Consider the following 244601-nt stretch of genomic DNA (forward strand, 5'->3'; position numbering starts at 1 on the left):
TGCAGGTGTGGGGTCTGGGCTGGGGTTGCAGGAGAGGGTGAGGGGTGCAGAATTTACCGGGCATCTCCCAAAGCAACCTGCAGCCCCTGCTGGAGGGTCATGCTCTCTGCGCATCACGTTCGCAGACTCCACCCCGCAGCCCCATTGCCACAGTTGGCAGAGTTGGCAGTTGGGGCGGGGCAGTACAGGAGACCCCACCCTGGCAGTTGTTCTTCTCACAGTTGGCTGATGGGCAGCAGGATCTCCCCAATCTGGGGGAATTTCTGTGCCCCACTGTTAGTTCTCATCCTGTCTCCCAACTACTGCACACACCACCTCCTCCCCACTATCAGTGCTTCTAGAGAGACCCCTCCCTCCCTTTATGGGATACAGACTCTCTGTGACAGAGACTGACTCAGCCTTCTCTGCATGGCCCCAGTGGGGAAGGAAAGCAACTGGGAGGGGGAGAAGATGGGTAGAAGGAGTCTTAATGGGGCAAAGCCAGTAGAATTAGAGGAGGATTTTCTTCCTGTTAAAATGTACTGAGTCTCATCGCTGAAAAGCCACATCTTGAGTTGGTGCCTCTGAACCAGCAGCCTTCAATTACTATGGCAAAGGTGAACCACAGAGACTGATAACTGCCTGCTTCCCAAAATGTGTTTAAAAAAAAACATCTTTAGGGGTGCAAAATCTGGTTAGGTGCAGAGGGGGCCATCTGTTGGGGTTATGAGTTCAAGCTTTCTCTCAAGCCCCTTGTTTCTCTTACCTGTGTAGTTTAATTTTGCCAGTTCATATAGAAAGTGCTATAACTAGAAAAAGTGAGAGTAAGTTCTAAAATGTAGAGGTGGGTGCATACTTTGTGAAACATCCCCTTGTGTTGCCATTAGTTCCAGCAGATTGTTCACTGAAGGGCAAATTGATTTCTTTTGCTGCTGAGAAAGAGGCCAGGACAGAAGTCTGTGGGGCACCCAGATCTCTCTGCTTCTTCCAGTTCCTTCCCTGCTCCAGTCACTGCTGTAGGAGGATCCTATATGCACTGAGCCTAAACATTTTCCTGGGCCTTTCTTAGCATAGTTGGCAGCATGTCAGTCTCATACTCAGTAGGTCCTGAGCTCACACCTCAGAAAAGACAATGGTTTTCTGTCTCCCTGCTTCAGATTTTCTAAAGGAAATCAGGGACAAAAGAAGCTATAGGAGTAGTGGTTCCTAGACACTCTAACACACACAGATATTTCTAAGGCATTAACTTTTCCTTCTCTGTGGAGTTTGTATTCTCCATAGAGCAAAATAAAAACAAAAACATGCAAGTCTAAGACTAATACAGTATGAAAACTCAATACAGATAAAATCTCACCCTCAGAGATCTTCCAATAAGCTTCTTTTGGCAGACTAGGGACTTATTTCTTGTCTGGGCTCCACCTTTGCACCTGGTATAGTCCTTGTTCCAGCTCAGGTGGTAGCTAGATTTCTCATGACTGCAGCCACCTTTCTTCTGTTCCACCCCCTTAAACAGCTTTGGTACAAGGCAGGAATCTTTTTGTCTCTCTCCTGGGGAAAAGCCCCAGGTTTAAGATGGATTCCTGTACCAGGTGACATGGTCACATGCCCTGTGAGACCCCAAGCCTTCATTGTTCCTGGCCTGACTCACAGATGGTGCAGGACAGAGCCATCTCCAGTCAATTGTCCTGGTTAATGGGAGCCATCAAGAGTCCAAACCACTATTAATGGCCCACACTTTGCATCATTACAACAGACCTCAGAGTTATAGTTCATATTTCTAGCTTCAGATACAGGAAAGATCGGTTCATACAAATAGGCTGGAACACACACAGTAGATAATAAGCTTTGTAATGATACTGCACAAGAGACCTTTGCATGAAGCATGTTCCAGTTACATTATATTCACACTCATTAGCATATTTTCATAAAATCATCAACATCACAGCAGGGAAAGGGTTTTACCAAGCGCACCTGGGAGCAGTTGAGTTTCATGTTCAGGCTCTGCTATGAGTTCCTCCAGGTTTCCCTTAAGCACACAGGGCCCTTGAAGTGGGTACTCGATACAGGAATGGCCCAGATACAAATGAAGTGATGGAATTGCATTTTCCTTTAATTTTTGAATTTCCAATGACATTTCTGTTTGTGATTTTGTTTTGCTTCTCAGATAACTGTGTTTTCTCAGGACTTGATATTTACCAGGCTAACTAACAGCTAATAACGGAGACTTCAAGCAGGGGCGGTATGAGCAGAAAAGAACTGTAAGAGATGCTGGTTTTCGACCTTTGTGTTAGATAAGAATAGAATGCAGATTGTAGCAGAAATTAAGCTGAGAGAAGTAAGCTATCAGAAAGGAATATGTGTACAAACAAAATGCAGTTGTTGCTCCTTACTGTATGTCACAAAAGGTATAAATGCTTGCCTAATTGTTTATCTAACTGAGACCTACCGGAGGGGAAACTCTGCCTGTCTGTACTCTCCCGAATAACTGCAGTTGCTCTGAAATAAACAGCATAATATAATAACATTTAACATCTCTGTGGTGGGAAGAACATCTCAACAGCCCAACACTGTGGCATTTGATTTCAAAAAGGAGAACTATACAAAAATGAGGGGGTTAGTTAAACAGAATTTAAAAGGTACAGTGACTAAAGTGAAATTCCTGTAAGCTGCATGGACACTTTAACGACACCATAATAGAGGCCCAACTTAAATATATACCCCAATTTAAGAAACACAGTAAAGAACTAAAAAAGCCACCGGGCTTAACAACCATGTAAAAGAAGCAGTGAGAGACAAAAAGACTTCCTTTAAAAAGTGGAAGTCAAATCCTAGAAAGGAGCATAAACACTGCCAAATTGTAGGTGACAAATCTGAGGAACTGTCACAGACTGAAGTGTCACTAGAGGAGGTTTTGGAATTAATTGATAAACTCAACATTAACAAGTCACCAGGACCAGATGGCATTCACCCAAGAGTTCTGAAAGAACTCAAATGTGAAGTTGCGGAACTATTAACTATGGTTTGTAACCTGTCCTTTGAATCGCTTCGTACCCAATGACTGGAAGTTAGCTAATGTAATGCCAATATTTAAAAAGGGCTCTAGAGGTGATCCCGCAATCACAGACCAGTAAGTCTAACATCGGTACCGGGCAAATTAGTTGGAAACAATAGTAAAGAATAAAATTGTCAGACACATAGAAGAACATAAATTGTTGGGCAAAAGTCAACACGGCTCGTAAAGGGAAATCATGTCTTACTAATCTATTAGAGTTCTTTGAGGGGGTCAACAAACATGTGGACAAGGGGGATCCAGTGGACATAGTGTACTTAGATTTCCAGAAAGCCTTTGACAAGGTCCCTCGCCAAAGGCTCTTACATACATTAAGCTGTCATGGGATAAAAGGGAAGGTCCTTTCAAGGATTGAGAACTGGTTAAAAGACAGGGAACAAAGGGTAGGAATTAATGGTAAATTCTCAGAATGGAGAGGGGTAACTAGTGGTGTTCCCCAAGGGTCAGTCCTAGGACCAATCCTATTCACCTTATTCATAAACGATCTGGAGAAAGGGGTAAAAAGTGAGGTGGCAAAGTTTGCAGATGATACTAAACTGCTCAAGATAGTTAAGACCAAAGCAGACTGTGAAGAACTTAATAAAGATCTCACAAAATTAAGTGATTGGGCAACAAAATGGCACATGAAATTTAATGTGGATAAATGTAAAGTAATGCATATTGGAAAAATAACTCCAATTATACATAAAATATGATCGGGACTAATTTAGTTACAACAAATCAGGAAAAAGATCTTGGAGTCATCATGGATAGTTCTCTGAAGATGCCCACGCAGTGTGCAGAGGCGGTCAAAAAAGCAAACAGGGTGTTAGGAATCATTAAAAAGGGGATAGAGAATAAGACTGACTATATTATTACCCTTATATAACTCCATGGTATGCCCACATCTTGAATTCTATGTACAGATGTGGTCTCCTCATCTCAAAAAAGATATACTGGCATTAGAAAAGGTTCAGAGAAGGGCAATTAAAATGATTAGGGGTTTGGAACGGGTCCCATATGAGGAGAGATTAAAGAGGCTAGGGCTTTTCAGCTTGGAAAAGAGGAGACTAAGAGGGAATATGATAGAGGTATATAAAATCATGAGTGATGTGGAGAAAGTAGATAAGGAAAAGTTATTTACTTACTCCCATAATACAAGAACTAGGGGCCACCAAATGAAATTAATAGGCAGCTGGTTTAAAACAAATAAAAGGAAGTTCTTCTTCACACAGCGCACAGTCAACTTGTGGAACTCCTTGCCTGAAGAGGTTGTGAAGGCTAGGACTATAACAGGGTTTAAAAGAAAACTGGATAAATTCATGGAGGTTAAGTCCATTAATGGCTATTAGCCAGGATGGGTAAGGAATGGTGTCCCTAGCCTCTGTTTGTCAGAGGATGGAGATGGATGGCAGGAGAGAGATCACTTGATCACTGTCTGTTAGGTTCACTCCCTGGGCTGCTTCTGCTCTACAACTATAATTGTCTTTTTACACCAAAATCACTAACTTGAGCACCCAATTCCATGTACAGTCCTAGTGGATGTAAGGCACAGGTAACTTTTGCCTCAGGGTAGCTTGTTGGCATCAACCCTCTCTCCCCCACCTGGAGCTGATGAAATTCCTGGCTGGAGGGACACACGCGCCTACAAGTCAAAAGGAAAGGAGCTGATAGAAAAGATCACAGGACTGACCCCAAAGAAGGGTGAGCTGCAAAAGGCAGAAGCAGGCAACTCATCTGGCAGAGCTGAGAGACCACAGTGAAGATGGTGCAAAGATCACTATATTGGAATTAGCAAATTTGATTTTTTTTAAAACAAATCCTTGGGAAGCCCTAATAAAGGCATTTCTTACAGTTCTCTCCGATTTGGATTTTCTGATCTCTAATAGGGAATGACATCTGATTGAAGCTTTTCCCAAATGCAGAGCATGTGTAGGGTCTCTCTCCACTGTGGATTCTACGATGTCTGACAAAGTCTGAGTGCTCAATGAAACTTTTCCCGCACTCAGCGCATGTGTAGAGCGTCTCTCATGTGTGGATTCTCTGATGTGTGACAAGGTTTGAGCGCCGACTGAAGTATTTCCCGCACTCAGCGCACGTGTAAGGCTGCTCTCCTGTGTGGATTCTCTGATGTCTGATAAGGATTGAGAGCTGATTGAAGCTTTTCCCGCACTCAGCGCATGTGTAGGGCGTCTCTCCTGTGTGGATTCTCTGATGTGTGATAAGGTTTGAGCGCTGACTGAAGCTTTTCCCGCACTCAGCGCACGTGTAAGGCTGCTCTCCTGTGTGGATTCTCTGATGTCTGATAAGGCGTGAGCGCCGACTGAAGCTTTTCCCACACTCAGCGCACGTGTAGGGCGTCTCCCCTGTGTGGATTCTCTGATGTCTGATAAGGATTGAGAGCTGATTGAAGCTTTTCCCGCACTCAGCGCATGTGTAGGGCGTCTCTCCTGTGTGGATTCTCTGATGTGTGATAAGGTTTGAGCGCTGACTGAAGCTTTTCCCGCACTCAGCGCACGCGTAAGGCTGCTCTCCCGTGTGGATTCTCTGATGTCTGATAAGGCGTGAGCGCCGACTGAAGCTTTTCCCACACTCAGCGCACGCGTAGGGCGTCTCCCTGTGTGGATTCTCTGATGTCTGATAAGACTGAGCGCCAACTGAAGCTTTTCCCGCACTCAGCGCACGTAGGGCGTCTCCCTATGTGGATTCTCTGTTGTGTGATAAGGTTTGGGCGCCGACTGAAGCTTTTCCCGCACTCAGCGCACGTGTAGGGCGTCTCCCCTGTGTGGATTCTCTGATGTGTGATAAGGTTTGAGCGCCAAGTGAAGCTTTTCCCGCACTCAGAGCACGTGCAGGGCGTCTCCCCTGTGTGGATTCTCTGATGTGTGATAAGGTGTGAGCGCTGACTGAAGCTTTCCCCGCACTCATGGCATGTGTAGTTTGTCTCTTCCAAGTTGATTCTCTCACGTGTAATAAGGTCTGAGAGGCTACTGAAGTTCTCCTCTGGCCTCTGCTGAGTCTCTGAGGCTTTTACTGTTTCTTGGAGTGCACAACTCCTGGAAACATTCCCTTTGGGTCTTCCTGATAACGTCCCATGTGGTGCTCCTTGCTCAGCATCTTCCTGCTGGGGTTTCTGCATCTCATTCTCACGCGCCATCCTATCACCTGATGGGAGACAGAGAGAATCCAGACATAGGTCACTCCCTGTGCCTGAGAGAAAGGAAATCTCAGAGACAGGAATTTTAAAAGGGATGAACAAACCAAAATATGTGCAGGAGAGATCAAACCTATCAGGAGCTGATTTTCCCAGAGGAGAGAGGAAGGGATCAGTTTTGGTCTGCATTTCACCAGAACATGGAGGGGGGAAAGTGGGATCAGGTAGGGATCTGCTGCCAGTTGTTAGTCAGGATAGGTGGGAAGCCATGAGTGACATCTGCCTAATTATTCCACATCTGCAGGGAACAATCCTGAACTTGGAGAGCTCACAAGGTCTTTGTAGGGCATCCCGAATGTTTCCTGTATTCACGGACAGTTTTTGACTTGCTTTAACCAAGTCCTCACCTGTGCAGGCAGCTCTTGGAAGCACTTCTTTCTCAGAACCCTGAGGTCCAGGACCCACGGCTCTTCCCCTGCTCAAGCTGTGAGACCACATCAGGTTTGGAATTTAGAAACCCTATGCCAGACAAAGAAAACAAGGGAGGTCGGTGGAATTTGTGGGATACTTGTCACAAAGAATAGTCCATGGTTTTAAGCTCAGATCATTTTTAAGCAGTAACATCCCAAGACCAGCTTCCTTGGCTCCAAGTGGCAGGAGAGTTATTATTATTATTAATCATACGCATTACCTAAGTGCCTAAGGACCAACTAACAGTGTGTCTCCATTGTGCTAGGCACAGTACAAATGCAGAATAGTAGATGGCCCGTGCTCTGAAGAATTTACAGTCTAAATAGACAAGACAGACACAGCATGGGGGAAGGGGTAGAACCCTTTGTTAGAATGGCGATATTCAGGCCTGCCTGCAAAGCCTTCCCCACACACTTAGGTGTATTTTTATCAGTTAGCTAGTTACAGGAGTATGAAAACAAAGAATCAAAATCACAGTGTGCCTGTGTCTGGGCCTTCTCTCACTAGGACAGCCTGAGGCCTTGTTCTTAGGCTAAGGCCTTTGGCTACAGCAGGCAGCCATAAGCTGGGAAGCGAAGGGTCACATCCTCACATCCCAAACCAGTCACACTGAAATAAGGTGCTACTGGGCTGTTAGGAAGACAGTCCTGTCTGGATCTTAAGATGGTTAAAGAAACCTGAATTTGATAGCATTCTGTATGGCAAGAAATCACTTATCTATGGTTGTGGTTGTGAAACCCTCATTTCTGTATTGCTTTATCTTTATGGCCACCACTTTTACATTGTTAATCGGTCTGGTTCTCTAATTGTTTCTCTCTCCTGTATAATTAATGTTGCCAGGTGTAAGTTAATTAGGGTAGTGGTTTATAATTGGTTAGAGCAGGAGTAGGCAACCTATGGCGGCACACAAGCTGATTTTCAGTGGCACTTACACTGCCCAGGTCCTGGCCACCGGTCCAGAAGGCTCTGCATTTTTAATTAATTTTAAACGAAGCTTCTTAAACATTTTAAAAACCTTACTGACTTTACATACAATAGTTCAATTATGTATTATAGACTTATAGAAAGAGACTTTCTAAAAACGTTAAAATGTATTATTGGCACATGAAATCTTAAATTAGAGTGAATAAATGAAGACTCAGCACACCACTTCTGAAAGGCCGACGCCTGGGTTAGAGAATTATGTCACAATATGTTAGAATTGGTTAGTTAAATTTCAGCACAATTATTGGTTAAGGTATAGCTGAGACTATTACTCTATAAATGGGGTCAAACTGGAGGGGGGAAGGAAATTGGAATAATAGAATATCAGGGTTGAAGGGACCTCAGGAGGTATCTAGTCCCACCCCTGCTCAAAGCAGGACCAATCCCCAACTATATCATCCCAGCCAAGGCTTTGTCAAGCCTGACCTTAAAAACCTCTAAGGAAGGAGATTCCACCACCTCCGTGGGGAACTCATCCCAGGGCTTCACCACCCTCCCAGTGAAATAGTGTTTCCTAATATCCAACCTAAACCTCTCCCATTGCAACTTGAAATCATTACTCTTTATTCTGTCATCTGCTACCACTGAGAACAGTCTAGGCCTGGTCTACACTGGGTATTCGAACACGCCGAATAGCGTAGCTGAAGTCGAATACCTTAGTTCGAATTACTTACCCGCCTCACGCCGCTGATCGACGTCCGCGGCTCTTCGTCGACTCCGCCACCGCCGCGGTGGTGGAGTTCCGAGTCGACAGGAAGCGTTGCTCGAGTTCAATATATCACGCCTAGATGAGACGCGATATATCGAACTCCGAGAATCGATTGCTACCCGCCGATCCGCGGGTAGTGAAGACGCACTCTAGATCCATCCTCTTTGGAACCCCTTTCAGATAGTTGAAAGCAGCTATCAAATCCCCTCATTCTTCTCTTCTGCAGACTAAACAATCCCAGTTCCTCAGCCTCTCCTCAGAAGTCACGTGTTCCAGTCCCCTAACCATTTTTGTTGCCCTCGCTGGATGCTTTCCAATTTTTCCACATCCTTCTTATAGTGTTGGGCCCAAAACTGGACACAGTGTCTCAGATGAGGCCCCATGAATGCTGGTTAGGGGCGAACGGGAACAGGGACACAGGCCAGGCTCTGCGGCATCAGAGCTGGGAAGGGAACACTGGGGAACAGACTGTATCGGCAAGATAGAGATAAGCCCGACTGGTGTGAAGGGCTTGAATATGTAATCTTATAGGTGTAAAAATTGTACAGACTATACCAGCCTGTGACATCATCGACGGTGCCCATTTGTGCCTGGGTAGGGGCCCTGCTATAGGAGGGAGGATGCAGCAAGGACTCAGGATCGGTGGCCGGGTCGCTGTGCATAGGAGATGGGGAGGTTATGTGAGGAGGGGGTAATGAGGAGAGGGAGGTCAAGAGTTAAAATAATAATATTTGGGGAAAAAATGTATAATAAAGTGAAACTGAACAGAAATAAAACTGGAGTGGAGGCTCTAACGCAACAAGGCTTCGTAGGATTTGGGGTTAAAGGTCTGGGATCCCCACAGCTCCAAATCCCCAAACCTCTCCTCCTCCCACTGACCCACCCACCCCACTTCCTGGGTGCCCTTCCCCACACTCCTCCCCTTCTTCCCATTACTCTCAGCCAGCACCACCTCCCGCACCTTGAGAACTTCTTGTATTTTCGCCGCCTCACAGCCTCCTACCTCCCTGCTGCTTCTTAGCTCTAACCCTGCACACACCCGCCCCATGTCCTGGCATATCTACTACCCCGCCTCCGTCCCTCCCACGGCTCGCTATCCCTTCAGCCATGGGATCCTGAACGGCAACATTACACGCTCTCCTAAAAGAGCTCATCTGACTGTCACACAAGCCATGCATGAGTCACACACCTATTTACTCAATTTAGAATTCCACAGGCAGCATATTTTCCTCTTAAAATGAGGAAAAGGCATGAAAGCGACAGTGATTAATGTAGTTATGAATGTAGCCAATAAGGATACATTCAATGCAATTTTAAAATGTGTGACAGCACCAAAAAGGCACATGTCCAAAAATGGTACTAGTGGGTGGGAGATAAGGCAAAAAAAGGGGGGCAAGGAAACTTGTCAAAACTTGTATGATGAATAAAGGTATAAAGTTATTACTGCTCAGGTTCTTCAGAGACCCCACAGGTTCTAATAACCCAGGGACAGGACTCCTTACCCAGCGAGGTCACCGCCTCATAGTTCTCCTGCATGACATCCTGTAGAGGGCTCTCTGAACAGGGTCCAGCAGAGCCCATTCCTCCCTGGTGAAATATACAGCCACCTCCTCGAAGGTCACTGGCCCCTGAAAGAGCAAGAGTCCAACACTCAGTACCTGCTGCCCCACTCACAACCCCACTATTCACGGAACAGCAGCATCAGGGAAATGGAAGCTCTGAGAGGCACATGTTAACAGAGTCCCACCTCACCTAGCTTAGAGCAGCCAGGCAGCATCAGAGGGTAGAAAGAGAGAAACTTTGTGTCTCCCAGATGACAGACGAGGCAGGGTCGCCACGCTTATCACATACCTACTAGCCAGAGTTTGATATAGGAGATGGGGCTGGCTCTGGACCCTACTAATGGCTCCCTGGTAGGAAACACTCTCCAAATAAAATATAAGGAAGAAAAGGGAAGTCAGTAGTAAAGAATATTAGTTAGAACAGGGTGTGATGAGGCGGTTCTGGTGGGACCCAACTGAGAGTGCCAATTCAGGACCAATTGCTCAAATAGGGCAGTCACAGCCCAAGCCTGGGGTTTTTCCACCTCCAAGGCCTTGGCTACACATGAAAATTGCAGCGCTGGGAGTTACAGCGCTGGCCATGCACCCGTGTAGGGACAGCGCTGGTGTGTGGCCACACTTGCAGCTAACAGCGCTGCAGTGTGGCCACACTTGACAGCATTTCCAGCGCTGTATTGAGAGGTGCATTGTGGGCAGCTATCCCACAGAGCACCTCGTCCTATTTTGGCGCTTGAGTATTGTGGGAAGGGGAAGGAAGTGTGCGGGTCATTCTGCTTCCTGTTCCAACGCCCAGTGGTGCATCGCTCACATCCCAGCAGTCACAGTTATTCCGCCACGCTTGTGAGTCGCTTGCTGTGTTTTAATCACAATTTCTGTGGGAAATGGAGCCCGAGCTGCTGAGGACTGTGCTGATGAGTGTCCTTTGGCAGTTGAGCTCTTCCTTCAGCTCCAAAGTGAGGTTACGCCACCACATCGGGCGGTAGCATCGAGCTGGATCGACATATCATCGCCTCATCAGACGCCGATATCGATCCGATCCTCGAATGAGCCCTGTCGAACTCGAACTCCACCAATCAGCGAGTTTCCACGGCGGAGCCACGGACGCCGATCGCGGCATCGCGAGCGACCGTGAGGACGGGTGATAAGATACACTTAAGCCACTACCAGCTACGCGGTGAAGCCGCGCATTGAAGGCGATTTTCCCGCCAGAGTGCGAGTGGTAGACCAGCCCTGACAGTGAGGAGTCCGACGATATCGAGTAGCCTGCCGCGTGTGACACTACATTGCTTGTGGCATTCACGGAAATGCTCTGCACCGTTGAACGCCGCTTTTGGGCTCAGGAAACAAGCACTGAGTGGTGGGATCACATCGCCATGGAAGTCTGGGATGACGCAGCAGTGGCTGCAGAACTTTCGGATGAGAAAAGCCACTTTCATGGGACTGTGTGCTGAGCTCGCCCCACCCTGCGCGCAAGGACACAAGATGGAGAGCTGTCCTGACGGTGGAAAAGCGGGTGGCTATTGCAATCTGGGAAGCTGGCAACCCAGACAGCTACCGGTTGGTCGGGAACCAGTTTGGAGTGGGAAAGTCGACCGCTGGAATCGTGTTGATGCAAGTTTCCAGTGCACTTAATCGCATTCTGCTAAGAAGAACCGTGACTCTGGGGAACATGCAGGACATTGTGGATGGCTTTGCACAAATGGGTTTCTAACTGTGGAGGGGCGATAGATAGGACGCATATTCCTATTCTGCCCCCCCCCCCCCGCATCCGAGTATGTTAATCGGAAGGGGTATTTCTCTATGGTTCGCCAGGCGCTTGTGGATCACCGTGGGCGTTTCATTGACATTTACACAATGGCCTGGAAAGGTGCATGATGTACGCATCTTTCGGAACTGTGGCCTGTTCAGGAAGATGCAGGCAGGGACTTTTTTCCCAGACAGGAAGATCACAGTAGGGGACGCCGAAATGCCCATTGTGATCCTTGGAGACCCCGCTACCCGCTACTGCCTTGGCTCATGAAACCCTATACAGGGAAGCTTGACAGGAGCAAGGACCGGTTCAACTACAGGTTGAGCCGTGCCAATGACTGTGTAGTGTGCTTTTGGGCGTTTAACAGCTAGATGGAGGTCCCTGTATGGGAAGCTAGACTTGGGGGAAAGCAGCATCCCTGAGGTTATATCCGTGTGCTGTACCCTCCATAATATTTGTGAAGGGAAGGGTGAAACATTCAGTCAGGCATGGACCACCGAGGTTCAAGTCCTGGAGGCTGAATATGCACAGCCAGAGAGCAGGGCTAATAGAGAGGCCCAGCACAGGCTACAAGGATTAGGGATGCCTTGAGGGAAGAATTTGAGGCTGAAAGCCAACAGTAATGTTTGTTGCCTTGCATGGGAGTGAAGTGCAGTGGTTACAGTGGTAGGATTCTATTATTCCCTAAAATGATTTGCAGTGCCTGTTTCTTTACTGGGCTAAGGTATCTTTCCACTATCTGCAATAATAAAGACTGTTTTCAAACCAAGAATTCTTTTATTGAAAAGAAACAAACTTCCTTGACAGACAGACACACAACATTTCAGGAACATAAGAGGACAGGGTGGTGGGTTGGTGTACTGTACATTCACAAGTTTGCATATGTCCTGTCTGGAGTGCTGTGCAATGACTGCTGCACTTCAGGGTGCATATACTGCATGGTGATGGGGGTTGAGTACAGAGGGTAATGGTTGTAGTTCTCAGGGCTGGTTGGTGAACGACAGGTGTTGGAGGCAGCTGGTGGTGGTAAGAACCTGGATGCTAGGGAAGGGGGGTTTGAGCTGACATTGGGGCACAAGGGGAAAAGCTTTGGGACGGGGGGGCGGGGGAGTAGCATGGTAGTGCTCTGCTTGCATGGCTACGAGTGATTCCATAGAGTCTGCTTGGCGCGACAGGATGCTTAGCAGCTGCTCTGTGCTCTTCCTCTTGGCCACTGCGCTCTCTGGCGGATCCTGCTTTCCTCTGGCGGATCCTGCTTTCCCTGTCGCTCCAGTCCTGCAGAGTCCTACTCTCTCTAGCAGAGTGATCAATCACTGCTTTCAGCATGTCTTCTTTGGTTTTGCGCGGCTTTTTCCTTAGATTTTGCCGTCTCTGAGCAGTGCTGGAGCTAGGCAGTCCAGCAGTAAAGGTCACTTTTGGAAGGCAAAAATGGCAATAGTTAACAGGGTAGCATTGTTCATTATCTCATCCAGACAGTAATTCCCACACACTGAAGGAGTTTACAGTCTTCACTTTAGCATACTTTTCCCATAACAAATAATAGCACACAGCAGAACAGGACCCACGAAATGGTGAGTAAGGGGTACTGAGATTGCTTCAGGGCTGTGCAGGGTTTCTGCACGTTGGGGACAGCAAACAGCTGCAGGGGATCTGCACTAAACAGTCTCCCAACATTTTCCACAGCAGTTACTCCTGGAAGATGTCTCGCTGCTACGGATCACCAGGAAGCAAGGGAGTGTCTTCTACAGCAATGCGGATTCCGCCTGGCCCTACGCAGCTTGCCTGTGTGCAGCAATGGTCCCCACCCCTCATGGCAGAGTGGCGCGGACGCTGCTAGCCTGACTGGGACAAAGACCACAGTGGCTCTCCCTATAAACCTGCACAGGCACATTGCCCATGCTCTGGCTGAAACTTTTCAGGAGATTACTGCAGCCGATTACCGCGAAGTGATAGACCACATCAATGGGCTATTCCACATCTAGGCATGCCTGCATGCAGCCCAAACCCCACCTCCTCTCCAGAAACATTTCCACCCTGAAAATAAAAGCAGCTTACCGGTAACCCGCTCCTCTGATTGTCCTTCAGCAACTGCTGGCTGCTGGGATTGGCTACCTTCCTCCTGGCTTGAGAAGAGCTCCTGGCTGCATGCCTCCTGGGACTCTGGGGTGTCTTTCCCCATCCCAGTAGCTTCACTCGCTGTTTCCTCCTCCTCCTGCTGCTGCTCCTGTCCCCCACCCTGATCAGAAGTGTCCATCGTGGTCCTCGGACTGGCAGTGGGGTCACCCCCAAGTATCACATCCATCTCCCCGTAAAAACGGCAGGTCGTGGGGGCAGCGCCCGAGCGTCGGTTTACCTCGCGGGCTTTGTAATAGGCACTCCGCAGCTCCTTCACTTTAACCCTGCATTGCAGCGCATCCCGCTCATGGCGCCTACCCAGCATGGATCTTGATACCTGCCCAAAGGTATCATAATTCCTACGGCTGGAGCACAGCTGGGACTGCACAGCTTCCTGCCCCCAAACACTAATGAGGTCCAGCAACTCGCTAGTGCTCCATGCTGGGGCTCGTTTGCCACGTGGAGGCATGGTCACCTGCAAAGATTAACTGATTGCACTCCACACCTGGCTGCAGCAAACAGGAAGGGGATTTTTAAAATTCCCAGGGCACTTAAAGGGGCGGGTCACCTGAGGCCAGAGCAGTGGAGTGCAAACTGATGAGCAGAGTGGCTGAACAGGAATTCTGGGACATCTCCTTATTCCCTGGAGGCCAATTAAAGCGCTGGTGTGTGTCCACACCTGATGAGCAGCGCTGGATCACCAGCGCTGCATTCGCTACCCCCCAACCAGACCAGGTGTACAGCCAGCGCTGCAGCCAGGTGTGGAGCCAGACAAGAAGGACTTCGGTTTCACCCCACTGGCTAACCACAAGTCACACAAGCAATTTCCTTAGACATTCCAGTCTCCCAGTATCCCCACCAGTGCCACTTGTCCTGGGGATGAATGGTTATAAAAACCCAGCACCCCAGTAAAAGAAAAAGGTTCTCTCGATCCCAAAGAATCAAGCCCCAGACCCAGGTCACATCAGATCTTACTCACAAATCATGTTGTTGCCAATCCTTTAGAATCTAAAATCTAAAGGTTTATTCATAAAGGGAAAAGGTAGAGATGAGAGCTAGAATTGGTTAGATGGAATCAATTACATACAGTAATGGCAAAGTTCTTAGTTCAGGCTTGTAACAGTGATGGCATAAACTGGAGGGTCAAATCAAGTCTCTGGAGTACATCCCCAGCTGGGATGGGTCATTAGTCCTTTGTGCAGAACTTCAGCTTGTAGCAAAGTCCCACCAGAGGTAAGAAGCAGGATTGAAGACCAGATGGAGATGAGGCATCAGCCTTATACAGGCTTTTCCAGGTGTAAGAACCTCTTTGTCCTTTGTAGGAATGTTACACTTCCTAAGCGCTAAGGGGGTTGGAATGCCGCCCCCGGATTTAGAGCGGCTGAAGTGATTCCCACACCCCCACACTCCCGATCAGGAGACACATAGATAAAGCGCCGACCGGGTGCATATTTCTGGAGTACACAGGGCATAAGGCACCAATCAGGGGAGGGGGCGAAGTAGTTGGCTTATGTTAGCACATGCGCATAATAGAATGATTTATGTAACCATTATAATAAAAGACGTGGAAAACCCCCGCTTGGGGCACTCCACCGGAACAGACTGACTGACTTGGCTTCATTCATTGCTACATCTGGTGACCCCGACGTGATTCCCCTGCTCACCGGCTGAACAGCCTTCATGCATCGACCGCTAAATAGCCCCGCTTTCGTGAGTATGGGGAATTGTCAGCTCGGCAGACGGTTCATGCGAAAGAGCTGCAAGATATCATACGACAAACTGGCAGGCCAGTTTCCCTGGGTCAGTTAGAAAAGCTATTAATTGAAATCAATCGCCAATGTCCTTGGTACCCGGATCACGGGTCACTGTCAGTAGATGATTGGATAACGATAGCGACACTGCACGCCGGAGCCTAGAGCCGCGTGCAGTGGCTCCTGCTTTGGCAGCGATGCACAGAGGCTCTGGAAACAATCAGGGTTGGAGCGTCATCCAGGGCTATCCTTCTCGCCCCCGCGCCTTCGGCCCCCCCTCCTTACCCTCGGATCTTGCCCCCTAAGCCGCCTGTGGCGGTACCCGAGTGCCATGATGCATGTCAGGGTATGGATGGCTCTTCACAGCCAAATTATCAGCTGTCCCCTTTTCAGGCAATGTTACAGAGGGAGAAGGAGGAGGGAGGACAGAGCTCCGAAGAGATAAGGGAGCTATTGGCTGCGTTCCCAGCGACACATTGCCCTGGCAACGCAGAGGGGGTGGCTGAAGGGGAGATCACAGCCCTCCCCTATCCTGTTCTCCGAGAGGCGGGACGAGCAGTTACTGAGTCTGGATTGAAATCCACCTTTACCCGAGGCATATTAGAAGGGATTGCAAACGGATATAGCATGCTCCCCCAAGATTGGAAGGATCCTTGTAGGATGCTTTTAAGCCCCGCGCAGTATGTTATTTGGGATAGTGAATTTCAACAGGAAGCATTACAACAGAGGCAGGCATTGGGGGAGGCCTATACTCCCGAGCAATTGTATGGAGCAGGACAGTTCGCCGCTATTCAGAGGCAGGTAGATAATCCTGATGCCCAGAGGGAATTAATGAGGAAGCTCGCTTATCGGTATCCCCCTTGAGGGACTGGCGGATACTGGAGCTGACGTTACAGTCATCTCCGCTTGGCAGTGGCCATTCACCTGGGACAAGTTTGAAGTGCCAGCCATTTGGGGAGTGGGCGGATTGCAGGCTGTTCAACAAAGCACCCGATGGATTGCTATAACTCCGAGAGAAGGGGGAAAGGAGATTCTCCTTAAGCCCTATATCATGGATATTGCTGTATCCCTATGGGTAAGAGACTTGTTAAGCAAATTGGGATCACAAATTAACAATTATGACTGAGGCCGGGCCTGTTAGTGCCTGGCCAAGTTTTGCCGCTTTTGCTTGGGTGTAGTTAGGCCCCCCTTTTTCTTGGCTGTTTGCCAAGTTTTGGTAGCTAGTGGTGTTTTGACTGAGGCCAGCGTTTTATTTTTAGCCTTTTTTAGTTATTTCATTTTGTTCATATTGTAATGTTCATGCCTGAGTTTACTGCCCTTTCCCTTGTATGGCTAACCAGTACCCCTGTGTGGGTGGAATAGTGGCCACTGCCCCAGGAGAAGTTTTTTGTATTGTATCACTTATGTGAGGAACAATACCAGGCGGGCCATGTGGAAGAATCCACTAGCCCCTGGAATTCGCCGGTTTTTGTTATCAAGTAAAAATTTGGTAAATGGCGAATGCTCCATGATTTTAGAGCGATTAACGCCTGCATTCAATCCATGGGACCCCTGCAGTGTGGAACCCCAAATTCCAGTTTTATTCCATATGATTATTAGCTTATGATGATAGGTTTTAAAGGTTGTTTTTTTAATGATTTTTCCTTGTTTTAAAGATAGGAGCTTATTTTCCCAGGAGGTGGTGGTGGTGGTTTTTATTTAATTTTTTGGACCCCTGCCCCCGGGCACGATGGGGCTAATCCTCCCTCGTTCCCATGCCGGAAAATATGGCGTTTAGATAGTCCCCAGGGTAATAGATAGTGATTATGTGGGAAGAATTTATGTTCAGATTTGGGCTCATATGCCAAAACAGCAGCACCAAGGGGACTCATGGGCCCAGATGGTGATCCTTCCCTTCCCTTTTTGGTTGATATATTTTGCTATTGCCTGGCCGAGTCCTGCCGTTTTCATTGCAGCTTTTCTTGGCTGTTCGCCAAGTCCCCCTTCTTCTTGGCTGTTCGCCAAGTTTCAGTCCTTGTAAGTGGTGTCCTTGAAGCCAGTGTTTTTTCTCCTTTAACTTTTCAGTTAACCCATTTTGTTCCTTTTGGATTCCATTGATAGTCATGCATTTTTTTTATCAAAATGCTAAATTTTTAGTGAAGCATTTTATGACCCCCCTAATTTAAGCTCAATGTATTGTTTAAATCTGTAATCATTGTGCAAGTCTTCATTATTGCCCCGAATTGGGTGTTGACCCCCGCGGTCTTCAATTTAATCAAATTTGGCAAATGGATGTCACGCTTTATCCCCCTTTTTTTTTCCCCTGGAAATAATTACATGTTACCATTGATACCTACTTTTATTACATTTGGGCCACCCCCCAACGGGGCGAATAGACCAAACATGTAATTAATTTTGTTTTTGCTGCGGTGGCGTTATGGTCACCCGATAGATAAAAAATCGATAACGGCCCTGCCTACATTTTTCACAGATTTGCGGATTTTTGCACGCAGTGGCAAATTAACCACGTTTTTGGTATTTCGTATAATTCCACGGGTCACGCCATTGTGGAATGAACCAATCGTACACTTAAAGAGTCCCTGAAAAAGCAAAACAAAACAGTGGGGGATGATGGGCCAACCCTGGGCGCCAAGCAAAATCAATTGGCGATAGTATTGTTTACCCTAAATATTTTAAATATCTTTCAGAATTTTACAGCCACTGAATGACATTTAAGACGGAAATCCCGCTCCCATGCCCATCTGTCTAATATAGGCAGAGCCCAGACCCTAATTGGTATGGCCCCATTCCATTGAGAATCTGGCGACGGGGGCATGCCGCTGTGCTTACTCCCACAGGTTCGTTGTGGGTCCCTGCCAAGAATGTGCGACCGTGGCACGATGATGTGGCATCAAGGCCTCGAGAACCCGATACCCAACTTCAATCTGACCCTAACCGAGACCTTTCCAGAGTGCCGAGCCACAAAGACGGCACCAAAGGTTACCTGGGGGCAGGTGAAACGACTGGCGCAGCAGGCTCAGCAAACGCTGGAGAATGACAAGGCCAAGCCTACCCTCGAGAATTTTACTGCTGTTATTTTTGCTTGTTTGATTGCTAATTTTTTTACCATATTGTTGTGTTGTTTTTGTGTGTTACCGGCTAAGGCCGAACCCGAATTGCATAGCCGCATGTGTTATAATATATGGGCTCGACTTGCGATCCTTGCCAATTAATTTTTCTTTTGTTTACAGCAGGCCCCTGAGATGCATGGCCTGTTGGACACCTGCCTGGTCCCAGTATGTAAGGCGCCGGGCAGTGCTGCACATGCAACGGGGATGTTTAATTTTATAAATGCCATATTAGATAATAGAGCGGTAATTGATTACCTGCTATTGCTTAGCCATGTGGGTTGTGAGGAGGTATATGGCATATGTTGTTTTAATCTGACAGACAATTCTAAACGGATTCATGCACACAGATAACCTCCAAGAATTGGCACAATACATTTAGCAGGACAGGAACCCATCATGGTGGGATGACCTTTGGGCGTGGCTGCCATCCATGGTATGGGTCCAAACTGTTTTGCAATATGCTTTGATTGTTATCGCCTGCTTGATTGGTTTTTGTTGCTTTGCTGACTGTATTTCTAATAATATTAGGATGTGTTTTACACCCTGTCGGCGCAAACCCCTGCCTACATTCCAAGCCGTCATGTATGCCCATAGAATCATGAAACATGCGGACCAGGCACGGGTCGACAAAACAGAAAAGGAGGGGATGTAGGAATGTTACACTTCCTAAGCGCTAAGGGGGTTGGAATGCCGCCCCCGGATTTAGAGCGGCTGAAGTGATTCCCACACCCCCACACTCCCGATCAGGAGACACATAGATAAAGCGCCGACCAGGTGCATATTTCTGGAGTACACAGGGCATAAGGCACCAATCAGGGGAGGGGGCGAAGTAGTTGGCTTATGTTAGCACATGCGCATAATAGAATGATTTATGTAACCATTATAATAAAAGACGTGGAAAACCCCCGCTTGGGGCACTCCACCGGAACAGACTGACTGACTTGGCTTCATTCATTGCTACAGTCCTTACTGTGGAAAATTACAGCAAAATGGAGTCTGGAGTCACATGGACAAGTCCCTGCACTTTGCTGAGTTACAAGGCGTGTCTGCCTTCTCTCATGGGTCAATTGTGTAGCTGATGGTCCTTAATGGGCCATCAAGCAGGGTAGGCAGAGCTAACACCAACTTGTCTGGGATGTCACCCAGAAGCAGAGCACAAATACAAAATACAGACAGTATAAAGCTAATACTTATAACTTCAACTACAAAATGATACATGCACACAGACAGCATAATCATAACCAGAAACCCATAACCTGGTCTTAGACACCTTAGATGACCCCCTTTACCTAAGATTTGGTGCCACTACAGGACCTTGGTTGCAAACCATGTTCTATATGGTCCCAGTTTATATCAATAACGTCACACAGGGTAGGCAACCTATGGCACGGGTGCTGAAGGCAGCACTCAAGCTGATTTTCAGTGGCACTCACAATGCCTGGCCACCAGTCCGGGACTCTGCATTTTAATTTAATTTTAAATGAAGTTTCTTAAACATTTTAAAAGCCTTATTTACTTTACATACAACAATAGTTTAGTTATATATTATAGACAGAGAAAGATCTTCTACAAATGTTTAAATGTATTACTGGCGCACTCAAAACCTTAAATTAGAGTGAATAAATGAAGACTTCTGAAAGGTTGCTCACCCCTGAGTTAGAAGGTCAGAATTGTAGAAAATTGGTAAGGGAAATCAATGACCAATCAATGAAAATAAGAAGGAAGGTTTGAAAAGTATATTAATCCTAACAATGGTAGTGATAAATTACTAGACGGAAATGGCAGAATTATCAAAAATAATGCAGAAGAGGTAAAAGTGTTCAATAAGTGTTCTCTCCTGGATTTGGAGAAAAACAGATGCTGTACTCGTATCATAAGATGTTGACGATGACGCTCTTTCCATTCCAACAAGAACTCACAAGGACATTAAACAGCAGCTATTACAGTTAGACATGTTTAAATCAGCAGGTCCGGATAACTTGTATCCAAGAGTTTTTAAAGACCTGGTGGAGGAGCGTGGTGGACTATTAATGTTGATTGTAATTAGGACTTGGAACACTGGGGAAATTCCAGAAGACTGGAATTAAGCTAATGCTGTGCCAATACTAAAAAGTGTAAAAGAGATGACCCAGCTAATTACAAGAGTGTCAGTCTGATATCAATACTGAGCAAAATAACGGAGCTGTCGATACTGGATTTTGTTAATAAAGAATTAAAGGAAGGTAATATAATTAGTATCTATTAACAAAGGTTTAGAGAAAATAGATCCTATCAAACTAACTGGATATCCTTATTAGATGAGATCAAAAGTTTGGTTGCAGCTAATATTATTGATGTAATATGTCTAGACTTCTGTAAGGCATATGACTTGATTCAGCACAATATTTTGACAAAAAACTAGAATGATACAAAATAAACACAGCATACATTAAATAGATTAAAAACTGGGATTGTAAATGGGGAACCATGGTCGAGTGGATTTATTTCTAGCGGTTCCCACAAGGATTGCTTTTCCCCGTGTGCTATTTAACATTCTTATCAATGACCTAGAACAGAATATAAAATCATCATGGATAAAGTTTGCAGTTACCACAAAGATTGGGGGTGGGGGTAACTAATGAAGTGCCAGTAGATTCAGGCTCCAGCACTGGGAGTCTGGGAAGTTGTCCCAGCCCTGGCTGGAGGGTTATTTCCTGTTCCACAAAGAGGGGAAGTTCCATTCCCAAATCCCGTGCCTTGAAATTAGGCCTTATCTGACACTACACCTCCATATTCAGCATAGTGGTATGGTTATAATATGATTAGGACATAATTATGATGCATTTTGTGCAAGATGCGTCATGTGCTGAATATGATTATCCTATTTGTGTGCATGCATCATGTTTGTATTTGAAGTTATGGATATTGACTCTGTATCTGTATTTCAAATGTGCTTACTCTGGGTATCACCCACAATGAGCCTTTCAGGTACAACAATGAAGAAGCCAGACAGTGCTGATGGCTCATCAACAAAGACAATGGACTATGGAAGAGCTTAGCCTTCCTGTGATTGTTTCAGCCAGCCTATGAGTCATGGCTACTATGACTCAGCAGGACACGCTAGGACATGTGACTAGACCACATGACAACAAACTCCATTTTGGTACCTGTATTTTCCCACAAACTGGACTGGGAACTGAGTTTGGAACAAATGGTTCCCGCCATATGGAAAAGCTACATAAGGTGGGGTGTGACATCATCTCTTGGCCTCATTCCCCACACAAGCGAACTCCTGGAAACACCTGAGGAACAAAGACTGAACTGGGGGAACTGCTGGTCCCAGGGTAAAGGGATTTCTAGCTTGTGTATGGAAACTTGGGGGACTGCTTGTATCATCAGTCAGGGTGAGAAATTGCTAATTCAAATTCTATCCATCTAGTATGTTAGGCTTAGTTTGAGCTTTTGGTTATCTGCTAAATAATCTGCTTTGATCTGTTTGCTATCACTTAGAATTGTTGGGATACGTTAGGGTTCAGTAAAACAGCTGGGAAGCTGCTAATGTGCTGACATGCATTGGGGACAAAGGCATAAGCAGGCAGGAATTCTTTGCTGAACAAATAAGTTGCCATAATTTTCCTCTCTCTGTTGCTTGTAAGAACTGACATTGATGCAGCTGCATGAGAAATGTAGTTGCTGGAATGAATGTCCTTTGTGTGAAAGAAAGTAAAAGAAATGTTACCTCCCCCTCCCTTCCTTTCCCAGCTACATAAACAAGCCCTGGCTTATGGCCCCTTCCTCCCTCCCCGAGAACTGCTCATTGACCCTTCCTCCATACCCTGAGAACTGCTGTTTAGGGAAATCTGTGGCAACACATTATTGCAAAGAACGGTATTTTCAAGGTAAAAACACCTCTATGATACTGTGACAGTGGACAGGGGTGGGTATACTAATTGTATGAGTGTTTCTACTACTTAATAAGGGTTTTGAGGTGTTGTAACGGATGTAGGTGTTTACATACAAACTTAGATAAAAGGCGTGTGATGTAACTTATCCAGTACTTACTCGATAGTTGGGTCAAGGGGAACAAGTAGCACAATAAAGAAGCCTGTATTCATATCCGCCTCTGGATCCTTTTTTTTCTAACAATAATTACTTCAAATCTACCTTTCTGCCATTAATAAACTTGTTTTATGCTTTATCTTAATCAGTGCATTTTGAGTGAAGTGTTTGGGGAAAAGCTGAGCTTGGTTAGCACAGGCTTGTTGTGCACATCTTTCCCATATCGAGGGGAAGGGGAACTATATTCATGAGCTGACATTACAGAGATCCCTGTGCACTATAAGATGGGATAATTCTGAATTTATACTACAGCAAGTGTGCAAGGTTGGGGAGCTGGGAAACTGGCTGTTGTCTCTATCTGTCCTTGAGTGGCCCAGGTAAAGCACTCAGGTAGCTTAGTTGGGTGTATGGCGCCACCTGCTCTCGTGTTGGGTGATAACAGGGCCTGGAGAGGCTGGCTGAATCCCCAGCAAAGCAGTGCGAGAAGGGCCAGCCCAGCTTGAGGGTTAGAGGGCACAGCGGTTCCCAGAAGCCCCCCACAGTGCACCCCGGGGTGACAACCCATCACACCCTAGAGTACACAAGTCTCAGCAGGTTTGTCACATCCTGTCCCCTCCCTTTCTCCACGCAAGATATTTCCTGCCTCCCACCACCTCCAGCAGCTCCTACCCTCCTATGCACGTACTGCTCCTCTCCCTCCAAGCAGAACCCACCATCAGCTCCCTGAGAATCCCTTACCTGAGCCAGCTCCATTGCAGCCATTTCCTTCCCTTTGGGAGGATGGAATGATCTGGAGCGAAACGTGGACGTTATTCTGTAGCCTGCCAGGACGAGAAGGGCAATGTGAGAGAATGCAGAGGGGGCTTTTGTCCATTCCATATGCTGATTCCCCCCAGCATTGTTCCCTGTTAATGGACACTCTAGGTTCTGCCACACTGTGAAGCACAGAGTGACCGTATTCCAGTACAGGCCTAGCCACCTCCCACCAGGGTGTGACCCTCCGAGACAGGGTGACACCCTCCCAGCAGCAGAGTCTCTCTGTTACACTTATCAAGTTTGCAGACAATACCAAGCTGGGAGGGGTTGCAAGTGCTTTAGAGGATAGACCAGGGAGGGAGAGCTCAGTGGTTTGAGCATCGGCCTGCTAAACCCAAGGCTGTGAGTTCAATCCTTGAGGGGGCCATTTAGGGATTTGGGGAAAAAATCTGTCTGGGGATTTGTCCTGCTTTGAACAGGGGATTGGACTAGATACCTCCTATGGTCCCTTCCAACCCTGATATTCTATGATTAAAAATCAAAATGATCTGGAGAAAAGGCCTGAAGTAAATAGGATGAAATTCAATTAGGACAAATGCAAAGTGCTTCATTTAGGAAGGAACAATCAGGTGCACACGTACAAATGGGAAATTCCTGCCCAGGAAGGAGCACTGCGGAAAGGGAGCTGGGGCCAGAGTGGATCACAAGCTAAGTATAAGTCAACACTGCAAAAGGCAAACATCATTCTGGGATGTATTTGAGGAGTACTGTAAGCAAGACACAAGCAGTAATTCTTCCACTCCACTCTGTGCGGATTAGGCCACAACTGGAGTACTGTGTCCATTTGTGGGTGCCACATATGAGGAAAGATGTGGACAAATTGGAGAAAGTCCAGAGAAGAGCAACAAAAATGATTAAAGGTCTAGAAAACATGTCCTATGAGGGAAGATTGAAAAATTGGGTTTGTTTAGTCTGGAGTAGAGAGGACATGATAATAGTTTTCAAGTACATAAAAGGTTGTTACAGGGATGTGGAAGAAAAATTGTTCTTAACCTCTGAGGATAGGACAAGAAGTAATGGCCTTAAATTGCAGCAAGGGCAATTTAGGATAGAGATTAGGAAAAACTTCCTAACTGTCAGAGTGGTTAAACTCCAGAACAAATAGCATGGGGAGGTTGTGGAATCTCCATCATGGGGATTTTTAAGAGCAGGCTGGACAAACACCTCAGGGATGGTCTAGATAATACTTAGTCCTGCCTTGAGTGCAGGGGACTGGCCTAGATGACCTACCAAAGTCCCTTCCAGTTCTATGATTCTATGAAAAAAGGCCAGAGAAGAGCAGAATCAAAGGAGTCACTCTGGGATTCTCCTGTCACTGTCCCCAAGGCAGCTCTCTCAGGTTAATTAAGTTGTTTGATGCTTTAGCCTTTATACAGTCTCTCCTTCATGGGCTGGGCCTAGTTTTAGCCTTTGGGAAGCGTGACCCGGGGCTCTGAGACGGGCCTTCTTGCCTCAGCACATCTTGTTCCTTTCTGTGGCTCCCCAGTGAGTCCCAATGAGTAAATACCTCATACAGACTGTGAACATAAGAGCTGCCCACTGCATCAGAGCAATGGTCCATCTAGCTCAGTGACCAATGCCAGGTGCATCAGAGGGAAAGAACAGAACAGGGAATCATCAAGTGATCCATCCTCTGTCAACCATTCCCAGCTTCTGGCAAACAGAGGCTAGAGACACCATCCCTGCCCAGCCTGCCTGTGACGCTGGCAGATGAGGTGTTAGCTCTACACAAGCCTTTGTGTCTTAACTGAACCTGGACAAACGCACAGTGGAATCAGTCTGACTCACCTGTGTTAGTATTGAGGATTATAAGAACATTTTTAGACTTCATTAAATGCTTGTGAGTTGCTGCCTGGGTTAATATCTAAGTAGTTGCATTGTGAGCCTCTGTGGCTCTGTAAATCACCACACAGGAGGGAGACTTTACCTAGGTGAAGTGCTGATTGGCAACCGAATGCATTACACCCTGCCTGGAAGGAAAGGTCCATCCACACCAGAGAGACTATTATGGGACGTTAAAGAAGACACAAGACTGTTGTTGTGCTCTTGACTTTCCATTAGCTGAGTTTCCAGGACAGAGCACATGGCAGGAAGGGGATGAAAAACCCCACACAGAAGGAACTGATGATCTGTAGCTGCTTGGACTCTGGGGGGCAAAGTTTTTACGCATCAGCAAGAGACCCCCCAGCTGCCTAGCCGGGGTTAGTCCTAAAGAATATGCAGAGCTTGCTTATTATAGAAGCTTCTATTACCATTTGAAATTTCAGACTGTAACTCATCTGCATCTATAGGATTACCTGCTTTAACTTTGTAAACAACTCTCATTTCCTTTTAAATAAATATTAATACAGGTTATGACAGGACTGGCTACAAGTGTTGTCTTTGTTGGAAGATCTAAGAGTCATTTGACCTAAGGAAGTGACTGGTCCTTTGGGACTGGCAGTAACCTGAACATCGCTGTGATTCATAGAATCATCAAATCTCAGTGTTGGAAGGGACCTCAGGAGGTCATCTAGTCCAACCCTCTGCTCAAAGCAGGACCAATTCCCAACTAAATCATCCCAGCCAGGGCTTAGTCAAGCCTGACCTTAAAACCTCTAAGGAAGGAGATTCCACCACCTCCCTAGGGAACCCATTCCAGTTCTTCACCACCCTACTAGTGAAAAGTTTTTCCTAATGTCCAACCCAAACCTCCCCCTCTGCAACTTGAGACCACTACTCCTTGTTCTGTCATCTTCTACCACTGAGAACAGTCTAGATCCATCCCCTTTGGAACCCCCTGTCAGGTAGTTGAAAGCAGCTATCAAATCCCCCCTCATTCTTCTCTTCTGCAGGCTAAACAATCCCAGTTCCCTCAGCCTCTCCTCATAAGTCATGTGCTTCAGCCCCCTAATCATTTTTGTTGCCCTCCGCTGGACTCTCTCCAATTTATCCACATCCTTCTTGTAGTGTGGGGCCCAAAACTGGACACAGTACTCCAAATGAGGCCTCACCAGTGCTGAGTAGAGAGGAATGATCACATCCCTCGATCTGCTGGAAATGCCCCTACTTATACAACCCAAAATGCCATTAGCCTTCTTGGCAACAAGGGCACACTGTTGACTCATATTCAGCTTTTCGTCCACCGTAACCCCTAGGTCCTTTTCTGCAGAACTGCTACCCAGCCATTCGGTCCCTAGTCTGTAGCAGTGCATGAGATTCTGCCATCCTAAGTGCAGGACTCTGCACTTGTCCTTGTTGAACCTCATCATATTTCTTTTGGCCCAATCCTCTAATTTGTCTAGGTCCTCTGTATCCTATCCCTACCCTCCAGCATATCAACCACTCCTCCCAGTTTAGTGTCATCTGCAAACTTGCTAAGGGTGCAGTCCACACCATCCTCCAGATTGTTAATGAAGATATTGAATAAAACCGGCCCCAGCACCGACCCTTGGGGCACTCCACTTGATACTGGCTGCCAACTAGACATGGAACCATTGATCACTACCCGTTGAGCCCGACCATCTAGCCAGTTTTCTATCCACCTTACTGTCCATTCATCCAGCCCATACTTATTTAATTTGCTGGCAAGAATACTGTGGGAGACTGTATCAAAAGCTTTGCTAAAGTCAAGAAATAGCACATCCACTGCTTTCCCCTCATCCACAGAGCCGCTTATCTCATCATAGAAGGCAATTAGGTTAGTCAGGCATGACTTGCCCTTGGTGAATCCATGCTGACTGTTCCTGATCACTTTCCCCTCCTTTAAGTGGTTCAGAATTGATTCCTTGAGGACCTGTTCCATGATTTTTCCAGGGACTGAGGTGAGACTGACTGGCCTATAGTTCCCTGGATCTTCCTTCTTCCCTTTTTTAAAGATGGGCACTACATTAGCCTTTTTCCAGTCATCCAGGGCCTCCCCCAATCGTCATGAGTTTTCAAAGATAATGGCCAATGGCTCTGCAATCTCATCGGCCAACTCCTTTAGCACCCTCGGATGTAGCTCATCCAGCCCCATGGACTTGTGCTCGTCCAGCTTTTCTAAATAGTCCCGAACTACTTTTCTCCACAGAGAAAAAAGGCAGTCAGCTGCGAACCAGCTGAGCAGCAAATAGCAGAAGGAGTTTGCCTGGGAGCTGACTGAGCAGAGAGATACGCTAAGTGCTGCATTAGGGGGACTGCGCTGGTGAGTATCTGAGTGTCTATTGAGGGGACAGTTTGGCAGTTTGACCGTGTGCTTGCTTGATTGTTTGATTGCTTGTTTGAACAGTGTGATTTGGGAGTGCTTTGTTCCAGCTGGGCCTGACTGTTATAAAAAGGCACTCAGCTGCGAACCAGGGGGTAAGGCAGTGGGGTAAGGCAGGGTTCTCAACCAGGGGACTGGGGCCCCCTGGGGGGGCGTGAGCAGCTTTCAGGGGGCTGCCTAGCAAGGCCGGCATTAGACTCGCTGAGGCCCAGGGCAGAAAGCTGAACTCCCAGCGCATGGGACTGAAGTCAGGGCCCTGAGCCCCACCACCCAGGGCTGAAGCCAAAGCCTAAGCCAGGGGTCTCAAACTCAAACGAGCACGAGGGCCACATGAGGACTAGTGCATTGAACCGAGGGCCGCATCACTGACACCCACCTTTGCTGCCTCTGGCCCCGCCCCCACTCCACCCCGTCCCTGCCCCAATCCAACCCGCCCTCGAAGTCCCCACCCCAACGGTGCCCCGAGGGTGCAGAAATGGTGCAGGGTGCAGGGGCTCAGAGCAGGGAGTTGAGGTGTAGGTGCTTGTGGTATCTATTGCTAACTTGGCAGATGGGTATGTGAGAAGCTGAAATGTTTAGACTTCAAGGACGAGCTAATTAGGCTGTAAACTGTGTAGTGAGATGCTGGCCTTGGGCTGGTTCTCATCTGCCAAGTAGGCAGTAAATAGGATAATAAATCAGAAAGTTGTACAGGATGATAATTACCCTATGAAGTTGTAGCTGTGCCTGTGTGTATCTTATTAACCAATTAGCAATTGCTTGATTGCCTGCCATAATTGTATATAAGAGCATGCTGGAGAGAAATAAATGACTTTGCTACCAATCACATTGATTGTTGGGCTCTGTCCATGCCCGCCTGAGAGGCACTGCGACGCAACAGGTGCTGTGCAGGGTGAGGCAGGGAGTTCAGGGCAGGGCATTGGTGGGTGGGATGCAAGAGGATGAGGTGTGGCAGGGGCTCAGGAAGGGAGCTGGGGTGCAGGAGGGGTGGGATGTGTCAGGAGCTCAGGGCAGAGGGTTGGGGTGCAGAAGGGGTGTGGGATGTGGCAGGGGGCTCAGGGCAGGGAGCTGGGGTGCAGGAGGGGTGTGGGATGTGGTAGGAGCTCAGGTCAGGGGTTGGGGTGTGGGATATGGCAGGGGTTGGGGTGTGGGATGTGGCAGGGAGCTCAGGGCAGTGGGATGGGGTGCAGGAGGGGTGTGGGATGTGGCAGGGGGCTCCGGGCAGGGAGCTGGGGTGCAGGAGGGTGTGGGATGTGACAGGGGCTGAGGGAAGGGGTTGGGGTGTGGGATGCGGCAGGGGCTCAGGGCAGGAGCTGGGGTGCAGGAGGGGTGTGGGATGAGGCAGGGGCTCAGGGCAGGAGCTGGGGTGCAGGAGGGTTGTGGGATGAGGCAGGGGCTCAGGGCAGGGAGCTGGGGTGCAGGAGGGTGTGGGATGTGGTAGGGAGCTCGGGTCAGGGGTTGGGGTGTGGGATGCGGCAGGGGCTCAGGGCAGGGGTTGGGGTGCAGGAGGGGTGTGGGATGTGGCAGGGGGCTCAGGGAAGGGAGCTGGGGTGCAGGAGGGTGTGGGATGCGGCGGGGCTCAGGGCAGGAGCTGGGGTGCAGGAGGGGTGGGATGCGGCGGGGCTCAGGGCAGGAGCTGGGGTGCAGGAGGGGTGTGGATGCGGCAGGAAGCTCAGGAAGGGAGCTGGGGTGCAGGAGGGTGTGGGATGACGGGGCTGAGGGAAGGGGTTGGGGTGTGGGATGCGGCAGGAGGCTCAGGGCAGGGGGTTGGGGTGCAGGAGGGGTGTGGGATGAGGCAGGGGGCTCAGGGAAGGGAGCTGGGGTGCAGGAGGGGTGTGGGATGATGCAGGGGGCTCAGGGCAGGGAGCTGGGGTGCAGGAGGTGTGTGGATATGGCAGGGGCTCAGGGCAGGAGCTGGGGTGCAGGAGGGATGTGGGATGCGGCAGGGGCTCAGGGCAGGGAGCTGGGGTGCAGGGGGTGTGGGATGCGGCAGGGGCTCAGGGCAGGGGTTGGGATGCAGGAGGGGTGTGGGATGTGGCAGGGAGCTCAGGGCAGGGAGGTGGGGTGCCGGAGGGGAGTGGGATGCGGCAGGGGCTCAGGGCAGGGGTTGGGGTGCAGGAGGGGTGTGGGATGCGTCAGGGGCTCAGGGCAGGGGTTGGGGTGCAGGAGGGGTGTGGGATGCGTCAGGGGCTCAGGGCAGGGGTTGGGGTGCAGGAGGGGTGTGGGATGCGGCAGGGGCTCAGGACAGGGGGCTGGGGTGCAGGAGGGGTGTGGGATGCGGCAGGGGGCTCAGGGCAGGGAGCTGGGGTGCAGGAGGGTTGTGGGATGCGTCAGGGGGCTCAGGGCAGGGAGCTGGGGTGCAGGAGAGGTGTGGGATGTGGCAGGGGCTCAGGGCAGGGGTTGGGCTGCAGGATGGGTGTGGGATGTGGCAGGGAGCTCAGTGAAGGGAGCTGGGGTGCAGGAGGGGTGTGGGATGCGGCAGGGGCTCAGGCAGGGGTTGGGGTGCAGGAGGGTGTGGGATGTGGCAGGGGCTCAGGGCAGGAGCTGGGGTGCAGGAGGGGTGTGGGATGCGTCAGGGGCTCAGGGCAGGGGTTGGGGTGCAGGAGGGGTGTGGGATGCGTCAGGGGCTCAGGGCAGGGGGTTGGGGTGCAGGAGGGGTGTGGGATGCGTCAGGGGGCTCAGGGCAGGGGGTTGGGGTGCAGGAGGGGTGTGGGATGCGGCAGGGGGCTCAGGACAGGGAGCTGGGGTGCAGGAGGGGTGTGGGATGCGGCAGGGGGCTCAGGGCAGGGAGCTGGGGTGCAGGAGGGGTGTGGGATGCGTCAGGGGGCTCAGGGCAGGGAGCTGGGGTGCAGGAGAGGTGTGGGATGTGGCAGGGGGCTCAGGGCAGGGGGTTGGGGTGCAGGCTCCAGCCCGGCGCCGGTTACCTAGAGCGGCTCCGGGGTGGCAGCAGTGGGCACCGGGGCCAAGGGAGGCTCCCTGCCTGCCTGCTCTGGCCCCCGGCCCCGCGCTGCTCCATGTCCCTGCAGCCTTGGGGGCGGGGGGGTGTCAGGGCTCCGGGCGTGCGCTCTCTTGCCGCTCCTCTAGCTACCTCCCGCGATGCTCCCATTGGCCGCGGTTCCCTGTTCCCGGCCAATGGGAGCTGTGGGGGGCGGTGCCTGGAAGGAGGCAATGCAGGAGCCCTCTGCCTCTTTCCCCCTCCCCCGGCCGGGAGGGGCGAGCTGCCAGCTGCTCCAGACAGCGGCACGGGGCTCGCAGCGCCACGGGGGCCATCCCGCGGGTAGGCAGAGGGGAGCTTGGCGGCCACACCCAAGAGCCCCGCAGGCCGCATGCAGCCCGGGTTTTTGAGACCCCTGGCCTGAGCGATGGAGCTTTGTGGGGGCCCCTGTGGCATCCCCCCTAACGCCAGCTCTGGTTACTGTGGCCCACGTGGGCCGTGGAGTTTTTATAGCATGTTGGGGGGAGGGGGGACCTCAGAAAGAAAAAGGTTGAGAACGCCCAGTGCAAGGGACCATCTGTCACAAAGGTGAGCTCACCTGCGTGGTGAGATATATGGGATCACCCAAGGGGAATGTCTGTGATCCCACGCTGATGCTGTTACAGAGCCTGAAGCGTTTACACTGGATACTTGGTTGGTGAAATCTCCATACAGACCTCGCACCCAATTTGGGGTTTGTTCCCTGCTTCTCACCAGTCTGCCTGAGGCCGGTGCTCGCGCTCTCCAGTCACTGGGGACAGCGCTACAGAGACTAACGGGCACAACGCCACCAGCAGCAATTGGCAGCAATGCAGAGCAGGCTTCACAGGGACACAGTGTGGGCCAAAGGGTCTGTGGTCTCCACCAAGCCCCCGTTCTCCTCCAGGGCACGTCAGCATCCCAGCAACCTTCTAGGAGGGTCCAGGCTGCCACCCATCTCCAGCACAGCAGCGCCCGCGCCCCATCTCCCCCCTTGTCTCCTCAGACAGGTGTGAGGGACAGAGTGTGCCCAAGGTGTCATGTTCTGGGAGGGATAACAAACCACAGCCTCTGGGGTGACCCTTCATGAAGTGACTGTGACAGGCCTTGTTGTGGCAGTAAAGGGGGAGGGGAGGGCATCGGAGCAGCACCCTCAAAGGCAATGCTGGAGACCCAGTAAACTCTGAAGGGGACTGAGAGTCTCCCAGGGCCCCATATCCTGTTGGGATCTGTCCAAAGTCCCCCCCACTTCTTTTCTTTCATTCCTTTATTTACCCTTGTTTGCTGACAGTCGACTCTTGTGCTGTTTCACCTGGTGCCCCGAGAGAGGAAGAAAGGGCCCCGCGGCCTCAGGCAGGGTTGACAGCTTAGAACAGGGGTCCCCAACGTGGTGCCTGCGGATGCCACAGCGCCCACCAGGGCGTCTAAGTGCGCCCGCATACTGGCCGGTGAACAGAAATTCAGCGGCATTTTGCTGGCAACGCCTCTGGGTGTGTCCCCTGGGTCAGGAGAAGTCAGTGTCCAGCCCTGTGGGGCTGTGCTCCTGGCTCATACCTCCAGCACTCACTGCTGCCCCTCCCTTCCCAGCTGCACTGTTCAGCCAGCCCCAGGCCTCTGTGAGGTCACTGCCCCCCGCTCCCACCACCTCAAACCTTCAAACTGGGACATGGTGCACCAGTGCCAATCAGAGTGCACTAGTGTAACTTCTGTCTACACTAAGGGTTTACACTAGTGCCTAAAACACCAGGGTGGCAGAGACCTTCAGAAACAGCAGTATGTGGCACTAGAACTGGGCTCTATTTCTAGCTCGGTCACAGACAGCCTGGGTGACCTTGGACACGTCAATGTTTCTCCTCCCAACTTCAGTCTCTTTACCCAGCTGCCACTCACTGGGGTCTCTCTCTCCAGAGCTGCTCACCACTACAATCTGTGTGGGTGTCCCCAGAGCTGAGGCAGGTCAGCTCGGGAATAGTCTTACAAGGGGGCTGGGGAGTCTCTTTCCCTGGAAGTTTTTAAGAACAAGTAGGACAAAGCTCTGTCAGAGATAATCTACATATACTTGGTCCTGCCTCAGCAGAGAGAGCTGGACTTGATGACAACTTGAGGTCCTGTCCAGCACTACATGTCTAGGATGCCATTAAATATATACGTATAAAACACAACATACAGAGTAAAATCCACCACAACATGATATCAGGAAACTCAGAAAAAAGAAAAGAAAAAAGAAACAACAAAAGCAACAGCATAAGATGACAATACAGAGGAAAAGAAAACACGATGCAAACTAACACACCCTAGGACAATATTACACAATGAATAAAAAAAAAAAAAAGAGCTCATCTCAAACCAGCACAACACAGGCACCAAACATGCTGAGGCAAAACAATGCACCATAAAACTGCTACACAACATGGTGCGATCACAGTTCCAAATGGCACCATGCAAAACAGCTCAGCGTAGAACAGGACACAGCACAAAAGAGAATTATTTCATTGTAGGCCTGGAAGGGATCTTGAGACGTTGTCTCCTCAAGCCTCCTGTGCTGAGGCAGGACCAAGTATCCCTAGACATTCCCAGACTGGTGTCTCTCTAACCTGGTCTTAAAAACCTCCAATGAAGGAAATTCCACAGCCTCCCTTGGAAGCCAATGCAAGGCAAACACTGACCAAAACAACGCTGCACACACACACGCTGGGCCTGGGGTTAAGGGGAGAGGCAAGAATTCAAACAATCTGGGTTCAGTTCCCAGTTTTGCCCCAAATTCCCCATGCAAACTTGAGCAAATTACTTCAGCTCTCTGAGCTTCAGTTTCATCTGTAAAATGGAGAGTCGCCTCCCACCATTGGCCTATTTAGCCTTTGAGCTTTTTGTGGCAAGGCCTCTCTGTCCCTGTGGGCATGTCTACACTGCAGTCAGACACCGGCGGCTGGCCCGTGCCCGCTGACTTGGGCTCACACGGCTCAGGCTGTGGGGCTGTTTAATTGTGGTGTCCATGTTCCGGCTGGAGCTGTAGCCCAAGGTCTGGCACCCTCCCACCTCGCAGGGTCCTACAGCCTGGCTCCAGCCCGAGCCCAGACATCTACACTGCAATTAAACAGCCCCTTCGCCTGAGTCACCTGGCATGGGCCAGCTGGGGGGTTTTAACGGCAGGGTAGAGATACCATTGGTGTCTGTTCAGCACCTGTCACAATGGGGACCCTGATCTTGGTCAGTGTCTATGCAAAGCCCTGCAGAACAGGGGCCTGACCTCAGTCGGGACTCTGCAACTCCCAGCATTGCAGGATCCCGGATTTTGTTCGGGTTCCTGCAGCATCTGGCAAATTGTGGGGGCAGGATCTCTGTCAGGGTCTGTGCAGTGCCCAGTACAGTGGTGGGGCATGATCTGGGTCGGGGTCAGTGCAGTGCCAGACCCAACAGGGACACAGATCTCAGTCGAGGTCTCTGAAATGCCCAGCACAATGGCCACAGCAGTTTGGGTCACAGTCATGCGCTGCCTGGCACAAGGGGGGCCATGATCTCGGTCCAGGTCTCAGTTTTACCTGGCACAACAGTGGGTCTGATCTCACCTGGGGTCTCTTCAGTGGCTGGCAGAACAGGGCCCAGGTCTCAGTTGGAGTCTCTGCAGCAGCTGTCAGAACAGGAACACGCTCAGTACGATAAGAGCCCTGATCTCAGTCACACACCTGGAGAGAAAAGTGGGAAGATTTTTGAGCATTTGATATCAGTATTTCAGAACTGAGGAGAAAATGGGGCACAAACTAAATATTTGCCAATATAAGGGACAAGCATCATGTGGGAGATTTTATGTCACCATTCAACCACTCAAGAGGAAAGAGGGGAAATTTGAGGAGATTATACAGCGATAGTAAATCAACAACAGAAGGGGATGGATTCTTCTTGCCTCACATTCACATGGCCGGCAGGGATCCCTGGGTGATGTGGCTTTCACAAGGAAGAGGAGTGGGGCTGGAGTGAGGTCACTGGCTATGGGGAGGGCTGGCAGTGGGATCTGGGAATGTGACTAGTACAAGGGGTCAGCAACCTTTCAGAAGTGCTGTGCCAAGTCTTCATTTATTCACTCTAATGTAAGGTTTTGCGTGCCAGTAATACATTTTAATGTTTTTAGACTGTCTCTTTCTGTAAGTCTATAATATAGAACTAAATTACTGTTGCATGTAAAGTAAATGAGGTTTTTAAATGTTTAAGAAACTTCATTTAACATTAAATTAAAATGCAGAGCCTCCTCGGACCGGTGGCCAGGACCAGGCAGTGGTCCTGCACAGGGGCGGCTCTAGAAATCACGCTGCCCCAAGCAGCGGTGCGCTGCGCCGCCTTCCCCGGTCCTGCGGCGGGTCCCCTCTCCCGCGGCCCGGTTGAGCTCCCGCTGCGGCAGGTCGGCGGGCCCGGGCAGCGGACCTGCCGCGCGGGATGACTGTGGCGGTGCCGTGGTCCCGGCTCCGTTGACCTGCCGCAGTCATGCCTGCGGAGGTCCAGCCGAGCCGCGACAAGCGCCTCCGCAGTCATGCCTGCGGCAGGTTCACTCGTCCCGGGCTCCGGTCGACCTGCCGCAGCCATGACGGTGGCAGGTCCGCTGCCCAGCCTCCCGCCCTCCCGGCGGCAGGGGACGCCCTACATTTTGCCGCCCTAGGCACCAGCTTGTTTTGCTGGTGCCTAGAGCCGCCCTGGTCCTGCAGCATCTGGCAAATTGTGGGGGCAGGAACACGAAAATCAGCTCGTGTGCCATAGGTTGGCTACCCCTGGACTAGCAGTTGGTGAGGGGGGGCTGCTGGGTTGGGCAGGGTGGGGGAGGGGAAGTAGCTGGGAAGGGAAACCTGGGGCTGGGCCGTCTCCATGGGGACACTTGCTCCTCCTCCCCTGCCTGGCCCTTCCCAGGCCCCGTTGCCAGCAGAGAGTGGCCCCCCCAGCCCAGCCCAGAGGTGTCCCTGTCTCAGGGCCCCCCCAGCCTCTGCCCATTCACCCTCTGCCCAGCTCAGGAATCCCTCGGGGGAACCATTTCCCACCCGCACAAGGACAAATCCCTGCAGGTGGGAATGGGGGAACCCCCCAAACCTGAGACCTGAACTGGCCACTAGCGAAGGGGAGAGAATATCGGGCACACTCGGGGGACAGGGAACTTCTCAGGGGTTGGGGAGGGGGTCACCCTGGGCGCTGCTCGTGGCTCTCTAGGAGAAAGGGGGCAGGACGGGGAGGGGGGTCCCCACGGGAGGGGGCAGCGGTAAATCCGAGGGGATCTCAGCCCCCCCCGTTCTCTCCCCGCTCCTCGGGGGTCCCCTGCCCCCCCCCGCCCTGGCCGGGCTGCCCCGACCTTTCCCGCCCCGGCCCCCAGCCCGGTCTCACCCCAGCCCCACGCAGGGACCCCAGGGTTAATGAAGGGCTCTCCCGCCGCGATCTGCGCATGCCCAGAGCTCCAACGGCACCAACCCTTCTCCGGCCCGGGAGAGGCTCCAAGGGCCCCGCGCGAGCCAGGCAAAACTGCAGCGCCCAACTCTCCTTTGCAGCCCGGCTCCGGCTCCTCTGCCGACGTGACTTCCGCTTCCGGGAGAGTCCGGAACTACATCTCCCAGCCTGCCCCGGGGCCGTTTCCGCCCTCTCAGCCCAGGGACGGGAGGGTTTCAGCAGCTGTTACTGCGCAGGCTCCGGGCGAGCCCCGCTGGGGCTGGGCGACCACAGCTGCTGCTGCCGCCTCCGCGGGCGCCGGCCCCGGGCTGAGCCGCTGCTGCTCCCCGTGGGGGGGTCTGTGCGGGGGCCCGGCGGGGGGGGGCGGAGCTTTCTCCAGCTGGGCCCCGCCCCGGGCTCTGCTGAGGCTCCCGGTGACCGAGCCCGGGGTGGGGCAGGTCCCGGCTCTGCGCGGTGCCCCCATCGCTGCCCCGGGGGCCCGGAGCTGCTGCAGCGCTGAGGCCGGGAGGATCCTTCCCGCAGCGAGTCTGAGCCGCCCCGGCTCTGCTGTGCCCGGTACCGGGGGTGAAGGGTCCCCGCCTGGTGCCCCCTTCCCCGCACGGGCGGAGCGGGGCAGCCGCGGGGACCCCAGAACGGGCAGTGACCCCGGCTCCCAGCCCGGGCAGGGCGCTAGGGAAGGGGGAGGGGACGGAGAGGGGGCAGGTTCCCAGATTTCTGCCCCCGCACACTCACTGCAGCGTCCTGCCCAGGTCACGTCCCTGTGACCGAGGTGAGGAGCAGAGAGAGGAAGAACCAGCCCCGGACTCTCCCTGTTCCCCCTGCGGCAGGAGTGTGCTGCCCTGGGGGCAGGGTCAGGGGGACCCCCCCCCCACGGGGCTCCTTTGGGTCTGGTCTGGTCCAGGGTTTGGTTCACACCCTGGTGCTGGGAGGGCTTCAAAATGTCTTGGTTTGTTCCTGCTGCTGGGGGGAGCACAAGGGGGAAAGGAGGGGCCAGGGGCCAGGTCTGTGCTGCACTGTGGGGACTGAGCATGTTCCCAGCCTGGCAGAATCTACAATCTCTGTCCCCAGGGAACGGGCCTGGGGAATCGTGATGTGAAATGAACTGAAGCCTGTTCTGAAACCTCCACCACTGCCCTTCTCCCCCTGCCAGGCTGCAGAATGACGCCCACCTCTCGCTCCAGCTCGTCCCAGCCTCCCATGGGACAGGAGAAATGGCTGTAGTGGCGCCAGCTCAGGTAGGGGTTATTGGGGGGTTGCTGGTGGGTTCCTGCTGGAGGGGGAGGGGCAGGAAATACTGAAGAGGTGGCAACTTCTGGGGAGTTAGGGCTGGAGGGGGGCAGGGAATACCCTGGGTGAGGAAAGGGAGGTGGACAGTGTGTGACAAACCTGCTGGGACTTGTTAACATGGGCCTAGATCCTCAGAACAAACACTTGGGTGTTGGGGGAGAAAATTCCCTAATTTGTGAAACAGGAAACAGACAAAGCAACTCCCTGGGCGGGGCTGGGAAAACTGACCAGATTTCCAGGGCTGAACCCTCAACCTGCTAGCCAGGGGCTGGTGTGACATGGAAAGGGGGCACCCAGCAGGGAGGTGTAGGGAAGATGTCCCGGCCCCTCACATCCAGCTGCTGGCAGTGGGGAGGGTGTTGGGTTCTCTACCATGGGGCTGTGCCTGGACCCTACTGGGGGCTCCATCTCCTGTATCAGCCTCTGGCTAGTAGGTCTGTGGTGGATCTGCTGGGAGAGACAAGGGGTTCTCACTTCGTCCCCTCACCCAGATGTCTCCTGGCTGCTCTCAGCACTGTGGGGCTAGGACTCTGCTGACTCTCTCAGAGCTTCCATTTGATTGGCTCCTTTCCTCCATGAATAGTGGGGCTGTGAGTGGGGCAGCAGGTACCGAGTGTTGGGCTCTTGCTCTTTCAGGGGCCGGTGACCTTCGAGGAGGTGGCTGTGTATTTCAGCAGGGGAGAGGGGGCTCTGCTGGACCCCACTCAGAGAGCCCTCTACAGGGAGGTCATGCAGGAGAACTGTGAGAATGTGACCTCACTGGGTAAGGATTCCTGTCCCCTCGGATCTTGGAAGGGGAAATGAAGAGATAAGGTTCACGCCACTCCCCCAGTGCCACCTCTGCTCTGCCCTGTTTCAGCATCACCCCGACATGCCAGAGACACCCACACTAGCCCTCTCCCCTCCCCTGTTACAGAGCGCTCTGGGAACAGAGCAGTACAGCAGAATGTCTAACATGTTTTTCTCTTTGCTAAGATAATATTCGGGTTCAACTCCATCATAGCAAACAGAAGCTTCCTCCCCCTGGCCTGCTCTCCAGTACTGAACCTCCTGCACACAGGCCAGCTGAGACTTGCACAGTGTTACTACCCCCTTTCCCTCAACCTGAGTTTTCCTTGTGAGTCGCTGCCTTCACTTACCCCTCACTAAGCCCCACAGATCACTCGAACATACGCCACCAGGGTACTGACAACCCCCATGGCAAGAACATACCCTTGGGCACCTTTGCTGACAAAGCCTACAACACTCAGCACGGATATGAGGCAGAATTGCCCCCCAAGTTTCACATGCACCTCTCTGCATAGCACAGGCACAGCTCTGCCCAGCTGCTGCAACCCATCCCTCCATCAGCCAGTCACAGCTACAGCTGGCCCAGTGCACACAGCTGGCGGCATGCGGATAAATGCTGCGATTCCCACCTGTGAGCACAGCACAGAAAATGTCTTTGTCTTAGTCTTAGTCTTTCCTCGAGTCGATTATATGTTCATAGATTTTAAGGCCAGATGTGACTATTGGGTTGTCTACTCTGACGTCCTTTATACCACAGACCATAGAATTCATCCCGTTACTGCTACATTGAGCTGAATACCTGAGTCCCTGTGGCAGTTGGTTAACCTTTGCACGGCCCACAGAGAACCTTCTCTCTGGTTCTGGCCAGCTACAGGGTTAAGGGTTGGGGGAAAGTTTACATTAACTTTTCACTTCCTGGTCTGCAGAGGTTTAAGTTTACTCACCGTCCATATGGTGCAAGGCAGGAGACAGCACTGGGCAACTTTAACTCTGCATTAATGTAGCTTATGAGCATTTAGTTTCCTGTTTTAAAAAATGGATGCTTTTGCCGCTATAGCTGTGTCTGTAATTGAGCTTTGGCCAGCAGAGCCATGTTGGATGGTGTGTGTGTGTGCTCATGCGTGTGGGCACTTTTTCACAGCCTTAAACAATAGAGCTGGACTGGCAAAGCTTTTAAGAGCTACCTAAGAGCTACCTAACTAGTTCCTCGACAGACACCTGACACGCCACCTTTGGGTGAACTAATATGCGTGTACCTGGTCTGTGGGATCCCAGTAAAACATTAGGCACCCTGTGCCCTCTGCCAGGTGGCATCAAGAGGTCCATGAAGAGTCACATCCTTCTCCTCCTCCAGTCGCTGCATTAGAGTGTCTTTAGAATGAGCCGGCTGACCCCCGTTCCAGCCTTCTGTTTGGGTTCCACGGGGCTCTGTCCTTGGGCCTCTTCTTTTCTTCCTCTGCACCTTATTTCTGTGGAATCTCATCCGCACACACACATTCAGCTACCATCTCTGTGCGCCTAACTCCCAGTTCTGCCTCTCTGCTCCTGGCCTGTCTCCTTCTGTCGCAACTGAAATCTCAGCCCCTCTCTCTCATCTCCTCACTGATGTCCAGCCATCAGCTAAAGATCAACAGCTGAAGCAAAGCTCTTAATATTTCCCCCAAGCCCTCCCCCCACCTTCTTTCTCTACACGCAGACAGCACCATTGTGCTGCCTGTCACTCAGGCCCCTACCTGTGCAAGACCTTTGTCACGGAGCTCCCTCTGGGCCTCCTATCCAGGCTGTGCCTACACCTGGCATTTTCTTTTTGCGTAATATCCTTAACAATTGGCCTTTCCTATCCATCCGCAGCGAGAGCTCTTAGTCATCCTCTCCTGTCTCAGTTACTCCAACATCCTTTTCTGACCTCACCTTGCGCGTCTCCATTCAGAAGGAAAAAGCGCCCTCCTGGTCCTCTAACATGACTTATGAGGGAAGGTTGAAAGAACTGGGCATGTTTAGTTTTGAAAAAAGAGTGAGTGGGGAACTGAGAACAGTCTTCAAATATGTCAAGGGTTGTTATAAGGGAGCAGTGATTAATTGTTCGTCACGTCCACTGAAGGTAGGAGGAGAAGTAATTGGCTTGATCTGCTGCAAGGGAGGTTGAGGGTGGGTAATACAAAAACCTTTCCAGCGATAAGGATAGGGGAGTGCTGGAATGGATTACAAAGAGAGGTTGTGGAATTATTGTCCCAGGAGGGTTTTAAGAACAGGTCAGACAAACTTCTGGCATATTTACACCTGATCCTGCCACAGGGCGATGGGAATGGAGTAGATGACTTCTTGAGGTCCCTTCCAGCCTATATTAGAAGATTTTAGGATTCATTGCCTTAGCCCTTCGCTTTGATCACGTCTCCAGGTGGAGAATTTGGACCATTTTTGTGGATCGGCTGTGGGTACAAATTTTGTTCCTAGAGCCCTAAAAATCTGCAGATATCCATGGACCATTTTTGCGGATCGCAGATCGGATGCGGATATAAATTTTGTATCCGTGCAGGGCTCTACCTCTCTTACTTCTGTTTCTACCTACAACTTAAATCTATTTCGTACACAGTGACTACATCTGAAATAACATGAGATCACCATAACAATGATCAATGAATGATAAGATGAACTAATTGGCTCCATGAACCACGGAGACTCTTCCTTTTCCATCCCCACCTGCAAGAGCCGCCGTCTCTCTTCTCTGCATGTTCTTTGGATCTTCGAATTTGTCCCTCCTGAAGTCACATGGCCTGATTCTTATTTTTCACATTCTCCTTTGGCAGAAGAATTGGGCTGTGGCTCTTGAACTACACCATCTAATTTGCCAACTTTCTCCACACACAGTGTTTTTTATGCTCCTCCCTTTATACCTGACTCACTAGGTTCCCTAATGCTGCAGGATGTGCTTTCCTGACATCTAATGCTGCTGAGATCCTGCCTTCAGTGATATCCCTGCCCTTCCTAGTCCTTACTCCACTGAACCCCCAGCCCATGCTTCCTGTTCCCAGCTTCCCCTGGACTCTCTCTTTGGCTCTGGACCTGTCTGTCAGCAAGAAGCAGTGCCAAGGAGACTTGCCCTCTGTCTGGAGTCTTCACTTTCTGGGAAATGCAGTTCCAGTCTCTGTTTTTTAGGAGCCTCTTTGATAATGAGTGTCTGGCTGTGTGTGTTCCCAGCAAAGATGGGGATAGTTAAATCCTCCTGAGCAGAGTGTTCTGCACCTTTGAGCACCTGGGGAGCTGGCCCTGTGATTTTATTGTTTAAAATGGACTGGGGTTAAACTAATAGAATGTTTTTTATGATGATAAATGGCCTATGAATTCCCCTGATCTCCTTTGTTTTCTTTCCCTTGAGCAGGGTTTCCAGTTTCTCAACCCTCTGTGATCTTCCAGCTGGAAGGAGGGGAAGAGCCGTGGGTCCTGGATCTCCCTGTTTCAGTGGAAAGCGAGATCCTTGGAAGTCCCTGCACAGGTGAGGAAACATTAAACCAACCCAGAAACTGTAAGTGCCTGAGAGAACCCGCTGGGATTCCCACACAGACCCTGTGAGCTCAGGACAGTCCCCAGCAGATCTCACTCCTGGCTTCCTACAGATGATGATTGACACCTTGGCTGGAGCTCCTCCCTTCCTACTGAGTGTTTGGATGGGATGTGGGCAGGGCCGGCCTTGGGGAAATGGCACCCTGGGCAAACTTGTATTTTGGTGCCCTGGCTCCCATGGGCTCCCTAGGCAACCCACGTTCCCTTCCCCCCAACCTCTGCACTGTGTCCCGTTGCCCCCAATGGCTGCTCCGCCTCCGGCACCCCGAATCCCTACACCCTTCATTCCTAACCTCTGCCCCCTCGTGCACCCCAATACCTGCCCCTCCTGAGCCCCTAACCCTGCACTGTGCCCCCTTCACTCCAGCCCTTGCACTCCACTCCTGTGCCGCAATCATTAATGATCTGGAGGATGGCGTGGACTGCACTGTCAGCAAGTTTGCAGATGACACTAAACTGGGAAGAGTGGTAGATACGCTGGCGGGTAGGGATAGGGCCCAGAGTGACCTAGACCAATTAGAGGATTGGGCCAAAAGAAACCTGATGAGGTTCAACAAGGACAAGTGCAGAGTCCAGCACTTAGGACAGAAGAATGCCATTCACTGTTACAGACTAGGAAGCAGTTCTGCAGAAAAGGACCTAGGGGTTACAGTGGATGAGAAGCTGGCTGAGTCAACAGTGTGCCCTTGTTGCCAAGAAGGCTAACGGCATTTTGGCTGTAAATAGGGCATTGCCAGCAGATCGTTCCCCTCTATTCGACATTGGTGAGGCCTCATCTGGAGTACTGTATCCAGTTTTGGGCCTCACACTACAAGAAGGATGTGGAAAATTGGAAAGAGTCCAGCAGAGGGCAACAAAAATGATTAGTGGGCTGAAGCACATGACTTATGAGGAGAGGCTGAGGGAACTGGGATTGTTTAGTCTGCAGAAGAGAAGACTGAGGGGGGATTTGATCGCTGCTTTCAACTGCCTAAAGGAGGGTTCCAAAGAGGATGGATCTAGACTGTTCTCAGTGGTAGCAGATGACAGAACAAGGAGTAATGACCTCAAGTTGCCGTGGGGGAGGACTAGGTTGGATACTAGTAAAACTATTTCACTAGGAGAGTGGTGAAGCACTGGAATGGGTTCCGTAGGGAGGTGGAGTCTCCTTCCTTAGAGGTTTTTAAGGTCAGGCTTGACAAAGCCCTGGCTGGGATGATTTAGTTGGGAATTGGTCCTACTTTGAGCAGAAGGGTGGACTAGATACACCCTGAGGTCCCTTCCAACCCTGATATTTTATGGTTCTATGCACCCCTTCACTGCTACCCCCTGCACCACTCTCCTGTGCCCTCAACCCCTGCACTGTGCCCCCATTGCCTCTAACCCCGGCATCCCCCTTCTGCACCCAAGTGGGGAACCTGACCTGGATGCACAAAGCAGCTGGCATTGCTGCTCGCTCCCACTGGACTGCTGCTCCCCGCCCCACACAGCCCTGCGGGCTGGGAGAGGGGAGCAAGGAGCGATGTCAGGCTTCCTGCACCCAGGTCACCTTCCCTGCAGGCTGTGTAAGGGGAGGGCAGGAGAACAGCTGCTCCTGATGTCTCAGCACAGCCCAGGTGGGGAAGTGACCTGGATGCAGGGAGCCCTGGTGTGTGTGTGTGTGTGTGTGTGTGTGTGAAGGTAGTATGTGCCTGAGTGAGTGAGCGCGCTGTCTCTTTAAGAAAGTTCCCAGGGTCAGGAGCCTGAACTAGGCTTGTTCAGACACAAGCAGCTGCCGGCAGCTCCGGCCCCAGAGAGGCAGCAGCACACGCAGATTCCCCCTGTCCCGTCACCCCAGCTCAGTGGAAATCAGGTACCCGGGTGTGGGGGAGGGGATCACCCCGCCATCAATCAGCACCTCCCCCCTGCAGAGCAGTCAGGAGGATGCTCCCAGTCGGGGTGGACGGGCGACTCCGGGTGAACAGGGGTGGGGACAGGAACAGCAGCAGCTGCACACGTGGAACAGGGCGGAGAGGGGCCCTCTGCTCCGGAGCAGTCACCTGACTCTGACGGCTGGTCGTCCACCCCCCTGCAGCTCAGGTCTATCCCACACCCCCACGCAGCTGCTTATCTGCCTCCCTGTGCCGCTTTCATCAGCCCAGCGAGCCTCTCGGCAGCAGGTCAGGTGGGAATCCAAACCCTGCGCCCGGCACCCCCTTGGGTGGGGCACCCATACGGCCCCCCCTAAAGGCCGGTTCTGGGTGGGGAGCAGAATTGATCCCCTCCACTGTCCCCTGTGGGGGAGAGTTAGGGGGAATTCAGTCCCTGATTTTTATTTTCTGTCTCTCCAGCACTTACTTGGGTTTGTTCTCTGCCTTTCCATCCCCAATTCTGAGATTTCTCCTCTCTTCTAGCAGGTGATGGGGTGGTGAGGGAGAGCAAGGAGCAGGAAGATGCTGAGCTCGCCGAAGCGCATGGGGAATTACTGCGAAGAGCCAAAGGGAGTGTGTCCAGCCTCCATGAGCAGGGAAAAGCTGGTGAAAATTACTCCAGACCAGAGAGAGAGCAGGGAAACCACTCAGAGGAGAGAGTGGATGAACCCATTAATTGTCAGGGAACTCACAGGGACCTCAAGGAAACTACGTCCCAGGAGAAAATCCTCACGGAAAAGCGAGAGAATACATGTAGTGAGTGTGGGAAAACTTCCATTACCGCTCAGCCCTTATTCAACATGAGATAATCCACACGAAAGAGACACCTTACAAATGCTGTGAGTGTGGGAAAAGCTTCAATCGTACCTCAGCCCTTAGTAGGCATCAGCGAATACACAGAGGAGAAAGACCCTATGAATGCTGTGAGTGCGGGAAAAGCTTCACTCAGAGATATACCCTTAACTCTCATCAGAGAATCCACACAGAAGAGCGACCCTACAAATGCTGCAAGTGCGGGAAAAGCTTCACTCAGAGATCAGCCCTTATCTCTCATCAGACAACGCACACGGGAGAGAAACCCTACGAATGTTGCGAGTGTGGAAAAGCTTCTCTCAGAGCTCAAACCTTACTGTGCATCAGAGGATCCACACAGGAGAGAGACCTTATGAATGCCGTGAGTGCGGGAAAAGTTTCAGTCACTTCTCCTCCCTTATCTCTCACCAGAGAGTCCACACAGGAGAGAGACCCTATGAATGTTGCAAGTGTGGAAAAGCTTCTCTCGGAGCTCACACCTTACTGTGCATCAGAGGATCCACACAGGAGAGAGACCCTATGAATGCAGTGAGTGCAGGAAAAGTTTCACTCACCTCTTCTCTCTTATCTCTCACCAGAGAGTCCACACAGGAGAGAAACCCTATGAATGCAGTGAATGTGGGAAAAGCTTCTCTCGGAGCTCAACCCTTGTTACACATTACAGAGTCCACACTGGAGAGAGACCATATGAATGCTGCGAGTGTGGGAAAAGCTTCACTCATAGTTCAGGCCTTTCTAAACATCAGAGACTTCGTAAAGGAGATAAACTTCATAAAACCTCTCTAGAGCTGTCAGGAGATTTTTCTTTAATTCTGTTGACAGTAGTGAGTGTTAAGGCTGTTTGCATCTTTTGCACACTGTAGTTCCTCAGCTCCCCATACATGAGTTGCCCACTTTTGAAGCTCGCCTGTCTTTGGGCTGGATCCTGTGGTCCTTTGTATCAACTCCATTGTCCTGTGAGTCATTGGAGCGTGTGTCCTTTCTACCAGGAATGTCATCACCCCAGGTGGGGGAGATGGGGGGTGTCTTCAACCAGCTACGTTGAGATAAAATCTACCTGGGTCTCATCACTGTGGTTGCCATGGAGTTAGCTAGCTTGAGTTCACTTTCCTGATGTAAAAAGAGAACTATTCTTGCACTAAAGACATGGGCCATGGATAGTCGGTGGAGTTATCTTGCACATTTCCTCCTGTCTGAGCTAACCATCATCACATTTCCTTGTCTAAACAAACCTGGAGATTCACATTTATACTCCTCCTCCCAGTGCAAAGTTAGTGTTAGAGACGTCAAGTTCCTCTTTGAGGAGACATTGTCTCATTCCCAGTTGTTCTCACATTACCCTGGATTGTGCAGAACAGCAGTTATTTTGTTGACTTTTTTTCTCATTTAAAATATATTTAAATATGAAGAAGAGCTGGAGCAGTGTCAGGGAAATAAGGGTCATTTTAGGCTCTGTGACACTGGAAGGAGATGGGGCGACTCAGACATTCCATCCTTCCCCATCACCCCAGAACTGTTACCTTGTGCCTGAGCCATGCACAGTTCACCCCTTCATATTCCTTCGCTTCCCAACGTGTCTGGTGGGGTCATGTTCTTGGCTGTCCATGCTTGGGAATGGTGCTTGTACACGTCTTTGATCCTAAATCAGAATCAGTCTGGCAGGAGATGAAAGTGTCAGACTTGGAAGGGGATTTCAAATGGATCCCAAGCACCGTTCAAATCCCCTTTTCCCTCAATGGCAAAGCTGCTTCTGGGAAGGTCGGCTGTTTTTTCTCCCGTTATGAAGGTGCTAAAACTCCTGTAAATAACACTAATGAGAGAGGTATCAGAGGGGTAGCCGTGTTAGTCTGGATCTGTAAAAGCAGGAAAGAATCCTGTGACACCTTATAGACTATCAGACTTTTGGAGCATGAGCTTTCGTGGGTGAATACCCGCTTCGTCGGATGCATGAGAAAGCGCTGGGTGAAGCAGGTTTCAGTGGATCATGGGAGAATCTCTCATCCTGATTCTGAGACATCAGATGTAACCTAGTCTGGAATTTCACTTTAAATTAAATTGAAAGTGTCTTCTACCTCTGTGATATGGGTTTTCTATCTAATAACTGCGTATTAGTTTTGTTTGACAAAATGTAGCTCAGATTTTTTGGGAAATTTCAGACAAATTACCATTTTTTTTTAACTTCAGGTTTGTTTTTCCCCTTATCCCTGCATGATGACATGGAGAAAATTCAAATGAATACTCTCTCAGTCCTCAAAAGTGCCTGGCCAGGGGCAGGACATTAGCACAGCAAGGGAGGGGTGTGGCAGTGACATCACAAAGATTTTTGGCAGGACCTCAGCCTATTGGTCCAAGGTGGTGGGGAGGTGGTGACCTCACAGAGAGATGCTGACATCAGCCAGGCAGGACAGGGGCAAGGGGCCAGGGAAACCTCAGAGACCCCTGTGGCTTTGCTCCAGCAAGTCTCCTTCTCCAGGTCTCTGTTTGAGGACAGAGAGTATTCGGGTTCACAGACGTGAGCGCCAGGAGGAACCTCTTTTGAGTTTTCTCCTTCCCTCTTAGTTCTAGGCAGCAAGCCGGTGTAACAACAGAAACAGCTCCTGCTCCAGATTTGCTACTTGGGCTGCACTGAGCATGCGCACCCGAACGGAGAATGCCCAGTAATCTCTGCTGTTGCCACTGCCCTCACTTCTACTTACGATTTGCTGCCTCCTCTTCGGAGGGGGGGTTAAAACAGCAAGGGGCAAATCGCAGTGGGGCTGCCAAGGTCCAAGCGGGCAGAAATTTACTGGCCAGGCGGGATCAAGCTGCTGCAGGTAGCGGCAGGAGAGGGGCTGAAGGGGAAAAATCAGGGTGGGGTTAAGCTGGGAGGGGGGAGACGCTGCCAGACCCTGTGCGGGGACAAAACCCCTGTTTAGGGAGGGGGTAGGGGGAAATGGGCCCCTCAGGACGAGCTACCTGCTGGTCTCCCAAATCTGGGGGGGGTTGGGGTTGTGGGGCACCGGCTGTCTCAGTTCTGCAGCGCCAGCCCGGGGGTGGAGGGGCGGGTTCCCGGGCTCCAGGCACCGGCCTGTCCGAGCTCCGACCCGCAGCGCCGCCGGTCTGTGCCAGCGCTGCGGGCGGCCCCTGCCCGCCGGGAGCCCGAGTGCGGGACACACCGGCCAGACCCCCCCGCCCCCCCGGCTCTGCCTCCCGCCCTGGGACTGTGGGAAAGTGTCTGTGTCCGTGTGAAACCCCCGCAGCCCCTTCCCCTGGTGCAGCGCCGAGCTGCCAACTCCCCCCCAGCCCGCGTGTCCCCTGCACCCCCATCCCCTGCCCCAGCTCAGAGCCTGCCCCCTCACTCAACCTCCCCACAGCCTGCAACCTCCCGCCCCAACTCCCGAGCCTGCGTGTCCGCACCCCAATCCCCTGCCCCAGCTCAGAGCCTGCCCCCTCACTCAACCTCCCCATAGCCTGCAACCCTCCCGCCCCCAACTCCCCAGCCCGCGTGTCCGCATCCCCCTGCACCCCAATCCCCTGCCCCAGCTCAGAGCCTGCCCCCACTCAACCTCCCCATAGCATGCACCCTCCCACCCCAACTCCCCCAGAGCCCGCGTGTCCGCACCCCCTGCACCCCATCCCCTGCCCCAGCCCAGAGCCTGCACCCTCACTCAACCTCCCCATAGCCTGCACCCTCCCACCCCCAACTCCATCCCAGAGCCCGCGTGTCCGCATCCCCCTGCACCCCAATCCCCTGCCCCAGCTCATAGCCTGCACCCCCTCACTCAACCTCCCTATAGCCTGCAACCCTCCTGCCCCCCAACTCCCTCCCAGAGCCAGCGTGTCAGCACCCCTGCACCCCCATCCCCTGCCCCAGCTCAGAGCCTGCCCCTCACTCAACCTCCCCATAGCCTGCAACCCTCCCGCCCCAACTCCCTCCCAGAGCCCGCATGTCCACACCCCTGCACCCCGATCCCCTGCCCCAGCTCAGAGCCTGCACCCCTCACTCAACCTCCCCATAGCTTGCACCCCTCCTGCCCCCCAACTCCCTCCCCGAGCCCACGTGTCCGCACCCCCCCTGCACCCCTATCCCCTGCCCCAGCTCAGAGCCTGCCCCCTCACTCAACCTCCCCATAGCCTGCAACCCTCCCCAACTCCATCCCACAGCCTGCACCCCAAACAGGGCCGGATTAACCTTTGTGGGCCGGGTGCTAAACATATTTGTGGGCCCCATGGGGAAATGGGGGCAGAGGGCAGAGTCCTCAGAGCAAGGGGCTGGCTGGGGGCAATGGGAGATGGGTCATGGCACGGCAGGGACAGCCCCACTCCACCCAGCCCAGTACAAGGGCCCTGTTTACAAACCGGGAGCTGCCAGACCCACACTGTCCAGCCCAGCCCTGCACTGCCATCGTGCGTCTTCCCTTGGGAGCGGGCCCATGCTGCACCATGCTACCGCCTGCCCAGCACCCCTCCGACTTCCTACGCCCAGCGCCGCAGCACCCAGAGACCCCCACCCCCCCCCGGCCCGGCCCCCCGCCGGCGCCCGAGGCCCCGCGCCGGGCCCCCCAGAGGCCCCCACAAACCCCCTGCCCGGCACCTCTCCGACTCCCTACGCCCAGCGCCGTGCCACCCAGAGACCCCCACAAACCCCCTGCCCGGCGCCCCTCCGACTCCCTTCGCTCAGTGCCGTGCCACCCAGAGACCCCCACAAAGCCCCCAGTGCCCAGCACCCCCCAGACCCACTAGAGACCTACTCTCCCACACCCTAACCCCCAGCCACAGTAGCCGGCCCTGATGGGAGGTGACTGTGTCTGCCAGGCTGAGCTGGCAGCGCAGCCAAAGCTGGTCCTGGGGCAGGAGAACTCCGGCCCCTTGGGAGTGGTGGAAGCAGCCAGGCTGGAGCAGGAGCAGAGCCTACCCGGGCCAGGCTCCCTCAGGATCCAGCTGAGCCTCCCCCCTCCCCGACTGTCCCCTGTGAGTGGCTGAGACTGGCCCAGCCTCTGCACCAGTCCCAGGTGGCTCTTCCCCGGGGAGGCAGGTGGGGCCACACAGGTCCCAGGCAGTGGAGACAGCTCAGAGCTGGAGCAGTGCTGGGGAGTGGGGCAGATCCCTGAGACGTGACTCCTGAGATCCCACCCAGCCCACTCACACCCATTGGCCCCGTGGCCATCAGCCTTGCAGAGCACACACCTCTCTCTCTCCCTGCTTTCCTATCACCAGTTATGTTACTACAGGAATGAAATCGAGCCATCCCGTAAAACAGCGAGTTCCACATTGTTCTTCAAACCTCAGATCATTTAAATGCAGCTTTGCATTTGAAATACTATATGACTGTAGTACATTTTGCACTGCCTGCATCTACACTGACATCAGGAGAGGAGAAGAGGACAAGACTGTCCCTAGCATATGTGATTTTAAAGAAAGGTGAGACACACCCACCCACTATCAGTACAACAAGAAAGGAGAACAGTAGCTGGTGCCAAGAGATGAAACCCTCCTGTACCCACAACTGATGTCTGAAAAGCATCAGTCACTCTGCAGATCAAAGAAAGAAAGAGCAGCCAGTTTCAGACAGATAGGATCCTTTTGACCTATATAGGAGAAGTGCACTTCCTATAGCAGTTTCCCAACATACTTTTCTTATGGATTTATTTATAAAGCAAAAATTAAGATTAGGAGTCTGATTTAAATTATGTACATTTTCAGTGTTAGTTAAGTATGAAACTATTGCAGCTACTTTTATCTTACTCCTGCCTTCATAAAAAGCTACCGAGTTTTAACAGATAATAACAAAGACTAAAGTACATGCTTTAATATAATTAGGACCGGGCAACCCAAGAAGAAGAATACACCGTGGAAGAGTCCTACAACCAGGTATTGGAGGCCAATCCCTTTATCAATGGAATCCTCAACCAAAATATAAGGAAAACTTTTGACAATAGCTCAAGGTCAGACACCAAGAAGACCAGCACCATTCGTATTCTGGTTTTGGATAAAATACTTGATCTTGCCTACATCATAGAAACCTTCCTCTCCAAGTCTACACCCCAGAACACCCGTCAGCAATAAAGTAACCATTAAACAAGTTCTGAATCAGTCGTCTTTCTTCCCAATTTAGTTTTAACAATAAAGCTGCAACGTACGTAGCTATGGGAGAAGACAGTGCAACTACTAGGTATTGGTGGGGGAAAAGTGTGCTACTAATGTCCTGGATATACTGGCAGGGCCGGCTTTAGGCCAATTCAACCAATTCCCCTGAATCGGGCCCTGCCCCTAAGAGGGTCCCGCGCCCAAGCCCCGGTTCGGTGTATTGGCAAGAGTCGGTGCACTGTACCAGGGTGGCCCAGCTTCTCCAGGGGACAATTTAAAGGGCCTGGGGGCCCTTTAAATTGCCACCACAGCCACACCGCTGGAGCCCTGGGGTAGGGCTGTGGGGATCTGTGGGCTACTTAAAAAGTCTGTGGCTCCCGTTGCTTCTATCGCCCCAGCCCTTTAAATAGCCACTGGAGCCCCGCTGCTTCCCCAGGGCTCCAGCAGCTGTGTACATGGCCAGGGCTGTGGAAGCAGGGGAGCCCCAGGCGGCTGCTGCTACCCTGGTGGGGGAGAGAGGAGGAGAAGGGAGCACTTACCATACCGGGTGGTCTGTACCCCCTGTACCTGCACCCCCTGCCCTGTCTCCAGCCAACCACTCCCTGCCCTGTCTCCAGCCAACCCCTGCTGCACCCCCCCTGCCTGAAGCCAGCCATTCCCGCACTCCTCTGTCTTCAGCACTGCCAATCTATGCCGCACCCCCCCCATGGCCCTGCTTGAAGCCAGCCAGCCCCCCCCCCCCATCTCCAGCCATTGCTGCACCCCTTGCCCTGCCTGCAGCCAGCCCCATGTCCACTGGTGCCCTGCAATTCCCTGGGCAGTAACCCTGCATACCTGCTTCAATGATGGGAGAAGAGAGCAGCTGGTACCTACACATGTGCACACCCTGGGGTGACAAGATAGCAAGTGTGAAACATCGGGATGGGGTGGAGGTTAATAGGATCCTATATAAGAAAGAGACCCCAAAATTGGGACTGTCTCTATAAAATCGGGACATGTGGTCACCCTAGCACACTCCCAGGGAGTGGCGGGGACCCACACACATGAAGCGGAGTCATTTCTAGTTCAGGCCCATCTTTGTAAAAAAGAACTGTAGGTAGGGTTAACATACATCTGTATTTTCCCAGAGATGTCAGACTTTTTGATTCTTGAATTGCTGTCCGGGAGGAATTTTTAAATATGGACTTATGGTAACCCTATTGGTACCAAAAATACATACTCTGGCACATCCCTTACATCAGAACTTTTTATAGGGAACCGGTTGCTAAGAAAGGAAAGGCTTTTTTTTAACCTTGTTTTCCTTTTTTAAAAAGTCATCCCTGCTGGGGCCCCGCCGAAAATGTTTGAATTGGGTGGGCCCCAAACTTCCTACAGCCGGCCCTAACTAGTCTGTTCAGTGTTATAGCTTTTAATATGCTAATGCAAACACTGTAATAGAGCATTAATGTCCCAATGTACTGTACCTTGTTTTAACTTACCGTAATACTAGACGTGGTGCATGTGAACATTGCCGTAACAAGAGCAAGGCGAGCGAGGCACTTGCCTCGGGCACGGAAAGTGAGGGGCTCAGAAAGTCTCTCCTTCAGCAGCAATTCGGCAGCAAGTCCTTCCCTCTGAGAGGGACTGGGGACTCGTTGCCGAGTTGCCGCTGGTCGTCAGCAATGGAGAGGGTGGCACATATGGCTCTTTTGCAGAAATTCGTTGGTGGATCCTTCCCTCCAATAGGGAAGAGCCGGACATGCTGCCTCTGTTCCTTGCCTTGTGTGCAAAAATCCCTAGTTACGGCTCTGCATGTGAAGCTCTCTTAAAAGCTGACACTACAGTAGTGATATTCCCAAGCCAGCATGCATAGGGCTGGGAGTGGGGAATGCTAACACACTTTCATACATAGCATGAGAAAAGCACAATTTAATTCAGTGAGTTAAACACAGTGTGAAACAGCAAATGTAGTGGTATGTTTGATGTGGAGGAGTAGTCTAATAGTAATACATGTAATGAATTTGGGAAATACAGTATAATGTATATTTCATGGTTTGCTTCACTGGAAACTATAATTGAATTTCTAATTTTTTAAATAAACAGTGAATTACTTCAAAATGATATATTATTGCTTCCTTACCACACACCAGGTCATTGGGTTATTATGTAAGATGTTTTATATTGTACTATAATTTTCCTTGTTGCGGGTTTTCAGTGAGTTCAGTGCATGCAAAGGAAAGAGGAATGTGAATGTTATAAAAATTGCTACTGTCACTTTACGTTGTTCATGTATCCTGAAGAATACATTCTGTAAAGAACTGATTGATTTCACAATATGCTTATATCTTGTGTGTTACTGAGACATTACAAACGACAATATGTTAATTGCATAATGATTGTTGATAAATCAGTATAAAGTTTTGAAAAATCTCATTATCAATAAAATTTGTGAATATATTGAAACTTACAGATAGCCTTGATGATAAAAAGGAATTGTTAATAATTGACCCCTTGTGTGATGAGATCAGATATGAAAGAACATGCCTGAGGAATTGGAGGTGATTTATTAGATACTTACTTTTACATTGACATTAACTGTTCCACTGAATTTTTTTAAAGGGAATGTAACAATAGTGAGACTAATATCTTCCTGTTAGCTACAAGTAAACATTGAAACAGCATGCACTTCTACTGAATATGCTTAATAATGGACTTTGAGTGAACTTGTGTGACTTGACTCTGGGGAAAGACTTCACAGAATGTGGACACGAAACAGTAGCATGTCGCATGTTTGAGAATGTATTATCATCAACATGGGGCACAGCAAATCAGGTGATACTTTGTGTAAGTGTGAGACAATAATATGAAAACAAGTGTGTATATATGTGAGCAATAAGTCATTTCAATTACTAATTAAAAAGAGAGAGAATGGATTTTTATCTATGTCCAGAAACCAGAGGGGGGAAAAAAGGAAAGCAAAGCTCATTTATGCAATCTGCTAATGTACTATCTAAAAATTTCAAAAACTTTATCAAACGATTAACTAGTAAATCCTCATCTGATTGGAACAGTAAAATTGTTCTGCAACCCAGACAAAGTGATGGCCACAACTGCGGACCACTCATCTTAAAGTTATTGAATACTGTCGGAGAAAAACTCAGTTCTCGCTTTTTCTTTGGGTGCAGCAAAATCAAATACTTTATTATTTCTCCAGTAATTACAATAGAGGGAGAGAGTGCCCTAGGACACAGGGTCGCCCCAGTCCCGGACAGGTCTCTCAACAGGTAAACAATTACAGCAAGCATTTATACCTTTGTTACAGACAATAACAAGCAATAATACAGACAATAATGAGCAACAACTGCATTTTGTTTATACATAAGCCATCCTGCTATCTTATTTTTCTCACTTCTAGGAAACACCAGTCTACATATTTGGTTATCAGTTGCAAGGTCGTAATAACTCCTTACACTGTTCTTTCCCTCTCGCCTCACACCATCCTCGCTTCTACAAGTCTCACGTCATTAGGGTTACAGTGTGGCCTGACTCTTGCTAACTACTAGCCTGACTCTTGCTAACTGACTGACATGCATTAAAATCCCCTTCAAATCCTTGTTAATTCTTTCCCTACTTCCACAATACCAAATTGCCATTAATATTGGTTATGTATGTTTACTTATCCATGTTGAAAGTAAATGCCAGAGAGTACCCGTGGGCACTGCACCGTGTCCTTGCCAGGGTGTACGGGGTGCGCTTCTGGCCCCAAGAAGGGATGGGGTCTCCAGTGGAAGGTGCGGTGCTTGGGGACCAGATTCTACCAGCCAGCCCTTCCTGACAGCTGCTGCTGCTGCAGTGGCCAGGAGCACCAGGTGCTTGTAAATCACTGTAACCCAGAGCCCCTTTCGCTCCCCACTGTAGGCAGCCCTGCCAGGAGCATTCAACAGCATTGTCGGACCCTATGGCTGGGCCGCTGATGCGGGGAGATGGGATAAAGGGGCAGCGCCGTTAAAGCATAAAGCACTGCCACAGCGGAAGTGTCATGTCAGCCATGTGCGGAAGGAACCAGTGGACAGTTCTTACCGGTACACTGGACCGCCCACTTTCACCTCTGGTACTTATGTGTATTCTAAATATCTGTGTTGTTAGGTTGCAGAAACGTATTTGCAGCACAAAGACATCAGTGCGGTAGAAACAACACAAGAGGCTAATACTGCGTTTAGAAGACATATAGCAATTCTTCTAATGAAGGAGTCAGGTAATTACTTTCTTCCATGTCTTGTGGACTCATTGGGCACATGTGAAGATAACATGAAGAGTGGAACTTTGTCACATAGTAGACAGTTATTTTAATACCCCTAAAATGGGATATCTCATAGGTTTGGTTCTATAATGGTGACTGTGAATCAATAATATCTCTAAGTACTCAAAAATTTGAATGGGGTGAATGATTGCTATTGATCGACCAGTTGAATGAAATTTGCATTTTTAGATACAGGTGCAGTAAAGTAAAAATTTGAGAAAATATGATTCCAAAAAAAGAAAAAAAAAGTTCAAACCATTGACTGCATTAAAATATTGACAAGTAATAAATTAAGGTTTGCATTTTCAGAGTTGGTTGTATTATATTCATCATTTCATAACACTATAATTATTTTTAAGAAAGCGTGGAGGACTACTGCATATACTGCAACTTTATCAACTGTGAAAAAGAAATTGAGGATTGCACAATGGTAAGAAATGTAGGATTGAATGAAAATATATGCCATAAACTGGCTAAGGATCATAATTCCTGTAAAAATTCCACAACAGTAATCATTTTCTTCATGCTGATAGTCATATATTAGGTAACGCTCCCATGTGGAAGGAACAGCATGAGTGAATGCAAAGTATGTGTAACATTATAACTTCTGTGATTTCATTTCTTAATTGTTACTTATCAAAGGTCCAGTGTGATTCTTGCAAGAGGTGGGCACGTATACCCTGCATTACAGAAGGAACCAATCAAGAAAACCTGACAGATGAGAAGAAAGAGTACAACTGCAAGAAATGTGCATAGTTCACTTCATTACCCCGCCCAAAACAATAAAAAACCCATAGTTTAAATGCCGGTTTCAAAACATAATGCAATCCTGTGACAGAGCCAGGAACAGACCCTGTTAACTCCACAGCCCCGTCACCCGCAGCTTGGAAAGGCCCCCGAGCACACTGTATTAGGCTGCAGGAAGAGGTGTGCAGGGACTGCAGCTGAGCTGTCCTGCCAAGACAGCCTGTGCATCCCTGGACAAACCACCTCGCTAGGGGGTGTCCCCTGGGTCAGGAGAAGTCAGTGTCCAGCCCTGTGGGGCTGCGCTCCTGGCTCATACCTCCAGCACTCACTGCTGCCCCTCCCTTCCCAGCTGCACTGGTCAGCCAGCCCCAGGCCTCTGTGAGGTCACTTCCCGCCTTCACCACCTCAAACCTTCAAACTGGGACATGGTGCACCAGTACCAATCAGAGTGCACTAGTGTAACTTCTGTCTACACTAAGGGTTTGCACCAGTGCCTAAAACACCAGGGTGGCAGAGACCTTCAGTGCCAAAATAGCAGTGCGGTGGCACTAGAACCTATTTCTAGCTCGGTCACAGACAGCCTGGGTGACCTTGGCCACGTCAATGTTTCTCCTCCCAACTTTAGTCTCTTTCCCCAGCTGCCACTCACTGGGGTCTCCTCTCTCTCCAGAGCTGCTCACCACTACAGTCTGTGTGGGTGTCCCCAGAGCTAAGGCAGGTCAGCTCTGGAATAGTCTTACAAGGGAGGCTGGGGAGTCTCTTTCCTGGAAGTTTTTAAGAACAAATAGGACAAAGCTCTGTCAGAGACAATCTACAGATACTTGTCCTGCCTCGGCAGAGAGAGCTGGACTTGATGACATCTTGAGGTTCTGTCCAGCACTACATTTCTAGGATGCCATGCGATATATACGTACAAAACACAACATCCAGAGTAAAACCCACCACAACATAATGTCAGGAAACTCAGGAAAAAAAAAAGAAAAAACAAACAACAAAAGCCACAGCATAGAATGACAATACAGAGGAAAAGAAAACACGATGCAAACTATCACACCCTAGGACAATATTACACAATGAAAAAAAAAAAAGAAGAGCTCATCTCAAACCAGCACAACACAGGCACCAAACATGTTGAGGCAAAACAATTCACCGTAAAACTGCTCCACAACATGGTGCGATCACAGTTCCAAATGGCCCCATGCAAAACAGCTCAGCGTAGAACAGGACACAGCACAAAAGAGAATTATTTCAGTGTAGGCCTGGAAGGGATCTTGAGAGGGCGTCTACTCCAGCCGTCTGTGCTGAGGCAGGACCAAGTATCCCTAGACATTCCCAGACTGGTGTATCTCTAACCTGGTCTTAAAAACCTCCAATGAAGGAAATTCCACAGCCTCCCTTGGAAGCCAATGCAAGGCAAACACAGACCAAAACAACGCTGCACACACACACGCTGGGCCTGGGGTTAAGGGGAGAGGCAAGAATTCAAACAATCTGGGTTCAGTTCCCAGTTTTGCCCCAAATTCTCCATGCAAACTTGTTAGATACCGCGGCTGGCCCGTGCCCACTGACTTGGGCTCATACGGCTCAGGCTGTGGGGCAGTTTAATTGTGGTGTCCATGTTCCAGCTGGGGCTGCAGCCCAAGGTCTGGCACCCTCCCACCTCGCAGGGTTCTACAGCCTGGCCCCAGCCCGAGCCCAGACATCTACACTGCAATTAAACAGCCCCTTCGCCTGAGCCCTATGAGCCTGAGCCACCTGGCATGGGCCAGCTGGGGTTTTAATAGCAGGGTAAAGATACCCTTGGTGTCTGTTCAACACCTGTTACAATGGGGACCCTGATCTTGGTCAGTGTGCAGAGTCCTGACCAACAGGGAGCCTGAGCTCAGTTGGGGCTCTGCAACTCCCAGCATTACAGGATCCCTGATTTTGTTTAGGGCCCCTGCAGTATCTGGCAAAATGTGGGGCCAGGATCTCTGTCAGGTTCTGTGCAGTGCCCAGTACAGTGGTGGGGTGTGATCTTCATTAGGGTCTACAGCAACGCAGATCCCTTTCTTTAGTTGTGTAGCCGATATGTTCTGCTGACGCTGCCAGGTGTAATGCATGTTCAGTAGGGGTTTCTCCCCTACTAATGCTGCATTGTCCTTCTCTTCTAGGTTAGTATATTAATGATCTCATTTTGGTGTCATGTGTGTCAGTTCGTTGCCATGGCACTTGTGTGCTCAGACATCTGAGGATGCTCTGCAGAAAAGCTCCTTGAGTGGGGTGATCCCCAGGGAGTAGCTCAAACCTCCAAAGTGCCTGGCCAGGGCAGGACATTAGCCCAGCAAGGGAGGGGTGTGGCAGTGACATCACAAAGGCCTTTGGCAGGACCTCAGCCTATTGGTCCAAGGTGGTGGGGAGGTGGTGACCTCACAGAGAGATGCTGACATCAGCCAGGCAGGACAGGGGCGAGGGGCCAGGGAAACCTCAGAGACCCCTGTGGCTTTGCTCCAGCAAGTCTCCTTCTCCAGGTCTCTCTCTGAGGACTGAGGGAGTATTCGGGTTTACGGACGTGAGCGCCAGGAGGAACCTCTTTCGAGTTTTCTCCTTCCTTTCTAGGGAGCCCTGTGAGGAGCTGATTTAAGGGGGGAGGGGGAGCTGGAAGGCTCCCTGGATAAAGGAAGGGGGCAGAAGTGGGGGATGGGCAGGTGACTGGCAACTGAGGGCTGGGGGAAACTGTGTTAGTAGTTTGGGGGCAGTGGTGGGATTGGGAAATGGGGTCTGGACAGTCTCCATGGGGGACACGTGCTCTTCTCATCCCCACCTTAGCAGAGAACGGGCATCTCCTCCCACCCCCACTCCAGGGGCAGCCATGTGCTGGGGAATGACTCAGGGCAACAATTTCCCACCTAAATGGAGGACAAATCACTGCAGATAAAATGGGTGGGAAAAACTGCCCCATTGGAGAGATTTTGAATTGACACTTGAGAAATACAGAGAGACCAGGGGAAAAGCTGGAGAGACTTTGTAGGTGGGAGGACGGGGCACAAACAGGGCAGGATTCAGTGAACTCACCTCCCCCCCACACGGGAATTTCCTGGCTGCACAAACCAATTCATATTTCCCGCCCCAATGACCTTCCCCTGCGCCCCCAGCTCAACTCCAGTGCCCCTGCCTGCCCGGATCTTCCCTTTACCCCCAGCCCCGCCCCCACCTGCCTGACTCCTCATCAATTCCCTGCTCAGCCCCTGCCCCTGTTGCTCCCTTGCCCTGTCCCAGCCCTGCCGCCAGCGCCCAGCGGAACGTTCCGGCTGATTCGGGCGGGGAAGGGCAGCGGCTTCAGCAGCTGCTACTGAGCATGTGCAGTGCCCGGGAGTAGCACAGCGCTATTGAGAGCAATTTAATGCACCGCCCCGCCCGACACCCCAGACCCCCGCCGGGCCCCATCCTGCTGCGGCTCCGCTGGGGCCGAGGCGGCTCGAGGCTTCTCCCGGGTTCCCGGGGCAGAGTCACGTGCCCCCGGGGAGCAGCAGCGGCTCAGCCTGGCCCGGCTCACGCAGAGGCGGCAGCAGCAGCTTTGTTCTCCCGCCCCAGCGGCTCGCACGGAGCATGCGCAGTAACAGCTGCTGAACCCTCCCTTCCTGGGCTGCGGAGAGGGCGGACGCGATCCCGGGGCAGGCTGGGAGATGTAGTTCCTGACCGGAAGTGACGTTGATGGAGAGACCAAACCGATCTGCAAACGCGCGCGAGCCGCTGCGGCTCTGCCTGGCTCGCGCGGGGCCGTTGGAGCCTCCCGGGCCGGAGAAGGGTTGGTGCCGGTGGGGCTCTGGGCATGCGCAGATCGCGGCGGGAGAGCCCTTCATTAACCCCCCCGTGCCCGGCCTGGGCTCCGCCCGCCCCGCTGCGGAGCTGCAGCCTCCAGGTCCCGGAGCGAGCCCCGGGGGCGGGGCGGGGCGGGGCGGTGACTCTGCCCCAGTGTCCGGGGACCCGGCATCTCGCAGCGCCGGGATCTGCTCCTGGGGCAGCGCCCGCGGGGGCTCGAGCTGCTGCCCCGCAGGAGCCCAGCGCCCCGGGCCCGGCCAGGCTCTGCCCTGGGGCCCCGCGGGGTGCCGGGAGGGCCCGGCCCCACTGGGGTCCCTGCGTGGGGCTGAGGGGGAGGGCGGGCGGGAAATGTCGGTGCAGCCCAGACATGGCCGGGGGCAGGTGACCCCGAGGAGCGGGGAAAGAAAGGCGGGGCTGAGATCCCCTCGGATTTACCGCTGCCCCTCCCGTGGGGACCCCCTCCTCCCCGTACTGCCCCCTTTCTCCCTAGAGAGCCACGAGCAGCGCCCAGGGTGACCCCCTCCCCAACCCCTGAGAAGTTCCCTGTCCCCGATTGTGCCCCATTTTCTCTCCCTTCGCCAGTGGCCAGTTCAGGTCTCTGGTTTGGGGTTTCCATTTGCACCTGCAGGATTTGTCCTTGTGCGGGTGGGAAATGGTTCCCCGAGGATTCCTGAGCTGGGCAGAGGTGAATGGGCAGAGGCTGGGGGCCCTGAGACAGGGACACCTCTGGGCTGGGCTGGGGGCCACTCTCTGCTGGCAGGGGCCTGGGAAGGGCCAGGAAGGGGAGGGAGGAGCAAGTGTCCCCATGGAGATGACCCAGCCCCAGGTTTCCCAGTCCCAGCTACTCCCCAGCACCTGCTGGCCCTGTGAGTGTGAGGCAAGAAGAATCCATCTCATTCTGTTGTTGATTGAATATCCCTGTATAATCCCCTCCAATTTCCCCTCCGTTCTCTTGAACTGTTAAATGCTGATGTAAAATCTTCCAGATGTTGGTGCTTCTGTCTCACATTAGCAAATATATTGTGTGTGCCCCATTTTCTCCTCAGTTCTGAAATACTGATATCAAATTCTCAAAAATCTTCCCACTTTTCTCTCCAGGTATGTGACTGAGATCAGGACTCTTATCGTACTGAGCGTGGCCCTGTTCTGACAGCTGCTGCAGAGACCCCAGGTGAGATCAGACCCCACTGTTGTGCCAGGTAAAACTGAGGCCTAGAGCGAGATCACGGCCCCCTTTAAGCCAGGCGGTGCACGACTGTGACCTAAACTGCTGCATCCATTGTGCTGGGCACATCAGAGACCTCGACTGAGATCTGTGTCCCCGTTGAGTCTGGCATTGCACTGACCCCAACCCAGATCACACCCCACCACTGTATTGTGCACTGCACAGACCCTGACAGAGATCCTGCCCCCACATTTTACCAGTTGCTGCAGGGGCCCTAAACAAAATTAGGGATCCTGTAATGCTGGGAGTTGCAGAGTCACCGACTGAGGTCAGGCCCCTGTTATGCAGGGCTCTGCACAGACAACCGAGATCAGGGTCCCCATTGTGACTGGTGCTGCAAAGACACCAAGGGTATCTCTACCCTGCCACTAAAACCCCCAGCTGGCCCATGCCAGGTGACTCAGGCTCAGGGGGCTCAGGCGAAGGGGCTGTTTAATTGCAGTGTAGGTGTCTGGGCTCGGGCTGGGGCTAGGCTGTAGGACCCTGCGAGGTGGGAGGTTGCCAGACCTTGGGCTGCAGCCCCAGCCGGAACATGGACACCACAATTAAACAGCCCCACAGCCTGAGCCGTGTGAGCCCAAGTCAGCGGGCACGGGCCAGCCGCCGGTGTCTGACTGCAGTGTCGACATGCCCACAGGGACAGAGAGGCCTTGCCACAAAAAGCTCAAAGGCTAAATAGGCCAATGGTGGGAGGCGACTCCATTTTACAGATGGGGAAACTGAAGCTCAGAGAGCTGAAGTAATTTGCTCAAGTTTGCATGGAGAATTTGGGGCAGAACCTAGATTGTTTGAATTCTTGCCTCTCCCCTTAAACCCAAGCCCAGCGTGTGTGTGTGCAGCATTGTTTGGCCTGTGTTTGCCTTCAATTGGCTTCCATAGGAGACTGTGGAATTTCCTTCACTGGAGGTTTTTAAGACCAAGTTAGAGATACACCAGTCTGGGAATGTCTAGGGATACTTGGTCCTGCCTCAGCACAGGGGGCTGGAGTAGACGCCCTCTCAAGATCCCTTCCAGGTCTACACTGAAAGAATTCTCTTTTGTGCTGTGTCCTGTTCTACGCTGAGCTGTTTTGCCTGTTGCCTTTTGGAACTATGATGCACCATGCTGTGTTGCATAGTTTTATGATGCGTTATTTTGCCTCAGCTGGTTTGGTGTCTGTGTTATGTTGGTTTGAGTTGAGCTCTTTTGCATTGTGTACTTTTGTTCTAAGGTGTGTTAGTTTGCATTGTGTTGCTTTCTTCTCCTTAGTATTGTGTCATTTTATGCTGTGCAGTGTAGTTTTTTTTTTTGTTTTTTGAATTGCCTGACACCATGTTTTCATTTGGTTTCATCATGTTGTTTTATACGTATCTATATTGCATAACATCATAGCAATGTAGAGCTGGACAGGACCTCAAGATGTTGTCATGTCCAGCTCCTTCTGCCGAGGCAGGACAAGTGTATGTAGATTGTCTCTGACAGAGCTTTGTCCTACCTGTTCTTAAAATCTTCCAGGGACAGAGACTCCCCACCCCCCTTGTAAGACTATTCCCGAGCTGACCTGCCTTAGCTCTGGGGACACCCACACAGACTGTAGTGGTGAGCAGCTCTGGAGAGAGAGACCACTCCAGTGAGTGACAGCTGGATAAAGAGACTGAATTTGGAAGGAGAAACATTGACGTATCCAAGGTCACCCAGACTGTCCGTGATGGAGCTAGAACTAGGTCCCAGTTCTAGTGCCACCGTACTGCTGTTTTGGGCACTGAAGATCTCTGCCACCCTGGTGTTTTAGGCACTGGTGCAAACCCTTAGTACAGACAGAATTTACACTAGTGCACTCTGGCTCTGGTGCACTATGTCCCTATTTGAAGGCTTGCAGGGGATAGGGGAGGGGGGGCAGTGACCTCACAGAGGCCTGGGGCTGGCTGAACAGTGCAGCTGGTAAGGGAGGGGCAGCAGTGAGTGTTGGAGGTATGAGCCAGGAGCACGGCCCCACAGGGCTGGACACTGACTTCTCCTGACCCATGACCCACACACCCAGCTGTGTGCAGGGACCACAGCTGAGCTGCCCTGCCGAGACAGCCTGTGCATCCATGGGCAAACCACCTCTTTCTGCAGCCTAATACAATGGGGTCTGAGGACCTTCCCAAGCTGCGGGTGATGTGGCTCTGGCGTTACCGGGATTTGTTCCTGGCTCTGTCCCTGACCTGCTTGGTGACCTTGGGGAAGTCACAGCCCCTCTCTGTTTTCCTCCTCCCCATTGTTTACTTGGATTGTGATCTCTTTGGGGCAAGGACTGTCCCTCTCTGTCTGTGCCGTGCCCAGCAGAATGGGGCTGCTGATCTCAGTCAGGTTCTCTGCCATGTGCTGCACGATGGGGCCCTGATCTCCATCAGTGTCTGTGCAACACAAAGCACAGCTTATAGACTCACAGACTTTAAGGGCAGAAGGTAGAGGTGTATGTCAGATGAGGTCTCATCGGTGCCTTGTATAACAGTACTGACCCTTTCATGTATAGCTCAGTGGTTTTAGCACTGGCCTGCTAAACCCAGGGTTGTGAGTTCAATCCTTGAGGGGCCATTTAGAGATCTAGGCAAAAATCTGTCGGGATTGATCCTGCTTTGAGCAGGGGTTGGACTAGATGATCTACTGAGGTCCCTTCCAACCCTAATAATCTATGATTCTATGTGTCTGCTGGAAATCCCTCACCTGATGTATCCTAGGACTGCATTAACCCATTTCACGGCTGCATCACATTGGCAGCTCATAATTATCCTGTGATCAACCAGTCTCCTCCTCTGTCACTTCCAATTGACAAACCCCCAGCTTATTGCAAAATTTTGCACTTGGGACTAACAAGTCGAATTTGTTCACTATTGATTTTCATCCCATTTCAATTACTCCAGCTTTCAAGGACATGCAGCTTTTCTTGTATGATTTTCCTGTCCTCCTCCGTATTGGCAATCCCTCCCTGCTCTGTGTCCCACTCCCACTTCTTGTGCCAAGATCACTAATAAAAGTGTTGAGTAAGATTGGTCCCAAGACTGATCCGAGGAACTGCACTAGTAACTCCCACCAGCCTGACAACTCACCCTTCAATATGACCCCCTTGTAGACTCCCCTTTAACCAATTCTTTATTGACTTTTCGGTTCTCATATTAATCCCCATAGTCTCCAATTTAACAAATAGTTTCCCATGTGGAACTGTATCAAAAGCCTTACTGACGTCCAGATCAGGTTTCTCTGCACAATCTACCTTTTGTAACACCATGTTTTATTTATTTATAGTGCTGAAGGCTGAGAGGAAGTGTTAGCAGTAGGCTGAGAATGGCCATGTGGAGGTGGGGGAGGGGATGGCAGACAGTGGGGAGGTGGGGGGGATGCGGCATTGGAGGTGGATATGGGATTGTGTTTTGTAGAGTCCATGTCTCTGCTCCTGTGGCCGTGGCTCGTTCCGTACCAAAGCAGCACGTCAGCAGAGCAGACGCACACACCGTAGCTCTGCCTGGAACACGCAGCGTTCACTGCCAGACGGGCTGGGCGATTTTTCAGGGACCCAGCTTGATATGCCTGGCTGGGGTGGGTTCAGTTGGGCGGGGGTCTGGGCTCTGATAGTTTGCGATGTTCCTTTTTGCATAGTCAGTTCTTTCCATTTATTGTTTTACCCCCACCTATGCCCAATGTCGCTCTCTTCGTAACTTGCTTCAGTTATTTCACTTCCAGTTTTTAAATGGGATCTAAGAATTGCAAAGCTGAATGAAAGATAAACAAACAGAACCATTTGAATGTTGGCCCAGAGCTGGTAGAACGGTACCTAGTGCGGTCGGCTGTAATGACCGGGTTCCCTACAGCATTTTCTGGTGGGGCGGATAAAGCAACGTCAAAGAGCCAAATGCGCATTTGAGGGCGAAAGGGCTCGTTAGGTGTTTGCTCTCTAAGGAGCATGTCACCGGCCAGGGCCTGCAGTCTGTCAGGAGAGGTGCGCTGGGGTGTATTTAGGAATCTGAAAATAAAAGGTGAAGACGGCTGGGTCACAATATCCAATGAAATCTTGCAAACAATTATACAAATGGACCCTACTGCTGTTAAAACAACATGGTATTAATGCTGATTCAAAACTGACATTAAAATTAGGAGAGAAACGCATGAGAAATGAACTGACACCTACTTACCATTTCTTACTGCCTAAAATTTTGACACTCCCTCACAGCATCTTTTTTTCAAAGCGATGCACAGCACACAGTCAGGTTAATGAATGGAAGCACACCCATTATTGCCTGCTTTGTGCTGCATGAGCATCTGATTAAGCACCTAATTACAACTGTACCACTGTAAGTAGAAATGCATCAACCCAGCTTAGCTCCAAGGTGTTTAGATGTGAATGAAAAGTTTCTAAATTAAATACATGGCAGAATGGTTAATGGGGAAAATATACTGAAGTGCCTCTAGCCCGTCCTGTTGACTTGTTCTCCCAACTCCCCCATGAGTTCTGGCCTCTTGGTCAACTCAGCTCCCAGTCCCACATCAGCTGTGCCCTCTCCCAGCCTAACCCATTTCTACTGCAATTCTTCACCCTCCTCATACAGGCAGGGGGTTGGCGCTGCAGCCCCTAAGGTACCTGCGTTAATCACTCTCTCTCATACTGGGGCTATTTAGATTTCAGGGAACGATTCAGAATTACTGACTCTGGGAGGTGGGAGAGAGGAGAGGCTGAGAGAGCGTTTGCTCTTACTGGTAGCCTCCATGTTACCTCATCCTCCACCCTCCCCCATACGTGTCTGCTCATCTCAGTGTGTCACCTGATCATAATGCCACTGGCTTCAGCAGAACTCCCAGACAGGAGCTACATCACGAGGGGGTTACGGTACTGAGAGTAAAATACATCACAGGGAGGGTGTAATTCTCCTGAAGTGAAACATTGCAGTCTAGGAAGTGAAAGAATTCAAGTACTTCATTACTTAAAATTATGCTTGAAAGGATTGGATTTTTATGAATAAATTGCAGCAAATGTTAATTTCACTGTACTCACACACACATGAAAAATATTTATATAGGTAATATACAGAAATGCTTCTGGAGAAAGTGGAGTTTGATTTAAGGCTATTTACACTGTATATTTTGGGTATGAGATTGACAATTTCTCTTTGAACAGTTATATGATTTGGCTTTTGAAATCTCAACAGTTACTGTTATTAAATAATTGTTGTCTGACGACCCCCATAACTTCCCACAGCTCTGAACATTGAAATTGTAAACATTGAAAAAAGGGCTTAAAAATAAATATTGCTATCTATTGAAATTAAAAGAAAGAAATAGATGCAATGAATTTTGTCAAACCTACTTACCAGCAATTGCAATATGCTAGGGGATGGAAATTCACAACTAAGGCACCAACCTTAATTCTGCCCTGTAGTGACACCAGGCAATTGCCGTAGGGCTACGAATTAGGCATTTTAGTGTATAAAGTTCCAGGTTACAAATCGGTATGATCTAAAGACACATGAGATCTTTTCCTCAGGATATCACCGTCACTGGGTTGTTTCTCTTAGTGGTAATTCCCAGAAGTGAACAGATCAATAACATTTTATCAGCTATGAAGTGGCCATTTCAGATTCCTGGGGAGTGTCTGTTATTTTGCACTAGGGGCCAGGTACTTGGAGAGACGGAACCTTGGTTTCATTTTAACTTCTCCATGCTCAGCAGCTTCTGGAATTTGGTTCAAAGTATTTACATGTTTCCCTGACCTGTTCTTAAAAGTGCTGTTTTAGAAAGTGGGGAAGGGCAGGAACTGACTGCAGGATCAGTAGCCGAGTCCCTTAGATATTTATAGCTCATCGGAAGGAGCACAGGGTTTGGTGGGTGTCTGGGGATTTAATAATAAACACACAAATATCATTGTTCTTAGTGAATTTTCATCTTCTAATTCCCATAAATCACTAATTATCACTGGCTGCCCCCAGCAGTCTGGGGAGGGAGAACTAGTCAACTCCTGTGGCCAGTGTGGAACCGAAGGCACAAGGATCTTTCAGTGGCTGACTCAAAGTCACCCAGAGTGAATTTCACTTCACTGGATAAAGCCCTAGTTGCTGAGCTCTGCAGAGGGGTGGTGAGGTGAATTCCATCCCCCATTCTTGGGCATAGACCCCCCCTCCAATTCTCACCCTGATCTCAGACACTACTCCACCTTCCCCTGCAGTGATGGACCCACTTGATGCTGCCAGAGCCATCTGCCATGCGAGCTAGAGAGGACAGAGGCCCAGCTCCAGAACTGCTCCCCCTGCCCACAGCCCCCAAGCTGTGCTAGAGTTGCGCTGACTTCCCAATCTGCACATCAGTCCGGCTGTCCCCAGCCCGTGCACCCACCACACACAAACTTTGTCACAACAAACATCCCAGGATTGGGAAAGACCATCTGGGGCTGGCTGCAGTCTCCCGTTGCTGCTGTGAGGGGAATGGGGTGGTCCCTCATAGAGGATACAAACATACCCAGGGGCAGAAGGGAAATGTAGTTTCTTCCAGGGTTTGAAATGTTTGGTTTAGAGTCCTGAGCTCTGTCTTCCTGTTTGTCTCCTCCTGCCACTTTCAGATCTCTTGGACAGACAAGGTGGGGGAGGTAATTGTTTTAGAACCAATTAAATATACCTCTTTGCTATCCTGGGACCAACATGGGTACAACAACTTTCCCCTTTGTACCCCCTCCCCATCTCACCTCCCCCTCAGCTGAGACTGTCCCATGTGATAGGAAAATAAGGGTTCAGTCCTATCACTGGATTGGGTCTTGCCAGCGCTAACGGGAGTGAAAGCCTGTGTGCATTAATGACAGCAGCAGCTCTGGTACTCGACACATAGGGAGAAGAGATGGGAGTGAGCAGGTTGTGTTTGTGCCAGGTGTGAGTTACTCAGGTGGGAATTCTGCACCGCTGCGTACGCACAGAATTCACGTCCAGCGCATAATTTCTTTTTTTGGCTTGAAGAAGATACGTTCTGCCTGAGCAGTGCTACAGTTCTGCGTTTCACCCACCAGAGGCCCCTGTGGCACCAGAACAGGCAGCAGCCAGCTTGGTTCATCTTGGTGGGAATTTGTTGCCCCGAGCTATACCTCAAATGGGAGGAGAGTTAGTGGGTGCAACTGGGGAGAGTCCTGAGACACGGCTGCCGCTGGGGGTGGGGACAGGGTGGTCATTCTCGACTGGCAAGAGGGTGTGGAAAGGGCACAGGAGGAGCAAGTGTCCCTATGGCGAGTGCCCAGCCCCAGGTTATCCAGTCCCAGACCTTCTTCCCACTGTACCCCAAACCTCTTCACCCCTCCAGCCATCAGTTGCCAGGCTTCCCTCGCTGCGAGCCCTTCCTGACTGCAGAGACCCTCTGAGCCAGTCGTGTGTCAGGGCTCAACCCTCTGGCTGCGTCCTCAGGGCACTTTCTTCCTCTCTCGGGGCACTGTGCCACAGGGGCCCCACAGCTACATTGCTCAGGCTTTGGCTTCAGCCCGGGTGGTGGGGCTCAGGGCCCTGGACTTCAGCCCCATGCGCTGGGACTGGAGCTTTCTGCCCTGGGCCTCAGCGAGTCTAATGCTGCCCTTGCTTGGCCCCTGCCCTGAAACCTGCTAGAGGCCCCCAGGGGGCCCAGGACCCCTGGTTGAGAACCACTGTCTTACCCCACGAATCACAGCAATGTTCAGGTTACTGCCAGTCATAGAATCATAGAATCTCAGGGCTGGAAGGAACCTCAGGAGGTGTCTAGTCCAACTCCCTGCTCAAAGCAGGACCAATCCCCAACTAAATCATCCCAGCCAGGGCTTTGTCAAGCCTGACCTCATGCCAAAGGGCCAGTCACTTACTGAGGTCAATTGAATCTTAGATCTCGCAACAAAGACAACAGTTGTAGCCAGTCCTGTCATAACCTGTATTAAGAATTATTTAAAAGGAAAGGAGAGTTGTTTACGAAGTTAAAGCAGGTAATCCTATAGATGCAGACGAGTTACAGTCTTAAATTTCAAAAGGTAATAGAAGCTTCTATAACAAGCAAGCTCTGCATGTTCTTTAGGACCAACCCAGGCTAATCAGCTGGGGATCTCGTGCTTATGCCTAGAAACTCCCCCCGCGCCCCCCCCCCCCGAGTCCAAGCAGCATACAGATAATCAGTTCCTTCTGTATGGGGTTTTTTATCCCCTTCCTGCCATGTGCTCTGAGCTGCAAAGTCAGCTAATGGGAAGTGAAGAGCACAACAACAGTCTTGTCGTCTTTCACGTCCCATAATAGTCTATCTGGTGTTGATGAACCTTTCCTGCCAGGCAGGGTGTAATGCATTTGGTTGCCAGTCAGCACTTCACCTAGGTAAAGTCTCTCTCCTGTCTGGTGATTTACAGAGCCACAATGCAACTAGTCAGATATTAACCCAGGCAGCAACTCACAAGCATTCAATAAAGTGTAAGCGCATTCTTATAATCCTAATACCTAATACTGCTTGGGTGAGTCAGACTGATTCCAGCGATGCGTTTGTCCCTGTTCAATGAAGACATGGGGGCTTTGCAAGAGCTAACACCTCATCTGGCAGTGTCACGAGCAGGCTGGGCAGGATGGTGTCTTTAGCCTCTGTTTGCCAGAAGCTGGGAATGGGTGATGGGGTGGATCACTTGATGGTTCCCTGTTCTGTTAGTTCCCTCTGAAGCATCTGGCATTGGCCACTGAGCTAGATGGACCATTGGTCTGATGCAGTGGGCAGCTCTTATGTTCTTGTGTTCACAGTCTCTATCAGGAGTATCTACTCATTGGGACTCACTGGGGAGCCACAGAAAGGAACAAGATGTGCTGAGGCAAGAAGGCCCAGTCTCAGAGCCCCCGGGGTCACGCTTCCCAAAGGCTAAAACTAGGCCCAGCCCATGAAAGGGGCACTGCCAGAGACTGGATAAAGGCTGGAGCATCAAACAACTTAGTTAACCTGAGAGAGCTGCCTTGGGGACAGTGACAGGGAGAATCCCCAGAGTGACTCCTTTGATTCTGCTCTTCTCTGGCCTTTGGTTCTTAGAATCATAGAACTGGAAGGGACTTTGGGAGGTCATCTAGGCCAGTCCCCTGCACTCAAAGCAGGACTCAGTATTATCTAGACAATCCCTGACAGGTGTTTGTCCAGCCTGCTCTTAAATATCCCCAGTGATGGAGATTCCACAAGCTCCCTGGGCAATTTATTCCAGTGCTTAACCACCCTGACAGGGAGGTTTTTTTCCTAATCTCCATCCTAAACCGCCCTTGCTGTAATTTAAGCCCATTGCTTCTTGTCCTATCCTCAGAGGTTAAGAAGAACAATTTTCTCCCGCATCTTTGTAACAACCTTTTATGTACTTGAAAACTGTGATCGTGTCCCCTCTGAGTCTTCCCAGTTTTTCAATCTTCCTCATAGGTCATGTTTTCTAGATCTTTAGTCATTTTTGTTGCTCTTCTCTGGACTTTCTCTAATTTGTCCACATCTTTCTTGAAAAGTGGCCCCCAGAACTGGACACACTACTCCAGTTGAGACCTAATCAGTGCGGAGTAGCGCAGAAGAATTTCTTCTCGTGTCTTGCTTACAATACTGCTGCTAATACATCCCAAAATGATACTTGCTTTTTACAACACTGTTGACTCCTATTTAGCTTGTCATCCACTAGGACCCCAGATCCCTTTCCACAGCGCTCCTTCCTAGGCAGTTATTTCCCATTTTGTATGTGTGCAACTGATTGATCCTTCCTAAGCGATGTACTATGCATTTGTCCTTACTGAATTTCTTGCTATTTACTTAAGACAATTTCTCCAGATTGTCCAGATCATTTTTAATTACAGTTCTATCCACCAAAATACTTGCTACCCATCCCGCCTTGGTATCGCCGCAAACTTGATAAGTGTAGAGAGAGACTCTGCTGCTGGGAGGGTTTCACCATGTGTCAGAGTGGTCACACCCTGGTAGGAGGGCTAGGCCTGTACTGGGATCACGGTCACTCTGTGCTTCACAGTGGCAGAACCTAGAGTGTCCATTAGCAGGGAACAATGCTGGGGGAATCGACATGTGGAAAGGACAGAAACCCTGTCTGGAATTCTCTCACATTGCCCCTTCTCGCCTGGCAGGCTGCAGATTAGTCACGTTTTGCCCCAAATCATCCCATCCTCCCAGGGGGAAGGAAAGGTCTGATATGGAGCTGGCTCAGGTAAGGGATTCTCAGGGAGCTGGTGGTGGGTTCTGCTTGGAGGGAGAGAATCAGTAAATGTACAGGAGGGTGGGAGCCAGTGATGAGCTGCCAAAATATTAACAACAGGTTCCCTCCTCACCTCACGAGAGGGTCATGCCCCCCCCAGGGTCATGCCCCAGCCAACACCCCCTGCTCCGTCCCACCCCCCCCGGGACCCCTGACCCATCCCCCCCGTCCCGCTCCCCTGACTGCCCCCTGCCGCCCCAACAAACCCCCCCTCTCAGTCTTGATGCCCCCCTGGACCCTCTGCCCCATCCAACCACCCCTTCTCTCTGTCCCTGGCTGCCCCTTTCAGCACTTCATCCAACCCTGCTCCTTCCTGACTGCCCCCAGGACCCTTGCCCCCATTCAACCCCTTGTACCCAGCCCTCTGACCACCCCTATCCAGCCCCACAACCCACCGAACACCCCCTCCGTGTTCCCTACCCCCTTACCACACTGCCTGGGGCCAGGACCACAACTGGCGCCACAGGATCCGACTCTCCCGATCCGGGCTGGAGCCGCTCGGCCGGGACCGCTGCCAGCTCTGCCTGGACCGCGACTGGCACCACAGGACCCGACTCCCGTTCTGTGCTGGAGCCAGCCAGCCGGGACCGGTGCTGCAGATCCTGTGCTGGGCTGGATCGAGCCGCTGGCCGGGACCAGCCTGAGCCAGGGGTGCTGGCCAGGACCCGGCTGGGGCGCTCGGCCGGGCCAGGGGAGCCGCTCAGGTGGAGCCGGACTGGCTGCGTGCCGGTCCGCCCCTGGCCTGGCTTACCTGCCTGCTGCTTGTTTCAGGCTGCCCACAAACATTTGATTTATGGGAAGCAGGGGAGGGGAGGAGAAAGGAGGGCGGAGCGTTCAGAGGAGAGGAGGTGAGCTGGGGCCGGGGCGGGTGGACAGCTGCCGAGCCTTTGTTAAATTTAAAGCTTTTTAGAACTGCAACCAAGTTGTCCTGGAACAATCAGTTCTAAAAGGCTCTAAATTTAACAACCGGTTCCTGCGACCCGGCTGGAGCTCACCACTGGTGGCAGCTGCTAGAGGTGGTGGGAGGCAGGAAATATCTTGGGCGGAGAAAGGGAGGGGACAGGATGTGACAAATCTGCTGAGACTTGTGTACTCTAGGGTGTGATGGGTTGTCACCCCGGGGTGCAGTCTGGGGGGCTTCTGGGAACCACTGTGCCCTCTAACCCTCAAGCTGGGCTGGCCCTTCTCTCACTGCTTTGCTGGAGATTCAGCCATCCTCTCCAGGCCCTGTTATCACCCAACACGACAGCAGGTGGCGTCATGAAGCCAACTATGCTACCTGAGTGCTTTACATCAGCCACTCATGGAGTGAGAGAAGAAGACAGCAAATGTCCCATCGATAATTGTTAGCAAACAAATCAAAGCAGATTACTTAGCAAATAACCAGAAACTCAAACCAAGCCTAACATACTAGATGGATAGAATTTGAATTAGCAATTTCTCACCCTGACTGATGGTACAAGCAGTTCACTGTTTCCATACACAAGCTAGAAATCCCTTTACTCTCTGGGACCAGAACTTCCCCAGTTCAGTCTTTGTTTCTCAGGTGTTTCCAGGAGTTCTCTTGTGCGGGAATGAGGCCAAGAGATGACGTCACACCCCACCTTATGTAGCTTTTCCATATGGCAGGACCCCGCATTTTGTTCTAAAACTCAGTTCCCAGTCCAGTTTGTGGAAAGATACAGGTACCTAAAATGAAGTTCATTGTCATGTGGTCTGGTCACATGCTCCTAGCATGGCCTGCTGGCAGTCATAAAGTAACCATAACTCAGGCTGGCTGAAGCATTCACAGGAAGGCTAAGCTCTTCCTGCAGTCCATTGTCTTTGTTGCTGAGCCATGAACACTGTCTGGCTTCTTCATTGTTGTACCTGAAAGGCCTGCGTTGTGGCTGTTACCCAGAGTAAGCACATTTGAAAGACAGGTACAGAGTCAATATCCATAACTTCAGATACAAACATGATCCATGCACACACAGGTAGGATAATCATATTCAGCAAATCATAACTTTTCCAGTGACACTGCACATGACTCATCTTGTACAAAATGCCTCATGTCCTAATCATACTTATAATCCTGCCACTATGCTTTGGAATATGGGCTGTAGTGTCAGATAGGTCCTAATGTCAAGGCACAAGTGTAGGGAATGAAACTTCCCCTCTTTGTGGAACAGGAATAACCCTTTAGCCAGGGCTGGGAAAACCTCCCAGACTCCCACGTACTGAAACCTGAACCTACTGACATTTCATTAGTTACCCCGCATCCCCGATCTTTGTAAGTAACTGCAAACGTTATCGGGTGATGATTTTATATTCTCTTCCAGGTCATTGATAAGAATGTTAAATAGCACAGAGGCCAAGATCCAATCCTTGCGGGAACCCACAGAAAGAAATCCACTCAACCATGGTTCCCTATTTAAAATCCCAGTTTTTAATCTATTTAATGTATGCCGTGTGTATTTTGTACATTCTAGTCAAAATATTGTGCTGAAGCAACTCATATGCCTACGTATATTACATCAGTACTATTAGCTGCAACCAAACTTTTGATCTCATCCAATAAGGATATACAGTTAGTTTGATAGGATCTATTGTGTCTAAACCTTTTTAATGGATACTAATTATATTACCCTCCTTTCTTTATTAATGAAATCCAGTATCGGCTGCTCCATTCTCTTGCCCAGTATCGATTTCAGACTGACACACTTGTCATTAGCTGCGTCATCTCTTTTATACTTTTTAAATATTGGCACATCATTAGCTTTATTCCAGTCTTCTGGAATTTCCCAAGTGTTCCAAGTCCTAATTAAAATCAACATTAACAGTCCACCACGCTCCTCCAGCAGGTCTTTCAGAACTCTAGTTATCTGGACCCACTGATTTAAACACATCTAACTTGAATAGCGGCTGTTTAACATCCTCATGAGTTACTTTTGGAATGGAAAGACTGTCAGCGTGAACATCTTATGATATGAGTTACATCATCTGTTTTTCTCCAAATCCAGGAGAGAAATATTTATTGAACACTTTTACCTCTTCTGCATGATTGTTGATGATTCTGCCATTTCCATCTAGTAATGTACCACTACCATTGTTAGGATTAATTTTGTACTTTTAAAAACTTCCTTCTTATTTTCATTGTTTGATCATTGATTTCTGATAGCTTCCCTTGCCAACTTTCTACAATTCTGACCTTCTAACTTAGATTCTTTACTATTGACTTCCCTTTTCTTCCATATATTTTATTTGGAGAGTGTTGGGATTCCTACCAGGGAGCCATCAGCAGGGTCCAGAGACAGCCCCATCTCCTATATCAAGCCTTGGCTAGTAGGTATGTGATAAATGTGAAGACCCTGCCTCCATCTGTCAGCTGGGAGACACAGAGGTTCTCTCTTTCCGCCCTCTGATGCCTCCTGGCTGTTCTAGGCAAGGTGAGGTGGGACTCTGTTAACATGTGCCTCCCGGAGCTTCCATTTACCTGGTGCTGCTGTTCCGTGAGTAGTGGGACTGTGAGTGGGGCAGCAGATACTGAGTGTTGGACTCTTTCTCTTTCAGGGGCCGGTGACCTTCGAGGAGGTGGCTGTGTATTTCACCAGGGAAGAGTGGGCTCTGCTGGACCCCGCTCAGAGAGCCCTCTACAGGGATGTCATGCAGGAGAACTATGAGACGGTGACCTCGCTGGGTAAGGAGTCCTGTCCCCTGGGTTATTAGAAGCTGTGGGGTCTCTAAAGAACCTGAGCAGTAATACCTTTATTCATCACCCAAGTTTTGACAAGTTTCTTTGTCCCCCTTTTTTTCCTTATCTCCCATACACTAGCAGGCAGCAGGGAGGGAGGAGGTAATGAGAGACGAGGAGGGAACAGAAGAAGCTCCCAAGGTGCCGGGAGGTGGTGCTAGCTGCCAGTAATGGGAAGAAGGAGAGGGGAGTGTGGAGGGAAGGGCACCCAGGAAGTGGGCTGGGTGGGTCAGTGGGAGGGAGGAGAGGTTTGGGGATATAGAGCTGTGGGGGATCCCAGACCTTTAACCCCGAATCCCTACCCAAACCTCAGGTAAATCCCAGACTTCAGCATAACCACTCTCACAAAGCCTCAGCTTAATATAAGGCCCTGAACTGTAGCAAGCTTAGGCTACGTTTACTAAATCGTATCACTAAATCGACCACGGCTGGATTGATCTCAGAGCGTCGATCCCGGCTGTAGTGTCGACCTGCCCTTAATAACCCATTTATCTATGTTCACCTCCTTGCCCCTCCACGCATGTTCCAAGCTAATAAGCAATTCTCTGATCATGACATGTTACCTCTAGCGAGTATGAAATTGCCCACAAGACGTGAGACTGGGTCATAGATCGTAAAATCAGGTCGGGGTCAACAGGAGTGAGAGTTTGGAGAGAGTCTTGTCCCCCCTCTCCCCATCTGCAGCAGCCACAAGCTGTCTTCCCTCCAGGCTCCTTGGATCTCTGAGCCTGTCCCTCCTGAGGCTGCGTGGCCCAGTTCTTGTTTCTGACCTTCTCCTTTTCCGGAAGAATTAGAGGCTGTTGCTCCTGAATGTTAGTGTGTAGTTCCCCAGCCTTCTCCTCCCACTGGGGGAGTTTAATTCTCCCTCCCATTACACCTGAGTCACTAGATTTCCTAATTCCCCAAAATGTGCTTTTGCAGTGTCACTGTTCTGGGGTAGTGAAGCCTTTGACCTGCCTCCATGGTCTGCTCACGGAATGGCCCCTCAGGTATCAGGCCTGTAGCCAGCCCCTCTCTGTGGGCAGGGACCCACCTGCCTCTCCTTTTTGACCAGAGTGTGAGGATTGCAACTTGTCCTCCACTGTGTTTGCTGGACTAACGCCCAGTTCTTGTGCTTTGCTTTCTCTCCAGGGGCTGTGAGCAGTGTGTGTGTGTGATAGAGGTGAGACTTTTGGTGATACTTGTATGATGCCAATACACACCTCAGTTTCCTGCTGTGATTGGTATTGCTATGATTGTAAAGAGCAGGAGACGTGAGGTGTTTTCTCATGTAGCTGTCATGGGGTGATATGAATGGGTCATTAAGGACTGGCGGGGAGTAACCTACATCAATGGAATACCCGACAGAGACAAGGGAGTGATTGTCACTCAGGGCTGCCCAGAGGATTCAGGGGGCCTGGGGTCTTCAGCGGCGTGTCCCCCTTATCCGCTCTGACACCGCAGAGCATTTTCCCTGTGTCCTCCTGTCACGGAGTGTGGGGGAGTCTGGCCCTGCCCCCTCTTCCTGGGACTCACAGTGACTCTCAGCCGGCCAGTAAAATGGAAGGTTTATTGGACAACAGAAACACAGGATACAGCAGGGCTCGTGTTCAGAGCCAGGACCCCTCAATCTGGCCCTTCTGGGGGTTCAGGATGTCTGGATTCCAACATAGGATCCCCTGAAGTTCCCCCACCCAGCCACTAGCTGACTGACCCAAGCCTCTCCACTCGTCTCTCTGGCTTTGTCTCGCTTCCCGGGCAAAGGTGTTGACCTCCCTTCCCCCGTGCCTAGCTCATGTTACAGCTGCATACCTGAGTTTCACCTAAAATCCTCCCTGTAACTCTCCCCACCCCCACACAGACAGTCCCTACTGCATCACATCTCTCCTCCCTTCGAGATTGAACTGAGCAGGGTCACTCTGCCCAGTGACCCGGGGAAGTTCAGGGCCCCTCTCCGGGACAGTGCGTCTGCTATCAGGTTGGCACTTCCCTTCACATGGACCACGTCCATGTCATAGTCCTGCAGGAGCAGGCTCCACCTCAGGAGCTTGGCGTTGGCTCCTTTCATCTGCTGCAGCCAGGTCAGGGGAGAGTGGTCGGTGTACACGGTGAAGTGGCGCCCAAAGAGATAGGGCTCCAGTTTCTTAAGGGCCCACACCATGGCCAGGCATTCCTTCTCGATGGCCGCGTAGTTCTGCTCCCGGGGTAGCAACTTCCTGCTCAGGTACACGATGGGGTGTCTCCCCCTTTTCATCCTCCTGCATCAACACCGCCCCCAGTCCCGTGTCTGAGGCGTCGGTGAACACCATAAAGGGCTTGTCAAAGTCTGGGTTTGCCAGAACTGGGCCACCGAGCAGAGCCTCCTTCAGCGCCCGGAGAGCCTGCTGGCACTGCTCAGTCCAGACTACCTTGTCTGGCTTCCCCTTCTTGCACAGCTCAGTGATGGGGGCGGCTATGGTGCTAAAGTGGGGCATGAATCTTCGATAGTACCCTGCCATCCTGATAAAGGCCTGGACCTGCTTTTTGGTTTGGGGAGCCGGCCAGTCTCTGATCACCTCCACATTGGCTGGTTCCGGCTTTAGGCAGCCGCTCCCCACCCGATGGCCCAGGTAAGCTACTTCAGCCATTCCCACCTTGCACTTCTCAGCCTTTACGATTAGCCCAGCCTCCCGGAGTCGGTCCAGCACTTGTCTAACCTGGGACACGTGGTCCTCCTAGGTCTGGCTGAAGACGCAGATGTCGTCAATATACGCCACGGCAAAACTCTCCATCCCCCTCAGTAGCTGATCCACCAGGCGCTGGAAGGTGGCCAGCGCTCCCTTGAGGCCGAAGGGCAGGGTCAGAAACTCCTAGAGCCCCAGAGGGGAGATGAAGGCCGATTTCAGCCTGGCATTTGCATCCAGCGGCACTTGCCAGTAGCCCTTTGTAAGATCCATGGTGGTGAGGTACCGAGCGCCTCCTAGCTTGTCCAGAAGCTCGTCAGGCCTGGGCATGGGGTAGGCATCAGCTACGGTGATGGCATTGAGCTTTTGATAGTCCACACAGAACCGGATCGACCCGTCCTTCTTGGGGACCAGCACCACTGGGGAGGCCCAGGGGCTGGCGGATGGCTGGATCACCCCCAAGGCCAACATGTCCCTGACCTCTCTTTCTAGGTCCTGGGCAGTTTTCCCAGTGACTCGAAACGGGGAGCATCTTATAGGAGGGTGTGACCCAGTCTCCACCCGGTGGACAGTCAAATTAATGCGTCCAGGCTGGTTGGAAAACAGCTGTCGGTATAGATGCAGCACCCCTGTGATCTCAGCATGCTGATCCAGGGTCAGCTGATCAGAGAGGGGAATTGCCTCCAGGGGGGAACCAGCTTTTGTCCCTGGAAATAGATCCACTAAAGGGTCATCTCCCGGCTCCTCCCAATGTCCACACACGGCCAACACTATATTCCCCCTGTCATAATACGGCTTCATCATATTCACGTGGTACACCCGGTGGTGGTACGCCCGGCTCGACAGCTCCACCACATAGTTTACTACATTTAGTTGCTTGACAACCTTGAAGGGCCCTTCCCAGGCAGGCTGGAGTTTGTTTTTCCTCACGGGGACGAGAACCATCACTTGATCCCCGGTGGCGAAGGCGCGGGCCCGTGCCGTACGGTCATACCAGACCTTCTGCTTCCTCTGGGCTCGGGCCAGATTCTCCCTGGCCAGGCCCATGAGCTCGGCAAGTCTTTCCCGGAAGGCCAGGACATACTCCACCACCGACTCTCCATCGGGAGCGGCCTTCCCCTCCCATTCGTCTCTCATCAGGTCCAGGGGCCCCCTTACCCGCCTTCCATACAACAGTTCGAAAGGCGAGAACCCAGTTGATTCCTGGGGTACCTCCCTGTATGCAAACAGCAGGTGAGGTAAATACTTGTCCCAGTCCTGTGGGTGCTGGTGCATAAATGTTTTTAGCATCATCTTTAGCGTCCCGTTGAACCTCTCCACCAGCCCGTTGGTCTGGGGGTGATACACTGAGGCCCAGCTGGGTCGGACCCCACATTTCTCCCACAGGGACTGGAGCAGGTTCGACATGAAGTTGGAACCCTGGTCCGTTAAGACTTCCTTGGGGAACCCCACCCGGCTGAAAATGGTCTGCAGCGCATCCGCCACGGTGTCTGCTTCGGTAGAGGACAAGGCCACCGCCTCGGGGTAGCGAGTGGCGAAATCTACCACCACCAGGATGTGTTTCTTCCCTGACCGGGTCGCCTTGCTGAGAGGTCCCACCATGTCTATGGCCACCTTCTGGAAAGGTTCTTCTATGATGGGCAAAGGCCTCAGAGCTGCTTTCCTTTTGTCCCGGGCCTTCCCCACCCGCTGGCAGGGGTCACAGCATCGGCAGTACTGTCGGACATGGGTAAAGACCCCAGGCCAGTAAAAGTTCTGTAGCAGCCTCTGCCTGGTGCGCCGGATTCCCTGGTGCCCTGCGAGGGGGATGTCATGGACCAGGTACAGGAGCCTGTGGCGAAACTTCTGGGGAAGCACCAGCTGCCTCCTGATCCCCCATGACTCCACTTCCCTGGCGGGGGCCCATTCTCGGTACAGGAACCCCTCCTCCCACAGGAAACTCTCCTTGCAACCTCTCCTCATGTTCTGTACCGCATTGAGGTCAGCCCGGTCCCTGGGCTTCTGCAAAGAGGGATCTTTCTGCACCTCGGCCTGGAACTCAGCAGCTGGGACAGGGATGGGGACCTGCTCTCTCTCCGGCTGGGTCTGCGGCTGCAGCCTCTCTGAGCCGTGTCCTGGTCGTTCCTCCCCACCAGGTCAGGGTCATCCTGCGCCTCGGGCAGAGTACCTTCCCCGTTGTCAGGGCGCAGTGCCCTGCGCCGACTGACTACAGATCATGACCAGGGCACCCCGGGCGTTGCTTGGCCAGTCCTCGAGGTCCCCATTAGCACCTCTGTGGGCAAATGGAGGTGTACCCCACGTCCTTGGGGCCCTCCTTGGCCCCACTTCAGGTGTACCCTTGCCACGGGCACCTTGAATGGAGTCCCGCCACACCCTCAGGGTCAGGAAGGTGTTGGGCACCATCCGATCTGGGGCCACCACCCCGGGCTGGGCCAGTGTCACCTCTGCGCCCCTGTCCCAGTACCCAGTGACCTCCCTCCCGTCTTCTTCCAGGGAAACCAGGCACTCTGTCCGGAGGGGTAGCCCCGTGCCCACCCTGGAAACCAAAAACTCAGGGCCGGGAGCATCCAGCCCCTCGGAGGAGCCGACCTGGGGCCCCACCCTCCTTTGCAGGTGGTACGCGGCCAGCCCCCCTTTCCTGCGAACGGTGCCCCTCATCCGGCTGGGTCTCTACCAAGTTGACCCGGTGTGGGGTTGGTCTGCTCAGTTTGTCCTTGAGCCTGGGACACTGGGACCGTATGTGGCCCCTCTGGCCACAGTGATAGCAGCTTATGTCCCGTTGGTCCCCTCGAGTCGGGCGGTTGTCCTGGCGCTGGCCGTTCCCCTTGGGAGGGTTCTCCTATTCCCTTTGGGGGGTCCCAGGATGACTCTCTCTCTGCATCGCGACGGGCCTGTTCCTTTGGGGCTCCTCCCTGCCACCCCTCGACCGGCTCTTCACAAAGTCATCGGCCAGCCGCCCTGCATGTCGCGGGTTCTCTGGCTTTTGCTCCCTTAACCACAGCCTCAGGTCGGATGGGCACCACTCATACAGCTGCTCCAGCACCAGCAGTTTAATCACGTCCCCCGGCATCTGGGTCCCATCTGCCCACTTGCTGGCGTATCCCTCCATGCGGACGGCTAGTTGCAGATAGGAGACCTCAGGGGTTTTATACTGACTCCGGAACCTCTCCCGGTACATCTCAGGAGTCAGCCCAAACTCGCACAGCAGGGCCTGCTTGAATAGTTTGTAGTCCCCTTTCTCCTCCTCTCCCAGCTGGCCGTACAGTGCCACAGCCTTGGGGTCCAGTAAGGGGGTGAGAACCCGGAGCCTGTCCACAGGATCTACCTGGTGCAGCTCGCAGGCCGTCTCAAAGGCACCCAGGAAGTCATCCATGTCCTCCCCCTCCTTACGCGGGGCCAGGATGGACTTATCAAAGCTCCGCGCCATCCTGGGCCCCCCCTCACTCACCACAGCCCAGGGCCTGCTGCCCCCCAGCCTCGGCAAGGCCAGCTCATGTTGACGCTGTCGCTCGTTCTCCTTCCGGTCATGTTCCCTCTGTCTCTCCTTCTCCTTCCGGTCATGTTCTCTCTGTTCCTCACGATCCTTCAGCTCTCTCAGTTTTAGCTCCTTCTCCCATTCCAGCCGCATGCGCTCCACAGATGCGCGTCGCCGGGACGATCCCCTGCTGGGGAGTGAGCCGCGGGATGACCCCTGCTGGCCGGGGGTCACGGTACCCTCGGCAGTCGCTGGGCTCCTCCTCCCCCTCCCCCTAGGAGGGAGGGGTCTCGGGAAGCCCTCAGCAGCCGGCTGACCACTCCCAGCTGGAACAGACACTGGTGCCTGTACTGCATCTGCCAGGCTGCTTCCCGCAGAGACAGGGATCAGTTCATTCACGTGATCTCTGTCCTCCAGCTGGGCAATCAGCTGGTCCTTGGTGAGCTTCCCTCTGTGCAGCCCCCTCTCCTTGCACAGCTCCACCAGGTCGCACTTGCGCTGCTTGACATACATCTTCCTGCTGGCCGCTCGCAGGCCGGGGTGTTCGCCGCTCCCCATGGGTTCCAGGGGGACCCCTAGTGTGCCAGTCCTTGAGGTCACCACCTCTGCCAGGGTCGAGCTGCAGACTCCTCCGCCCCTGGGACTGCTTGCTGCAATCCCCTGGGGACCCTGTTACTGCAAAGTCCTTCTCTCTGGTCACACTCTCCCAGGGTTAATCACCCGGCAATCGCCTTCGTTTACTGCTCCCCAGTCACTTACTGCAGGAAGCGCCGTCCACGGGGTGCAGTATATCCCACCGCTGCCACCAGTTGTCACAGAGTGTGGGGAGTCTGGCCCTGCACCCCTCTTCCTGGGACTCACAGTGATTCTCAGCCAGACAGTAAAATGGAAGGTTTATTGGACAACAGGAACACAGGATACAGCAGGGCTCGTGTTCAGAGCCAGGACCCCTGAATCTGGCCTTCTGGGGGTTCAGGGTGTCTGGATTCCAACATAGGATCCCCTGAAGTTCCCCTACCCAGCCACTAGCTGACTGACCCAACCCTCTCCACTCGTCTCTCTGCCTTTGTCTCGCTTCCCGGGCAAAGGTGTTGACCTCCCCTCCCCCGTGCCTAGCTCATGTTACAGCTGCATACCTGAGTTTCACCTAAAATCCTCCCTGTAACTCTCCCCACCCCCACACAGACAGTCCCTACTGCATCACACCTCCTTACCAGCTCTGATGCAGAGCAATTACCCTCTGTCCCCTTTCCCTGTTCCTGTTCCTCCAGTTTGACTAAGTTTATGTAGTAATATTGTCAGCTATACCTTTGCTTAACCAATCATTGTACTGAAATTTAATTAACCAATCCTAACACATTGAAACATAATTCTCTAACCAATTCTATCCCACTACCCTCATTAACTTACACCTAGCAAAATTAATTATACAGCAGACAAAACCAGTTAGACAACCAGACTGATTAACAAGGTAAAAGTGGTGGCCATAAAGATAAAACAATACAGAAATGAGCGTTTCACAACCACAACCATTGAGAAGTGATTTCTTGCCAGACAGGCTGCTGTCAAACTAAGTTTTCATTAACCATTTTAAGATCTGTTTCTTTATCTGGTGGTGATGGGCACTATCAGGACAGGATCATCTTCCTAATAGCCCAATAGCACCTTATTTCAGTGTGACTGGTTTGGGATGTGAGGATGTGACCCTTTGCTTCCCAGCTGATGGCTGCCCCTGCTGCTTAGCCAAAGGCCTTAGCCTAAGAACAAGGCCTCAGACTGTCACAGTAAGAGAAGGCCCTTACAAATACAGACAGTGATTTTGATTGTTTGTTTTCATAGTCCTGTAACCAGCTAAGTGATAAAAATACCCCTAAGTTCTTAAAGTCTAGGCTTTACAGGCAGGCCTGAATATCTCTATTCTAACAGTGGGTTCTGTCCCTTCCCCCATTCTGTGTCTGTCTTGTGTATTTAGATTGTAAATTCTTCAGGGCATGGGCCATCTACTGTTCTCTGTTTGTACTTGACCTAGCACAATGGGGACCCACTGTTAGTTGCTCCTTAGGCACTAAGGTAATTCATATGATTTATAATCATAATAACTCTGCTGCCACTTTGAGCCAAGGAAGCTGGCCTTGGGATGTTACTGCTTAAAAATGAGCTGGGGGTTAAAACCATGGACTATTCTTTGTGCCAAGTATCCCACAAATTTCACTGACCTCCCTGGTTTTCTTTGCCTGCAGTAGGGTTTCCACTTTCCAAACCTGATGTGATCTCGCAGCTGGAACGAGGGGAAGAGCCGTGGGTCCCAGACCTCCAGGGCTCTGAGAAAGAAGTGCTTCCAAGAGCTGCCTGCACAGGTGAGGACTTGGTTAAACCAACTCAACAAGTGTGTGGGAATGCAGGAAACATTCGGGATGCCCTACAAAGACCCTGTGAGCTCTCCAGGTTCAGGATTGTCCCCTGCAGATGTGGAATCATTATGGCAGACGTCACTCATGGCTTCCCTGCTATTCTGACTGACAACTGGCAGCAGATCCCTCCCTGATCTCGCTTTCCCCTGAGTGTTCTCATGAGATGCAGACCAAAACTGATCCCTTCCTCTCTCCTCTGTGGAAGGTTTTGGGGAAAATCAGCACCTGATAGGTTTGATCTCTCCCACACATATTTTGGATTGTTCATTCCTTTTTCCATTCCTCTCTCTGAGATTTGCTTTCTTTCCGGTGCAGGTAGTGATCTATGCCTGGATTCTCTCTGTCTCCCATCAGGTGATGGGATGGTGAGTAAGAATGAGGAGGAGAAACCCCAGCAGGAAGATGCTGATCAAGGAGAACCACATGGAATTTTATCAGGAAGATCCAAAGGGAATGTTTCCGGGAGTTATGCGCTCCCAGAAAAAACAAAAGCCTGTGAGACTCAGGGGAGGCCAGAGGAAAACTTTAGTATCCTCTCAGACCTTATAACAAGCGACAGAATCAACTTGGAAGAGACACGCTACACATGCCATGAGTGTGGGAAAAGCTTCAATTGGAGCTCTGCCCTTATCAGACATCAGACAATCCACACAGGTGAGAAACCTTATGAATGCGCTGAGTGTGGGAAATGCTTCATCGATAGTTCAGCCCTCATCTCACATCAGCAAATCCATACAGGAGAAGCACCCCACAGATGCTCAGAGTGCGGGAAAATCTTTAGTCAGAGCTCTACCCTGAACACACATCGTAGAATCCACACAGGAGAAAGGCCGTACACATGCTCTGAGTGCGGGAAAAGCTTCAGTCGGCGCTCACACCTTATCACACATCGAATAATCCACACGGGAGAAAGACCCTACACATGCTCTGAGTGTGGGAAAAGCTTCAAGCACCGCTCTGCCCTTATCAAACATCGAAGAATTCACACAGGAGAAAGGCCGTACACATGCTCTGAGTGTGGGAAAAGCTTCAGTCGGCGCTCAAACCTTATCATACATCAGAGAATCCACACAGGGGAGACGCCCTACATGTGCTCTGAGTGTGGGAAAAGCTTCAATCACTGCTCTGCCCTTATCAAACATCGAAGAATCCACACAGGAGAAAGGCCGTACACATGCTCTGAGTGTGGGAAAAGCTTTAGTCAGAGCTCAAACCTTATCAAACATGAGAGAATCCACACAGGAGAGACGCCCTACACATGCTCTGAGTGCGGGAAAAGCTTCAGTCAGCGCTCAAACCTTATCATACATCAGAGAATCTACACAGGGGAGACGCCCTACATGTGCTCTGAGTGTGGGAAAAGCTTCAATCACTGCTCTGCCCTTATCAAACATCGAAGAATCCACACAGGAGAAAGGCCGTACACATGCTCTGAGTGTGGGAAAAGCTTTAGTCAGTGCTCAAACCTTATCAAACATAGGAAAATCCACATGGGTGAGAAATCTTATGGATGCTCTGAGTGTGGGAAATGTTTCTTTCATCATTCAGACCTCATCTTACATCAGAGAATCCACACAGGGGAGAAGCCCTACACATGCTCTGAGTGTGGGAAAAGCTTTAGTCAGAGCTCTGTCCTTATCAGACATTGTAGAATCCACACAGGAGAGAAGCCCTACATGTGCACTGAGTGTGGGAAAAGCTTCAATCGGCGCTCAAACCTTATCAGACATAGGAAAATCCACCTTGGAGAGAAGCCCTAGACATGCTCTGAGTGCAGGAAAAGCTTCAAAAAGCACTCAAGCCTCATTAGACATCAGAAAAGCCACATGAGAGAGAACTGTAATAAATCCCTTGACTAGGGTTGGCCAAAAAAATTTTTTTTAAAAAATCACATTTGCTCATTCCTACTTAGTTATTTTTGTACCATCTTCACCATGGTGTCTCAGCTCCACCAGATCAGTTGCCTGCTTCTGCCTTTTGCAGCTCATCCTTCTTTGGGGTCAGTCCTGTGATCTTTTCTATCAACTCCTTTCCTTTAGAGTCGTAGGAGTGTGTGTCCCTCTTGCCAGGAATGTTCATCCCTCCAGGTGGGGGGAGAGAGATTTGATCCCAACAAGCTACACTGAGGCAAAAACTACCTGTGCCTGACATCCACTAGGGCTGTACATGGCGTTGGCTGCTCAAGTTAGTGATCTTAATGTAAAAAATTGTAGTGCAGATGCAGCCCAGGTGCAGGGGTTGGCATTAGCTTTCCCCTTGACCTGACCTAAACTCCATCACTTTTCCCAGTCTAAACAAACCCTGAGCATCCCGGTTATACTGTTCCCCCATTTCACAGCAATTGTTAGTCATCAAGTTCCCCCTTGGGGAACAAATTGTTTCATTCCCAGTTGCTCTGATGTTGCTGCAGGTTGTGCTGGGGAGCAGATATTTTTATTATCAATTTCCGCACTTAAACTATATTGAACTATAACAAAGAGCAGGAACAGGGCAGGGATAGGGAAAAATGTCATTTCCCCCATTGTAACAACAGACGTAGTTAGGGTAAATCAGAGGGAGTCCCTTATTCCCCATCACCATCCTCCTTCAATCCGTGCTAGAACCTAAGAATCCTTTTCCTTTCCCCCGTTGTGGGATGGGAGACTTCCAAAAGTGCTCCCTGTGCTATAGCACATGGCTAAGCTCAGAGAATAAACCCCCAATAGCCCCTGAGCTTTGCTTTTTGAATTCTGTGTTTCCGATTACTTCAAGCCTGGACACTGTGATTATTTACCAGTTTCTTTATCACTGTTTCTACCACTGTTCTGTAACATTTTTTGTTTTTTCTGGGACAGGGTTGTTATTCCTTTGCCTAATCCCAACCTAGAAGGCCAGGGTGTCCGTTTTCTCTGGCCCCTCCCCACAGAGAAATCTGACAGGGTTGAACCTGCCAGGAGCAAACAAAAAGCCCCACTGGTCACACACACAAAGCAGATAGACACACACAGGACACAGAAGAAACTGAATTATTTGAGCTATCAACATTTCCACTTTCCCACAGCATGTTAGTTCTGAAGGTTGTTTTAATTTGTTTATTTTCTTGGAACCAGAACTGGGAAAAGAGACACTGGAGTCAGTGTGTCATAAACAGATAGTTAAGGGTTAAGGTCTCTTTTACCTGTAAAGGGTTAACAAGCTCAGTAACCTGATGAACACCTGACCAGAGGACCAATCAAGGGATAAGATAATTTCAAATCTCTGGGGAGGGAAGTCTTTGTTTGTGTTCTTTGTTGGGGTTGCCGTTCTCTTTTTGGATCTAAGAGAGGCCAGACATATCTCCAAGTTCTCCAAGTTTTCCTGAAGTATTAGAAAGGCGGTTTAGTCTTATAATTAATTTCTACATTTGCAATTGTATGTTTGCTGAAGAAATATCTTTATTTCTGTTTGCTGTTACTTTGATTATTCTGAGAAAGAAGGGGAGGGGGAAAGCCTCTCCAGGTTGATAAGCTAGACCCTGTATATTTTTCATCCTGGTGTTACAGAGATAGTGTACTTACTTTCTCTCTTTTAATAAAATCTTTTCTTTTTAGAACTTGATTGATTTTTTCCCTTGCTTGGATTTTCAGGGGAAGAGGAGGGGGGAAAAAGGTGAATCCCTCTTTCTTTGATTCAATAAGCTTGAATCAAGGTATCTCTCCCAAGGACTAGGGGAGGGGAAGGGAAGGGGGATAGGGAATCCCTCTTTGTGTTAAGATTCAAGGAGTTTGGATCTGTGTTCCCCAGGGAAAGTTTGGGGGAACAGGAAGTGTGCCAGACGCTAAAAACTTGGCTGGTGGCAGCTTTACCAGATCTAAACTAGGATTTTAGTTTAGAGGAGTCCATGCAGGTCCCCATCTTGTGGACGCTAAAGTTCAAAGTGGGGAACAAACCTATGACACAGTGGAATTAGAGCAGGGAGGGATAAGTCTCATGATTCGTCACTAACCAAAGGCTTTGTAGACAGAGCGATAATGTTACTGAATGGTCTGGCTAACCCTGCAGTTAGAAACAATCAACTCTACGGGTGGTAAATTTACAGAGGCTCTGCTGCTGATCATGAAGTAGAAGCACATTACCTTTAAACAGCTGCTATTTCAGTGCCTCTGGAAGTACAGAAAACAATGATCTGTGTTAAAGGAAAGTTGCCATTTCTCAGAGCCCCAATTTCTGTTTTGTGTGTACAGGAGGGTTTGAATGTGTAGCAGGTAGTTTGGTCAAGCTTAGCTATTTTGTGTGTGTAACAGGCTCCTGCCCACCTCCAGCAGAGGTTTCAGTCACATACGATGGCAACTTACCGAATGTCACACAAATTAGTCCATCCCTCCCCATATTCAGTCTCTGACCAGAATGTTAGAATGAGGCAGAGAAATGGGAAAGTATCGCAGTAGGAATACATTAAAAAGTGGGATTAATCAGAGCTGGGCTGCAGACAGAGCCTGTTCTACAGCTGGTGAAGTGACAGGGACACACTCCCGCTAGTGCCGGCTCTGAAATAACAGCAGAAGCAGATGGAAGAGAATGAGCTCATGGGCAGCTGCCCTGTCAGTGCATCACTCACCTGGCAGGTGTTACACAAAACACAGCATGGTCCATGGTGATTCATAACAGAGCCATTGGGGAGCAGGAGTCATCCCAATGGAAATCTCTCCACTTCTTTCTCAGTGTTACCTTCTTAGCCCTGGCTTTGGAGATGACCGTAGCCTTATCCTGTCTTGATTTTAGGTAGGATTGTGATCACCTTCTGGGGCTTGGCAACTTAGAACTTTTGAGGGCTTTTCTCTGCCTTTTTGGTCCCTGCTGCAGTCAGTACATTCTAGACATGGGCATGGTGACCTCCCTGGGGATCTTGACAGCTTTAGCCAGCTTCTTGGTGGCTATTTTCCTGCTCAGAGCCACTGTCTTCTCATGCCTTGTCCTGGGGGCCCAGCTGCTGGTTGAATGGGAAGGAGCCAAAGTGCTGGTGACTTTAGCCCGCACCAAGTTGCCTTTGCTCGTCAGACTCCTGAACCCCAACTGGATGTGGTTCTTGTTCTTCTGCACAGCACAGCCCTGGAGAGGAGGGATCTGCAAATGTACATTCCTATGATCCCTTTGTTTAATTGAGGAAAACATAAACTAGACACTTAGAGGCTAGGAACTGATTTCAGCTGATGGACAGGTTTGCTAGATTTTTATGCATTTGGACAGTGAAATGTTGAGTGTTACATTCATTTCAAGCATCCCCATATAGTGGAGCTTCTGAACATAATGGAGAATGGAAATCAAAATATTTTCCCTTTTTTCAAAAATAAAAAAAAAATAAGAGGCTTATTAGAGGGCACTTGGATTTGAAGCAGGGACCACTTGATCTGCAGTCAAACACTCTACCACTGAGCTGTACCCCCATGAGAGCAGATGCTTTCCCCATTGTAGCTGAAGCACATCAGTCATTCCAATAGCAGGGGCAGGTTCTCTCTGGGGCACAGAGATTTTTCGGGGAGTTGGTGGCTCCTTTCTTTCCTCACCCTGGAGTAAACTCAGCTTTTTATTCCATGATACATGTTTTATGGACTAACAACAGCAGCTTGAAGAAAGAGGAGAGTGAATATCTCACTCTCAGGGCTGAAGATGGCCACGTCCCCTCTCTCTGACCGTTGCCATTGCAGGAGAGAAGTTTCAATGGAATTGAATGCCCTGGCTCAGACTAGAGACACAGAAAGGTTTTGCTGTTCGTTGAACGGCAAAGGAAATTGTGTCTGTATGTGAAACTGAGGAGGGACATGAAACGCCCACAGGGTGGCGCAATGCCCTAAGCTAAGGCAGGAGGGGGAAGGAATGGGGCTGAGGAATGACTGAAGTGGACTCACCTGGGATTGAAATGACATTTGTTTGTGTCGGGCAGTGAGAAATGTGACATTAATTCAGCTGCAGGGTTGAGGCTTCTTTAGCTGCTTGTAGAACTTGAACTTGATTTCCCAGAAGGGAGAAGGGGAAAGTCTGGGGCGGCCGTTAGTCTCTGGCTGGAGCAGTGTATGAAAAAGGCTCCAGAGACGCAGCTGGCAATTACAGGCCACTGAGGCTAACGTCAGTACCAGGCACATTGGGTGGAATTGTAGAGCCCAATGATTAGAAACATCGGTGAACGGAATTTGCTGGGTGTAGCGGGTGGTTACCTGCTCCTGCCCTGCGGGGCTTGAAGCAGCCCAGGAGAGGGCTGGGGCTGGGGCAAGGAGCCTGGGCTGATTGGGGGAAGCAGGCTCAGCTGTGGCCATGCCCCAGTCAGGCCCAGCTAGCCCCTAGAAGAGGCTGTGATCCAGGAGCCCAGTCAGTCTCCCTCTGCTTGTAGTGAGAGAAGGGCCTGGCTGCAGGGACCCAAGCAAGACACCTAGAATGGGAGCAGGGCTGGGGAAGGGCCAGAGGAGCTGGGAGCTCTGGCCTGGAAAGCCCCAGTCTGCAGGCCTGACTATAGGCTGAATAGGTGCAGGGCTGCAATGGGGCAGCCCAGTGGGAAGCAGAGGCGGCAGGTCCAAACCCCTTTGCCTGTGATGAGTGGCTCATACTGCAGTCTGCCCCAGTGAATGGGGGCTGGATGGAGACTGGGCAGTAGCCAAGACTGAGGTGAAGTGGGGATATTGGGTGGGGGTTCCCCTGGGAGGGAGAGACCCAGAACTGAGGGGGTACTGCCAGGGTAAAAGGGGCACTGGGGTCCTCGGAGGGACAGGGGGCCAGCTGAGGTAAGGCAGATCACCGGCTTGCAGAGGGCACTCTGACAGCTGGAGAGCTAATTCCCAAGACAACCAGCAGGAGGCGCCGCCGGGTGAGTCTGCCCCCGCTTAGAGTGGGGAAGAATGAACATGGTTTTTGTAAAGGAAAATCATGTCTCACGAATCTACTATAATTCTTTGAGGGAGTCAACAAGCATGTGGATAAAGGTGATCCCGTGGATATAGTATACTTAGATTTTCAGAAAACCTTTGAGAATGTCTCTCCCCGAAGGCTCTGAAGCAAAATGGTATAAGATGGAAGGTCCTCTGTGGGATAGGTAACTGGTTCAAAGGCAAGAAAGGGTCTGATTTTCAGAATGGAGAGAGGTAAATAGTGGTGTCCCCCTGGGGTCTGTACTGGGACCAGCACCGTTCAACATACTCTGAAGTGATCTGGAAAAAGGGGTAAACGGTGAGGTGGCAACATTTGCAGATGATACAAACCAACTCAAGTTAGTTACGTCCAAAAGAGAGTGCAAAGTGTGACAAAGGGATCTCGCCAAACGGAGTGAGTGGGCAGTAATAAGGCAGATGAAATTCAATGTGGATAAATGCAAAGTAATGCACATGGGAAAACATGATCCCAATTCTACATTTGAACTGATGGGGTCTAAATTAGCTCTTACAACTTAAGAAAGAGATCTTGGAGTCACTGTGGATAGTTCTCGGAAAACATCTACTCAATGTGCATCGGCAGTCAAAAAAGCCAACAAAATGTTGGGAAGTCATTAGGAAAGGGATGGCTAACAAGACAGAAATATAATATTGCCTCTCTATAAATCTGTGGTATGCCCACATCTTGAATAGTGGAGCTGGCCCTCATCTCAAAAAGATATATCGGAGTTGGGAAAGGTACAGAAAAGGGCAACCAAAATGATTAGGGATCTTGAACAGCTTCCATGTGAGGTGAGATTAATAAGACTGAGGGGAGTTTTCAGCTTGAAAAAGAGATGACTAAGAACTAGGGGTCACCCGATGAAAGGAATAGACAGCAGATTTAAAACAAACCAAAGGAAGTATTTCTTCATCCAACACAGTCAACCTGGGGAAACTTTGCCAGAGGATGTTGTGAGGGCCAAGACTATAACAGGGTCCATCAAAGAACTAGGTAAGTTGATGGAGGACAGGTCCATCATTGGCTATTAGCCAGGATGGGCAGGGATACAAAACCATGCTCTTGTCCCCAGCCTCTGTTTGCCGGAAGCTGGGAATGGGCGACGGGATGGATCGCTTGATGATTCCCTGTTCTGTCTATTCCCTCGCGGGCACCTGGCATTGGCCACTGTGGGAGGACAGGATTCTGGGCTGGCTGGACCATTGATCTGATCCAATATGGCCGTTCTTATGACCAATAGAGGGCAGTCCTCACCAGCAATATTTATATTTGGTGCACTGAAAGGGCTAACTTTCCAAAGCTGACCCAAAGGTTTAGTAAAAGTGTTTTGGAGAAAAACTCTAAACAGAACAATGTGAATGAAAATTGGGAGCTATTGTTTGAGGAGCTTGTTAGATGGGCCATAAGCTACATTGCATAATTAGCTGAGCTTGCAATGGCCTTCCACTAAACTCGCTGACATTTCTCCGTCTGCAAATGTGGTACCCATTTTAAAACCTAGATCCAATCAATTACAACATGTCAGGGAAGATTCTAGGCATCAATGATCTGATCATTGGGTTGATGGTGATAAACAAGAGATTCTCATAAGGCTCCCTCCCTCCTCCCAAGAGCCACCCTCATCCTCTCTCCCCTTTCTGCTCCAGCATCCTTTGCAAACTTTCAAAGACAGATGCCTTGTGATGGCCTTCGCTCTTGGGGAAGTTGCCTAGTGGTCAGGGTTTCGGTCCTTCGGGGGAAAAGGGCGTGGCAGATGAGCCCAGGGCCCCCCATGGGCTCTGACCCAGGCCACTCTGAGGGCAACATTTCCTACCACCCCGCTATTGTCCAAAGTTTGCAGTTTGTCACAGGAAGCTCTGAACGGTGTCAGCTCACTGCTTGGCACCTCTTTGCGGCCGGGTATGGCAAGGCAGCTCTCTCCTTCTTGGGGTGGCAGCTGTGTCTGTTACACTGACAGATCCGGGTCGGTGACTTGTCGGTGGGTGGGATCAAACTGGGAACTCAGGAGCTTAGTGCGTGGGCCTCCACAGCATGAACTGAAAGCCACCTGGCTGCTGGCTAAGACTGTAGAAAAGACTCATTTTATCTCTCCCTCTAAGTGATCCCGGTGCCACTAGCTGGGACGCCCCACCACACCCTGGAGGTGTGTGGGTTACGTACTTCCCCTAGCTGAGGAAGCGCATCCTGAGCTTCGGAGAGTTTCCAGCTGTAATCCCGGACGACCCCTGTAACAGTGCGACCACTCGCAGGACACTATTGAGAGTATCAATTCAGGACAAATTGCTTCGAGCAGGGCAGTCACAGCCCAAGGCTGGGTGCCCTTTACTATTAAAGCACGTCACAGCAGCCATGCAGAGAGGACTTTAGTTTTACCCCACTGGCTAATCGGACATCATACAAGCAATTCCCTCAGCTATTCCAGTTCCCTTGTATCACCACCAGCACCGCTCCTTATGGGGATGAATGGTTATGAAATCCGATACCCCAGTAAAAGAAAAAACGTTCTCTCAAAGGACTCCAAAGGACCAAGCCCCAGATGCAGGTGAATAGATGAGTCAGATCTTACCCACAAATCACGCTCTTGCAAATCCTTTAGCATCTAAAATCTAAAGGTTTATTCATAAAACGAAAGAAATATAGATGAGTTAAAATTGTTAAACAAAATCAGTTACATCCAGTAATGTCAAAGTTCTTGGTTCAGGCTTGTAGCAGTGATGGAATAAACTGCAGGTTCAAATCAAGTCTCTGGAGTACATCCACAGCTGGGATGGGTCATTCAGTCCTTAGTACAGAGCTTCAGTTTGTAGCAAAGTCCCTCCAGAGGTATGAAGCAGGATTGAAGATAAGATGGAGATGAAACATCAGCCTTTATAGTCTCTTGCCATGTGGTCTTTGTGTTCTTTGTCCCAAGGACACTCTATCCAGTATCAGAGGGGTAGCTGTGTTAGTTTAGATCTGTGGAAGCCAGTAAATAATTAACAAGGTTTTGAAGAGATCTTAATGAATGTTAGTTAGCATGAGTTAGGTTAACTGTGACCCTGGTGACGTGAGGAAGCAAGATAATGTAAGACAGAGTGAATTGTGTGAAAGTTATTACGACCTTGCAATATGCAGTCTTGCAGTCTTGTTTTTCTAGTGAGATAGCAGAAAAGCTTATGTATAAACAAAATGTATTTGTTGCTTTTTACTGTCTGTATTATTGCTAGAAATTGTCTGAAACAACGGTATAAAGGCTTGATGTAATTGTTTACCAGTTGAGAGACCTGTCCAGGACCCTGTGTCCTATGGCACTCTCTCCCTCCATTGTAATTACTGGAGAAATAATAAAGTATTTAATTTTGCTGCACCCAAACAAAAAGCGAGAACAAGTTTTCTTCGACAATTTGGGGGCTCGTCCGGGATGGCAACGCCCACGGACCCACAGACAACTACTACGGATCATTCCCCTTCGAACCCCATGGCACCACATGAGAGGTATGAGACCTTTTGAAATCTCTATTGGGGTATCGGAGGAGGACTTTCCGTGAGGACGTCTGTCTCTGTTGGGCTCACGCCATCTGAACTTATTGACTGTGCAGCAGGATCAGATGCAAAGTGGTATTGGGGAGAGGCCCCAATAAGGTTAGTTTATAGCAGTACTGGGAACTGCTGAGTTGGCCAAGGAAATGCATATGGTAATGCATAAGGTAATGCATAGGTAAATGCATTAGAATGCACCGGTGCTGAGGGGTTTTTACCGCCTCGAGAGGGGTTGTCATACCGCCTCATGGTATTGGTCCGGACCAGGTAAAGATGCATCATGGTTAAAAAAAAAAAAAAAAAAAAAAAAAGATAAAAAGGTTGAAAAAGGGTTAAAAAGAAAAAGGAAGAAAAAGAGGCCTTGGTGTGTGTGTGTGTACACCAGTGTGAGTGGCTGTTACCGGGCTAGCCCAGTAACTAGTGGATCTTTAGGAGATCCGACCCACGGTGGGCTGACTCAGCCTGGCATAGTCCGGCGAGGAAGCTGCCTGGGTCTAGGGGTGTGTGAACCCATCTTCCCTCCCCTTTCCCTTCTGTGTGGGCTACTGACAGTCTGATCATCTCCTTGGTTTTTGAGCCGCTAGCACGGACAGGACACCCTCTCTGTGTGTGTAAGTGGAAAATGGGTAAGGGACAGTCTAAATATTCCACCTTACCCCCTAAGGGTGCCCCAGCATATTACATGTACGTACATTATGGTCCTAAAACCTGCAGGTATTTAAATGATTGGAATCTGTATACGCGTGAAAATTCATTTAAACAATGCCCATTAGAAGGTACCTTCAATCTAGATAAGATCATATATCTCAGTGGAGCTTTAATCACAGAGAAAAAACCTCTGACACAGTGTGAGCAATTTGTCTAGGAACGGGTTAATTTGAAATTCGGCTTAGCCCTGAGATAAAGGAGAAGTTGTTTTGTCTTCAAGGTCATGAATTAGTGCGGACTATGCTAAGTGCAAAGAAAACTGCTTTCAGCCCCAGCTGCTTGTGGAAAATAGAGGCACTACAAGTTACAGAATTGGAATTATATTTGCAAAGCTTAACTTCCCAGTGAGACATGTGTGAGTATTAAAGTGGTTTAAGGCTTGGGGCATTCATATTTTTCCTGAGTGATGTGGGAGTGTTCCCAATACTCTCCATTGTTGTTTTATTATTTTTAATGAAGCTTTAAAATTTGGATACATGGTGTGATTTCTCTATCTACCCCCCCAGTCCTGCAATGTCAGTTTGATCACCTGACATAAGGGATAATTGGTAACAGAAATTTGTCACAGTTTGGTGAGCAATAGAGAATTGGGAAGCCCTGTAGAATTTACACCATCTATCTGTTTTACCCTTGTTATTTTATGTTTGCTTTGTTTGGTATTGTTTGGTGTTATATGATAAGGATTGCATGATTAAAGGTGAGCCCTAATAGAATAAGGAGACAGACACTATTTGGTTTTGGTGCACTATTTAGCTTTGGCTCTGTTTTGTTTAACCGGTTACTGATGTTTTTCTGCTCTGTTCATTTGGGCGTTAGGTGTGTGAGCGGAACTGAACTTCTCGTTCGTAATTCCTCAGGGTGGAAGCCATGTGTCCGATGAAGCTCTGAGGTTGTCCTGAGATTTTTACAGTCCTGCCCCGTAGCGGACAATATAATAGAAGTAGAAAAATTTGGCTTAGACTGTAATTTTCTTTGCTTTTTGTGTAATTTTCTTTTCTGTTTAAGTGTCAGCGGACAAATGGGTGGGTCTCTGGGTATGCCCCCAAAGGGGTTTGGATTATGTGTTAAGTGAATGGCCATGTATTTTTGCCCAGGTGGCAAGCCTTACTAGGGAGGACTCAGGTAGTCTTGTGAGTAAAAATGTTTTGGGGACAAGACCAGAAGGGTGGGGGCTAGTTGTGAAGCCCACCCTCCTAGCTAAGAACTGGTTGTGGAACAAGCTTGTGTCCATGGACGGGACGATTCAGTGAGGAAAAAAGGATCGGGCCCAGGCAGGCAGGCAACAGACAGAGAGATTTGGAAAACAGGTTGGAAACTTTTGAGGGTGTAGTGGAAAGAAGGAGTAAGTGAATATAAGCATGAGGATTTCAAATACTCAGAAGGATATTTGGAATGGTGATTTGCATTGGTAAAGTGGCTGTTGGAAGGAAAAAGCAATTGATTTTTAAGGGAAAATGAAAAATTGACTCTGTGTTTGTTGGGGGGAACAGCACTTGAACTTTGTGAAAAAGCTGAAGAGAACAGTTTTTTGGTGTCTTTGACATGTTTGTGAATGAATTCAGGCAAAGAAATTATTAGATTGCACTCATTTGGCTATGAACGATTTTGTTAAATCAGTTGAAGAATGTATACAGTGCTATGTAATGAAATTTTATTAGGCCCTACAGGCACTATACGTGGGGATGTTTTCTTTCAGTGTTTAAAAGCAGGAGTTAACAGTAAAAAAAAAAAAAAGCAAGCCGGAGAGCATCTGTGTTAATGCAAATTAACTAACTGATAAGGTAGAGGCCGCTGAACCAGGGCTGTCTAAGAAGCACATACGAGAAAATATGGGGTAATTCCTCTGTTTTGCCTAGAATCAACAAGAGTATTTGTATATTTTAAGTATTTAACTGCCCCGAAGGGGTGGACCTCTGTTTTTGTCTTTCAGATAATCAAAGAACATTAATGCCAGCTACACAGCATTCAACGTACTATTCCACTGACAGACCAACTGTGCCTTTAGACTTTTCTAAAAAAAAGCACAGCTATTACAGGGTGATATGTGCTGGAAACCTCTCCCCTGTAGGATGCTAAACCTCGATTGTTTTGGGAAAGAAGAAGAAGCACTCACTCCACTGACATTGCCAAAGTCCAGGAATTCCTGACTGAAAAGGACACTGAGAACTGACCCTGGTGAAGAAACAAAAAAAAATTACACACTGACAGGAGGAAATTTGTGGGACCCATGCTTGGGACTGTGGTATTAATTGGATTTTGGGGTTTATTCTACAGGCTGCGCCCTGTGTTCTGGATAAATCCTTCAGTATGTATTGCCCTCCCTAATTGGATTTTAACTGACATTGCCCTTATCCAGTTTTCTACATACCCAGATTGCTCACAAGGGGCTACCATTAGATTAGCACAACAAAAAGGCCTGGGTTATTTCCTCTGGACAAAAAGGGAATTGACAAGATCACTGTGGGCTGGGGCCAATAGTGTAGTGGCCATTTGGACTATTCTTAAAGGCAACGAACATGATAAGAAATTGGGCCAACTGGAAAAGGCCACTAGTCTTATTTTTGAAGCTCAGCTATCTTCAGTACAGGCTGGAGTTGGTGAGTTACATGTCATTTCCACCCTTAGTTCTATGACCCAGAAGTTACTGACAGAGATGGTATTGAATATCACTGAGGCTGGGAAGGCATTGCAGTGGGATCTGGACCAGACTTGGCCCACTGCCCTTACAGACACGTCAGGAGTACCATCTGATCTGTGGTCATGAAGACATACTTGGACACTTTCTGGATGGAAGTGTGGACATTCACAGTGCTCCTTCCAAGCATATGGACCAGTTAGGGGGTGTGGGCTCCCACATACCGAATCCTGCTGGGTCCATGGGGAGGATGCCTGTGGGACTGTAATTGTTTACTGAGACATCTGGGGAAATTAGACCACCTCGTATCTCCAACTGATTTCTAGACAGTACCCCTAGAATGACACCTGACATTTTGGATAAGAATAGACAGTCAATGGACATTTTGGCCGTTAGAACCACCACAGCTCAGTGTATCTATAAACTGAAGCTAGGGGAAGTTGTCACTGTTTATGACAATATTTGTTGAGAGGGTGGAGGTCAAGGAACTACCCTGACGGGACACCCATTTTTTTCATGCTAATGGTAGCTGTGTGTGCGTTAATGCCACCACTTTACAAGATATACATATTGATTTTACCACTGCTGCAGGCAATTATATCATTTACTGGCCTGCAGATAGAATGCAGATAGAATATTGCAAGTAGCTCTTAGATTTTAGGTATATTTTGATTGGACTAGAATGGTGCCTGATCAGTTTCAAAATTTGCTTTCATTGTTAGCAAAGGTTCAAAGAATCTCTGAATTGCAAGGGCAAATTCCCATGCTTTAGAATATATATCAAGCTGGAAGGAATGCCTTTCATACAGCTTATAGAGTGTTTACTTTATGTACTAGGTATGATGTTTTGTACAGCGTCAGGATGTTAACCCCAGGCCCTTTGTTCAAAGGTCGCTTCTCTCGCCTTTCCCCCATGAACTGAAGTGCAGCATTTGAGAGATCCAGAGACTAGTTGATGATGTTTCCAAATGCTAAAATAGCGAGTGATGTCCATCTTGCATTGGCCATTGTTGACTGGAGAGATGGTTTATGGAGAATAAACTTCAAGGTGAGAAGCAGCAGCCCAAAAAGGCCCCTGCAGGTGCTGAAGTAGCTCAGTTGGGAGAGCGTTAGACTGAAGATCTAAAGGTCCCTGGTTCAATCCCAGGCTTCAGCAGGCTGTTTCATCCCTCTTGCTGCAGCAGTGGGCTCTTTCCTGGAAGCCCAGCACTGCCTCTACTCAATGCAAGTCCCTCATTTTGGGCTTTACTGCAGGAAAAGGCAGCATTGGCTTCTGCACCCAGTTGGCCCACGGGACCTTTCTTTCTTCTCTTGCTGCTTCTCAGCAAGGGGAAGAAAAAGAAGCTCCCCTTCAAGCTAGAGTCACAAGGGTGATGTAAGGACGACTTCCTGATCCCTGGCTCCAGTCCTCTGTTCTTCCAGCTGACCCATCAGAGAGCTGCTGCCAGTTTCTCCAGGTTCACCCACCAGTGTGTGCCAGGGTGAGCACCACCAAAGTGTAGGGAATTTGAGGGCAGGGCACTGTAATGGAGTTTCTGTAGTGTAGTGGTTATCACATTTGCCTAACCTGCATCAAGCCGGCTAGGCAGAACTGACACCAACTTGTCTGGGGTATCCCCAGAAGCAGAGCACAAGTTTGAAATACAGGCAGCATAGAACCAATATTCATAATGTTAACTACAAAAATGATACACATCTAGAGAGAGCATCATTATCAGCCAATCAGAACCTCTCCATAGACCCCTTACACAACAACCTTTATACAATATTGGCTGCAAATAAAGAACAGTGGTCGCAACGGTGATCTATACAGTTACAGATTATGTCAGTAAAGTCACAGGAGGTGACACGGCATCAGTGAGACTGATACTGGAATACTGCCTCCAATTTTGGTGTTTTCATTTGAAAAAGATATTGTGAAATTGGAGCTGGGGCAGCAAAGAGCCACCAAATGTTCTGAGGGCTGGAGAAAAATGCCTTCTAGTGAGCTATTGAAAGAGCTCAACCTGTTTAGCTGATCAAAAGAAGATTGAAAGGTGACTTCATTGAAGTATTGAAGTGCCTTAATGGAGAGAAAGGATTGGGTATTAAAGGGCTCTTGAATCGAGCAGAGAAAGGCCTAACAAGACCCAGTGGCTGGAAGGTGAAAAGAGACAAATTCATATTTACAATTAAGGCACAAATATTCAACAGTGAGGATGAGTCACCACAGGAACAAGCTACCAAGGAAAGTGGTGGATTCTCCATCTCTTGATGTCAGTCAATGAAGACTAGATGCCTTTCTGGAATGTGCTTGCTCCAAAAGTAGCTCTTGTGTCCTACAGGAGGCCTGTGATATGCAGGGGGTCAGATTAGATGCTCTAATGGTCTCTTCTGGCCATAAAGTTGAGTAATTTCTGAAAAACTGAGTGTAGCATTGGGAACTGCGTCTGATGTTTCCCTGTCTAGCCGGCTTGCTGCCTAGAACGAACGCTCCTTGAGTGGAGTGATCCACAGGGAGTAGCTCAAACCTCCAAAGTGCCTGGCCAGGGGCAGGACATTGGCACAGCAAGGGAGGGGTGTGGCAGTGACATCACAAATGCCTTTGGCAGGACCTCAGACTATTGGTCCAAGGTGGTGGGGAGGTGATGACCTCACAGAGAGATGCTGACATCAGCCAGGCAGGACCGGGGCGAGGGGCCAGGGAAACCTCAGAGACCCCTGTGGCTTTGCTCCAGCAAGTCTCCTTCTCCAGGTCTCTCTCTGAGGACAGAGGGAGTATTCAGGGTCACGGACGTGAGCGCCAGGAGGAACCTCTTTCGAGTTTTCTCCTTCCCTTTCAGTGATTTTACTAGAAAACAGCCGTCCCTGTTTAGGAGGTAAGAGCCTCCTCGAGGTTTGAAACCTGTTCACTACACTAGGAGGTGGTGGGAGGCAGGAAATATCTTAGGTGGAGAAAGGGAGGGGACAGGATGTGACAAACCTGCTGAGACTAGTGTAGTTTAGGGTGTGGACAAGGGAGTTGGGGGGCGGGAGGGTTGCAGGCTCTGGGGAGGTTGAGTGAGGAGGGCAGGCTCTGAGCTGGGGCAGGGGATGGGGTGCAGGGGTGCGGACACGTGGGCTGGGGGAGTTGGGGGCGGGTGGGTTGCAGGCTCTGGGGAGGTTGAGTGAGGGGTGCAGGCTCTGAGCTGGGGCAGGGGATGGGTGTGCAGGGGGGTGCGGACACGCAGGCTCTGGGGGAGTTGGGGCGGGAGGGTTGCAGGCTATGGGGAGGGTGAGTGAGGGATGCAGGCTCTGAGCTGGGGCAGGGGATCGGGGTGCAGGGTGGGTGCAGACACGCGGGCTCTGGGATGGAGTTGGGGGGCGGAGGGGTTGCAGGCTTGGGGGTGGTTTCGTGTGGGGGCAGGCTCTGAGCTGGGGCAGGGGATTGAGGTGCAGGGGGTGCGGACACGCGGGCTCGGGAGTTGTGGGGCGGGAGGGTTTCAGGCTATGGGGAGGTTGAGTGAGGGGGCAGGCTCTGACCTGGGGCAGGGATCGGGGTGCAGGGGTGTGCGGACACACGGGCTCGGGGAGGAGTTGGGAGGCGGGAGGTGCAGGCTATGGGGAGGGTGAGTGAGGTGCAGGCTCTGAGGTGGGGCTGGGGATGGGGGTGCAGGGGGGATGCGGACACGCGCGCTCTGGGATGGAGTTGGGGGCGGAAGGGTTGCAGGCTATGGGGAGGTTGAGTGAGGGGCAGGCTCTGAGCTGGGGCAGGGGATGGGGGTGCAGGGGGTGCGGACACGGGGGCTCGGGGGGGGAGTTGGCAGCTCGGCGCTGTGGCAGGGGAAGGGGCTGCGGGGGTTTCACACGGACACAGACACTCACTCACCCTCCCAATAGCCTGCAACCCTCCTGCCCCCCAACTCCCCCGAGCCCGTGTGTCCACCCCCGGCACCCCATCCCCTGCCCCAGCTCAGAGCCTGCACCCCCACTCACCCTCCCCATAGCCTGCAACCCTTCCGCCCCCCCACTCCCTCCCAGAGCCTGTGCGTCCGCACCCCCCTTGCACCCCAATCCCCTGCCCCAGCTCAGAGCCTGCACCCCTCGCTCAACCTCCCCATAGCCTGCAACTCTCCTGCCCCCCAACGCCCTCCCAGAGCCCACGTGTCCGCACCCCTGCACCCCAATCCCCTGCCCCACCTCAGAGCCTGCACCCCTCACTCACCCTCCCCATAGCCTGCAACCCCCCTGCCCCCCAACTCCCGCCCAGAGCCTGCACCCCAACCAGGGCCGGATTAACTTTTTGTGGGCCCAGCGCTAAACATATTTGTGGGTCCCCATGGGGGAAATGGGGACATGGGGCAGGGGGGCAGAGTCCTCAGAGCGAGGAGCTGGCCTGGGGCAACGAGAGATGGGTCATGGCACGGCAGGGACAGCCCCACTCCACCCAGCCCAGTACAAGGGCACTGTTTACAACCCGGGAGCTGCCAGACCCACACTGTCCAGCCCAGCCCTGCACTGCCATCGTGCTTCTTCCCCTGGGGGGCGGGCCCATGCTGCACCATGCTACTCCCTGCCCAGCACCCCTCCGACTCCTTACGCCCAGCGCCGCACCACCCAGAGACCCCCACCAACCCCCTGCCCGGCACCCCTCTGACTCCCTACGCCTAGTGCCACACCACCCAGAGACCCCCACAAACCCCCTGCCCGGCACCCCTCTGACTCCCTAGGCCCAGCACCGCACCATCCAGAGGCCCCACAAACCCCCTGCCCGGCACCCCTCCGACTCCCTACATTTATCACTGTATGGCTTGTGAGGTACCATTTGAAAAGACATAGTCTACTGAATATCCTCCTGTTAAACTGTGTAGCAACATTGTATGGAAAGTGATGAGATTTTATGGTATGATATTACTGAAAAAGCTGCAACCCTAACCTTAAGTTCCTCAGAGACAGCAAGGGAAACAGCTGGTCAAATAGCCATTCTCCACCAGGGGGAAGGTGTGAAGATGACATTTACATTCCATCACAGGGACACTTGAAGCTGTATCTATGACAGCCTGTCACCATGACTCAGCGGAGAACTGAAGTGGTTTCTAGTACAAAGGACTGAATTATAAAAAGAGGTGAGGAAAATGCATAAGACTCTCTCTCTCTCTCCCCCCTTTCCCTCTGCTCATGACAACTCCTGAAGAACTGATTGTGGGCGGCAGGGGCAGGTTAGGGGGAGTCCTGGCTGAAAGGAAAACCAGCCTGTCTCAGCAGATGGTGAGAGAAACATTTCTTTTAAATCCCTTTTAGCTTGTTAAGTTAAACATTAGTTTGTGTTTTATCTTTGCATTTCTTTCATAAACAATTCTGACTTTTATGCCTCATTACTTGTAGTCACTTCAAATCTTTTTTTCAGTAGTTAATTTTGTTTCCTTTTTTTATCAAACCAGTGTGTTTGGATTAAAGTGTGTTGGAAACTCCATCTGGGATAACAAGGCTGGTGCATGTCATTTTCCACTGATGAAACAACAGATTTCATATGAGCTCCCACTGTTCAGGAGTGTGCTGGACAGTGCAAGATGCACATTTCTGGGGGAAGTCTGGGAGCAGAGAATTTTCTGGGGTTCTCCTGTGGGGTACTGTAATTTGTGAGTCACTGACTAGCAGCACTCAATACTGTGCAGCTGGGAGCGAGTTACATGCTGGAGACTGCCTGTGAATTGCCCAGGAGTGGCTGCTCTCATAGTAGAGCAGTGTAAAAGGCACCCCAGCTTGGGGAACTGAGGGGATACAGATGTTAACAGTCCAGATTGTACTGTGCTTAATGTCACAGACACTCAATTTCAAAGAGTCTCCTAAAACATACAGAAAGTAAATCCACGTCCCAGAAATCGAAGTCTCCCTGGCACTGCTTCTTGCTGACAGATGGGTCCAAAGACAAAGACGGAGTCCTGGGGAAGCTGGAAACATAAGTGTGGGGCTCAGTGGAGAACGGGAACAGGAAGGGCAGGGATATTATTGAATGCAGGATCTCAGCAGTGCTAGATGTCAGGATAACACCTATTGCAGCCCATTGGCAAACATAATCCCAAATATACATAGAAAATGATGGGGGTCTAAATTAGTTATTTCCATTGATTTATACAAGGGCAATAAGATATTCTCTGTATTACTGTCTATCCCTTTCTAAATAATTCCTAACATCCTGTTTGCTTTTTTGACTTCCACTGCACACTGCTGGATGTCTTCAGAGAACTATCCACAATGACAAAAAGATCTTTTTCCTGATTAGCCTAATTTTGCCCCCATCATATTGTATGTATAATTGGGGTTATTTTTTCCAGTCTGCATTACTTGACATTTATACACATTTGCCATTTTGTTGCCCAGTCACTTAGTTTTGTGAGATCTTTTTGAAGTTCTTCACAGTTTGCTTTGGTCTTAACTATCTTGAGCAGTTTAGTATTGTGACGTTACTGATATAATCTGGGACCATTTAGAACATGGTTGCAACCAAGGTCCTGGAGTGGCACCAAATCTTATGTAAAGGAGGTCATATAAGGTGTCCAAGACCAGGTTATGGGTTGCTGGTTATAATTATGGGGTCTATATGTATGTATCATTTTGTAGTTGAAGTTATGGGTATTGGCTCTATACTGTCTGTATTTCCAACTTATGCTGTGCTTCTGGGAGACATCCCAGACAAGCTGGTGTTAGCTCTGCCTAGCATGCTTGATGGCCCATTAAGGACCATCAGCTATTCAACTGACCCATTGAGAGAAGGCAGATACGCCTTGTAACTCAGCAAAGTATGCAGGGACTTGCCCATGTGACTCCAGACTCCATTTTGCTGTCATTTTCCACAGTAAGAACAAAGAAGTTTTCTTACACGTCGAAAAGCCTATAAAAGCCTGATGCCTCATTTCCATCTTGTTTTCAATCCTGCTTCTTACCTCTGGAGGAACTTTGCTACAAACTGAAGCTCTGAACAAAGAACTGACTGACCCATCCCAGAGGAGGATGTACTCCAGAGACTTGATTTGAACCTGCAGTTTACTCCATCACTGCTTCAAGCCTGAACTAAGAACTTTGCCATTACTGCATGTAATTGATTCCATTTAAGCAATTCTAGCTCTCATCTCTATCTTTTTCCTTTTATGAATAAACCTTTAGATTCTAAAGGATTGGCAACAGCGTGATTTGTGGGTAAGATCTGATGTGTATATTGACCTGGGTCTGGGGCTTGATTCTTTGGGATCGAGAGAACCTTTTTCTTTTATTGGGGTGTTGGTTTTCATAACCATTCATTCCCAGGACGAGTGGGACTGGTGGTGATACTGGGAGACTGCAGCGTCTAAGGAAATTGCTTGTGTGACTCGTGGTTAGCCAGTGGGGTGAAACTGAAGTCATTTTTGTCTGGCTGGTTTGGTTTGCCTTAGAGGTGGAAAAATCCCAGCCTTGGGCTGTAACTGCCCTGTTTTAAGCAATTTGTCACTCTCAGTTGGGTCCCACCAGAACCGCATCGTCACAAGTATCATCTGAAAACTTTGCCACCTCACTGTTTACCCCTTTCTCCAGATCATTTATGAATACGTTGAATAGGATTCGTCCTAGGACTGACCCTTGAAGAACACCACTAGTTACTCCTCTCCATTCTGAAAATTTACCATTTATTCCTACCCTTTGTTCCCTGTCTTTTAACCAGTTCTCAATCCATGAAAAGATCTTCCCTCTTATCCCATGATAACATAATTTATGTAAGAGCCTGTGGTGAGGGACCTTGTCAAAGGCTTTCTGGAAATCTAAGTACACTATGTTCACTGGATCCCCCTTGTCCACATGTTTGTTGACACCTTCAAAGAACTCTAATAGATTAGTAAGACATGATTTCCCTTTACAGAAACCATATTGACTATTGCTCAACAATTTTTGTTCTTCTATGTGCCTGACAATTTTATTCCTTTACTATTGTTTCAACTAATTTTTCTGGTACAGACGTTAGACTTACCAGTCTGCAACTGCCAGGATCGCCTCTAGAGCCCTTTTTAAATATTGGCGTTACATTAGCAATTTTCCAGGCATTAGGTACAGAAGCCGATTTAAAGGACAGGTTACAAACCATAGCTAATAGTTCCCCAATTTCACATTTGAGTTCCTTCAGAACTCTTGGTAAATACCATCTGGTTCCGGTGACTTGTTACAGTTAAGTTTATCAAGTAGTTCCAAAACCTGCTCTAGTGACACTTCAATCTGTGGCAGTTCCTCAGATTTGTCACCCACAAAAGGTTTGGGAATCTCACCAACATCCTCAGCCATGAAGACTGAAGCAAAGAATCCATTTAGTTTCTCCGCAATGACTTTATCGTCTTTAAGGGCTCCTTTCGTATCTCAATCGTCCAGTGGCCCCACTGGTTGTTTAGCAGGCTTCCTGCTTTTGTTATTACCTTTTGAGTTTTTGGCTAGCCCCTTCTTCAAACTCCTCTTTGGCTTTTCTTATTACATTTTTACACTTAATTTGGTAGTGTTTATGCTCCTTTCTATGTACCTCACTAGGATTTGACTTCCACTTTTTAGAAGACGCCTTTTTATCTCTCACTGCTTCTTTTACCTGGTCGTTAAGTCACGGTGACTCTTTTTTAGTTCTTTTGCTGCGTGTTTTAATTTGGGTATATATTTAAGTTGGGCCTCTAATATTGTGTTTTTGAAAAGTGTCCATGCAGCTTGCAGGGATTTCACTCTAGTCATTGTACCTTTTAATTTCTGTTTAACTAACCCCCTCATTTTTGCATAGTTCCCCTTCCTGAAATTAAATGCCAGTGTTGAGCTGTTCTTCCCACCACAGGAATGTTAAATGTTGTTATATTATGGTCACTATTTCCAAGCAGTCTTGTTATAGTTAGCCCTTGGACTAGATCCTGCGCTCCACTCAAGACTAAATCGAGAGTTGCTTCTCCCATTGCGGGGTCTTGTACCAGCTGCTCCAAGAAACAGTCATTTAAAGTATCCAGAAATTTTGTCTCTGCATTTTGTCCTGAGGTGACATGTACCCAGTCAATATGGGGATAACTGAAATCACCCACTATTATGGAGTTCTTTATTTTGATACCCTCTCTAATTTCCCTTCGCATTTCATCCTCACTATCACAGTCTTTGACAGGTGGTCGATAACAGATCCCTATTCTAATATTCTTATTAGAGCATGGAATTACTATCCAGAGAGATTCTATGGAACATGTGGTTTCATTTAAGATTTTTACTTCATTTGAGTTTACGTCTTCTTTAACATACAGTGCCAGTCCCCTCCCCACCCCCCGAGTATGGGGGGATCCAGTGGACATAGTATATTAGATTTCCAGAAAGCCTTTGACAAGGTCCCTCACCAAAGGCTCTTACGTAAATTAAGCTGTCATGGGATAAAAGGGAAGGTTCTTTCATGGATTGAGAACTGGTTAAAAGACAGGGAACAAAGGGTAGGAATTAATGGTAAATTCTCAGAATGGAGAGGGGTGTTCCCCAAGGGTCAGTCCTAGGACCAATCCTATTCAATTTATTCATAAATGATCTGGAGAAAGGGGTAAACAGTTAGGTGAAAAAGTTTGCAGATGATACTAAACTGCTCAAGATACTTAAGACCAAAGCAGATTGTGAAGAACTTCAACAAGATCTCACAAAACTAAGTGATTGGGCAACAAAATGGCAAATGAAATTTAATGTGGATAAATGTAAAGTAATGCACATTGGAAAAAATAACCCCAACTATACATACAATATGATGGGGGCAAATTTAGCTACAACGAGTCAGGAAAAAGATCTTGGAGTCATCATGGATAATTCTCTGAAGATGTCCACGCAGTGTGCAGAGGCGGTCAAAAAAGCAAACAGGATGTTAGGAATTATTAAAAAGGGGATAGAGAATGAGACTGAATATATTATTGCCCTTATTTAAATCCATGGTACACCCACATCTCGAATACTGTGTACAGATGTGGTCTCCTCACCTCAAAAAAGATATTCTAGCACTAGAAAAGGTTCAGAAAAGGGCAACTAAAATGATTAGGGGTTTGGAGAGGGTCCCATATGAGGAAAGATGAAAGAGGCTAGGACTCTTCAGCTTGGAAAAGAGGAGACTAAGGGGGGATATGATAGAGGTATATAAAATCATGAGTGATGTTGAGAAAGTGGATAAGGAAAAGTTACTTATTCCCATAATACAAGAACTAGGAGTCACCATATGAAATTAATAGGCAGCAGGTTTAAAACAAATAAAAGGAAGTTCTTCACGCAGCGCACAGTCAACTTGTGGAACTCCTTACCTGAGGAGGTTGTGAAGGCTAGGACTATAACAATGTTTAAAAGGGAATTGGATAAATTCATGGTGGCTAAGTCCATAAATGGCTATTAGCCAGGATGGGTAAAGAATGGTGTCCCTAGCCTCTGTTTGTCAGAGGATGGAGATGGATGGCAGGAGAGGAATCACTTGATCATTGCCTGTTAGGTTCACTCCCTCTGGGGCACCTGGCATTGGCCACTGTCGGTGGAGAGATACTGGGCTGGATGGACCTTTGGTCTGACCCGGTACGCCATTCTTATGACCTGCTCTGTCCTTCCGATATATTTTGTACCCTAGAATGATTGTGTCCCGTTGATTGTCCTCACTCCACCAGGTTTCTGTGATGCCTATTATGTCAATATCCTCCTTTAACACGAGGCACTCTAATTCACCCATCTTATTATTTAGACTTCTAGCATTTGTGTACAAGCACTTGAAAAACTTGTCACTGTTTATTTGTCTGCCCTTTTCTGATGTGTCAGATTCTTGTGTGTGTGAATGATCTGGCCCCTACTTTATCCTCTTTCAGCCTCTCTTCCTGACTAGAACTAGAAAATCTCTATCACTAGACTCCCCTCTAAGACAAGTCTCTGTCCGATCCACGAGCTCCTCTGCAGCCATTGGCTTTCCCCCATCTCTTAGTTTAAAAACTGCTCTGCAACCTTTTTAATGTTAAGTGCCAGCAGTTTGGTTCCACTTTGGTTTAGGTGGAGCCCATCCTTCCTGTATAGGCTCACCCATCCCCAAAGTTTCCCCAGCTCCTAATCAATCTAAACGCCTCCTCTCTACACCATCATCTCATCCACCCATTGAGACTCAAGCTCTGCCTGCCTACCTTGCCCTGTGCGTGGAACTGGAAGCTTTTCTGAGAATGCCACCATAGAGGTCCCAGATTTCAGTCTCTTTCCTCGCAGACTAAATTTGGCCTCCAGGACGTCTCACCTACCGTTCCTTATGTCACTGGTGCCTACATGTGCCACGACCACCGGCTCCTCCCCAGCACTACACATAAATCTATCTAGATGCCTTGAGAAATCAGCAACCTTTGCACCAGGCAGGCAAGTCACCATACGGTTCTCCCGGTCATCACAAACCCAGCTATCCTTGTTTCTAATGATCAAATCTCCCATTACTAACAGCTGCCTTTTCTTAATGCCTGGGGTTCCCTCCCCGGAGAGGTAACCTCAGTGCAAGAGGTTACCCCAACACCATCTGGGAGGAGGGTCCCAACTATGGGAAGGTTTCCCTCTGCTCCCATTGACTGCTCTCCTTCCCTGGGCCTTTCATCCTCCTCAACAGCGCAGTGGCTGTCTGACCAGAGGTGGGAGAAATCTACAGTGTCCCGGAAAGCCTCATCGACATACTTCTCTGCCTCCCTTAGCGTCTCCAGTTCCACCACCCTGGCCTCCAAAGCCTCCACGCGGTCTCTGAGGGCCAGGAGCTCCTTGCACCGAATGCACACGTAAGCCACCCGCCCACAGGGCAGGTAATCATACATGCTACATTGAGTGCAATAAACAGGATAGCCCCCACTCTGCTGCTGGGCTCCTGCCTGCATTCTCTCTTACAGCTACCTAGGTTAACAACAGGGGTTTTGTTTCAATCAAGAAGTTTGTATTATAGCTTAAGTGTTTTAAAGAATGGCAAGAGCACCTCGCCCGCTTCCCACTCCCCTTCCAAACTCCCTCACGAAACTCCCCATTAGCAGCCCTGTTTGAAAAGCTCCCTGGTCACTTGCTCACTGCTTTACAAAGCACTCCCCTATCACATACCCCCCTGCCCCCAGCCCCTGCTTGAGCCACTCAGGGTAGGGGGCTGGGAGCACCCCCAGTACCCCAGCCCACCCTCCCAGCCCCCAGACTTGACTCCTACATCCCCTCCCACATAACGAGCCCTCACGCCCCCTGCTCTGACTCCTGCACCCCCCCACACACATCCTCAACCGCACCCTGAGCACCAAATGGGAGCTCCTGCACACACCCCCTCTACATTGCCACCTGCACCCCTCACACCAAATGGGAGCTGCCCCAGGTAAGCACTTCACACCCCAACCTCCTGCCCCAACCCTGAGCCCCCTCCCACACCCTAACTCCTGGCCAGACCCTGCACTCCAACATTTTTAATTTTTAATAAAGGGCTCTTATCCAAAGCGCTTTAAAATAGTTAGCTAACGGCACAAACAATATACAGAAAGATCATTAAGTGGTGCACCAAGACTCAGCAATTTTCAAGTGGTCTGTGGAAAAATCGGTTAGATGACAAAAACAATCAATGTACCTCACTTTATTTTCAGTTACTTCCTATTACTTATAGGAGGAGGATGAGGAAGGAAAAAAAGAATGAAAAATGGGGGTGGGAGGGAAATGAGAGAATGTTCTTTTTCTTGCCTATGTCCCAAGGAGGGACCCCTAAAATGGAGCTGAGCACAGGGCCCCACTAACGCTAAATCCGCCACTGAACTTCCTTCTCTGGATACCCCCAGCCAAGGATGCACGGAGTGTCTGTGTGATAAGTGACCCTGGACCTGCAGCTCTGACTCCAGCAGCCTGCTCGTTACACCCCAAGCATAATTGTGGACTGGGAGAAGAAGGCTCAGGGTTTGAGCCGTCAGGGGTAGGAAGCTTCTGCTGATTATGCCGCTCCTAACCCTCAGTTTTACTTCAGCAAACAGGAGATATCTGACACTGTGCAATACGGCTCCTGTGCTCTGTTCCCAAAGTGTTCTGCAGCAGGGGAGGGTCTGTGGCAGTCTGTATGTGTGTCACTGGCATATTGGGGTAATGCTGCAACAGGGCAGAGTAGAGGTGGCATTGTGGGGCTGGCGTGAACCATCTCTCTTCTTTTCCCCTCCCAAGAACAGAGGGGACAGGACTCCTTACCCAGCGAGGTCACATTCTCATAGTTCTCCTGCATGACATCCCTGTAGAGGGCTCTCTGAGCGGGGTCCAGCAGAGCCCACTCTTCCCTGGTGAAATACACAGCCACCTCCTCGAAGGTCACCAGCCCCTGAAAGAGCAAGAGTCCAACACTCAGTACCTGCTGCCCCACTCACAGCCCCCCTATACATGGGGGACAGGAACCAAACAGAAACTCTAGGTGCATTGCAGTCAGAGTCCCACCCCCACCCTGCTCAGAGCATCCAGGAAACACCAGGGGGAGGGGACGAAGTGAGAGCCCCTCCTGTCTCCCAGCAGACCCATCACCCCCCTACTATCCACAGACTGATTCAGGAGATGGAGCCCCTAGCAGGGTCCAGGGACAGCTCCCTGGTAGGAAGCCCAACACCCTCCCCATTCTGAAGAGCTGGATGTGAAGGGAGGGGAATCTCCCCTAAGCCTCACTGGTGGGTGCCCCCTTCATATCTCACAGCAGCCGCTGGTTAGTCAGGTCGGGCTCCAGCACTATGAGTCTGGTCAGTTTTCCCAGCCCCATGCAGCTGGGTTATTTTCTGCTCCACAAACTAGAGCATTTCCACTGCTGAACCTCCTGGGTCTGTTCCTAGAATCTAGGCCACTTATTAAATAACTCCCAGCAGGGTTAGCACACCCCTGTCCTCCTCCCTTTCTCCACCCTGTGCATTTCCTGCAAACCAGACTGCAACCTCCAAACCAGCCTGTGCAAACCTTCCCATCTCCCACGGATTTGCTGTCCCTCTCCCCAGCAACCCCCTGATAATACCTACCTGAACTGGCTCCTCTGCAGCCATTTCTCTCCCCTGTCCAACGAGAGGACGGGATGAACTGGAGCGAAACATGGACGTTATTCTGCAGCCTGGCAGGGCGAGAAGGGCAGTTGTGAAGGTTTCAGAACAGGCTTTAATTCATTTCACAACATGATTCCCCCTAGGCCCCTTCCCTGCAGACAGACACCCTAGAGTCTGCCATGCTGGGAAATGCTCAATCTGTTTATTACAATGTAGACCTGGCCTCTCCTGCCAGGCTAAGCCCACAGAGACATTTTTAACCTCCCTTCTCCCTCCCCTCACCCCGTAACAAAGTCTCTGAACACAAGGCTAGAAAAAAGCAGAACCAAAGGAGTCACTGTGGGGGATCCCCTCAGACACTGACCCCACGGCAGCCACACCCCAGCAGGAGGGATATGGAGTCAGGAACTGGATTTTCCTCTGTCTGATTCTCATCTTTTTCACAGGAAAGTGACTCTATCCAGGGTGCAGTAATACATCTGTCTGGGCAGATCAGAGATCTGGAAATCTCTCTCCAAACTCTTCTCTCCCACAGCCCCTTTCAGTCTCTCTTTCTCCTTCTATCTCCTTTTCCCCTCTCCCTGCCCGTCTGGTAGGAAAGTCCCATTCCTGGGTAGTTTGCTCCCCCATGGCTGGATTTGCTCCTGCAATTGTTAATTGGACGAGAAATGAGGGGGAGGTCTGTTTGTGTAGAGTCATTTTAAGGCCAGACCCCAGCATTTTCCCTTTGTTTCTTTCAGTTACTTGGAATGTCTGGATCAGAATTTAGTATTAACAGGGCCCAGGGCTGCCCTAGGGGGCTAGGACCAGCTGGAGAAAGTCATCCCCTGGGCCGGGCAGAGAAGCAGCTTTAATTCAGGTCACTTCCCAGCACAGAACCCCGCTGGGGGAGCAGCAGCTGCTAAGCCTGGTCTCCCAGATCACAATGGAGGCTGCAGCGTCTGACCCAGGAAGCTGAACCCCAATATCCTGAGCAGAGAGGGACAGAGCGTTTGAGCAGCTTCCCTCCTTTAGCTCTCTGGGGAGAGCAGCTAATGAGAGCCCCTCCTCACAGGAAGAATCTCATTTGCCCCACTGTCCATCTGGAGTCACTCCTTGTCTTTCCATACAGTGACTCTTTATTAACATTTCTCTCAATGAATCCAGATTTCAGAAAGAACGAGTCCAGAATGCTGTGGAAGATAGTGCCATAGTGTAGCCCCTTCCCACCTCCCTCACCCTCCAGATCTAGGACAAGGAATCGGGCAGGAATTTTCCCTATGAAACCAGAAGTTCCTGTGGTTTTCAAGAGGGGAGAAAAGCAAAATCTGTCATTTTACCTCACAGTGTTTGATAAGTGGCTAGAAAGTTATCACGGTGCCTGGGCCTGGCCGGGGAATGCCGGGCAGTGCTTGGAGCCAGGATTCTGGCATAAGCTGATGAGATAGAAGGAACATGGTTAGTAGCAGCCCCCAGAGCCTCCATCCAGGGCCCCCCCAACATCCCCAGTACCCAGACCCCCCCAGCCAGATATTTCCTCGGACCCAACCCCCAGAATCCCTGGCCAGAGAACCCAGATACCCCTCAGAGCCCCACCGGCCAGAGAACGCCCACCAGATCTTCACTGCTGACTGGGAATCCCAAAGGTTCCCCTCACCAAGAGCCCACACCAGCCAGGGACCCCCGTTAGGAACTCACTGCCATCCTGAGATTCCCCCACTGCCCTCCTAGGACCCCCGCCTGCCCTTCAGCAAAAAGGTAAGACATGTCCATGCCCTGTCACTAGCAAATAATGGTCACCATGGATCCAACCCAGAAGTGGCTGCATCACAGAGCCCATTTGTCATGGGGTTTAGGATACTTCTGGACCCACACTGCACTCAGAGTGACCTCCTCATCCCATGCCAGCTGGAGACAAGAAAAGGGTCCAGCCAACTCTCCCATTACCAGCTGGGAACCACTGACCCCCCAAACAGGGGGAGGCCTCTGGCCTTGATGTGTATTAAATATCTGGCTGGTCTCTTTCATCAGCAAACATTTTAACAGAGGTAAAGGAGGGAACAAATGATTCTCAAAGGAGACGGGAAAGATGATCTCTGGGCAATTTAACTCCGAGACCTCTAGGATGGAGGAGAATTCAGGGCAACAGGTTCCCTCGAAGGAAGAAGTTGCTGGGATTTAGAAACACGGGGAACAGCCCCAAACCTGAGAGGATTTTTAATTGATATTGACATAGAAAGAGGGAAATCGTGAGCTTTGAGATCAATGTTCAGAAATGAAAAATAAAGGGTGGAAATCTGAGCAATTTTGGATCTATTTTTGCCAATTATAGAGAGGAAAGTGTAAAAGAGGGATTTTATATCAGTTGTTGGCATGAGGTAAAATCTGAGTGTATTTCACATCAATATTTGATAAATGACTAGAACATGGGCAAGTGGGAAATGGGCAACATTTGCAAACATTTTGTATCCATGTTCAAGAATCTGAGGAAAGGTGTAAATCTGAGATTTTCTTTGTATTTTATCATGAGAGAGACAAGGAAAAAATCTCAGGGGATATTCACTTAGAATTAGACAACTAAGGAAAAGTGGGGCAAATGTTTAGAGTATTTTATATCAGTCCTTGAGATTTGCAGAGAAAACAAGTCACAAGCTAAGCAATTGATAACATGAGAGAAAAATACCAAGATCTGAGGGGGATTTTATGTTGCTATTAAATAACTAGAGGGAAAAGGGAGACTGTTTGCCTGGATTTTATGAGACTGTCCAATACAGAAACACAAAGTGATGGTTCCCCCCCACTGCCACCATTCACATGGGCAGCAGGGAGCCTGGAAGGAGCTGATTTAAGGGGGGAGGGGAGGGCTGGAAGGCTCCCTGGATAAAGGAAGGGGGCGGAAGTGGGGGACGGGCAGGTGACTGGCAACTGAGGGCTGGGGGAAACTGTGTTGATAGTTTGGGGTCAGTGGGTGGGATTGGGAAGCTCGGGTCTGGACAGTCTCCGTGGGGGACACGTGCTTTTCCATCCCCGCACTGGCAGAGAACGGGCATCTCCTCCCACCCCCACTCCAGGGGCAGCCATGTGCTGGGGAATGACTCAGGGCAACAATTTCCCACCTAAATGAGAACAAATCGCTGCAGATAAAATGGGTGGGAAAAGCTGCCCCATGGGAGAGATTTTAAATTGACACTTGAGAAGTAGAGAGAGACCAGGGGGAAATCATGGGAGGTTAGAGAGCTGATCGGGGGAGGGGGGGAAATCTCCCTGGATTTTCTAGCCACGTGTGATAATGGGGAAAAGGGGAAAAGCTGGAGAGACTTTGTATGTGGGAGGACGGGGCACAAACAGGGCAGGATTCAGTGAACTCACCTCCCCCCCCCCCGCGGGAATTTCCTGGCTGCACAAAACAGTTCAAATGTCCCGCCCCAATGACCCCCCCCCGCAACCCCGACTCCCCCCCTGCGCCCCCCCAGCAAAACGCCTGCTCCCCCGCCCGGATCTATCCTTTAGTCCCCTCCTGACCCAGCCCCCACCTGCCTGACCCCCCCCATCAATTCCCTGCTCAGCCCCCGGCCCCGCTCCGCTCCCTCCCAGCGGAACTTTCCGGCTGATACGGGCAGAGGGAAGGGCAGCGGCTTCAGCAGCTGCTACTGAGCATGCGCAGTGCCCGGGAGCAGCACAGGGCTATTGGGAGCGATTTAATGCACCGCCGGGCCCCGCCCCCCATCCGGGGCGGGGGCGGATCCTGCTGCGGCTCCGCTGGGGCCGAGGCGGCTCCGAGGCTTCTCCCGGGTTCCCCGGGGCAGAGTCACGTGCCCGCCCCCAGCGCCCCCGGGGTCTCTCACTCCCCAGGGGCTCCGGGCGGGGCTGGGGCGGGCAGAGCCCGGGGCTGCCCGGGGGGCGGGGCCCAGCTGGAGAAACCCCCCCCGGCCGGGCCCCCCCGCACAGACCCCCCCCGGGGAGCAGCAGCGGCTCAGCCCGGGCCCGGCTCACGCGGAGGCGGCAGAAGCAGCTTTGTTCTCCCGCCCCCAGCGGGGCTCGCACGGAGCATGCGCAGTAACAGCTGCTGGAACCCGCCTTCCCTGGGCTGCGGAGAGAGCGGAAGCGGCCCCGGGGCAGGCTGGGAGTTGTAGTTCCTGTCTCTCCCTGGACCGGAAGTGACGTCGGCAGAGGAGACGGAGCCGGGCTGGAAAGGAGCGTTGAGCGCTGCGGCTCTGCCTGGCTCGCGCGGGGCCGTTGGAGCCTCTCCCGGGCCGGAGAAGGGTTGGTGCCGGTGGGGCTCTGGGCATGCGCAGATCGCGGCGGGAGAGCCCTTCATTAACCGTGGCCGGGGGGGAGGTGACCCCCCGAGGAGCGGGGAGAGAAAGGGGGGGCTGAGATCCCCTCGGATTTACCGCTGCCCCCTCCCGTGGGGACCCCCCTCCTCCCCCGTCCTGCCCCCTTTCTCCCTAGAGAGCCACGAGCAGCGCCCAGGGTGACCCCTCCCCAACCCCTGAGAAGTCCCCTGTCCCCCCCCCCGATTGTGCCCCATTTTCTATCCCCATCGCCAGTGGTCAGTTCAGGTCTCAGGTTTGGGGGGTTTCCCCCATTTACACCTGCAGGGATTTTTACTTGTTCGGGTGGTAAATGGTTCCCCCGTGGGATTCCTGAGCTGGGCAGAGGGTGAATGGGCAGAGGCTGGGGGGGCCCTGAGACAGGGACACCTCTGGGCTGGGCTGGGGGGGCCACTCTCTGCTGGCAACGGGGCCTGGGAAGGGCCAGGGAGGGGAGGGAGGAGCAAGTGTCCCCCATGGAGACGGCCCAGCCCCAGGTTTCCCCTCCCAGCTACTTCCCCTCCCCCACCTGCCCAACCCAGCAGCCCCCCCTCACCAACTGCTAGTCCAGGGGTAGCCAACCTATGGCACACGAGCTGATTTTCGTGTTTCTGCCCCCACAATTTGCCAGATGCTGCAGGACCAGGGGCGGCTCTAGGCACCAGCAAAACAAGCTGGTGCCTAGGGCGGCAAAATGTAGGGGGCGTCCCCTGCCGCCGGGGAGGGCGGGAGGCTGGGCCGGCGGACCTGCCGCCGTCATGGCTGCGGCAGGTCGACCGGAGCCCGGGACGAGTGGACCTGCCGCAGGCATGACTGCGGAGGGGGCGCTCGTCCCGCGGCTCGGCTGGACCTCCCGCAGGCATGACTGCGGCAGGTCAACCGGGACCGCGGCACCCGCCGCAGTCATCCCGCAGGTCCGCTCGTCCCGGCTCGGTCGACCTGCCGCAGCGGGAGCTCAACCGAGCCGCGGGAAGAGGGGACCCGCCGCAGGACCGGGAAGGGCGGCGCAGCGCGCTGCTTGGGGCAGCGTGATTTCTAGAGCCGCCTGTGCAGGACCACTGCCTGGCCTGGCCACCGGTCCGAGGAGGCTCTGCATTTTAATTTAATGTTAAATGAAGTTTCTTAAACATTTAAAAACCTCATTTACTTTACATGCAACAGTAATTTAGTTCTATATTATAGACTTACAGAAAGAGACAGTCTAAAAACATTAAAATGTATTACTGGCACGCAAAACCTTACATTAGAGTGAATAAATGAAGACTTGGCACAGCACTTCTGAAAGGTTGCTGACCCTTGTACTAGTCACATTCCCAGATCCCACTGCCAGCCCCTCCCCATAGCCAGTGACCTCACTCCAGCCCCACTCCTCTTCCTTGTGAAAGCCACATCACCCAGGGATCCCTGCCGGCCATGTGAATGTGAGGCAAGAAGAATCCATCCCATTCTGTTGTTGATTTACTATCGCTGTATAATCTCCTCAAATTTCCCCTCTTTCCTCTTGAGTGGTTGAATGGTGACATAAAATCTCCCCACATGATGCTTGTCCCTTATATTGGCAAATATTTAGTTTGTGCCCCATTTTCTCCTCAGTTCTGAAATACTGATATCAAATGCTCAAAAATCTTCCCACTTTTCTCTCCAGGTGTGTGACTGAGATCAGGGCTCTTATTGTACTGAGCGTGTTCCTGTTATGACAGCTGCTGCAGAGACCCCAACTGAGACCTGGGCCCTGTTCTGCCAGCCACTGAAGAGACCCCAGGTGAGATCAGACCCCACTGTTGTGCCAGGTAAAACTGAGACCTGGACCGAGATCATGGCCCCCCTTGTGCCAGGCAGCGCATGACTGTGACCCAAACTGCTGTGTCCATTGTGCTGGGCATTTCAGAGACCTCGACTGAGATCTGTGTCCCTGTTGGGTCTGGCACTGCACTGACCCCGACCCAGATCATGCCCCACCACTGTACTGGGCACTGCACAGACCCTGACAGAGATCCTGCCCCCACAATTTGCCAGATGCTGCAGGGAACCCGAACAAAATCCGGGATCCTGCAATGCTGGGAGTTGCAGAGTCCCCGACTGAGGTCAGGCCCCTGTTCTGCAGGGCTTTGCATAGACACTGACCAAGATCAAGGTCCCCATTGTGACAGGTGCTGAACAGACACCAATGGTATCTCTACCCTGCCGTTAAAACCCCCCAGCTGGCCCATGCCAGGTGACTCAGGCGAAGGGGCTGTTTAATTGCAGTGTAGATGTCTGGGCTCGGGCTGGAGCCAGGCTGTAGGACCCTGCGAGGTGGGAGGGTGCCAGACCTTGGGCTGCAGCCCCAGCCGGAGCATGGACACCACAATTAAACAGCCCCACAGCCTGAGCCGTGTGAGCCCAAGTCAGCGGACACGGGCCAGCCGCCGGTGTCTGACTGCAGTGTGGACATGCCCACAGGGACAGAGAGGCCTCGCCACAAAAAGCTCAAAGGCTAAATAGGCCAATGGTGGGAGGCGACTCTCCATTTTACAGATGGGGAAACTGAAGCTCAAAGAGCTGAAGTAATTTGCTCAAGTTTGCATGGAGAATTTGGGGCAGAACCCAGATTGTTTGAATTCTTGCCTCTCCCCTTAACCCCAAGCCCAGCGTGTGTGTGTACAGCGTTGTTTTGGTCAGTGTTTGCCTTTCATTGGCTTCCAAGGGAGGCTGTGGAATTTCCTTCATTGGAGGTTTTTAAGACCAGGTTAGAGAGACACCAGTCTGGGAATGTCTAGGGATACTTGGTCCTGCCTCAGCACAGGAGGCTTGAGGAGATGACCTCTCAAGATCCCTTCCAGGCCTCTATTGAAATAATTCTCTTTTGTGCTGTGTCCTGTTCTACGCTGAGGTGTTTTGCATGGTGCCATTTGGAACTGTGATCGCACCATGTTGTGTAGCAGTTTTATGCTGCACTGTTTTGCCTCAGCATGTTTGGTGCCTGTGTTGTGCTGGTTTGAGATGAGCTCTTTTTTTTTTTTTTTTCTTCATTGTGTAATATTGTCCTAGGGTGTGTTAGTTTGCATCGTGTTTTCTTTTCCTCTATATTGTCATTATATGCTGTGGCTTTTGTTGTTTCTTTTTTCCTTTTTTTTCCCTGAGTTTCCTGACATTATGTTGTGGTGGGTTTTACTCTGGATGTTGTGTTTTATACGTATATATTTCATGGCATCCTAGAAATGTAGAGCTGGACAGGACCTCAAGATGTCATCAAGTCCAGCTCTCTCTGCTGAGGCAGGAGCAAGTATATGTAATTTATCTCCGGCAGAGCTTTGTCCTACTTGTTCTTAAAAACTTCCAGGGACAGAGACTCCCCAGCCCCCCTTGTAAGACTATTCCAGAGCTGACCTGCCTTAGCTCTGGGGACACCCACACAGACTGTAGTGGTGAGCAGCTCTGGAGAGAGAGGAGACCCCAGTGAGTGGCAGCTGGGTAAAGAGACTGAAGTTGGGAGGAGAAACATTGACGCGTCCAAGGTCACCCAGGCTGTCCGTGACTGAGCTACAAATAGGTTCTAGTGCCACCGTACTGCTGTTTCTGAAGGTCTCTGCCGCCCTGGTGTTTTAGGCACTGGTGCAAACCCTTAGTACAGACAGAAGTTACACTAGTGCACTCTGATTGGCACTGGTGCACCAGGTCCTAGTTTGAAGGTTGGAGGTGGGGGCGGGGGGCAGTGACCTCACAGAGGCCTGGGGCTGACTGAACAGTGCAGCTGGTAAGGGAGGGGCAGCAGTGAGTGCTGGAGGTATGAGCCAGGAGCACAGCCCCACAGGGCTGGACACTGACTTCTGACCCAGGGGACACACCCAGAGGCGTTGCCAGCAAAATGCCGCTGAATTTCGGTTCACCGGCCAGTATGCGGGCGCACTTAGACGCCCTGGTGGGCGCTGTGGCATCCGCAGGCACCACGTTGGGGACCCCTGTTCTAAGCTGTCAACCCTGCCTGAGGCCGCGGGGCCCTGTCTTCCTCTCTTGGGGCACCAGGTGAAACAGCACAAGAGTCGACTGTCAGCAAACGAGGGTAAATAAAGGAATGAAAGAAAAGAAGTGGGGGGGACTTTGGACAGATCCCAACAGGATATGGGGCCCTGGGAGACTCTCAGTCCCCTTCAGAGTTCACTGGGTCTCCAGCATTGCCTTTGAGGGTGTTGCTCCCACACCCTCCCCTCCCCCTTTACTGCCACCACAAAGCCTGTCACCGTCACTTCCTGAGAGGTGACCCCAGAGGGTGTGTTTTGTTATCCCTCTCCCTCCCCGAACCGGACCCCTTGTGCACCCTCCGTCACTCACCTCTGAGGAGACAAGGCGGATCGTGGGGCACGGGAGATGCTGTGCTGGAGATGGGTGGCAGCCTGGACCCTCCTAGAAGGTTGCCGGGATGCTGACATGCCCTGGAGGAGAACGGGGGTTTGGTGGAGACCACAGACCCTTTGGCCCACACTGTGTCCCTGTGAAGCCTGCTCTGCAGTGCTGCCAATTGCTGCTGGTGGTGTTGTGCCCGTAAGTCTCTGTAACGCTGTCCCCAGTGACTGGAGAGCACGAGCACCGGCCTCAGGCAGACTGGTGAGAAGCAGGGAACAAACCCCAAATTGGGTGTGAGGTCTGTATGGAGATTTCACCAACCAAGTATCCAGTGTAAACGCTTCAGGCTCTGTAACAGCATTAACATGGAATCACAGACAGTCCCCTTGGGTGATCCCATATATCTCACCACGCAGGTGAGCTCACCTTTGTGACAGATGGTCCCTGGCACTGGGCGTTCTCAACCTTTTTCTTTCTGAGGTCCCCCCTCCCCCCAGCATGCTATAAAAACTCCACAGCCCACGTGGGCCACAGTAACCAGAGCTGGCGTTAGGGGGGATGCCACAGGGGCCACCACAAAGCTCCATCGCTCAGGCCAGGGGTCTCAAACACCCGGGCTGCATACGGCCTGCGGGGCTCTTGGGTGTGGCCGCCAAGCTCCCCTCTGCCTACCCGCGGGATGGCCCCCGTGGCGCTGCGAGCCCCGTGCCGCTGTCTGGAGCAGCTGGCAGCTCGCCCCTCCCGGCTGGGGGAGGGGGAAAGAGGCAGAGGGCTCCTGCATTGCCTCCTTCCAGGCACCGCCCCCCACAGCTCCCATTGGCCGGGAACAGGGAACCGCGGCCAATGGGAGCATCGCGGGAGGTACCTAGAGGAGCGGCAAGAGAGCGCACGCCGGAGCCCGTCCCCCCCGTCCCCGAGGCTTCAGGGACATGGAGCAGCGCGGGGCCGGGGGCCAGGGCAGGCAGGCAGGGAGCCTTCCTTGGCCCCGGTGCCCACTGCTGCCACCCCGGAGCTGCTCTAGGTAACCGGCGCCGGGCTGGAGCCTGCACCCCAACCCCCTGCCCTGAGCCCCCTGCCACATCCCACACCCCTCCTGCACCCCAGCTCCCTGCCCTGAGCCTCCTGCCGCATCCCACACCCCTCCTGCACCCCAGCTCCCTTCCCTGAGCTCCCTGCCGCATCCCACACCCCTCCTGCACCCCAGCTCCTTCCCTGAGCCCCCTGCATCATCCCACACGCCTCCTGCACCCCAGCTCCCTTCCCTGAGCCCCTGCCACATCCCACACCACTCCTGCACCCAGCTCCTGCCCTGAGCCTCCTGCCGCATCCCACACCCTCCTGCACCCCAGCTCCTTCCCTGAGCTCCCTGCCGCATCCCACACCCCTCCTGCACCCCAGCTCCTTCCCTGAGCCCCTGCCACATCCCACATCCCTCCTGCACCCCAGCTCCTGCCCTGAGCCCCTGCCACATCCCACACCCTCCTGCACCCCATCTCCCTTCCTGAGCTTCCTGCCGCATCCCACACCCTCCTGCACCCCAACCCCTGCCCTGAGCCCCTGCCACATCCCACACCCTCCTGCAACCCAACCCCCTGCCCTGAGCTCCCTGCCGCATCCCACACCTCTCCTGCACCCCAGCTCCCTTCCCTGAGCTTCCTGCCTCATCCCACACGCCTCCTGCACCCCAGCTCCCTTCCCTGAGCTTCCTGCCTCATCCCACATCCCTCCTGCACCCCAGCTCCCTGCCCTGAGCCCCCTGCCTCATCCCACACCCCTCCTGCACCCCAGTTCCCTGCCCTGAGCCCGCTGCCACATCCCCCACCCCCACTCCTTGCCCTGAGCCCCCTGCCGCATCCCACACCCCAACCCCTGCCCTGAGCCCCTGCCACATCCCACACCCCTCTGCACCCCAGCTCCTTCCCTGAACCCCTGCCACATCCCGCACCCCTCCTGCACCCCAACCCCCTGCCCTGAGCCCTCTGCCGCATCCCACACCCCTCCTGCACCCCAGCTCCCTGCCCTGAGCCCCCTGCCGCATCCCATACCCCCTCTGCACCCCAGCTCCCTGCCCTGAGCGCGCTGCCACATCCCACACCACTCCTGCACCCCAGCTCCTGCCCTGAGCCCCTGCCACATCCCACACTCTCCTACACCCCAGCTCCCTTCCCTGAGCCCCCTGCCGCATCCCACACCCCAGCTCCCTTCCCTGAGCCCCCTGCCTCATCCCACACCCCTCCTGCACCCCAGCTCCCTGCCCTGAGCCTCCTGCCGCATCCCACACCCCTCCTGCACCCCAGCTCCCTTCCCTGAGCACCCTGCCGCATCCCACACCCCTCCTGCACCCCAGCTCCCTTCCCTGAGCCCCCTGCCGCATCCCACACCCCAACCCCCTGCCCTGAGCCCCCGCCGCACCCTGCACCATTTCTGCACCCCCTGGGGGCAGCGTTGGGGTGGGGACTTTGGGGTAGGGGTTGGATTGGGGCAGGGAAGGGGTGGAGTGGGGGCAGGGCCGGAGGCAGCAAAGGTGGGTGTCAGTGATGCGGCCCTCGGTTCAATGCACTAGTCCTCATGTGGCCCTCGTGCTCGTTTGAGTTTGAGACCCCTGGCCTAGGCTTTGGCTTCAGCCCCGGGTGGTGGGGCTCAGGGCCCTGACTTCAACCCCATGCGCTGGGAGTTGAGCTTTCTGCCCTGGGCCTCAGCAAGTCTAATGCCGGCCTTGCTAGGCAGCCCCCTGAAAGCTGCTCACGGCCCCCCAGGGGGCCCCAGTCCCCTGGTTGAGAACCCCTGCCTTACCCCACTGCCTTACCCCCTGGTTCGCAGCTGAGTGCTTTTTTATAACAGTCAGGCCCAGCTGGAACAAAGCACTCCCAAATCACACTGTTCAAACAAGCAATCAAACAATCAAGCACACGGTCAAACTGTCCCCTCAACAGACACTCAGATACTCACCAGCGCAGTCCCCCTAATGCAGCACTTAGCGTACCTCTCTGCTCAGTCAGCTCCCAGGCAAACTCCTTCTGTTTGCCTCTTTGCTGTTTGCTGCTCAGCTGGTTTGCAGATGACTGCCTTTTTTCTTTGTGGCGAAAGAAGTAGTTCGGGACTATTTAGAAAAGCTGGACGAGCACAAGTCCATGGGACAGGATGCGCTGCATCCGAGGGTGCTAAAGGAGTTGGCCGATGAGATTGCAGAGCCATTGGCCATTATCTTTGAAAAATCATGGCGATTGGGGGAGGTCCCGGATGACTGGAAAAAAGCTAATGTAGTGCCCATCTTTAAAAAAAGGGAAGAAGGAAGATCCAGGGAACTACAGGCCAGTCAGTCTCACCTCAGTCCCTGGAAAAATCATGGAACAGGTCCTCAAGGAATCAATTCTGAACCACTTAAAGGAGGGGAAAGTGATCAGGAACAGTCAGCATGGATTCACCAAGGGCAAGTCATGCCTGACTAACCTAATTGCCTTCTATGATGAGATAACCGGCTCTGTGGATGAGGGGAAAGCAGTGGATGTGCTATTTCTGGACTTTAGCAAAGCTTTTGATACAGTCTCCCACAGTATTCTTGCCAGCAAGTTAAAGAAGTCTGGGCTGGATGACTGGACAGTCAGGTGGATAGAAAACTGGCTAGATGGTCGGGCTCAACGGGTAGTGATCAATGGTTCCATGTCTTGTTGGCAGCTGGTATCAAGTGGAGTGCCGCAAGGGTCGGTGCTGGGGCCGGTTTTGTTCAATATTTTCAGTAACGATCTGGAGGATGGTGTGGACTGCACCCTTAGCAAGTTTGCAGATGACACTAAACTGGGAGGAGTGGTTGATACGCTGGAGGGTAGGGATAGGATACAGAGGGACCTAGACAAATTAGAGGATTGGGCCAAAAGAAATATGATGAGGTTCAACAAGGACAAGTGCAGAGTCCTGCACTTAGGACCAGGGCCGGCTCCAGGCACCAGCGCGCCAAGCGCGCGCTTGGGGAGGCATCGTGGGGGAGGGCGGCAGATGGCCCCGGTGGACCTCCCGCAGGCATGCCTGCGGGAGGTCCACCGGAGCCGCCGACCCGCAACCCTGATTCCCGGCCGACTGGGATTTAAAAGGCTCTGCGCTGCCCGCTGCCCTCTGATTCCCGGCCGCGGCTTGGATTTAAAAGGCTCTGGTCTCCCCGTCGCGGCGGGCAGCCCGGAGCCCTCTGATTCCCAGCGGCGGCTGGGATTTAAAAGGCTCTGGGCTCCCGGGCAGCCCGGAGCCCTCTGATTCCCGGCCACGGCTGGGATTTAAAGGCTCTGGGTTCCCGCGCGGGAGCCCAGAGCCCTTTAAACGCGCCGGCCACCCAACGGGCACACGGACTGCCCCCCCCCCCCCCCCCCAGCCCAGGGCGGCAATTCAGCAGTCTGCTTGGGGCGGCAAAAACTGTAGAGCCGGCCCTGCTTAGGACGGAAGAATCCCATGCACTGCTACAGACTAGGGACCGAATGGCTGGGCAGCAGTTCTGCAGAAAAGGACCTAGGGGTTACGGTGGACGAAAAGCTGAATATGAGTCAACAGTGTGCCCTTGTTGCCAAGAAGGCTAATGGCATTTTGGGTTGTATAAGTAGGGGCATTTCCAGCAGATCGAGGGATGTGATCATTCCCCTCTATTCAGCACTGGTGAAGCCTCATTTGGAGTACTATGTCCAGTTTTGGGCCCCACCCTACAAGAAGGATGTGGATAAACTGGAGAGAGTCCAGCGGAGGGTAACAAAAATAATTAGGGGGCTGGAACACATGACTTCTGAGGAGAGGCTGAGGGAACTGGGATTGTTTAGCCTGCAGAAGAGAAGAATGAGGGGGGATTTGATAGCTGCTTTCAACTACCTGAAAGGGGGTTCCAAAGAGGATGGATCTAGACTGTTCTCAGTGGTAGAAGATGACAGAACAAGGAGTAATGGTCTCGAGTTGCAGAGGGGGAGGTTTAGGTTGGACATTAGGAAAAACTTTTTCACTAGTAGGGTGGTGAAGAACTGGAATGGGTTACCTAGGGAGGTGGTGGAATCTCCTTTAGAGGTTTTTAAGGTCAGGCTTGACTAAGCCCTGGCTGGGATGATTTAGTTGGGTTTGGTCCTGCTTTGAGCAGGGGGTTGGACTAGATACCTCCTGAGGTCCCTTCCAACCCTGAGATTCTATGATTCTATGAATCACAGCAATGTTCAGGTTACTGCCAGTCCCAAAGGACCAGTCACTTCCTTAGGTCAAATGACTCTTAGATCTTCCAACAAAGACAACACTTGTAGTCAGTCCTGTCATAACCTGTATTAATATTTATTTAAAAGGAAATGAGAGTTGTTTACAAAGTTAAAGCAGGTAATCCTATAGATGCAGATGAGTTACAGTCTGAAATTTCAAATGGTAATAGAAGCTTCTATAATAAGCAAGCTCTGCATATTCTTTAGGACTAACCCCGGCTAGGCAGCTGGGGATCTCTTGCTGATGCGTAAAAACTTTGCCCCCCCGAGTCCAAGCAGCATACAGATCATCAGTTCCTTCTGTATGGGGTTTTTCATCCCCTTCCTGCCATGTGCTCTGTCCTGGAAACTCAGCTAATGGAAAGTCAAGAGCACAACAACAGTCTTGTGTCTTCTTTAACGTCCCATAATAGTGTCTCTGGTGTTGATGGACCTTTCCTGCCAGGCAGGGTGTAATGCATTCGGTTGCCAATCAGCACTTCACCTAGGTAAAGTCTCTCTCCTGTCTGGTGATTTACAGAGCCACAGAGGCTCACAATGCAACTAGTCAGATATTAACCCATGCAGCAACTCACAAGCATTTAATGAAGTCTAAAGATGTTCTTATAATCCTAATACCTGTTTTATCAATACTAACACAGGTGAGTCAGACTGATTCCACTGTGTGTTTGTCCATGTTCAGTTAAGACACAAGGGCTTGTGTAAGAGCTAACACCTCATCTGCCAGTGTCACAGGCAGGCTGGGCAGGGATGGTGTCTCTAGCCTCTGTTTCCAGAAGCTGGGAATGGGTGACAGGATGGCCAGTTGATGGTTACCTGTTCTGTTCTTTCCCTCTGATGCACCTGGCATTAGCCACTGAGCTAGACGGACCATTGGTCTGAGGCAGTGGGCCCTTCTTATGTTCACAGTCTGTATGAGGCTGTGGGACTTGCTGGGGAGCCACAGAAAGGAACAAGATGTGCTGAGGCAAGAAGGCCCAGTCTCAGAGCCCCCGGGGTCACGCTTCCCAAAAGCTAAAACTAGGCCCAGCCCATGAAGGGGGCACTGCCAGGAGAGACTGGATAAAGGCTGGAGCATCAAACAGCTTTGTAAACCTGAGAGAGCTGCCTTGGGGACAGTGACAGGGAGAATCCCCAGAGTGACTCCTTTGATTCTGCTCTTCTCTGGCCTTTTTTCATAGAATCATAGAACTGGAAGGGACTTTGGGAGGTCATCTAGGCCAGTCCCCTGCACTCAAGGCAGGACTCAGTATTATCTAGACCATCCCTGAGGTGTTTGTCCAGCCTGCTCTTAAAAATCCCCAGTGATGGAGATTCCACAACTTCCCTACGCTATTTGTTCTGGAGTGTAACCACTCTGACAGTTAGGAATTTTTTTCCTAATCTCCATCCTAAATTGCCCTTGCTGTAATTTAAGTCCGTTGCTTCTTCTCCTATCCTCAGAGGTTAAGAACAATTTTTTCTTACACATCCCTGTAACAACCTTTTATGTACTTGAAAACTATTATCATGACCTCTCTACTCCAGACTAAACTAACCCAATTTTTTCAATCTTCCCTCATAGGTCATGTTTTCTAGACCTTTAATCATTTTTGTTGCTCTTCTCTGAACTTTCTCCAATTTGTCCACATCTTTCCTCATATGTGGCACCCACAAATGGACACAGTACTCCAGTTGTGGCCTAATCCGCACAGAGTGGAGTGGAAGAATTACTGCTTGTGTCTTGCTTACAGTACTCCCTCAAATACATCCCAGAATGATGTTTGCCTTTTGCACTGTTGACTTATACTTAGCTTGTGATCCGCTATGACCCCCAGCTCCCTTTCTGCAGTGCTCTTGCCTGGGCAGGAATTTCCCATTTTGTACGTGTGCACCTGATTGTTCCTTCCTAAATGAAGCACTTTGCATTTGTCCTAATTGAATTTCATCCTATTTACTTCAGGCCTTTTCTCCAGATCATTTTGAATTTTAATAATAGAATATCAGGGTTGGAGTATCTAGTCCAATCCCCTGCTCAAAGCAGGACAAATCCCCAGACAGATTTTTTCCCCAAATCCCTAAATGGCCCCCTCAAGGATTGAACTCACAGCCTTGGGTTTAGCAGGCCGATGCTGAAACCACTGAGCTCTCCCTCCCTGGTCTATCCTCTAAAGCACTTGCAACCCCTCCCAGCTTGGGATTGTCTGCAAACTTGGTAAGTATAACAGAGGATGTTACTGGGAGGGTTTCACCGTGTCTCAGAGGGTTACACCATGGTGGGAGGGGGCTAGGCCTGTACTGGAATAAGGTCACTCTGTGCTTCACAGTGTGGCAGAACCTAGAGTGTCCATTAACAGTGAAAATTCAGGGGGGAATCAGCATGTGGAATGGACAAAAGCCCCCTCTGCATTCTCTCACATTGCCCTTCTCGTCCTGGCAGGCTGCAGGTTAACGTCCACGTTTTGCGCCAGATCATTTCATCCTCCCAAAGGGAAGGAAATGGCTGCAATGGAGCTGGTTCAGGTAAGGGATTACCAGGGAGCTGGTGGTGGGTTCTGCTTGGAGGAAGAGGAGCAGTAAATGCATAGGAGGGTAGGAGCGGCTGGAGGTGGTGGGAGGCAGGAAATATCTCGGGTGGAGAAAGGGAGGGGACAGGATGTGACAAACCTGCTGAGATTTATGTAATTTAGGGTGTGATGGGTTGTCACCCCGGGGTGCAGTCTGGGAGGGTTCTGGGAACCGCTGTGCCCTCTAACCCTCAAGCTGGGCTGGCCCTTCTCACGCTGCTTTGCTGGAGATTCAGCCAGCCTCTCCAGGGCCTGTTATCACCCAACACGACAGCAGGTGGCGCCATGCATCCAACTAAGCTACCTGAGTGCTTTACCTGAGCCACTCAAGGACAGATAGACGACAACAGCCAATTTCCCAGCTCCCCAACCTTGCACACCTGCTGTAGTATAAATTTAGAATTATACCATCTTATAGTGCACAGGGATCTGTATAATGTAAGCTCGTTAATATAGTTCGCCTTCCCCTCGATATGGAAAAGATGTGCACAACAAGCCTGTGCTAACCAAGCTCAGCTTTTCCCCAAACACTTCATTCAAAATGCACTGATTAAGATAAAGCATAAAACAAGTTTATTAATGGCAGAAAGGTAGATTTTAAGTAATTATTGTTAGAACAAAAAAGGAGCCGGTTGATCCAGAGGCGGATATGAATACAGGCTTCTTTGTTGTGTTACTTGTTCCCCTTGACCCAACTATCGAGTAAGTACTGGATAAGTTACATCACATGCCTTTTATCTAAGTTTGTATGTAAACACCTACATCCGTTACAACACGCCAAAACCCCTCATTAAGTAGTAAACACTCATACAATTAGTATACCCACCCCTATCCACTATCACAGTATTACACATATCATAGAGGCATTTTTACCTTGAAAATACCGTTCTTTGCAATAACGTGTTGCTACAAATTTCCCTAAACAGCAGTTCTCGGGGTATGGAGGAAGGATCAATGAGCAGTTCTCGGGAGGGAGGAAGGGGCCATAAGCCAGGGCTTGTTTATGTAGCTGGGAAAGGAAGGGAAGGGAGATAACATTTCTTTTACTTTCTTTCACACAAAGGACATTCATTCCAGCAACTACACTTCTCATGCAGCTGCATCAATGTCAATTCTTACAAGCAACAGAGAAAGGAAAAATATGGCAACTTATTTGTTAAGCAAAGAATTACTGCCTGCTTATGTCTTTGTCCCCAATGCATGGCAGCACATTAGCAGCTTCCCAGCTGTTTTACTGAACCCTAACGTATCCCAACAATTCTAAGTGATAGCAAACAGATCAAAGCAGATTACTTAGCAGATAACCAAAAACTCAAACTAAGCCTAACATACTAGATGGATAGAATTTGAATTAGCAATTTCTCACCCTGACTGATGGTACAAGCAGTCCCCCAAGTTTCCATACACAAGCTAGAAATCCCTTTACCAGCAGTTCCCCCAGTTCAGTCTTTGTTCCTCAAGTGTTTCCAGGAGTTCTCTTGTGTGGGGAATGAGGCCAAGAGATGATGTCACACCCCACCTTATGTAGCTTTTCCATATGGCAGGAACCATTTGTTCCAAACTCAGTTCCCAGTCCAGTTTGTGGAAAAATACAGGTACCAAAATGGAGTTTGTTGTCATGTGGTCTAGTCACATGTCCTAGCATGTCCTGCTGAGTCATAGTAGCCATGACTCATAGGCTGGCTGAAACAATCACAGGAAGGCTAAGCTCTTCCACGATCCATTGTCTTTGTTGATAAGCCATTAGCTCTGTCTGGCTTCTTCATTGTTGTACCTGAAAGGCTCGTTGTGGGTGTTACCCAGAGTAAGCACCTTTGAAATACAGATACAGAGTCAATATCCATAACTTCAAATACAAACATGATCCATGCACACAAATAGGATAATCATATTCAGCACATGACACATCTTGCACAAAATGCATCATAATTATGTCCTAATCATATTATAACCATACCACTATGATGAATATGGGGGTGTAGTGTCAGATAGGGCCTAATTTCAAGGGATTTGGGAATGGAACTTCTCCTCTTTGTGGAACAGGAAATAACCCTCCAGCCAGGGCTGGGAAAACTTCTCTGACTCCCAGTGCTGGAGCCTGAATCTACTGCCACTTCATTAGTTACCACCACCCGCAATCTTTGTGGTACTGCAAACTTCATCCGTGATGATTTTATATTCTGTTCTAGGTCATTGATAAGAATGTTAAATAGCACACGGGCAAAAGCAATCCATGTGGGAACCCGCTAGAAATAAATCCACTTGACCATGGTTCCCCATTTACAATCCCAGTTTTTAATCTATTTAATGTATGCCGTGTTTATTTTGTATCATTCTAGTTTTTTAGTCAAAATATTGTGCTGAATCAAGTCATATGCCTTACAGAAGTCTAGATATATTACATCAATAATATTAACTGCAACCAAACTTTTGATCTCATCTAATAAGGATATCCTTATTTTCTCTAAACCTTTGTTAACAGATACTAATTATATTACCTTCCTTTAATTCTTTATTAATAAAATCCAGTATCGACTGCTCCATTATTTTGCTCAGTATTGATATCAGACTGACACTCTTGTAATTAGCTGGGTCATCTCTTTTACACTTTTTAGTATTGGCACAGCATTAGCTTAATTCCAGTCTTCTGGAATTTTCCCTGTGTTCCAAGTCCTAATTACAATCAACATTAATAGTCCACCACGCTCCTCCACCAGGTCTTTCAAAACTCTTGGATACAAGTTATCTGGACCTGCTTATTTAAACATGTCTAACTGTAATAGCTGCTGTTTAATGTCCTTGTGAGTTCTTGTTGGAATGGAAGGAGTGTCGTCGTCAACATCTTATGATACAAGTACAGCATCTGTTTTTCTCCAAATCCAGGAGAGAACACTTATTGAACACTTTTACCTCTTCTGCATTATTTTTGATAATTCTGCCATTTCCGTCTAGTAATTTATCACTACCATTGTTAGGATTAATATACTTTTCAAAACTTCCTTCTTATTTTCATTGATTGGTCATTGATTTCTGATAGCTTCCTTGACGAGGCGGTTCTGGCGGGACCCAACTGAGAGTGCCAATTCAGGACCACTTGCTCAAACAGGGCAGTCACAGCCCTAGGCTGGGGTTTTTCCACCTCTAAGGCAAACCAAACGAGCCAGACAAAAAGGACTTCGGTTTCACCCCACTGGCTAACCACAAGTCACACGAGCAATTTCCTTAGAAACTCCAGTCTCTCAGTATCACCACCAGTGCCACCCGTCCCGGGGAGGAATGGTTATGAAAACCAACACCCCAATAAAAGAAAAAGGTTCTCTCGATTCCAAAGAATCAAGCCCCAGACCCAGGTCAATATACACATCAGATCTTACCCACAAATCACGCTGTTGCCAATCCTTTAAAATCTAAAGGTATATTCATAAAAGGAAAAAGGTAGAGATGAGAGGTAGCATTGGTTAAATGGAATCAATTACATACAGTAATGGCAAAGTTCTTAGTTCAGGCTTGTAGCAGTGGTGGCATAAACTGCAGGTTCAAATCAAGTCTCTGGAGAACATCCCCCGCTGGGATGGGTCATCAGTCCCTTGTGTAGAGCTTCAGCATGTAGCAAAGTCCCTCCAGAGGTAGAAGCAGGATTGAAGAAAAGATGGAGATGAGGCATTAGCCTTATATAGGCTTTTCCAGGTGTAAGAACCTCTTTGTCCTTACTGTGGAAAATTACAGCAAAATGGAGTCTGGGGTCACATGGGCCAGTCCCTGCATACTTTGCTGAGTCACAAGGGGTGTCTGCCTTCTCTCCATGGGTCAGTTGTGTAGCTGATGGTCCTTAATGGGCCATCAAGCAGGCTAGGCAGAGCTAACACCAACTTGTCTGCGATGTCTCCCAGAAGCACAGCACCAGCTTGAAATACAGACAGTATGGAGCTAATATTCATAACTTCAACTACAAAATGATACATACATACAGACAGCATAATCATAACCAGCAACCCATAACCTGGTCTTAGACACCTCATATCGACCCCCTTTACATCAGATTTGGTGCCACTACAGGACCTTGGTTGCAACCCATGTTCTATATGGTCCCAATTTATATCAATAATGTCACACTTCCCTTACCAATTTTCTACAATTCTGACCGTCTAACTCAGGGGTGAGCAACCTTTCAGAAGTCTTCATTTAGTCACTCTAATTTAAGGTTTTGAGTGCCAGTAATACATTTTAACATTTTTAGAGGATCTTTCTCTGTCTATAATATATAACTAAACTATTGTTATATGTAAAGTAAATAAGGCTTTTAAAATGTTTAAGAAACTTCATTTAAAATTAAATTAAAATGCAGAGCCCCCCGGACTGGTGGCCAGGACCCGGGCATTGTGAGTGCCACTTAAAATCAGCTTGCATGCTGCCTTCAGCACCCGTGCCATAGGTTGCCTACCCCTGTTCTAACTAATATTCTTTACTACTGACTTCCCTTTTCTTCCTTATATTTTATTTGGAGAGTGTTTCCTACCAGGGAGCCATTAGTAGGGTCCAGAGCCAGCCCCATCTCCTATATCAAGCTCTGGCTAGTAGGTATGTGATAAACGTGAAGACCCTGCGTCTGTCTGTCAGCTGGGAGACACAAAGGTTCTCTCTTTTTACCCTCTGATGCTGCCTGTCTGTTCTAGGCAAGGTGGGGTGGGACTCTGTTAACATGTGCCTCCCAGAACTTCCATTTACCTGGTGCTGCTGTTCCGTGAATAGTGGGGTTGTGAGTGGGGCAGCAGGTACTGAGTGTTGGACTCTTGCTCTTTCAGGGGCCGGTGACCTTCGAGGAGGTGGCTGTGTATTTCACCAAGGGGGAATGGGCACTACTGGACCCTGTTCAGAGAGCCCTCTACAGGGATGTCATGCAGGAGAACTATGAGACGGTGACCTCGCTGGGTAAGGAGTCCTGTCCCCTGGGTTATTAGAAGCTGTGGGGTCTCTGAAGAACCTGAGTAGTAATAACTGTATACATTTGTTCGTCATACAAATTTTGACAAGTTTCCTTGCCCCCCCCCCCCTTTTTTTGCCTTATCTCCCACCCACTAGTATCATTTTTGGACATGTGCCTTTTTGGTGCCGTCAGTCATTTTAAAATTGCATTGAATGTATCCTTATTGAATACATTCATAACTACATTAATAACTGTCGCTTTCATGCCTTTTCCTCATTTTAAGAGGAAAATATGCTGCCTGTAGAATTCTAAATTGAGTAAATAGGTGTGTGACTCATGCCTGGCTTGTGTGACAGTCAGATGAGTTCTTTTAGGAGAGTGTGTAATGTTGCCGTTCAGGATCCCATGGGTGAAGGGATAAGCGAGCCGTGGGAGGGACGGAGACGGGGGGTAGTAGATATGCCAGGACATGGGGCGGGTGTGTGCAGGGTTAGAGCTAAGCAGCAGCAGGGAGGTAGGAGGTTGTGAGAGACGAGGAGAAAATACAAGAAGCTACCAAGGTGCCGGGAGGTGGTGCTGTCTGAGAGTAATGGGAAGAAGGGGAGGGGAGTGTGGAGGAAGGGCACCCAGGAAGTGGGCTGGGTGTGTCAGTGGGAGGGAGGAGAGTTTTGGGGATCTGGAGCTGTGGGGGATCCCAGACCTTTAACCCCAAATCCCTACCGAAGCCTTGTTGCTTTAGAGCCTCCACTCCAGTTTTATTTCTGTTCAGTTTCACTTTATTATACATTTTTTCCCCAAATATTATTATTTTAACACTTGACCTCCCTCTCCCACTCATTACCCCCCTCCTCACATAACCTCCCCATCTCCTATGCACAGCGACCCCGGCCACCGATCCTGAGTCCTTGCTGCACCCTCCCTCCCAGAGCAGGGCCCCTACCCAGGCACAAATGGGCACTTCGTTGATGATGTCACAGGGTGGTATAGTCTGTACAATTTTTACACCTATAAGATTACATATTCCAAAGCCCTTCACACCAGTCGGGCTTATCTCTATACGCCGATACAGTCTGTTCCCTTCCCAGCTCTGATGCTGCAGAGCCTTGCCTGTGTCCCTGTTCCCGTTCGCCCCCTAACCAACATTCATGGGGCCTCATCTGGAGCACTGTGTCCAGTTTTGGGCCCAACACTATAAGAAGGATGTGGAAAAATTGGAAAGCATCCAGCGGGGGGCAACAAAAATGGTTAGGGGACTGGAACACATGACTTCTGAGGAGAGGCTGAGGGAACTGGGATTGTTTAGTCTTCAGAAGAGAAGAATGAGGGGGGATTTGATAGCTGCTTTCAACTACCTGAAAGGGGGTTCCAAAGAGGATGGATCTAGGGGTACGTCTTCACTACCCGCCGGATCGGCGGGTAGCAATCGATTTCTCGGAGTTCGATATATCGCGTCTCATCTAGACGCGCTATATTGAACTCCGAACGCTCCTGTCGACTCGGGAGCCGCGGACGCCGATCCCGCGGCGTGAGGACGGGTAATTAATTCGAACTAAGGTATACGAATTAAGCTACGCTATTTGCGTAGCTGAAGTTGCGTACCTTAGATCGAACTCCCCCCCCCCCCAGTGTAGACCAGGCCTAGACTGTTCTCAGTGGTAGCAGATGACAGAACAAAGAGTAATGATTTCAAGTTGCAATGGGGGAGGTTTAGGTTGGATATTAGGAAACACTATTTCACTAGGAGGGTGGTGAAGCCCTGGGATGGGTTCCCCACGGAGGTGGTGGAATCTCCTTCCTTAGAGGTTTTTAAGATCAGGCTTGACAAAGACTTTGCTGGGATGATTTAGTTGGGGATTGGTCCTGCTTTGAGCAGGGTGGGACTAGATACCTCCTGAGGTCCCTTCCAACCCTGATATTCTATTATTCCAATTTCCTTCCCCCCCTCCTGTTTGACCCCATTTATAGAGTAATATTCTCAGCTATACCTTAACCAGTAATTGTGCTGAAATTTAACTAACCAATTCTAACATATTGTGACATAATTCTCTAACCCAGGTGTCGGCCCCCTTTCAGAAGTGGTATGCTGAGTCTTCATTTATTCACTCTAATTTAAGATTTCATGTGCCAATAATACATTTTAACGTTTTTAGAAAGTCTCTTTCTATAAGTCTATAATACATAATTAAACTATTGTATGTAAAGTCAGTAAGGTTTTTAAAATGTTTAAGAAGCTTCATTTAAAATTAAATTAAAATGCAGAGCCTTCTGGACCGGTGGCCAGGACCTGGGCAGAGTGAGTGCCACTGAAAATCAGCTCGTGTGCCGCCATAGGTTGCCTACTCCTGCTCTAACCAATTATAAACCACTACCCTAATTAACTTACACCTGGCAACATTGTTTCTCTCTCCTGTATAATTAATTAGAGAACCAGACTGATTAACAATGTAAAAGTGGTGGCCATAAAGATAGAACAATACAGAAATGAGGGTTTCACAACCACAACCATTGATAAGGGATTTCTTGCCAGACAGAATGCTATCAAATTAAGGTTTCTTTAACCATCTTAAGATCTGGACAGGATCGAGTTCCTAACAGCCCAATAGCACCTTATTTCAGTGTGACTGGTTTGGGATGTGAGGATGTGACCCTTCGCTTCCCAGCTTATGGCTGCCCCTGGTGCTGAGCCAAAGGCCTTAGCCTAAGAACAAGGCCTCAGGCTGTCCTAGTGAAAGAAGGCCCAGACACAGGCAGACTGTTATTTTGATTCTTTGTTTTCATACTCCTGTAACTAGCTAAGTGATAAAAATACACCTAAGTTCTTAAAATATAGGCTTTGCAGGCAGGCCTGAATATCGCCATTCTAACAGGGGTCTACCCCTTCCCCCATGCTGTGTCTGTCTTGTCTATTTAGACTGTAAATTCTTCAGAGCACTGGCCATCTACTATTCTACTATTTGTACTGTGCCTAGCACAATGGAGACACACTGTTAGTTGGTCCTTAGGCACTAAGGTAATGCGTATGATTAATAATAATAATAACTCTCGTGCCACTTGGAGCCAAGGAAGCTGGTCTTGGGATGTTACTGCTTAAAAATGATCTGAGCTTAAAACCATGGAATATTCTTTGTGACAAGTATCCCACAAATTCCACTGACCTCCCTTGTTTTCTTTGCCTGGCATAGGGTTTCTAAATTCCAAACCTGATGTGGTCTCACAGCTGGAACGAGGGGAAGAGCCATGGGTCCTGGACCTCCAGGGTTCTGAGAAAGAAGTGCTTCCAAGAGCTGCCTGCACAGGTGAGGACTTGGTTAAAGCAAGTCAAAAACTGTCCGTGAATACATGAAACATTCGGGATGCCCTACAAAGACCTTGTGAGCTCTCCAAGTTCAGGATTGTTCCCTGCAGATGTGGAATAATTAGGTAGATGTCACTCATGGCTTCCCACCTATCCTGACTAACAACTGGCAGCAGATCCCTACCTGATCCCACTTTCCCCCCTCCATGTTCTGGTGAAATGCAGACCAAAACTGATCCCTTCCTCTCTCCTCTGGGGAAAATCAGCTCCTGATAGGTTTGATCTCTCCTGCACATATTTTGGTTTGTTCATCCCTTTTAAAATTCCTGTCTCTGTGATTTCTTTTCTCTCAGGCACAGGGAGTGACTTATGTCTGGATTCTCTCTGTCTCCCATCAGGTGATAGGATGGTGCGTAAGAATGAGGAGCAGAAACCCCAGCAGGAAGATGCTGAGCAAGGAGAACCACATGGGACATTATCTGGAAGACCCAAAGGGAATGTTTCCAGGAGTCGTGCACTCCGAGAAAAAGTAAAAGCCTCTGAGACTCAGCAGAGGCCAGAGGAGAACTTCAGTAGCCTCTCAGACCTTATTACACATGAGAGAATCAACTTGGAAGAGACAAACTACACATGCGCTGAGTGTGGGAAAAGCTTCAGTCAGCGCTCAAACCTTATCACACATCAGAGAATCCACACAGGGGAGACGCCCTACACGTGCGCTGAGTGCGGGAAAAGCTTCAATCAGCGCTCAAGCCTTATCACACATCAGAGAATCCACACAGGGGAGACGCCCTACACGTGCGCTGAGTGCGGGAAAAGCTTCAGTCGGCGCTCAAACCTTATCACACATCAGAGAATCCACACAGGGGAGACGCCCTACACGTGCTCTGAGTGCGGGAAAAGCTTCAGTCTGCTCTCAAACCTTATCACACATCAGAGAATCCACACAGGAGAGACGCCCTACACATGCGCTGAGTGCGGGAAAAGCTTCAGTCGGCTCTCAAACCTTATCACACACCAGGGAATCCACACAGGGGAGAAGCCCTACACGTGCTGTGAGTGCGGGAAAAGCTTCAGTCAGCGCTCTGCCCTTATCACACATCAGAGAATCCACACAGGAGAGATGCCATACACATGCTCTGAGTGCGGGAAAAGCTTCAATCGACGCTCAAACCTTATCACACACCAGAGAATCCACACATGAGAGATCCCCTGCACATGCTCTGAGTGCGGGAAGAGTTTCATTGAGCACTCAGATTTTGTCAGACATTGTAGAAGCCACAGTGGAGAGAGACCCTGTACATGCTCTGCATTTGGGAAAAGCTTCAATCAGATGTCATTCCCTATTAGATATTAGAAAATCCAAATGGGAGAGAACTGTAAGAAATGCCTTTATTAGGGCTTCCCAAAGATTTGTTTTAAAAAAAAATCACATTTGCTAATTCCAATATAGTGAACTTTGCACCATCTTCACTGTGGTCTCTCAGCTCTGCCGGATGAGTTGCCTGCTTCTGCCTTTTGCAGCTCACCCTTCTTTGGGGTCAGTCCTGTGATCTTTTCTATCAGCTTCTTTCCTTTTGACTTGTAGGAGCGTGTGTCCCTCCAGCCAGGAATTTCATCAGCTCCAGGTGCGGGAGAGAGGGTTGATGGCAACAAGCTACCCTGAGGCAAAAGTTACCTGTGCCTTACATCCACTAAGACTGTACATGGAATTGGGTGCTCAAGTTAGTGATTTTGGTGTAAAAGACAATTATAGTTGTAGAGCAGAAGCAGCCCAGGAGTGAACCTAACAGACAATGATCAAGTGATCTCTCTCCTGCCATCCATCTCCACTCTCTGACAAACAGAGGCTAGGGACACCATTCCTTACCCATCCTGGATAATAGCCATTAATGGCCATAACCTCCATGAATTTATCCAGTTTTCTTTTAAACCCTGTTATAGTCCTTCACAACCTCCTCAGGTAAGGAGTTCCACAAGTTCACTGTGCGCTGTGTGAAGAACTTCCTTTTATTTGTTTTAAACCTGCTGTCTATTAATTTTATTTGGTGGCCCCTAGTTCTTGTATTATGGGAGTAAGTAAATAACTTTTCCTTATCTACTTTCTCAACATCACTCATGATTTTATATATACCTCTATCACAGGCCTGCACAACATGCGGCCCGTGGAGCCTCACTGTGCGGCCCGCCGGGAGATTCTAAATTCCCGCGCGCCTGCGGGCAGTCCAGAGCCCTTTGAATCCCAGCTGCGGCCGGGAGTCAGAGGGCTGAGGGCTCCCACGGCTGCCAGCAGCCCAGAGCCCTTTGAATCCCAGCCCCTGGCCGCTGATTACCCCCTCCCCAGACCCCTGCCCCAACTGCCCCCCAGGACCCCACAGCCCCTATCTAAGCACCACTGGTCCTTGTCCCCTGATTAACCCCTCCCGAGACCCCTGCCCCTATCTAAGCCTCCCTTCTCCTTGTTCCCAACTGCCCCTCCTGAGCCCCCACCCAACTTCCCCAGGACCCCACCCCTACCTGTCCCCTGATAAACCTCCTGGACTCCCATGCCTATCCTATTGCTGCCTGTCCCCTGACTGCCCTCCGAACCTCTGCCCCATCCAACCCCCTGTTCCTTGTCCCTTGACTGACCGCCCGAACCCCTACCCTTCTTCAACCCCAAACCGCTTACTGTGCCACTCAGACCAGTGTGTCTGGCTCCGTGCAGCTCCAGACAGTTGCTGCCATGCTCCCCCATGGAGCCCCCCCAGCACCTGCTTTCCAGATTTGAACACCTCAAAATTCAGGAGTGCTCAAGCTCAGTTTGGGCAGCTGTTACTTCATTTCTCCCAAATCAAATATATTGATCCGCTGTAACTTGCTGTAGAAAAGGCAGGATAAAATTGAGCAAGAAATGCTTATTAGCACTGGAATTGCTATTTTCAACAGCCATTGCCTTTTTGTTTGTTTCAGGAAGACAGTGATATTGCATTGGCAAATTCCCATAGAAAGAAAGAGTGGAACAAAAGAATAATAAAGGCACCTCAACTTTTCCTCATTTATGGAGGACAGTCTTATAATATGCATCCAGATATCCTCCAATCACACAAGCTGAAAATTGTTCCACTTTACTGCAGCTCTGTAACCATATGGGAACCAATCCTGTCTGTGTTTTGTGCACATCCAAAATCCCTGCTGAAGCCCCCCCCCGGGGCGCGTGTTACCCGTGACCCCGGGCTGGGGCGGCCGGACGTGTGTGGGGGGGGGAGGCACTGGTGGGGGGCAGCCCAGTGCTGGGGCAGCAGCGGGGAGGGCACTGGTGGGGAGGAAAGGGGAAGCCCAACACTGGGGCGGCAGGGGGTGTGGGTCAGTGGGGGGCGAGCCGAGGATTGGGGCAGCAGGGGGGTGCAGGGGGGAGCCGAGGGCTGGGACTGGGGGCAGCCATATTTTTTTTTGCTTGGAGCAGCAAAAACCTACAGCCGACCCTGCCGGGTTCCCCCAGCTACCGGAGCCCTGAGCCCTTTAATTTGACCCTGAGGGCTCCCAGCCACCTCTTCAGCTGGGAGCCCCTGGTTGATTTAAAATAAAGTATCACCTCGCCAGCCCCAACCTTCCTTTTTGGCCCACAGCTGTTTTGGTGGGGCGGCGCTGGGGAAGGAGGGTGTGTTTCTGCAGGGCTGGACGGCCCTGGGGCGGTGTTTCTGGGGGCTGGAAGGTTTCGGCCCTCGGCTGTTTTCTTTGGAGGAATGTGGCCCTCGCCACTTTACGAGTTGTGCAGGCCTGCTCTAATGGTCTCTTCTGGCCATAAAGTTGACTAATTTCTGAAAAACTGAGTGCAGCATTGGGAGCAGCGTCTGATGTTTCCCTGTCTAGCCGGCTTTCTGCCTAGAACGAACGCTCCTGGAGTGGGGTGAACCACAGGGAGTAGCTCAAACCTCCAAAGTGCCTGGCCAGGGGCAGGACATTGGCACAGCAAGGGAGGGGTGAGGCAGTGACATCACAAAGGCCTTTGGCAGGACCTCAGCCTATTGGTCCAAGGTGGTGGGGAGGTGGTGACCTCACAGAGAGATGCTGACATCAGCCGGGCAGGACAGGGCGAGGGAAACCTCAGAGACCCCTGTGGCTTTGCTGCAGCAAGTCTCCTTCTCCAGGTCTCTCTTTGAGGACAGAGAGTATTCGGGTTCACGGACGTGAGCGCCAGGAGGAACCTCTTTCGAGTTTTCTCCTTCCCTTGTAGTGATTTTACTAGAAAACAGCCGTCCCTGTTTAGATGGTAAGAGCCTCCTGGGGGTTTGAAACCTGTTCAGTCTGATCCATCTGGTGAGAGTTGAATTCTAGGCATGGAAAAGATGAGCTTAAGGAGGCAGAATTTTATTGCGCACCTGGGATTTTGTCCCTTAGAATCACCAGGAACATTAGTGTTTGTCCTTTGTGTTTCACCTTTTCCTCCATCCCTCCCTCTTTTCTCTTCTTCTCTTACTTATTTTGTTCTTTCTCCTGTTCTCCTCCCAACACCAGGAGGAAGGTGTGTGTGTGTGTGTTGCGGGGGAGGGCTCTGCAGCTCCCACTGTGGGAGGTCCACCCAAAAATGTGAGGCTGAAATAGTGCTCAGGCAATCAGGGCCGGATTAACCTTCTGTGGTTCCTGGTACCAAACATATTTGTAGGCCCCTATGTAGTCACTGTGGGCTCCGAGTATGGGCCTGGTGGGGCTGTGCCATAGCATACCCAGTACTGAACCTCAGAGACATTTTTCATTTTGATCACACACCCCTACATGACTATAAGCATTGCCATACACGGCTCCCTCAGCCCCCGGGTTTTCTCATTGAGCTGTACACCCATGTGGGTTTACCAGTGTCCACAGTGAGCAGAACTTTCATAGTGATCAAGGAAACTCCCCACAGATTTATCTCCTTCCTCATTCAGACCTTTTCTAGCCATGTCTCCAGTACCCCCCACGTCACCAGTCACGGCAGGTGGTCCTAGTCTCAGCTCAGAGTTCTAAAGCCAGCAGACACCTGATCAGTTCTGACAGATCCCCCCCTCAGCAGCCATCCTGCCATGTGAGCCAACCACCTGCAAACACCATCTCCCCAAGGTCAGGACTTAGCCCTTGGGAATCTGAAGCCACCAGCCTCTCTCCCTCTGCTCCCATCTACATGCTAGTCTGCTACCTGGTCACCACCACCTCTCCCCATGCTTGTTTCCTTTCTACTTTGGACATGCTCCCACCCAGCTGGAAGCTCCCTCTGCCAGCCTGACCTGCTCCCTCTTTCCCTGCTCCCCCTGACATTCCTGTCCTACTGGTGACCTCTGTTCCTTGAGGTGAACTCCAGTGTCTTTAGCTGCTCTAGCTTAATGGCCCCAGGAGTCACAGAGCCACCTGCAGCTTCTCTGGCTACAGCCATGGGGCCAGTTCCCAGAGGCCAGCCTTAGCCAGCTGCAGCTACTAGCTGCAGGAGGGGTGGCAATGCCAGGGCTGAGCATGCTTGAACCTTGCAACTGCAGCACTAGGGACTCTAAATCCTCAGCCCTGAACCTAGGCAGCTGCAGACTCTGGAGTTAGGCACTTCCCTCCTCTAGGCCATGGCTTTAAATACCTGAGATTCCCATCACCTGCAGCAGAGGCCACCAATTCTCATGCCCCACTCAGCCAGCACCTGCAGAAAGTGCAGCCTGAGTGATTTTGGAGGCTGGAGTGCCAGGAGGTTCCCATCCCTGAGCAGCAGCCCTGCAACAAGCGCAGAGTTGGGACATTAGCTGTTACTGACAAGGCTTGTCTGTGTTCCTTTTTTGTATCTCATTGTTAGGTGTAAGAAGTATAAACTGTTTAATAGGTTCAATTAGTTGGTTAATAAGATGTTTATGAGGTAAATCACTGGCTTTAAAATAAGATCCAATCTGGAGCATATGAACTATTGACCCCTGGACTCCAGCTCTGAGAGGGGACTTGTTTACCATCAGGGGACAGGCTCAAACCAGTCCAAACCGGGTTTTCCCGCCAAAACCAGCCCTCAGCGTTCCATCTCCTCAGCACTTTTCCTGCCACAGAAGTGATATAAGGACGTGCTCAGCGCCTGCGCGGGGCCGCCCCCCCCCCCCCAGCGACGGCCCCTCCACGGTCGGGTCTTCCCAGCGCTCCCGAGCCGGAGAGCGACGAACCCCCTGGGTCCCGCCGTGAGACTGAGGAACAGGAGGCCTGTCACCGCCATTCCTGCCGTCCTGCATCCCTGGTGTCCAGCCTCCCACGGAGCCCCCCGGGGAGTGAGAGACCCCGGGGGGGGGCACTGGGGCTGGGCAGGAAAGTGACTCTGCCCCGGGGAACCTGGGAGAAGCCTCAGAGCTGCCTCAGCCCCAGTGGGATTTGGGGGCAGAGACTGGGGCCTGGCGGGGATCCCCTGTGGTGTGGGGGAGATGGGGGTGTCAGGCAGGAGGGAGAAGCTGGAGTTGTAGGGGTGAAGGTCGGTGGGACGCGGGGGTGGGGGTTGAACTGTCTCTGGGCAGCCAGGAAATTCCCGGGGGGGGGGAGTGGCGGGCGGGCGAAGGGGGGAGGTGAGTTAATTGGATCCTGTCCCTGTTTGTGCCACTTGCCTCTCGCCCCGATACAAATTCTCTCTAGTTCTGCCCCTTTTCTCGCTCAGTGTCTCACACGGGCTATAAAATCTGGGGCGATTTCCCCCCCATCCCCTCCAATGATCAGCTCTCCCGTCTCCCCCGATTTCCCCCGTTCTCCCCATGAGTCTCAAACGTCAGTTTAAAATCTTCTCTAGTGAGGGGCATTTTCCCACCCGTTTGATCTGCAGCGATTTGTCCTTGTTTAGGTGGGAAATTGTCGCCCTGAGTCATTCCCCAGCCCATGGCTGCCCCTGGGGTGGGGGTGGGATGGCTCAGTGGTTGGAGCACTGGCCTGCTAAACCCAGGGCTGGGAGCTGACTCCTTGCGGGGGCCATTTGGGGATTTAGTTGGGGATTGGTCCTGCTTTGAGCAGGGGGTTGGGCTAGACACCTCCTGAGGTCCCTTCCAGCCCTGATATTCTAGGAGATGCCGGGTCTCTGCCAGGGCAGGGAAGGGAGGCGCACGTGTCCCCCATGGGGACTGCCCAGACCCCAGTTTCCCAATCCCAGTTGTTGCCCCCTAACTACCAGCACAGTTGCCCCCAACCATCAGTTGCCAGTCACCCGCCCGTCCCCCACTGCTGCCCCTTTCCCTCATCCAGGGACCTTCCAGCTCCCCCTCCCTTGCCCTTTTAATCAGCACCTCAAAGGGCTCCCTGCTGCCCATGGCAATGGTGGGGGTGGGGGGAACCATTACTTTGTGTTTATGTATTGGACAGTCGTATAAAATCCAGTCCAACAGTCCCCCTTTTCCACTAGTTCGTTAACAACAATATAAAATCCCCTCAGATCTTGATGTTTTTCTCTCATGTTATCAAATACACAGTTTGTGACACATTTGCTTTGCAAATCTCAAAGATTCATATAAAATAACCTAAACGTTTGCCCCACTGCTCTCTAGTTGTCTATTTCTAATTGAATATGCCCTGAGATTTTTCCCCTGTCTCTCTAATTATAAAATACTAACAAAATCTCAGATTTACACCTTTTCTCAGATTCTTGAACCTGGATATAAAATGTTTGCAAATGTTTCCCATTTCCTCTTTATTCATTTATCAAATATTGATGTGAAACGCTCAGATTTTGCCTCCTATCAACAACTGATATAAAATCCCTCTGATTTTCCACTTTCCTCTCTCTAATTTGCAAAATGGATCCAAAATCTCTCAGATTTCCACCCTTTCTCTTTCATTTCTGAACGTTGCTCTCAAAGCTCAGGTTTTGCCTCTCTATCTCATTATCAAATGTCAGTTAAAAATCCTCTCAGGTTTGGGGCTATTCCCTGTGTTTCTAAATCCCAGCAACTTCTTCCTTCGAGGGAACGTGTTGCCCTGAGTTCTTCTCCATCCTGGAGGTCGCAGGGGGTTAAATTGCCCAGAGATCATCTTTCCTGTCTCCTTTGTGAATCATTTGTTCCCTCCTTTACCTCTGTTAAAATGTTTGCCGAAGAAAGAGACCAGCCAGATATTTAATACCCATCAAAGCCAGAGGCCTCCCCCTGTTTGGGGATCAGTGGTTCCCAGCAGGTAACGGGAGAGTTGGCTGGACCCTTTTCTTTTGTTCACCTGGCACAGGATGAGGAGGTCACTCTGAGTGCAGTGTGGGTCCAGAAGTATCCCAAGCCCCATGGCAAATGGCCTCTGTGAGGGGTTGTTTCCCGCAGTGCTAAGATGCAGCCACCTCTGGGGTGGATCCAGGGTGGCCATTATTTGCTAGTGATAGGCATGGACATTTCTTACCATTTTTGTCCCTCCAGGCCTTCCATACTCCAGTTCCAGAGACATCCCCCGGGGCTCCCTCTGCCTGTGTGACTGGCCAGCAGGGGGCGGTGGTCACTTTCTATCCACTTCTCAGGCACTGTGAGGTAACAGTGTTGCTGGGTGGGGCTGGGGCTGTGTGGGGAGATAGCAGCTGAAGGGGGATTGTGGTGGGGGGAGGCCTCTGGGTGGCTGGGCAGGGGGTACCCTAGTGAGGTTGGTGGGTTCTGGAGATTTGGGGTTTCAGGGGGTGGTTGTGATGTGCCCAGCCCTGAGGCTGTGGGTCCTGGAGGTGGGTATCGCTGGGGGTCTCTTGGCTGCAGAACAGCAGGTGTGGGCGTCTCTTGGGGAGGCGGGACAGGGGGTTAGAGGGAGCCTGGTGCTGTGCCAGGGGCTCTGTCTGGGCTTCCCCGGCAGACTCCTGGGATCGCTGCCGTGCCCAGTGCACAGAGTGTGTGTGGGAGAATCCCTGGCGCTAGGCCAGGGGGTGCCCCTGTAAAGCATCAGGGGATCCCGCAGGGGGGCGGAGGGGGTGCCAGGCAAAGAGCAGGGCAGATCCTGCTGGTGGGGGGGGAGTCCTAGGCAGTCAGTGAGGGACTGAGTTCCCAGTGGGGTCCCTTTGGGGGTCTCTGGCTGTTGGGGTCTTGGTGGGGAACCCTTGGGGATTCCCAACCTGGCAATGAAGGTCTGGTGGGGGTTCTCTGGCAGGTGAGGCTCTGAGGGGTATCTGAGGTCCCTGGCCAGGGACTCTGGGGCTGGGTCCCAGGGAATATCTGGGGTGGGGCTGGCTGGGGCTCTGGGGGCTGCTCCTGACCTCGCTTCTTCTCCCTGATTAGCTTATGCCAGAATCCTGGCTCCAAGCACTGCCCGACATTCCCCGGCCAGGCCCAGTCACTGTGATAACTTTCTAGCCACTTATCAGACACTGTGAGGTGAAATCACAGATTTTTGCTCTTCTCCCCTCTTGAAAACTGCAGGAACTTCCAGTTCCATTGTCCTAGATTGTCCAGTCCATTGTCCAGTCCTTGTCCTGGATCTGTGGGGTGAGGGAGGTGGGAAGGGGGTCAGCACTGTCACACAATGGTCTCTTCCACAGCGTTCTGGACTCATTCTTTCTGAACTCTGGTTTCATTGAGACCATTGTTAATCCAGAGTCACTGTATGGAAAGACAAGGAGTGCCTCCGGATGGACAGTGGGGCAAATGAGATCAGCAATTCTCCCTGTGAGGAGGGGCTCATTAGCTGCTCTCCCAGAGAGCTAAAGGGGGGAAGCTGCTCAAACGCTCTGTCCCTCTCTGCTCAGGATATTGGGGTTCAGCTTCCTGGGTCAGAGGCTGCAGCCTCCATTGTGATCTGGGAGACCAGGCTTAGCAGCTGCTGCTCCCCCAGTGGGGTTCTGTGCTGGGAAGTGACCTGAATTAAAGCTGCTTCTCTGCCCAGCCGAGGGGATGACTTTCTCCAGCTGGTCCTAGCCCCCTAGCGCAGCCCTGGGCCCTGTTAATACTAAATTCTGAGCCAAGTCTCCAGGTAACTGAAAGACCTGAGGGAAAGTGCTGGGGTCTGGCAAGAAAGAGACTCTGCACAAACAGCCCTCCTCATTTCTCCTCCCAGTAGCAATTGCCAGGAGAAAATCCAGCCCTGGGAGAGCAAAGCCCCGAGGAATGGGACTGTCCCAGCCAGAGGGGCAGGGAGAGAGGACAGGGGAAGGAGAGACTGAAAGGGGCAGTAGTAGAAATGAGGGGGGAGAGATTTCCAGCTCTCTAGTCCACCCAGACACATGTATTGCTGCATCCCTGGGCAGAACCACTTTCCAGTGAACAAAACAAGGATCAGACAGAGGAAAAGCCAGTTCCTGACTCCATATTCCCCCTGCTGGGGTGTGGCTGCCGTGGGGTCAGAGTCCGAGGGAATCCCCCACAGTGACTCCTTTGGTTCTGCTCTTTTCTAGCCTTGTGTTCAGAGACGTTGTTAGGGGGGGAGGAGAGGGAGAAGGGAGGTTAAAATGTGTCTGGGCTTAGCCTGGCAGAAGGGGCCAGATCTGCATTGTAATAAACAGATTGAGCATTTCCCAGCATGGCCGACTCTAGGTGTCTGTCTGCAGGAAGGGGCCTGGGGAATTCTGATGTGAAATTAACTAAAACCGGTTCTGAAACACCCACAACTGCCCTTCTCCCCCAGACAGGCTGCAGAATGGCGTCCATGTTTTGCTTCAGCTCATCCCAGCCTGGCGTGGGACAGGGAAGAGAAATGGCTGCAGTGGAGCCAACTCAGGTAGAGATTGTCGGGGGGTTGCTGGTGGGTTCCTGCTGGAGGAGAGGATCAGCAAATACACCGGAGATGTGAAGGTTTGCACAGTCTGGTCTGGAGGTTGGAGCGGCAGGAAATTCACAGCATGGGGAAAGGAGGAGGCCAGGGTGTAGCAAACCGGCTGGGAGTTATTTAATAAGTGGCGTAGATTCTAGGAACAGACCCAGGAGGTTGGGAGGTGGAAATTCCCTAATTTGTGAAGAAAGAAAATAGCCCACCTACATGGAGCTAGTCAAACTGACCAGACTCCTAGTGCTGGAGCCTGAGCTAGCTAACCAGCGGCTGCTGTGAGATATGAAGGGGCACCCATGAGTCAGGCTTATTGGAGCTGCCTCTCCTTCATATCCAGCTCCTCACAATGAGGAGGTTATTGGGCTTCCTACCAGGCAGCTCTCCTGACCCTGCTAGGGGCTCCATCTCCTGTATCCGTCGGTGGCTAGTAGGTGTGTGATGGATCTGCTGGGAGAGACAAGGGGCTCTCTCTTCATCCCCTCACCCTGGTATTTGCTGGATACGCTGAGCGGGGTCGGGATGGGACTCTGTTGAGTGCGATCCACCCAGAGCTTCCATTTGATTCGCTCCTCTCTGCCACAAATAGTGGGGTTGTGAGTGGGGCAGCAGGTACTGAGTGTTGGACTCTTGCTCTTTCAGGTTCCAGTGACCTTTGAGGAGGTGGCTGTGCATTTCACCAGGGAAGAGTGGGCTCTGCTGGACCCCACTCAGAGAGCCCTCTACTGGGATGTCATGCAGGAGAATTATGAGACTACGACTCGCTGGGTAAGGGTTCCTGTCTCCTCTGTTCCTGGAAGGGGAAATGAAGAGTGAAGGTTCATGCCACCCCCACAATGCCACCTCTACTCTGTCCTGTTGCAGCATCCAGGGCCGGCTCAAGGCACCAGCCTACCAAGCACGTGCTTGGGGTGGCACCTTGGGAGGGGCGGTGATCGGGGTTTGTCTTTGTTGTTTTGGTTTGGCAATGCGTCGCTGGAGGGCGGGGACTGGGGCGGTGCGACGTGGCGCTGGGGGGGCGGGGACTTGGGGGACGCGACGCTGGGGTGGTGGGGACTTGGGCAGTGCGACGCTCAGGGAGGGGTCGAGCAGCGCTCGAGGGGGCAGGGTGGCGTTGTTTTTTTTTTGCTTGGGGCGGCAAAACTGTTAGAGCCGGCCCTGGCAGCATCACCCCAATATGCCAGTGACACACACACTACCAGAGACCCTCCCCTGCTGCAGAACACTTTGGGAACAGAGCACAGGAGCAGTATCACACAGTGGTCAAACATCTCCTCTTTACTCAAGTAAAATTGGGGGGTTAGGTCCAGCATAACGAACAGAAGCTTCCTACCCCCGGCCTTCTCTCAAACCCTGAGCCTTCTCTACCCAAACCAGAAAGTGCTTGGGGTGTAACAAGGAGGCGGCTGGAGTCTGAGCTGCCGGTCCAGGGTTACTTATCACACAGACACTCGGTGCGGCCTTGAATGCCGGCTGGGAGCTCCAGCAGCAGAACACTGAATCTCACCCAGGATTACAGATGACACACTGTAATCCTCACTGGTCTGGATTGCACCCCAGCATGTGAAAATGGCCTAGGTTGGTAGTGACATTTCTTGAGACATGCAGAGTCTTGCTCCCATATCACCAGGTGTACTAACAATAACAGGAAAGGCCGAATATGGAAAACTGATTGTTCAGCTTGCTTTTGACCTGCATCATATTTTGCAATATATTCCAAATAAGGAAATTAACATGCAGCGTATGTGCCATTGATTGTGGTTTTAAGCTTTAAAAGGCTTGTGTGATTTTTAGCTCAGGGGGACAGTATTCCAATAGCTGTCGCCCCCTGAGCACTTTTAACCAAGAAAAGAACCTCAGGCTGAGCTGATTAAAAATCAATCGTGTGGTCGTTTTCCACAACAGCTTCAAGAGGTCCCTGTGATGGAATGTAAATGTCTTCTTCACACCTTCCCCCTGCAGGAGAATGGCTGTTTGACCAGCTGTTTGCCTTGCTGTCTCTGAGGAACTGGTCTGTGGGTGTTCCCCAGAATTGTAACTTTTCAGTAATCTCATACTGTAAAATCTCATAACTTTACATACAGTGTTACTACACATTTTAACAGGAGGATAATATTCAGTAGGTTATGCGTTTTCAAATGATACCTCACAAGCAATACTGTGTACAAAATTGATCATAATTTTCTAGAAGAGAGAACACAGGGGTACAGACTGACACAGTGTCTGTGTGTGTGTTCCCAGCAGATATGTGGGTATTTCAATCCCTCATAAGCACAGTGTTCGGCATCTTCAAGGACCTGGGGAACTAGTCGTGGAAATTCACTGGTTTACCAAGTGTGACACTGGATGGAATTATGAGACACTTTGGTATTAATAATAAAATAATATTATAATCTGATAAAATTGCAATGAATCGTGCTAGATATGCCATGCCAGGTGTCAGTGAAAATGTTATGATTTTCCACGTATGATAATTTTGTTTCTATGTTTGTATCACCTTTGTATTGTGAGTTATAGATATGTAGGGTATATCTGTATTTCCAGACTTGTGCAGTGTTTCTGGGTGACACCCCCAGACATATTAGCATCAACACTGCCTAGCCTGTTTGATGGCCCATTGAGGGTCATCAGCTGTACAATGAGCCCATGGAAAGGACCAAGGCGATACACCTATTGAGTCAGCAAGACATGCCGGGGTATGCCTGTGTAATGAGAACTCCAAGGCTTTTCCATGCCACGTGCTGTGAAGCTTGTGTTTGGGACACAGGAAGTACAGGCCACATGGCAAAAGGAATATAAAGGGCAGCTGCATCATCTCCATTTTGTCTTCAATCCCCCTTTCTACATCTGGAGCAACTTCTCTACAAATTGAACCCTGGAACAAAGGACTGAATGACCCATCCAAGCTATGGATGTGTTCCAGACAGACTTTCAAGCCAGCAACTCACCAATACTGCTAAGAACCTGATATATCCATTTTGGAATGTATCTGACTGCTTTCCCATTTAACTTCTTTCTGTCTTTCTTTCCTTTAAACCTTTAGTTTAGATGCTAAAGGATTGTCTGGAAGGATGGAATTTTGGGTAATATCCAAACCTATACTGACCTGGTGATGTGGCTGACCCTTTGGGGTCAGAAGAACACTTTGTTTATGTGAGCAGAGTTTTTAAATAACCTCTCACTGTACTGGACCTCGCTGCTGATTAGGAGCCAGAGAACTGGGATGCAATAAAGGGGGCTGCGTGATTTCTTTTTTCAGCTTCTCGATAACCCGTGTTTGTGACTGGTCGGTGAGTTTAACTTCAGTGTTAACCACCATTTTTGGGAGCATCTGCTCTCCCTTTTTTAGCCTGCCCTAACTTTGGCATTTTCAGTGAGAACTGCCCCTGGCCCACCAGGTCACACTAAGCACTGAAGTTAAAGTAATAGAATGTTTTTTTATGCCCAAGTCTTATGAAATCAACTGAACTCCTTTGTTTTCTTTCATCTGAGCAGGGTTTCTAGTTTTCCAGCGTGATGTGATCTCCCAGCTGGAACAATGGGAAGAGCCATGGGTCCCAGACCTCCAGGGTTCAGAGGAAAGAGAGATCCTGAGATCTCCCTGCACAGGTGAGGAAACATTAAACCACCCAGAATCTGTAAGTGCCTGAAGGAAACATCTGGGATGCCTAACAAAGCCCTTGGGGGGTCTCTCAGTTCATTATTGTCCCTAGCAGGGGTCATATCCTCAGGGTAAATATCGATCTTCTTTGAGTGCTTGCTCATATCCATTCCAGTAAGTGTGCGCGTGCCGCGTGCACGCTTGTCGGAAGATTTTTACCCTAGCAACACTTGGTGGGTCAGCGCCGCTATAGCACCGGATATATACCCCTGCCGACCCATCCGCCCCTCAATTTCTTCTTACCGCCCATGACGGTCGTTGGAACGATGGAGAGTGGCTTTGCTGACCTCCACATCCCTAGCTTCTCGTAGTTATTTACTCTTTATCGTGTATATAGTTCAAGTTCTTGTAAAAGCAACAAAGAATCCTGTGGCACCTTATAGACTAACAGACGTTCTGCAGCATGAGCTTTCGTGGGTGAATACCCACTTCTTCAGACTTGCATCTGAAGAAGTGGGTATTCACCCACGAAAGCTCATGCTGCAGAACGTCTGTTAGTCTATAAGGTGCCACAGGATTCTTTGTTGCTTTTACAGATCCAGACTAACACGGCTACCCCTCTGATACAAGTTCTTGTAGTTATAGTTAATTTTAGTACGTATTTTCATAGTTACTGTATATAGTTAAGCGGGGGATTGGGGGAGTAGCCCCCTTTCCTCCGACCCGGTGCGGGCTCATGCCCAAGGCACCGGGATTTAAACCCTGCTCGGCGTGCCAGAAGCCGATGCCGGTGGGGGATCCTCATGACTGCTGCCTAAAATGCTTAGGAGAATCCCACCTGACAGACAAGTGCCGAATTTGCAAGTCGTTCAAGCCAAGAACGAAGAAGGACCGGGACTTCCGACTAAAGCAGCTCCTTATGGAATCGGCTCTTAGTCCTGCGGTGCCGGCACCGTCCACCCAACCCGCATCGGTGAGGAGCGCACCTTCGGCACCGGATCGCTCCAGTATCAAAAAGGACTCCCGGCACCGGCATCTGCCGGCACCGGCTCCCCGGCACTGCTCCCTTTCCCCCACTGGGAAATGACGTACTGCTCCGACCCCATCCTCGCAGAAGGAGCACACATCAAAGTCCATCCATCGGACCCCGGTAACTGCTGCGGCACCGCCAACACCGGCACCGCAGTTGGCAGCTCCTCCTAGCGCGGCACCATCAATTCCGGTACCGCATTGAGTCTGGTGCCACATAGCTCCCCGGCTCATGCTGTGGTCGAGCTCACTCTCCCTTGTATGCCGGAGACCTTCTCAACGGCAAGAGAGCTCATCGCGCTGACGGAGTCGATGCAGCCTCAACCCCCGGCACCGCCGGTGCGGGTTATCCAATCCATCGGCAAGCTGGCCCTGATAAGGCCTCCTTCCGTCGGTCCACCGGAGAGACGTCTTTCCAGGTCGCGGTCTTGGAGACGTTCCCGCTCCTGCCGATTCCGGCACCGCTCGCAGTCCCGGCACCGCTCTCCATCGCAGTACCGGTCGTACTCGCGGAGACTTTCAAGATCTCTGTCACCGGACAGATACTCCTGATACTGATCCGGCTCTCGGTACCGATCTCAGTACCGTGCGTCCCGCAGTCACTCCCGGCACAGGGACTCAAGATCCCGGTCGACCTCCCGGCACCGGCACGGTAGAAGGTCCCGGTCTCGTTCGTGGCACCGACAAGACCGGTACCGCCCCGGGACCGAACGTCAGGAACAGCAGTACCCTACCAGGGTCTCTCGGCCCTGCCGTGGCCTTCGAGACACATGTCAATGTCGTCCCAGGCTGGGAGTGCTTCTTACCACCAGGACTGGGCATCTGATATTCTGTGCCACCATCCAGAGGCACAAAGCCAGGAGCAAGGTCCTCATCAATGGGCCTTTTGGACTCCGTGGGCATATCACGAGGCCCAAGGTGCCTCACTTGTGGCTCAACGCTCCGGCCCCTCAGAGCACAGGGTTCCTGAAGCGACTGTAAGCCATCCTCCTCCCGCGGGCATGGACGAGGATCCACTTCAATCTGCAGACCCGGAGATTCCACCGGATGCAGATGGTGCTCCGACGGTCCATGACCCACCTCAGGACCCGTTGGTACCGGGCCTCTCCTCTCCCTCCTCTCCTGATGAGGCAGTGGCAGGAACATCCTCCTCTGGTCCTCCGCCTATTGATCTCAGGGCCCATCAAGACCTCTTGCGGAGAGTAGCACAAAACATGAATTTGCCAGTGGAGGAGGTTGCTGAAATAGAGGACCCTGTCGTAGTCATATTATCGGCGGATGCGCCTCTTTGAGTGGCTCTCCCGTTCATCCGCACTATTCAAGCCAGTGCAGACACAATTTGCCAATCCCCAGCTTCTATTACACCTACAGCTAGGGGAGTAGAGAGAAAATATATGGTCCCCTCCAAGGGGTATGAATATCTCTACACCCACCCACCTCCCTGCTCCCTGGTTGTCCAATCCGTGAATGAACGCGGGTGTCTGTGGGGAAGTTTACAGAACTCCTTCCCCAAGAGTCCCACGCAGAGTTTACGGCCCTACTAGAGGAGGGTAAAAAAGTGGCGAGAACTTTTCTCCAGGCCTCTCTGGATGCAGCGGACTCGGCAGCCAGAACGCTTGCATCCGGGGTAACGATGAGACGCATCTCCTGGCTACAAGCTTCAGGCCTTCCCCCAGAATAGCAGCAGACAATTCAGGATTTGCCTTTTGAGGGCCAGGGCCTTTTCTCGGACAAAACCGACCCCAGGTTGCAGAGCCTCAAGGACAATTGAGTCATAATGCACTCGTTGGGTATGCACATGCCGGTGACCCAACGTAGGTCCTTCACGCCCCAACCATACCGCCCTTATAACCAGCCTAGGCCGCGTCAGGATATGACCACACGGCGCGGCAGGGGGTATCAGCGGAGACAGTCTGGCCCTCAGGGAAACCAAAGTCAAGCGCCCCCTAAACCACCTACGGGGCCAAAACAAAACTTTTGATGGGACGTCCGAGGACGGCCCACCAGTTTCCCTGCCGGATCCTTCTCCCTCCTTTTTCAACCGCCTCTCCCATTTCCTCCCTGTTTGGTCCCAGCTGACCTCCGACCGTTGGGTCCTCTGCACGGTGGAAACAGGATACCACCTCCAATTTATTTCTCCACCCCCATCCCACCCTCCCTACCCGTCCCTCTTCAGGGACCCCTCTCACAAGCAATTCCTCTTACAAGAGGTCATGCGCTCCTAAATCTGGGAGCCATAGAGGAGGTGCCAGAGGACATGAGGGGCAAGGGGTTCTATTCCCGCTACTTTTTGATCCCCAAGGCAAAGGGTGGTCTACGACCGATCCTGGACCTGCGAGAACTCAACAAATTCATGATAAAGCTCAAGTTCCGCATGGTATCCCTGGGGACCATCATCCCATCCCCGGATCCGGGAGACTGGTATGCCGCCCTCGATATGAAGGATGCGTATTTCCACAGTGCCATTTACCCGCCGCACAGACGGTATCTCCGTTTTGTGGTCAACCAACAGCACTTCCAGTTCACGGTGCTTCCCTTCGGTCTTTCTACGGCCCCGAGAGTCTTCACCAAATGTATGGCCGTAGTAGCTGCCTCCCTCCACCGTCGAATACACATCTACCCGTACCTCGACGATTGGCTCATTCAAGGGACTTCCCAGTTGCAAGTATCACAGCACCTGTGTGTCGTCAAAGACCGCTTTGGGAGGCTAGGCCTCATGATCAATGTAGAAAAGTCTACCCTGACTCCAACGCAGAGAATAGACTTTATTGGAACAGTTCTGGACTCCAATCTGGCCAGGGCCTGCCTTCCCGTGCCACGGTTTCAGGCAATGTCTTCGATCATTCGAAGTTTTCAATCCTTCCCGACAACGTCGGTGCACACCTGCCTCGGTCTATTAGGTCACATGGCGTCCTGCACCTTTGTGACCAAGTACGCAAGGCTGCGACTTTGGTGCTTCCAAACCTGGCTTGCTTCTCTATACCGTCCACACAGAGACAATATAGACTCGGTGATCACTATCCCCAGGACGGTTCTCGACTCCCTCACTTGGTGGCTGGACCCCACTGTAGTTTGCGCAGGGATGCCGTTCCACCCTCCTCAGCCCTCGGTGGCACTAACCACAGACGCATCATCTCTGAGTTGGGGTGCCCACCTCGGGAACCTTCACACTCAAGGCCTCTGGTTGCCCCAGGAGCTGACCTGCATATCAACGTGCAGGAGCTGAGGGCAGTCCGTCTAGCATGCCAGGTGTTTCGGGTCCATCTACAAGGCCGCTGTGTATCCGTGTTCACGGACAGCACAACAACCATGTTTTACATAAACAAGCAGGGCGGGGCGCGCTCCTCCCTACTTTGTCAAGAAGCCACTCACCTGTGGGACTTTTGCATAGCCCACTCAATCGATTTGGTAGCGTCTTTTCTCCCAGGAGTCCAGAACACTCTGGCAGATCGCCTCAGCAGATCCTTCCTGTCTCACGAGTGGTCAATCCATCCCGACGTCATCTATTCCGTCTTCCGGAGGTGGGGCTTTCCCCGCATAGACCTCTTTGCCTCCCGAGAGAACAGGAAATGCCAGGTGTTCTGCTCCTTCCAAGGATGCTCCCCGGGCTCCCTCTCAGACGCGTTCCTCCTCCCGTGGACAAGGCACCTATGTTATGCCTTCCCGCCGTTTCCCTTCGTTCACAGAGTCCTGCTCAAACTCCGCAGGGACAGAGCCAACTTGATCGTCATTGCTCCAGCATGGCCGAGGCAGCACTGGTACACCCTGTTGTTCGACCTCTCAGTGGCGGATCCGATTCCCCTGCCACTGTGGCCGGATCTCATAACACAGGACTTCGGCAGACTTCACCACCCAAACCTGCACCACCCAAACCCTTCATCTCACTGCATGGCTCCTGCGTGGTTGAACCAATCGGAGTTGTGCTGCTCTGCTTCCGTACAACAGGTCCTCTTGGGAAGTAGGAAGCCTTCCACTAGGACGACTTATCTCGCTAAGTGGAAGCGTTTCTCGCACCAGTGCGATCAGAATAACTTGGTCCCAGGACAGGTTTCCATCCCTACTATCCTGGATTACCTCTGGTCCCTCAAAGAGCAGGGCCTAGTGGTCTCTTCCATAAAAGGTTAATCTGGCAGCTATTTCCGCCTTCCACCCAGGCGAAAGGGGCCGTTCAATTTTCTCTCACCCCATGGTTTCCAGGTTCCTTAAGGGACTGGAACTGTTGTACCCCCAAGTCCATCGCCCAGCCCCTACCTGGGATCTAAACCTGGTGTTGACCAAGCTTATGGGAGCCCCCTTCGAGCCTATGGCCACCTGTTCCCTGCTCTACCTTTCGTGGAAGATGACTTTCCGCGTCACTATCACCTCGGCGAGGCAAGTTTCAGAGCTTCGTGCCTTGATGGCTGATCCCCCTTATACGGTCTTCCATAAGGACAAGGTACACCTGCGGCCACACCCCTCTTTCCTCCCTAAGGTGGTGTCTGCTTTTCATGTCAATCAAGACATCTTCCTCCCAGTTTTTTTCCCAAAGCCACACTCATCGCGCCGGGAACAACAGCTACATACCTTGGATGTCCGTAGGGCTCTTGCCTTTTATATAGAGCGAACAAAACCCTTCCGGCATTCACCCCAGCTCTTTGTAGCGGTGGCAGACCGCATGAAGGGCATGCTGGTCTCTTCCCAACGGATCTCATCTTGGGTAACATCCTGCATCCGATCGTGCTACGAACTGGCTCACGTTCCCGCTGGACATCTGACCGCCCATTCTACACGGGCGCAGGCCTCTTCTACCACCTTCCTGGCTCATGTCCCCATCCAGGAAATATGTAGGGTGGCTACCTGGTCATCGATTCACATCTTTGCCTCACACTACGCATTGGTCCAACAATCCAGAGACAATGCAGCCTTTGGCTCAGCAGTTTTGCATTCTGTGACGTCTCACTCCGACCCCACCGCCTAGGTAAGGCTTGGGAATCACCTAACTGGAATGGATATGAGCAATCACTTGAAGAAGAAAAGACGGTTACTCACTGTTGTAACTGTTGTTCTTCGAGATGTGTTGCTCATATCCATTCCACACCCGCCCTCCTTCCCCACTGTCGGAGTAGCCGGCAAGGAGGAACTGAGGGGCAGATGGGTCAGCAGGGGTATATATCCGGCGCTATAGTGGCGCCACTCCAGGGGGCGCCCAGCCGACCCACCGAGTGTTGCTAGGGTAAAAAACTTCCGACGAGCGTGCACGCGGCGCGCGCGCACCTAACTGGAATGGATATGAGCAACACATCTCAAAGAACAACAGTTACAACGGTGAGTAACCGTCTTTTTCAGTGTGACTGGTTTGGGATGTGAGGATGTGACCCTTCGCTTCCCAGCTTATGGCTGCCCCTGCTGCTTAGCCAAAGGCCTTAGCCTAAGAACAAGGCCTCAGACGGTCACAGTAAGAGAAGGCCCTTACAAATACAGACAGTGATTTTGATTCTTTGTTTTCATACTCCTGTAAGTAGCTAAGTGATAAAAATACACCTAAGTTCTTAAACTATAGACTTTACAGGCAGGCCTGAATATCTCTATTCTAACAGTGGGTTCTACCCCTTCCCCCATTCTGTGTCTGTCTTGTCTATTCAGATTGTAAATTCTTCAGGGCATGGGCCATCTACTGTTCTCTGTTTGTACTTTGCCAAGCACAATGGGTACCCACTGTTAGTTGGTCCTTAGGCACTAAGGCTAATGCATATGATTTATAATAATAATAACTGTCCTGCCACTTTGAGCCAAGGAAGTTGGCCTTGGGATGTTACTGCTTAAAAATGAGCTGGGGGTTAAAACCATGGACTATTCTTTGTGACAAGTATCCCACAAATTCCACTGACCTCCCTCGTTTTCTTTACCTGCAGTAGGGTTTCCAAATTCCAAACCTGATGTGATCTCGCAGCTGGAACGAGGGGAAGAGCCGTGGGTCCCAGACCTCCAGGGCTCTGAGAAAGAAGTGCTTCCAAGAGCTGCCTTCACAGGTGAGGAATTGGTTAAACCAGCTCAAAAACTGTGCGGGAATGCAGGAAACATTTGGGATGCCCTACAAAGATCCTGTGAGCTCTCCAAGTTCAGGATTGTTCCCTACAGATGTGGAATCATTATGGCAGATGTCACTCATGGCTTCCCTCCTATTCTGACTGACAACTGGCAGCAGGTCCCTGCCCAGTCTTGCTTTCCCCCGAGTGTTCTCATGAGATGCACACCAAAACTGATCCCTTCCGCTCTCCTCTGTGGAAGGGTTTGGGGAAAATCAGCACCTGATAGGTTTGATCTCTCCCACACTTATTTTGGATTGTTCATCCCTTTTGCCATTCCTCTCTCTGAGATTTTCTTTCTTTCCGGCAAAGGGAGTGAACTGTGTCTGGATTCTCTCTGTCTCCCATCAGGTGATGGGCTGGTGAGTCAGAATGCTGAGCAAGGAGAACCACATGGAACTTTATCAGGAAGATCCAAAGGGAATGTTTCCGGGAGTTATGCACTCCCAGAAAAACCAAAAGCCTGTGAGACTCAGCAGAGGCCAGAGGAAAACTTTAGTAGCCACTCAGACCTTATAACAAGCGACAGAATCAACTTGGAAGAGAGACACTACATGTGCCATGAGTGCGGGAAAAGCTACAATTGGAGCTCTGCCCTTATCAGACATCGGAGAATCCACACAGGGGAGACGCCCTACACGTGCTCCGAGTGCGGGAAAAGCTTCAGTCAGAGCTCAACCCTTATCAGACATGAGAGAAGCCACACAGGGGAGACGCCCTACACGTGCTCTGAGTGCGGAAAAAGCTTCAATCGGAGCTTTCACCTTATCAGACATGAGAGAATCCACACAGGGGAGACGCCCTACACGTGCGCTGAGTGCGGGAAAAGCTTCAGTCAGAACTCGGACCTTATCAGACATCAGAGAATCCACACAGGGGAGACGCCCTACACATGCGCTGAGTGCGGGAAAAGCTTCAATCGGAGCTCTGCCCTTATCAGACATCAGAGAATCCACACAGGGGAGACGCCCTACACGTGCTCTGAGTGCGGGAAAAGCTTCAATCAGAGCTCTCTCCTTATCAGACATCAGAGAATCCACACAGGGGAGACGCCCTACACGTGCTCTGACTGTGGGAAAAGGTTCAATCAGAGCTCACACCTTATCAGACATCAGAAAATCCACATGAGAGAGAACTGTAATAAATCCCTTGACTAGGGCTGGGCAAAATTTAAAAAAAAAAATCACATTGCCTAATTCCCACATAGTGATTTTTGCACCATCTTCACCGTGGTCTCTCAGCTCCACCAGATGAGTTACCTGCTTCTGCCTTTTGCAGCTCACCCTTCTTTGGGGTCAGTGTGATCTTTTCTATCAACTCCTTTCCTTTTGAGCCAGGAATGTTCATCAGCTCCTGGAGGTTTGATCCCAACAAGGTACAGTGAGGCAAAAAGTATCTGTGCCTTACATCCACTAGGGCTGTACATGGCGTTGTCTGCTCAAGTTAGTGATCTTGATGTAAAAAGACAATTATAGTTGCAGAACAGATGCCCAGGTGCAGTGGTTGACATTAGCTTTCCCCTTCAACTGACCTAAATTCCATCACTTTTCCTAGTCTAAACAAACCCTGAGCATCACAGTTATACTGTTCCCCCATTTCAAAGCCATTGTTAGTCATCGAGTTCCCCTTTTGGAAATAAATTTTTTCATTCCCGGTTGCTCTGATGTTGCTTCAAGTTGTGCTGGAGAGCAGATTTTTTTTTCTACCATTTTTCTCACTTAAAATATATTGAACTATAACAAAGAGCAGGAACAGGGCAGGGATAGGAAAAATTGTCATTTCACCCTCTGTAAAAACGGTAAATCAGAGGGATTCCCAACGAGAGGCGTACAGCTTTCTGCCCCGGGGCTACAGCGCCACGGTACCAGTGTAGACACCCTGGTCGATTACAGTGCTGTGATTGGCCTCCAGGAGGTGTCCCACAATCCCTGTTCTCGCCTCTCTGGTCTTTGGTTTGAACTCTACTGCACTCCCTCGGGTGACCAACTATGAACCCCACCCCTTAAATTCCTTGGGAATTTTGAAAGTCCCAGTTCAACAGAGACTAATTATGGTTACAGAACCATCCTGAAATTAGAGCAGGATATTGTAAAGCCTTATCTCACAGTAAAGTAACACAATTCAAACCTGTCGGCACAGAGGAGAAAGCACTCCTTCAGTTCACATTTATTGCTACTGGTCTCACTGACAAACTTCCTTTTCTCGGTGCTGCTCCAGGTATTTTTCCTCTGTTCCCTTCCAGCTGTGGTTATGGAACTGCAGCAGCTCCCCAGGGCCAGCTTTGCTCTTTCACTTACATCCTTCACTTGTTTGGATAGAGCTGTGTCTGCCCCCAGTTTAATTCACATCTGAGAGCTCAGGTACCAGCAGATCGTTACAAAGGCTAAATTCCCATCACCACCAGTGGGAGGTTATCCTGGGCTGCCAGGGCTGCAGGATTTAGGCCATGGTCAGTCAAGGTGCTACAGCAGCTGCACTCTTACATTGTGAATCCTGCAGCTTAATACCAAACTGCTCTGCCATAGTCTGCAGGGGGCCTGACTTGCTGAGAATCTGGCAGAAGAGAGACCCTGGAGTAGAGAAGGAAAATGTCCTCAGCAGTCACAGCCGGCAGGAGCAGGGAAGGTTCGGTTTGTTTTTAAAGTTCTCTCCCTGCTCAAGCCTTTAATCATTCCTGTGGCTCTTCTCCGAACGCTCTGCAATTTATCAGGGAAAACAACCAACCAACCAAACCAGGCTGTTCTGCCCAATGTAACAGTCTATTGCCTTTCAAGGCTGACTATAAATCAGCTCGTTCTATTCACCCAAGAGTTCCACTTTAAGGGCTTTTTGTTTTCTAGTTCCAATCAAATCCTATGCAACAGCATCATTGTTAACTCATCATCTGGTCACTTCACATTCACAGGTCACAAAGGGGGCAGGTCTAAGTCTTTCCTCCCACACCAACATGAAAAACATCAGTGACAGAAAATGCCCTAAAGCACCTCTGCTGCTTTGCACAACAGCCTGGGGAAATACACGAGGGGAAGTGCTTTCCTCTCTCCTCCTGACACCGGGTAACATTTCTGTCTGTCCTCGAGATCCTGCCTCAGGGACAGGCTTGAGGATGCAAATGACATGTTAAGGCTGCATTGGTTTGCACGTTCCTTTACTCCTTCAATAGTGATAAGGGTGCGTGAGCGTGAAACAATCCAGCTCTGACTTTCACACAGGAGGCAATTTTCAGGCTCACAATAAAAAAACCCCAACTTTCTTTCTAACCTGAGCAAGTTGAATCAAGTCGTTGCGAGATGATAAATCCGGAGCCCCAGGCTGACTTTCTGTCATCACATGTTTTTAGAGTAGATCACATTCACGGCGTGGGGCTCCTGCTGGGAAGTGTCTGTCCAGTGGCAGCACCCAGTGCACATTCCCCACTTACAAACTCATCTTCAGTATATCGGCTACTGAACCTAGTGAGGGGGGAGGGTCCCAGTGGTCGGGCTCCAGCCCCTGGATCCCGAGCCTGGCAAGCCCGAGTCAGCCGGCCTGGGCCAGCTGTGGGGTTTAATTGCGCTGCAGACATACACGGGTGTCACAATCCCAGCTTTCTCCTCAGGGAATCAAGCCCTCATAAGAACATAAGAACATAAGAAAGGCCGTACCAGGTCAGACCAAAGGTCCATCTAGCCCAGTATCTGTCTACCGACAGTGGCCAATGCCAGGTGCCCCTGAGGGAGTGAACCTAACAGGCAATGATCAAGTGATCTCTCTCCTGCCATCCATCTCCATCCTCTGACGAACAGAGGCTAGGGACACCATTCTTACCCATCCTGGCTAATAGCCATTTATGGACTTAGTCACCATGAATTTATCCAGTCCCCTTTTAAACATTGTTATAGTCCTAGCCTTCACAACCTCCTCAGGTAAGGAGTTCCACAAGTTGACTGTGCGCTGCGTGAAGAAGAACTTCCTTTTATTTGTTTTAAACCTGCTGCCTATTAATTTCATTTGGTGACCACTATTTCTTGTATTATGGGAATAAGTAAATAACTTTTCCTTATCCACTTTCTCAACATCACTCATGATTTTATATACCTCTATCATGTCCCCCCTTAGTCTTCTCTTTTCCAAACTGAAGAGTCCTAGCCTCTTTAATCTTTCCTCATATGGGACCCTCTCTAAACCCCTAATCATTTTAGTTGCTCTTTTCTGAACCTTTTCTAGTGCTAGAATATCTTTTTGAGGTGAGGAGACCACATCTGTACACAGTATTCGAGGTGTGGGCGTACCATGGATTTATATAAGGGCAATAATATATTCTCAGTCTTATTCTCTATCCCCTTTTTAATGATTCCTAACATCCTGTTTGCTTTTTTGACCGCCTCTGCACACTGCGTGGACATCTTCAGAGAACTATCCACGATAACTCCAAGATCTTTTTCCTGACTCGTTGTAGCTAAATTAGCCCCCATCATGTTGTATGTATAGTTGGGGTTATTTTTTCCAATGTGCATTACTTTACATTTATCCACATTAAATTTCATTTGCCATTTTGTTGCCCAATCACTTAGTTTTGTGAGATCTTTTTGAAGTTCTTCACAGTCTGCTTTGGTCTTAACTATCTTGAGTAGTTTAGTATCATCTGCAAACTTTGCCACCTCACTGTTTACCCCTTTCTCCAGATCATTTATGAATAAATTGAATAGGATTGGTCCCAGGACTGACCCTTGGGGAACACCACTAGTTACCCCTCTCCATCCTGAGAATTTACCATTAATTCCTACCCTTTGTTCCCTGTCCTTTAACCAGTTCTCAATCCATGAAAGGACCTTTCCTTTTATTCCATGACAGCTTAATTTACGTAAGAGCCTTTGGTGAGGGACCTTGTCAAAGGCTTTCTGGAAATCTAAGTACACTATATCCACCGGATCCCCCTTGTCCACATGTTTGTTGACCCCTTCAAAGAACTCTAATAGATTAGTAAGACACGATTTCCCTTTACAGAAACCATGTTGACTATTGCTCAAGAGTTTATGTTTTTCTATGTGTCTGACAATTTTATTCTTTACTATTGTTTCAACTAATTTGCCCGGTACCAACGTTAGACTTACCGGTCTGTAATTGCTGGGATCACCCCTAGAGCCCTTTTTAAATATTGGCGTTACATTAGCTAACTTCCAGTCATCGGGTACCGAAGCCGATTTAAAGGACAGGTTACAAACCTTAGTTAATAGTTCCGCAACTTCACATTTGAGTTCTTTCAGAACTCTTGGGTGAATGCCATCTGGTCCCGGTGACTTGTTAATGTTGAGTTTATCAATTAATTCCAAAACCTCCTCTAGTGACACTTCAATCTGTGACAGTTCCTCAGATTTGTCACCTACAAAAGCCAGCTCAGGTTTGGGAATCTCCCTAACATCCTCAGCCGTGAAGACTGAAGCAAAGAATCCATTTAGTTTCTCCGCAATGACTTTATCGTCTTTAAGCGCTCCTTTTGAATTTTGATCATCAAGGGGCCCCACTGGTTGTTTAGCAGGCTTCCTGCTTCTGATGTACTTAAAAAACATTTTGTTATTACCTTTGGAGTTTTTGGCTAGCCGTTCTTCAAACTCCTCTTTGGCTTTTCTTATTACACTCTTGCACTTAAGTTGGCAGTGTTTGTGCTCCTTTCTATTTGCCTCACTAGGATTTGACTTCCACTTTTTAAAGGAAGTCACTTATCTCTCACTGCTTCTTTTACATGGCTGTTAAGCCACGGTGGCTCTTTTTTAGTTCTTTTACTGTTTTTCTTAATTTGGGGTATACATTGAAGTTGGGCCTCTATTATGGTGTCTTTAAAAGGGCCCACGCAACTTGCAGGATTTCACTTTAGTCACTGTACCTTTTAACTTTTGTCTAACTAACCCCCTCATTTTTGTATAGTTCCCCCTTTTGAAATTAAAGGCCACAGTGTTGGGCAGTTGAGATGTTCTTCTCACCACAGGGATGTTGAATGCTATTGTATTATGGTCACTATTTCCAAGCGGTCCTGCTATAGTTACCTCTTGGACCAGCTCCTGCGCTCCACTCAGGATTAAATCTAGAGTCGCCTCTCCCCTTGTGGGTTCCTGTACCAGCTGCTCCATGAAGCAGTCATTTAAAGTATCGAGAAATTTTATCTCTGCATTTCGTCCTGAAGTGAAATGTTCCCAGTCAATATGGGGATAATTGAAATCCCCCACTATTATTGGGTTCTTAATTTTGATAGCCTCTCTAATTTCCCTTAGCATTTCATCATCACTATTACTGTCCTGGTTAGGTGGTCGATAATAGATCCCTACTGTTATATTTTTACTAGAGCATGAAATTTCTATCCATAGAGACTCTATGGAACCTGTGGATTCGCTTAAGATTTTTACTTCATTTGAATCTACACTTTCTTTAACATATAGTGCCACTCCTCCCCCTGCACGGCCTGTTCTGTCCTTCCGATATATTTTGTACCCCGGAATGATTGTGTCCCATTGATTGCTCTCAGTCCACCAGGTTTCTGTGATGCCTATTATATCTATATCCTCCTTTATCACAAGGCACTCTAGTTCACCCATCTTATTATTTAGACTTCTGGCATTTGTGTACAAGCACTTTAAAAACTTGTCCCTGTTTATTAGCCTGCCTTTTTCTGATGTGCCAGATTCTTTTTTATGTGACTGTTTATCATCTGATCCGGCCCTTACATTATACTTCTCATTCCTCTGCTCCTGACTATAACCTGGAGATTCTCTATCATCAGACTCTCTCCTAAGAGAAGTCTGTGTCCCCCCATGACAGGCAGGGAGCGTCGCCACTGTACTCGTGAGGTCGGAACTGACACTGCCCCTGCACAGGGACCCAGGGGAGCGGCTCGGGCAGCTCCTTGGCCAGCTGTGGCTGGCAGGAGACCCAGCGAGGCAGGAGCTGCTCTGGGTTCTCTGCAGGGGAGAGTAACTGGGAGAAGGCGGGAGTTTGTCTCTGATTTACAGGGCGCTTTGCCAGAGTGGAGCCTGTAGGTCACATGCTGGGGGGCTGTGATGGGCACACAGGCTCCGTGCTCGGGAACAGCTCGGAGTCAAACCCAGGCAGGAGCCTCCTCAGTGTGACACCCCCAGGGGACGCCCTCACTGGGGGAAGCCTCCCTGGCTTCAGCCCCTCCTGGGACTGACCTTGGACCTTTCAGCCCCCCTGTTCCACACCAGGAGCTTCCTGCAGTGAGTCCACCTGAATCGGACACCTCGGAAAGCCTCACCCCCCCCCCCCCGAAGGGGAGTCCTGCATCCCCAACTTCCACAGTCTCAGAAGGTTTGTTAGGGGTCTGGAATCCAGCCTGGGAAAGTTCTGTGTTCGCACAGGAAGCAGGAAGATTCAGCAACGTCCATCTTGGGCAGACCCTGAACTCAGAGCCTGGGCTCTCCCCTCGAGTCCCCAGCCCAGCAGACTCCTTGCTCCCAACAGCCCGACTCAGCCAGGCCCTTTGCTCCTCGTCTGTCCTTTGTCCTGTTTCCCTGGCAACCTGCTCACCTGGCCTCCAGCTCGTTCTTTGTTCTCCGACTCCTCCCGGCCAGCTGGCCTCTTGCAGCAGGTGCGCCCCGGCCATCGGTTGCTAGGAGACAGAATTTGTGGCCATTGTCTGGGCCCAGGCAGCCGGACAGCAGCCACACCTGCCCTTTGGGGGTCTCTGCCAAGATTTAACCCCCTTGTCCCACCGCCGAGATCCGTGGTCCCAAAACACTTCGGGGTCATGCCCCCCACCCCTGTCCATGCTCCCCCCGAGTCATGGCTGGGAGTGGGGCCGCAGCTACGGGGGAAGGGACACAGACAGGAGTAAGGGGGCTGAGGCAGGGGCCAGAGCTGGAGCCAAGAGTGGAGCTGGGTGGCTCCCCCTCCCCACCCCCATGGGGGCTGGCCTGGGCCCAGCTGCATCCCCCTGAATGTTACTCCATTCCCCTGGCAGGGTGCACCCCACATTTTGGACCTTTAACCTAGATAATCGTGCAACAAATAGGGGAAACTGAGGTACACACAAGATGCAAACAAAACATCCAGAAAATTCCCACTTCATCACAGGGGTGTCAGTGGGGTCTGAGCTGGGCAGCAGCACAGGAAAGTGGGGAGGTTAAACTGCAAAACATCCCCCTGCGTTCCCGCAAAAGCCTCTCGTTTATCCCCTAACCCCCTCCCCATGAAAATCTCCACCCCTGCCCTGGCCCACAGAGACCCCCCTCACTCCAATGCAGATTTCTAACGTTTCTTACTTGTCCTTGGCCTTCCACAAACATTGTTCCCATCAAAATGGTCCAGGGCTTTTACAATGAGAATGAGAAAACAAACTAAATCAAACCCAAAGAAACCGCTATCGACCTCCCCACCACACACAGTTTGGGTCAGAATTTTTCTATTGAAATGTTGAGGCAATAAAACTCTCACTGCTCTTGTCCAGAAACAAACCTAAGCCCCCCATGCAGTACCTGAGGCATCTATGTCTGACCCACCAAGGCTTCAGCTCCTTTGGGGAGATTTCCAGCTGCCCAGTCCTGCTGCTATTCCAGGGGAGCAATTCCAGACTCCTGTCAGCATTTATCTCAGCCCCGTTCTGGGCATCACAGGTTTCTCCGGGAAAGGGCAGCGAGTGGTTCTAGGGGCCAGTGATCCTCCTCCAAATCGAGCTAGAACCTGGGACTCCTTCCCCTTCCCCAGGCTGTGGGCAGGGAGGCATTTCACAGAGCTCTCGGAGCTATAGCCCGTGGCTAAGGAGAGAGAAAAAGCCTCCTATCCCCCTCTGCTCTGGGGGCTGGGTTTCCTCCTGAAGCCTCTGCCCCCCACCTAGTGCCTATGGCTCATCCCTGACCCTTGCTGCTGCTCCTTGCTATAGACTGTGAAAGGAGCGGAGGCAGCGCAGGAGCCTTCTGGGGACGCAGATCTGAGGCTTTGGGAGAGACACATTGTCTGAGACATCAGAGCACTGCAAACCCTGCAGCCACCCCCTCAATCCGGGGCCTGTTCCAGCCCTGAGTCTGGGCTGCTGCGATCCCTCCCCCAGAGCAGGGCGCCCACAGATTACAGCCTGGAAATAGGCGTGTGAGACTAACTCCTGCTTTCCCTGACAGGGCCTCCCCTAGACCAAGTAGCGTCCCAGGCAAGACGTGTCTTCGGAACCAGGGCCGGCTCCAGACCCCAGCGGGCCAAGCAGGCACGTGGGGCGGCATTGTTGGGGCAGGGCGGCATTTGGCTCCGGCGGACCTTCCGCAGTCATGCCGGCGGGACGTCTACCGGAGCCCGGGAGGAGGAGCGGACCTGCCGCACGCATCACTGTGGAGGGTCCCCTCTTCCCGCGGCTCCGCTTGAGCTCCCGCAGGCATGACTGCGGCGGGCGCGCTGGTCCCGTGGCTCGGACGGATGCTCTACCGGAGCCGCGAACCAGCGCACCCGCCGCAGACACTTCTGCCCCGGCCGCGGGACCGGGGAAGGGCGGCAAAGCGCGCCGCCCTGCTTGGGGCGCCGTAATTTATAGAGCCGCCCCTGTTCGGAACCCCCCAGCCCCGCTCCATATGTTAAACCATTGAATACCTTATTTTTATTGCATTTGTAGCTCACTTCATTATTTTGATGCACAATCTGGATGCATGATTTTCTCTATCATATTAGACAATAAATGTTCATGCTAGGATGTGTAAATCTGTATTTATTCATGCCGTATATAAGCAAATGAAAAAATCATTTCTTCTAAGCATATAGAAACTTTTAATTTTGACAGTAACTGAAATGTACTAACATCTAGAAATGGAGCCCTCACCAGCACAGGGTGGGCCGGTATTAAGTAGTGGTACAGTTGGAGACAGACAGCGTTACGATGTTAACCCCAGGCCCTTTGTTCAAAGGTCACTTCTCTCGCCTTTCCCCCATGAACTGAAGCGCAGCATTTGAGAGATCCAGAGACTAGTTAATGACATTTTCAAGGGCTAAAATAGCAAGCGATGTCCATCTTGCATTGGCCATTGTTGACTGGAGAGATGGTTTATGGAGAATAAACTTCAAGGTGAGAAGCAGCAGCCCAAAAAGGGCCCCTGCAAGTGCTGAAGTAGCTCAGTTGGGAGAGCATTAAACTGACGATCTAAAGGTTCCCTGGTTCAATCCCAGGCTTCAGCAGGCTGTTTCATCCCTCTTCATGCAGCAGTGAGCTCTTTCCTGGAAGCACAGCACTGCCTTTACTCAATGCAAGGCCCTCATTTTGGGCTTCACTGCAGGAAAAGGCAGCATTGGCTTCTGCACCCAGTTGGCTCACCGGACCTTTCTTTCTTCTCTTGCTGCTTCTCAGCAAGGGGAAGAAAAAGAAGCTCCCCTTCAAGCTAGAGTCACAAAGGTGATGTAAGGACGACTTCCTGATCCCTGGCTCCAGTCCTCTGTTCTTCCAGCTGACCCATCAGAGAGCTGCTGCCAGTTTCTCCAGGTTCACCCACCAGTGTGTGCCAGGGTGAGCACCACCAAAGTGCAGGGAATTTGAGGCAGGGCAGTGCACTGTAATGGAGTTTCTGTAGTGTAGTGGATATCACATTTGCCTTACCTGCATTAAGCCGGCTAGGCAGAACTGACACCAACTTGTCTGGGGTGTTTCCCAGAAGCAGAGCACAAGTTTGAAATATGGGCAGCATAGAACCAATATTCATAATGTCAACTACAAAAATGATACACATCTAGAGATAGCATCATTATAATCAGCCAATCAGAACCTCTCCATAGACCCCCTTACACAATAACCTTTCTACAATATTGGCTGTAAATATAGAACAGTGGTCGCAACGGTGATCTATAAAGTTACAGATTATGTCAATAGCGTCACAGGAGGTGACACGGCATCAGTGAGACTGATACTGGAATACTGCCTCCAGTTTTGGTGTCCTCATTTGAAAAAGATGTTGTGAAATTAGAGTTTGGGGCAGCAAAGAGCCACCAAATGTTCTGAGGGCTGGAGAAAAATGCCTTCTAGTGAGCTATTGAAAGAGCTCAACCTGTTTAGCTTATCAAAAGAAGCTTGAAAGGTGACTTCATTGAAGTGTTGAAGTGCCTTAATGGAGAGAAAAGATTCGATATTAAAGGACTCTTTAAAATAGCAGAGAAAGGAATAACAAGACCCAACGGCTGGAAGGTGAAAAGAGACAAATTCATATTACAACTAAGGCACAAATATTCAACAGCGAGGATGATTCACTACAGGAACATGCTACCAGGGAAAGTGGCTGATTCTCCATCTCCTGATGTCATTTAATTAAGACTAGATGCCTTTCTGGAATGTGTTTGCCCCCAAAGTAGCTCTTGTGTTTACAGGAGGCCTGTGATATGCAGGGGGTCAGATTAGATTCTCTAATGGTCTCATCTGGCCATAAACTGGCCATAAACTGAGTGTAGCATTGGGAGCAGCGTCTGATGTTTCCCTGTCTAGCCGGCTTGCTGCCTAGAACGAACGCTCCTTGAGTGGGGTGATCCACAGGGAGTAGCTCAAACCTCCAAAGGGCCTGGCCAGGGGCAGGACATTAGCCCAGCAAGGGAGGGGTGTGGCAGTGACATCACAAAGGCCTTTGGCAGGATCTCAGACTATTGGTCCAAGGTGGTGGGGAGGTGGTGACCTCACAGAGAGATGCTGACATCAGCCAGGCAGGACAGGGGCGAGGGGCCAGGGAAACCTCAGAGACCCCTGTGGCTTTGCTTCAGCAAGTCTCCTTCTCCAGGTCTCTCTCTGAGGACTGAGAGAGTATTCGGGTTCACGGACGTGAGCGCCAGGAGGAACCTCTTTCGATTTTTCTCCTTCCCTTTTAGTGATTTTACTGGAAAACAGCCGTCCCTGTTTAGAAGGTAAGAGCCTCCTGGAGGTTTGAAACCTGTTCAGTCTGATCCAGCTGGTGACAGTTGAATTCTAGGCATGGAAAACACGAGCTTAAGGAGGCAGAATTTTATTGCGCACCTGGGATTTTGTCCCTTAGAATCACTGGGGACATTAGGGTTTGTCCTTTTTATTTCACCTTTTCCTCCTTCCCTCCCTCCCTCCTTTCTCTTCGTGTCTTGCTTCTTCTGTCCTTTCTCCTGTTCTTCCAATACTGGGAGAGAGAGCGGGGGTGTGTGTTGCGGGGGAGGGCTCTGCAGCTCCCACTGTGGGAGCTCCACCCAAAAATATGGGGCTGAAATAGTGCTCGGGCAGTGATCCCCACCAGTGACCTGGGCCATCCTTTGGGCTCTCTGGTGAGAACCCTCCGCCTCCCGTCCTCAGTCTCTACCCTGATTGGCTGAGCAGGGGGTTATTGATAAGGAGGAGACTCAGGTCCTTGTTCTCTTTTAAGACCAAGTAAATAAGTCAGAACCAGTTCTATGTTTGATGAATTTTGCTGCTTCTGGGCCAAAGCTTTCTATTCCTTGGGCACACTTGTTCCCCATTCACAGCGCCACCCCCTCTCCATTTACAGCAAGGTGCAGCATGAGGTTTCAGCTACCATATTCCCTCCCCCTCCCTTTCCTGTTGATAGCAGCCAAGGGAATGCTGGGAAATGTAGTTCTTTCCCTGCTCCAGGGCTGGCTCTATAGGCAGGGAGCTAACCAAGGAACTACAGCTCCCAGGGCTCCCTGTTGGTTATCAGCTCCCAGGCTGGATCCCTGCCAGCTGCTGCCCCTGTAAATGGGCTGCTCCAAGCACCTGCTTGCTTTGCTGGTGCCTATAGCTGCCCTTGCATCCACCCATCCTGCACCCCCACCCTGTGCCCCAGCCCGGAGCCTGCACCCAGCACCCAAGCTGCATTCCAGAGCCTGTACCCAACTCCATCCCAGACCCCGATCTCTCAGCCATCTTATACTTCAAACCACTGCCCCAACCAGGGCCTGCACCCCAGACCTTCTCCCCCCACCCAAACTCCCTTGCAGAGCCTTAGGCAGGTGGGGGGCAGAGTTCGCGGGGGGGCAGGCTCTGAGTGTTCTGGGCACCACCAAAATTTCTACAAACCTGCTGACCCAGATACTTGGAGGAGGGGTGAGGAGGCGAATGGCGAGTCGGATGGAGGGGAGCATCCATTTTCAGTATTTTAATTTTTGGTACTGCAGTGATTGACTGCTGTGTGCATTAATATAGTGACCCCTGGGTCTTTGAATGAGGCTTTATACCGGGGGAGGAGGGAGTGAGGAGGTAAGTGGCGAGTCGGTGGATGGAGAGGGGCAAATCTCCCAGATTCAAAATCTGGGACAGTGGCTGTTGGTCCTTTTTGCTGCTTTTCTCTGGGCTGGGGGTTGTCCCAGTGCTGAACAGAGGGGGTTCCCACAGGAAGGTGCTTGCTCCTAATCCCCGAGGCCGTCAGTGTGTCGGCTCTTCTCTAGCCAGCCCACTTGCCAAGTCTGATTGTCCCTGGTCTGGCTCCCAGCCCCTCTCCAAGGGTTGCAGCTGTCTGGAGGTGCTGCCTTCCACACCTTCCTCAGTCCCACCTCATTCAGGGGGTTGGACTAGATACCTCCTGAGGTCCCTTCCAACCCTGAGATTCTATGATTCTATGATTCACTCAACAGGGCGATGGATTACCAAGTGGGAGGAAGATCTTATTCTACTTCTAGCAAAAAGACATTTTTCTGTTACCTTAATTACACTACCTTAGGGGCCCCCATAACATATTACCAAGGTTCAATACAAAGTCATAGACAAGTTATACAAAAATGCGTAATGCAGAGATTTATCTACAACCGCAGTGAGTGACTGCTGTGTGCAGTGATATAGTGACCCCTGGGTCTCTGAATGAGGCTTTATACTGGGGGTGGGGGTGAGGGGGCAAGTGGGGAGCAGGTGGGCGAGCGGGTGGGCAAGTGGCAGGTGGGCACAGAGATGAGCAGTGAGCCAGCAGGGGCTCTAGGGGTGGGCATGGGGGTTTCTGGCAGGGGAGGGAGGAGGTGAAAGGAGGCGAGTGGTGGGTGGGGGACTGACTAGCAGGAGATGCAGCAGACCAGTGGGGGGCTAGGGGGTGAAGAGGGGTGTGACGGTGAGATCTGGTCACCCTATGGGGGCCGTTTCTTCTCCCTCCCCCAAACCTTCCTTTTCGGCCCACAGCTGTTTTGGTGGCGCGGTGCTGGGGAACGGCGGTTTGTTTCTGCAGGGTGGGCGGCGCTGCTGGGGGTTGTTTCCACAGGGATGGGTGGCGCTGGGGGGGTGTTTCGGCACAGCAGGGGGCACAATTTTATATTCTTGCCTTGGGTGTAAAAATAGCTAGTTATGGCTCTGGGACCCCATATTGCGCTAGGTGCTGTACAATCCCTGGCCAACACTGGGACACCCAGGGGGTTCCCCTCAATTTCCCTGAGCCTCTGCTGCCCAACTGCTTCTGACTCCATCTGGATCACCCCTCCCCCCCCGCAAAAAAACCACCTTTCCAAACAGTCCTTCTTTCCCTGCCCCCTGATTCTGCTTTCACACCCTGGGCCCATCTCCTCTCTTCATCCCTCCCCTCCCCCCCCAGGTGAGCAGAGATGGCGGCAACTTCAGCCACTGGAGCCAGCCCCAGCGAGCACTGCAGCCCGCCCCGGGGGGGAGTGTTTGCAGACACAGGAAGGGACCAGCTGGGAGCGGTGGGTGCTGGGAAGAAGGAGGCAGGAGAACAAATCCCAGAGACCCAACATCAGGCAGCTCCTGGGGGCGGGGCTCTGGCACAGCCCGGGGGTGGGGCTCTGGCACAGCCCGGGGGGCGGGGCAGCTCCTGGGGGCGGGGCTCCTGCACAGCCCGGGGGCGGGGCAGCTCCTGGGGGCGGGGCTCTGGCACATTGTGACGCAGGAGCCCGGGCCCAGCAGCTGCTCCCTGGTGGCCACGTGCTGCCGGCAGCGCTGGAGCCGCCCGGGCCGGAGCGGAGCCGCTGTTCTCAGCTGCAGCAGGAGCTGCCCCCGGCCCCGCTGGGCTCCAGGTGGGGACAGAGCCTGGGCCCGGGGCTCCCCTGGGTGCGGCTGGCGGGGCGGGAGGGGAGAGGCCGGAGCTGCAGGTGGGGAAGGGCGGGGGGCAGGCGGGGGGTTGATCGGTCTCTGGGCACCAGGGGAGCCCCGGGGCAGAGTGTGAGTGTCCCGGGCCCAGGCGTGCGCAGGGGGAGAGCCTCGGCACCCCAATGCCCTGAGCCCCGGCTGGGGAGGCTGCTTCCCGCCCCTCCCGTGGGGGCTCCGGGGGGGAGGAGGCTGCGGCGGCTGCAGGCGGGTGCTCGGCCCCCCCCAGGACTGACCTGCTGCCGGTGTGACAACACATTGTGCAACCCTCCCGTTTTGCAGCTAGGTGCAGTTTCTGCCGCACAACGTAACCATCTGGGCTCCTGCTCAGGACTTGCTGCCACCTGGTCCATGGGGTGCGAATCAGGAGGGACAGGGTTTGTGGTCGAAAACACTCACATTCTGCTTCCTCCTGCCTAATGTGCCACATTGACCTATTGCAGGGGTCTGGGGGGTTCTGCGTTTTCATTTAATTTTAAATGAAGCTTCTTAAGCGTTTTAAAAACCTTATTTACTTTATATACAACAATAGTTTAGTTATATGTTATAGACTTATAGAAAGAGGCCGTATAAAAATATTAAAATGTATTACTGGCACGCGAAACCTTACATCAGAGAGACTAAATGAAAACTCATCACAGCACTTCTGAAAGGTTGCCGAACCCTGATCTTTTGGATGAGTGAGGTGCGCTCTTTCACTTTTTTGTATGTGACTACGTGAAAAGGGAGGTAAGGTTTGGGGGTACAGAGCACACCCCTGACCCCAAGGTGATACCAGAGCGGCCCCTTTCATTTTTTCCACTGGCTTCCTCCTTGCTTATTTCCAATGACTTGGCTGCCTATGCACCTGTCACTGGTCCGGGGATGGTTGTGCACCTGTCACTGGTCCAGGGATGGTTGCAAATCGGGAGGGATGGAGTTTGTGGTCGAAAACACTCACGATCTGCTTCCTCCTGTCTAATGTGCCAAATTGATCTACTGGATGATTGAGGCACACGCTTTCACTTGTTTGTGTGTGAATACGTGTTTGGGTACAGAAGGGTTTCATTGCATCTTCTCTCTTGGCCCAGCTACTGTTCTCCCTTCTTGTTGCATTGATAGTGGATGGGTGTGTCTCACCTTTTTTTTTATTCGTATAAGCTAGGGAGAGTCTTGTCCTCTTCTCCTGTCCTGATGTTAGATGCAGGCAGTGCAAAATGCACTACAGTCATATAGTATCTCAAATGCACAGCTGCATTTCAATGATCTGAGGTTTGAAGAACAATGTGGAACTAGCTATTCTTCTTTGAGTGATTGCTGCTGTGTATTCCACAGTAGGTGTGTGTGCTCGCCACATGCACCGGTGCCGGAAGTTTTTCCCTTAGCAGTACCCATAGCGGGGGAGCACCGCTGCGACCCCTGGAGTGGCGCCTCTATAGCACGCTATAAGGGGAGCTGTGCACTCCCCCCACCCTCACTTCCTTCTTGCCGCCAGTGAAGGCAGTCAGAACTTTGTGCTCCAGCCTTGCAATAGGCCTTCTAGTAGCCTTAGTAGTACTCATCTTCTCCTTAGTTGGATAACTTCTTTAGTTTGTTGTGTGGTGCGGGGCATGCCCCATGCCCCAGGCTTCAAGTCATGTGACTCCTGTCGCAGTTCTATGCCAAGAAGCGACCCGCACACTCAGTGTCTTTGCTCCTTGCGTGAGACTCATGTAACTGATCACTGTAAGATCTGTCGGTCGTTCAAGCCTCGAATGAAATGTGAGAGAGAGATCCAGCTCCAGGTCCCGCTGATGGAATCTGTGTTGGCCCCGGCACCGGCACGCTGATTGGACTCAGCATCGGGTGCCTCATCCTCGGTGCAGAGCGAGGCGCCCTCCACCAGTCGGCACTGCTCACCTGCTAAGAAGCAAGGGAAGACTCAGCGGCGCCGACAAAAGGACAGAGGTGAGGCCGGACCCAAGTTGGGCAGCCCATGATCCCCCCCGGGACCCAGACCTCCGACTCGCACCGAGCGGAGTAGTCTGTTCCCGACTGTGCGTGCCTCTACCGCAGTGAGAATGCTGTTGACGCTGGAGGCTGCACAGGTCGCACGTGACAGCCTTTCCCTCCCAGTGCCGGGTATGCCGCCTGAGATGGATTCCCGGTCCTGAGGAAAGCCACTGTTGGGAGCACACCAGCCCTCCCCGACAAGAGACAGCCCATGCTCCGAGGACCATACGCCCTTGTAAGAGGAATTGCTCATGAGAGGGGTCCCTGAAGAGGGACGAGGAGGGGGGGTGGGAAGGTGGGGGCGAAACAAACTGAAGGTGGTATCCCAATTCCACTGTGTGCAGGACCCAACAATCCAATGTTAGCTGGGATCATGCAGGGAGGAAATGAGAGAGGCGGTTGTAGAAGGTGGGGAAGGATCCAGGGAAACAACTGGTGCGCCGTCCTCGGGCGTCCCTTCAAAAGTTCTGTTTGGGCCCCACCGCTGGTTTAGGGGGGCCCTGATTTTGACCCCCTTGGGGCCCAAACTGCCTTCTGCAATTCCCCCGGCCACGTCTTCTGCCGAAGTCCTGTCGTGGCCTAGGTGGGGGGTAAGTGTGGTGAGGCTGAGGGTGGAGGGACCTGTGCTGGGTCCCCGGGGTGTGCATCCCCAGCGAGCGCATGATTATTCTGCTGTCCTTTAGGCTTTGCAGCCTAGGGTCAGTCTTTTCCGAAAATAGCCCCTGGCCTTCAAAGGGCAAGTCTTGTATAGTTTGCTGTAATTCAGGTGTCAGGCCTTCCACCTGAAGCCAGGAAATTCGTCTCATCGCCACTCCTGAAGCCAGAGTCCTGGCTGCAGAGTCGGCTACATCCAATGAAGCTTGGAGGGAGGTTCTCGCTACCTTCTTTCCCTCTTCCAACAGGGCTGTAAACTCATGACGGGAGTCTTGGGGAAACAGTTCCGTGAATTTCCCCATAGACGCCCAGGTGTTGTAATTGTAGCGACTGAGTAGAGCTTGCTGGTTTGCCACCCTAAGTTGGAGGCCCCCAGCAGAATATATTTTGCGGCCCAACAAGTCCATGCGCCTAGCCTCTTTGGACTTGGGAGCAGGAGCTTGCTGGCCATGGCGTTTCCTCTCATTGACCGATTGCATTACTAGGGAGCAAGGAGGAGGGTGCACGTACAGATATTCGTACCCTTTAGAGGGCACCATGTACTTCCGCTCTACTCCCCTGGCTGAGGGGGGGATAGAGGCTGGGGATTGCCAGATGGTATCAGCGTTCGCCTGTAGAGGCGAATAAAAGGCAGGGCCACTCTTGTAGGGGTGTCTGCCGATAAGATGTCCACCCCTGGATCCTCTATTTCCGGGCCCTCATCCACCTGCAGATGCATATTCTGAGCCACCCGTCTCAGAAGGTCTTGATGATCCCTCAGATCAATTGGGGGAGGGCCGGAGGAGGATGTCCCCGCCACCGCCTCATCTGGTGAGGAGGAAGAGGAGAGGCCAGGGACAAGAGGGTCCTGTGGGGGCTCCTGTTCTTGAGGGGCGGCGTCAAGCTCAGGTGGGGCCTGGGTGTCTGCCGGTGGAACCGAAGCCTCATCCGTACCCTTGTGGCGGGGGGCGGCTTATGGTCGCCTCTGGCACCCGGTGTTCCGATGGGGCAGACCGTGGTGCATCTGGGGGAGCACCTTGGGCTTGGTGGTCCGCCAAAGGTGACCAGAAAGACCACTGATGGGGGCCTTGCTCGTGGCCTTGGCTCTCCGGGAACACGTGGCTGGGCACGTCCGAGTCACGGTCCTGTGCATAGGAAGCGTTACCAGCATGAGATGACACCGAGGTGTGTCTCAACGGCCAAGGGGGTGCTGAGAGACCTTGAGAAGGAGCCACATCTCGGGTTGGTCTTTCTCGGGTCAGCACCAGGGAGCGGTACCAGGAGCTGTTATGGTACCGCGAACGAGACCGGGACCTACGACCGTATCGGTGTTGGGAGGTCGACCAGGATCTCGATCCCCTTCTCCTAGAATGGCTGCGAGATGAGCAGTGCCATGAACGGTGCCGGGAGCCTGATCAGTACTGGGTGTACCGGGCAGGCGAATGGGAGGCTGAGTGGTGCCGCGAGTGCGACCAGTATCGCGATGGAGAGTGGTGCTGGGACTGCGAGCGCGCCAGGACCGGATCGGCGATGGGACCAAGAACGCCGGCAGGACCGAGATCTTGATTGGCACGTCTCAGCGGTTCCCATGGAGGGCAGGCTTACCAATGGAATGAATGACCCACACCGGTGGTGCCGGGGGCTGAGGCAGCGCGGTCTCCATCATCGTGATCAATTCCCTCACCGTGGAGAAGGTCTACGGGGTCGATGGGATAGCGAGCTCGACCACAGCGTGAGCCGGGGAGCTTTCAGGCACCGGACTCGATGGCCCTTGCAGAACCGGAATCGACGGTGCTGTGGCGGATCTCGGTGCCAGGCGATCCATCTTGGGTAGGTGCTCCGTCTGCGGTGCAGACGGTGCCGAAGAAGCAGGAGCCTTATGTTGCTTCCTGGGCCGCGGGGATAGGGAGTGGTGCCGAGCCGACATCGGTGCCGGCGAGGGTCAGCACCACTCTCCATCGCGATACTGGTCGCACTCGCGGCACCACCCTGAAGACCTATGAGATCTTTCCTCCCCAATTCTCATAAAACTTGTGTTTGCTATGCCTTTTTGGTGACTTTAGTATTATGATCTATTATAAATAAAGTGCATTTCACTGATTGATTTTAAAATGAAATTAGTAACTGGAAAAATGGCCAGTTTTTTTTAAACCTGTGACAATTATAAGCTACTGTATTCTGTCGTTTAGTTTCTAGAATCAAAAAGTATATCTAAGTATAATCTAAAATTCTCCTGCAAAATGCTGGCTGTGCAAATCCTTCTGTGGCTGGATCATTCTTGGGTTTTTATTTTAAGTACAAAATAAATACATATAACAAATTTAAAAGTATGTAATTAGTAATTTGATATGTTGGGTGGTGCCTCGTTTTACGTGTTTGCTCCCCTGGTGTTAGAACCTGGCTATGCCACCGCTGTAGAGGGCTCATCACCCAGCAGCTGGGGGCCACCATGCGGGCTCAGCAGGGCTGCTGGCCACAGGGCCAATGGGTGTGAATGGGCTGGGTAGGATCTCGGGAGTCACGTTTCAGGGATCTGCCCTGCTCCCCAGCACTGCTCCAGCTCTGAGCTGTCTCCACTGCCTGGGACCTGTGGGGCCCCACCTGCCTCCCCGGGGGAAGAGCCACCTGGGACTGGTGCAGAGGCTGGGCCAGTCTCAGACACTCACAGGGAACAGTCGGGGAGGGGGGAGGTTCAGCTGGGTCCTGAGGGAGCCTGGCCCGGGTAGGCTCTGCTCCTGCTCCAGCCTGGCTGCTTCCACCACTCCCAAGGGGCCGGAGTTCTCCTGCCCCAGGACCAGCTCTGGCTGCGCTGCCAGCTCAGCCTGGCAGACACAGTCACCTCCCATCAGGGCCGGCTACTATGGCTGGGGGTTGGGGGTGTGGGAGAGTAGGTCTCTAGTGGGTCTGCGGGGTGCTGGGCAGTGGGGGGTGGGGAGATCTCTGTGTGTTGGGGGGCTGTGCAGTGGGGGAGATCTGTGTGGGGCACTGTGCAGTTGTGGCCGGGGGTTGGGGGGGTCTCTGGGTGGTGCGGCGCTGGGCATAGGGAGTTGGAGGGGTGCCAGGCAGCGGGTTGGCGGGGGTCTCCGGGCAGTGCGGCACTGGGCGTAGGGAGTCGGAGGGGTGCCGGGCAGGGGTTTGTGGGGTCTCTGGGTGGCGCGGCGCTGGGTGTAGGGGTGCCGGGCAGGGGTTTGTGGGGTCTCCGGCAGTGCGGCACTGGGCGTAGGGAGTTGAGGGGTGCCGGGCAGGGGTTTGTGGGGTCTCTGGGTGGTGCGGCGCTGGGCGTAGGGGTCGGAGGTGCCGGGCAAGGGGTTTGTGGGGGTCTCTGGGTGGTGCGGCGCTGGGCGAGGGAGCTGGGGCAGGGATGGGGTGCAGGGGGTGCGGACACGCGGGCTAAGGGGGAGTTGGGGGCAGGAGGGTTGCAGGCTATGGGGAGGTTGAGTGAGGGGTGCAGGCTCTGAGCTGGGGCAGGGATGGGGTGCAGGGGTGGACACACGGGCTCTGGGAGGGAGTTGGGGGCGGAGAGTTGCAGGCTATGGGGAGGTTGAGTGAGGGGACAGGCTCTGAGCTGGGGCAGGGATGGGATGCAGGGGGTGCGGACACGCGGGCTGGGGAGTTGGGGCGGGAGGGTGCAGGCTATGGGGAGGTTGAGGAGGGGGCAGGCTCTGAGCTGGGGCAGGGATGGGGTGCAGGGGGACACGCGGGCTGGGGGAGTTGGGGGCGGGGGTTGCAGGCTATGGGGAGGTTGAGTGAGGGGGCAGGCTCTGAGCTGGGGCAGGGGATGGAGGTGCAGGGGGTGCAGACACGCAGGCTGGGAGGGAGTTGGGGGCGGGAGGGTTGCAGGCTATGGGGAGGTTGAGTGAGGGGGCAGGCTGAGCTGGGGCAGGGATGGGGTGCAGGGGGTGCAGACACGCGGGCTCTGGGAGGAGTTGGGGGTGGGAGGGTTGCAGGCTATGGGGAGGTTGAGTGAGGGGGGCAGGCTCTGAGCTGGGGCAGGGAGGGTGCAGGGGGGCAGACACGCGGGCTCTGGGAGGGAGTTGGGGGCGGGGGTGCAGGCTATGGGGAGGGTGAGTGAGGGGCAGGCTCTGAGCTGGGGCAGGGATGGGGTGCAGGGGGTGCGGACACACGGGCTCGGGAGGAGTTGGGGCAGGAGGGTGCAGGCTCTGGGGAGGTTGAGTGAGGGGGCAGGCTCTGAGCTGGGGCAGGGATGGGGTGCAGGGGGTGCGGACACGCGGGCTCTGGGAGGAGTTGGGGTCGGGAGAGTTGCAGGCTATGGGGAGGGTGAGTGAGGGGCAGGCTCTGAGCTGGGGCAGGGATGGGGTGCAGGGGCAGACACACAGGCTCGGGGGAGTTGGGGCGGGAGGGTTGCAGGCTATGGGGAGGGTGAGTGAGGGGGCAGGCTCTGAGCTGGGGCAGGGATGGGGTGCAGGGGGCAGACACGCGGGCTGGGGGAGTTGGGGCGGGAGGGTTGCAGGCTATGGGGAGGTTGAGTGAGGGGGGCAGGCTCTGAGCTGGGGCAGGGATGGGGGTGCAGGGGCGGACACGTGGGCTCGGGGGAGTTGGGGGCGGGGTGGTTGCAGGCTATGGGGAGGTTGAGGAGGGGGCAGGCTCTGAGCTGGGGCAGGGATGGGGGCAGGGGGGCAGACACGCGGGCTGGGGGGGGCGTAGGCAGCTCGGCGCTGCACCAGGGGAAGGGGCTGCGGGGGTTGCACCCGGACCCAGACACGTTCCCCCAGTCCCAGGGCGGGAGGCCGGGCCGGGCGGGCGGGGGTCTGGCCGGTGTGTCCTGCACTCGGGCTCCCGGCCGGAGCAGGGCCGCCCCGCAGCGCTGGCACAGACCGAGCGGCGCTGCGGGGTCGGGGCTCGACAGGCGGGGCGGTGCCTGGAGCCCCGGGAACCCGCCCCCCCCCCGGGCTGACACGCGGCAGAACCGAGACAGCCGGTGCCCCCCCGCCCGGCCCCCCCGGATCTGCGCGCGCAGCGGGGGGCTCGGCCCGAGGGGCCCCTGTTCCCCCCCCCAAACGGGGGTTTGTCCCGCACAGGGTCTGGCAGCGGCTCCCCCCCATTTCCCCCCCGGCCCCTCCCCCGCCGCCCCCTGCAGCAGCTCGACCCCCGGCCAGTAAATTTCTGCCCCGCTCAGCCCCTGGCAGCCCCTCCCCCCCGCTGCGATTTGCCCCCCGGGGCTTGTCACCCCCCCGCGGAGCGGGCAGCGAAGCGCCGGGAGCGGTGAGGGCAGAGAGCGGGCAGCGGCCACAGCGGCGGTTACTGCGCAGGCTCCGTTCGGCTGCGCATGCTCAGTGCAGCCCAAGCAGCGAATCCGGAGCGGGGGCTGTTTCTGTCGTTACACCGGCCCCGTCACGTGACTCCTTCCCCCGACCCCCGCGGGGTGCGTCACTTCCGGTCGCTGCGTGAGGAGGCTCCGGGCGCGCGGCAGAACCGGTAAGAGCCGAGCGGGGGGCGGGGAACAGACACCTGGGCCCGAGACCCCCCCCCCGCCCTGGGCCGGGCCGGGAGCTGGGGCGGGGCGGTGGGTCCCGGGGCGGCCTCTGTAGCGGTGGGGGGGGGAGGTGAGTGTGTGTCCGTGTCTCGCACCTGCCCCTCCCCCACTGCCGCCCCCGCCCCCCCCCGGCTCCCGGCGGCCCGAGTGCGGGGGGGGAACCGTCACGGCCCGCGTGCGCTGGAGCGTCCCGTAAAATCCCCCCCCGGGGGCCCCTCACCCCGCCCTGCCCCCCCGCGCTGGGGGTTTGTCTCCCCGCTGCCGGGTGCGGAGTCTGTGACCCGTTTTCCCCCCAACGCTCTGACCCGGATATAAAACATCCCAACCCCGCCCCGTTCTCCCGCCTTCGCTGCTGCCGCCGGACCGGGCCGCGCGCGGGCCCCGCCTCGGTAACGGGACCGCGCGAGCCACCGCCCGGATCGACCCTGTGCCCGGGTCCCCCCCGCGGGACGGGGCCTTGGGGCCAACGGCGCCGCTTTTCCCCCCGCTCCTCGGCCAGACCCTGGTGGGAACCGCTCAGACCTTATCCCTGATCGACACCTGCCCCCCCCCCCGTGTGTGTGTGTGTGGGGGGGGGGGTTGGTTTTCCCTGAATTGCCTGACGTTATGTTGTGGTGGGTTTTATTCTGTGTGATTTGTTTTCATACGTATCTATTGTAGGGCAGCCTAGTGCCTTCAGCTGCCATGTCTCTGTCCAGCTCCCCCTGCTGAGGCAGGATCCGGTCTCTGTAGATTATCTCTGTCCTGCCTGTTCCTAAAAACTTCCAGGGACAGAGACTCCCCAGCCCCCCTTGTAAGACTATTCCCGAGCTGAACTGCCTTAGCTCTGGGGACACCCACACAGACTGTAGTGGTGAGCAGCTCTGGAGAGAGGAGACCCCAGTGAGTGGGCAGCTGGGTAAAGAGACTGAAGTTGGGAGGAGAAACATTGACGTGTCCAAGGTCACCCAGGCTGTCTGTGACCGAGCTAGAAATAGATCCCAGTGCTAGTGCCACCGTACTGCTGTTTCTGAAGGTCTCTGCCACCCTGGTGTTTTAGGCACTGGTGCAAACTCTTAGTACAGACAGAATTTACACTAGTGCACTCTGATTGGTACTGGTGCACCATGTCCCAGTTTGAAGGCTTGTGGGGGGATGGGGACACTGACTTCTCCTGACCCATGACCCACACGCCCAGCTGTGTGCAGGGACCGCAGCTGAGCTGCCTGCCAAGGCAGCCTGTGCATCCATGGAGAAACCACCTCTTCCTGCAGCCTAATACAGTGGGGTCTGGGGACCTTTCCAAGCTGCGGGTGACGGGGCTCTGGCGTTACCGGGGTCTGTTCCTGGCTCTGTCCCTGACCTGCTTGGTGACCTGGGGGAAGTCACAGCCCCTCTGTGCTTTCCTCCTACCCATTGTCTACTTGGATTGTGATCTCTTTGGGGCAAGGAGCGCACTGATTGGTAGAGGTGTTAGTTAAAGCAATTTGGTGGAGGTGTGATTGTGATATGAGAAGATCTGGGTCTGAGTCCCCCATTGTGCGATGAAAGGAGAGAGGTGCATGGAGCTTCCAGTCTGTCTCGTTTCTGCACTGAGCGGTGCATGTTGTCAGGAGGAAACGGGACTGTCTGCCATGGGAATGGTCAGCAGTGAGATGGGATGTGAGAGCAGTCTGTGTGCTTCCCGATGGGTGAGTGAATGTACAACGTTAGCTGGAACTTCTGTGAGTAAGGATGAAAGAGTTGTAAAAAGGGGTGAAGGGCTGTTCAATTGACCAAGTGTGCGGCTGTTTCTGGGGAGCAGGCCCAGTATCTGAGTGTAGAACAGGTGTCGGTAGCTCCTGTACAGCACGGCTCACCTGAAACCACATTCTGTCTTAGCAGAGGTAAGCTCTGTCCCCTTCTGTTTGCTTCTGAAAGTTGCCTTTCCCCGGGCTTTGCTGCCTTTGTGAATTGCAGAATTAGGATTCCATTGGTGTGTACTTTCTCTGCATTTCCTGATTATTACAAGTTTGAGTTTTGCTGATCTCTCTTCTGGAGGGGCACCAGACAGCTTCGGGCAACCTTAAATCCTGCTTTCATAAAGTTTTAATAGGTGAATTTCCTAGCTTTTTGCACAGAGCCATGTTGGCAAGAGGAGTTAGCAGTGCTATAGGCAGTTGTGGGTCTCACACAAGTTTGCAATCAGAGGCACAGGGAAGTGCAATGACTTACCCAAGGTCACCCAGCAGGCCCGTGGCAGAGCCAGGAATAGTCTGGGTCCAGTGCTCTCTCCACCTAGGTGCTGCGTGATTCTGAAGTTTTGCTCCCCTCTCCTGTACTTTTTGTTACGGTGGAATGGGAATAATGGTCATGCTTTCAAGTGTCTCTCTCCTCCTCCTGACACCATTTGCAGCTCGGCCTCCCCTTCTTTCAAGTCTTTGCCGTGGGCAGTGGTAACAGAGCCAGCGAGAGAAATCTCTGACATGGTCTGTGCCCCAGCTGGGCCTTCTGCTCCTGGGCCAGCCGTACCCTAGCTCTGCCCCTCCTCCAAACAGGCCCCCTGCCCTATACACTCTGGCCTGCCCCTGCACCCCGTACACGTGTAACACGTGCCTTGAAACTATTCCTAGTTTGGATTTGGGATGATTACATTTGTTACCTTCAGCTCCCCCACACTCCCCATCACACTCCCCCACCTTCAGCTCCCCCACACTCCAGTTTCAGTTGTTTGGTGATGTCCCGATGGTTTTCCACTGATAGTTTGGGAGGGAGCAAGGCTGGACAGTTGAGTTTATAAAGTAGATGTTCACTGTCAGCGCTTTGTTCCGTACATATGACCCATACGCTGATCTCTCAGTCACTGAGTCTTGACCAGTGATGAGCTTTCTGTAGACACCTCGCAGGACCATCCTCCAAGCGATGTGTTTGGTGTGGTGGGTTTGTCGGGTCTCAGGTGAGAGCTGCTGGCAAAGACCAAGTGACCCTTTGCCAAGGGATCTCTGTGTCACTGTCTGACCCCCCTAGGCCAGGGAGAGGACGACTTTATGCCAATGGCCTTCAGGACGGGTGTTGAGTTCACTGCAGTGCCCCATGTCCCCTCTCCGTTTGCCTTCTCGCTGTGCTGTCTGGGACGCTGCCCCGCTTCCTGCTCCCCAGGCCACCCCGTGTCTGCTCCATGTGCCAGGCTGCTGGCAGCCCCCAGGGAGAGGCCATCCAGCCCATCAAACTGGTGCCCAACCGCTGGGCCTCAGGCCTTCTGGGGTGCAGCTCTGAGAGTCCCATTGGCCCCTGCCCCAGGGTGCTCCGGGGGCACGTCCTTCTCGGGGCACCAGGTGAAACAGCAAAAGAGCCGACTGTCGGCAAACAAGGGTAAATAAAGGAATGCAAGAGAAATGGGGAAAGCCCTGTGGACAGCTCCCATCAGGATCTGGGCCCCTCTTACTGCTGAGAGCCCTGGGAGCGTCTCAGTCCCCTTCAGAGTTTAGTGGGTCCCCAGTGCAAGTTTTAACCTGCTCCCCCTTTGAGCTCCGGGATCCCCACCCGCCTTCAGTGAAGGCCAGAGCCCCGAATGCTGCCAGCCCTCTCCTTGGGGCTGGAAATGCTCCACAGACTGTTCCCTTCCCAGGGTGCCCCCCCCTCCCCAGAGTAGAGTAGGTCTCTCCTGTTAGCTCCTGCTCCAGTCCTGACAGGCCAGTCCAGACTAAAGCAGCAGTTTAACCCCTTCTGTGCCAGCGTGGGGTTTATATAGCCCTTCACAGGTGCCCAGGCCCAGGGAATGGCCCCCTATCAGCCCCAGGCCTGAGGTGGTGGGGAGACCCACTGGCAGCATTGCCCTTGAGGGTGCTGCTCCCACTCCCTCCCCTCCCCCTTCACTGCCTGTCACCATCACTTCCTGAGGGGTGACCCCAGAAGGTGTGTTTTGTTATCCCTCTCCCTGCCCCCTGGATCCGTTCTGCCCCCTCCGTCACTCACCTCTGTCTGAGGAGACAAGGTGGGTCATGGGGCACGGGAGATGCTGTGCTGGAGATGGGTGGCAGCCTGGACCCCCCCCTTGAAGGTTGCTGGGGTGCTGACGTGCCCTGGAGGAGAACGGGGGTTTGGTGGAGTCCATGGACCCTTTGGCCCACACTGTGTCCCTGTGAAGCCTGCTCTGCAGTGCTGCCAATTGCTGCTGGTGGCGTTGTGCCCGTTAGTCTCTGTAGTGCTGTCCCCAGTGACTGGAGAGCATGAGCACCGGCCTCAGGCAGACTGGTGAGAAGCAGGGAACAAACCCAAATTGGGTGTGAGGTCTGTATGGAGATTTCACCAACCAAGTATCCAGTGTAAATGCTTCAGGCTCTGTATCAGCATCAACATGGAACCACAGCCAGTCCCCTTGGGTGATCCCATATATCTCACCACGCAGGTGAGCTCACCTTTGTGACACATGGTCCCTTACTCCAGGGGTTCTCAACCTTTTTCTTTCTGAGCTCTCCCCCCAACATGCTATAAAAACTCCACTGCCCATGTGGGCCACAATAACTGTTTTTCTGCATATAAAAGCCAGGGCTGGCGTTAGGGGGCAGCAAGCAGGGCAACTGCCTGCGGCCCCATGCCACAGGGCCCCCCACAAAGCTACATTGCTTAGGCTTTGGCTTCAGCCCTGGTGGTGGGGCTCAGGGGCCTGGACTTCAGCCCCATGCGCTGGGACTTCAGCTTTCTGCCCTGGGCCTCAGCGAGTCTAATGCTGCCCTTTCTTTGCAGCCCCCTGAAAGCTGCTCACGGCCCCCCAGGGGGCCCCAGACCCCTCGTTGAGAACCCCTGCCTGACCCCACGAATCACAGCAATGTGCAGGTTACTACCAGTCCCGAAGGACCAGTCACTTCCTTAGGTCAATTGAATCTGAGATCTCACAAGAAAGACAACACTTGTAGCCAGTCCTGTAATAACCTGTATTAAATTTTATTTAAAACCAGAGTTGTTTACAAAGTTAAGGCAGGTTAAAGCAGATGCAGACGAGTTACAGTCTTAAATTTCAAAAGGTAACAGAAGCTTCTATAATAAGCAAGTTCTACATAGCTTGGATTAGTCCTAAAGAATAAGAAGCTGGCGATCTCTTCCTTATGCCTAGAAACTTTGCCCCCCAGAGTCCAAGCAGCATACAGATAATCAGTTCCTTCTGTATGGGGGTTTTTACCCCCTTCCTGCCATGTGCTCTGAGCTGCAAACTCAGCCAGAGGGAAGTGAAGAGCACGACAACAGTCTTGTGTCATCGTTAACATCCCATAATAGTCTATCTGGTGTGGATGAACCTTTCCTGCCAGGCAGGGTGTAATGCATTCGGTTGCCAGTCCGCACTTCACCTAGGTAAAGTCTCTCTCCTGTCTGGTGATTTACAGAGGCTCACAATGCAGCTAGTCAGATATTAACCCTGGCAGCAAATCACACACATTTAGTAAAGTCTAAACCCATTGTTATAATTCTAATACCTCTTTTAACAATACTAACACAGGTGAGTCAGACTGATTTCAGCGATGTGTTTGTCCCTGTTCAGTTAAGACTTGGGAGCTTTTGCAAGAGCTAACACCTCATCTGCCAGTGTCACAGGCAGGCTGGGCAGGGATGGTGTCTCTAGCCTCTGTTTGCCAGAAGCTGGGAATGGGCGACAGGGGATGGATCACTTGATGGTTACCTGTTCTGTTAGTTCCCTCTGGGGCAGCTGGCATTGGCCACTGAGCTAGACGGACCATTGGTCTGATGCAGTGGGCAGCTCTTATGTTCACAGTCTGTATGAGGAGTATCTACTCATTGGGACTCACTGGGGAGCCACAGAAAGGAACAAGATGTGCTGAGGCAAGAAGGCCCAGTCTCAGAGCCCCTGGGGTCACACTTGCCAAAGGTTAAAACTAGTCCCAGCCCATGAAGGGGGCACTGCCAGGAGAGACTGGATAAAGGCTGGAGCATCCAACAGCTTTGTAAACCTGAGAGAGCTGCCTTGGGAACAGTGACAGGGAGAATCCCCAGAGTGACTCCTTTGATTCTGCTCATCTCTGGCCTTTGCTTTATAGAATCACAGAACTGGAAGGGACCTCGAGAGGTCGTCTAGTAAGAACCTTTTGTGTACTTGCAAACTGTGATCATGTCCCCTCTCAGTCTTCTCTTCTCCAGACTAAACAAACACAATTTTTTCAATCTTCCCTCATAGGCCATGTTCTCTAGACCTTTAGTCATTTTTGTTGCTCTTCTCTGGACGTTCCCCAATTTGTCCACATCTTTCCTGAAATGTGGCCCCCAGAACTGGACACACTACTCCAGTTGAGGCCTAATCAGCGTGGAGTGGAGCGGAAGAATTACTTCTCGTGTCTTGCTTTTTTTCAACAGTGTAACACTGTTGACTCATATTTAGCTTATGATGCACTGTGACCCCCAGTTCCCTTTCCGCAGTTCTCCTTCCTAGGGAGTCATTTCCCATTTTGTGTGTGTGCAACTGCTTGTTCCTTCCTAAGTGGAGTACTTGGGATTTGTCCTTATTGAATTTCATCCTGTTTACTTCAGACCATTTCTCCAGTTTGTCCAGATCATTTTGAATTTCAGTTCTGTCCTTCAAAGCACTTGCAACCCCTCCCAGCTTGGTATTGTCCACAACCATAAGTGTAACAGAGAGACTCTGCTGCTGGGAGGGTTTCACCATGTGTCAGAGGGTTACACCCTGGTGGGAGGGCGCTAGGCCTGTACTGGAATAAGGTCACTCTGTGCTCCACAGTGTGGCAGAACCTAGAGTGTCCATTAACAGGGAAAAATCCGGGGGGAATCAGCATGTGGAATGGACAAAAGCCCCCTCTGCATTCTCTCACCTTGCCCATCTCGCCCTGGCAGGTTACAGAATAACGTCCACGTTTCGCTCCAGATCATCCCCTCCTCCCAGGGGGAAGGAAATGGCTGCACTGGAGCTGGCTCAGGTAAGGGATTCTCAGGGAGCTGGTGGTGGGTTCTGCTTGGAGGGAGAGGAGCAGTAAATGCATAGGAGGGTGGGAGCTGCTCGAGGTGGTGGGAGGCAGGAACTATCTAGGGTGGAGAAAGGGAGGGGACAGGATGTGACAAAGCTTCTGAGACTTGTGTAATGTAGGATGTGATGGGTTGTCACCCCCGGGGTGCACTGTGGGGGGCTTCTGGGAACCGCTGTGCCCTCTAACCCTGAAGCTGGGCTGGCCCTTCTCACAGTGGTTGGCTGGAGATTCAGCCAGCCTCTCCAGTCCCTGTTATCACCCAACACGACAGCAGGTGGCGCCATGCAGCCAACCAAGCTACCTGAGTGCTTTATTTAAGCCACTCAAGGACAGAGAAGACAACAGCCAATTCCCCAGCGGTAAGTGATAGCAAAGCGATCAAAGCAGATTACTTAGGCTTAGTCTGAGTTTTTGGTTATTTGCTAACGTACTAGATAGAATTTGAACTAGCAATTTCTCACCCTTACTGATGATAGAAGCAGTCCACCAAGTTTCCATATGCAAACTTGAAATCCCTTTACCCTGGGACCAACACTTCCCCCAGGTCAGTCTTTGTTCCTCAGGTGCTTCCTCAGGTGGAGAAAGTGAATAAGGAAAAGTTATTTACTTGTTCACCTAATATAAGAACTAGGGGCCACCAAATGAAATTAATGGGCGGCAGGTTTAAAACAAATAAAATGAAGTTCTTCTTCACGCAGCACACAGTCAACCTGTGGAACTCCTTGCCTGAGGAGATTCTGAAGGCTAGGACTATAACAGCGTTTAAAAGAGAACTGGATAAATTCATCGAGGTTAAGTCCATTAATGGCTATTAGCCAGGATGGGTAAGGAATGGTGTCTCTAGCCTCTGTCTGTCAGAGGGTGGCGATAGATGGCAGGAGAGAGATCACTTGATCATTACCTGTTAGGTTCACTCCCTCTGGGGCACCTGGCATTGGTCACTGTCAGTAGACAGAATACTGGGTTGGATGGACCTTTGGTCTGACCCAGTATGGCCATTCTTATTCATAGATCCATAGATTCTAGGACTGGCAGGGACCTCAAGAGGTCATTGAGTCCAGTCCCCTGCCCTCGTGGCAGGACCAAATACTGTCTAGACCATCCCTGATAGACATTTATGTAACCTGCTCTTAAATATCTCCAGAAATGGAGATTCCACAACCTCCCTAGGCAATTTATTCCAGTGTTTAATCACCCTGACAGTTAGGAACTTTTTCCTAATGTCCAACCTAAACCTCCCTTTGCTGCAGTTTAAGCCCATTGCTGCTGCTTCTATCCTTAGAGGCGAAGATGAACATGTTTTCTCCCTCCTTCTCATGACACCCTTTTAGCTACCTGAAAAATTCTATCATGTCCCCTCTCAGTCTTCTCTTTCCAAACTAAACAAACCCAATTCTTTCAGCCTTCGTTCATAGGTCATGTTCTTTAGACCTTTAATCATTCTTGGTGCTCTTCTCTGGACCCTCTCCAATTTCTCCACATCTTTCTTGAAATGCAGTGCCCAGAACTGGACACAATACTCCAGTCGAGGCCTAACCAGCGCAGAGTAGAGCGGAAGAATGACTTCTCGTGTCTTGCTCACAACATACCTGTTAATGCATCCCAGAATCATGTTTGCTTTTTTTGCAACAGCATCACACTGTTGACTCATACTTAGCTTGTGGTCCACTATAACCCCTAGATCCCTTTCTGCCGTACTCCTTCCTAGACAGTCTCTTCCCATTCTGCATGTGTGAAACTGATTGTTCCTTCCTAAGTGGAGCACTTTGCATTTGTCTTTATTAAACTTCATCCTGTTTACCTCAGACCATTTCTCCAATTTGTCCAGATCATTTTGAATTATGACCCTGTCCTCCAAACCAGTTGCAATCCCTCCCAGTTTGGTATCATCTGCAGACTTAATAAGTGTACTTTCTATGCCAATATCTAAATGGTTGATGAAGATATTGAACAGAGCCGGTCCCAAAACAGACCCCTGCGGAACCCCACTTGTTATACCTTTCCAGCAGGATTGGGAACCATTAATAACTATTCTCTGAGTATGGTTATCCAGCCAGTTATGCACCCACCTTATAGTAGCCCCACCTAAGTTGTATTTGCCTAGTTTATTGATAAAAATATCATGCGAGACTGTATCAAATGCTTTACTAAAGTCTAGGTATACCACATCCACCGCTTCTCCCTTATCCACAAGGCTTGTTATCCTATCAAAGAAAGCTCTGATTGGTTTGACATGTTTTGTTCTTCAGATACAGAGTCAATATCCATAACTTCAGATAACAGAGATGATCCATGCACACAAATAGGATAATCATATTCGGCCAATCACAACTTTTCCAATGACACTGCACATGACACATCTTGCACAAAATGCCTAATAATTATGGCCTAATCATTTTATACTCCTACCACTATGCTGAATGTGGGGTGTAGTGTCAGATAGGGCCTAATTTCAAGGCACAGGAGTTGGGAATGAAACTTCCCCTCTTTGTGGAACAGGAAATAATCCCCCAGCCAGGGCTGGGACAACTTCCCAGACTCCCAGTGCTGGAGCCGGAATCTACTGACACTTCATTAGTTACCACCACCCCCAATCTTTGTGGCAACTGTAAACTTTATCACTGATGATTTTATGTTCTCTTCCAGGTCATTAATAAGTATGTTAAATAGCACAGAGCCAAGAACCAGTCCTTGTGGGAAGCCCCTGGAAAGAAATCCACTCGACCATAGTTCCCCATTTACAATCCCAGTTTTTAATCTATTTAATATATGCCCTGTGTATTTTGTATCTTTCTAGTTTTCTAGTCAAAATATTGTGCTGGACCAAGTCATATGCCTTACAGAAGTCTAGGTATATTACATCAATACTATTAGTTGCAACCAAACTTTTGATCTCATCCAGTAAGGATATCCAGTTGGTTTGACAATCTATTGTGTCTAAACCTTTGTTAATGGGTACTAATTATATTACCCTCCTTTAATTCGTTATTAATGAACTCCAGTATCAGCTGCTCCATTCTCTTGCCCAGTATCGATTTTAGACTAACACTCTTGTAATTAGCTGGGTCATCTCTTCTACACTTTTTAAATATTGGCACAGCATTAGCTTTATTCCAGTCTTATGGAATTTCCTCAGTGTTCCAAGTCCTAATGAAAATCAACACTAACAGTCCACCACGCTTCTCCACCGGGTCTCTCAAAACTCTTGTTATCTGGACCTGCTGATTTAAACACATCTAACTGTAATACCTGCTGTTTAACATACTCATGAGTTGTTTTTGGAATGGAAAGTGTCGTCGTCAACATCTTATGATATGAGTTACATCACTTGTTTTTCTCCAAATCCAGGAGAGAAATATTTATTGAACACTTTTACCTCTTCTGCATTATTTTTGATAATTCTGCCATTTCTATCTAGTAATTTACCACTACCATGGTTAGGATTAATTTTGTACTTAATATACTTTTAAAAACTTCCTTCTTCTTTTTCATTGATTGATCATTGATTTCTGATAGCTTCCCTTACCAATTTTCTACAATTCTGACCTTCTAACTTATAGTCTTTACTATTGACTTCCCCTTTCTTCCATATATTTTATTTGGAGAGTGTTGGGAGCCACCAGCAGGGTCCAGAGACAGCCCCATCTCCTGTATCAAGCTCTGGCTAGTGGGTATGTGATAAATGTGATGACCCTGCCTCCGTCTGTCAGCTGGGAGACACAAAGGTTCTCTCTTTCTACCCTCTGATGCCGCCTGGCTGTTCTAGGCAAGGTGGGGTGGGACTCTGTTAACATGTGCCTCCATTTACCTGGTGCTGCTGTTCTGTGAATAGTGGGGCAGCAGGTACTGAGTGTTGAATTCTTGCTCTTTCAGGGGCCGGTGACCTTCGAGGAGGTGGCTGTGTATTTCACCAGGGAAGAGTGGGCTCTGCTAGACCCCACTCAGAGAGCCCTCTACAGGGATGTCATGCAGGAGAACTATGAGAATGTGACCTCGCTGGGTAAGGATTCCCATCCTCTTGGAATAAGAAATGAAGAAATAAGGTTCATGCCAGCCCCACAATGCCACCTCTCCTCTGTCCTGTTTCAGCATCACCCCAATATGCCAGTGACACACACACACTACCAGAGACCCTCCCCTGCTGCAGAACACTTTGGGAACAGAGCACAGGAGCCGCATCGCAGTGTCAAATAGCTCCTGTTTGCTCAAGTAAACTTTGAGATGGGGCGACCACATCTGCACGGAGTATTTGAGATGTGGGCGTCCCATGGATTTGTGTAGAGGCAATATGATATTTTATGTCTTATTATCTATCTATTTCTTAATGATTCCCAACATTCTGTTCGCTTTTTTCACTGCTGCTGCACACTGAGTGGATGTTTTCAGAGAACTATCCACAGTGACTCCAAGATCTCTCTCTTGAGTGGAAACAGCTAATTTAGATCCCATCATTTTGTATTTATAGCTGGGATTATGTTTTCCAATGGGCTGCACTATGTGCTATCCTGACATCTAGTACTGCTGAGATCCTGCATTCAGTGATATCCCTGCCCTTCCTGTTCCCTTTCTCCACTGAACCCCACCAGCCCATGCTTCCTGTTCCCAGCTTCCCCAGGACTCTCTCACTGTCCCTGAACCTCTCTGTCAGCAAGAAGCAGTGCCAGGGAGACTTGCCCTCTCTCTGGAGTCTTTGATTTCTGGGACGTGGATTTACTTTCTCTGTGTTTTAGGGACTCTTTGGAATTGAGTGTCTGTGATATTAACCACAGTGCAACCTGGACTGTTAACAGCTGTGTGACTCAGTTCCCAAGCTGGGGTGCCTTTTACACTGCTCTACTGTGAGAGCAGCCACTCCTGGGCAGGTAACGCACAGTCTCCAGCATGTAACTCACTCCCAGCTACACAGTATTGAGTGCTGCTAGTCAGTGACTCACAAGTTACGGTGCAGCACAGGAGAACCCCAGAAAATTCTCTGCTCCCAGACTTCCCCCAGAAATGTGCATCTTTCCCTGTCCAGCACACTCCTGAACAACGCAAGCTCATATGAAGTCTGTCATTTCATCAGTGGAAAATGACATGCGCCAGCCTTGTTATCCCAGATGGAGTTTCCAACACACTTTATTACAAACACACTGGTTAGATAAAGAATAAAACAAGATAGTTAACAATCAAAAAAAATATTTTAAGATACAGATAATGAGGCATAAAGCTCAGAATTGTTTACAAAAGAAATGCAAAGATAAAACACAAACTAACGTCTAAGTTAACAAGCTGTGAAACAAGGCAAATGTTTCTCTCACCATGTGCTGAGACAGGCTGGTTTTCCTTTCAGCCAGGACTCGGCCTAACCCACCCCTGCCGCCCACGTTCAGCTCTTCAGGAGTTGTCATGAGCAGAGGGAAAGGGGAGAGAGAGAGTCTGAAGCATTTTCCTCACCTCTTTTTATAATTCAGTCCTTTGTACTAGAAACAACTTCAGTTCTCAGCTGAGTCATGGTGCCAGGCTGTCTGTCGGAGATATGAGAATTGGGAGGGAAAGTCTACAGAAAGAGCTTTGGAGCTTTGGTCAAGCTAGTAGACCTGAAGTATTAGCTGACCTTGCTTCTCTGTGCAAAGGGCATAGAAAGGCAAAGTGGAATGGAAAATCCCCCAGATTGGGGAACAAGTGAAGCCGGGGGCTGGACTCGATGATCTTTCAAGGTCCCTTCCAGTTCTAGGAGATTGGTATATCTCCAATTATTTATTTTAATTTAAATCCCCCAAATTGGGGAACAATGGCTTTGTGTGCAGAAGGGGCCTAAGTAGGTGAAGTGGAAAGTCCCCAAACACACTGATTTGCAGTAACCGAGCTTCTGAAACATAACCACAATGGAAGTGTTAGAAAAGTCAAACCACAAACTAGACTAGGAATAACAATAACAGGAAAGGCCGAATATGGAAAACTGATTGTTCAGCTTGCTTTTGACCTGCATCATATTTTGCAATATATTCCAAATAAGGAAATTAACGTGCAACGTATGTGCCATTGATTGTGGTTTTAAGCTTTAAAAGGCTCATGTGATTTTTAGCTCAGGGGGACAGTATTCCAATAGCTGTCGCCCCCTGCGCACTTTTAACCAAGAAAAGAGCCTCAGGCTGAGCTGATTCAAAATCAATCGTGTGGTTGTTTTCCACAACAGCTTCAGTAGGTCCCTATGATGGAATGTCAATGTCTTCACACCTTCCCCCTGCAGGAGAATGGCTGTTTGACCAGCTGTTTGCCTGGCTGTCTCTGAGGAACTGCTCTGTGGGTGTTCCCCAGAATTGTAACTTTTTCCATAATCTCATACTGTAAAATCTCATAACTTTACAGATAGTGTTACTACACATTTTAACAGGAGGATAATATTCAGTAGATTATGCATTTTCAAATGATATCTCACAAGCCATACTGTGTACAAAATTGATAATTTTCTAGAAGAGTGAACATAGGGGTGTAGACTGACACAGTGTCTGTGTGTGTGTTCCCAGCACATATGTGGGTATTTCAATCCCTCATAAGCATAGTGTTCGGCATCTTCAAGGACCTGGGGAACTAGTCCTGGAAATTCACTGATTTACCAAGTGTGACACTGTATGGAATTGAGAGACACTTTGGTATTAATAATAAAATAATATAATCTTATCAAATTGCAATGAATCATGCTAGATATGCCATTTAAGGTGTCAGGGGAAATGTTATGATTTTCCAAGTATGATCATTTTGTTTCTGTGTTTGTATCACCTTTGTATTGTGAGTTATAGATATGTAGGGTATATCTGTATTTCCAGACTTGTGCAGTGTTTCTGGGTGACACCCCCAGACATATTGGCATCAACACTGCCTAGCCTGTTTGATGGCCCATTGAGGGTCATCATCTGTACAATGAGCCCATGGAAAGGACCAAGAGGATACACCTATTGAGTCAGCAAGACATGCCGGGGTATGCCTGTCTACTGAGAACTCCAAGGCTTTTCCATGCCACGTCCTGTGAATCTTGTGTTTGGGACACAGGAAGTACAAGCCACATAGCAAAAGGAATATAAAGGGCAGCTGCAACTTCTCCATTTTGTCTTCAATCCCCTTGCCTGCCTCTGGAGCAACTTCTCTACAAACTGAACCCTGGAACAAAGGACTGAATGACCATCCAAGCTATGGATGTGTTCCAGACGGACTTCCAAGCCAGCAACTCACCAATACTGCTAAGAACCTGATATATCCATTTTGGAATGTATCTGACTGCGTTCCCATTTAACTTCTTTCTGTCTTTGTTTCGTTTAAACCTTTAGTTTAGTTGCTAAAGGATTGGCTGGAAGGATGGAATTTTGGGTAATATCCAAACCTATACTGACCTGGTGATGTGGCTGAGCCTTTGGGGTCAGAGGAACACTTTGTTTATGTGAGCAGAGTTTTGAAATAACCTCTCACTGTACTGGACCTAGCTGCTGATTAGGAGCCAGAGAACTGGGATGCAATAAAGGGGGCCGTGTGATTTCTTTTTTCAGCTTCTCGATAACCCGAGTGGGTGATCCCTTTTTCAGCCTGCCCTGATCTTGGCATTTTCAGTGAGACCTGCCTCTGGCCCACCAGGTCATACTAAGCACTGAAGTTATATTAATAGAATGGTTTTTTATGACCAAGTCTTATGAAATCACCTGAACTCCTTTGTTTTCTTTCATCTGAGCAGGGTTTCCTGTTATCCAGCCTGATGTGATCTCCCAGCTGGAACAAGGGGAAGAGCCATGGGTCCCAGACCTCCAGGGTTCAGAGGAAAGAGAGATCCTGAGAGCTCCCTACACAGGTGAGGAAACATTAAACCACCTCAGAATCTGTAAGTGCCTGAAGGAAACATCTGGGATGCCCAACAAAGCCCTTGGGAGGTCTCTCAGTTCATTATTGTCCCTAGCAGGGGTCGTATCCTCAGGGTAAATATAGTTCATGGCTTCCTATAGATCCTAGCAGACACCAGGCAGTAGCTTCCTCCCTTCCCCCTGGGTATTTGGATGGGATGTGAAGGCTGAATTCATCCCCCTCCTCTCTCCTATTTGGGGGAAGAGTTTGGGGGAGTTCAGCTCCTGATTTTTATTTGACCTGTCTTCAGCACTTGTTTTGGTTTGGTCTTCCCCTTTCCATCCCTGTTTGAGGTTTCTGTCTCTATCACAGCAGGTGATGCAATGGCATGTGAGAAAGAGGAGCAGAATTTTCAGCCTGAAAATGTCGAGCCAGTGGGTAAAAACAGAGCATTATCACAAAGATCGAAAAGGAATGTGTCCAGGAGTCCTGAGCAGGGAAACTCCTGGGAGATTCAGCACAGACCAGAAAGAGAGCAAGGAAACCAGCCAGGGGAGAAAGTGGATAAATTTATTTTCTGTTGGGGAACTCAGAAGGTCCTCATGGAAACCACAATACAACAGGATATCCTCAGGCGAAAGAGAAAAAATACATGCCCAGAGTGTGGGAAAAACTTCATTCACGGATCAAACCTTTCTGTTCATCTGAGAATCCACACAGGGGAGAGACCCTACAAATGCCGTGAGTGTGGGAAAACCTTCAATCGCAGCTCACACCTTATTGCCCATCAGAAAATCCATACAGGGGACAGGCCCTATAAATGCTGTGAGTGTGGAAAATGCTTCACTGAGAGTTCAGACCTTTCTGTACATCAGAGAATCCACACAGGGGAGAGGCCCTTTGAATGCCGTGAGTGTGGGAAAACCTTCACTCACAGATCAGCCCTTTCTAGACATCAGAGGATCCACACAGGGGAAAGATCCTACGAATGCCATGAGTGTTGTAAAACCTTCAGTCGCAGCTCACACCTTATTAGTCATCAAACAATCCACACAGGGGAGAGGCCCTATAAATGCAGAGAGTGTGGGAAAACCTTCAATCACCGCCCACACCTTATTACCCATCAGAGAATCCACACAGGGGAAAGGCCCTATAAATGCTGTGTGTGTGGAAAATGCTTCACTAAAAGTTCAGCCCTTTCCAGGCATCAGAGAATCCACACAGGGGAGAGGCCCTATGAATGCAGTGAGTGTGGGAAAACCTTCTCTTGGCACTCAGCCCATGTTAACCATCAGAGAATCTGCAAGAGAGATCAACATTGTAAAAATCTCTAGGGCTATCAATACTTTGTTTTTTTAATACTTTTCCTGATTCCCACATAGTAACTTTTAAAACTCTTTGAACTGTTTGCAGCACCGTTATCCCTCAGCTTGTCCAGATGAGTGGCCCATTTTGCCTTTTGCAGTTCGCCTCTTTTGAGATGGACCTATTTGTTCTTTCTATTATCCCACAAGTAACTGGAGTGTGCCCTTCCTATGAGGAACCAGGGAGCGTCACATTTATACCATTCCTCCTATTGCAAAGTTATTGTTAGTCACCAGTGATACAGATTATATCCTTACCAGTTGTTCTCACATTGCTCTGGGTTGTGCTGAAGAGCAGTTATAGTGGGAATTTTTCAAATTATATGTAAACGAAGAGGAGCAGGGGCAGGAAAAAGTATAATTACAGCTTCTGTGACACTGGAAGGAGATGGGGTGACTCAGAGATTCCCTCCTTCCCCATCACTGCAGATCTGTTACCTTTTGCCTGAGCCAGGCAGAGTTTATCTTCATCACATTCTATCCATCCACTTCATAAGTGTCATGTGCTTGCAGATGATGTTTTGACTTCTTTAATCCTATATCAGAGTCGCTATGACTGGAGATGAAAGTGTCAAAGTCCTGGGAGGGGAATTCAAATGGATCCCAAATACAGTGTGATCATTCAGAGTTTAAATTCCAGGTTCCATCTATTGTAAAGCCACTTCTGGCAGGAGGTCTGTTTTTCCCTCATTATGGGGATGCTACGATACTAAAAAATTTGTAAATAACATAACTGACTATGGAGACAGGGATGAGGGAAGCAGGTTTGAATGGATCAGAGGACAATGTGATGGGAGACTCTCTTGTCCCGATTCTGAATAATCAGATGTAACCTGCTCTGGAATTTCACTTGACACTTTCTTTGTCATGTATTCTCTCTCTGTGATGCGGGTTTCTATCTTTCCTGAAGGCTGTTTGGTCACCCAATTGGATATTAGTTCAGTTTGGTAGGATGTAGCTCAGATTTATTGAAGAATTTAAGACAATGACTCTTTGCTAAAGTCCTCATTTATGATTTCAGCTTTGCTTTTTCCCCATCCCTCCATGATGACATGGAGAAAGCTGAAGTGCAGTTCTATCAACAGGAGAGAACTCTCTAATTTACTGGACAGGCTAACAAAGAAACAGCAGTGATTTAAAATCTCCACTCACAAATGGTGAACAACAGCAGAACCCCAAGTAACTGAAGGAAGTGCATCTTATCACAGTGTATTTCAGTTGTTTAAGGCAATATTGTCTCCGATGATCTGAGAAGAGAATTCCATGGTAAGCGGTTTTGAACTAGGCAAAATGCCCATGTGTTTGGTTCCCAAAACATTTGTAACCTAGTCCCTACAGAAGATCTCTCCTAGCTAATCCTATGCTTTGGGAAATGCAGCCTTTCATGACACAGATGTTGAGGAAATAGAAGCGGAGTTTTTGTCAAATTTATCCTTTGTAGGTGCTAAAGATGTGTATAAAATGAAACCAGTGTTGAAAATGTAATAGCTTCAGAAAAATAGCCATGTTTGAATAGAATCTCCAGCTCTGGTAACTAACGAAGATTCTGATCCCAGGCCTGTATCCAGTCCCTTCCCTGGACCTGTGCCACTGAATTAAAGAAAAGCTGGGCATGTTTCAGGAAGCCATTCCTCATTGACACTGCTGAGATTTTAAGTGGTTTTGTAAAGGATTCTACTTCAGAGAAGTGTAACTTTACCCTATCCAAGACCAAGGATTTGGAAAGAGCTGAGGTTGAAAGAGTCCACACCCAGTTCTTGGTTTCCACCCCAGTAAAGGAAGCTATGGTGACCCAAGGAAAATTGTTTGTACAACTCCACTTCCTAGTTCAGTGTCACTGATTACACTTCCAAAGTATGCCAGGGTTAGATTGAGAACAGTCATCCTTCACTGTTTGAATGCAAAGAGAGAGTGCTTCATAGGACAGTCCTTCCCGTGGATCCCAAACTGGCTGCCTGGTTGGCACTGCTATAACAGATGCTCTAAGGCAATGGGAGAGATTTCTCCCATCAGACTTGATTAGTCCAGCCCCCGCAAGCGGCGGTGGCTATGTTGGTAGGAGAAGCTCTCCTGCTCATGTAGCACTGTCTACACAGAAGGTTAGGGCTGTGTAACTATGTTGCTCAGCTGTGTGGATTTTTCACACCCCTAAGCAATATAGTTATCCCGATAAATATTTTTAGTGTAGACCAGAGAGGTTTCTCTTGTGTTTTATGCATCTATATTACTTCTCTACCTCCTCCTACTTTGAAAGATTAAAAAGTGTGAAAAGAGAGGTATTTTTCTCCATGATGCAAACATTCGGACATAGAAGACCCCTTCTACCAACACATATGGCGGAAGATCCTGAGATATATGAACTCACAGAAGTGGTTGGGACCTACGTTGGGACAAACCACAATAAGAACCAAGGTTCAGTTGTTGGCAATGGGGATTAAAAGAAAACTAACATATATGAAAAGAATTTGTGATCTTTGAATATGTTATTGTTACCAATTAAAATGAAATTATAGGTGAAGTTATTGGTTAAAGAATAAGAGACTGTGATAATGTGAATTATTTTGGAAAACTGAAAGTTGTCTTGTTTTTGTGTTTTGTTAGTCGTACAGGAAATGATGGCTAATCTTGAAAAGTTAATTAGATTAAATTTACCGTGGTTCCTCAACTGTAGCTACAGCTCTAGTACCCATCAATCCAAAGACTGAGAGAAATGGAGAGTTCCAACAATTGTCCTTTTAGTATCTTATTGTTCCTCTCTCTGTTTTTTGTGCTGGCCTTTCTATTCTATCATTTTCTGCCTTTGTTTAGTGGTAACAATTGGTTTCCATCACTCACGTTTGTTTGTTTAAATCTCTATCCGTTGTGAAATACATTTTTTGCTTTTTCGATAACTGTACTCAGGTGCTGTGTGAGATACAGTAGCAATGGTCCACAGTAAAACTAGTAACCTGGGATACTTGGGGAAGAGAGGATCTGGGATTTCACCGAGTATCTGGTGATCCAGGCTGGCCCCAGAGGGGGACACATTGAAGGAACTCAAGGGTTAAGGTGGCTGCTGTAGCTCAGAGGAGGGTCCTTGAGTTCCAGCAGGCTGGTGAGTTTGGTCACTAACATCCAGCTGCCAAATGCAAAACTCCCTCTTCATTGTGGCAGGTGGCAACAAGGAGACTCACAGCCCTCAGCTCCCTGAGAAGGGTCACAATGTGTCTCTATGTTGATCCACCTGTCAAATTCACACAGGGAAAGCTCCCGATAGCACAAAACTCTGCCCTATGAAATCATGGAACATGTGCTCTTTGCTCTGTGAAAGCAGGTAAAGAATCCAAGCGCTGGAGGACAGGGTTTGGGTCCAGAGCGACCTAGACAAATTGGAGGATTGGGCCAAAAGAAATCTGAGGAGGTTCAACAAGGAGAAGTGCAGAGTCCTGCACTTAGGACGGAAGAATCCCATGCACTGCCACAGACTGGGGACTGACTGAGTGAGGGGGGTTTGATAGCAGCCTTCAACTACCTGAAAGAGCAGCAGTGTGGGCTTTCTCCTGGCCACTTTTGCTGGGCTGGGCAGGCAGCCTGGAGGCCTTTCTAGAAGAGCACTGGGAACTGAGTTAGAAAAACCAATGTGAAAACCAGAACCTCAGGTTTAGACTCAATTATTTATAATATTAAATCTTCAATTCTAGTGTCACAGTCAATACAATTGCTTCAGCCTGATAGTTGCCCAAAGAGAAACTTAAATTCTCTCCAAAGGAGTGGAGAGAAAACACTTTTCAGAGTCCAAGAGAGACAAGGCGGGTGAGGGTAAGAGCTTGCAGAGGACCAACCTCTGTTGGTGAAAGAACAAGCTTTGGAGCTAACCCACACACTTCTTCAGTTCTGTGTAGCCTGGAAGGTCGTCTTTTCCATAACCAGCAGTTAGAACATAAGAACAGCCACACTGAGTCAGACCAGTTCATCTAGCTCACTATCCCGAAAGTGGCCAATGCCCGGCGCCCCAGAGGACCCCTGGGACCAACATGGATACAACACCACCACAAACAAGGTTAAAAGTCAATGCACATGGGAGAAACATCTTGTGTTTCATTCCTTATGTCCTAGTCCCATCATGTGGCCATTTCCTTCTCTTCCTTTCTGTTAAAAGCTTTGGTGTTTTGCACAGAAACATTATTTCCCCAGGAGAGACCCAGGAGTGGGGGCTGTATTCCTGTGCCAAACAGTCACTGGAAGGGGGCAGACAAAGGCCTTTAGGACGAGGTGTCCGTCACTGTCAAAAGATCATCTCCCTCTTGCAGGTCACTGGCAGCCTGAATTTGTTCCTTATCCTTCCAGAGTCGGGGCTGGAATCAGCACTACCCAGCCCCTCCGTATGTAGCAGGAACAAACACAAACCTGATCTTTAAAACAAGCTGTCCCCTTCCTTCTCAGGGAAGATTTTTCTGTGATTGAAGTTGAGCTTCAGTTCCCCTCTCCTAGGGGCTGGGCGGGTGTGGGGCCAGCTCCCAATGAGATCTGTTTTCACCTTTGCCCCCTTTCAGTCACTTTGGGATGGTAACTCTGCTCCCAGCTGTTAGGCAGCTTCCAGCCCATCCACCCTACTCACTATCTCTGTGGTCATGTGTCACTCCCTCTGCCAGCACAGAAAGCCTGCAGGAAAGCTACTCCTGCCAGATGCATTGGTGGTATAGTGGTGTGCGTAGGTGTCTTCCAAGCAATTCATCTGGGTTTGATTCCCAGCCAATGCAATAATGGCTTTTCTCTTCTGTTGTTTCCTCATTTGGAAGTGGTTTAATTTCAGTCACATCGTGTTACAATCACATTATCTATAGAATGAGACAATAAATGGGTCAAAGTCCAGCAGGTCATACAGGATGGAGGAACACAAGGGGCTGGAATGTGTCATCTGAGAAAGACAGAACACTTGAAACCTGCATCTCCCTCCCCTGGCCTTGCGTGTTATGATTCCAGCTGCGTGAGCTGTTTGTAGGATGTTCCGGCATGATGGGAAATGAAGTTTTGAGTCAGTTTTGCTCCTGCAGATTCCTTTGCTGTTACAATTATAATGACATGAACAAAAGGGAGGCAAAATAAACATAACCCCCAAATTGCAATACAGGTGGGGAAAGAGACGATCACGGTTAAGCCAAACACGTCAAAATAAAAATTAATACAAAACAGGGGCGGGGGGAAGAGCTCAGGTATGTGGAGATCCCCTTGATATTTCAACGCACATTGTTAGAATCAAAGTTCAGACTTGACACTGGAAAACCCACAACTACCTGTCTCTCTGAACACCTGTGATGAGCAAGATGGAGTTGGGACACCTGTTCTGCTTCAATCATTTATTGTCTCTCTGTTCTCTCCTTCTTCGCCCCCCAATTCCTCGTCTCCAATGTCTCTGCCTTTCTCCTCTTGCTCCCTCTCCCCTGCCCTTTCCAGGAACTCACAGTCTACAGCATTTAGGACAAGCCAGCGCTCCCATGTTCTGCACATGAGCCTGTGTCAGAGGACGTGTGACCCCGGTCAGAACCAGTCACCAGATCAATATGACCCTTTATGGGCGACTTCTCTGCCTGCTCTGCAATTTACACCCCCTCCCACTGAAGGGGGTGGGGTACAGCTCTGCCTGAGAGACCCCACAGGAGAAATTTCAGCCCAAAGACAAATTTGTGTGAAATGCTGAGAAGTGAAGAGCCCCGTTCCCCTCCCCCCAAAGCCCCAGAACTCTAGTGTCACCCCCATGGCACCAGCACAGGGAACCCAGTGAGATGGGGTTACAGAATACAAGGGGGAGGGAGCAGGGGAGAGAGGTGACAGGGAATCTCTCTCTTTCCTTCTCTCTTCACTTTCTGTTGGTCTCTTTCCTTCCAGGAACTGCAGTCACAGCAGGGAGGGGTTTGTCTCTTTATTAGGGATCCCTCTGTGTCACGGATGCTGCAAAAGTCATAGATTCTGTGACTTCTGCAGTGGTCACTGTGGCTGACTCCATGGCTGCCCCAGCAGCTGGCCTGGGGGCAGCCTGAGCAGTGGTTCCAAGGGTGGCAGGAGCAGCATCAGCTCAGTGGCTCCTGGCACCTGTCCCGAGGTGGCCGGAGCAGGGCTGGCCTCTGGGGCTCCCCTCACCTGGCAGCATCTGGAGTGGCCAGGGGCGGCTCTAGGAATTTGGCCGCCCCAAGCATGTGGCTGCAGAGGGTCCGCTGGTCCCACAGCTCTGGTGGAGCATCCGCAGGTGAGCCGCCTGCCGCCCTCCGGCAAAATGCGCCCCACACGCACACTTATCTCTAGCTTGCTTCTTGCTTGCATATATAAACCTGCCCCTGAAATTTCTACTTGCATCTGAAGAAGTGGGTATTCACCACAGCTCATGCTGCAAAACGTCAGTTAGTCTATAAGGTGCCACAGGATTCTTTGCTGCTTTTACTAAAAATACCTGGGATTAAATCTTCGCCTTCCTCATTATTGATCAAATAAGTCGAAACGCCTCCACCTGCAAGAGGATTTAGCCCAGGACCCTCAGAGTCAGGAGCTGTTATGCCCCCACTGAGCTCTCTGGTCAGGTGTCCTAGCACTGGAAGCCTCCTGTTTAGATCCTAAAATAGCGTTTTTGCACCAGGGGGGCTGAAATTTTGGACTAGACATTGTAGCTCCACCGTTATTTTACTGAAATGCTTCAAAACAGCAAGTGTTGAAAGTCTCCTAAGTGCCAGGCTCTCTGCCATGGAAACAGCTGCCCCTGCTCTCCAGGAGTCTGTGCGTTCCACCCAGCAACGTACACACCTGCTCCGCACTGAAGGGGGGGGGTCAGACAGTGACCGGGCTGGTAACACAAATACTTCAGACTATTAACTCCAGGTCCCTTCCTTGCTTTAAACCAGGATGTGCCAGTCACCTGGTAACCATGGTGTTATCTTCACCTTAAAATACCTCTCAGGACATTTTCAGCGAGCCCTCCACCCCCTGCCCTCCCTGCAGCCAGCCCCTGTCTCCAGTCAACCCCCCATGCCCCCCAGCCAGCTGCCCCCCCCCCTGCCCCCCCCTGCACTGCAGCTAGCCCCACACCCTCATGCCCATCCTGCCTGCAGCCAGCCCCTGCCTCCAGCCAGCCCCGCACCCCCTGCCCGGCCCATAGCCACCACCTGTCTGCAGCCAGCCCCGCACCCCATGCCCTGCCTGCGGCCCTGCACCCTCTGCCCTGCCCGCACCAGCCACGTCCTCCCTGCCCTGCCTGCAGCCAGCTCCACACCCCCTGCACCCAGCCAGCCCCTTCCACACCCCCTGCCCTGTCTCCAGCTAACTCCTGCCACACACCCCTGTGGCCCCACCCAAAGCCAGCCAGCCCCCACTCACCCCCAGCTGTGCACACCCTGCCCTGTCTCCAGCCAACTCCTGCCACACCCCCCGGCCTGAAGCCAACCAGTCCTGCACTCCTCTTTCTCCAGCCCTGCCAACCCCTGATGCACCCCCTGCGTCCCTGCCTGAAGCCAGCCAGCCTGCCCCACACACCCCTGTCTCCAGCCAGCCCCGCACCCCTTGCCCTGCCTGCAGCCAGACCCTACCTCCAATCAGCCTCTGCCCTGCCTCCAGCCAGCCCCATGGCCACTGGTGCCCTGCAGTTCCCAGGGCAGGAACCCTGCACACCTGCTTCAATGAGGGGGGCAGGGAGCAGCTGGGACCCACACCTGTGCACACCCGAGGGTGACCAGACAGCAAGTGTGAAAAATCGGGACAGGGAGTGGGGGGTAATAGGATCCTAGATAAGAAAAAGACCCCAAAATTGGGACTGTCCCTATAAAATTGGGACATCTGGTCACCCTAGCACACCCCCAGGACTCCTGAGTTCCATTGCTGGGTTTCCTATTGGTTCCACTGCTGGTTGTTTTCCTTTTCCTGGGGGACTCTGGGCAAGTTGCTCCCCCCCCCCCCTCTAGGGCTCTGTCCCCAGCAGGCAAATGGGGATTTCGTACCTTCCCGCTAGTGGAAAGTGCTGGGAGAATCCCCCAGCCAAAGCTGCTCTGACAGCGCTAAGCAGCATCTGACCATTTCAGGTCGGAGCGCACTGCCCAGGAGGAGGAGAGTCTGGCTCTGGGGTTTCACTTCAGCCCAGTCTAGAGAGAGGGGCCCAGCCATGGGGTTTGGCTCAAGAAGACCAAGTCTCCAATTCGTTAAGGGCATTTTGAATTCCAATCCTGTGCTCCAAAGTGCTTGGTGTCAGCTGCACATTTTAGAACGATACTCTCCACTCCATTTTCCAAATCATCATTCATACTGTTCACCCACCTCCACTAGGCCTGGAACCCTGCCAAAGAAGGAAAGAGGCTGGGTTTGGAATGATTTGTTCTTGACAAATCCATGATCCCTCGTGCTAAGAACCAAATTATCCTGTAGGTGCTGCTGACAAACTGAGTGTTTAAGAATATATTCCAGTATCTCTCCAGCTATGGAAGTGAGGCTAGCTAGTCTGTAAGGCCCAGGGGTCTCTTTGTTCCCGTTTGAAAGATAGATCCTGTCTTGTTCATGGATGGGAAGATGTTCTTTTTCAGGGATCTCAGACGAGAACTGGGGCACAACACCTGGTTTGTTAAGGCCACAAAAATGGAGCCAGGAACCTCTTCTCTCCTGCTGGCAAAGAACCCCAGGTACCTAAAAGACAGAGACTCACATCCCTGAATGGGCTTTAGAAAAGGCAGTGGTTAAAAAGTTTGGCCCCGACCATTTCTTGTTTCCACAGACTAGACATTTTAGCAAACTTTAGAATTCCTTGGTGCTAAACACCGTGAAACTCTCCTTTCTCCTTCACAGAGGGCTTTATCGCCCCTTATCTCACTCAGGCTCAGGACTGCCCAGAGTTCGAGAACTGTCCCTGTTCCCATTGGGCAGATGGGGAGGAGCCTGAGGTATAGAGAAGGGAAGTGACCTGTCACCAGATGGATCAGACTGAACAGGTTTCAGACCTCGAGGAGGCTCTTACCTTCTAAACAGGGAAAACGGCTGTTTTCTAGTAAAATCACTAAAAGGGAAGGAGAAAACTCGAAAGAGGTTCCTCCTGGCGCTCACGTCCGTGAACCCGAATACTCTCTCAGTCCTCAAAGAGAGACCTGGAGAAGGAGACTTGCTGGAGTAAAGCCACAGGGGTCTCTGAGGTTTCCCTGGCCCCTCGCCCCTGTCCTGCCTGGCTGATGTCAGCATCTCTCTGTGAGGTCACCACCTCCCCACCACCTTGGACCAATAGTCTGAGGTCCTGCAAAAGGCCTTTGTGATGTCACTGCCACACCCCTCCCTTGCTGGGCTAATGTCCTGCCCCTGGCCAGGCACTTTGGAGGTTTGAGCTACTCCCTGGGGATCACCCCACTCAAGGAGCGTTCGTTCTAGGCAGCAAGCCGGCTAGACAGGGAAATATCAGACGCTGCTCCCAGTGCTACACTCAGTTTTTCAGAAATTAGTTGACTTTATGGCCAGAAGAGACCATTAGAGCATCTAATCTGACCCCCTGCATATCACAGGCCTCCTGTATGACACAAGAGCTACTTTTGGGGGAAAACACATTCCAGAAAGGGATCTAGTCTTCATGAAATGACATCAGGAGATGGAGAATCCACCACTTTCCTTGGTAGCTTGTTCCTGTGGTGAATCATCCTCGCTGTTGAATATTTGTGCCTTAGTTGTAATATGAATTTGTCTCTTTTCACCTTCCAGCCATTGGGTCTTGTTAGGCCTTTCTCTGCTCGATTCAAGAGCCCTTTAATACCCAATCTTTTCTCTCCATTAAGGCACTTCAACACTTTAATGAAGTCACCTTTCAATCTTCTTTTGATAAGCTAAACAGGTTGAGCTCTTTCAATAGCTCACTAGAAGGCATTTTTCTCCAGCCCTCAGAACATTTGGTGGCTCTTTGCTGCCTCAGCTCCAATTTCACAACATCTTTTTCAAAGGAGGACACCAAAACTGGAGGCTATTCCAGTATCAGTCTCACTGATGCCGTGTCACCTCCTGTGACATTATTCACATAATCTGTAACTGTATAGATCACCGTTGCAACTGCTGTTCTATTTGTAGCCAATATTGTAGAAAGGTTGTAGCGTAAGGGGTCTATGGAGAGGTTCTGATTGGCTGATTATAATGATGCTATTTCTAGATGTGTATCATTTTTATAGTTGACGTTATGAATTCCTGCTCATTTCCCCACTGGCTGGAGCATGGCTAGAGTGTGTCTGTGGTTAATGATGCTGTAGATTGTTCGTTTCCTGCCTTGGCAATTCAGACAGTCCCTTTTCCCAACATATCTCCAGCACATCATTAGTTCCAATAACAGGGGCAGCTTTTCTCTGGGGCACTGAGATTTTTTGGGGAGTTGGTGGCTCCTTTCTTTCCTCACCCTGGAGTAAACTCATAAGAACATAAGAACATAAGAAAGGCCGTGCTGGTCAGAACAAAGGTCCATCTAGCCCAGTATCTGTCTACCGACAGTAGCCAATGCCAGGTGCCCCAGAGGGAGTGAACCTAACAGGCAATGATCAAGTGATCTCTCTCCTGCCATCCATCTCCATCCTCTGACGAATAGAGGCTAGGGACACCATTCTTACCCATCCTGGCTAATAGCCATTTATGGACTTAGCCACCATGAATTTATCCAGTCCCCTTTTAAACATTGTTATAGTCCTAGCCTTCACAACGTCCTCAGGTAAGGAGTTCCACAAGTTGACTGTGTGCTGTGTGAAGAAGAACTTCCTTTTATTTGTTTTAAACCTGCTGCCTATTAATTTCATTTGGTGACCCCTAGTTCTTGTATTATGGGAATAAGTAAATAACTTTTCCTTATCCACTTTCTCAACATCACTCATGATTTTATATACCTCTATCATATCCCCCCTTAGTCTTCTCTTTTCCAACTCAGCTTTTTATTCCATGGTTCATGCTTTATGGAATAACAACATCAGCCTGAAGAAAGAGGAGAGTGAATATCTCACTGCCAGGGCTGAAGGTGGCCACGTCCCCTCTGTCTGACCGTTGCCATTGCAGGAGAGAAGGTTTCAATGGAATCGAATGCCCTGGCTCAGACAAGTGACACAGGGAGGTTTTGCTGTTCATGGATCCATGCAAAGGAAATTGTGTCTCTGTGTGAAACTGAGAAGGAAAATGAAACGGCCACAGGGTGGCGCAATGCCCTAAGCTAAGGCAGGAGGGTGAAGGAATCGGGCTGAGGAATGACTGACGTGGACTCACCTGGGATTGAAATGACATTTGTCTGTGTCGGGCAGTGAGAAACTGACATTAATTCAGATGCGGGGTTGAGGCTTCTTTAGCTCCTTGTAGAACTTGAACTTGATTTCCCAGAAGGGAGAAAGGGAAAGTCTGGGGCAGCCTTGAGTCCCTGGCTGGGTCTCCTGGGCAGTGGAAAACGTCCCTTGTTTGGCCCTGCCAAGGGGATCGTGGAGGCTGAGACGCCCCTCGGCTTGGATCAAAGGGGGAGTTGGATGGAATTTATCACACAACCCTCCCTGCTCCCCAGAGCCCCACGGGGAGAAGCTAGAGAAGGGGGAGTCATTCCTCCCCTGCGCTCCCAGAAGAGCTGCTAGCAGGGCCGCCCAGAGGTGGGGGCAAGTGGGGCAATTTGCCCCAGGCCCTGGGTCTTGCAGGGGCCCCCACAAGCAGGAGCGTAGCTAGGGGGGAGCAGGGGGGGCTGCAGCTCCCCCACTGAGCACATTCCCCCAAAGTGGCGCCTTAGTAGGAATTTGGAATAAGGTGGAAAGATCTGGAATTTCCCCCCACACACACACCCCCCCTGGGGTGGCTGGGGGTGCCGGGGTCGGGGCCTCGCCCGGGGCTGGGGGGGGGGTGGGGGTGTCGGTGGGGGAGCAGTAGGGGGGAAAGGGCGGAGCCCAGAGCTGGGGCAGCAGGGGGGCTGTGGGGGGCAGAGCCGCGGGCTGGGGTGGCGGGGGGTGTGGGTGGCGGGGGCAGAGCCCAGGTCTGGGGTGGCAGGGAGGTGCAGTGGGGAGCCCAGGGCTTGGGTGGGGGCAGCCAAAAATTTTTTTGCTTGGGACGGCAAAAAACCTAGAGCCGGCCCTGCCTCCACCCACCGTGAGGTAGGTAGGAGCAGATCATTATTATCCCTACTTGAAAGAGGGAGAAGCTGAGGCTGAGAAAGGAGAATTGACTTGTCTGAGGTCACACAGCCAGTCAGGGGCAGAGTTGGGAATAGGACCCAAGAGCTCTGATTTTCAAACTAACCATTGGATCTTGAATTTCAGACATTGAATGACCTGAATAAAATGCTCTCAGATGAGCTCCAGACCAACAACAGTGCACAGGAATTATTCAGCAAGTATTTGAAGAGAATCATGTTAGAGAGAATCATGAACTGCTCAGAGACCATTAATGCAGAGAAGCAGCAAAATTCGTCAAACATAGAACTGGTTCTGACTTATTTCCTTGGTCTTGAAAGAGAACAAGGACCTGAGTTTCCTCCCTGTCAATAACTCCCCTCCTCAGCCAATCAGGGTAGAGACTGAGGACGGGAGGCTGAGGGTTCTCACCAGAGAGCCCAAAGGATGGCCCAGGTCATTGGTGGGGATCAAATAAAGTTCAGAATAAAATTCTGCCTCCTTAAGCTCATGTTTTCCATGCCTAGAATTCAACTGTCACCAGATGGATCAGACTGAACAGGTTTCAAACCTCCAGGAGGCTCTTACCTTCTAAACAGGGACAGCTGTTTTCTAGTAAAATCACTAAAAGGGAAGGAGAAAACTCAAAAGAGGTTCCTCCTGGCACTCACGTCCGTGAACCCGAATACTCCCTCAGTCCTCAGAGAGAGACCTGGAGAAGGAGACTTGCTGAAGCAAAGCCACAGGGGTCTCTGAGGTTTCCCTGGCCCCTCGCCCCTGTCCTGCCTGGCTGATGTCAGCATCTCTCTGTGAGGTCACCACCTCCCCACCAATAGTTTGAGGTCCTGCAAAAAACCTTTGTGATGTCACTGCTGCACCCTTCCCTTGCTGGCCTAATGTCCTGCCTCAGGCCAGGCACTTTGGAGGTTTGAGCTACTCCCTGTGGATCACCCCACTCAAGGAGCGTTCGTTCTAGGCAGCAAGCCAGCTAGAAAGGAAAACATCAGATGCTGCTCCCAGTGCTACACTCAGTTTTTCAGAAATTAGTCGACTTTCCGGCCAGTAGAGACCATTAGAGCATCTAATCTGACCCCCTGCACAGGCCTCCTGTATGACACAATAGCAGGTGAGGGAGGGGGGCTGAGGAGGCGAGTGGGTGGGCAGTGGCGAGGGGGCGGGTGAGCCGGCAGAGAGCCAATATTCATAACTTCAACTACAAAAATGATACACATCTAGAGATAGCATCATTATAATCAGCCAATCAGAACCTCTCCATAGACCCCTTAAATGACCACTTCCCTGTAATATTGGCTGCAAATATAGAACAGCGGTCGCAACGGTGATCTATACAGTTACAGATTATGTCAATAACGTCACAAGAGGTGACACGGCATCAGTGAGACTGATACTGGAATACTGCCTCCAGTTTTGGTGTCCTCATTTGAAAAAGATGTTGTGAAATTGGAGCTGGGGCAGCAAAGAGCCACCAAAGGTTCTGAGGGCTGGAGAAAACTGCCTTCTAGTGAGCTATTGAAAGAGCTCAACCTGTTTAGCTTGTCAAAAGAAGATTGAAAGGTGACTTCATTGAAGTGTTGAAGTGCCTTCAGGGAGAGAAAAGATTTGGGAATTAAAGGGCTCTTGAATCAAGCAGAGAAAGGACTGAGAGAGTATTCGGGTTCACGGATGTGAGCACCAGGAGGAACCTCTTTCGAGTTTTCTCCTTCCCTTTTAGTGATTTTACTAGAAAACAGCCGTCCCTGTTTAGAAGGTAAGAGCCTCCTGGAGGTTTGAAACCTGTTCAGTCTGATCCATCTGGTGACAGTTGAATTCTAGGCATGGAAAACACAAGGGTAAGGAGGCAGAATTTTATTCTGCACCTGTGATTTTGTCCCTTAGAATCACGGGGGACATAAGGGTTTGTCCTTTTTGTTTCACCTCTTGCTCCATCCACTGTCTGATCCCTCTTTTCTCTTTGTCTCTTGCTTCCTTTGTCCTTTCTCCTGTTCCCCTCCCAAAATCAGTTTTTTTTCTCCTGCTGATAACAGCTCATGTTAACTGATCACTCTTGTTATAGTGTGTATGGCAACACCCATTTTTTCACGTTCTCTGTGTGTATATATATCTTCCTACTGAATTTTTAACTGCATGCATCCGCTGAAGTGAGTTTTAGCCCACAAAAGCTTATGCTCAAATACATTTGTTAGTCTCTAAGGTGCCACATGTTCTCTTTGTTCTTTTTGCAGATAAATTAATGGAGGTTAAGTCCATTAATGGATATTAGCCAGGATGGGTAAGGAATGGTGTCCCTAGCCTCTGTTTGTCAGAGAGTGCAGATGGATGGCAGGAGAGAGATCACTTGATCATTTCCGGTTAGGTTCACTCCCTCTTGGGCACCTGGCATTGGCCACTGTTGGCAGATAGGATATGGGGTTGGATGGACCTTTGGTCTGACCCAGTATGGCCGTTCTTATGTTCTTATGAAGGGAAGGGCACAGCCCCATCACAGAGTTTCTGTAGTGTAGTGGTTATCACGTTTGCCTAACACGCAAAAGGTCCCTGGTTCAAAGCCAGGCAGAAACATGGTGGCTTCCTTTTTTCAGCTCCTAGTGGCCTGTCCCTGCTGTTGTAGGAGCAGCAGTGATTTCTATGCTCAAAAGGTCTGTTATACTTCCCCTCCCCCTCGCTTTTGTCTCCTCTCCCTCTCTGAATGCCTGTGAAGTGGCTTTCCCCCTCCCCCTCCCGCTCCCTCCTGGAATGCTTGGGGGATGAATGGGCTGGTTGAAGATCAGAAGAGCTCCTAGATAGACAAGGTGTCTGGGACTCTCATTAGGCAGCACTCACACACCCAGAGCATGGACCCTGCATGGACACTGGCTGAGGTGGAGTGTGACCCACCGGATGCAGCCAAGTCATCTCCAGTCGCAGGCCATGAGGAGCAGGACCTTAAAAGGGGAAGGGGCCCTGTGCTCAGCTGTGCTTTCACAGTGCTGCCTAATGAGAGCCCCAGACACCTTGTCTATCTAGGAGCTCTTCTGCTCTTCCAGCTGTTCAACCAGCCCCTTCATCCCACAAGCATTGCAGGAGGGGGGGAGGGGGAAAGCCACTTCACAGGCATTCAGAGAGGGAGAGGAGACAAGCAGGGCGGGGGGGGGGGGAGTGTAACAGACCTTTTGGGCATACAGGTGATACGCAGCACACAGATCACTGCTGCTCCTACAACAGGGTAAGTTCTCAAGCAGCATGTTTCTTACTCTGCCCATCTGCCAATTTGATAATTATCGATGAAAATATTTTGCCATTGGGTTGTGCGTTTACACAGAAATTGACATTTACCAACAAATACGTAATTCTTCCAGTCCTGCCTAGTCTGCAGTTGATGGGTTTAGAGGACACATTCACTCTCCCCACCCCATCCCAGGCCGGTGCTCTCAACGACCCACACTGCTGGGACCCTTCCCTGGTCTCCGCTCAGACCTCTGCCCCCCACCCCCACTTCTGGGATCCCCTCCCCACACTGTCTAACTCCCCTGCTGGCAGGATCCCTTCCTGTTCCTTTCATTTCCTGTCTCCACTCTGGGCAAAAGCTCTGCACTGTTCCCACACCAGAAGTTGAACCCAGGTCACCTGGGTGAAAACCAGGAATCCTGACCACTAGCCCATATGGGACTATTGGTGCAGCTGACGAAGTGGGGATTCACCCACGAAAGCTCCTGCTCCAATACGTCTGTTAGTCTATAAGATGCCACAGGACTCTTTGCTGCTGTTATTACTACAACTCTCAACCCCTCGTGAGCGCAGCAGGGACTAGCGTGACCGGATGTCCCGATTTTTGGGCCTTTTTATATAGGCTCCTATTACCCCCACTCCCTGTCCCGATTTTTCACATTTGCTGTCTGGTCACCCTAGCAGGGGTTGCACACAGGGCTGCATTAACCCTTCAGGTGCTGAGGTTTCCCTCACTCCATTCCCAGTGCCTGTGATGAGGAAAGAGACATCAGGGCTCCCAGGTGCTGCACAGACCATGACTGAGATCAGGACCCCATATTGTGCTAGGTGCTGTACAATCCCTGTCCAACACTGGGACTGAGCCTCTGCTGCCCAACTGCTTCTGAATCCATCTGGAGCACCCAGGAGCAGCGACAGGGTTTCCTTTCCACCTTTCCAAACAGTCCTTCTTTCCCTGCCCCCAATTCTGCTTTCACACCCTAGGCCCATCTCCTCTCTTTGTTCCCCTCCGGGTGATCAGAGATGGAGGCAACTTCAGCCACTGGAGACAGCCCCAGCGAGTGCTGCAGCCCACCGGGGTGATTGCAGACACAGGAAGGAGCAGCTGGGAGCAGGGGTGCTGGGAAGAAGGAGGCAGGAGAACAAATTGGGGGGCAGCTCCTGGGGTGGGGCTCTGGCACAGCCCATGGGCGGGCAGCTCCTGGGGCGGGGCTCTGGCACAGCCCGGGGTGGGGCAGCTCCTGGGGCGGGGCTCTGGCACAGCCCGGGGGTGGGGCAGCTCCTGGGGGCGGGGCTCTGGCACAGCCTGGGGGCGGGGCACGGGCACAGCGCGGGGCGGGGCAGCTCCTGGGGCAGGGCTCAGGCACAGCCCGGGGCGGGGCAGCTCCTGGGGCAGGGCTCTGGCAGAGGCCGGGGGCGGGGCAGCTCCTGGGGGCGGGGCTGTGGCACAGCCTGGGGTGGGGCAGCTCCTGGGGCGGGGCTCTGGCACAGACGGGGGCGGGGCAGCTCCTGGGGGCGGGGCTCTGGCACAGCCCGGGGGCGGGGCAGCTCCTGGGGGCGGGGCTCTGACACAGCCCGGGGGCGGGGCAGCTCCTGGGGGCGGGGCTCTGACACAGGCCAGGGGCGGGGCAGCTCCTGGGGGCGGGGCTCTGGCACAGCCCAGGGGCGGGGCAGCTCCTGGGGGCGGGGCTCTGGCACATTGTGACGCAGGAGCCCGGGCTCAGCAGCTGTTCCCTGGTGGCCACGTGCTGCCAGCAGCGCTGGAGCCGCCCGGGCCGGAGCGGAGCCGCTGTTCTCAGCTGCAGCAGGAGCTGCCCCCGGCCCCGCTGGGCTCCAGGTGGGGACAGAGCCTGGGGCCCGGAGCTCCCCTGGGTGCGGCTGGCGGGGCGGGAGGGGAGAGGCCGGAGCTGCAGGCGGGGGGTTGATCGGTCTCTGGGCACCAGGGGAGCCCCGGGGCAGAGTGTGTGTGTGAGTGTCCCGGGCCCAGGCGTGCGCAGGGGGGGAGCCCCGGCACCCCAATGCCCTGAGCCCCGGCTGGGGAGGCTGCTCCCCCCCCTCCCGTGCGGGCTCCGGGGGGAGGGGGGAGGCTGCGGCGGCTGCAGGCGGGTGCTCGGCCCCCGCCTCGGGAATGACCCGCTGCCGACAGCTTGTGGCGCCTCCTCCGCGGAGCTTTTCCCCGGGGGCGGCCTGGGCGCAGCTGCGATCAGCTGTTTGCTGGGCAGGCTCCGCTCAGCTGCTCCCCCCTGCTCCTGGGGGGCTGAGTGAGCCCCCCCAAACAGCCCCAGGGGTCGGTGTGGGGGGGCAGCAGCTCCAGCCCCAGGAAGCTGGAGCAGCTGGGAGCGGGGGAGGTTGCGGGGCACAGGGAGGGGCTGGGGCAGCTGGGAGCAGGTGGGGGGGAGTTGCAGGGCACAGGGAGGGGCTGGGGCAGCTGGGAGCGGGGGTGTTGCTGGGCACAGGGAGGGGCTGGGGGCGCTGGGAGCAGGGGTTGCAGGGCACAGGGAGGGGCTGGGGCAGCTGGGAGCAGGGGGCGTTGTGGGGCACAGGGAGGGGCTGGGGCAGCTGGGAGCGGGGGTTGCAGGGCACAGGGAGGGCTGGGGCAGCTGGGAGGGGATTGCGGGGCACGGGGGCTGGGGTAGCTGGGAGCGGGGGAGGCGCCGGGAGGAAGGAGGCAGGAGCCGAGAGGGAGAACAAAGAACCGGGACCATCAGCCCCCGGCAGCTCTGGAGAGACCAGACGCTGCTGCCTCCATCGGGAGCTGGGAGCGGAGCAGCTGCTGCTTCCCCAGCGGGGTCTGTGCTGGGGGGAGCCCGGCATTAACCCCTCCGGGCCCGGCCGGGGGCTTCTCTGGCTAGTAACCGCCCCGGGCTCTGCTGAGGCTCCCGGTGACTGAGCCCGTGGGGCGGGGCAGGTCCCGGCTCTGCGCGGTGCCCCCCCCCATCGCTGCCCCCGGGGGCCCGGAGCTGCTGCAGCGCTGAGGCCGGGAGGATCCTTCCCGCCGCGAGTCTGAGCCGCCCCCCCCCGGCTCTGCTGTGCCCGGTAACGGGGGGGGGGGGTGAAGCGGGTCCCCCCGCCCGGTGCCCCCTTCCCCGCACGGGCGGAGCGGGGCAGCCGCGGGGAGAGACCCCCGGGAACGGGGCGGTGACCCCGGCTCCCAGCCCGGGGCAGGGCGCTAGGGAAGGGGAGGGACCGGGAGAGGGTGTGAGGAGAAATTAGAGGGGGGGGCAGGTTCCCAGATCTCTGACCCCCACACTCACTGCAGCCTCCCTGCCCAGGGTCACTTCCCTGTGACCGAGGTGAGGAGCAGAGAGAGGAAGAACCAGCCCCGGACTCTCCCTGTCCCCCCTGCGGCAGGAGTGCGCTGCCCTGGGGGCAGGGGCAGGGGGACCCCCCCCCAAAGGGCTCCTTTGGGCAGGGGCGGCTCTAGAGCCCAGCGGGGCAAGCACCCGCCTGGGGCGGCCCTTTCCCAGGGGGGCGGCAGGCTGGGCCGGCGGACCTGCCGCAGTCATGCCTGCGGGAGGTCTACCGGAGCCCGAGGACGACCGGACCTCCCGCAGGCATGACTGCGGCAGCTCAACCGGAGCCGCCGGACCAGCGAACCGCCCGCAGCTGCGGGAGCTCCAGCTGAGCCGCGCGACCAGCGGACCCTCCGCAGTCATGCCCGCAGGAGGTCCGCTGCTTCCGCGGCTAGGGGGCGCCTCCCGGGCATGATTGCTTGGGGCGGCCAAATTTGTAGAGCCGCCCCTGCCTTTGGGTCTGGTCTGGTCCAGGGTTTGGTTCACACCCTGTTGCTGGGAGGGCTTCAAAATGTCTTGGTTTGTTACTGCTGCTGGGGGGAGCACAAGGGGGAAAGGAGGGGCCGGGGGCCGGGTCTGTGCTGCACTGTGGGGACTGAGCATGTTCCCAGCCTGGCAGAATCTACAATCTCTGTCCCCAGGGAAAGGGCCTGGGGGAATCGTGATGTGAAATGATCTAAAGCCTGTTCTGAAACCTCCACAACTGCCCTTCTCGCCCTGCCAGGCTACACAGTGACGCTCATCCCAGCCTCCCATGGGACCAGGGCCGTCCTTAGGCATAGGCAGAATAGGCAGCCGCCTAGGGCACCACTAGGTCTGGGGGCACCGCTCTGCCGGGAGCCTGGACAGATGGGAAGCAGTGGAGCATGTAAGAGCAGGCTGCTGGGTCCTAGAGAGAGCCGAATGCAGCACAGTCTGAGGGAGGGGATTGGCTGCTGGGGTCTCTGGGAAGGGGAGAGGGTAGGGGTTGGGGAAGGAGCTCACCTGTGAGTGTGACTCTCCCCCCCCCCCCCATCCCCCGGCCCAGGTGAGGTGAGGCAGGCTCTGCGGCTCTGGAACCAGTATCCTTTGTTGTTGCACATAACATCCATTCTTCTCCCCCCCTTCCCCATGGAGCACCCCCTCCTTTCTCCCTCCTCCCCAGGAGCATCCCTCTCTCTCTCCTCCCTCCCCTCCGTCAGGGCTGGGTTGGGTGAGGTGCTGGGGGCTAGGTGGGGGGAGGAGGCTGGCTGCCTGCCTGCTGAGGAATGAAAGTGAAAGTAACTCACTTCCTCCGCCAGGATTGGAATGTCACACAGGGCTGGGCTGGGGTTAGCCAGATGTGTGAAAAATCAGGACAGGGGGTTGGGGTAGGGTGACCAGATGTCCCTATTTTATAGGGCCAGTCCCAATTTTGGGGTCTTTTTCTTATATAGGCTCCTTTTACCCCCACCCCGTCCTGATTTTTCACACTTGCTGTCTGGTCACTCTAGGTGGGGGTAATTGGTGCCTATATAAGACAAAGCCCCAAATATCGGGACTGGCCCTATAAAATCAGGACATCTGGATCTGGGCACCCTATCTGGGGAGCGCCTCTCCCCCGGGCTGGCAGCTGCCAGCGATCCACCTCATCCAGGGGGAGCTACACAGGGCAGGATGAGCTGCTGTGGCTCCATGGGTGACCTGTCCCTGAGATCAGATGCTGTGCTAACTTCACCATGGTTCATAAGGCTGGTGGTGGTGCCCATTGGCATGTGATTGGACCTGAGGGTTTGCTGCTGCTGTTGCCACTCTGCACCCCAAGAGGTGGATTTTGGGGTCTACTGCAGCTGTTGGACCAGCAGGCTGGGGGGTGAGCCAAGCATGAAAGCAGTACTGTGTTGCCATTTAGATTGTCATTTAACAACTTTGTTTGCCAAAAATTCTTGCTAACAATCCTGAATCCAATTTCAATATTTTTTTTAAAATCAATATCTTAGCCAAAAACAGAAAATTAAGTTGTTGACAATTATTAGTGACAGGTTTGGTTTGAGGCAGGGAGTGGGCCAGTTTTCATCAGAGAAACAAAAAATGTTGACTGACTTTCCTATAGCCTGTTACTCCTGATAAGAGCCCTCCAACAACTGTAATATGCTCATCTCCTTATCAGTGTATAAAGCAGGGGTTGGCAACCTATGGCACACGCGCCAAAGGTGGCAGGTGAGCTGATTTTTGATGGTACGCAGCGGCAGGCTGAGCAGCTCAGCCCATCACTGCTCTGGGGTTCCAGCTGCTGCCCTATTACCAGCTGGGATACCGGCCCTCGGCCCCACTCAGCACCTGCTGCTGGCCTGGGGACCCCCAAGGAACCCCAGGCTGGCAGCGGGCTGAGCAGGCTGGCTGAACCACTCAACCTGCTGTCAGCCTGGGGTTCCATTCATTCAGCCGGCAGTGGGCTGAGCAAGGCCGGTGGAGGGTTGAGTGGCTCAGTCTGCTGCCAGTCTGGGGTGCCGGCAGCACTCAGCCTACTGCTACTCCGGGGTTCCGGCTGCCAGCTCCTTGCCAGTCAGGAGCCCAGCCGCTGGCCCCACTCTGCCTCCTGCCAGCCTGGGTGAGCAGAATCCCAGGCTGGTAGCGGGCTGAGGGGGGTTGGCAGCCAGGATCCTGGCTGGCAGGAGTTGGTGGTCAGAACCCCAGACCAGCAGCGGGCTGAGCAGGGCCTGGGATCCTTGTCTAGGGTTCCAGCCACCAGTCCCAGTCAGCCCGCTGCCGGTCTGGGGTTTCATTTACTCAGCTGGCAGTGGCCTGAGCAGGACCGGTGGCCAGGACCTCAGATAATAACAATAGTTTATTTATATAATATAGACATAGAGAGATACCTTCTACAAACGTTAAAATGTATTACTGGCACGAGAAACCTTAAATTACAGTGAACTTGGCACACCACTTCTGAAAGGTTGCCGACCCCTGATATAGACTGACCATATGTTGTACTAAGATTCTCCTGCTGTTTTTTTTTCCTGTGAGTCAGTATAGCTTTTGCCAGCCCAGAAGTTGGGCAGCCAATGTTTTACGTTTTCACAATGTTTTCTCCAACTTTCATAAAGTAAATACATAGTTAATATGAGTTAAAAAGGCCAGGGACACTTCCTTGTGAAGAATCTGTACAGCAGATCATGCTAGAGCTGTGAAAATGTCAGTTTTTGATGGAACTTTAGAGGCAGTGATTTATCATGTATTTTATCATGTGAATGTGCTGCTATTGCTAATGTCTTTCCAAACAAAAATAAGGTACAATAGGACTTCTGTAACATTTCTGTGCTATCTTAATCTAGATGAGATGATTCTGTGCTGACTTCATTTTGGTCACTTTGTGCTTTACCTAGCAGTAAAACTAGGGTTATATTTTCCCACTGTTTGGAAACCCAGCTTGTTAAACTGATTTTGCAGCCAAAAAAGCCAGAAAGATTGCTTTTAATTAAAAACAAATCTTTGTTTCAATACCTCTTCATATAAATTTCCAATAAAATTTTGACAAATTAAAAAAAATATATTATTTGCATCATTCTGTCAAATCAGAATTTTTTCTATAGTGCTACTTCTTTAGTGCTAGTGCATTAGCATTACAGTGTGCTTAATTAAGTTAAACTGGTTTTAATAACATGAATGTCGCAAGTTTTCCAATACTGTATGCTTGTATTTGTGTTGCTAAGAGCAGATCAGGCACAGGGGCACCAGTTTAATAATCTCGCCTAGGGCACCAGAAATCCTAAGGACGGCCCTGCATGGGACAGGAGAAATGGCTGTAGTGGAGCCAGCTCAGGTAAGGGTTATTGGGGGGTTGCTGGTGGGTTCCTACTGGAGGGAGAGGGGCAGGAAATACTGAAGAGGTGGCAACTTCTGGGGAGTTAGGTCTGGAGGGGGGCAGGGAATACCCTGGGTGAGGATAGGGAGTGGGGACAGAGTGTGACAAACCTGCTGGGACTTGTCCTAGGTCCAATCCTATTCAATTTATTCATAAATGATCTGGAGAAAGGGGTAAACAGTGAGATGGCAAAGTTTGCAGATGATACTAAACTGCTCAAGATAGTTAAGACCAAAGCATATTGTGAAGAACTTCAAAAAGATCTCACAAAACTAAGTGATTGGGCAACAAAATGGCAAATGAAATTTAATGTGGATAAATGTAAAGTAATGCACATTGGAAAAAATAACCCCAACAATACATACAACATGATGGGGGCTAATTTAGCTACAACGAGACAGGAAAAAGATCTCGGAGTCATCGTGGATAGTTCTCTGAAGACGTCCACGCAGTGTGCAGAAGCGGTCAAAAAAGCAAACAGGATGTTAGGAATCATTAAAAAGGGGATAGAAAATAAGACAGAGAATATTTTATTGCCCTTGTATAAATCCATGGTACGCACACATCTCGAATACTGTGTTCAGATGTGGTCTCCTCACCTCAAAAAAGATATTCTAGCACTAGAAAAGGTTCAGAAAAGGGCAACTAAAATGATTAGGGGTTTAGAGAGGGTCCCATACAAGGAAAGATTAAAGAGGCTAGGACTCTTCAGCTTGGAAAAGAGAAGACTAAGGGGGGAATATGATAGAGGTTTACAAAATCATGAGTGATGTGGAGAAAGTGGATAAGGAAAAGTTATTTACTTATTCCCATAATCCAAGAACTAGGGGTTACCAAATGAAATTAATAGGCAGCAGGTTTAAAACAAATAAAAGGAAGTTCTTCTTCACGCAGTGCACAGTCAACTTGTGGAACTCCTTACCTGAGGAGGTTGTGAAGGCTAGGACTATAACAATGTTTAAAAAGGGACTGGATAAATTCATGGTGGCTAAGTCCATAAATGGCTACTAGCTAGGATGGGTAAGAATGGTGTCCCTAGCCTCTGTTCGTCAGAGGATGGAGATGGATGGCAGGAGAGAGATCACTTGATCATTGCCTGTTAGGTTCACTCCCTCTGGGGCACCTGGCATTGGCCACTGTCGGTAGAGAGATACTGGGCTGGATGGACCTTTGGTCTGACCCGGTACGGCTGTTCTTATGTTAACATGGGCCTAGCTCCTCAGAACAAACACTTGGGTGTTGGGGGAGAAAATTCCCTAATTTGTGAAACAGACAAAGCAACTCCCTGGGCGGGGCTGGGAAAACTGACCAGATTTCCAGGGCTGAACCCTCAACCTGCTAGCCAGGGGCTGGTGTGACATGGAAAGGGGGCACCCAGCAGGGAGGTGTAGGAAAGATGTCCCGGCCCCTCACATCCAGCTGCTGGCAGTGGGGAGGGTGTTAGGGTTCTCTACCATGGGGCTGTGCCTGGTCCCTACTAGGGGCTCCATCTCCTGTATCAGCCTCTGGCTAGTAGGTCTGTGGTGGATCTGCTGGGAGAGACAAGGGGCTCTCACTTCGTCCCCTCACCCAGATGTCTCCTGGCTGCTCTCAGCAGTGTGGGGATAGGACTCTGCTGACTCTCTCAGAGCTTCCATTTGATTGGCTCCTTTCCTCCATGAATAGTGGGGCTGTGAGTGGGGCAGCAGGTACTGAGTGTTGGACTCTTGCTCTTTCAGGGGCCGGTGACCTTCGAGGAGGTGGCTGTGTATTTCACCAGGGAAGAGTGGGCTCTGCTGGACCCCACTCAGAGAGCCCTCTACAGGGAGGTCATGCAGGAGAACTGTGAGACTGTGACCTCGCTGGGTAAGGATTCCTGTCCCCTCGGTTCTTGGAAGGGGAAATGCAGAGTTAAGGTTCATGCCACTCCCCCAGTGCCACCTCTGCCCTGCCCAGTTTCAGCATCACCCCGACATGCCAGAGACACCCACACTAGCCCTCTCCCCTCCCCTGTTACAGAGTGCTCTGGGAACAGAACAGTGCAGCAGAATGTCTAACATGTTCTTCTCTTTGCTAAGATAATATTTGGGTTCAACTCCATCATAGCAAACAGAAGCTTCCTCCCCCTGGCCTGCTGTCCAGTACTGAACCTCCTGCACCCAGGCCAGCTGAGACTTGCACAGTGTTACTACCCCCTTGCCCTCAACCTGAGTTTTCCTTGTGAGTCACTGCCTTCACTTACCCCTCACTAAGCCCCACAGATCACTCGAACATATGCCACCAGGGTGCTGACAACCCCCATGGCAAGAACACACCCTTGGGCACCTTTGCTGACAAAGCCTACAACACTCAGCACGGAAATGAGGCAGAATTGCCCCCCAAGTTTCACATGCACCTCTCTGCATAGCACAGGCACAGCTCTGCCCAGCTGCTGCAACCAATCCCTCCATCAGCCAGTCACAGCTACAGCTGGCCCAGTGCACACAGCTGGGAGCATGCGGATAAATGCTGGGATTCCAACCTGTGAGCACAGCACAGACAATGTCTTTGTCTTAGTCTTTCCTCGGGTCGATTATCGGTTCATAGCTTTGAAGGCCAGATCTGACTATTAGGTCGTCTACTCTGACGTCCTTTATACCACAGACCATAGAATTCATCCCGTTACTGCTGCATTGAGCTGAATACCTGAGTCCCTGTGGCAGTTGGTTAACCTTTGCACGGCCCACACAGAACCATTCTCACTGGTTCTGGCCAGCTACAGGGTTAAGGGTTGGGGGAAAGTTTACATTAACTTTTCATTTCCTGGTCTGCAGAGGTTTAAGTTTACTCACCGTCCATATGGTGCAAGGCAGGAGACAGCACTGGGCAACCTTAACGCTGCATTAATGTAGCTTATGAGCATTTAGTTTCCTGTTTTAAAAAATGGCTGCTTTTGCCGCTATAGCTGTGTCTGTAATTGAGCTTTGGCCAGCAGAGCCATGTTGGATGGTGTGCGTGTGTGTGTGTGCATGCGTGTGTGCACTTTTTCACAGCCTTAAACAATAGAGCTGGACTGGCAAAGCTTTTAAGAGCTACCCAAGACCTACCTAACTAGTTCCTCGACAGACACCTGACACGCCACCTTTGGGTGAACGAATATGCATGTACCTGGTCTGTGGGATCCCAGTAAAACATTAGGCACCCTGTGCCCTCTGCCAGGTGGCATCAAGAGGTCCATGATGAGTCACATCCTTCTCCTCCTCCAGTCGCTGCATTAGAGTGTCTTTAAAATGAGCCGGCTGACCCCCGTTGCAGCCTTCTGTTTGGGTTCCACGGAGCTCTGTCCTTGGTCCTCTTCTTTTCTTTCTCTGCACCTTATTTCTGGGGAATCTCAGCCACACACACACATTCAACTGTAACTTTAGCGCCCTCGTAGCCAAGATGGAGTCTGCTCTGGAGGCAGCTCTGGCCAAGAGACAGCGCGCGCAGGAATGCAGCAGGAGAAATCCCTTCCACCCCAGGGGCACCTGTTCCAGCCCCCCCAGAGTGAACACACACCCCCACAGAAAAGTACAATGGATATAACAAAGGGAAATATTTATTTACAGAGGGCTGGGAGGAGAAAAACAACAAAGGGAAATATAGGGGGAGCAGTAAAACAGGGCTGCATTCAAACCAAGGCCCCACGGACCCAGCGGTAGCACAGTCTGGAAGGGCAGACACTGAGCAATGCACCTGCACACACAGTTTAGGAAGCCTGAGCAAAGTTCCAGTCCGGTGGTGAGTCTTGGGTGCTCCTGGTCGTCTTCGGCACCAGTGAACTCTCCCCAGCAAACCCTTCAGTGCCCTCTTTTGCGGCTCTCTGCAAAGCCACTCAGAGCGACCACCTCTCCACTTAACTAGCTAGCAGCCTCCCTCCTTGTTCCCAATGCAGAATCACAAGCCCCAGTGCTCACAGCCCCACGCAGCTCTGGGCAGCCGTGATACTGGATCCAGCTCTGGCCTGTCCTTCTCGGGCGATTCCTTCCTGGCACAGGGCTGCTCCTGTCCTGGGCTGTCCCCGATCGGGCCTGTCCTCCTCAGGCAGGTTCTCTTTGCTTCCTTCTCCAGGGACAGCCGTGCTGCCTCTCCCTGGAGCTCCAGCTTGGCCCCTGGAGTTTCCCTCCTTTTTCTTACTCCTCCCCTCCCCCCTGGGGAAAAAAATTTAAAGGGGCCATGCTCTCTAACCCCCAAAGGGGTTACACAACTACCATCTCCGTGCTCCTAACTCACAGTTCTGCCTCTCTGCTCCTGGCCTGTCTCCTTCTGTCGCAACTGATATCTCAGTCCCTCTCTCTCTCATCTCCTCACTGATGTCCACACTCACTCACTCACTCATGCCTGTCACCCCAATCGGGGTATGGGCCGCCAACCACAGATCTCCAGAGTCCTCTATCCTGGGCCATTCGCTCTAGCTGGTTCCAGGTATAGCCCATTTTTTTGCTATCAGCCTGAAGGTCGTGTCGCCAGGTGTTTCTTGGACGGCCTCTTTTCCGCTTGCCTTGAGGCTTCTAATGATGTTAGTTGCAGGGCCGGCTCCAGACCCCAGCGCGCCAAGCGCGCGCTTGGGGCGGCGTCCCGCGGGAGGGCGGCAGGCGGCTCCGGTGGACCTCCTGCAGACGTGCCTGCGGAGGGTCCGCTGGTCCCGCGGCTCCGGTGGAGCATTCGCAGGCGTGCCTGCGGGAGGTCCACCGGAGCCGCAGGATCGGCGACCGCCAGAGCGCCCCCCGTGGCGTGCCGCCCTGCTTGGGGTGGCGCAAATCCTAGAGCCGCCCCTGGTTAGTTGGCTGCTTACTCCTCATCTCTGCTGCAACCTGCGCCGTCTTTCCTGACTCGTACATGGACCTCACGTTCCATGTGCCGATGGTAATCCTCCTGGTTGCAAGAAGGGTAATCGGCTTAGTGGCTTCCTCGCGGCTTTCACCACCCAGCGTCATGCGTCTTCGAGTTGAAGACCCTTCTTTTTTCCAGGCTAAGTCTCTGTTATCTCTATTGTTGGCGTTTCTGTAGCAAGTTGATTTTTTACGGGGTGGAGTTGCTAGCCCCATGCCCAACCCTCCCCCTTTACCCTGACTTGGGACAGGCAGATAGCCCTAAAGGACCTCTCTGGTGGAGTTACTGATATCCAGCCATCAGCTAAAGATCAACAGCTGAAGCAAAGCTCTTAATATTCCCCCCCAAGCCCTCCCCCCACCTTCTTTCTCTACCGCCGCAGACAGCACCATTGTGCTGCCTGTCACTCAGGCCCATAACTGTGCAATACCTTTGTCACGGAGCTCCCTCTGGGGCCCCCTATCCAGGCTGTGCCTACACCTGGCATTTTCTTTTTGCGTAACATCCTTAACAATTGGCTTTTCCTTTCCATCGGCACAGCTAGAGCTCTTAGTCATCCTCTCCTGTCTCGGTTACTCCAACATCCTTTTCTCTGACCTCACCTTGCGCATCTCCATTCAGAAGGAAAAAGCGCCCTCCTGGTCCTCGAACATGACTTATGAGGAAAGGTTGAAAGAACTGAGCATGTTTAGTTTTGAGAAAAGAGTGAGTGGGGAACTGAGAACAGTCTTCAAATATGTCAAGGGTTGTTATAAGAGAGCAGTGATTAATTGTTCGTCATGTCCACTGAAGGTAGGAGGAGAAGTAATTGGCTTGATCTACTGCAAGGGAGGTTGAGGGTGGGTAATACAAAAACCTTTCCAGCGATAAGGATAGGGAAGTGCTGGAATGGATTACAAAGAGAGGTTGTGGAATTCTTGTCCCAGGAGGGTTTTAAGAACAGGTCAGACAAACTTCTGGCATATTTACACCTGATCCTGCCGCAGGGTGATGGGAATGGAGTAGATGACTTCTTGAGGTCCCTTCCAGCCTATATTAGAAGATTTTAGGATTCATTGCCTTAGCCCTTCGCTTTGATCACGTCTCCTGGTGGAGAATTCGGACCATTTTTGTGGATCGGCTGCAGGTACAAATTTTGTTCCTAGAGCCCTGAAAATCTGCAGATATCCATGGACCATTTTTGCGAATCGCAGATCAGATGCGGATATAAATTTTGTATCCATGCAGGGCTCTACCTGTCTTACTTCTGCCTATACCTACAACTTAAATCTATTTCGTACACAGTGACTACATCTGAAATAACATATGAGATCAACATAACAATGATCAATGAATGATAAAACGAACTCATTGGCTCCATGAACCATGGAGACTCTTCCTTTTCCATCCCCACCTGCAAGAGCCGCCGTCTCTCTTCTCTGCATGTTCTTTGGATCTTCGAATTTGTCCCTCCTGAAGTCACATGGCCTGATTCTTATTTTTCACATTCTCCTTTGGCAGAAGAATTGGTCTGTGGCTCTTGAACTACACCATCTAATTTGCCAGCTTTCTCCACACAGTGTTTTTTATGCTCCCTCCCTTTATACCTGACTCGCTAGGTTCCCTAATGCCGCAGGATGTGCTTTCCTGACATCTAATGCTGCTGAGATCCTGCCTTCAGTGATATCCCTGCCCTTCCTGGTCCTTACTCCACTGAACCCCCCAGCCCATGCTTCCTGTTCCCAGCTTCCCCTGGACTCTCTCTTTGGCTCTGGACCTGTCTGTCAGCAAGAAGCAGTGCCAGGGACACTTGCCCTCTGTCTAGAGTCTTCACTTTCTGGGAAATGCAGTTCCAGTCTCTGTTTTTTAGGAGCCTCTTTGATAATGAGTGTCTGGCTGTGTGTGTTCCCAGCAAAGATGGGGATAGTTAAATCCCTCCTAAGCAGAGTGTTCTGCACCTTTGAGCACCTGGGGAGCTAGCCCTGCGATTTTATTGTTTAAAATGGACTGGGGTTAAACTAATAGAATGTTTTTTATGATGATAAATGGCCTATGAATTCCCCTGATCTCCTTTGTTTTCTTTCCCTTGAGCAGGGTTTCCAGTTTCCCAACCCTCTGTGATCTTCCAGCTGGAAGGAGGGGAAGAGCCGTGGGTCCTGGATCTCCCTGGTTCAGTGGAAAGCGAGATCCTGGGAAGTCCCTGCACAGGTGAGGAAACATTAAACCAACCCAGAAACTGTAAGTGCCTGAGAGAACCCGCTGGGATTCCCCACCCAGACTCTGTGAGCTCAGGACAGTCCCCAGCAGATCTCACTCCTGGCTTCCTACAGATGATGATTGACGCCTTGGCTGGAGCTCCCTCCCTTCCTACTGCGTGTTTGGATGGGATGTGGGCAGGGCCGGCCTTGGGGAAGTGGCACCTTGGGCAAACTTGCATTTTGGTGCCCCTGGCTCCCATGGCCTCCCTAGGCAACCCACGTTCCCTTCCCCCCAATCTCTGCACTGTGTCCCTTTGCCCCAAATGCCTGCTCCCCCTCCTGCACCCCTAATCCCTACACCCCTTCATTCCTAACCTCTGCCCCCCTCGTATACCCCAATACCTGCCCCCTCCTGAGCCCCAAACCCCAGCACTGTGCCCCCTTCACTCCAGCCCTTGCACTCCACTCCTGTGCCGCAGTCATTAATGGTCTGGAGGATGGCGTGGACTGCACTCTCAGCAAGTTTGCAGATGACACTAAACTGGGAAGAGTGGTAGATACGCTGGAGGGTAGGGATAGGATACAGAGGGACCTAGACAAATTAGAGGATTGGGCCAAAAGAAACCTGATGAGGTTCAACAAGGACAAGTGCAGAGTCCAGCACTTAGGACAGAAGAATGCCATTCACTGTTACAGACTAGGGAAGCAGTTCTGCAGAAAAGGACCTAGGGGTTACAGTGGATGAGAAGCTGGCTGAATCAACAGTGTGCCCTTGTTGCCAAGAAGGCTAACGGCATTTTGGCTGTAAATAGGGGCATTGCCAGCAGATCGTTCCCCTCTATTCGACATTGGTGAGGCCTCATCTGGAGTACTGTATCCAGTTTTGGGCCCCACACTACAAGAGGGATGTGGAAAAATTGGAAAGAGTCCAGCGGAGGGCAACAAAAATGATTAGGGGGTTGAAGCACATGACTTATGAGGAGAGGCTGAGGGAACTGGGATTGTTTAGTCTGCAGAAGAGAAGACTGAGGGGGGATTTGATCGCTGCTTTCAACTGCCTAAAGGAGGGTTCCAAAGAGGATGGATCTAGACTGTTCTCAGTGGTAGCAGATGACAGAACAAGGAGTAATGACCTCAAGTTGCAGTGGGGGAGGACTAGGTTGGACACTAGGAAAAACTATTTCACTAGGATGGTGGTGAAGCACTGGAATGGGTTCCCTAGGGAGGTGGAGTCTCCTTCCTTAGAGGTTTTTAAGGTCAGGCTTGACAAAGCCCTGGCTGGGATGATTTAGTTGGGCATTGGTCCTACTTTTGAGCAGAAGGGTGGACTAGATACATCCTGAGGTCCCTTCCAACCCTGATATTTTATGGTTCTATGCAGCCCTTCACTGCTACCCCCTGCACCACTCTCCTGTGCCCTCAACCCCTGCACTGTGCCCCCTTTGCCTCTAACCCCGGCACCCCCCTCCTGCACCCAAGTGGGGAACCTGACCTGGATGCACAAAGCAGCTGGCATTGCTGCTCGCTCCCCCACTGGACTGCTGCTCCCCCGCCCCACGCAGCCCTGGGGGGCTGGGAGAGGGGAGCAAGGAGCGACATCAGGGCTTCCTGCACCCAGGTCACCTTCCCTGCAGGCTGTGTAAGGGGAGAGCAGGAGAGCGGCTGCTCCTGATGTCTCAGCACAGCCCAGGTGGGGAAGTGACCTGGATGCAGGGAGCCCTGGTGTGTGTGTGTGAAGGTAGTATGTGCCTGAGTGAGTGAGCGCGCTGTCTCTTTAAGAAAGTTCCCAGGGTCAGGAGCCTGAACTAGGCTTGTTCAGACACAAGCAGCTGCCGGCAGCTCCGGCCCCAGAGAGGCAGCAACACACGCAGATTCCCCCTGTCCCGTCACCCCAGCTCAGTGGATATCGGGTACCTGGGTTGGGGGGAGGGGATCACCCCGCCATCAATCAGCACCTCCCCCCTGCAGAGCAGTCAGGAGGATGCTGCCAGTCGGGGGTGGATGGGGCGACTCCGGGGGTGAACGGAGGGTTGGGGGACAGGAACAGCAGCAGCTGCACATGTGGAGCAGGGCGGAGAGGGGCCCCTCTGCTCCGGAGCAGTCACCTGGCTCTGACGGCTGGTCGTCCAATTTCCCCCTGCAGCTCAGGTCTATCCCACTCCCCCACGCAGCTGCTTATCTGCCTCCTGTGCCGCTTTCATCAGCCCAGCGAGCCTCTCGGCAGCAGGTCAGGTGGGAATCCAAACCCTGCGCCCGGCACCCCCTTGGGTGGGGCACCCATACGGCCCCCCCTAAAGGCCAGTTCTGGGTGGGGAGCAGAATTGATCCCCTCCACTGTCCCCTGTGGGGAAGAGTTTGGGGGAATTCAGTCCCCGATTTTTATTTTCTGCCTCTCCAGCACTTACTTGGGTTTGTTCTCTGCCTTTCCATCCCCAATTCTGAGATTTCTCCTCTCTTCTAGCAGGTGATGGGGTGGTGAGGGAGAGCGAGGAGCAGAATCCTCACCAGGAAGATGCTGAGCTCGCCGAAGCACATGGGGAATTACTGCAAAGAGCCAAAGGGAATGTGTCCAGCCCCCGTGAGCAGGGAAAAGCTGGTGAAAATTACCCCAGACCAGAGAGAGAGCAGGGAAACCACTCAGAGGAGAGAGTGGATGAACCCATTGATTGTCAGGGAACTCACAGGGACCTCAAGGAAACTACGTCCCAGGAGAAAATCCTCACGGAAAAGCGAGAGACTATGTGTAGTGAGTGTGGGAAAAACTTCCATTACCGCTCAGCCCTTATTCGACATGAGATAATCCACACGAAAGAGACACCCTACGAATGCTGTGAGTGTGGGAAAAGCTTCAATCGTACCTCAGCCCTTAGTAGGCATCAGCGAATACACAGAGGAGACAAACCCTATGAATGCTGAGTGCGGGAAAAGCTTCACTCAGAGATCAGTCCTTATCTCTCATCAGACAACGCACACAGGAGAGTGACCTTATGAATGCTATGAGTGCGGGAAAAACTTCACCCGAAGCTCAAACCTTACTAGGCATCAGAGGATCCACACAGGAGAGAGACCTTATGAATGCCGTGAGTGCGGGAAAAGTTTCAGTCACTTCTCCTCCCTTATCTCTCACCAGAGAGTCCACACGGGAGAGAGACCCTACGAATGTTGCGAGTGTGGAAAAAGCTTCTCTCGGAGCTCAAACCTTACTATGCACCAGAGGATCCACACAGGAGAGAGACCCTATGAATGCAGTGAGTGCGGGAAAAGTTTCACTCACCTCTTCTCTCTTATCTCTCACCAGAGAGTCCACACAGGAGAGAAACCCTATGAATGCAGTGAGTGCGGGAAAAGCTTCTCTCGGAGCTCAACCCTTGTCACACATTACAGAGTCCACACCGGAGAGAAACCCTATGAATGCAGTGAGTGCGGGAAAAGCTTCACTCATAGCTCAGGCCTTTCTAAACATCAGAGAATCCGTAAAGGAGATAAACTTCATAAAAACCTTCTCTAGAGCTGTCAGAAGATTTTTTTTCTTTAATTCTTTTGACAGTTCCCAGGTAGTGAGTGTTAAGGCTGTTTGCATCTTTTGCACACTGTAGTTCCTCAGCTCCCACACATGAGTTGCCCACTTTTGAAGTTCGCCCGTCTTTGGGGTGGATCCTGTGGTCCTTTGTATCAACTCCATTGTCCTGCAAGTCATGGGAGTGGGTGTCTTTTCTACCAGGAATGTCATCACCCCAGGTGGGGGAGATGGGGGGTGTCTTCAACCAGCTACGTTGAGATAAAATCTACCTGGGTCTCATCACTGTGGTTGCCGTGGAGTTAGCTAGCTTGAGTTCACTTTCCTGATGTAATAAGACAGCTATTCTTGCAGTAAAGACATGGGCTATGGATAGTCAGTGGGGTTATCTAGCATATTTCCTCCTGATCTGACCTAATCACCATCACATTTCCTTGTCTAAACAAACCTGGAGATTCACATTTATACTCCTCCTCCCAGTGCAAAGTTACTGTTAGAGACATCAAGTTCCTCTTTGAGGAGAGATTTCCTCATTCCCAGTTGTTCTCACATTACCCTGGATTGTGCAGAACAGCAGTTATTTTGTTGACTTTTTTTTCTCATTTAAAATATATTTAAATATGATGAAGAGCTGGAGCAGTGTCAGGGAAATAAGGGTCATTTTAGGCTCTGTGACACTGGAAGGAGATGGGGCGACTCAGACATTCCATCCTTCCCCATCACCCCAGAACTGTTACCTTGTGCCTGAGCCATGCACAGTTCACCCCTTCGTATTCCTTCGCTTCCCAACATGTCTGGTGGGGTCATGTTCTTGGCTTTCCATGCTTGGGAATGGTGCTTGTACGTCTTTGATCCTAAATCAGAGTCAGTCTGGCAGGCGATGAAAGTGTCAGACTTGGAAGGGGATTTCAAATGGATCCCAAGCACCGTTCAAATCCCCTTTTCCCTCAATGTCAAAGCCGCTTCTGGGAAGGTCGGCTGTTTTTTCTCCCATTATGAAGGTGCTAAAACTCCTGTAAATAACACTAATGAGAAAGGTATCAGAGGGGTAGCCGTGTTAGTCTGGATCTGTAAAAGCAGCAAAGAATCCTGTGACACCTTATAGACTATCAGACTTTTGGAGCATGAGCTTTCGTGGGTGAATACCCGCTTCGTCGGATGCATGAGAAAGCGCTGGGTGAAGCAGGTTTCAGTGGATCATGAGAGAATCTCTCATCCTGATTCTGAGACATCAGATGTAACCTAGTCTGGAATTTCACTTTAAATTAAAATGAAAGTGTCTTCTACCTCTCTGTGATATGGGTTTTCTATCTTTCATGAAGGCTCCTTGGTCATATAACTGCATGTTAGTTTTGTTTGACAGAATGTAGCTCAGATTTTTTGGGAAATTTCAGACAAATTACCATTTTTTTACTTCAGGTTTGTTTTCCCCCCTATTCTTGCATGATGACATGGATAAAATTCAAATGCAGTTCAGTCAACAGGAGAGAATACTCCAAGCTGTTGGACATATTATCAAAGAAACAGTCGTATGTTTAAATCTCCACTCTGAAAAGGTGAACAGCAGCAGACCCCAAATGGATGCAACTGACCGAAGTAAGTGCACATGGTCACAGGGTAGTTCAGTTGTTTAAGTCAATATTGTCTCAGATGATCCAGGGATAGAATTCCACAGCAAGTGATTCAGAACTAGGAAAACGCCCAGGTATTTGGTTCCCAAGGTATTTGTGACCCAGTCCCTACAGGAGGTTACTCCTGAAGAGATCTCCTAGCTAATCCCAACATTTGGGAAATGCTGTCTGTGATGAGGTGCATCCACCCTGCACTGGCACTGCTAGGGTTAACTGCGCCATGTGGGCTGAAGAGGCCACACCCCCTCACCCTCTCTGGGCATGCTCCGACTGGAGACGGAGTATAAACGGGAGCACCTCAGCCTGGGCGGACTGGGGAGAACAAACCTATGTTGTTGGCACAGGGTGTCGGTGGGGGGGGTAGGAGAGCCCAGGGCTGGGGTGGCAGGGGGCTGGGGGGGTGGGGGGAAGCCCAGGGCTCGGTTAGCAGGCGTCTCTGGCGGGGGACCCCAGGGCTGAGGTGGGGGCAGCCAAAATATTTTTTGCTTGGAACGGCAAAAAAACCTAGAGCCAGCCCTGCTTCCACGCACTGTGAGGTAGGTATGAGCGGATCATTATTATCCCTACTTTAAAGAGTGAGAAGCTAAGGCTGAGAAAGGAGAATTGACTTGTCTTAGATCACACAGCCAGCCAGTGGCAGAGTTGGGAATAGGACCCAAGAACCCTGATTTTTCAAACTAACCATCGGATCTTGAATTTCAGACAGTGAATGACCTGAATAAAGTGCTCTGATGAGCTCCAGACCAACAACAGTGATAGTAATTATTCAGCAAGTATTTGAGGAGAACTGCAACGTTAGAGAGAATCGTGAACTGCTCAGAGACCATTAACCTGCTCAGCCAATCAGGGATAGAGACTGAGGACGGGAGGCTGAGGGTTCTCACCAGCGAGCCCAAAGGATGGCCCAGGTCACTGATGGGATCACTGCCCAAGCACTAGTTCAGCCCCACACTTTTGAGTGGAGCTCCCACAGTGGGAGCTGCAGAGCACTGCCCCGCAACGCTCATACACACACACCCTCCTGGTGTTGGGAGGGGAACAGGTAAAAGGACAAAGGAAGCAAGAGAAAAAGAGGAGGGAGGAAGAGGGGAAGCAAAAAAGAACAAACCCCAATGTCCCCAGTGATTCTAAAGGACAAAATCACAGGTGCAGAATAAAGTTCTGCCTCCTTAAGCTCGTGTCTTCCATGCCTAGAATTCAATTGTCACCACATGGATCAGACTGAACAGCTTTCAAACCTCCAGGAGGCTCTTACCTTCTAAACAGGGACGGCTGTTTTCTAGTAAAATCACTAAAAGGGAAGGAGAAAACTCGAAAGAGGTTCCTCCAGGCGCTCACGTCCGTGAACCCGAATACTCTTTCAGTCCTCAAAGAGAGACCTGGAGAAGGAGACTTGCTGAAGCAAAGCCACAGGGGTCTCTGAGGTTTCCCTGGCCCCTCGCCTCTGTTCTGCCTGGCTGATGTCAGCATCTCTCTGTGAGGTCACCACCTCCCCACCACCTTGGACCAATAGTCTGAGGTCCTGCCAAAGGCCTTTGTGATGTCACTGCCACACCCCTCCCTCGCTGTGCCAATGTCCTGCCCCTGGCCAGGCACTTTGGAGGTTTGAGCTACTCCCTGTGGTCACCCCACTCAAGGAGCGTTCGTTCTAGGCAGCAAGCCGGCTAGACAGGGAAACATCACACGCTGCTCCCAATGCTACACTCAGTTTTTCAGAAATTAGTCGACTTTATGGCCAGAAGAAACCATTAGAGCATCTAATCTGACCCCCTGCATATCACAGCTCCCACTGTGGGAGGTCCACCCAAAAATGTGGGGCTGAAATAGAGCTCGGACAGTGATCCCCACCAATGACCTGGGCCATCCTTTGGGCTCTCTGGTGAGAACCCTCAGCCTCCCGCCCTCAGTCTCTACCCTGATTGGCTCAGCAGGGGGTTATTGACAGGGAGGAGACTCAGGTCCTTGTTGTTCTCTTTTAAGACCAAGGAAATAAGTCAGAACCAGTTCTATGTTTGATGAATTTTGCTGCTTCTCTACATTAATTGTCTCTGAGCAGTTCATGATTCTCTCTAACCTTGCAGTTCTCCTCAAATACTTGCTGAATAATTACTATCACTGGTGTTGGTCTGGAGCTCATCTGAGAGCATTTTATTCAGGTCATTCAGTGTCTGAAATTCAAGATCCGATGGTTAGTTTGAAAATCAGGGCTCTTGGGTCCTATTCCCAACTCTGCCACTGACTGGCTGTGTGAGCTCAGACAACTCAATTATCCTTTCTCAGCCTCCGCTTCTCCCTTTTTCAAGTAGGGATAATAATGATCCGCTCCTACCTACTTCACAGTGCGTGGAGGCAGGGTCGGCTCTAGGTTTTTTGCCGCCCTAAGCAAAAAAAATTTTGGCTGCCCCTATCCCAGCCCTGGGCTCCCCCTCACACCCTCCTGCTGCCCGAGCCCTGGACTCCCCCCAACCTGCACCCGCTGCCGCCGCAGCTCTGGGCCTCCCCACACCTGCATCCCCCTGCCACCCCACCCCTGGGCTCTTCCCCCTCCCCCAAACCCACACCCCTGCCATTCCAGCCCTGGGCTCCCACACACATCCTGTGCTGCCCCATATCTGGGCTCTCCCCTTCCCCCCCACCAATGCTTCCCAACCCACACACCCCCTGCCGCCCCAGGCCTGGGTGCTCCCCCCGAACTGCACCCTCCTTCCACCCCAGCCCTGGGTCACTGGTAACTCGCTCCCAGGGTCGGTCATTTAGCAGGAATTTTGGATGTGCACAGAGCACAGACAGGATTGGTTCCCATATGGTTACAGAACTGCAGGAAAATGGAACAATTTTCAGCTTGTGTGATTGGAGGATACCTGGATGCATATTATAAGACTGTCCTCCATAAATGACGAAAAGTTGAGGTGCCTTTATTATTCTTCATTTCTATAGGGAATTTGCCGGTGCAATATCGCTGTCTTCCTTTCAAACAAACAAAACTAGAAAAAATGGCAATGGCTGTTGAAAATAACAATTCCAGTCCTAATAACCCCTGGGAAGCATTTCTTGCTCAATTTTATCCTACTTTTTCTACAGCAAATGACAGTGGATCAGCGTATTTGATTTGGGAGAAATGAAGTAACAGCTGCCCAAATTGAGCTTGAGCACTCCTGAATTTTGAGGTGTTCAGATCTGGAAGGCTGGTGCTAGATTCTCTTTCTGAACATTAGCTAAATCTGGAAAGGAAAAGTCAATTTCTGCTTCCATGACTCAGAAGCGGAAATCCTCCTACGTGCCTGGTGCTGTATCTAGATGTAAGTGGGGGAATGGTCCTGCTATTGTGGGGAACTTTCCTGGCTTCTGCACTACCCCGGAGAAGTGGGCTGGCAAAAGGATCTGAGTCTTCACTCCCACTTCCTTTACCCAGAGGCCTCCTGCCCTTGAGGACTCCTTCCACTCTCCTGTCTGGCAGAGTCCTCGTAACCCCAACAAGGCTGGGCCCAGGATTCCTGGGGCTGAACCCCAACCCTGCTGTGGTCACCCAGGACAGGGGCTAGGGTGTCCCTCTCTTTGCACTGCGCACCTCCCTGACCCACTAGTCACATCATACAATTTAAAGCAAATACAAGTTATTTAATTAACAATAAAATTTAAAAAATAAGAAAAAATGGGAAAGGTTAAAGGAAAACACATCACCCCGCTCTGAGGCGGGGACCATCACAAAAAGTGTCTCTGGACATCAGGGCACTTCACAGTCTGTTCCTTGTAGGTCCCAGGCCGCCTCCTCAGGCCCTGGCTGTGCTGCAGGGACGCTGCAGGTTGGACACTTGCTCTGGCGGTGGCCACACACTCTCAGGCTCTGGGTGGCAGGACCCTTCTCCCCAGCATCACCCCCGCCCTGTCAGGGTTACGATCCCCCTCCAAGTCTGGCCTGCAGGGCCTCTTGGCTGAGGCGTCTCCCTGTGCTGGGCCCACTGCCCAGGGTCCCCCTCGCTCTCCCCAGCTGCTCACTGCACCCAGCTCCGGACTGCTCCAGCTCCGCTCTGCCTCAGCACGGCTGCTGCTGCTGCTCTGCCTTCAGCTCCCTGGGCTGCTTGTCTGGCCTCTCTGGCTCCAGTTGTTACAGCTCTGCTCCCAGGGCAGGGCTGCTCTCTCTGGGCTGTGCTCTGGCTTTGGGGCTGCAGCTCTGCTACCATCAGCTCAGCTTGGGCCCCCTGCTCTCTCCTTAGCTCGGCCCCACTCCATGTGACTCAGACAATTCCAGCTCACAGGGAGGACGGGACCCCCCTGGCCTCCTGACTCCTTGAATAGCCTGCCCGCCCTGTCAATCAGGCTGACCTGGAGCATTGGCCTCTCCACATTGTTCCTGGGGACTGTCAGTCTCAGGCTCCTGATTTCCCATCGACCCCTCCCTTTAGTGCTGGGAGCTAGCAACCAAACACCCCACTGAATGTTAGTAAGGGGGCAACAGTCCCCTTACATAAAGCATCTAAATCCCCTGGGCACAGCTCGCCAGGGCACAGCTTGGGAGCTGCACTGGGAATCCATCCTGCAGGAAATCCCTTCCCCCCCCTCTGCTAGCTTGTGTTTTGTTACAGCCCTGGAGATAATCCCGCTGCCTGCACGTGTTCCGCAGAGAACAGAGGAGCAAATTCTCTCCCTGTTCCCCCTTCCACAGCCATTAAAGGAAGGAATAAACCCCCAGCAGCGCCCTGCCCCACGGAGTCCCCCACTGTAAGGAGAGAGATGTGCAGTGACTAGGGCTCCAGCTCAGCATCACCAGGTTTATATAACTTTTGGTGATGCCCAGAACTGGTCCAAGTCCTGCCCGTCCTTCCTCGCCCCCCCTCAAAGCGCTGGGGGGGAGTTTGGGTACATGAGGTGCAGGCTCTGGGATGGGCAGGGGGTTGGGGTGCAGGGGAGGCGGGGGGTGGACCCTGGGAGGGAGTTTGGATGTGGGATCTGGGCTGGGGCAGGGAGTTGGGGGGCAGTGGTGGGCTCTGGGAGGGAGTTTGGGTGTGGGCAGGGTGTGGGATCTGGGCTGTGGCAGAGGGTAGGGGTGTGGCACCTATCTTGGGCAGCTCCCAAAAGTGACCCACACCCCCATCTGGCAGCAACTCCTACATGGAGGAGGCCCAGGGGGCGTGGGTCTCCTGGCACCACTGCCCGCTGGCACCACCCCTGCAGCTCCCATTGCCGCAGTTCCAATGGCAGAGTTGGCACTTGGGGTGCGGGCAGCGTGTGAGAGACACACCCCACGGGGGTTGCAGGGATGTGCCAGATGCTTCTGGGAGTGGTGCGCCGTGCGGAGCGAGGGTGGGCAGGAATCCACTTTAGTCCCGCTGTGCTGCCGGTAGTGGTGGCAGGAGCCCCTGTGCCCTTTCAAATCACCCGGGGCCAGCTGCTCAGGTTTTCTGACTTCCTGATGGGGAAGCAAAGGGAAGGCACATGTGCCCCTCATGAGCAGTTCTGGGGAGTCTTTTTGGGGCTCCTAAAGTAGGCAGCAGAGAGGTGCAGCCCCACCACCAAGTCTGTTTCACTGGAGGAGAGTGGGGGCTGCAGGGTGATCTCCCACCTCCGTGCATCCAGCAGCCTGTGCTCCCCCCTGCAGTGCTGGAGCCTCCACATTTATTTATTGACAAATAAAATTTGCAGAATTTTAAAATATTGTGCACAGAATTTTTTTGGTGCAGAATCTCCTCAGGAGTGAGACTGACTCAGGGAACCTCCTTGGATTGTCACTGCTTGGTTAACCACTCAGCCACCACACCAATGCACAGAGAGTGCCAAGCCCCACTGCTGTGTGGGGCTGGGGGCTGGGGTCGGGTCATCCACATTCAGACTGTGCGCTCCCCCCGCTACAAACCGCTGCTGATTTCCCATGTAGGACATTAGCTGTTACCGATAAGGTTTGTCTGTGTTGTTGTTTTTATCTCATTGTTAGGTGTAAGAAGTATAAACTGTTCAATAGGTTCAATTAGTTGGTTAATAAGATGTTTCTGAAGTAAATCACTGGCTTTAAAATAAGATCCAATCTGGAGCATATGAATTATTGACCCCTGGACTCCATCTCTGAGAGGGGACTTGTTTACCATCAGGGGACAGGCTCAAACCAGTCCAAACTGGTTTTTCCCGCCAAAACCAGCCCTCAGCGTTCCATCTCCTCAGCACTATTCCCGCCACAGAAGTGATATAAGGACGTGCTCAGCGCCTGCGCAGGGCCGCCCCCCCCCCCAGCGACGGCCCGTCCACGGTCGGGTCTTCCCAGCGCTCCCGAGCCAGAGAGTGACGAGCCCCCGGGTCCTGCCGTGAGACTGAGGAACAGGAGGCCTGTCACCCCCATTCCTGCCGTCCTGCATCCCTGGTGTCCAGCCTCCCACGGAGCCCCCCGGGGAGTGAGAGACCCCGGGGGGGGGCACTGGGGCTGGGCAGGAAAGTGACTCTGCCCCGGGGAACCTGGGAGAAACCTCAGAGCCGCCTCAGCCCCAGTGGGATTTGGGGGGCAGAGACTGGGGCCTGGCGGGGGGGGGAGCCCCTGTGGTGTGGGGGGAGATGGGGGGTGTCAGGCAGGGAGGGGAGAAGCTGGAGTTGTAGGAGGGGGAAGGTCGGTGGGACGCGGGGAGGGGGTTGAACTGTCTCTGGGCAGCCAGGAAATTCCCAGGGGGGGCGACGTGGGGAGGTGAGTTAATTGGATCCTTTCCCTGTTTGTGCCACTTGCCTCTCGCCCCCGATACAAATTCTCTCTAGTTCTGCCCCTTTTCTCTCTCAGTGTCTCACATGGGCTATAAAATCTGGGGTGATTCCCCCCCATCCCCTCCAATGATCAGCTCTCCCATCTCCCCCGATTTCCCCCGTTCTCCCCATGAGTCTCAAACGTCAATTTAAAATCTTCTCTAGTGAGGGGCATTTTCCCACCCGTTTCATCTGCAGCGATTTGTCCTTGTGTAGGTGGGAAATTGTTGCCCTGAGTCATTCCCCAGCACATGGCTGCCCCTGGAGTGGGGGTGGGATGGCTCAGTGGTTGGAGCACTGGCCTGCTAAACCCAGGGCTGGGAGCTGACTCCTTGCGGGGGCCATTTGGGGATTTAGTTGGGGATTGGTCCTGCTTTGAGCAGGGGGTTGGACTAGACACCTCCTGAGGTCCCTTCCAGCCCTGATATTCTAGGAGATGCCGGGTCTCTGCCAGGGCAGGGAAGGGAGGCGCACATGTCCCCTGTGGGGACTGCCCAGACCCCCGTTTCCCAATCCCAGTTGTTGCCCCCTAACTACCAACACAGTTGCCCCCAACCATCAGTTGCCAGTCACCTGCCCGTCCCCCACTGCTGCCCCCTTCCTTTATCCAGGGACCTTCCAGCTCCCCCTCCCTTGCCCTTTTAATCAGCTCCTCAAAGGGCTTCCTGCTGCCCATGGGAATGGTGGGGGTGGGGGAACCATTACTTTGTGTTTATGTATTGGACAGTCATATAAAATCCAGTCCAACAGTCCCCCTTTTCCACTAGTTCGTTAACAGCAACATAAAATCCCCTCAGAACTTGGTGTTTTTCTCTCATGTTATCAAATACGCAGTTTGTGACACATTTTCCTTGCAAATCTCAAAGGTTCATATAAAATAACCTAAATGTTTGCCCCACTTCTCTCTAGTTGTCTATTTCTAATTGAATATGCCCTGAGATTTCCCCCTGTCTCTCTAATTATAAAATACCAAGAAAATCTCAGATTTACACCTTTTCTCAGATTCTTGAACCTGGATATAAAATGTTTGCAAATGTTGCCCATTTCCTCTTTATTCATTTATCAAATATTGATGTGAAACACTCAGATTTTGCCTCCTATCAACAACTGATATAAAATCCCTCTGATTTTCCACTTTCCTCTCTCTAATTTGCAAAATGGATCCAAAATCTCTCAGATTTCCACCCTTTCTCTTTCATTTCTGAACGTTGCTCTCAAAGCTCAGGTTTTGCCTTTTTCTATGTCATTATCAAATGTCAGTTAAAAATCCTCTCAGGTTTGGGGCTGTTCCCCGTGTTTCTAAATCCCAGCAACTTCTTCCTTCGAGGGAACCTGTTACCCTGAGTCCTTCTTCATCCTGGAGGTCGCAGGGGCTTAAATTGCCCAGAGATCATCTTTCCCGACTCCTTTGCGAATCATTTGTTCCCTCCTTTATCTCTGTTAAAATGTTTGCTGAAGAAAGAGACTAGCCAGATATTTAATACACATCAAAGCCAGAGGCCTCCCCCTGTTCGGGGATCAGTGGTTCCCAGCTATTAATGGGAGATTTGGCTGGACCCTTTTATTTTCTCCAGCTGGCACGGGATGAAGAGGTCACTCTGAGTGCAGTGTGGGTCCAGAAGTATCCCAAACCCCATGACAAATGGCCTCTGTGAGGGGCTGCTTCCCACAGTGCTAAGATGCAGCCACCTCTGGGGTGGATCCATGGTGACCATTATTTGCTAGTGACAGGGCATGGAAATTTCTTATCTATTTTGTCCCTCCAGGCCTTCCATTGTCCTGTTAAAGAAGCATCCCCCAGGGCTCCCTCTGCCTGTGTGATTGGCCAGCAGGGGGCGGTGGTCACTTTCTATCCACTTCTCAGGCACTGTGAGGTAACAGTGTTGTGGGGTGGGGGTGGGGCTGTGTGGGGAGGTAGCAGCTGAAGGGGGATTGTGGTAGGGGGAGGCCTGTGGGTGGCTGGGCAGGGGGTACCCTAGTGAGGTTGGTGGGTTCTGGAGATTTGGGGTTTCAGGGGTTGGTTGTGATGTGCCCAGCCCTGAGGCTGTGGGTCCTGGAGGTGGGTATCGCTGGGGGCCTGTTGGCTGCAGAACAGCCGGGGTGGGCGTCTCTTGGGGAGGCGGGACAGGGGGTTAGAGGGAGCCTGGTGCTGTGCCAGGGGCTCTGTCTGGGCTTCCCCCGCAGACTCCTGGGATCGCTGCCGTGCCCAGTGCACAGAGTGTGTGTGGGAGAATCCCCGGCGCTAGGCCAGGGGGTGCCCCTGTAAAGCACCAGGGGACCTCGCAGGGGGGAGGAGGGGGTGCCAGGCAAAGGGCAGGGCAGATCCTGCTGGAGGACAGGGGGGGAGGGGTCCTAGGCAGGCAGTGAGGGACTGAGTTCCCAGTGGGGGTCCGTTTTGGGGGGTCTCTGGCTTCTGGGGTCTCTTGGGGCAAGGGGGAAAACCCTTTGGGATTCCCAACCTGGCAGTGACGGTCTGGTGGGGGTTCTCTGGCCGGTGAGGCTCTGAGGGGTATCTGAGGTCTCTGGCTACGGACTCTGGGGGCTGGGTCCCAGGGAGTATCTGGGGGGCGGGGGCTGACTGGGGCTCTGGGGGCTGCTCCCGACCTCGCTTCTTCTCCCTCATTAGCTTATGCCAGAATCCTGGCTCCAAGCACTGCCCGACATTCCCCGGCCAGGCCCAGTCACCGTGAGGTGAAATCACAGATTTTTGCTCTTCTCCCCTCTTGAAAACTGCAGGAACTTCCAGTTCCATTCTCCTAGATTGTCCAGTCCTTGTACTGGATCTGGGGGTGAGGGAGGTGGGAAGGGGGTCAGCACTGCCGCACAATGGTCTCTTCCACAGCGTTCTGGACTCATTCTTTCTGAACTCTGGTTTCATTGAGACCATTGTTAATCCAGAGTCACTGTATGGAAAGACAAGGAGTGACTCCAGATGGACAGTGGGGCAAATGAGATCAGCAATTCTCCCTGTGAGGAGGGGCTCTCATTAGCTGCTCTCCCCAGAGAGCTAAAGGAGGGAAGCTGCTCAAACGCTCTGTCCCTCTCTGCTCAGGATACTGGGGTTCAGCTTCCTGGGTCAGACGCTGCAGCCTCCATTGTGATCTGGGAGACCAGGCTTAGTAGCTGCTGCTCCCCCAGTGGGGTTCTGTGCTGGGAAGAGACCTGAATTAAAGCTGCTTCTCTGCCTGGCCCAGGGGATGACTTTCTCCAGCTGGTCCTAGCCTCCTAGGGCAGCCCTGGGCCCTGTTAATACTAAATTCTGAGCCAAGTCTCCAGGTAACTGAAAGACCTCAGGGAAAGTCTTCGGGTCTGGCAAGAAAGTGACTCTGCACAAACAGCCCCTCCCTATTTCTCCTCCCATTAGCAATTGCCAGGAGAAAATCCAGCCCTGGGAGAGCAAAGCCCCCAGGAATGGGACTTTCCCAGCCAGAGGGGCAGGGAGAGAGGACAGGGGAAGGAGAGACTGAAAGGGGCAGTGGGAGAAATGAGGGGGGAGAGATTTCCACCCAGACACATGTATTGCTGCATCCCTGGGCAGAACCACTTTCCAGTGAACAAAACAAGGATCAGACAGAGGAAAAGCTAGTTCCTGACTCCATATTCCCCCTGCTGGGGTGTGGCTGCCGTGGGGTCAGTGTCTGAGGGAATCCCCCACAGTGACTCCTTTGGTTCTGCTCTTTTCTAGCCTTGTGTTCACAGACTTTGTTAGGGGGTGAGGGGAGGGAGAAGGGAGGTTAAAAATGTGTCTGGGCTTAGCATGGCAGGAGGGGCCAGGTCTACATTGTTATAAACAGACTGAGCATTTCCCTGCATGGCAGAATCTAGGGTGTCTGTGTGCAGGGAAGGGGCCTGGGGGAATTCTGATGTGAAGTTAACTAAAACCGGTTCTGAAACGCCCACAACTGCCCTTCTCCCCCAGACAGGCTGCAGAATGGCGTCCATGTTTTCCTCCAGCTCATCCCAGCCTGGCGTGGGACAGGGAAGAGAAATGCCTGCAGTGGAGCCAACTCAGGTAGGGATTATCGGGGGGTTGCTGGTGGGTTCCTGCTGGAGGAGAGGGAGAGCAAATACACCGGAGATGGGAAGGTTTGCACAGTCTGGTTTGGAGGTTGGAGCGGGGCAGGAAATTCACAGCGTGGGGAAAGGAGGAGGCCAGGGTGTGGCAAACCTGCTGGGAGTTATTTAATAAGTGCCCTAGATTCTAGGAACAGACCCAGGAGGTTGGGAGGTGCCCTAATTTGTGAAGAAAGAAAATAGCCCACCTACATGGAGCTAGTCAAACTGACCAGACTCCCAGTGCTGGAGCCTGAGCTCACTAACCAGTGGCTGCCGTGAGATATGAAGCGGGCACCCATGAGTCAGGCTTATTGGAGCTGCCTCTCCCTTCATATCCCGCTCCTCACAATGGGGAGGTTATTGGGCTTCCTACCAGGGAGCTCTCCCTGGACCCTGCTAGGGGCTCCATCTCCTGTATCAGTCGGTGGCTAGTAGGTGTGTGATGGATCTGCTGGGAGAGACAAGGGGCTCTCTCTTCGTCCCCTCACCCTGGTATTTGCTGGATACTCTGAGCGGGGTGGGGGTGGGACTCTGTTGAGTGGGATCCACCCAGAGCTTCCATTTGATTCACTCCTCTCTGCCACAAATAGTGGGGCTGTGAGTGGAGCAGCAGGTCCTGAGTGTTGGACTCTTGCTCTTTCAGGGGCCGGTGACCTTCGAGGAGGTGGCTGTGCATTTCACCAGGGAAGAGTGGGCTCTGCTGGACCCCGCTCAGAGAGCCCTCTACTGGGATGTCATGCAGGAGAACTATGAGACTGTGACCTCGCTGGGTAAGGGTTCCTGTCCCCTTGGTTCTTGGAAGGGGAAATGAAGAGTTAAGGTTCACGCCAGCCCTCCAATGCCACCTCTACTCTGTCCTGTTGCAGCATCACCCCAATATGCCAGTGACACACACACACTACCAGAGACCCTCCCCTGCTGCAGAACACTTTGGGAACAGAGCACAGGAGCCGTATCGCACAGTGTCAAATAGCTCCTGTTTGCTCAAGTGAAACTGGGTGTTAGGTCTGGCATAACTGTTCCATACCCCTAATCATTTTTGTTGCCCTTTTCTGAACCTTTTCCAATTCCAATATATCTTTTTTTGAGATGGGGCGACAACATCTGCATGCAGTATTCAAGATGTGGGTGTATCATGGATTTATTTGCTGTTTTTACAAATATGATATATGATATATTCTGTCATATCTATCACTTTCATAATTATTTCCAACATTGCTTGCATCATATTTTGCAATATATTCCAAATAAGGAAATTAACGTGCAACGTATGTGTCATTGTTTGTGGTTTTAAGCTTTAAAACGCTTGTGTGATTTTTAACTCAGGGGGACAGTATTCCAATAGCTGTCTCCCCCTGCACACTTTTAACTAAGAGAAGAGCCTCAGGCTGAGCTGATTCAAAATCAATCATGTCGTCGTTTTCCACAACAGCTTCAAGAGGTCCCTGTGATGGAATGTAAATGTCTTCTTCACACCTTCCCCCTAAAGGAGAATGGCTGTTTGACCAGCTGTTTGCCTTGCTGTCTCTGAGGAACTGCTCTGTGGGTGTTCCCCAGAATTGTAACATTTTCAGTAATATCATACTGTAAAATCTCATAACTTTACATACAGTGTTACTACACATTTTAACTGGAGGATAATATTCAGCAGGTTATGCATTTTCAAATGATACCTCACAAGCCATACTGTGTACAAAATTGATCATAATTTTCTATAAGCGTGAACACAGGGGTATAGACTGACACAGTGTCTGTGTGTGTGTGTTCCCAGCAGATATGTGGGTATTTCAATCCCTCATAAGCACAGTGTTCGGCATCTTCAAGGACCTGGGGAACTGGTCCTGGGAATTCACTGGTTTACCAAGTGTGACACTGTATGGAATTGTGAGACACTTTGGTATTAATAATAAAATAATAATATAATCTGATAAAATTGCAATGAATCATGCTAGATATGCCATGCCAGGTGTCAGTGAAAATGTTATGATTTGCCAAGTATGATAATTTTGTTTCTACGTTTGTCTCACCTTTGCATTGTGAGTTATAGGTGTGTAGAGTATATCTGTATTTCGATACTTGTGCAGTGTTTCTGGGTGACACCCCCAGACATATTGGCATCAACACTGCCTAGCCTGTTTGATGGCCCATTCAGGGTCATCAGCTGTACAATAAGCCCATGGAAAGGACCAAGGCTCACCTATTGAGTCAGCAAGACATGCCGGGGTATGCCTGTGTAATGAGAACTCCAAGGCTTTTCCATGCCATGTGCTGTGAAGCTTGTGTTTGGGACACAGGAAGTACAGGCCACATGGCAAAAGGAATGTAAAGGGCAGCTGCATCATCTCCATTTTGTCTTCAATCCCCCTTCCTACCTCTGGAGCAACTTCTCTACAAACTGAACCCTGGAACAAAGGACTGAATGACCCATCCAAGCTATGGATGTGTTCCAGACGGACTTTCAAGCCAGCAACTCACCAATACTGCTAAGAACCTGATATATTCGTTTTGGAATGTATCTGACTGCTTTCCCATTTAACTTCTTTCTGTCTTTCTTTCCTTTAAACCTTTAGTTTAGATGCTAAAGGATTGTCTGGAAGGATGGAATTTTGGGTAATATCCAAACCTATACTGACCTGGTGATGTGGCTGAGCCTTTGGGGTCAGAGGAACACTTTGTTTATGTGAGCAGAGTTTTTAAATAACCTCTCACTGTACTGGACCTCGCTGCTCATTAGGAGCCAGAGAACTGGGATGGAATAAAGGGGGCCGTGTGATTTCTTTTTTCAGCTTCTCAATAACCCATGTTGGGGATCAGAGGCACAGTTGGTGACTGGTTGGTGAGTTTAACTTCTGTGTTAACCAGCAGTTTTGGGAGCATCTGGTCTCCCTTTTTCAGCCTGCCCTGATCTTGGCATTTTCAGTGAGAACTGCCCCTGGCCCACCAGGTCACACTAAGGACTGAAGTTAAATGAATAGAATGTTTTTTTATGACCAAGTCTTATGAAATCAACTGAACTCCTTTGTTTTCTTTCATCTGAGCAGGGTTTCTAGTTTTCCAACTTGATGTGATCTCCCAGCTGGAACAAGGGGAAGAGCCATGGGTCCCAGACCTCCAGCGGTCAGAGGAAAGAGAGATCCTGAGATCTTCCTGCACAGGTGAGGAAACATTAAACCACCTCAGAATCTGTAAGTGCCTGAAGGAAACATCTGGGATGCCCTACAAAGCTCTTGGGGAGGTCTCTCAGTTCATTATTATCCGTAGCAGGGGTTGTATCCTCAGGGTAAATATAGCTCATGGCTTCCTATAGATCCTAGCAGACACCAGGCAGTAGCTTCCTCCCTTCCCCCTGCGTATTTGGAT

At 51.3% G+C, this 244601-nt stretch overlaps 2 protein-coding genes, 1 long non-coding RNA gene, 3 other non-coding genes and 1 pseudogene across 6 annotated transcripts; 6 read left to right on the forward strand and 1 right to left on the reverse strand.

Moving 5' to 3' along the window:
* Positions 1-5056: 5056 nt before the first annotated feature.
* Positions 5057-80748, reverse strand: LOC120381576 (gastrula zinc finger protein XlCGF49.1-like). Its single transcript, XM_039499740.1, has 2 exons — positions 80597-80748; positions 5057-5645 (listed from the first exon to the last, which is right to left on the reverse strand). The coding sequence occupies exons 1-2, from the start codon at positions 80746-80748 to the stop codon at positions 5057-5059; spliced, it is 741 nt and encodes a 246-aa protein (XP_039355674.1).
* Positions 80749-83611: 2863 nt separating this feature from the next.
* Positions 83612-85062, forward strand: LOC120381948 (zinc finger protein 271-like; the record flags this gene model as incomplete). The annotated part of the gene is made up of 2 exons (XM_039500124.1): positions 83612-84443; positions 84555-85062. Coding segments are annotated over 2 exons (1044 nt in total), but the record flags the coding sequence as incomplete, so codon positions are not given.
* A 12765-nt stretch (positions 85063-97827) lies between these two features.
* TRNAF-GAA lies at positions 97828-97900 on the forward strand. The gene has a single exon. It is a non-coding gene; the product is annotated as a tRNA-Phe (tRNA).
* Positions 97901-114802: 16902 nt separating this feature from the next.
* LOC120381990 lies at positions 114803-127033 on the forward strand. The gene is made up of 3 exons (XR_005588211.1): positions 114803-114968; positions 116664-116780; positions 126974-127033. It is a non-coding gene; the product is annotated as an uncharacterized LOC120381990 (long non-coding RNA).
* Positions 127034-150372: 23339 nt separating this feature from the next.
* Positions 150373-228804, forward strand: LOC120381577 (annotated as a pseudogene).
* Positions 166752-166825, forward strand: TRNAV-GAC. The gene has a single exon. It is a non-coding gene; the product is annotated as a tRNA-Val (tRNA).
* TRNAV-AAC lies at positions 210480-210552 on the forward strand. The gene has a single exon. It is a non-coding gene; the product is annotated as a tRNA-Val (tRNA).
* Positions 228805-244601: the final 15797 nt, after the last annotated feature.

The sequence above is a fragment of the Mauremys reevesii genome, linkage group 14, assembly GCF_016161935.1.
Source record: "Mauremys reevesii isolate NIE-2019 linkage group 14, ASM1616193v1, whole genome shotgun sequence".
Lineage (NCBI taxonomy): Eukaryota > Metazoa > Chordata > Testudines > Geoemydidae > Mauremys > Mauremys reevesii.

Excerpts from the sequence above, each read along its gene's own strand:
- LOC120381576 (XM_039499740.1), bottom strand. The coding sequence starts at position 80,748 with ATGCGGCTGGAATGGGAGAAGGAGCTAAAACTGAGAGAGCTGAAGGAT. Across the intron at positions 5,646-80,596 it reads CATGAGCTGGCCTTGCCGAG|GGAGACGCCCTACGCGTGCG; the intron begins GCTGGGGGGCAG and ends GAATCCACACAG.